The 246,871-nt window shown below is 38.9% G+C and overlaps 2 long non-coding RNA genes across 2 annotated transcripts; one reads left to right on the plus strand and one right to left on the minus strand.

The window, feature by feature from the left end:
- Window positions 1–26,468: 26,468 nt before the first annotated feature.
- Window positions 26,469–225,032, plus strand: LOC107968543 (uncharacterized). Its single transcript, XR_001709728.3, has 5 exons — window positions 26,469–26,637; window positions 32,591–32,658; window positions 208,919–209,049; window positions 220,490–220,731; window positions 224,916–225,032. It is a non-coding gene; the product is annotated as an uncharacterized LOC107968543 (long non-coding RNA).
- On the minus strand, window positions 76,218–85,843 carry LOC107968542 (uncharacterized). Its single transcript, XR_001709726.2, has 3 exons — window positions 85,766–85,843; window positions 84,103–84,158; window positions 76,218–76,936 (listed from the first exon to the last, which is right to left on the minus strand). It is a non-coding gene; the product is annotated as an uncharacterized LOC107968542 (long non-coding RNA).
- Window positions 225,033–246,871: the final 21,839 nt, after the last annotated feature.

Genomic DNA, 246,871 nt, shown 5'->3' on the forward strand with positions numbered 1-246,871 from the left:
ATGATGAGGTTCAAAAGCATGCCTTAGTTTGAAGCTTACCAACGTGACTTCGAACACCAGCCTTGTGATGGTGTATCTTGCTGCCAAATGCCTTTATAATTTTTCTTTCCCTCTGTAAGATACTATTTACCAGTGTCCGATCACAGGTTTGTTAAAAGTTTCACAACTTTCCTTTTGATAGTGATGCTGAAATTATGTTCCAAATGACTGAAGAAGTCAAGATGTTAAATAACCTGGACATCATTGAAGAGGAAAAAAAAATATTTAATAATTGACTACTCTTTCTATTGTTACTTTATTTTCAAGTTCTGTGGAAATAGGCTCCCTGCTGTTTGCAGTTTCTGGCTATCTTTATTCACCTCATTATTCATTCCGTCTTACCCCTCTCCCTGCTAATCAGCCCCAGTGTCATAGGTTTGGAAGCCTGGGTTGATTGTATGTTCTCTTTTGGATTCCGAGTGACTAGTAGACCCAGGTGAAGAGTCAGCCAGTTGCCAAGGTCAAGGGTATATTTTGTGAACACCACAGCCGCATCTCACATACAGTTTATGCAATGGTTACACCTCAAGGTCAGAGTTCACTGAGAATTTCCATAAATCTGATGGGTAATGTGCCCAATGAGATTAGAGAGGGCTTCATGTGATCACGGTCAAATGAAAATATCTTATGTTAATTTCCTAGTACAAGCTTGAAGCAGGTAGTTAATACCTCTTTGTGAAGAGCTAGAGACACACACTGGGAAGAAACATAAGCTGTTGTCTAAATAGAAAGATGAAGCATGTGGAGCTTCTAATAGAGAAAAATGTAGATGCCAGATCAGCAGAATTTTGCTGCTAGGTTTGTGTCCATTCCCTTATGTACTCTATATTATCTATTAACTCTTACCCTAATTGTTACCCTAAAATACATTTCTCACTTAAATCAATTTGATAAGTTGCATTTATATGCTTAGATGTCAACACATTCTTCAAGTTATTTTGTTGCAAAATACAAAACCAAGAAGGACAAAAGAGCATTAGCAAATGGAGGGTTGTTTACAGATTTAATCTCTGACTATTTATCCATATACGCATTTTTCTTTTAAGCTTTGACCTGAATCAACCCAATTCAATTCAGAAAAGCGCATTTTAAACTCTCCATCTTGGAACTGATACAAAAACACGGACTGTACTTACATTTGAAAATAAAACAGCATTAATATTTCAAAGCAATTTTAAGAAGAGCACTGAAGACAACAGACTTGTTAGCTATCTCAGCCTCTGGTCACTCAACACAGCTGAGAAGTCTAAGTCATAACCATAGTCTTACATCTTCATTGAATATGCTGAGAAATGCCCAGGTGTAAATATAATTCAAAAAATAAATGCAGGGACTTAACCACATCTTATTAATGACCAGGGACTGTTTGTTAGTATTGTAGAGATTCCATTCAATTTAACACATTTATTGACCACCTTCCTGTCTCTCACCAGGCCTCTGGGATAAATGATGTTGGGGAGAACCTGGAGAACAATCAGGTGGTTTCTGCAGAAGCCCTGTAAAACATCATTAGGGAGGCAGGGTCTTCCTGGGTAACAAGTGGGAAATACCATCAAAGTGCATGTGATCCAATGATGAGGTGGCAAATCCAGGCAGGAGCACTCAAGGTAAAAACCAGGAAAAATTGGTGGAGCTCAGTGCACTTGGGGAATGAGGTTCTAGAATGGCTCTGGAGGACGGGGTAGAATTTGGGAAAGAAGGGAGGGAAAACAAGGGCAATTTAAGGTGCAAGAATATCCTGAGGTCAAGAGAGGCAATGGGCCTAGTTTGTTCAAGGGTCTGCAAGCTAAATAAGCAAAAGATGGTGGGAGGCAGAAGACTCCAGTTCCTGTCCTGGGTCTGACACATCCCTCCTGCATGACCGCAGAAAATTGAGTTAACCTATTTCCTCGCCAGAGAGATGAGAGCATTACAGCAGCATCTTCAAGGTCTTTCCCAGTCAAACCCTCACTCTGCCTTGGAGCTTAGGGGCTCTGATATGGGGTCTGGAGTCAAAGAGAATTGAGTTCTAGTCCCGGCTTGAATTAATTGTAATAACTATCTTCCTAACCCCTGGAAGTCTTTCATTAAAATGGAGACCATAATGGCATGACAGTGGCCGAGAAAAGTGGATACGCTTGGTATAGAGTAAATGCTTAGAACAGGTTAGTGATTTTGCAAATTCTACAAAGAATGATTTTTTTTTTTTACAAAGAATGTCTGGAGAATTTAGGTGGTACTTTTCAGTATCTACTGATCAATATTAACTATTGATCAATAGATATTTATTATAGGTTGAATAAGATGACATTTTTGGTAGTTATAAAGACCTTGCTTGCCTGTAGCAGAAATGTTGGCTGTAAGCAATGGGAAATGAGGCCCGTGATGGTTTAACAGTACTTGTTACAAAGAAAGTGAAATTTTAGAAAGATTAACCTGGAGGCAGGGTTATATGTGGATCTGAACAGATGAACTCTAGGTGTAATATACTAGAGGTGGCATATAGTATTGAAGAACAAGGTTTAATTAGGAAAGACATGACAAAAAGAGAACGTGGTGACTCCTTAAGTGACAGGGAGAAAATGCATATCCATGATTCAGAGCCCCAGTAGCCAGAAGAATAGTGAAACCAGGAACAGAGATGGGGAGATTTGGAGACAAATCCATGATAGTTCCAGTAGAATAGTGGAGAAAACAAACTTAGATGTGAAACCACTGAATTTCAGAGAATGGCTAGCATGTCTATTGCCTGCAAGTGGTCAAAAATATGCAACTCATGAGCTTTGTGAGGAAAGGGCCAGACATGGCAGTTTCAGGCTTTTACATACAGGTGTTCAGGGAAGCTGAGAAGAGATGAGAAGGTGGAGAGTCATGCTGCCCTACCTGGCTGCCCATGACCATCACCTGGGTGGTGTTAAAAATACCAATGCTCAGGTTATATCCCAAGATGATTTTGATAAAATTGGTCTCGGGGTACAGTGTGGGGATGGAAATTTTTAAAACCCCAGCAGTTATCCCTGCAGAGAAAAAGGAAAAGACCATAGACCATGAGTTCAGCCAACTATGAAGAGTGAGGAGAAAGAGAAGCACCTGATGAAGATTCACCTACAAAGTACCAGGCTCCTGGGCTGGGGCTTTGCATATGCATTATCTTGTATCGTTCTCATAGCTGTTCTCTGGTTCTCTGGGGGACGTTCTAACTCCAGCCTGAGATTCAGAAAGAGGGTGGAATGCATGGAAGGCCCCCCAGCTCCGACTCTGCAGTCATTGTTTCTAAGAGGAAAAAAAAATGTCTTGAAGAGGAAAGTGAAGAACAAAAATTGACTAGAGTGACACATCGTATGTCCAGACCTAACAACACACTTCGGCTCTCTAAAAGCAAGAGTCTAAATTTAGTGTCAAATAACAGTGTAAAAACATATTCTAAAAATTAGTTGGCTCTCTGTTTATTCATTTTATTCAAAACTTCATGTCTCACTCAAACCCTACATTTTTTAGTTTGTATACAATTCTAACCAGTTTAGAAAACTGATGTACCAGCTCAGTAAATGAAAAACAGCAATTTCAGAGGGGAGAACAGGTAGAGAAGGACTAGATAATAACCAGTAAGCCAAGAAGAAGACTTAGGAGTATAAACGTAACACTTATTGAGCATTTATTATGTGACAGGTACTATTAGAGATGCTTAACACACACGCCCTCATTTAGTTCTGCAGCGGATGTATGCTCTGCACAGCCTCTGAACTCGTTCTTTTGGGATATTTCCGTGGTGTAGCTTTTGGAGACGTCGGATTCTGCTTCCACAAGAACTCTAAAAGGAGCCATTTCCCTTTCCCTTTTCGTATTCTTTGCCAACCAGGTGGCCTTCCAATGGGTGAGGTGTACTGTGATGGCAGAAGGACAACCAGAGATTGTGTTGATGTCTCAGTGTGGCACTGAAGATCTGATAGCAGCACGCCCTGTGAAGGCGTCTACCTGGACAAATAACTGGCTTCCCTGTGTTCTTTCCTGCCTAGACTTTTGGTTCCTGCTCATTTTCCTTGGTCAGTTTTCCATATTTTTCTTCAATTCTGTGAGTTACCTGGCATCTTTCCAAATGTTTATTTTCCACTTAAACTAGCCAGTGTCCCTTTCTCTTATTTGCAATGAAGAATCTTGGGTAGCCCAAATGCTCATGACAACTCTCAGAGGCATATTTAACGATGTACGTTCTGATGGAGGAGGAAACAGAAGTTCAGAGAGCTTAGGCAACTCAACATCACAGAGCTAGGGAGTGGCAGAGCCAGGGTCCCATAACAGGTTTTTCCTGTGTAGGGCATTATGTAAGGAATAAACAGCCCAATAACTTCAGAAATCCCGAGAGCTTCATTACATCATTTCAAATAATGAGAAACATTTCATGCAATGGGAGTCTTCTTTGATTTCAAGGTCCTGTTGAGTAATTGTATACTTATTTTAAAGAAAATAGGGAGGTTTCTGATACAATTTTTAAATAACAAGCAAATCCTATTTTAAATGATTAAAAATTGTATTAAAGGCAAATTATTTTAATACTGAAAGGTAAATTCTTATCTGGAAAATTCACTTACTTAGAACCTTGATAAAGGAAGTGCAAAATTTTCATTTGACAAATAAAAAAGACACAGATTCCCAAATGTATGGATTTCTTAAGAGAGCAGTGTTTGGAGGAGTGCTAGATCCTTTCCTGAAGCCTGGGGCTTTTTGAATGAGGGGGTGAGGGGCTAGGCACACAGGCCAAGGAGGAGATGCGTAAACACGGGGTGGAGATGTGTGTGGGGCTCCTGTCATTCCAGGCGCCTGCTCTCGGGCGGGCCTAGAAGCAGTGCGTGTGTCATGTTCCTGAAACCCTCAGATGGTGATTACAACCGATTACACAAAATGCCATGTTCCCTAATCATATCACTTACATTCCTGCGAACGGCAGTGACAAGGGTTTGAAGGGAGAACATCACAGCTGTCTAATAAAAAAAGAAAATCAGATAAAGCCGACTGTTGCAGGCAGAAGATCATACACCAGCCTGCGAAGGGTGCTGGGTGCAAAGGAGTTTTGCTCTCTTTCTAACCCAGCTCTACCCTCGCCCAGTCTCCTGTTTCCAGAACCCTCAAGTCACATTGTGATGAGAGTCGTGCAGGTGTGGCGCATCCACCCGGGCTTATTTATTTATTATATGATTAGCTCATGCTCCCTGTTCTGTGAAGTGAACATTGTCACTTTGGTAAATTTAGAGCTCGTCACTGCGAGAATCTAGGCAGCTCTCGTGAATCAAAGAAAAGCGCCATGAACACCCCCATCCTGTTCTTCTCCGAAGCCGCTCTAAACTCAAGACACCAACTCTCTCTTCTGCTACTCCGTTTTTAATCTGTCTTCAAAGAGAAAGCCAACTGTCTTGAATTAAACACGAGGCGGCAGTTCTTGAAGTCATGTGTGATGAAAGTGATTAAATAATTAATTCAAACAAAGGTGACTTCTGAGTCAGGTTGGGGGTCAGAATGAAAAAAAGTCTTGATTTAAAGCAGCGTTTACTCGGCATGCTATGGAAAAAAATACCTAATGTGATATGAAATTGCCGTGCTGGAGACGATTAACCTGTCTCCCTCGCTTCCCCAGCTCCAGGCACTTTGGCCTCTTGCTGTCCCCTGAACAGATCAAGGCTGTTTCCCCTACCCCAGGGCCTTTGGACCTTCTAGTCTCTGCTGGAAGTCTCTTCTCCCCAGTATTTACATACAGATCCCTGTTCAATTGTCAGCTTCCCAGAGTCCTTGCTATAATACTGCTCTCCCTCCTCCACTTTCTAGCCTTTCCCTCCTTTTTATTTCTTTATGAGACCTTTATTGCCGGGCATTTTGCCAAATATTACTTCTCTCTCTCTCGCTGTCTCTCTCTCCTTTTGTAAAGACAGGGTCTCCCTATGTTGCCCAGGCTGGTCTCAAACTCCTGGATTCAAGTGATTCTCCCTGCTCGGCCTCCCAAAGTGCTGGGATTATAGGCACAAGCCACTGCACCTGGTGTTAATTCTTTGTTTTATTGCCAATCTTCCCAACCAGAATGTAAGTAAGCTCCATGAAGATGGCATTATATCTGTTTTTCCTGCTGCAGTATCCCTGGCACCTAGAATGGTGCTTGGCACAGAGTACATAGAAATAAGTAGCTGTTTTATAAACAAATGAATGAAGGAACTACAAAGTAGAAATGCTTCAACCTTCTCTAAGATCAAAATTAGCTCCAGGAAATGTTTTTGACAATAAAAGGTGCTACACATACTTCCGAATGATAAAACCCACCCACTAGAATGATAAATTCAGATTTAGGCACAAACTGAATCCTTAAAAAATACAAAACAAGGCCGGCACAGTGGCTCACGCCTGTAATCCCAGCACACTGGGAGGCCGAGGTGGATGGATCACTTGAGGTTAGGAGTTTCAGACCAGTCTGACCAACATGGTGAAACCCCACCTCTACTAAAAATACAAAAATTAGCCGGGCATGGTGGTGGGTGCCTGTAACACCAGCTACTTGGGAGGCTGAGGCAGGAGAATCACTTGAACCTGGGAGGTGGAGGTTGCAGTGAGCTGAGATGGAGCCACTGCACTCCAGCCTGGCTGATGGAGCAAGACCGTGTCTCAGGAAAAAAAAAAAAAAAGAAAAAAAAGAAAGAAAAAATACAAAACAAAATAAAACTAATGCATCCAACTGATTGCTTTCAGGCAAACCATTGACCTTTTGAGATTTATTCTCCAAAGAGTCAAGAAATGTTTATCAGAAGGCATGTATGGCTTCCATTTTGTGATGAAATGTATCCAAGGAGGAGCCGACCTCCCCGAGTGCTCTGCTGGGTGTGTATATCTGGTTTATAGCAAGTTATCTGAAGTAGACAGCTCTTGAGCCAATGTTGTGAGTATAAGTGACAGTCATCCTGATGGAGACTAAATTATGCATGTGAGCCTGGCTATATCCAGCTGTCTGGATGCACTTGTTTGATAAATCCTTGACCTGTCACCTGTCCAAAGTGGCAAGTGTCTAAGTGGGTTTGTAATGGTAATTATTCTGAACATTTCGGTACTCCTTTCTAATCTCTGCTATCTCTAGACAACTTGTTAGATTTTTCCAAGAGCCCAATTCTGATGATAAAACTTGCAGTCCCAAATTTCTCTTAAATCAGATATTCTGACTAGTTAGATTAGGCTGAGTTGCAGAGGTAAAGAACATTCCTCTTTCCCTTAATGAAGTCATCTGAGTGATATTTTATTTATAACACTGAGCAGCAGAACAAGCACAAAAACTTAGATAAAACAGTAATTATTCATATGCAGAAATTAGCTGCTCATCAAAAAATGAAAACACAGGGCGCTTTGATATTTCAAAGCAACTGGCTTAATTTGAGTGGGTTTGAGAGCAGGGCACTCTGGGAGAAGCTGGAAGCTTGGACCAGACAGTAGAGGGGTATAGGCATAGATGCAAAATGTGTGAAGGGCTTTGCAAATTCAGGTGTGTTAGGGAGGTTTCAATATAGAGGAGGCTGGGGGCAGAGCAGAATTATAAAACAGGAATTGTTTCCATGGCTGGTGAGGAGGATGAGTGACAGTCTAAAGGTGGAGCCCTGGTCTTCAGGGCAGAGGCGAGGACAAGCCAGGCTTGGAGTCAGAGCCCCAGTTACCGGGAGGATGCTGGGGGCAAGGTTCTCATTCTGCGGGCTGTTGAAGTGTAAGTCAAGTCAAGGTGACTAAGGCCAGCAGTCAGTCACCTATCACTGCAGCCAGCGTGGGGTGAGGTTGGAGAGTGTAAGCTGGAGGCCATGCCCATGGAAAGTGATCATGTCTGGCTCATGGGAATCCTTGTCTCTGGACAGGCGATAATTTTAGTCTGTACCAGCTGTCAAAGCTCTTTCAACTCAGAGCAAAAATAATACGTGTACAGATAAACTCTATTAATCAAAATAGCTGATTAAATTGGGTCTGCAGGCAACTTTTCTATGATGATTTAAAATTTTCAGTAAATATTTGTGTTTTTTTTTAGTGTAGTATGACATATAATAATTAAATTATCAGATTTAGGTTTTACGTTATGGTTGTAACTACAAACACAATTAAGAGAATAGCTAAAAATTTCAAGACCAACGAATAAACTTCATTTTAACATCGTCTGTCTTTAGGAGAATTTCAAATAGAAATAGTGTGGTTGGAAGAAACCAGAAATTGTATGAATGTTATGATATATATAAAGATAATTGCTGTCAACGTAAGTAATGTGGCTTTGCTGAGTAAAATAAGATGATTGCCCTCGGTTTTCCAAAACCCCCTAAAATTGCTTCTATACCACATGTAACCACATGTGGTATAAATAAAATGTGAGTCAAAGGAATGAGGAAAGATAAACATATAATTAAAAACAGCTCAGTAGATACTTAGGCTCATTCATTTCAATGCTGGCATCTGCAGTTTATGGAGCGGTTATAGACCCGCAATAGATCGGCGTTGACTACATGCCATAAAACACATCAATGCAGCTTAGACCCAAATTATTACACACAAACAATAAATCCATCCTGTTAGCAGGATAAATATGATAACTCTTGATAATGGTGGAAAGTGACAGAATGTGATCCCTAAGTACATAGTTTTGCATTCTTAAGAAACAAAGATTACTTTAGCTTTTGGTGACTCCTGTGACTTCCGTTCTCTTATCTGTAGTTTGAATCAAAAGAGAGATTGTGGCCTTGAAAGCCTCTATGCTGATTACTGTTTGTGAGTCTAATAAAAGACATCAGTCCAACCATTTATTTGTGAAAATGAAATCTTCATATGTTGAAGGTCAGTTTTAGTTGAAGTTATGTAACAGGCGAAAGTCAAGGCTCTTTTGCCATTAGAATTACTCGTGGAGCACATCTTTGGTATTCTACCCTTAACCTTGAATCCTGCCTTGTATGTTGTAAGAAAAATAGTAAATGGATGTCACAATATGATGATGGAGGCATCATGGCTATGAGTTTTTCTATAGGAGACAGTTATCTAAACAGATAAGCCTCTTCTTAAACATTGTTAAGTGAAATAGTCTAATAAAATATATTGGACTGTAGATTGAGAGTTTCACGAACCATAGTCTCATTTTGTAGCATTAGGCGATATATCTAACGTAAATGACGAGTTAATGGGTACAGCACACCAACATGGCACATGTATACATATATAACAAACCTGCATGTTGTGCACATGTACCTTAGAACTTAAAGTATAATAAAAAAATGAAAATAATTTTTTTCACTATCATTTACATCAAAAGCTAGAGTCAATAAGTATTTTGGGGTAGACTGTCAGAGAAACTCATTTCATACACTATTGGGATACAGAAAATATGTAGGTATCATATTTGTCTGTGTGCAAAGTGATTGGGTATTACACTTTACAAGGGCAGGAAGCAGACATTTTTAAATAATATATCACTTTTATTAGTGTTATCTTATTTTCGATAATTGACACCTTATTCTGCTTGGAAGCAAAAGTTTAATTCAAAAGGCCTATGTAGGCCGGGCATGGTGGCTCACGTCTGTAATCCTAGCACTTTGGGAGGCTGAGGTGGGCTGATCACCTGAGGTCAGGAGTTCAAGACCAGCCTGGCCAACATGGGGAAACCCCATCTCTACTAAAAATACAAAAATTAGCCAGGCATAGTGGCATGTGCCTGTAATCCCAGCTACTTGGGAGGCAGGAGAATCACTTGAACCCAGGAGGCGGAGGTTGCAGTGAGCCAAGATGGCACCACTGCACTCCAGCATGGGCAATAGAGCAAGACTCCATCTCAAAAAACAAAACAAAACAAAAACAAAAAAACAAAAGGTCTATATATGTGTGTGCTGTATATGTATGCATATGTATATGTTGCTATATAATTTTTCTCTCTGCAGACTTTTTAAGCAACTTTATTGAAATGTAATATACATATAATAAAATTCACCAATTTAAAGAGACAACGTGATGAGTTGTAACAAATGCATACAGTTATGTGACCATCACCATAATCATGATTTAGAACACTTCCATCACACCAAAACATTCCCTCATACGTCCATGTCATTAAGGTCCTCCCCTTCTAGCTTGTGGCAACCACTGATAAATATTTTTAAGTTTAATTTAAATTTTTTTTGTTTTTTTTTTTGAGATGGAGTCTCACTCTGTTGCCCAGACTGGAGTGCAATGGCGTGATCTCGGCTTACTGCAACCTCTACCTTCCAGGTTCAAGGGATCCTCCTGCCTCAGTCTCCCAAGTATCTGGGATTACAGGTACTCACCACCACGCCCAGCTAATTTTTTTTTTTGTATTTTCAGTACAGACGGGGTTTCACCATATTGGCCAGGCCAGTCTCAAACTCCTGACCTCATAATCTGCCCACTTTGGTCTCCCAAAGTGCTGGGATTACAGGCATGAGCCACCGCACCTGGACTAATTTTATTTTTATTGTATATATTTAAGGTGTACAACATGACGTCCTGATATACATATACATAGTTAAACGCTTACTACAGTCAAGCCAATTAACCAATCCCTCATCTCACATAGTTACCTTTCTTCATTTTCGTCTGTTTTTGGTAAGAGTGCCTAAAATCTGCTCTCTTAAACAAATTTCCAGTGCATAATACAATATTATTAACTATAGTCCTCATGCTGTATATTAGACATCTAGACTTACTCATCCTACATAACTGCAACTTTGCACTCTTTGACCTATGCCTCCCCATTTCCCACCTTCCCTATCTCTGGTAATCATCATTCCACTCACTGTTTCTATATATTTTACTTTCCTAGATGCCACATGTAAAAGTGATCATGCAGTACTTTTCTTTCTGTACATGGCTTATTTCACTCAGTATAATGTCCTCCAGATTCATCCATGTGGTTACGAAAAGAAGGATCTTTTTCGGAGGCTGAATAATATTCTGTTTATATATATATGTGATATATGTGATGTATACATATATATGTGTATATATGTGATATATATGTATATAAATCTATGCATATATGTGTGATATATATGTGTATATGTGATATAGTATACACATACATGTATGTTTGTATGTATATATGTGATATATAATATTCTGTTATATATGTGATATGTGTGATATATATAAACAGAATATTATTCAGCCTCAAAAAAGATTCTTCTATTTTTGTGATATATTATATATATATATATCACAATTTCTTTACCCAATCATCTGTAGATGGACACTAAGGCTGTTTCCATATCTTGGCTATTGTAAATAATGCTGCAATGAACATGAGAGTGCAGATATCTCTATGAGGTGCTGATCTAATTTCCTTTGGATGTATATCCAGAAAAGGGATTGCTATGGATTGGTGGGTCGTATAGTAGTTTGGCCCATTTTTTGAGGAACCGCCATACTGTTTCCATAATGGCTGCAGCAATCTGCATTCCCACCAACAGGGTACAGGCGTTCCCTTTTCTTCACACCCTCACCAACACTTGCTATCTCTTGTCTTTTTGATACATGTAACAGCCATTCTAATAAGTATAAAGTGATATATCATGTGGTTTTGATTTGTGTTGCCCTGATGATGAGTGAGGTTTCTGCCACTATAGTTTTGCCTTTTCTATTTCATATGAATAGATTAAAACATTATACAGTTTTTGTATTTCACTTTTTTCACTTAGCATAATGCTTTTGAAATTAGTTGATGAGGCTGTGTGTGTCAGTAATTTCCTTTTTGTTGCTAAGTAATATTCCATTGTATAAATGCATCACAGTTGATTTATCCGTTCACCAACTGATGAATACTGGGCTTGTTTTCAGTGGCTATAATTCATAAAATTGCTGTGAAGATTTGAATACCAGTTTTTGTGCTGCAGAAGGATGTTTTCATTTCTCCTCAATAAATACCTGAGAGTGGTTTTGCTGGGGCATAGGGTGCATATATCATATATGTGTAACTTCACGAGAAACTTCCAAGGTCTTTTCCAAAGCCGCTATACCATTTTATATTCCACCAGCAATATATAATACTTCGAGCTGTTTCATATTCTTACCAATGGTTGGTATTGTTAGTTTTTTAATCTTAGCCATTCCAATGAGCGTGTAATGGTATCTTATTGTGGTTGTGATTTGCATTTCCTTAATGACTAATAATGTTGAACATCGTTCATGTGCTTGTCATCCATATATCTTCTTCAGTTAAATTTTTTGCATATTTAAAAATTGTGTTGTTTTCTTATTTTTGAGGTGTAAAAGTTCTTATATCTCTCTATATATACATATTTTATATGTATATATTTTATACATGTATATACATTATATATATACTTTTTTGAGACAGGATCACCTAGGCTGGAGTGCAGCAGCATCATCATAGCTTACTGCAGCCTTGTACTCCTGGGCTCAGAAGATCCTACCACCTCAGCCTCCCAAGTAGCCGGGACTATAGGCACACACCACCATACCTGGTTAATTTTTTTATTTTTATTTTTAGTAGAGATGGGGTCTTTCTATGTTGTCCAGGCTGATCTCAAACTCCTGGGCTCAAGCGATCCTCTGTCCTCAGCCTTCCAAAGTGCTGGGATTACAGGAGTGAGCCACCATGCCTGGCTTATATTTTTGATAAAAGTTCTTTGTCAGACATATTGTACCCTGTTTTGTGGTTTTTCCTTTCATTTTTTAAGTCTTTTGAAGAATATTTAAAATATTTTGATGAAATCTAATTTATTTATTTATTTCTTTAATAGTACATACCTCCTTGTCCTTTCACCATTGCGTTGCCTTGGCATCTCTCTTAAAAATTAATTCTTTATATATTTCTAGGTGTGTTTCTGGATGCTCAGTTCTGTCCCACTGAACTCTTTGTATAACTTCATCTCAATATCATGCTGTTTTTAGTATTGTAGTTTTGTAGTAAATCTTGAAAAGAAATAGAATAAGTTTTCTAAATTTGTTATTTTTTTCAAAATTGCTTTGGGTAGTCTTGGTCCTTTGAATTTTTATATAAATTTTAGAATAACTTGTCTATTTCTTTAAACATATCTTCTCATAGTTTGACTGGAATTACATTGAACCTATATATTAATTAAGGGAGAATCAGTATAATAACAATATTGGTGTATGAACATAGTATACTACTTCATTTGTTTAATAATTCTTTAATTTCTCTCAGTAATGTTTTGCACGTATTACGCTAAGTTTGTCCCAATGCATCTTATGCTTTTACATTTTTACAAAGATTACAATTTTTATATTTCAATTTCTAATGGTTTATTCCTAGTATACAGAAATAAATTTGAGTTTTAAAAGGTTGACGTGGTAGTCCACAATTTTGCTAAACGCTAAACTTACCATTAGTTTTAGTAACTTTTAAAAAACATTAATTTCTTATAATATTCTTTTTGTGAATTGAAAAAAATGTTGCTTCTTCTTTTTCAATCTGCATGCTTTTCGTTCATTTTTTTGCTTGCTTTACTGTACTAGCCAATATCTCTAGTGAAATATTGGTTAGGAGTAGTGAGAGTGGACATTCAGGCTCATTCTTGATCTGAAAGGGAAAGAAAGCTTTCAGTGTCTCATTATTAATTATGATGGTAGTTGTAGGCCTTTTTTTTGGGAAAGAGTAGATTTCCACTCTTAGGTTGAGGATGTGATGGATGAATGATGATGAATGAATACTTTTTTGACACTTTTTGAGATAAATGTGTATGTGATTTTTCTTTGTTAGTCTGTTAATATGGTAAATTACATTGCTTGATTTTGAAATGTTAAATCAACTTTACATTCATGGGTAAACCTCCCTTAGTCATGATTTAATATTCTATTTATATAGTTCTGCATTCAATTTCCTAGAATTTTTTTGTTAAGTTTGTGTCCATGTTCATGAGGAATTCTGGTCTGTATTTTTTTTTTTGTTTGGTTTTCATAATAATGGCCAAATCCAGGGTACTGAGGGCCTCAGGAAATGAGTGGAGAGGAGTATCCTTTTTTTTTTTTTTTTTTTTTGGTTTCTGGAAGAGTTTTTATAAATTACTCTTACTTATTCCTTAAATGTTTGGTAGAATTCAGCAGCGAAGCCATTTGGCTGTGAGTTTTTCTTTGTGTGAAGGTTTTATAACCATAAATGTAATTTGAAAACTAGATGTAGGGTTATTGATATTATCTAATTTGACTTAAAGAGTAAGTCTTGGTAGTTTGTTCCTTCAAGGAATGTGTTCATATCACCTAAGTTGTTGAGTATATCGGCATAAAACTGTTCATAATATTCCCTTACTAATGTTGTAACACCTATAGTATCTGTAGTGGAGTCCATTCTTTCATTCCTGAATGAAGTAATTTATGTATTCTCTCTTTTCAACGAGACTTTTTAAACAACTATTTTTCTGTTTTTCATTTAATGGTTATTGGTTCTCATCTTCATTATTTCATTTCTTCATTCCTTTGAGTTGAATTTGATTTTCTTTTTTTTATTCAGTTGAAATTTTGGTAACTGATTTGATTTCTTTTTTCTATTCTAATATAAGCATTTAGGGCTATAGATACTATCCCTCTAAGCACTGCATTACTGACACCACACAAATTCTCATATACCTTTCAATCAATTTTATTGTTGATTTTTTCTCATTTTTGGGGCAATTTCTTCTTTGATGCTTGAGTTACTTAGAAGTGCCTTATTAAATTTCCAAACATTTTCAGATTTTGCCGCTACCTTTCTGTTATTGCTTCCTGTTTAACTCTATAGTGGTTAAATAATCTACTTAGTGTTGTTTCAATTCTTTAAAAATTACTGTGTTCAATTTTATGGCTCAGAATATTGTCTGTCTTGGTAAATGTTCTGTGTACATTTAAAAAGAATGTGTATTCTGCTCTTGTTTGATGGGGTGTCCTATAAATATCAATGAGGTCGAGTTGATTGACAATGTTGTTAAAGTCTTCTAAATTCTTACTGATTTCCTGTCTAATTGTTCTATCAATTATTGATAGTGGATGTTGAAATTTCAAGCCTAATTGTGGATTTTTTCACCTCTCATTTTTGTTCCATCAGTTTTTCCTTCATGCATTTTGAAGCTCTGTTAATTGTTACATACACATATAGGATTGTTGCATCCTTTTGATGAATTATCATCACAAAATATTCTTCTTCATCCAAATAATATTTATTATTATTATTATTTTTAATTTAAATTAAATTTAACAGAGCTTACCTAAGCAAAGAACGATTTGAGAATCGGGCACCCTCCTGAGCCAGAGTAGGCTGAGAGAGACTCCAGTGCAGTCCCATGTTGGAAGAAGATGTATGACAGAACAAGGTAAGTGACGTACAGAAAATGGAAATGAGGTGTAGCAACAGCTGGATTGGTTACAGCTTAACATTTAAGTTATTTGAACATGGTTTAAACAGTAGGCTGTCTGTGATTGGCCAAAACTTGTTCCTTTGCATGAGAGTAGGTTACAGTCTGTCTACACCTCCAGTTAGGTTATAGTTCACTATGTGCGGGGAAACCTTTAGGCTGAACTTAAAATATGTAATGAGGCAGCTTTAGGCTAAACTTAATGTAAGTCAACTGATGAAATTATGAAATGGTTGGGTTTTAATCTACAGTCACATTATTTGTTTTATATTTTCCTTACCTTCTTTTGTACTGAGTCTTGCTATGATTCCATTTTATCTCCATTATTGACTTATTAGCTTTTTTGGGCTTACTTTTTTTAGTGGTTGCTATAGAGTTTACAGTATATAGCTTTGTCTTATCACAGCCTGCCTTCAAATAATATTGTAGACTTCATGTACAGTGAACCTTATAACAGTATGTTTTTATTCCTACCCTGTTTTTCTTTGGACAATAATTATTCATTTTGTTTTTGCAGATGTTTTAATTGCCCCAATACAATATGTTTTTTAAAAATTTGCTTTATTCAATATCTTTCAGATAAATTAAAACATTAGAAAAATGTGTTTTATATTTACCCACATTTTACCACTTTGGCACTTTTCATTCCTTAGTGTGGATCCAAATTTCCATCTGCCACCATTTCCCTTCTGCCTGAAGAACTTAAAGTAGTGCATGGCTGTTGGCTGTGAATTCTTTCAGCTTTTGTTTGATTGGTGGGAATAAAAATGATCTCCAGCCTGGGGATTGTTCAACCTACTGATTTCTGGTGGCTCTTCTCTTGGCCTGTGGTAGTTTCCTCTCAAGTATGTGCTAATCAGTGTTCAACTGAAGACTCATGGAGACTCCTCTGCAGTTCTCTAGAACCCTCTTTACAGTAGCACCCTCCTCTTCAGTGTTCTGCCTTTGTCCCCCGTTTAGCTGCTTCTGCCTTTCTGAAGTCTCTCTGTGTGCTGATCGTTCTCTCTTCAATTTAGTGAGATCATTGGATTGTGTTTGGGTTTTCCCTCCCTGTATCACAGCAAAGCAGAAGCGATGATAAGGCTCATCTCATTTGAATCCCTTCTCTCGGTTATGGCAGTCTTGTGCTGCCTGTTGTTCAATTTTTGAAAACCATTGTTTCGCATAGTTAGTTGGGTTTTCCAGTTGCTTACATTACAGTAAGCAGATAAGTATGGTTTCTTTTCTTTTCTTTCTTTTTTTTTTTTTTTTTTTTTTTTGAGACAGGGCCTCACTCTGTCACCCAGACTGGAGTGCAGCGGCGCATTCTCGGCTCACTTCACGGCAACCTCTGCCCCCCAGGCTCAAGCAATTCTCATGCCTCAGCCTCCTGAGTAGCTGGGATTACAGGCATACACCATCACACGTAGCTAATTTTTGTATTTTTAGTAAAGACGAGGTTTCACCATGTTGGCCAGGCTGGTCTCGATCTCCTGACCTCAAATGATCAACCCACCTCGGCCTCCCAAAGTGTTGGGATTACAGACGTGAGCCACTGCACCCGGCCAATATGGTTTCTTTTACTCCATCTTGGTCAGAAATGAAAACTCTTTCAGCAGACTAAAAAACAAAACAAAACAACTCTTTCTTGAAATATAACATGCATGCAGAAAAGTGCCTGAGAGTTTTCAGTGTAGGGAATTTTTGTAATTGGGTCTATGTGTGTAACTAGCACCTGGATCAAGAATCAGAACATTGTCAGGACTCCAGTTGCCATCTTTGGTTCTCTTCCAGTCTTACACCTCCCTAAGTTGAATGTCAGTCTGATTTCAAATTGTACAGGTTGTATTTTGCCTGTTTTTGAACTTTATGTAAGTGGAATATTGTAGTGTGGACTCTTTAGTGTCGGGCCTCTTAAGTATTTATTTGTAAAATTGCTGAATGCTGTTGTGTGTAGTTGTAGATCACACATTATCATTGTGGTACAGTAGTCCATCGAGTGCATTTGCACAATTGTTGGATTTGGGCTATGACTAATGCTAGTATCAGAACATTTTAGGTAATGTGTTTTGGTGAATGTGTGTCTATCTATCTATCTATCTATGTATCTATCTATCTATCTATCGAACACAAATCTAGATGTTTAATTGTTGGGTCATAGGAGATGGATGTATGAAGCTTTAGTAGATATTACCAGAGTCTTCCAAAGTGTTGTACCCATTTACCTTTCTACCTGAAGTCGTTAGGCTTTCTGGTTGTTTAGGGATATTTTATTAAAATCTTTCTATCCTCTGTAAGAATATACCCTATTCTCTGGGAATGTATACTCTTACTGAAAAGATCAGAGAACAAACAAAAGAAATAATTCATTATACTATGAAGTAAATCATAGAAATACATAGATAAAAATTGAGAAAGTGGGGCCAGGAGTGGTGGCTCATGCCTGTACTCCTAGCACTTTGGGAGGCTGAGACAGGTGGATCGCTTGAGCTCAAGATTTGAGACCAGTCTGGGCAACATGGCGAAAACCCGTCTGTATAAAAAATACAAAAAAAATTAGCCAGGCATGGTGCATGTGCCTGTAGTCCCAGGAGCTGAGGTGGGAGGATCGCTTGAGTCCCGGAGGTAGAGGCTGCAGTGAGCTGAGATCGCATCACTGCACTCCAGCCTGGGTGACAAAGGGAGACCTTGTCTCAAAAAAAAAAAAAAAGTTTATTTGAAAAAAAATTGAGGAAGTAGCATAGCAAAATCTTCAGAGGAAAGGTAGAACTTTGAAATGGGGCCTCCAACAATGGCATTATTTGGAGAGGCCAATAGAAAGCATCTGGGATTCTAGGAAGGGCTACTGGCATAAGCCAAGTGGCTGAGATGCAGAGGATATGCAAGGTATATGGCTCAGTCATGTTTCACTCTAAAATCCAGCAAATCATTTATTCACCATTTTCGCATTTCCTCTTGAGTGGCAGGCCATGTCCTGGATTTAAAGTGGAAGTCACAGGCTGGGCGTGGTGGCTCATGCGCTTAATCCCAGCACTCTGGGAGGCCGAGGCTAGTGGATGACCTGAGGTCAGGAGTTCAAGACCAGCCTGACCAACAAGGTAAAACCCCATCTCTACTAAAAAAAAAAAACACAAAAATTAGCCAGGCATGGTGGTGCACACCTGTAATCCTAGCTACTTGGGATGCTGAGGCAGGAGAATCACTTGAACCCTAAAAAAAGCAGAGGTTGCAGTGAGCCAAGATGGCACCATTGCACTCCAGCCTAGGCAACAGAGTGGGCACTCCATCTCAAAAATAAATAAATAAATAAATAAATAAATACATAAATAATAAAGTGGAAGTCACACCCTCAAGCTGCTATCAGCTTGTTGTGGAGGCCCATGAGTATGTCACAGTGTTGGGTGCAGTGTTGTGATATGGGTTATTTAAATGTAACACATGTCTGGGAAATAGCAAGATTCATTAAGCCTCTGAGGCTCTTGCATAGGTCATAATAATGTCCTAAATGCATAATGTGCAGGCTGAAATTATGTGCCTCCAGGACACCCAGCACTCTCCTTTTTGTCAGGCAAAAGGAACAGCTCCATGTGGTCACCAAGGTACATCATGTTCCCTTAATTTCCATTTCCTTTTCTTCTTCCCCCAGGAAACCCAGGGAAGTAATCAGAGTCAGTGGCTTCCTCCCACAACTACCACGAAACCAAAACAGGATTTGCTCCAACCAGGTCTTCTCTGAGCTTATCTAAAGCCTCCACCTCCACTTCCCCAGCAGAATTTTCAATGGAGTGGAAAAGAGCCTTTGCAACAGGACATTTTGATGAACAGGCACCAGGGCCAGATAAAAACCTAGGTTCACATTCTAGCTCTGCCCCTCTGCGTCATTTTGGTAAAATTCCCTATCTCTCTAAGCCTCAGTCTCCTTTACTGTAAATGGAGGTGTTATTAACCTCATCGGATTGTCGTGAGGATAGAATAAAAGGATACATGAGCAGCACTCAGTCTGGTGTCTGCCCCAGAATAAGCACTTAACAAATAGCTATGATTCATTTTTTTTAAAACCTAGAATAGTCTGAATGGCATTACAATACTAGTGCGTAACTGGTGCCAAATGTGTATGTATCAACCTTCCACCACATCCCATATGAAAGTCTGCAGAAGAACAGTGGGTTCACTGCTAGCTACTAGGGAAACTTAAAGGATGTAGCTATGAGCAGGAAGAGTTGAGCATGGCAGGGATCATAAAGCACCTTGTTTCCTATATTGTAAGGCCTAAGGTAGAAGTGGTTGAGGTGAAAATGTACTGGCTGGGTGAGATGGGAGCCTGGTAAAGAAGTCAAGTGGCCAGTTTGGCTTTCTTAGGGGGAGTCCCACTGGAGGCAGATCCACTGTGTAGCCAAGGGTCACATGTTCCACATCGCACATGGAGATGCACGGTCTGACAATCTTAATGTGCCCACGGATACTCCAGAGCAGGATATTTGAAATAGGAATTGCCAGAAATGTTTCATTGCTGCATTTACATAGATATTTTTTGGACATGTTTATTCACTTTCAGGGTGTGGAGCTTCCTATATTTTTCCCCTAGATAAAAGTACAAAGTAATCTCTCATCTAATTTGATTTTGGTGTCATTCCTTCTAATAAGCAATCAGTATATCTATCTGTAAGTGTCCACACGAAAATACTTTGAAGAGTCCCTGGCTGTAGTTAAGTGGATTTCTGAGTTAAAAGTGAACAAAAACCAAAAAACAGGAATGATGATATCCACAGACATATTTTCTTAAAAACTATTAAGGGAAATTATTGCCACTTTCTATTTATCTTTGAAATACCGATCTTTCTTAAATAAAGTGGGCTATGTATTTGGTCCAGAAAGTCCACTTTAGAATAGTGTAATCTTTCTGCACATTCTTTCAAAGAAAGTTCCTGTTGGAGAAAAACGATCAGACCAACTAAAGATAAAAATAGACACGGTGAACTTCTGAACGTCAAACTCTGTGATCTTTAGGCTAAACAAAGAATTACTGAGAGTCAATTTCCTATATAGGGAATTTACCAAATGCCTACATTTTCTAGAGTAAGTAGGAGACTGTGAGAAGTGATGCAGAAATACTAAGCATGATACCATTTAAAGTATTTAATATTCTTAAATAAGAAGATAAATCTTGTTTTTTCCTTGGCAAACAATTTTAACAGTAGCTGAGATTTACTGAATATTCGAACTGCGTCGGGTGTGTGCTAAACGTTTTAAGTGTGTTATTTCATTTAGTAGATTAGGGGGCGGAGGCGGTGATCTGGCTGCAACATCTGTCAACCCATTAATCGCCAGCGTTGATTCTGCTCATCTGGCTGGCTAAGCAGGTGTCCCCTTCCTCTCTCACCACTCCATGTGTGTCCCTCCAGAGCTGCAGGCTTGGTTGAAGAGGACAAACTTCCCTGATAGAGGGAGACTATTCTTCGATCAGGGGTATGTGACTAGCTGCCCTCCCCAGCTGGAACCTCCAAACAAGCTTACTTAGAGCTCACAGAACTGTAGGAAGTTTGATAACGCTATGATCCCCATTTTGTAATTGAGGAAACTGACTTAGGGAGCTTCTGAATCTTTGCTTGGCTCCTCAACTGATCGGCTGCAGAGTGTAGACCCAGCCTGGTCTGTCCTATACCAAATCCCCACGACTCAGCTGGGCATGGAGGAGAGAGACCTCTTGTCACCTCTCTTGAGTTTCCAGTAAGATTCTGCTTCTGTTCTGCTTCTCTTATTATAACTGATATTCTAAAGGAAAAGTTTCCTTGGTGAAAACCAACATGATGGTTTCTGGCCCAAACCCATGGGTGGGGTTGTTAAGTTTAACCAACTCTTTCCCTCACTCCCACTCCTTCTGGTACCTTTAGCAGAGTCTTGATTTCTACCTAAAGCTCCTAAGGAGGCTCCAAGTGCCGTTATCCTTTAGGGGAGGGAGGGAACTTGCAAGACAGAAAGACTTGAGTAATTCTGGTGAATTTAGTGGTTTGAAAGCAGAACATTTTTTGGTCTTTAAAAATCAATAGGCTTTATTTCTAGAAAACACAGTTGCAACATTAACCAAATAAAAATTGTAATGCGCTGCCCAAACATAACCAGTTTTACGTAGTAAAACCCAAACACGATCAAAGGGCACATGCAGTTTAGTAGGGATTAGTTTTACTTTATATTATGGACACATTTTGACGGCATCCCTCTTTGTTTCTCCACACCCTTAAATATATCTGCATAGGAGCCCAATCATGGCTGTGGATGCAACAACACCTAGTGTTTTGCTGAGAATCTTCTATGTTCTGGACCTGTACTAAGAATTTCACACTCTTTGCTCGTTTAATGCCATGGTGAACTTAATCAATTCCCTTTGGCTGGACACTTTCTTTTCTTCTTTTCTACGGGTAGGGGCACTATTATAAATAATCATGGATGTGCACAAAAATTTAACTATATTTATTACAATTTTGTTTTATTTTACTCAGTTTTTAAAGGTGGATTTTCTTGCTGGAGAGGGAGGTAATTTTGCAAATCAGAATTGACACAGAGGTCCTCAAGGCAGCTGCTGCTGCTTCTTAACCATAAAGCTGTGCTGCGGCCAGTTGGAGGTTCGGGACACTCCTGGTCCCTCACTTTGAAGCTTTGTGAGGTTCCACGTTAGGATAAACAGCCAAACACTAAGCACCCTTGCTGAAAAAGAAGGGGAGCCGCCCCTCCCTCTCCGCCTTAACAAAGGAGTGACTGGGGATGAGTGCTTCAAACATGTGTTATGTTGAAGACTTCTGATTAACAATGAAACAGGTTATCAGCATTGTCCTTTTTCCAGTATCCTTTCTGGAAGAAGCCCAGTCATTAAAAGTACTTTGCTTTGTGGTTGAAATGGATACTTTCATGATGCCAGCTACTCTGTAGATCACCTGTCAGGTATTACATGCAACATTATTACTTCACCAGAAATCAGACTGTGATCACAGTGCCTATCTGTGAGCACAAGCTACAGTCTGCACACATTTTCTGGACATTCGTAATTGGGCCCAGTGGATGTATCCATTGCCACCACCTTACCTGGCAATGCAATGTCAAAGGTGAAGTGGGTTGGGGACTGAATGGGCTCTGCCACACTATGATCCAGAATGTTCCAACTCTGGGTTCTGAGGGATTTGGTTCCCATGAAGAACTCAGAAATCAGCAATTTTGAAGTTTATTCACCTTGGATTTGGTGGATATGGAGGTTTTGTATGGTGATTCTGTGTTTAGATAAATGCTTAAATATGAAGAGCAGAGAAAATCACTATGTCTTCTTGTGTATCACACTTTAGAGAGGCAAAGACCAGGATGCAAAGGATAAAAAGAATCTGGATTAGCTCTGGGATTTGCGTGAGGTTCAGTAAAGGGAGGTTCTGGTAGGGTGCAGTAGCCAGCAACATGGGTTCTTAAGCGGGACCACCTAGCACTGCTTCCCGCTGACTGTATTCAACATTTTTAAGCCTAAAATTCCCCTACAGAAAATAAGAGCAATTACCTCATTGGGTTGTTTCCAGGATTAAGTAATACAATCTGCTTTATATAAAGTAAACATTCAAAAAAGGGTTAACTACTCTTACTTTGATCTACTTGCATATTTCAAAATTTCCCAAAGTTTTAAAAATATGGAATAAGAATCAAATAATGCATGCCTGTAATATCATAATCCAGATCTAATAGCTGCTAATTCTTTTTATAATTTTTTGAATTTACAAACATAATCAAAGAGAAAAAACATTACGCATCAAGTTGCATCTCTTTATAATACTCCACCTATTCCTAAGCCCCTTTTTGCCCTCTCAAGAAACACTATCATATCCTTCTAGCTGTTTTATATTCTTCTCCATACTTATGATTACCTCCCAAACAGTAAGTAGTATTTTCTAGCACTTAGCCTTTTACATCAATATTACTCACTAGAAGTATCATCTGGTAGCTTGCTTTTAACATTTATCCTAATGTTTTTGAGATGTAGCCTTGTTGATACCAATAAATAGAATTAATTTATTTAAACTCCTGCATAGTATTTCAGAATATACATAAGGCACAGTTTTTTTCATTTGATGGATACTAATTTTTTCCACTTTTTTTTTTGCAATTACAAACAATCTATAGCAAATATCTTAGTGTATGTCTTCTTAGAGTTCTTCTACAGAAAATAGGCACAGAATTGTTGGTCTGTAGGGTATGTGTATTTTCAGCTGCTTTACATATTGCCAAATTCCTCCCCTAAGTTATATTAATTTGCCCTCCCATCAGCTATATACTCCTATTTTTCCTCATCCTTAATATTTGATATTATCAGAATGTAAATTTTGCCATATAATGAATATAAAATGGCATTTCATAGTTGTTCATATTTTTTATTTCTTGGAGCTACTCTCCCATACTACAGAGTTGTCATATAAGTCGGTTTGGATCTGTGGGTTTAGAATAGGGGACATTGGAACTGGGCCAATAATTTGAAGGACAGCCTGAGACATAACTTAAGTGTGACCAGGATGAGTGTCCAATGGCTTGACTCATCAGGTTTCAAACTGTGCTGTACTGGTCCCATGAGCATCCTTGCAAGGCCTTCAGGGGTCTGGCAGTGGGGGTAGGTTGGGTCCCAGAAACAAAAGGGCAGGCAGAGCAGGGACTCTGAGGCTGTTTCAATCAGAGTATCTCTGCCTGTATCGGTTTTGTGGGCTCTTGTATACAATTTCACTTGAATAGCGTGTTCAGTGGGTAAAATAAGTTTGAAAACCAGCAGATAAGAAGGAAGACAATAGACTCCAAAAGAAGATCAGAATTGGTCAAAATGACTTTCATAATACTAATTTTTTTTTTGCTTTTTTTAATTCTTATTTTTTTATGGGTGTTCAGTGGAACTTTCCAGCAGCCATAGGCTGTGTGATATCACATCAGATAAAACGCAGGAGCAGATATGAGCATCCAGCTGTTTCTTATTAAGCCAAACTCTAAATGTTTGTAAAAATGTACAATAATCCTACACTTCTCATTATCTTTTTTCTTTGGAAAATGTATTAACATACAATGGTTCATTTTTATTTCAAAATAAGTTACTAAATTAATATTTACATACTTCTTAATTTTAATTTCAAATGCTGTAAATGCTGACAGATATAACCTTCAGAAACACAAGCTTTCTGTGTGCTTACTATTTTCTGTCAGAGCATAAAGGGATCGTGAGACCAAAAAGTTTGAGACTCTCTGATGTAATAAAAAGAGATTAGGCATTTTCTGGGAGGATCTTGTTGGAGGGAGATTGGGATCCTATTGTCAAGCAGCTAAGCTTTAGATTTCATCAAAGTAATCACGGATATACAAATGCTCAGAGCTTCCAGACTGTGGAGGTGGCTGGAAAGAAGGACTGGGGGTTAACAGACATGGGAGCTGGTTGTGAGGAGGAGAACATGTGATAATGTGTCCGGAATTGGTGGGTTCTTGGTCTCACTGACTTGAAGAATGAAGCCGCGGACCCTCGCAGTGAGTGTTACAGCTCTTAAGGTGGCGCGTCTGGAGTTTGTTCCTTCTGATATTCAGTGTGTTCAGAGTTTTTTCCTTCTGGTGGGTTCGTGGTCTTGCTGGCTCAGGAGTGAAGCCGTAGACCTTCGCGGTGAGTGTTACAGCTCTTAAGGCGGCGCGTCTGGAGTTTGTTCCTTCTCAGGTTGGGATGTGTTCCGAGTTTCTTCCTTCTGGTGGGTTCGTGGTCTCACTGGCTCAGGAGTGAAGCTGCAGACCCTCGCGGTGAGTGTTACAGCTCCTAAGGCGGCGCATCTGGAGTTGTTTGTTCCTCTCGGTGGGTTCGTGGTCTCACTGGCTCAGGAGTGAAGCTGCAGACCTTCGCGGTGAGTGTTACAGCTCTTAAGGCGGCGCGTCTGGAGTTTGTTCCTTCTGAGGTTGGGATGTGTTCCGAGTTTCTTCCTTCTGGTGGGTTCGTGGTCTCACTGGCTCAGGAGTGAAGCTGCAGACCTTCGCGGTGAGTGTTACAGCTCTTAAGGCGGCGCGTCTGCAGTTGTTTGTTCCTCCCGGTGGGCTCGTAGTCTCGCTGGCTTCAGGAGTGAAGCTACTGACCTTCCCTGGTAAGTGTTACAACTCATAAAAGCACTGTGGACCCAAGGAGTGAGCAGTAGCAAGATTTATTGCAAAGAGCAAAAGCACGGTGAGGAAGGGAACCTGAGCGGCTTGCCACCGCTGGCTGGGGCAGCCTGCTTTTATTCTCTTATCTGGCCCCACCCACATCCTGCTGATTGGTAGAGCCCAGTGGCCTGTTTTGACAGGGTGCTGATTGGTGCGTTTACAATCCCTGAGCTAGGTATAAAGGTTCTCCACGTGCCCATCAGATTAGTTAGATACAGAGTATTGACACAAAGGTTCTCCAAGGCCCCACCAGAGCAGCTAGATACAGAGTGTTGATTGGTGCACTCACAAACCCTGAGCTAGACACAGGGTGCTGATTGGTGTGTTTACAAACCTTGAGCTAGATACAGAGTGCCCATTGGTGTATTTACAATCCCTGAGCTACAAATAAAGGTTCTCCACGTCCCTACCAGACTCAGGAACGCAGCTGGCTTCACCCAGTGGATCCCGCACCGGGGCTGCAGGTGGCGCTGCCTGCCAGTCCCAGTGCCATGCCCCCGCACTCCTTAGCCCTTGGGTGGTCGATGGGACTGGGTGCCGTGGAGCAGGGGGCGGTGCTCGTCGGGGAGGCTCAGGCCGCACAGGAGCCCCCGGGGCGGGGGCGGTGCTCAGGCATGGCGGGCTGCAGGTCCCGAGCCCTGCCCCGCAGGGAGGCAGCTAAGGCCCAGCGAGAAATCGAGCGCAGCGCCAACGGGCCCCCGGCACTGCTGGGGGACCCAGTACACCCTCCGCGGCCGCTGGCCCGGGTGCTAAGCCCCTCATTGCCCGGGGCCGGCCCTGCCGCCCAGCTGCTCCGAGTGCGGAGCCCGCCAAGCCCACGCCCACCCGGAACTCCAGCTGGCACGCAAGCGCCGCGCGCAGCCTCGCTCGCGCCTCTCCCTCCACACCTCCCCGCAAGCTGAGGGAGCCGGCTCCGGCCTAGGCCAGCCCAGAAAGGGGCTCCCATAGTGCAGCGGCGGGCTGAAGGGCTCCTCAAGGGCCGCCAAAGTGGGAGCCCAGGCAGAGGAGGCGCCGAGAGGGAGCGAGGGCTGTGAGGACTGCCAGCACGCTGTCACCTCTCAATAACAACAGCTTTCTAAGCTGCGGATGAGACAACATGGTGAGTCCCTCTAAGCAGTGAGACTGTGAACGCAGGGCCAGTCTCCAGGCGGGAGACTCTGAAGCCACAGGTGCTCAGTATATTTGTCTGTGCTTTCTCGGGGTCTGTGTCTTTTGGGGATGGGGAAGGAAGAGAGGCTTCTTTCCCTCATCACGGCATCTTCTCCTAACTCCTACAAGGCAGCTTTTACTGAGTTTAACTCCTTGTCTTAGTCTTTGACACATTCCCTCCCCTCTGGAAAAAAATAGTATCAATTTTCTGCCTTGAGCATTTGTCAAATATGATAGTGGCTCTCCTACAGCAGTAAGATCCTCTGTACCAGCCATAGGTGATGCACCAGATGACTATTCTAACACCCTCCATGTCCCTCCCGCTCCCCTGCTCATTGCTGAATACTCACCTGGCTCATGCACCACCTGTCTGAGAATTGGCTAAATAGAGAAGACACTGACAAGGTCTGTCCTCCTAGGTAATCAAGAGTCGTCAGATGTGTGTGACTCTTCAGATGATACTCCAAAAATGCCCTGAGCCTCTCATTCCTTCACTGGATGGTTTGAGTCTGCTTTCTGGCAAGGTGTGGGGTGAGGGGATGAGCAGCTCTGGTCTGAACTCCATGTGGCAGACGTCTGAGGCTACCTTTAGCTGTTCATTCATCCACCTGTGTAGTCCTACAATGAACAAATGCGTACAGAACCAGTTACCATTCTAGGTACTGAAAATGCAGCAGGAAACACAACAGTCAAAAATACCTTGGCTGGGTGCAGCGGCTCATGCCTGTAATCCCAGCAGTTTGAGAGGCCAAGGCAGGCTGATTGCTTGAGCTCAGGAGTTTGAGACCAGCCTGGATAACATGGCGAAAACCGGTCTCTCCAAAAAAATTAAAAAATTAGCTGGGGGTGGTGGTGCACATTTGTAGTCCCAGCTACTCAGGAAGCTGAGGTGGGAGAATCGCTTGAGCCCAGGAGCTTCAGTGAACCCAGATTGCACCATTGCACTCCAGACTGGGCAGCAGAGCAAGGCCCAGTCTCAAAAACAAAAAACAAACAAACACAAACCCTGTGCTTGCCTTCTAGTAGGAGACACATTCAATATACAAGATAAATATATAATATATATAAATATGTATAACGAAACACAAACCCTGTGCTTGCCTTTTAGTAGGAGACACATTCAATATACAAGATAAATATATAATATATATAAATATGTATAACGAAACACAAACCCTGTGCTTGCCTTTTAGTAGGAGACACATTCAATATACAAGATAAATATATATAATGTATTGTGCATACTTAGCAACCTTTGTTGCTCTTGTGAACAAAGGAGAAATCATGGAAGTCAAGTTTACACCCAAGGTGGCTGGACAGACAATATGTGTTCAATGGCCAAATATATTCCTATTTTATTTTGTATTTTGAGACAGGATGTCACCCTGTTGCCCAGGCTGGAGTGTAGTGGTGCAGTCATAGCTCACTGCAACATCAAACTCCTGGGCTTAAGGGATTCTCCCACCTCAGCCTACCAAGCAGCTGGGACTATAGGCACCTGTCATCACATCCAGCTAATTAAGACAAGAGACCTTGTCTCTACAAAAGAGACTATGTTTCCTAGTCTGGCTTATTTTACATTAAGAACTTGTTCCTTTGGTCCATTATGGCTAAGAGCCAGGACTCTTTCCCTAAAAAAAACAAAACAAAACAAAACAAAACACAACAACAGGAACAATAAAACTACTTATTAAGGCCGAGGACAGGATGGCTTACTGTCTGGGCCATTCCAAACAGACATCACACCATGTGTGGTACAAAACAAAAAGATGTCAGGACCACACTGTGTCGAAATAGATGGCCATCTGATATCCCCACCATGCTCCGATTTACCTCAGATGCCTTCGTTAGCTCATGCTACTTAAGAGTTAATCATACATGTGTTATGCATGCAAATGCAAGTGACACACCTTCTACCTCTGGCCAAAGAATCTTGTGCCTTGAATGTGTGGGGACCCAAAGGAAAGATCACGAGCAAAACAACGATGACAACTAATGCACACTTGCCTTTTGGGTCTTGGTTTGAAAGGAAACACTTGATCATGAGGATCTGAGTTTCTGACTTCCCAAATAAAGTCAGCAATTTCTCATTGCCGCTGGTGCTGTGAGGGTGCTTCCATGGGCCTGCAGCAGGTGACTGGCAGCCTTCTGTTGTCCCTTCCACCTCTCTCTGGAGCGATTTCCTGCTGCTCACCACCACCGTAACCACAATAACTGCTGGCAAACCGTGACCCACAAAAGTTTGCTGCCAGAAAACTGGGAGCCGCACCCCCTGCCTATAGACATTGTTTCTTCTCTTGATCAAGAATCAAAGTATCGTGAGGCTGACACTGTTGGTTGCCAACCAATAACCACCCCACTCTCCGAGGAAATGTCAGATACTTGCTTTTCCAGGCTCCCTTGCATGGTCCAAGCCTAGAGACTGAGACCTGAAGGAAAGACTTTCTTGAAGAGGGCGAGCGGGCGGGGCAGGCAGGGGGAGGGATGGGAGTGTTGGATAGCTTCTGAGAAAGATGATTTTTTCTGTTTCAGCCAGGGGCCCAGCAGGAAACAGAGGCTCACTCAGACAGAGCAATGAAGGACACTTTCATAAACAGACTATTTACAAAGATTGGGGCAGGGTGAAGGAAAGCCTAAGGATGGCTGAGGGAATCCTCTGTGGGGCTGGAATCATGAGGGAGCCATGGCCACTCTTGGGCGGAAAGGGCGAATGGGGAAGGGTTATTGGAACGGAAAGAGACCAGCCTGGCTGGGGGAGAGGGTGGCCTGCAGTGAGGGAGCCAAAGGCAACAGGAAGCCAGGGGTCAGAAGAGCCCACCCCAGCCCAGGAAGACCAGCTGCTAGGGCACAGAGAAGGAGGAGGGTGGAAGGTAGGCATCAAAGGAATCAGAGAAAAATATCCAAGATATTGCTTGCGGGAGGGAGAAAGATAGAGAGGGCGAGAGACCTAGAAGTAGTGCCTTCCCTTCCTTTAGCACTTGTCATGGGAGACCTGAGGACTGATGATACCTTGGAGGGGATTTTGTACCTATGTGGGGAAGGTGGAGAAAATCTCGAGCAAGTCCACCTGAGGCTGCTGGGCTCTGAGACCATCTCCTCTGTCCTCTGAGACCATCTCCTCTGTCCTCAGGCTACGTGAACCACATAAGTTCCTGTTGTTTAAACCTCATTCAGTTAGGGGTTTACTTGCTGCCAAAAGCATCTTAACTGATGTAATCTTCTAAAAAGAAATAAGGAATACATCTTATGTACTAGAGCCTCTTCTCATATATTTGATTTAGCTCTTTCAACAAGTCCATCAGCTGACAATCATGATTTATTTATTTACTTACTTATTATTATTATTTTTTTTGGTGACAGAGTCTTGCTCTGTCACCCAGGCTGGAGTCCAGTGGTGGGATCTCGGCTCACTGCAACCCCTGCCTCCTGGGTTCAAGCAAGTCTCCCTGCCTTAGCCTCCCCAGTATCTCAGATTACAGACACTTGCCACTATGCCAGGCTATTTTTATTTTTTATTTTTGTATTTTTTAGTGGAGACAGGGTTCACCGTGTTAGCCAGGCTGGTCTTGAACTCCTGACTTCAGGTGATCTGCCCACCTCGGCCTCCCAAAGTGTTGGGATTACAGGCATAAGCCACCACGCCTGGCCTCTTTTCTGTTTGTTTGTTTTTTGTTTTTGAGACAGAGTCTCACTCTGTCGCCCAGGCTGGAGTGCAGTGGCACTATCTCAGCTCAATGCAACATCCACCTCCCAGGTTCAAGCGATTCTCCCACCTCAGCCTCCCAAGTAGCTGGGATTACAGACATTCACCACTACGCCCAGCTAATTTTTGGTATTTTTAGTAGAGACAGGGTTTTTCCATGTTACCCAGGCTGGTCCCGAATTCCTGGGCTCAAGCAATCCACCTGCCTCGGCCTCCCAAAGTGCTGGGATTACAGGCGTGAGCCACCACGCCCAGCCCATGATTGTTATTATTCCCATTTCAGAGATGAGGAAGCCAAGGCTGAGAGAGTCCAGCGAGAGGTGGAGGGCTAAGCTGGGTCACACCTGTGACTCTCTCATGATTTCTCTTGATTCTCACTGTCCGGATTCTTTGAGTGCTTGAGTCTTTCCCTTCCGTGTGGCTGAGAAATCTCTCCAACATTGAATGGTTTGTGTGTTGACCTTAGTGAAGTCTACCTGGACCCCACTTCTGTAGCTCAGAACATTCTGGAGTCTTCGCTCACTTTATGAGGCAGAACTAGCTAGTGTTACTATTTCACTTTATTGTTCTAGGGAGAACTCACTCCAATCACTCAAAGGGCCACTGGGATATGAACTCTCCTTATTTCGGAGCTGGGGAGGTCATGTGTGTGCCAGCTGAACTCACTGATTTCATCATTTATTGGACAGTTATTTGTTGAGTATGGACTACATTCTAGGTAATATTCTAGCTGCTCAGCATATAGCAGGGACCAGTTTAGCTTGTGTTCTTGTGTTAGGTAAAAACCAAACAGACAAAGAAGCAAGACCATTTTGCATGGATAAGGGGTCTAAAAAATGTAACATAGTAGAGGCTGGGGATGGAGAGGAGGATGCATTACACAGGATGGTCAAGAAAGTTTTCTGAGGAGACATTGGAGTTGAGGGGAAAATCAGGGTAGAGAGAAAGGAGGAATAAAAGACCCGAGATGAGTTCATCATAGTCAAGGACCAGAAGAAGTTCTCTGCAACTATAGCTCAGGGAATAAGGGTGGGGAAAGGACTGAGAAAAAGTCAGGCCCTGGGTGCTGTAGGGCCTTGAAGACCATGGAAGGCTTGGAAATTTATCCTAGGAATAAGAGGAAGACTTACTGCAAAGACGGGATGATCTTATTTTTATTTTATAAACAGCATTCTGGCCTCTGGATGGGGAACAGTCTGGGTGGGGTGAAAGTGGGATCAGGGAGGCCAGGGAAGAGGCTCTGCTGCTTCTAGATGAGATGGGGTAAGGTTGGGCCAGGTGGCCGCAGCAGGGATACAGAGGCATGGACAGGCTTGGGGTATGTATTGGAGGTCAAGTGTTGGTAGCAGAAAAGAATGGAAAAAAAAAAAAATTCAATGATAACTCAGTAAAACCCTTTGGATTGAATGCTCCACCAAGATTTTTGCCTGTGGGTGTCCTTTAAACTAATGGTGCCTTGGCAACTGATGTCCCCTCTATATCAGAGCTACGTCTCTGCTGGGGAGCTTTCTAACTTGAGCAGGAATTAGGATCATAGAATTTTTGACATTGATGGGATTGCAAAGATTTTCTAAGCCAACTCTATAGTTGAGCAAAGGGAGGCAAAGAGATTAAGAGATGTACTTGTGGCCGGGTGCGGTGGCTCCCCTGTAATGCTAGCACTTTGGGAGGCCGAGGCGGGCAGATCACGAGGTCAGGAGATCGAGACCATCCTGACTAACATGGTGAAACCCCGTCTCTACTAAAAATACAAAAAATTACGCGGGTGTGGTGGTGGGCGCCTATGGTCCCACCAGCTACTCAGAGCCTGAGGCAGGAAAATGGCTTGAACCTGGGAGGTGGAGCTTGCAGTGAGCCGAGATAGCGCCACTGCATACCAGCCTGGGCAACAGAGCAAGACTCAGTCTCACAAAAAAACAAAAAACAAAAAACAAAAAAGAGATGTACTTGTGAGAGAAATGAGTCAGAATTGGACAAGATCTCAGGTCTACTTTTGCCTGCCCAGAATGTTCTAAAGGGATTGCATTTCCTAAACTTATCTTTTGCTTCCAAGCAGAAAACAGCATAAAAATTTAATAAACAAATGGGAAAACACCAACTCACAAAAAAGGAAGTTCTCAATCTTGTGAAGTCTCACCTAGTGATAGCTCCGCCAGACACTCCAAAAATCGTAACAATTTGCATTGATTCATTTTTTCAGCAGCACAACTTGTAACAGTTTCACCAGCTGACTGTGGAAAGGGCAGCTATGCGTTCATTTCTGTCCAGGTAAGTGTGAGAAAGTATAAGCTGGTTGATTCTTCTTGTAACCAAGATATGCCAATTCCAGACACATTCCTCAGCCTGTATTTTGGCCAAATCCATAGTATTGATGTGTGTGGCTTCAAATGGGCAACACACTTCTTTGGCAAGAAGTCACTCCCATTATAATGCCAGTCTGTAAAGGCTCAGCATAATTGGGGTTGAGAAATGTGTTGGTAATTTAAAGATAGCTTAATCACATAATTAGATGGCCAATAATAGCTACCATATTTTGAGTGTCTGTTAAGTGCTTGGTGCTTTATATACCTTAACTCATTTGAACCTCCTTATAATAGGTGTGTGGAGTGTGATAGACTGATCCTCATGCTCATATTTGCCTTCTGTCCCACCCTTTTCGTGCTCTCTATGGGTGGAATACACTTTTCCATCCTGTTGATGTTGGGCTTGGCCAAGACACTTGCTCACTTGCTTTGGTCCATAGAATGTGGGTGTGGGTTTTATCTTTTTCTTCAGCAACTACTGCTGGAAGAGGCTTCTTCTCTTTACCCTACTTGAGTTTCTGACTTCTTCCATGAAAAGGGTGTGCCCCAGGTAGCCATTACTCCTGTAGCCTGGGTCCCAGAATGAAAACCCGGAGAGCAAATCTCCACTTGACCCAAGGTCTGCAGTAGCAGAGCTCAGTTAAGGTCAGCAGAGATCAGCTGAACCTCAGCCAATCTACACCATCTACATGAGTGTGAAATAAGTTATGGTGCTATGAGCTACTGAGGCTTGGGGTTGTTTGTTACAGAACACAGTTGCAGCAACAGCTGACTAGTACATTAAATGTGTGTTGTAACGACCACAGTATTCATGATAAAAACAAGAGTCTTAGAGTTGCTAATGATCTTTCTCAGCTCAACACCAAAGGAAGGTGGCTCAGATCAAATTGTCCCCTTTAAATCTCGTGCCCTCTTTCCTCAACAAATTGTTCTTTTTCTCCTCCCTCACAAGAGGAACACACATTTTATGTTTTGGTCTGTTATTTTTCTTTGTTGCTGTTGTTGTTTATAAAAAGGTACTTATTCTCTCATAAGATCCATACTGTGGCACAAAGTGAAGGAAGTATTAAGTATATAGACGAGATAAAAGGTTGCCTACATATTTTATGTGTCATTTCTGTACTAAATTATATTGTGAGCCAGGACTGAAAAACATTATTTCTGTTTTGTGGAAACATTAAATTTAGCCTTTAAAAATTAGTACTGTATCTATTCATGATGTAAAACATCATCCAGAGAGGTGAATATTATTCTCCTCAGTTCATGAAATAAATTAAGACAGATGGGTGATTCACTTACTTTTACTTCCTAGCCAGGTAATATATTGATTTTCCCCCTTCTTTTTCCTTTTAAATCTAAAGAAAAACTTCAAATAAAACCTAATTACATCACTCTGATTCTGAACTCTTCTGGAAATTACAGAGCTATCAATATTAAGTACACTTTACACCAATTTGGAAATCTATTTTGCTGAGACATATGCCCAGCGCCACTCTGATTTTTGTGTAATTGAGCTCTAAAAGGTGGTATAATGTGGATTTTCTAATTAGCTTATGCTAAGTTAGTTGGGATTTAAAAATGTGAAATGGGAATTGGACTGACACTTAAAGGTGAAGGTATTCACATAAGAAAATGGAAAGAAAGTCAACAGGAAGGCAGCTCTGTCCAATTAGACCAACCCAGAGGGTCCAGGTTTTCAGATACATGTGGATGTTTGGACTATGGGAATTGCAGGGAATTTCCAACTTGCCACTTGCACAGAAGTGACCCCCACCCCCTAATTCTTTCAGATTCAGGTTTAGAGGACTTCCAGGTAAAATCGTTTCCCAACATTGAATTTGAAAATGAACTGAGGCACTACCAATCGGCTGCAGCCAAGACAACACCACAGACCGCTCCTCCCCGGAGCTCTAGGATTGTGCTGTGTGCACACGGAGGCCTCGGGCCCCAGTTCCCCCTTCTGCCTCCTATTCCAATTCCCTAGGAGAAGCACATCAAGGGGAGAGAGAAGGTGGCCTATTTTTTGTAGCACTTGGCAATTCTGGTAGAGAGCTCTCATCTCAAGGAAAAAGAGGGTGGGGAAATCGTCATGGCTGAAAAGGAGAAGCAAAAGGCTGGACGCTCACGGTCTGCTGACTACTAATCCTGACTGTGCACTGTCTCATTAAGAGACATTAGGCAAATCCTCCATTAGCTGCCTTTCATGAAGGGGAGGAGGTGCTGAGAGACAGGAGGCTGACATGCACAGTCCCAGCTTTTGAAAAAGGGGAAAGGGGATTTTGCATACTATAGACCTGTGAGCTTAATGTCAATCCTGAGTGAAACTCTGGAGTGGATTATTAAGAGGACGGTTTGTGAGCCCTTGACAAAAGGAAGTGGGGGTCTTAGAAGCCAGGATGGATTCGCTGAGTATAAACCTTGCCAGATTAATAACTTCATTTCCTTTTTGGATATGGTTACGTGTCAGGGAGATGAAGTGTGTATGAACTTCTGAAAGACAACTGATGTGGTCTCTCATGAGAACCTTGTAAGATAAGGTGGAGAAATGCAAATTACATATTAGTGAAATTCAGGGCTGAAGGATTGATTGCTTAGTAGAGACTATTATATAAAGAGGTATTGCTATCCACCTTGAAGGTGGTCTCTAGTAGTAGGGCCACAAAACTATTTTTAAGCCGTTGTTATAGTGAGGATATAGATCAGGCCTAGCTTAGTTTCTGTTGCTGAGAATGGCTGGACTGGGTGGCTGTTTGATCCACTCCTGGGGGCTGGAGGAGGAGCAGGTGAGCTGTGCAAAGGTTATAGCAACTGAATCTCAGGTCAGGCAGGGATCAAACTCTGCAGTTGGGGGCTGGTTAACACAAAGTTAAGTTATGGCTAGTGGACAGTCACCATCTGTGGCCTCCCAGCACCCATTCACCCTACTTTCTGGAACAGCCCACATTTTCATTTGAGGAGCTACCTTATCTCTATTTTACATGCATGTGGTTCCTGCAGAGTCCCAAATCTGGCTTCAGGAAATATGTGACCCAGGTCTGGCCAATCAAGGCACCAGATCTCACAAGAGACAGCAATTAGTTCAGGGATGTGCACTTGATTGCATGGGTTAATCAGAAACGATGAGACATGTATTCAGTGCTTTTGGTTGAGCTGTGTAGGAATGAGACTCCCTTGTCCCTCTGCCCCAGAATATGCCTTGATGTTGTGATAATGTGAATCTAGTGCCCTCAGCACCTACCATGGGAGTGTTGAATGAAGCCAACATTAGGATAGTCATAGCCAAGAGATGGAAGTAAGTCCTGATGACATTGTCTAAGTTGTGAATTCAGAAGTTAGTCTACAGCCGAACTTTGTTGTTCCATGAGATAGTAAATTCCTTTTTCTACTGAAATGTCTCTGTGTGGATTTTTCTGTTATCTTAACAGGAGTCCTAATTGATATATGGGATCTTCTGAGCTTGTCAGTGAGAAATCCAAGAAGAGGTGACAATAAGAGCTATGGCAGAGAGGAGGCATCAGAAAAGTAGTATCCTAATTACCGTGCTCTGTTTGGGGAGGAATTTAGTCCCAGAGAGAAAAAGGAAATAAAAGACAACAGTTTTAGCAGAGACATTGGTCAGTGCTCATCAAGTCCTGTGTCATTTTTTCTTATCCAAGGGACATAAAAAGTGCATTGCTGTTAGGCGGGGGCCTTTTCCCAAGTTCTGACCACTAGTCCAGTGGGAAATGTGTGCGTGGCTTCTGGAAGGAAGCATCAGAGAACAAGAATGAGTTTGTTTTGCTTTCAATTGCCTTGCCTTGGTGATTGTGAGGGACACACTGTATGGGGTAGTTGGTCCGGAAGTGAACTCTCCAACTTTGCATGAGTGTGAACTTATGGACCGAGCTTTAGAGGCTTGTTTGTTCCTGCAGCATAGCCCAGGTTAATTGAACTAAAATAAACCTCATGTGACTAATGCACTAGATTAGTCCAACCCAAGGACTTGAAGATTGAGAAATTAATCAGAAGGCCAGCTGATCAGAACTGGACGAAAGAGGGTGACCTGATGCCTAGGTCTTGAGTATGAAACTCTTTCAAAGTCTTTTTTTCAAGGATCAGGATTCATTCTAGATGTAGGGATGAAGAGCATCTGCTGGTGGCCAATGAAAACGATTTCTTTCACTTAGTGGAAAAAGAGTGCTTCAAAGGAAAACCAGCCACAAAAGTCTTTTCTCAAAGGTAAGGCTAAGAGCATAGATATCTGGCCTTCCAAATTCAATAATAAAACAAAGTCAGAAAGGATAATGACTCTTTTTCATTATAGACTCCAGGATCCCAAAACATCTTAGCGGCTAGACCATGAGCTTAGCACGAACTTTACTGGGGACGAATTCCTGCACCTAGGTTCAGAAGCTACGGTAGCACAACACAGACTATGCACAGCCCATGCAAAAAGACCTCAGAGCTTTATTTCCCCTAATTTTGGCATAAGTCAGCAAGGTGACCCAGGTGGTCAAAATCCCATTGCCATCCTACGTTGCATTAAGAGTAATACAGCACTTCACAGGCAGGATGTGCGATTCTTACTTAACTTTAAAGCCGGATCACACATGGAGATTGTGTTTCATTTTGGCTCCATGATCTATGAAGGACTGTGAAAAGTTGCCAAAACTTTAAAGACATTCAAGATGTTTAACATCTGTTGAACACCTACTACTGAAGAGTTGTTGATCAGCTGCTATATCCGTTAGTATTTGTATTATCCCATTTTCCACTCTGCTATAAAGATACTACCTGAGACTGAGTAATTTATAAACAAAAGAGGTTTAATTGACTCACAGTTCTGCATGGCAGGGGAGGCCTCAGGAAACTTGCAATCATGGTGGAAGGCAAAGGGGAAGCAGGCACCTTCTCCATGCTTCACAGAAGCAGGACAGAGGGAGTATGAGCAAAAGGGAAGTGCCACACTTTAAAACCATCAGATTTCATGAGAACTCCCTCACTATAACCAGAACAGCATGAGGGAAACCGCCCCCATGATCCAGTCACCTCCCACCAGGCCCCTCCCTCGACATGTGGGGATTACAATTCAAGATGAGATTTGGCTGGGGACACAGAGCCAAGCCACATCAGCATTTATTAGATAATTCACCTTGTGCCAGGCATGGTACTAGGTCTTGAGGGTATGGGATGAGTAAGAAATGGCTCTTGCACTGGAATAGCATAGGTTCCAGAATGAGGATCTCACAGGAAATGTTAAAGAAAAAAAAATAGAAAAAGAGAATGTAGCTTAATGTAAAGAAGACTTAAATGAGATGCATAGTTACTGTCTCCAGATGGTTTCAGAGTTTCCATATAAAAGACACATCAGACCTGTTCTGGAGGATACCAGAAAGCAGAATTTTAATCAAAGGGTGAAATTCCAGCTTATTTTGTGGGGGCGTAAAGGGAACAGTCTTAGAGTAGAAGTAACTGTTTTTGGGTGGTAATAAGCTCCCTGTCACTAATAGTATCCAAGTTGATATTGGCTGAGCCATTGGGGAAATAACAGAATGTTGTGGCTAAGAGCCCGGCATTCAGGATTTAAGTCCCAGCTCCTCTTGATTTGCCAAGTCATTGACTTTCTCTGTTTCTTCCTGTGTAAAGTAGGCTAATAATGCCCAAGTTGCAGAGTTGATGGGGAGACGCAGTGGGCTAATGCTTGAGGAGGGTCAAGCACAATGACTGTCCAATTAATGTTCTGATAATGTCCATGCTGCCGAGGTTGCCTGCTGTAGAAGTTGATGATGATATGGTCTGGAGATCTGAACATCTAAAGAGGCAGGAATTGGATTGGACAACACAACTTCCAAGATCCTTTTAATCCTGAACTTGTATGATTTTATGATTCTGTACCCTCAGTTTGCTTATCTCTAATAAGGCATTCACTCTTGTCAAGTCCTGCAAACCAAGGTTAACTTTACTGTTGCCTAGTTCCTGCAGATGCACACCTCACACAGGATGTACATCCTATACCAAATATCCCCTCAGACATGAGCATTCTCTGCAACTGGCTTTGGTTTGCCAGACTGAGCCTGTGTCTCAGAGTGGGCGTTGGCTTCAGAGATGAAGTTTCACTGAAGTTTTTTTCTTTCCCAATAATGCCTTTTTAGTCATTTCGAAAAATTTAAAACACCAGCGAGTTTGTCTCATCCCCTACTGGTTTGGCCAGAGGGAATCACTCATTTGGTCTATTCTTTACAGCAGATTCCCAGAGAAAAGTTACAATCTGAGCTCTCTCAAAGAATCTCTGTACATTAAGGGCAGACACTTCAGATGGAAGAGCTTCAGTCTGGCTTTTTAGAAACTGACAAAAGCAAAGGACACAGGATCTTTCACTCTTTTTAGTGGTCATCAACCTCTAGAATTTCCTACCTCTGAGACAAAGATTTTCACAGTGATATTTAAGTTCAACATCAGCAGCAGGCGATTTCAAGGTGCCCAAATTTGTGATAACCAGGAAAAGAGGCCTGATGAAAGCTTCTTCTCATCATGCAGTAGGATCCTGTAAGTTTAACTGTGTTAAACAAGCCAGCTGTTTGACATTTGAGTGTACAACCCTCAAATCCACACGCCCTGAGGTTCCCTCCCCTGCAGTGGTCTTCCTCATTCTCCAGTGAAAAATCTAAGCAGTGAGTAGACAGCCCAGTGGGGGCAGTTCCAGCACGTGGTGCAGAAGGCAGTTGAATCGAAGGTTTAAGATGAGAAAAGTTGTCTTTTTCCCATATGGGGAGGTTTTCTTCAGCCCAGGGAGCAAGTTTCCTTCAAAGCCAGAACAAGTACGTTCTGAGTTCTTTTGCTGATGAGTATTGTGCGTTTGCAAGCAACCTGCTCCTTAAGTAGGAAATGTTAGGGGAAAGGTCCCAAGTGCCATCGGCACCTAGAATTACCAATAGATTTCTTAATGCCAAAAGCTTCTCGTTCAGCAGGGAATTAAACATATATCATCATATATATATATATATATTTGTCTGTGTAAATCACAGTTATAAAATGTTTGCAGGTGCAGAGTTGAACAATTCTCTTTTCACTGTGCTTTATAATTCTCAAAGATGGTTATTAATAGGTGTCAGAACAAAGATAACTTTTTAGGCTCACAATCCCTGCAGCAACGCCTTCTGGCCCTTGATTGTTTAGGTCTGCTAATGTAACCACACTGGGGAAATGTTTTAAACGTGCTAACGCTTCTAAATGCCATTTTCTCATCAAAATATTTTCCCTTATTTGGTCCACCGAGCTAATGCATTTATGTGACACCTACATTAACACTGCAGTCTCTTCACACCTTGACCCCTTCCTTGTAGTCAAAGTACACTCCAGTGCTGTAGGCTACAGCCCTCTGAAAAAAATGGAGACAATTAGGTAAAAAGTAATACCTGGGTTTGATGGGCTTTGCAGGCTGAACCAAGGTGGTTTCTGAACTCTGTGTTACGTTAGGCAACATGTGAGAAAAATTTCTTGAATCCTTATCCACATCTACATCTAATGGTACCCTGTGTTAGTCATTTCAGTCCTGTGGGTAAGAGAAATTCCTGGGACCTGTTGTTTAGCATCCTAATCTTACATGAGCTCCTGAGCACTGGATTTTATGTCCACAATCCGCAACTTGTAACTCCAGTATCCTAATTGAGCCAGAAAAATAACAATGGAAAACGTGTCTAGAATGGAAATAGGATCAGATAGCAGATGTAATGAGAAATATAAGCCTTCTCTTTTCTTTTCTATTTACTTTGTGTTTGGTTTTTGTGTGAATCTATGTTGGCATGGGGTGGTAGGATACCCTCAGTTACTTTGCTATAAGCAAAATGTCAATATTACCTGAAGGAAGGAAAGTGGAGAAGTGGAGAAACAGTTGGAGGTAGTAAGGAGAGAGAGAATGATGCTGGCAAACTCACCATCCCCCAGGTTTTTATAGTTTAGTATCTACTGTATCCCAGGGTGTTAGCAATACAAAGAAAAGTAAGACATAGACATAGAGACCAAAGTCTTGGGTAAAAAGAATCATTCGAGTAGGGCAGAGAAAATTAGGAATGGGAGTATGGAGGGAATGGATAGCAGTCGAGATTGTGGAATCACGTGCCAGTTCTTCAGCTGTAAGTTGGCACACTGGCATCCTAAGACTGCATTGATGCCAGTGTGTCAATTTATAACCTAGCCAGACTTAGGGCCAAGATGTCAGGAGTTCAGAGGAGAAGAGTTTCATGGAGGAGCAGGTGTTGGAGACTAGAACTGTTGATTAAAATTGAATGTGGAGAGAGGGACTTCTAGGTTGAGCAAACTCTGAGTTGGGAAAGTGTTGGCATGTATGGAGAATGAAAATAGGTACTGTAAATCTCAACATTATAAACCAAATTAGTAGATATTTAATTGAATGTGTATGTTGTAAGTCCAAAGAGTCAAGTGAGATTTTTTTCTTTTCCACATATTCTGCCAGAAAATTAAGATAAAGGGAACTGAGTTTGTTTTAAGAGTATTAAACTGTTAAACATTTATGAACAATGAACATGAACATCTGCGAGACTTTATCAAGGCATTTTCTGCAGAGTTGAACAGAAAATTTTGAGCATATCCAATAGTCCAACCAAGGAAACCCTGGAATTTCCAACAGGAGGCAGGGCTGAAGGCAGAAATGGAATTGCTATTTGGTAAGTAACGGCCTATTTTCTTATATTGTGTTTGGAGAGAGATTTTCTGAAGAGAAGAGGAATAATAAATTGAGAGCAAGTTTCCCATTGTATGGGAAAGGGGTCTAGAAACAGCTGTGTTCTTAATCAGCAACTATCCTCAGAGGAGACATTGGTGAGTTTTGTGGGTGTTAAAAATGAGTCTTCATATCCCAAAAAGTTGCTGACCACTAGCAAAGGGCCTGATAACTAGATACTCATAGAGCCAGAAGTTGGTAGAGTTTTTCCAGTATTATCCAGGGAAGAAAGATGGCATGAATTTTTGGATTCCAGAAGAGGTACCATCTTTGAAGTATTAACATTAGGCCTCACCATGGTTAACACTGTCAATAGCTGCTATGAATAGAGAACATGTTCTGTGCTTAGGACTTTTTACATACCATTTCATTTAATCTTCATGATGACCTTATGAATTAACACCTATTATAGAAATGAGAAAACTAAGGATCTTTCCCAAGATCATACACTTGATGATGAAGCTGGATTTGAATCAGGTCTTGCTGGGTTTCTATTATCTTGTGTGCAGTGTGAACAAAGAAATATTGCAGAAGGAAGTCCATTTTTGAAGGATGAGTGTTCTGGGTACAAAGTGATATATCATTGTCCACTTAGCTTGATGCTTTTTTTTTTTTTTTTTTTTTTAGAATTGGGGGTCTTGCTCTGTTACCCAGGCTGGAATGCAGTGATGTTATCATGGCTTGCTGCAGCCTCGACCTCTTGGGTTCAAGCCATCCTCCTGCCTCAGCCTCCAGAGTAGCTGGGAGTATGGGTGCACCACCATGCCTGGCTAATTTTCATTATTTTTTGTAGAGACAGAGTCTTGCTATGCTGCCCAGGCTGGTCTTGAACTCCTGGCCTCAAATGATGCCCCACCTTAGCCTGCCAAACTGCTAAGATTACAAGCAGCTTGATGCTTTTTGAAGCAGGGTTTTTTCTTTTATTAGCACAAATAAGAAACCTACTAAGACCCAGTCTTAGGTGTTTCAGAAAAAGAGTGGATTTGATTCTGAAAGAAGCATTGTTGAAAACTCATTCAAGGGCGAGAAGAGAAGAATCAAAGCAGCAAGCTCTTAAACCAACTATATTAAAAACTTTCACTTTTGTTGATTGCTTTTTTACCTTGAATAGCAGACACATCAGATTATGATAGTGTGCAAGCTTAGTCTGACTACATTTAAGAAATATTAACGCTGAATGTGTATCTAAGCTGTGTAGGAGCTTATAGGAGCTGGAGTTAAGAATATCCACTTTGAAATAAGACAGATCTGGATTCAGATTCTGGGTCAGCAGCTTACTATCTCTGTAGGCTTCAGTCTCTCACCCAGAAATGACAGTATCAATCCTTAGTTCACAGGCTTGCTTTAAGGATTAAATGGGAAGATGCCTAGTCTATAGCAAGTGCTCACTAAATGTTGCTGCTGTGTCCTCTGTGCATTTTTCTTTTCTATTCTGTCTTCATTCTCACTCTGTTACTTTCCACCCTATATTCTTTTCCTGGAACCTCCCACACTTTCTATTCCTGTATCACCTGGGAATCTGAACAGTGCCCTTGTGATGCCTTTCACCCCAGTCTACAGGACAAACTGGAATATCCTGCCCAGTCTGGGCAGTCTGTAGGGCAGGGGAACCTGGAAGGAACAGTGAGCCAGAGAGTCTCCCTGGAAATTGGATATTCTCATGATGGCTGTGTGTCTCTTTTGCCAGATTCTCTGCTCTCCTGCTCATGATACTTGATTAATTTTACAACCCAGCTGGAGGAGAGAAGGTGGCCAGAGCAAACTTCAAAAATAAAACTTCCGTTTTAGTTTCTGGCATTTCCTTTTAATTTTCTTTAATTTTTCTTTTTACAAGGTAGCCTCTGGCAACTGAGAAGGAGCAAGCAGCATCTTATTAGCAAAGTGAAAAGCATTCTTAGTCATTTCTTTAGAGAAAGTTTTTTTTTTTTAATAAACCAAATCAATAATGAAATATGAACTGGGTATGGTGGTGTGCACCTGTAGTCCTGGCTGCTCAGGAGGCTGAAGTGGGAGGATCGTTTGAGCCCAGGAGTTTGAGACTACAGTGAGCTGTGATTGCGCTGGTGAATAGTCCCTGCTCTCCAGCCTGGGTGACAGTGTGAGACTCTGTCTCTGAAAAACATAAACATAACAATGAAATATGGAGAGTTGTACCCAGGTGGGAAAGAGTCTTTCCTTCTCACCTGAAGACAGTAAATAAGATGGGCTGGTGGCAGGTTGGTAAAGCATGGATCCCAGGACAGATGAAACGGAGTTTTCCAGGTATGGTTTCTGAGACAGGAGGTAGATTTTCTAGGGGCAAATTTAGAGATGAGTGAACCAGGAAGAGAATACCAAGTGTTTTTAAAAGATAATTTGCCCTGAAACACAAATTAGAGAAACTGGGAGCAGCAGGAGAAAATTCAGCAAAAAACGGTAATACGGTGTATCCAAATCATAACATTTTTGTTTCTTTTTTCGTTTTCTTTTTGAGACAGAGTAGTCAGGCTGGAGTGCAATGGCGTGATCTTGGCTCATTGCAACCTCTGCCTCCCAGGCTCCAGCGATTCTCCTGCCTCAGTCTCCCAAGTAGCTGGGATTATAGGTGCCCGCCACCACGCCTAGCTAATTTTTGTATTTTTAGTAGGGATGGAGTTTCACCATGCTGGCCAGGCTGGTCTCAAACTTCTGATTTCAAGTGACCTGCCCTCCTTGCCCTCCGGAAGTGCCGGGATTAGAGGTGTGAGCCACTGCGCCCGGCCAGAATTATGTCATTCTTTATGATTTCCTTTGACATAAACCCTGTCACTTACTAATCTCCTTTGAATCTGCTAAAACCTTGTGAAATTAGTATTGTCTCTATTCTACAAATAAGAAAAGTGAAGCTCCTCGGGTTCAGCTGACTTGCACAAAACTGCGCAGTTAGATGATAGTGGAGGCTGTCACTAAACTTATTCTGAAGGAATGATTTGGCTGGTAGATTTTGTTGCTTAAAATTTCCCTTTTCTGCTCTGACTGGTACATATATGCACAATTATGCATTATACACATGTTTCCTGGCACTTCTCGTGGGCAGAGAAACTAGTTACTTATACTCTAGGACCCACTGTCTCAAATATTAGAGTTGTTTGCTTGCCATGGCCTGAAATGCTGACCAACGTGGTCCTAAACTGTGGAGAAGGCAAGGTCTTACATCTGAATGCCATGTAAGAAGCTGACATTTATCATGTGTTTACTGTGGGCCAGTCACAGTGTAAGTTTTATGTACATTAACTCATTGAATCCTGAAGTAACCCAGGAGATGGGTATTGTCATCATCTCCATCTTCTAGGTGAGTAAAAGGAAGCACAGGCAGGTTAAATGTATTTTCCAAGCACTCACAGATAGGAGGCGGGGCTGGTGGCATTTAACACCAGGCAGTCTTATTCAGAGCATGCCATCTTCACACGCTTGGCTCTTTTGCATTAAACCAGAGGGCTGGTGAATTTATCGGGCCAGCTTGTTGGCATCCTTATCTTGAGAGGAAGGAGCTTAGGCAGCAGTGGTGTGAGCACACCAAAGCAGAGACAGACCAAGGAAATGGAGGGGGATGTGGGTACGCTGGCCACAGAAGATGGATGGGTGTCAAGTGGGAAGAATAGGTGAATTTTCTTTTTTTTTTTTTTTTTTTGAGACAGAGTCTGTCTCTGTGACCCAGGCTGGAGTGCAGTGGTGTAGAATGGGTGAATATTTTAACTAAGTGGCACAGATCAACAGATTTTAAACCAATGCTTTTCAGTTTTTCCTAGGACCAGTATAAATATATATCTCATTTATTTTGTTTGTTTCACCTGATACACACTGGAGGTCCAGAATATAAATCAAGGAAAGTCTTGAAATAACAGTCTGGTTGGAAGAAGGATTAAGGGAATTCACTGGAAACTGTGACACAAAGACACTATTCGTGCTTTAAACATTTTTAGGGTGGCTTTGTGGGGCTGTGGAAATTATCAGGGGAGGCTGAAGGCCCACCCCCACCCTTCTTTGGGGCCTACATGGTATCTACTTGTCAATACTATTCCATTTTTTAAATTTCTCATAAAATATTCCTGGCTTTGTTAGAAGAAAGTAGTTGTGTGTTGCATATTTTCAATAAAAAATGATTTACTTCCATTACATATGAGTTTGTGGAAGCAGTCTATGACCTTGCACAATCTTCAGCAGCATGGAATGAAGCCCTTTGTATTATCTATATAAGTCTTTAAATTTGGTATTTAGGTTAAATACAAAATATAGTTCTTAGCATTATTCCAAGGTCACTATTCACGATGGAAAAAATGTTAAAAGCATAGAAGTAATGCATGAAAAATCCATTATTAAGAGCGGCACCCCCTTATCTACAATAGCAGTTACTTTAACACGATTTCCTTGCATTGTAGTGACATACTATTGCCATCACCGCTAAAGCTCTGTTAATGTTTCCATTATATATCTCTATTCAGCGTTTCCACCAGTTTATAATTCACTGTATTTCTGGGCTAAACTTTGGTTTATGGTAATCTCAGTTTAAAAACTTCCCCGAAGAAATTAAAAACATATGAATGAAAATGTGCAGCCCATCCTGTTTCTTGTGCACAGGGGAGCAAAACACCTTCTCGTTTGGGGGATTTGAGTGGGAAATTGATTTTTGTCTTTTAATCAGTTGCGACCAGGATTATAAAGCTATTAGTGCAAAAGCATGCTGAACTAATTAACCAGAGAACTGGAAAGGATCCTAGGAGGTCTCCAATAGGCAAGGTTATATCAGAACTTCCCAGACAAATGGGGTACAATGTCCAAAGAGCCCCGGGAAATCCATTCCACAATTGTTATTGCTAACTTGTTCCACTGTTTAACAACCCCTACTGTCAGGAATTTTTTCCTTATGTTTAACTCAAATCCTTGCAGTTTAAGCCAATTTCCCACTGCTTTTAGGGGAAATGACAAACAGCTATTTGACACTGTAGGAATAATAACTTCTTTTATTTTATATACGCCACTATTGGATCCCTCCAAGGCTCAACCTTTCTAATAGAACACTTTTTTTTTTCCTGGTTCCGGTTTTAAAAGCCTGAATCATTGTCTCTATTTTCTTAAGTATTGGAACCCCATAATAAGCCTTAGTTGAATAATTAGCATTAATCTGCCCTGCCCATTAATGCAGAAATATCTCATGATTTTCATATGGCCAATTAAAGTGTTCCAGTCCTTTTCTTGTCTTGGAAAATAAAATTATTTCACTTGAAATTGCACATGAGCTCCAAATCATTCTCCGCCTCATTTGTAAGAAGGAGTTTGGTTCCAAGATGTGCAGATCTGAGCTGAATGCAGGACGTGATTTGAACCCAGGTCTGTCTGCTTTCAAAGCCCTCCTCACTGACCACTGATGGTGGCTTCCCAGTTTCTATGTAAGAAGGATTAAGGGACAGAATATGCTTGGCAAGGAGGACATGGAGACTTGTCTTAGAGATGCATTTGCTTGGTAAGTATATGGATTTTATATAGATTATTTTCTTACATGAGATTGAGAAAATAATTGAAATTATAGGATGAAGGTAAAACAAGAGTTTCAGGGGAAGCTAAAACTCTACAAATTCCTTTCAGTGCCAGTACAGCCATTACCCTGCAAACCTAAAAATGATCTGGTGCCTCTAAACTGTTCAGAGGTGATAGTGATGAGTTGGCAGATAAGTATTCCTAAGGCACAGAGAGGTTCAAAATCTTGCCCAAGGTTACAAAGCTAGTAAATGGTGCAGCCAGAGTTTGAACTTGGGCAGTGTGACTCAGTAGTCTGTATTCTTCACTGCTCTGCTGTGCTGCCTCCCATGATGGGCACACAGATGATAGAGGGCAAGTCAAGCCAGTGCCAGCCTCACGGTAGCTCAAAGGCACGGGGCATTTAAGTGTTACATCATGAGAGATGAGCTATTAGGATAGAAATCCGACGTGGTCCCATATCAGGAAAGAGAATGCTTTATTACCGATCAAGAGGGAAAGCAGTCAAAAGATTAGCCATGAAATGCAACAATATGGAAGTGCAGAACACGAAAAGGGGCCACTGAGAGAGGAATGTTCAAGGAAGAGGGGAATATTGTTGGATAAGATGTTGGCTTGGGAACTAATCAGGTGACACGGCACCTTTGACATATTAACTTTTTAATGGCTTCCCTGCTTGGCTCAACTTGGGTAGAATATGTTTTTAAAGCAAAAGGGCTGATATGTGCATCTGGGTGCATCCAAAGAGAAGTCTTTAGTGTCTGGGCCACCTGGCTTGGCCCTTGGCCAGAACGTTCATCTTATTATTAAGGATATATGTGGGGCTTATTGAATGTATGATCTCAGGTTCAGAAAGTCAAGACAAAAACTGACCAACACAGGCTGAGATGAAGGACTGAATTTTCCAAGACCATATTCTTTAAGAAAATGTGAATACTGGTTAACATAAAAAAATTTAACAAGTCCGCTGATGTATCAAAGCAGGACAGAGAGGTCAATAAGCAACAGGAACTATCATAAAGCAAGTAGGGTCTTTAGTTTAAACCTAGATGGAGCCATTAATGGGGAGAGATTGTTAGGGGGAGATAAAGAAAATGGAAAATATTGAATAAAATAAAAATACAATTTGGAATGTACACTTGATAATGGCCCAGATGAGGACTCAAATTGGTTCTAGGAAATTCTCCCTTTCCTCCAAAGACAACTGGGGGAGCGGATGGCAAGCCATCTTCAAATATTAAACGGGCAGCCACATTGAAGAGAAGTTGTCCAGCATTTGACTTTGCCTGTGTGGCATCACAGTAGAGGCTCTAAACTGCATGACTGGGGCCAGTGTTGGGCTGTGATGCTGGTAATTGGTTAGTAATATATTGGTCATCCTATGATAATGCCTCCCTCATTTCCTTACTTTCTTGACTTGCTTTTCTGGACTGAGAGAATGAGGTGCAGTGCGAACTACTCCAAGTCGGCAGTTTTTTTTTCTTTTATGGTAACTAACTTTCACTAATGTCCTATTAGTGTCATAATTACCCATATGACTGGGGTAGGCGATGGGATGGGGCCTAATAAGATGTCAGTGGTGTGAAATGCTGGGTAGGAGAGCAGATTTCTTCCTGAGTGCCAAGTGTTGAGGGCTATGATGTATGGAGTGCTGTCAGGATTGCAGGTGACAAAGAAAAACCTAGGACAAGTTAAATTCAACTTTTATTTATTATTTGAAGGAAAGAAGTTTCAGAGCTGGACAGCATTCAAAACAAGATTTTGAATGCTGGGGGTTCAGAATGCTCCCACGCCCACCTTAGTGAGTATATTAGTTGGTTTTCACACTGATACAAAGACACTACCTGAGACTGAGTAATTTATGAAGAAAAGAGGTTTAATTGACTCACAGTTCCATATGGCAGGGGAGGCCTCAGGAAACTTACAATCATGGTGGAAGGCAAAGGGGAAGAAAAGCATGTCTTACTATGGCAAAGCAAGAGAGAGAGAGGGAGCTAAGGGGGGCACTTCCAAACACTTTTAAACCATCATATCTCATGAGAGCTCACTCACTATCAGGAGAACAGCACAGGGGAAACTGCCCCCACGATCCAGTCACCTCCCAGCAGGTCCCTCCCTTGATGTGTGAGTATTACAATTCGAGATGAGATTTGGGTGGGGTCACAGAGCCAAACCATATCAGTGAGCTATATTTATAACCCGAAAAACAGGAAACAACGCACAGAGATTACCTGATTGGTACAGTTCCCTGTTTGCCTTATTTGGGCATAATTTGGCAGCTTTCAGCCTGGGATTGGCTGACGGTTTTGCTGCTATGATTTGACGAGACTCAGTTGCTTGGTTACAAAGATATACTCCCAGGTTAAGTTATATCTTGTTTATGCATGGAACTAGTGTACAGTTCACCATGTGCTGAGACTGCTTAGGGCCAAGCTTTATTAACAAAGTATGGAAGCCAGTTTAGGTCAAATGTATCTGCTGGGGAGGTGCTTGGCTGCTGCTGGGTTGGAAAAGTCAGTCCTGGATTATCTGGAAAGATTCTTAAAGGCTCTACTGCGGCAGAAACACTACTTTCTGTGCAAATAAGAGGGCTTTTCCCCATGCAACCAACATATGCAAAATTTTTCGAATAAAAGTTATCTAGGGAATATTGTTTTCTTTAAGGTCTCTGAGCTTCCTTGGGAATTAAGGGTTTATTTCCGTTGGAAACCTGCCAACAGTTTAAGCACTATCTATGGGAATAGATGAAGAATCATTAAGTAGTTCCATTGCGAATATGAAAAGCATGCAGGATGATTTGTGATAGCCAAACCATCTGAGATGGGTGGTTTTCCTTCCTCTCGCCTGAAGGTTTTCATTCCTGTTGCATTGCCATGTACACCACTATGATCAAGGAGTCCTTCCTTGGGTCCAACTTTAATTTATTCTGAGGTCATTTAAGCCAAATTTTGTTCACTCCCTTTCTGCTCTTGCTGCCTTGCCAATACAAATAATTTTTTGTTTGTTCGTAACTATTGCTGATGTTTTATTGCTGTCATGTCTGCAGTGGTTTATTTGGAAGAATGCCATTCATTCTTTAAAAATCAAAGCTAGTATGCACATTATTCAAGAGTCAAAATTGTTCTATGACGTTGGTAGAGCCAATCCTACTCCCACCTTTCCTCTTCCCCTCCCCTAAAGCACCCACTTTCTCAGTTCTTCTGATTATTTTGACATCTTTCTATATCTCTAACTGGTAGGCTTGGTATATCTACGTCTTGATATTTCATTTTTTTTTTTTTTAAGACAGAGTCTTGTTCTGTTACCCAGGCTGGAGTGCAGTGATGTGATCTCAGCTCACTGCAACCTCCGCCTCCTGGGTTCAAGCAACTCTCCCACCTCAGCCTCCCAAGTAGCTGGAATTGTAGGTGTATGCCACCATGCCTGGCTAGTTTTTGTATTTTTAGTAGAGACAGGGTTTTGCCACGTTACCCAGGCTGGTCTTGAACTCCTGAGCTCATGCGATCTGTCGGCCTGGGCCTCCTAAGGTGCTGGGATTACAGGTGTGAGCCACCGCACCCAGACTGATTATTCAGTTTTAAGCTCACCCACATCTTTCGTATATCTTCACATATAGTTATTTTATAATTTTGGTCAGATCAATATTCCAAGTTTACATCACTGAGACCATACAAACACTGTTTTCGGGATGTCCAAATACACCACCTATTCCATCCATTTGTCTTTGCCCCTGGACCTGCCTCCATCTGGTCTGGTTGCCATCTCCACCTGAGGCTCAGCTGTCATCCTGGGATCTCTTTGTATTGTGACTTGGAAATTATCTTTGCTCTTCTCCTATGTCAGATCTTGTTTCTTCTCTGTATTAGTCCATTTTCTTTTCTTTTTTTTTTTTTTGGTTTTCTTTTTTTATTATTATTATACTTTACATTCTAGGGTACGTGTGTACAACGTGCAGGTTTGTTACATAGTATACATGTGCCATGTTGGTGTGCTGCACCCAGTAACTCATCATTTACATTAGGTATATCTCCTAATGCTATCCCTCCCCCCTCCCTCCACCCCAAGAGAGGCCCCGGTGTGTGATGTTCCCCACCCTGTGTCCAAGTGTTCTCATTGTTCAATTCCCACCTATGAGTGAGAACAGGCGGTGTTTGGTTTTCTGTCCTTGCAATAGTTTGCTCAGAATGATGGTTTCCAGCTTCATCCATGTCCCTACAAAGGACATGAACTCATCCTTTTTTATGGCTGCATAGTATTCCATGGTGTATATGTGCCACATTTTCTTAATCCAGTCTATCACTGATGGACATTTGGGTTGGTTCCAAGACTTTGCTATTGTGAATAGTGCCGCAATAATCATACGTGTGCATGTGTCTTTATAGCAGCATGATTTATGATCCTTTGGGTATATACCCAGTAATGGGATGGCTGGGTCAAATGGTATCTCTAGTTCTAGATCCTTGAGGAATCACTACACTGCCTTCCACAATGGTTGAACTAGTTTACAGTCCCACCAGCAGTGTGAAAGTGTTTCTATTTCTCCACATCCTCTCTAGCACCTGTTGTTTCCTGTGTATTAGTCCATTTTCATACTGCTATAAACAACTGCCCCAGACTGGGTAATTTATAAGGGAAAGAGGTTTAATTGACTCACAGTGCAGCATGGCTGGGATGGCCTCAGAAAACTTACAATCGTGGCAGAAGGCAAAGGGAAAGCAAGACACCTTCTTCACAAGGCGGCTGGAAGAAATGGCAAGTTAAGTGGGGGAGAACCCTTTATAAAGCCGTCAGATCTTGTGAGAAGTCCCTCACTATCACAAGAACAACATGGGGGGAAATGTCCCCATAATTCAATTGCCTCCACTTGATCTCTCCCTTGACACCCGGAGATTATGGGGATTACAATTCAAGATGAGATTTGGGTGGCGACGCAAAGCCTAACCATATCACTCTTTCTCCTACATCTTCCCTTTTGTGGTTTACTACCTCATTTTGGTGGTGTACATCCTCTGGTAGCTTCCTGAGTTCCTGAGCAAGCTGTAGGAAGGAAGATGTTTTGAGTCCTACCATGTCTGACAATGCTACATTCATTCTTGTGTTTATTTGTTAAATTTGAGTAGACATAGAATTTTAGGATGATTTTTTTCTCTCTCCAGGGTTGAATATGTTATTATATTGGTTTCTAGCTTCTAGTCCAAAGCCTTCTATTTCTAATTCTTAGTGCATGACCCATAGTCTGCCATCCCCAGATGGTAGGCTCTCACCTTTGTCCCCACCGCTCTGAAATTTCATGATGCTGTGCTGGAATGTGGGTCTATTTTTATCTTTTATGCTTGGCAATCAATGGACCCTTTCTATCTGGAACCAATGACTTTTTATTCTAAGAAAATCTCTAGAATTATTTCATTGATGATCTAGTCTCTTCTAATTTCTGTTTGCTCATTCTGAAACTCATGTTTTTCAGATACTGAAGGTACTATATTGGTCTTGTACCTCCATATAACTTTTCCATTTCTATTTCTTTGTCTCTCCCTTGTTCTTTAAGTTTTTTTTGTCTTTAATTTTTAACCCTTCTCTTGAATATCGTCCTCCCTGGTATCACGCTTTCAATGTCTAAAATACTTTTAGTTTTAGTTTGGTTTCTAAAATCTTCTTTAAAACATAATATCCTCTTTTCGCTCATTGTTATATTACTTTCTCTTATTTTTGTGGGAATAGGAATGATAGTTTATTCGACAATTTCTGTCCTTCCAAGTTGCCTTTTCTTTTTGTGTGTTGTCATCTACATCTTTCATGCTAGAGTCTTTCCCAGTGTTGCAATTTTCCTTGGTTTTTTAGTATTTAAAAGAGTGAGATTCTAAAAGCTTATTGGAGCTTGCCTATTGGGAAGTAAAGTTTTGGGTGATGTGACTGGGCCACTTAGTTGGGGAAGGTACCACATTAGGATTTTTCAGTCTTTCCTTTTGGGAGAAGGTGGTATCCTGTGGAAAAAAAGTCTTTTAATCTGTTTCCTAGAGGTGAAGCTGCCAGAATTCTGGAGCCACAAGGGAGAGATCTAGAGAGAGAGAGGTCAGGAAAGGTCAAGGAAAATTGGGGTATGACTTGACCACCCAGGGGTCAAGTAGAAACAAAAACAGTGACCAGTGTGTGGATCTTGGTGGTACTACCAAATTGCTGCCAACTTCAATGCTTGATTTGGGATATCAACCTAAATGCTTTTGCCTCTGGCAGGGCTACACCCAACCCAGCAAAGCAGCCACATAAACCTGTGTATGCTAGGCCACTAAGGCATTCACAGGCATCACTGATGTGATGTTGAATACAGCTGAAGAAACTTCATAGAGGCTACACTACTGCACCCACCTGCAATCAAAGCCAATGCACCCTACCCAATTGACATCCTAGGAGACATCTGCAGCCAAAACCTTTCCATATGACAGCTACTCATTAAATTGGAAAAGATGAGGTGACCATTCAACTAGATGCACAATTATCAATACAGGGACACAAGAAATATGAAAAAGTAAGGAAACATAATACCAGTAAGGAAACATAATACCATTAAGGAAACACAATAATTCTCCAGTAACTGTCTCCAAAGAAAGGCACATTTATGAATTGCCTGCAAAAGAATTCAGAATAATAATCTTAAGGAAACTTAGTGAGATACAAGAGAATACAGACAAACAATTCAATGAAATCAGGAAAGCAATTTATGATCTGAATGAGAAGTTCAACAAAGATAATGATATCATTAAAAAAACAAACAAACAGAAGTCTTGGAGCTGAACACTTCAATAAAAAAAAATTAAACAAATAAAATTTAGAGCTTCAAAAGAAGATGAATTTAAATGGAAAAAAGAATTTCTGACCTTGAAGATAGGTCTGTTGAAATAACCCAGTCAGAGGAATAAAAACAAAAAAGAATGATAAAGGGCAAAGAATGCCTGTAAGACTTATGAGAGATACCATTAAGCAAACAAATATTCACATTAAGAAAATTTCAGAGGGAGAAGAGATGGAGAATGGCACAGAAAACTTATCTGACAAAATAATATCTGAAAAACTCCCAAGTCATGGGAGAGATATAGATATCTAGATCCATGAAACTCAAAAAATCCCAATTATATCAACCCAAAAAAGTTCTTTTTGAGGCACATTGCAATCAAACTGTCAAAAGTCAAAGGCAAAGGATTCTAACAGCAGCGAAAGAAAAACATCAAGTCACATAGAAGAGAATCCTCATTCGACTATCAGCATATTTGTCAGCAGAAGTCTTGCAGGCCAGAAGAGAATGGGCTGATATATTCAAAGTAATGAAAAAAAAAAAAAACCTTCCATCCAAGAATACTACACCCAGAAAATCCTTCAGAAATGAAATAGAAATAAAGTATTTTCCAGACAAGCAAACACGGATGGAATTCACCACCACTAGACTGACTTTACAAGAAATGCTTAAAGAAAAACTTTGGAAACTACACAAATACATGGAAGTTAAACAACATACTCCTGAACAACAAATGAGTTAATGAAAAAATTAAAAAGAAAAATTTGTTGAGACAAATGAAAATGAAACATAACATCTCCAAACTTACATGACACAGCAAAAGCAGTTCTAAGAGGAAAATTGACAGGCAGTTAATGCCTACATCAAAAAATTAGAAGTGTCTCAAATAAGCAATGTAACATTGCACCTCAGGAGTTAGAAAAACAGAATAAATGAAAAACAAAAATAGAAATAATCATCAATGCAGAAATAAATAAGTGGAGACAAAAAATATGAAATGATGTAAATATAATATATAAAACAATATAAATACAAAATAAAGAGTTTGTTTCTTGAAAAGATTAACAAAATTGATAAACTTTTAGCTAAATTAAGAAAAAAAGAGAGATGATTCAAAACATAAAATCAGAGGTGAAAAAGAAGACATTATAACTGATATGACAGAAATACAAATGATCATATGAGACCATTATGAACAACTATTTGCCAATAAATTGGAAAATCTAGAAGTAACGGATAAATTCCTGAACACAGGAAACCTGCCAAAATTGAATCAGAAAGAAATAGAAAATCTGAACAGACCAATAAAAAGTAACAGGGTGAATCAGTAAAAGAAATAAAGAAAAAGTCTCCCATTAAAGAAAAGTCCAGGATCTGATTGCTTTACAGCTGAATTCTACCAAATAGTTAAGGAAGAAAGAAATAATATCAATCCTTTGCAAATTATTTCAAAAAAATTGAAGAGGAGGGAATTCTTCCAAATTCATTCTATGAGGCTAGCATTTACCCTGATACCACAACTAGACAGGGACGTAACAATAACAACAACAAACTACAGGTCAGTATTCCTGACTAAAACAGATGTAAAAATTCTCAACAAAATAATAGCAAACTGAATTCAATAGTACATTAAAAAGATTATTCACCATGATCAAGGTGGTTTCATCCCAGAAATGCAAGGATGGTTCAACATATGCAAATCAATAAACATGATACATCACATTAACAGAATCAAGAACACAAATTGTATGATCTAGTCAATAGCTGCAGAAGATGCATTTGATAAAATTCAACATCCATTCACAATAAAAGCCTCCCAAAAATTAGGTATAGCAGAAATTTACCTAAGCACAATAAAGGCTATATATGACAAAGGAAGCTTTTTCTGTAAGACCTGAAAGAAGACAAAGACACCTACCTACTTTCACCACTTTAATTCTACACAGTACTGGAAGTTTTAGCTCAAGCAATTAGAAGAGAGATAAATAAAGGGCTTCCCAATTAGAAAAGAGGAAGTCAAGTTGTCCCTGTTTGCAAACAACATGATCTTATGTGCCAAAAACACTAAGAACTTCACCAAAAAACCTGAGTTAGAACTAATAAATAAATTCAGTAAAGTTGGAGGATACAAAATAAACCTACAAAAATCAACAGCATTTCTATACACCAATAACAAAGTATCTGAAAAAGGAATAAAGAAAGCAATCCCATTTACAATAGCTATTAAAAATACCTAGGAATAAATTTATCCAAGGAGGTGAAAGATCTCTACAAGCAAAGAAAACTATAAATTATTGGCGAAAGCTATTAAAGAGGAAACAAATAAATGAAAAGGTATTTCATTTTCATAGACTGGAAGAATAGTCTGAAGTTGTTCATACTACCCAAAGCAGTAGTACAGGTTCATTGCAACTGCTGTCAAAATGCCAATAATGTCTGGGCATGGTGACTTGCCCCGTAATCCAAGCCTTTTGAAAGACCAAGGCAGGGAGGATTGGTTGAGCCCAGGAGTTTGAGAGCACTTGAGGCAACATAGAAAGAGCCCATCTCTACAAAACAAAACAAAAAATAATTAGTCCCAGCTACTGTAGTCACACCTACTTGGGAGACTGAGGTGGGAAGATTGCTTGAGCCCAGGAGTTCCAAGCTACAGTGGGATAGAATTGCACCACTGCACTCCAGCCCAGGTCAAAGAGCAAGACCCCATCTCAAAACAAACAAACAATCAAAAAATAAAATACCAATGACATTATTCAGATAAGCAGAGAAAACATTCCTAAAATTTGTATAGAATCACAAAAGATCTTCAGTATAGACATAGCAACCTGGAGGTAAAAGAACAAAGCTGGAGGCATCACACTACCTTACTTTAAAAAAATATAATACAAAGCTATATTAATCAAAACAACATGGTATTGGCATAAAAATAGACACATAGGTCAATGGAACAGAATAGAGAACACAGCCAACTGATTTTCAAGGAAGGCACCAACACCACACTTTGGGGAAAGGACAGTCTCTAATAAATAGTGCTGGGAAACGTAGATATCTACATAAAGAAGAAGATGACTAGACTCTGTTTCTCACCATATTAAAAAATCAAATCAAAATAGGTTAAAGAAGCAGGGCACAGTGGCTCATGCCTGTAACCCCAGCACTTTGGGAGGCTGAGGTGGGTGGATCACTTGAGGTCAGGAATTCAAGACCAGCCTGGCTGACATGGCAAAACCCTATCTTTACTAAAAATACAAAAATTAGCTGCGTGTGGTGGCAGGTGCCTGTAATCCCAGCTACTGGGGAGGCTGAGGCAGGAGAATCACTTGAACCCAGGGGGCAGAGGTTGCAGTGAGCCAAGTTTGCTCCACTGAACTCCAGCCTGGGTGACAGAGTGAGACTCTTCCCCCTCCCCTCCCCCCAATAAAAGACAAATATAAGACCTGAAAGTATAAAACTACTATATGTAGAAAAGAACGCAGGAGAAATGCTTAATGACATTTTGTCTGCTCAAAGATTTTTTTGTATAAGAGCTCGAAAGTACAGGCAATAAAAGCAAAACAGACAAATGGGGTCACATCACACTAAAAGGTTTCTGCACAGCAAAGAAAACAACAGAGTGAAGAGACAACCTTCAGAATGTGAGAAAATATTTGCAAACTATGCACCTGGCAAGAGGTTTATATCAAAAACATAAAAGGAACTCAAACTACTCAATAGCAAAAAACCAAATAATTTGATTTAAAAATGGGCAAAAGACCTAAACAGCTATTTCTCAAAAGAAGACATACAAAGAAAACAAATGGCCAACAGGCATATGAAAAAAATGTTCAAATGACTAATCATCAGGGAAATGCATATAAAAACCACAGTGAGATGTCACTTTACCCCAAATAGAAAGGTTATTATCAAGAAGACAAAAACCTAACAAATGCTGGCAAGGAGGTGGAAAAATGGGAACCCCTATATATTGTTGGTGGAAATGTAAATTAATGCAACCATCATAATGAAAAATAATGTGGAGATTTTACAAAAAATTAAAAGTAGAACTTCTATATGATCCAGCAATCCCACTACTGGATATTTACCCAAAGAAAATGAAATCTGTATGTCAAAGAGATGTCTGCACTCCCATGTTTATTGCAGTACTATCTGCAATAGCAAAGACATAGAGTCAATATCTTTGTGTCCATCAATAGGTGACTGGATGAAGAAAATGTGGCATATATACACAATGAAATACTATTCTGTCATAGAAAGAATGAAATTCTATCATTTGCAGCAAACTGGGTGTATGCAGAGGGTATTTAAACTGAAATAAACCAGACACAGGAAGACTAATAATACAAGGTTGAACTCATATGTGGGGTCTATAAGGATGCTCTGATCTTGGATCAAATGTGTCCTGGATGGGGGAGGGGAGGGGATGGGCCAGTTTATTGACATTTCTTGAGTTCCAGGTTGTTCTATTTTCTGGGAATGCAGCAGTGAGCAATGCAGCAGCAAACTCTGCCCTCCTAGAGCCTACATCCCAAGGTTCTTCAGTCACATGTGGACTACTGTAAAAACTTCTTCCCTATGCTTCTAGAAACGTCTTACAACAATAGCATTTGTCACACCAAGCCGCAGAGAGCCCTGGTATGCAACTGTGAACAGCAGCCCCTGTCTCTGGTCTTCCTTTTAGGTGAAATTTCATGCTCACCTATTGGAAGCCATATTGTTTCCATGGCTCTCCAATTTCCTTTATTAGATGCTGACTTTGAGCATCAGTTTCTAACATGACCTAGGGAGGGGAAATGGATACACATAGCCTGTTACCAGTCTGCAAGGGAAGTATCCCATCTGGACAGTTCTCCAGGCTAATGCCCACCGTCACCTTCCTCACCAGGGAGCCTTGTAGACAACTTACTTATTGGCTGGCCTGTATACCCTGAGAAATAATTGTCATAAAGCAAACCTTTCAGAAAAGAAGTACATACCCTCTAAGGAAGAAATGGTCCATGGATTTGGGCTGGCAACTTGTGAACAAGGTAACATCACTTCCGTATGTCTCCTGCAAAGCCCCGAGAAACTCATGCTGCTCACATCAGGACTCTGGATATTATATGATTTGCTGCTCAGTGGGAAGACATTTAAAATTCCTGAAGGAAAGTACTTGGCATCAATAATCTCAAGTGTGTGCTACACAGTAGGATGGAGAGCAGAGAGCTGTTTTGCTCAGGGCTCTTCTCATGTGGTGTGTTGTGTGCGGCTGTGCAGCTGTTGTCCTGCATTTTCTGCAGCTATGTAGAACAAGAGACCCAGGGTGGTGGGAAGAAGGCAGGAAACCGGTGCACTGAGTATACCCAGTGTCAGGAGCCATTCGCTCTTGGATGTCTTCACAGTTTGTTCCATGATTGAACACCACACATGAGGCCACAGTCAGTGTTCATCTATTTTGTGAAGTGCATCAGCACTACCTGTGGCTTTGAGGCTTGGGCCTTTTTCCATATCCAAGGATGGACTGTGCCTGTGCCTACCTTTGTGTCTCCAGGCAGATGCTATAAATGCATGTTCATGTATTGTCTGCATCACTCGGGGAGTCCTAGTACCCCATGTTGAACCGTTAAGATCTTACCCCACAATATCTGGTCAGGGAAGGAGCAGAAACTAGAATATGAGAAGTGATAAGCAACACAGTCCTTATCTTTATCTATTCAGGCCCAGCCAGGGCCATATACAGCTAGATACTCCACTGACATTTCCAGTTATGTCTCTGCCACCCTAGGGGACTACAGGTTCTTTGAGGCTGAAATTACAACAGGTTTACTCTCATATCTCTTGAGAGTGTCTGGCTCTGCATGGGCTAGATGAATGTGTTATTATTAGTAGTAATCATAGTGGCAACAAGAGCTTTTTGTGTTGTGCAAAAAGTACTGAACTAGGATCACAGACATGTGGGTTCCGGTCCCACCTTTGCCAGTCAAAAGCTGCTAATTTGGGCAAGTCATTTCTTCTTTGGCCTCAGTTTCCTCTTCTGAGGAAAAGAAAAAAAAAGTGACCCTCTGGTTTTGTTCACCTGAAATATTCACCACATTAAGCTGCAGGTCCTGATGGGAATTTGTAAATATATCAGGCTTACACAATTCTTAGTCTGTAAAACCAGAGAAAAAAATGAAGAGTGTCAGTGATTTAAACTCACACAGTAGACGCAATGCGCAGGCATAATGTCACACTTTAGTTGTACAAAGTCAGTAGTTGTTAAAGATAATGACGGTCGTTAGCTCCCAGCCATCGGACCACCCTCCCCGCCAATTCCCAGCACAGGGCTAGATGCAGCTTTGTAACTTCCCCTCCAGTTGGATTGGCTTGTCTCTTGAGTGTGACTGAGGACTGTCTTCAAAATGAATTGGAAAATTACATTCTCATTCTTCTCTCCCAGAAAAAGCAGAGTCCGCTGCGGTTCTGCGTTCATGATATGCTTTCTGAATAATAGGTGAGCTGATCCAAGACAGAGAATTGCTCTCCCTGGGCAGAGAAACTGACTCTGTCTTCCAACAGCACTTCCGTCTCTTGCTTCTTCCAGTCCAAATGCTTTCGTACCCTGGAATCAGGGTTCAAGAAAGAGAAAGCCACATGGGTTTCCACCAACACGCCCACGCCCCTCTGCTCTCAGGTCATTGTAGGAAGCCCCACTCCTGCTTAGACCATCATTTTGCTCATAGAGGCAACTTTATAAGTCTCAGTTGTATCAATTAAAGTGCGGCTATGTGAGAGAGGCTGCCTTTTCTTTCTAAGGTCTCTTACTGGGTGAAATATGGACTTCTCTACGACTCTTGGCCCACCTCTGGGCTCTCTGTGCCTCTCTCATCTGTATCTTGTGCGTGGTTCTGCTAGTGCATGCTTAAATCACAATTTGAGTGATATGTCCCTTTGACTGTCCACTGTCTTAAGGGACAGTGAACTCCTAGGTTCCTCTAGGCGGGGAGTGAGCTTCATTCGCGTGTATGTCTTCTGTGCCTGCCACAACCCAGTAAGTATTTATTAAACTGAGTTAATCTTCCACGCCACCCCTACAATCATCTTCCAGACTGCACTGGGGTTTGCACACCTTCTATAATCATCCTAGATTGCCTGTAACTCTTAAAAATTTATACCTCAGTGAGAAAAAGAAAATACAAACCAGAGAACAATGCAGCAAGCACTCTCAGTTTCAAATAGACTTGCTTTGGTTTTATTGAGCATCTTTAAAGTACCATCAGGTGTTCTTACATGGAGAGTTATTTTTTAACGTTAGATTATCTGCAGCCTGATCTTTATTTCTGTATTTGTAAAATAGTGCTCTTCAATTTTTAAAGAATTTCATTTTAATTCAACGCAGTGTAGGTCCAATGTATGTATTGAATAATATAATCCTGTTATTTTGTAAATGTGGGTTTTTATTATAAACATCTGAAAGAGTCAAAACCTCTGGCACTTTTACTTTCAAGGTGTCACTGCTCTTTTATTCAAAATGAGAAGGGAAAAGAATCACCCGCATTAGACTGGTGAGATCTGACATAGCCAAAAGCCCTTTGTCTTAAGACGCCATTGGGGGTGGCTATATAGTCAATGCTATTAGAATCCTCTTGGAGAGATCGAATAAACACATGGATGTAAAGGAACACCGCACATTTAAGTCTAGAAGGAGAGAAAGAGTTAAGTGACCATCACCAATTACAGCCTCGGAGGGGGTGATTAAGATCCAAATTGCAGGGAGGTTTTTAATTTAGCTGCCTAGAGAAGCCACCCCCAGTTGCGCCAGGCTCATCAGATCACACACACGGCTCCATCCCTTCACCCTGCTCTGCCACTCGGAGCAAATGTATCAGAAAGGGCACCAAATGGATTGCATGACTCAATACCCTTTGCCTGCATGTCTACTAGAGTGCTCCCTCACCATTTTATTAGAGAGAAAGAAGTAGTGTATCAAGTTTAAATTAAGCAAACCAAAGTATCAAGTAGAGGAAAGTTTAGAATGTGACTTTGTGCAATTTCTTGTATAAATCCTCTATTATAAACATTGGCAACAAGGTGTATAACACGTGTATAACAATCCAATGTGGCTGTGGATTGTGTTAGGGCACTGACTCTGGTTTATGGCTATATGTACTTTCTACTACAGAATTGTGTCTCGTGCCTTTTGTCATATATTTCATCTGAAATTCATTCACCCTGCACCAATCTCTTCCTAATGCTATGTGTAGCCCTAGTGGTAATGCATGTTATACTGATAACATGTATGGTTGGTATGAGGAATTACTTTGAAGATGTGTGCCAGGAGTGAACTTCTTCTGGGTGATAATGACATAGCACTATTAGGGAGAGGGACCTTCTGGTAATAATGCTAATGACCCCTTCCATCTTTGCACTGCTTACGATGTGCCTGGCATTGTGCTGAGTGTTTGACTGCATTATCTCTAATGCTGAAAACACCTGGCATGTGGCTTCTATTATTCCCCAGTACAATAATATTGCACATAGGTGAGAACAATGGGAAACAATGTTTGTTTATAGACATTCTCATGAATGTTACATACCACTCCTGAGGTACATAGATTGAGAGGTCTACGCATCCATTATTTATATTTATAGGGCCAATATAATTGAACTTCATATTAGCATAAACCCAGTATAAATATTTATAAATTAATGTTTAATTAACATGTTGGTTTAAACAGGTTTCTATCTGTAATATGTAGCCCATGACATTGTAAAGTTTCAGAACTGTATACAAAATGAGCGCTTGTAAAGTCAATAAGCCTAATTTTCATTTGAAAAAAAAAAAGCCAGGTATGAAATCGGGTATGAAAAATGACTCTCTGCACCATTTCTTATGGCTTTTCTTGTACTATATTCTTGAGTACAAATGTGGGCCATAGTTAATCATTCAAGCCCTCTTAATTAAATTAGGAATAATGAAATATTTTCAAGATTCCTATTAAGAACATTTACTGATGAGTACAGTTTATTCTTTTTAGACTAGAGCTTGACTTAATTCAACATTCTGATTACATTGCCCTACCATAGTAGGGTGGCTTCATCAAAATAATGATAAACCTCAATTCAGTACTTTGAAAACAGCCAACTTTTCTCTTTGTTTAATAGGCTCCAAATCAGTAAACTAAATTAATCAGAAAAGTCTTTAGCTCAAGTAATGATGTGTTTTCAATTCAAATTTTTACTTTGTAAATCTATCTATTCATCATGTGCTCCAAAGGAAGGTGCACAACAATGAGGTCATTTAACTTCAGTTCAACAAAATGTCTGAAAAGATCTGTTATTTCATCCAGACTTACTTACTTTTGTTGACATGTAAAATATTTTTACTCTTTAAAAGCTAAAGATTATCTGTTGCAAATATACCCATACACATATGCATATATATATACACACACACATGCATGCATACATGTCTACACACACATAAAATCACTCAGCATTTTAATAACATATTAGTAAAAGTTTTTTAAAAACAACTGTATTATAACCCAAGGAGCTTTTATCCTTTATGATCTCAGAAAACTCCCTCTTGATTTAATTGCCTTTTGTATTTCTGGAAGGCCCTATTCTATTCTATTTTTCATTCTAGAATATGCTTATTCATTACTATATAATCTATTCCTGACCAAATAACTCAGATTAGTTTATAATGAAGATGTTCTAACATGAGAAAAAGTTAAAGTTAAGAAAATTGGTGTTATTTAAAAAAAATTGTATGTAACTGAAATCTAAGCAAATAAATGAGGCAGTAATTTATGATTCTCATTATGTTGTCTTTTGACAAATCTAAAAAATTTCATAAATCATAATTCAAGTATCTGATAACTCTTCTTTGAATGTAGGGTTTGGTATAAAGGACTATTTAATGATTTCAATCTGCACATATTGGAAGATCATTAAAATAAAACCAATATGAATTACAGTAAAAATAGATAGATTTTTTTACCCCTCCTTTAGTTACTACAAAGTGGTGGCCAATACTTTTATGTATAACAGGTGCTGGTTACAGTTTGTAAAGATTTCAAAAGCTTTATAAATAGCAAGTTAGCACAGGCCACTAAAATAAAGCAAAATAGTTCCAAGTTTTAGTGCAAAATATTTTTATTTAAATATTGAGTTGTTTCCTTAAAAATTGAGCTTTTCAGGTAAGAATATATAATTTGCATCCAAATAATTCAAAACTAACAGCACTAAATATATATATTTGCTTATATTAAATTATATATATACCTTAGGTTTTAAAAAACATGAAAGAATTCATCTCAGTTTATGCTTAAACAGAAGACATAGTTATTATTTTTCATAGCTTAATGCTAAAGAAACTTCACTTATAAAAAAACTATGATGGTATTTTTAAAGTTTTTAAATTTAAAATTAATATACACATTATAATGTTTCAATATAAACAATGAGTCTTTTATTTTAGTAATTTAAATTTCCAGAAGAAATTGAAATTCTCTTTTGCCCTTTATTTTTGCCATTTTGCAAGTAATTTTTCATTAAATCAAATACTATGTTAAATATTCTACTAATATTTGTGTAAATTCATTTTTAAGAAGTATTTTTTCCTTAAGTTTTATACCTAAATGAAATAGAACTCAGAATAATGTACTTAATATTTTTATATTTAAGTTTTTGTGACTTATTTAAATACTTGTACTGAAATTAACTGAATCAAAGCCATTGATTAGATATTTAAGATCTATTTAAAAAGTATTAAAATAAATTATGGCAAGTAGAGTTTAACAATAACATTGCTTATTTATTTTAATATAGTAGAGCTTTATTTTCCCTTGTCAATATTTTTATATTTATAGAAGGTTAATTTTAGACACATCCGAATACATTTCTATTTGATCGTGGACTGTAATACAATAAAAATAAAACAAATCTCATGCAGATTTCACAATTTTTACATGGGCTGTCAGAATTAGAGGTTTTTTAAAATGATAGTATAATTTTTACATTCTAACTTATAAAAATGTGCCTTTCATATTAATAATTCCACGTAATAAAATTTAACTCATATATATAAAACACATACATATATATCACATATATATATAAAACACATATATATATATCACATATATATATTTCAAGGGCAATGAGAGTGGGAGGTAACATAATATTGTAGAAAAGTAAAGCAATATCTTAGGAATTGTTTGCCCTAATATGTTTAATATATTGTAATAGTCATTTCTAAAGGCAGTATCAGGAAGTGCAGAGAAAGTAATGATTTATGAATGATTTATGGGCTTGGTTTTGATTTTATAATTTATTATTTTAAATCATTATTTTAAAATGTTTTCTGTTTTAGAAAATTCTAATAAAATACTACTATTTCAGTTTCTATAGTCCATAATAAATAATAAAATCTAATAAAGTGATTTGAGTATATCTGGATCCATTGGATTAAAAATAAGCCAACATTTTGAGTGACAACTTCAATTTACTCATTTTTATCTATTGAACTTATTTCTACACTTCAGATCCCTTATACAGACCAAACACCAGTTGTAGTTAATAAAGATTTAAATACTTTAAAAAAGATGTATTTAAATTCTGAGTTAATATCATGGTTAATAAATAAACCAGAGAAAAGTTTGGCATCTTAATTTTGTTTATTCTTAAAAAGAAATACTGTAGCAGAGAGTTTTGCTAGGAGGAAAAAATGCAAACAGAATAAAAGTGAATTTTCTGTTTCTCATTGGTTTGTGTCAATACTGGCCCATATGTACTTTGTTTGCCTCTATTTATTTTTGTTACTGAAAGTATTTCATAGACATCTGAAAGATTCAATTGATTTTGTTAGTGCTTTTGAAGACTTATTTAAGTATTCTCAGGTAAATAAAGAATAAGAATTTAAAAAAATTGGTAGTAAACACTTATTAAAGAATGACAAATTTTCTTTCTTTAATCTATAGAATTTCTGGTATATATTAATTCCACTAAACTGCTTTTTAAAAAGGCAGTATTTCCAATGATAAATCGGCATTTGTTTTGCAATGGACTCTTCCTTGTTTCTTAACTAATTTCTTGAAATAGAAATCAGTTTTCCTCATAAGAATGCATTTAATGTATACACATTTTATTTTCTTTGATTGCCAATATTTACAAATCCTCAAAGCAAAAATTATATAACAGGTAAATATCTGGTCGCTTTGCATAAAGCATTTTGATAGTTTAACATTTACATATCTTGTTTGATAAATACCAAGCTAATATTCCAGAGTATCTCCATATTTTTTAATGCAAAGTGAACATTCTTTGGTGAAAAATAAATATCACTGACATCCTAGGATAATTTAAATTACTTCAATATCAATTCTATAAGCTTTAATTTATGACTGAAGCTTAGGTTGCTCACGGTGCAAATTTTTTCACAAAGGTAATTAGTATAATTAATTATTCAATAATTGAAATGCAGGTTAACAAACTTCCATATATAAAAGTTAAAAAAATGTCATTCATTCAAACTGTGAACTCTAAGCCTATAAAACTCTTCAAAGAACCCCAAGATATCAAGCAATCTTTTATTTAGCTAAACCTACCCCCCACCTTCACTCTTATTCATACTTAAATACTCAGTATGCTCACAGCTTGGAAAAAAGCTAGAAAGCCTTAATGGATCACTGATTTTAACTAAAGAGGTAGGTGCATATCCCTTATAAATGAATTCAAAACTATTTTTGTTTTAGCATTAATAGTTTTCATCAAATGAAAACAAGCTTCTTAGTGTAGGAGAGTAAAGTCTTGAATAGGGCACTTATTAGCATATCTTTTATTTTAAACTCAAGGACAAACATTCTAAAACAATATCTATTACATTGGAACAATGGTGCAGTTTTTTTCCATTTTCTAATATTCCAGCAGTGGATTTCTTTTGAGCAAAGGGTAACGTAATCAAAGTACAAAGCGAAGGACTCAGTAAAAACAGCAGGAACACATAAAATCAATTTAAGGAAAACAATATTTAATCTTGTCATAGTTTAAAGCTAATGGAGTGAATGTGGTTTAGCCTTTCATTTTTCATGAGGTATATATTCTCAGTTTTGGTGTTATGCCATTGAAAGTGTATTTCTGATTAAAGCTAATGAGTTGCAGATTTGAATTTTGATCTAGCCAACATAGAGATAATATATTTAAAGATGCTTATACTTTTTTGGTAAAGTTGTAATCAACAGCAAGAATAATTTCCAGTGTCATGGTATGCTTTCTCAAGATTAAAAAATATAAAAATCAGGTAGTGCTTTAGCTTTCTGTTTCTTAAATATATGCATAGTCTCTTTTAGAAGATATACACATTGTTAAATTTGTGACTTCTTCCCTGAATAATCCGGAATGGCAAACGTTTCTACTAAATAAATTTTTCTTTAGCCTTCGAAAATGTATGACAATTTGGAAACTGACAATGAAATAAATTATGTATCTTGACAAAAACAGTAAGAAGGACATTTCAATTTTTAGCTAAAGAGGAACTTCAATAGAATTAAATCAGGGATGATAATAGTCACTATTTTTATGCCAGTGTTCTTTATTTTTTCCTTTTCTACATAAGGTACTAAAAGTCTTTAATATTGGAAACACAAAACCAATCATAGAACAGTCATGATCATGTGTGCAATATTGATGTGATAATTACCACTACAAAAACAAAAATGTATCTTTTCATGTGTGATTATAAGATGTGAAAAGAAAACGTTTGCAACAAGTGTCACTGTTCTTTAAAAAGCATTTCCGTATTCACTGTATGATTGACTTAATTTCCAAATTGCAAAAAAAACCTTTCATTAAAAAAATCTTTAACTTTTGCTTTCTTTTTTTAAAATGAAAGTTTTTTTTTTAAACGATATCATTGACTACACTGATTAAAATAATTCTTCCCCCTAGTTTCTCCACCGTCTTTGTGTTCGTTACCTTGTTACCTTTTGGTATTTTGGTTTGGAAGCTTTAATATAAGTGGTCCCCCTATCTTTTTGACACATCTTTCCGAGGTGTTGTCAAGTCCAACCCAAGTAGTAATCACACATCCAGAAAGACAGTAGCAGTTTCTTTTTCTAACCTGTTCAGTGAAAACAGGTAAGGACATGAACAAGTGTATGATGACCCCACTAGGTCTGCAGCTTTTGCGCCTGACATCTGTCAGACAGAAACAAGCGGGAGATGCTCTTATCAATTATAGGAGATCACCGATAGCACTGGGAAGTTGAAATGATGAAGAAGGCTTCCATTTTTTTTTTTAAAGCATGCCATCTGTAGCTATTAGAAAGGGCTGAGAAAAAGACTTGTAAATGCTTGCAGGAAAAAAAAAAATTTGGAAAAATATTGTTAAAAGCATCTAGTCTCCTTTCCTTAACAGTTAGAGATTTAGGGACAGAAAACTTTGATAAACTTCTATGGCTATAGTTAGATAATAGAGCATAACATAACATACCATACCATAGCAAAATTAAGCACCAGTACCAACAAATATTAAAGATCTCGACTACCCCAGTTGCCTCATTAAATATCAACAGTTGGGACATTAAAGAATATCCTCATTCAAATAGGATTTATTATTATATCATTTTTCTAGAATAGAATTTCATTCCCTAACCTTGTTACAGAAAGCAAATATGGCAAATGACGATTTTCTTCAGATATTAAAAACAGTTCTTAAGGGAAAGGAATGTACTCTGCTAGTGAAAAAGAGAAAATTGTGTAGTCTGTCCTTCTCTCTAATTTACATGATTTCTTTTAAATAAAATCATTTACTCAGTGACAGTAAATGCGACCAGCAGATGTTTAGTTATTTGTTGAAGCAAGACAGTATATTAACTGATGGAAGTATCAATTGCAGTTATTAAAATAGATGCTATTTAGAAGAACTGAGGGATTCAGAAATAATTATTCATATAATTAGAAATTGGAAATGAGTCAACAGGATTTGTTTTGGCATAAAAAAGACATTTGAAATGACTTTAAGTATGGTTCTACCAAAGTATATCCAATACACATAATACAAACAGTAAATTTGCTGTTTCATTTTGAAGACCATACTGAGTTATTTGAGACCGACTAGATTTGGTGCAAATACAAATCCTGGTAAATTGCGTGTATCCTATGGCAACAGTTTGTTTGGCTGTCTTTAAACCTGGATATACTACAAAGTTTAATTTTTTCTCAATTAATATCTTCCATGTCCATTTGGCCAAATTGTTGCATATTATTTGACAGGAGTAGTGTATAGAGAAGACATTTAGCATTTGCATATTGTGGGTAATTATGTAATTCTCCCTCTTGCCTTTAAAAATATAGCATAAGAGAAAATACCGGAAAAAGTACTCATATGCTAAGGGAACTCAGAACAAATTCTTACACTGCCTGAGCATAGCAACTCCTCTGTGAACATAGTGCATGAAAATTAGCATCACCACTGAACTGTCACTTGGGTTGAGCCCATCTGAAAGATTTCAAAACTACTGAGAACATACTAACTCTATGAAAAAACGCAGTCACCAACCCCTGAAAATTAAAACAGTTTTGTTAATCAAGGATTTCATCTCCACATTAAACCGAGGCCAAATTAGGAAGGCTATGATGCGCACAAAAACATTTGTTAAGCAAAGTCAAAATTAATGACAAACAAAATCAAGTTTCCTTTGTGGTTGATTTTCAGGCAGCTGCATCCAAATATAAAAGAGCCATCAAAGAAAGATTTTCATTAATTATTAACTCTGAACAACTGCAGAAAGCAGAGCCCTTAAACCTCCATTGACATCATTCTGCCAGTCTCCTAATCTCTGCGAGTTGTTGGTAAGAGTTGCATTAAACACAGCATGCTACCAATCCTGCCTTTAACAACCGCAACTCCAGGGCTGTACACTGCAGCCTGGAAGACCACACGAGAGAAGCTATAATTTCTGTAAAGACATCTTTAAGAAACATTTACAATCTCACATTCTGAATAATCTCCTGGGTTACTTTACCTCTCTCAACCACACAACAGGGTGTCAATAGCCTAATGGCAACATGCAGGATGCAGAAACTCATCCAATTTTTTTTTTTTGGTAGAAGTACAGAACAACTGTCGTGAATAAAAAATGATGCCACCCTATAGCTTAACCCAGTTAAATCTACAGATTGTTCCTGTTTTCTTTTTTTCCATTACAGAATGGAAGAAGAGGCGCTAGTATAAATGGCCTTGATAAAATGTGGAAATATGCAAGATTGTAATGCAAGCTAATAAGATAATGCAGGTTATTATGTATGATTATTAGTGTTTTCACAATTTTTCATTGATGTGAAATACTTTTCAACTCGTAAGACACTTTTCCCTGTATTGTGAGTATTGAATAAAATTTAATTTCTATGAAAATATCCTTTCAAGAATATATGTTAATATTTACAGTTATAAGTTCAGGTTTCTGCTCTGGACTTACACAATTCTGAGGCCAAAATACAGAAAATAAGATTTTCGTTCATGTTGATTTTCCATGATTGGGCATAATTATAGTTGACTAATTCACCACACTATCGTGCAAGATACAGAGAAACAAAACTCTTATGTAGCATGTTGTCAATCTTAATGTCAATCTGGTAGGAGAGAAGATTTCCCTAAAATACCTTAAGATGAAAGTAAAAATAAACAAATACATGTATATAATCTAAAATTTGATTTTTGAGGTTTTTTTTTTGCTGATATATCTCCCTAGGAAAAAAAAAAAACAGCTGTAACATGACAGTGGGAACTAATATTTTTCAGACCCTTTAGGCTGCACTTCCCCTATCCTACCCCCATCTCTTTTTTTCTCATTCTCTCTGTCTTCTAAAAAACTTATCAGATTACAGATGAGCATCATCTGAACCAAAATAAGTATTTAACAATCATTAGTGTACCTCTTGGAAAATAACAGCATATTTGAATAAAAATAAAAAAGCAACAACAGCAGTAAGAACAGACAACAGACATTTATTAGATGATCAAGTTGATTTATCATAAACTTCCCAACCTTTTAGTCATAATCCATCTGACCACCCGAAAATTCTTCAGATCATCTCCTTATATCACAGAACTGGAATGGCTAGAAATCAAAATGTTAACTTTTCAAACCAATATAAAAAGAACAGGATAAGGAAAAGTGTGTATCTGTGTGATGATTCACATTTAAAGGTTTTATCTCTTTACTCTATTTGATTAAAGGCCTTGTATTGAGTTAAGCAGCAAATCCTGCAGAATAATTAGTGGCTGTTAGTTTTTTTCCCCTGCCCACCCCCCTACCCCCCTTTTAAATGAAAGCTTAAATGGGGGAAAATGGAATGTCAGTCAGAAACTGGTTCATACCAATCATAATAATTATAATCTATTAGAATTAAGCCATAATCATTAGAATTTCTTCTTTTCTCCTACCTTTGATGGCCTGTTTCATCTGTTTCATTAAAGCTGTAATTTTTACAGATGCTCTTGATGTTCCTACGTTTTCATCAGAGTCTAAGACAGCCTAAAGGGAAAAAATAGCTCTCTGCCTATAGAAATATATGTTAATACATTAGTTACTTGAAGCAAGCAACTTTTGCAATATGTGTGTCTGGGTGTCTATAGTTGTCTTTATTTAGGCCTGTCCAGCATTTTGTTATGTTCTACTCTTGCCCGGCAGCTGGACCCTGACCTTCAAGTTCTCTTTTTTTCTTTTTTTTAAGAAAAAGAAAAAAAAAAAGAATTCTTTTCAGATTCCAAGTTCCCCCCCTTCTTACCCTCCCACTGACACCATCCTATTCAGAACCGGAGATAACTTTATTCATCTACACATCATTGTATCAAATTCAATAGGCAAACTGCTTCAACATGCCTCAGAGCTGGGCAGAACAGTTATGTCTTCATTCCCCCCAGCCCCCCAACCAGCCCCCGGTGCAATGAGATTTTTACCACCATCTTTTCAGGCATGAAATGAGCACAATTACAAAAAATAATTTCAAACAAGTGTTTTACTACTCTGTTGGGTCACTGTAGATTTATTTTCCTGCAAACTCCTCAATTGGATGGAATACATTACCGCCAGGCTGAGTTGCTTAGAATCATCTCTAGATAACACATGCTGGAAAGCAAGAAGGGGATCTGTTTATTCATTAACTTCCATAAACTGCTGATGTAGATTTTGATGAAAAATGTGCTTGCATCCCAAGTGTTTGCTTTAGTACAAAATTAAGAGCATCAAATCTTATAAAGTGACACCATTGCTATAATGGATTACATAAAGAACTGAAGGGAAGAATTCTGCTATACCAGCAACCAAAAGCAAATATCCTGTTCTCAGAAAACAAAATATTATGCCTGTCTGCTGATCGATTTCAGAAGAGAGAAATTAATGCCTTTCACCCTCCATCAAGGCTCTACAATATTTTGAATTCACTTCTGGGAGTTTGAAATTTTTAAAGAGAAAAATAGAGCTTGCTTAATGTCAGGAACATCAAATAACTGTTTGATGTTGGATGCTCTTACTACAAAATCAGCCTACTGTCTTCAGTTAGGATGACTGAGTATCAGATTAGTTTTCAGGGTGGGAACTGGCTCGAATATGTGGATTCCCAATGAGGTAGTCAGCAGACTTTAACAGACAAAATCATTCTTTTCTTGCAGAGGTGAATTTACTTTTGAAACCCTCAGAAGGATTCTTTCTAAAACAAAAGACTCTTTAAGGAGTCCGATATGTAAAACAACAACAACAAAAATCTTGGTGAAACAGTTCTAAACTCAACCACACATCCTTATCCATTCCTGGACACTGCCCCTCCCCCATATCAGAATGCAAAGCCTGAAAGAAAGTGGAATGATTAAAATTAAATAGAGCATCTACTAAAGTCCTTAAACCAACGAACCATTATAAAACATTCTAGATTCTGAAGATGGAAAAGGAGAAAGATCTTTTTAAAAGCAGACTTACATCATTGACTAGGTGTTTTCTACCCTAGCTCCTATATGTTTATGTAGAGGGTGTTACAGACATTTGGAAGGATTTGGGAGTTTCAAAAGAGAGAAGTTTATACATTAGTGCTGCAAGTTGCAAAACACTGTTGATATTCAAATGTTTATTGTGCAAAATCTGGGATAAGCTTCAGCATGAGGGCCCCTTTAAGTGCCTACAACTCTTGCTAATTCCCCTCAGCATTGAGGCGCGCACAAAGGCCCTAATCCAATTCCACTTTTTTTCAGAAAGCCTATGCTATTTTCTCTCACATAAACTAACAACACTACCCCATCACACTGCAGAGTGGGTCAAAGAAAAAGCGCTCTCTGTTTATACTTCACCAACACTTTGTGTTTCTTGGGCAAGCATGGCAAGGAACTTTAAGTGGTTCCCCAGGCCCCACGACATCTTTAGGGGGAGAAAAGCCTTCAGGCATGGAGGTGGTAGTTTTTAAGAACAAAAAAATATAGTGGGATGTTAAGCATTCTCCTTCTCTGTTATCTGGGAAAAGACATTGATCGCTTGAGCCTCATTCTTGCAGTTGTGATTTAAATGATAGAAGTCAGGCATGCTTTGGTAAGGTAACATGCACATTTTGATAAGGTGGTATTATTTTTCTCTAGAATTGTTGGTTCTCCTTCTCTCTTTCATCTGTCTGTCTCTCTCCTTTCCTTCCTCTATATCTTCCTTTCTTCCTTTCTCTCCCTTCACCACATCCCTAGTACGATTGCCTTTCATTATTTCCTGCAGAGATTTCTTAAGCTCACAGAAACCACACTCATTATTTATTTTCTCTCAATTACTAGTTCCTGTTGTCAAAATGAGAAATTGATTCTGCCCAAATTTTCGGCAAATCATTTATTGCATCTGCGATTTGGGTGACAATTTCTAATTTCAGGTAGAAATTCTTTTAAAAAATAATAACACCAGCTGTTCGCAGTGGAAATCAGGCATTTGCCTCTGATTGTGAGTACACAAGTGACCAATTACTCTAGTAATTAAGTAACTGTGGGTGCTGTTAGAAATGACCACGATTCTGTCCCAGAAGTGAATGATAGCGGTAGGGATAGGATGCCAAATTGAGAATGGGTAGGAGTCAGTTTCAGAGTTATGCTTTGGCAATTGGTATCATCAAAAATCAAACCACACAGAATTCTGTGTCCTATTAGAGAAAAGGATGGCTTGCTTCTATTGACTTCTATTCATGATGTCAAACTGATGAAGTGCATATTGGTTATTTTTGAATATTTCCACATTTCCATAAAACCAATGAGAAGAAATTCTGATGGAAAGATATGAGGTTAGTGTGTTTGTAACTGAGACAGCAGATCTTCATGTCTCTGTCCTGAAAGATTACTTTGTGTTCAATAAAAATAGAAAACAACAAGATACATTTGATGCAGGACTTAATAAATCTTAAAGATACTAATCTTTGCAGAAAAAAAAAACATTACTACAAGGTAAGATTAACCTATGGCAATATTTGGTAATTTTCCTAAAGGATCACATCAAACATTTGAAATGGTGTCTCTTCTTGACTACATCCACAGTAGCTGGGATCAATTTTCTACAAGGCACCCCAAACTAAACTCTAAAGTGGTTGGAAAAAGGAATTTTCTGTGATTAGTTTGTGTCAGAAGCAAGAAAATATCAAGTCGATCATATCTGAGCCTCTAAATCAATCACATTTTAAGGTCTGGTACAAAGCCTCTGTACTTTAAGTTTCTATGTTATCTACACACAAGAACCTTGGTATACTTTCCACTTTTAAAATTTCTTGATTTTGTTTAATCTTTGAAATTATTTACAAGTACTTTCAACTAGTAAAAAAAAAAAAAAGTCTGCATGAAGCAGCCTAACGGTGGACAATTCTGACATCATGAAGCAGAGCAAATCCCTCTCAAATCTGGTTTGATATCTGATGGTCAGCTCTTGCATTATCGAAATTAAATCACTTATGTAATTAGCATGGTTTTCAGCCTCGCGGGCCTACTCAGTAGACAGGCCAAAGGACCAAATGAACATGGAAATGGATTTCTTTTTTTGCTCAAGAGGTCACTATTGGAGGTGAATCTGCATTGTGAGTGGGCTTCATCTCTTCTACTGGAAAAGGGTGGCAGGATCACAGTTTCTCCTAAAAATGGCAGTGACGTAACTTAAACACAGAAAACATGAAATTATGCTCTTTCAGCATCATAGAAAAAGTCTGTGGCTTGTAACAAACTGTAATATACAGCCTAAGGGTGAAGAGTTCAGACATGAGCCAACAATGCAAATCACACTTGAATCTGGTCTGGATCCTGGTGGTCAGTCATTAAGTCACTTGAGTAACTGGCAACAGTTTATTTTTTGAGGCTTTCATTAGTTGGACCAAAGATATGAATAAAGCATTCCTTTCCTCAGGGAAGAAAAAAAAAAGGGAAGGAAGGAAGGGAGGAAGGGAGGGAAGGAGGAAGGAAGGAAGGAAGGCAAGAAGGAAGGAAAGCAAGAAGGAAGGAAAGAAGGAAGGCAGGCAAGAAAGAAGGGAGGGAGGGAAGAAGGAAGGAAGGAAGGAAAGGAAGAAGGGAGGGAGGAAGGAAAACACATTTGGAGACAAAAGTAGAGTCAAATATTTAGTCACCAAAATATACTGGAGAGATTGATTGGAAGACAAATGTTGTTTTTGAGCTACTTGTGAAGACCCTTTCTTTCTTCCTCTACCTCTCTCCCTCTCTCTCTGTCTCTCTCTCTTTGAGACAGGGTCTCGCTCTGTCCCCCAGGCTGGATCATGGCTCACTGCAGTCTCCCCATCCTGGGCTCAAGCCATCTTCCCACCTCAGCCTCCCAAGTAGCTGGGACTATAGACAGGTGCCACTACACCTGGCTACTTTTTGTATTTTTTTATAGAAACGGGGTCTCCCTGTGTTGCCCAGCTTGGTCTCGAACTCCTGGGCTCAAGTGATCCTCCTGCTTCAGCCTCCCAGAGTGCTGAGCCACTGTGCCCCGCAAACCCTTTCTGTTTCAAATAAACCTTGCCAGTTTCATTTACTTAGAGAAGAAAAGGAGTGCACTTTAAATTCATGTTAAAACCAAGTCAGTGAGATGGAGTGAAGGTGGAATTCAGCATAGGGAGTCAGGGTATCTGAAAGCATTGCCCCTGGGGTTTCTACATCCTGAATGTAAAACTCAAAATGCTGATGTGCTTATTTCACATTGCATGCCTGTATCAAAACATCTCATGTACTCCATAAATATATACAGCTGCTATGTACCCACAGCAATTTTTTAAAAATTAAATAACAAAATAAAAATAAATAAAACTCAAATACTTTTGTGGCTGGCACATATCAAAAGCATATGGGGCCTCCAGTTAGGCCCATGGCCAACTGCAGAGTGCATGTCCTGCCTGAGTTATAAGTATATTCTTGTTTAACAAGGCCACTACCCTAATGGGCCAGAGGACAGCACTTGTAAGGAGGGAGGATGCTTAGCAGGTCTGAACTTCAAAATTTTCAACATTGAAATGGCCTCTAACACACATGCTTACTTCAAATATAGTAGCATCATTGTAACATTCTCTTATTGCAATATAGCATTTATTTTCTTTAATTCAGCATAAAATACATCACAGTAAAAAAGATAGTGATGAAGTGAGCTGTGACTTACTTGACAAATCACTTTTAGTTTCTTTTTTGCTAATTTAATAAGACCCCAGCAGCCATCCTGCTGGGTTGGTGGTCAGGCGATCTCAGGCGTTACAGGTTCTTTTTCCAGTTTCCTCTTCATTCCCATAGTTGGCCCAGCTCCTAGGGAGTGACACAGCACCAAGGTGTTAGGAAGGCCTCCTCAGCTGGCCATCTATCACAGGCCACCAAGTCATACTTGAATTCTGACACTCTCAGGGGCTGCTGCTTCATGGTCATTTGGTCCAGTGGCTCCATGGCTTTTATATCAGGTTTGGGACATGGATGAATCAGGGGTGACTTTGGGAGTTTCTTTCTGGGGTTTCCCCTCTGAGCTTCTGTTTCCAACATAGTGCAGGCCTCAGTTTCTACCATAGAGGCACTGTTGCCAACATCTGGCCTCTTTTAGCTCAGAGAAAGCTCTGCCTCAGCCTTCCCCTACAGTGCTCCTCTCTTCCCTTTCTTGAACTCCTGACTTCAAGCTATCTTCCTACTTTGGCCTCCCAAAGTGCTGGGATAACAGGTGTGAGCCACCGTACTTGGCCTTCTCTCTCTTCTCTTTCTTTCCAGGATCACAGCACAGTGTCTTTGTGAGCTTCCAGGGCTGCTGGGTCAAAGTCCTTTAGGGACAAAGAGGTAAGAATAAATACACTAAGTGGGTTAGGTATAAAAGAAAAGAGGGCTGGGGACTTTAGTAGCTGGAGAGTAACTGAATGCCTAAAGCCTTCCAAATTCAACGGAAAACACACACAGAAACACACATGCTGTGTACACACACACCACACACCCATGTGAGTATCCTAGTTTAGCTTTTATTATTATTTTTTAAACACAGTCTCACTCTGTCACCCAGGTTAGAGTGCACTGGTGCAGTCTTGCTCACTGCAACCTCTGCCTCCCGGGCTCAAGCGACCCTCTCACCCCAGCATCCCAAGTAGCTGAGGCTATAGGTGCATGCCACCATGCCTGGTGAATTTTTGTATTTTTCCTAGAGTCAGGGTTTTGCTATGCTGCCCAGGGTTTCGCTATGTTCGAGGCTGATCTCGAACTACTGGGCACAAGTGATCCACCTGCCTCGGCCTCCCACAGTGCTGGGATTACAGGTGTGAGCCACCACGCCCAGCCTTGTTTAATCTTTCACAAAATACAGGAAGAGTCCTTGCATATCTACTTTCAATTCTAGAAAACTTTTTGAGATAGAGAAATACAAAAATACAAAGCGCTGGGCTACCTGGTCTGACTGGGGTGATGGTGTTGGAGAAATTCAATAACAAATAACAAAATAAAACAGAATACATTATTAGTCAATAAAAATGATATTTGACAATTTTTTAAATAAAATTTTTTAATTTTTTAATAAAAAATTTTTAATAAGAAATTTTTAATAAAAATTTTTAATTTTTTAATAAAAAATTTTAATAAAAATTTTTATTAATAAATTTTTAAAATAAATTTTTTACATAAAAAATTGCTACTTTTTGTGTTAAGTTTTTTTTGAACCAACTGTAGTGTGTTAACACACTTAGAAATTTTATTCAAATAAGCATTTGGGTGTCCCCTCTTTTTACCTGGCTCTCTGGTGGGCAGTGAGGTGGATATGAATCTATACTCCCCAGGGAAAACACTCACTATGTACTGGGAACAGCCACAGACAATAAGAAACCTGTGCAAAGTAAGTAATTTACATGCAACACTTAATCCTCAAAACAATTGAGGGAGGCATGATTATCACGCCTATTGTGCAGATGAGGAAACTGAAACACAAATAGGTTTAGCAAGTAACTTGCTCAAGGTCCCAGAGCTGGGAGGGGGCAGAGGTAGGATAAAATTGTTGTTTGCTCTGACCTCAGCTCTTAGGAGCCTTCACTATGGCACTGAGTCAAGCTGATCATTTATATCCAGTAGAATTTATGGGGCTAGACCCTGTCCTTTAAGATGCAGACTGACATCAGAGTCTGGAAAAGAGTTATTTGCTCAACTTTATGCTTGGTGTGAAGATGAGAATTTATCTATCCAGGCTCTGGAAGGGCCCAGACTCTGGAAGGACCCAGTCAGGAGGCTTATGCAGCTGCCAAATCAACCCCAAAAAGATGCTCCCTGGAGCCACTCACTTTCTAACTGAAACACACCAGTCCTATTCACAGGTAGATCAGCCAGCAAAGGCTTATTTAAACTCTGCTCTCGACAGCTTTCTCTCACCTTATAAACTCAAAAGGGGACAGGCAGAAAGGGGCTCACAACAGCCTCTTCTCCCTGCAGCTCGTGTAATAGGCTCATTAAGCACCCGCCTGGGCTTGTTACAAAATACTTTGGAAGCAGCCGGTAAGTAGCTGACTGTTTGTAACAGATAATATCAAATTGGAGAAACATGTAAAAGCACATACAAAAACAGTAAAATGAGATGTGCTCTAATGATACCAGCCAAATAAGCAGGGAAATAATTAGTCACTCTATGTACATGGTTTGGGATTTGTAGCAGAGCTAATTTTATGTGAGGCCACGTCAACTTTTAGCTTTGGTGTTTTATGTATGGGGTAAATAAAAGATGTTCCATGGAGAATCCTGTATCGTAGGAAACAAAATGATGCTGCTGTCTCATTATGGAAGTCACAGATAGTATTTCTCAAACACTGTTCTTCAGCCTCTCTTAAGGGATGCTGTGGAGTGTTTTGATTATTTATGTTTTTCCTTTCATCAGATATGAATTTATGTTATGTAAACGAGTCTAATTTTAAATACAATTATTTATTTATAGTAAAGAGATGATATTCATGTTTTTGATGTTAATGCTAAAAACCAGTTTCTTGATTTACAGTTAATTCTTCCAGCCTGTCATCTTCTATGTGGGACGTTAAAGTGGGTGCTGTATAAACATTTGACTACTGTTGTCTGCCTTCTGAGAAAGTGCACCTCAAAGGGACTTATATTTTGAGGGAGAACTTCTGAATTTGGAGAGAGAATTTGGTTTTTTGCTACCTATGAAATAAACTTTAGCTTATGTATTAAGTGCTATTACATTCTTTTCACTGAATTTTGCTCAAGAAAAATCTTTTATTCTTCAGAAAACTACATGTACAACGTCTCTGGGAATGAAACATTTCATATGTCTAAAGATATAAAAGACATAAAGAGATAGTTTTGCATACCTCATCAGAGAAGAACCATAGGAGTGTTGATTTTATTGATACAACTTTTGATGTCCTGAATATTTGTTGTTAGACGTAATTTACAGAGGACCTTATTTATTTCCTCGCTATCCCAGTTAGACACATTGATATGTGAATTGCAGTCTTTATTCACCATTGCCACCCCGGATCCCTGCCTAATTATAAAAAATTACTCTTATATCAGTTTGAACGTTACTTCTTGTCTTCTGATTTGGGCTTCATGGGGTACCCAGATTCTAAAATTTGGGAAGAGACAATCGTGTGGAGAGGGAGGCCTGACCCTGAATGAGGGCCCCCAACTTCTAGGCCTTTTCCTGCCTCTGGTGCCACATCTCACCATGGGTACATAACCTAAGCCAGATGTCCCTTGAGTTCTCATCTGTCAGATGAGAGGATTGGAGAAATAATTTCTCTGTTGACTTCCAGCCCTAAATTCTATTTTTATAATGTGATCAGTGTAAATTGTACAGACACACAATCTACCATAGGTATCCAGACTGAGCAAACTTACTTCATTAGCTGTATAACTTCTGGAGGAGAAGATGACTTAGTAAAAAATAATCACAAATAATCTTTTTAAAACTATAAGGCATTTTATACATCAAGTGATATTGGATGACAGATTTCTTCCTTTAAAAATTGTTATATGAGGTGAGGTACAGTGGCTTACACCTGTAATCCCACTGACTCTACAGGTTGGGGCAGAAGGATTGCTTGAGGCCATGAGTTTGAGACCAGTCTGGGCCACATAGCGAGACCCCAGTCTCTACCAAAAATTTAAAAGTTAGCCATGCATGGTGGTGCATGACTACAGTCCCAGCTACTTAGGAGGCTGAAGGGGGAGGATGGCTTGAGCCAAGGAGGTGGAGGATGTAGTGAGCTATGTTTGTGCTACTGTACTCCAGCCTAGGTGACAGAATAAGACTCCAACTCTCAAAACAGTTATGACATGAAATATCTTTTGTTTGCAATGTAATTTAACTGGACAAAGTACCATACACATCTGAAGATCTCCTTTCAGGCAGTTGAACAATTTTGTCAAGATCAGGCATGTACATATTCTTTGACCCAGTAATTTCACTTGTAGGCATTTTTCCTACAGATATAAACATACATATGCGCAAGATGTCTATTTACGTGTGCACACTGAAACATTGTTTATGACAGCAAAAGATTGGAACAATCTACACGTACATCCAAAGGGAACTGCTTAATAAATCAGGGCACTTACATTTAATAAAATACCATATATTGCTATGGAAATGAGCAGGTCTTTTCCTGTAAGAACTGATATGAAAATATCTTCAAAATGGATATTAAGTGAAATAAGCAAAGTGCAGAATGATGTGCAGAGTAGTCCATCATTGATTTTCTTTAAAGTATAAACATGCACATATTACATGTATATGATATCTCTAAAAGTTTACATGAAAATCTGGTAAGCATGACTGCCTGAGGGAAGAGAACTGAGAGTCCAGGGGATAGTGATAGAAAGTTAACTTATTTTTCACCGTGTATCGATTCATACCTTTTAAATTTTGTACCATGTGTATTCACTACTTATTTTTTAAAAAAAGCAATACTAAAAGAAAATATTTAAATGCTTTGTGTGTACCAAGTATTGCTCTAATGCCTACATGTATTAATTCAGCGAATCTTTGCAATAACCACATGATATTAGAATTGTTACTATGACCTGTGTCTAACAGACACATAAAATGAGGCGGGAGAAAGTGAAGCCGGTTGCACAAACTCACACAGACAACGAGTGGTGAATAATCTATGCAATTCCCTTCCTAAAGCTCTCCTACTAAAGTTTTATTTTATTCGTTTTTTTGAGACAGAGTCTCACTGTGTCGCCTAGGCTGGAGTGCAGTGGTGCTATCTCGGTTTACTGCAGCCCCCACCTCCCAGGTTTAAGCAATTCTGCCTCAGCGTCCCGAGTAGCTGGGACTACAGTCACCATGCCCAGCTGATTTTTGCATTCTTAGTAGAGACGGGGTTTCACTGTGTTGGCCAGGGTGGTCTTGAACTCCTAACCTCAGGTGATCCACCTGCCTCGGCCTCCCAAAGTGCTGGAATTACAGGAGTGAACCACTGTGCCTGGCTTCCTACTAAAGTTTTAGAAAAACCCTCGCAGAAGCCATATATGTCATAAATGCATACACAGACACATACATACAGGCTTGTTCATACAGACAGGCTTATTTAGGGCTCCTAACTTTTCATAGGACTATCCTTTCTCAATATAAATGCTTCTCAATTGAATTATAATATAGGGTTTCTCACATTCCAGAGTAGCTTCCTAATTGTACATGGTTCTGCCCAACCTCAAGGCTTAGTGGTGGTTCTTTGGCCCATGTAAGAGCAGCTAAACTCCATGTAGGGATGTGTCTGTTCCTGATATAACTCTTAGTGTTTGGAGATCCTGTTTCTCCTCACGTTGTCAAAAGTTGAACTTTTACTGCCTGCTCAACAATGTAATGCTCACTATCTTTTAAAATGCTGTAGTTCTCATCACTCAAATTCACATACATTTGCCTTTCTTGGACACATTTTTTTCTTTTTTTCTTTTTTCTTTTTTTTTTTTAATCCGAGACAGATTCTTTTTTTTTGTCATCCAGGCTGGAGTGCAATGGCATAATCTTGGCTCACTGCAACCTCTGTCTCCCAGGTTTAAGCAATTCTCCTGCCTTAGCCTCTGGAGTAGCTGGGATTACAGGCACGTGCTACCACACCCGGCTAATTTTTTTTTTTTTTTTTCAGTAGAGATGGGGTTTTGCCATGTTGGCCAGGCAAGTCTTGAGCTCCTGGCCTCAAGTGATCCAACCGCCTCAGCCCCCAAAGTGCTGGGATTATAGTCCTGAGCCACCATGCCCGACCAGACACATTTTTTTCCTAAAACATTATTCCAAATGTACATTAGCCTAAGCACTCAGGAAACTCTATCGAACTACCTGCTTTCTCAGGAACAATTTTAGTTTAGTTATAAATACAATGGTAATTAAAAGCAAAATTTCCCCCTAAAATCAGCATTTCATTCTTTCCTATAACCACCTGTAAAGAGGACATCACGTTATTTATTGACACACTGCTTGCACCCTTAATAGATATTCAAAAATTGATATTGTTAACTGATGGATACAGAACTCAGTGCACTTAGCAATGACAAGCAAACTAGTTTCAAATGGAAGAAAGAACAGAGAAGTTGTTTAATGGTTAGGAAAGGTGCATTATCTTTTGTCCTTCACTGTCTGTTATTTAGGAATTAGCTTGACGACATGAGACCCTTTCTCCAGTATGTTTAATTACTTGCCAGCCATTGCTTCAATTTTGAGTTGTCTCTGCTGATCAACTTCTAAGTTCAGAGACTTACTTCAAGCTACTTTCCGTCTGACTGTGCATGGGCGCTGTAGGTCTTAGATTTCTCACATAGTGTGTCTTTTTAGGTGACTTGTAGCCAGTTTGACGTTGTTACAAATAAAACAGTACAGCAAAACCAAAGAACCCTGAAGCCGCTGCCCCTCAGGTATGAGTTCAGGACCTCCCAGAAGGTGGCCATGAGGATTCAGACCTTTGCTAGGGTTGAGAGAAGGGAAGGGAAAGGAGAAAGGTCACACCCATGAGGTTTGCCTTTCTTTCCAGAAATCAACTTTAAGTCTTTGACAGATTACATTCAGTTGGAGCACACTGGCCTGAGAATGTTTTGGCGGGTGGAACAGAAGTTTGTTTGTTTAATAAGCCTTGGAGAGATATATATTTGTTGGAGAAACCTGGAAACTCCAGTTTCGTTCTGTTGCTTTCTACTCCCCTTAAAGTATTTCATGAAATGTAGATCTTTTGAAGGGATTTATTCTTTTACCAGGCATGGCATTTGGAAGTTCATAGTATGAGCAGTGAGGTTTTGGATCTCATATCAAAGGGTTTAAAGTTAATGATTTTAAGTATGGCTGGATTTTATTGCTCCTCTGGTGGGCTGAAAACTTCAGCCACTCTTTGACCTCTGCTCAGTCAATTCAATTCCATCTAATGCTCTGTGACTAATATGGTGGATATTTAATCTACTTTGCTGCTGAAATTACTTTTAGAGTCACTTTTTTTTCCTTGAAAAACTTCCTCCTGAGAGAAATTGCTTATCGTAAGCTCTAAATATGTTGCATATTACAGAATACATTTTTAAAAGCTTTTCTTCCAGAGACAATTAAACCTTGTCACTTATTTTGCTATCACATTACCAATGAGACAGGAAAAGTTATATTCTTCTTCCTTTTTTTTTTGACAGCCTTGCTCTGTTGCCCAGGATGGAGTGTAGTGGCATGATCTCGGCTCAGTGCCATCTCTGCCTTCCTGGGTTCAAGTGATTCTTGTGCCTCACATCCTCCCGAGTAGCTGGCATTACAGGTGTGCACTACCACATCTGGCTAATTTTTGTATTTTCAGTAGAGATGGGTTTTTGCCATGTTGGCCAGGCTGGTCCCCAGCTCCCGGCCTCAAGTGACCCACCCACCTCGGCCTCCCAAAGTGCTGGGATTATGGGCGTGAGCCACTGAGCCTGGCTGAAAAGTAATATTATTCTAGAAGTAAAAGTAGAATCAAGAGGAGAGTGAACTGAAACCTACCTGATCCTGTTATTTATGTAGACATCATAAGTGGCCGTGTCTTAGCCAAATATTTCCTGCAATGTAATTAAATTAGGAGAAAAAAATATCAATGACTGTTAGGGTTATGAGTCTTAAGTAGATTCTTCTACCCACTCCCTTTTTAAGAACACATGTGGCTGCTTTTAAAGGCTCATTTGGAGATAAACGTGGTCTACAGGTTCAACAAGCAGGACAGCGACTGTCTTGCGCACTTGGGAAAGAGTGGTCCAAATACTGCCTGAATGGGTATAGAGACATGACATTGCCCTGAAGATCATAGAAATGAAAGTTAATCTTTTCTTTGTCTCTGATTCGTGGTGCGACTCCAGACAAGCCTTTTAAATCTGTGTTCCTGGGGAGGGGATCTCTATGGTGCCTCCAGAGCTCCCCTTCTATAGTTAACTTAGATGAAGCCGTGGTCACATCTGTACCTGAGCGCTGATTAAGGTCTTTGGGTAGTCACTTACAGCAAGCAGGTTCAGCAGGAGGTGGGCAGAGTCGTACCTTTCCTGGGGCCAACCTTTATTCCTCAGGTACTTAAATATTTGCAGACTCTGCTTTCCACTGTTAATCACATTCAATACAAAGGTCCAATGAAGCCCTCTTCCCAGGGAAATTTGCATTTCGACAGGGATCAGAGCCCTACACTGAGGAGTAGTTGGAGAAACTGGAAAAAGCCCTGGAGCTCCAGAGATGAGTTTCCAATCCTGGTTTTACCACCCACTCATTTGGTGCCTTCTGTTTTCTGAAATTCAGTTTCTTTAGCTAATGAGAGGGGTGGATGGTAATCTCTGATCTTCCCTCTAACTGTTAAAACTATGGCCATCTAGAAATAAAGACCTCCGTCATGTAGTGGAGATCAAGACCAGTTGCCTTGTGAAGGCCAGTCCCAGCCCCAAGTTCCCTCCCCAGTGACCATATCTATACATAGTCAAGCATCCCACAGCAGTGGGTGGGGTGGTAAGAAGAAAACTAGATTCAGGTAAGCCACAGGCAATGTTCTATGCCTCAGTTTCTCAAATTAAACAATGAAGATACTACAGTTGACCTTCCATATCTGTGGGTTCCACATCCCCAGATTCAATGGCAGATCGAAAATATCCAAAAAAAAGAAACAAAAAATCAAAAAATGATACAAATAAAAATCAATACAGTGTAACAATTATTTACACAGTGTTTACACTGTATAAGGTATCATAAGTAATCTAGAGATGATAAAGTATAAGGGGGGGATGTGTGTAGGTTATATGCAAATACTACATTATTTTATATAATGGTCTTGAGAATCCGTGGATTGGTATCCTTGGAGGTCTTAAATCCCATCCCCTGTGGATGGGATCATTTCAGCATCGCAACTCCTTATCTGTGTATACAGTCGATCAAGCGTCGATTCATCTGATGACTTATCTGACGTCTGAAGAGGAGTAGAGGAGACTTGGTGTCCAACAGAGTCTAGCCTGGGTTCATGACATGATTCATGAGCCAGAACCACATATTCTTCTCTTTAGACAACCTCTTCCAAAAGATCAACAAAATGAAGTTTATCTGGGAATTGTCAAATCTTTTTCAAATTTAATGTATATATGTATATAAGGTAGTATTCAGTGAATATTTGAGAAATGTACAAATCTTTCATCCATACCTGTGCATGAGCTGTATTCTTCACAGCCACAGAGCTCAGGTCCTCACTGGTAAAATTGAGGTAATAATAGGCTTTATCTCATAGGGTTCTTGTGAAGGTTAAATGACAAGAGACAAGTAAAGTGCTGTAGCCTAAATACAACTGCAAGTTAAATACAGCTGCAAGGAGGTTACTGTAAGATGTTTAAGATAAAAGTTCTTCCAGTCAGTTTTTCTCTTAATGTAAGTGCCTGTTTGACTTTACCTGTTACTTTCGTTCAATAAAGTTTGTGTGTTTCATTTAAAAAAAATCAGTCAAACGTCAACTGTATACATAGATAAGGAGTTGTGATGCTGAAATAAACCTAGATAGTGTTCAGCTTAGCAAATACTTGGTATATGTTTATTTCCCTCTGCCTATCTCTCTATTCTCCACTACCACATTTCAGACTTTATTACTTCTACCATTCTCTTCCAAAAGTGTAAGATGGGTATATATAGAAGATTGAACTGCTGGCCCCAATTTTTCACATCCTTCCTATCTATATTCCACTCCCTAAAACCCATATAACTTTGCAGTTTCTCCAACAGGAAGCATATATTTCACACCTGGTTTTGGGTTTGGCCATGTGACTTAGTTTTGGTTGTTGGCAGATGTGATTCAGACAAGGGCTTGAAGTGAGCCTTCATAGTGGGGCTTGTCTTGTGGGCTTCTACAATTGTCATGAGAAAAACATGTCCTGGCTGACTACAGGTTCCAGTAGGAGGATGAGAGACACAGGACCTGAGATGCCCCATGAGCAAGAAATAAACAGTCACTGTTTTATGCCCTGAGATTTTGAGGGTGTTTGTTCTGCAGCATTATTGTGACAATAGTTGACCAATTGAGTTGCCCTAAGCAAGAGGCAGAGAAATAAAAAAAATATTAATCTCAGTGTTCACTAATATATATTAAATGTTTACCATAGTATAGTTTTAAGCTACTTCACTTGTTTTAAGCACTGTACTTGTCCCTTGTCATTTAACCTTCACAAGAACCCTGTGAGATAAAGCCTATTATTACCTCAATTTTACCAATGAGGAACTGAGAGAGAGAGAGGTTATGTAACTTGTTCGAAGTCACATAGCAAATGAAAGGCTAAGGAGAGATTTTAACCCAGGTAATCTGGCTGGGTTCAAAACTACCTGTTGTCTTATAATATTTTTATCATTATCATCATCAATAATAATAATAATAACAACAGTAATAGTAATTGCTATTACCATTTATGGAGTGCTTGAGAATAGTGAATTTGCACAGCGTGGTAGGCAGTTTCTAAGAGGGCTCACAGTGATCCCCACCCACTGGTATCCATACTCTTGTATAATCTCCCTTTGAATGTGGGCTAGACCTAGTGATTTGCCTCTAAAAACTAGAATATGGCAAAAGTGATAGAATGTCACTTATGAGATTGGGTTACAAAAGGCTGTAATTTCTGTCTTCCCTCTGGCTATTTTTTTTTTTTTGTGCTGATGAATCTAACTGGCATGGTGTGAGATGCTCTGTGCATGGGCGGATGTGGCAAGGAACTGAGCGAGTGCTCCAGGCATTAGCTCATGAAGAACTAAGGCCCCTGTCTCACAGACTGGGCAGGACTGAATTCTTCCCACAACTGTGGGAATGAGCTAGGAAATCGGGCCTTCCCAAGAGAGCCTTCCGATGATGGTAGCTTCAGCCCATATCTTGATTGCAGCCTTATGAAACCCCCAGAGCCAGAGGACTCAGCTTAACCACACCTGGAGTCCTGACTCACTGAAACGCTAAAAGAAGGAATAAATATTTTAGGCCATTAAATTTCGGAGTGATTTGTTATGCCTCAATCAATAACTAATGCACTGTTACATTCGATTTGTTCCTCATTGCAGTCTTGTGTCTCCATTTTAGGGATAAGGAAATCATTTTGAAGCCAGATCACATGGTATTTGAAATTAGAACACTTAGAGAGAGCTATGTTTAGAAATTCCCTGGAGTGAGCCCGTGATAGAATCTGAATGCTGACACTAATCCCTGGTGAGGTGCATTGGTGTCATGGGCAAGGGGTGCCCCTGAAGGGCCCAGGCAGGACACAGAGAAGAGTCCCAACAGACTTCCCTGCCACAATATGGCTCCCTCCAATGCGGTCCTGCTCTAGTAATGGAATAAGATTATTAGTTATTTTTCCAGTGAAGGTACTATAGATCCCATTTAAAAAATCCCGTATTTGGTCTGAAGTGGCAGCAGCACATTGTATAGATGAAGCTGTTTTATAATCACATTGTAAATTAGTGTGCTGGTCTCCGGAAGGATGCTCAGGACAGGCGGGCGAGCATAGGTCGACCAGGCTCTGCAAATGACCAGCTAGATGTGTGATTTTGGACAAGTTGCAAAGCCTCTCTGAGCTTCATTGTTCTTACCTTTGAAATTGGGGGTAGTCCCTTCCTAAAAGGACTCTTGTCAGAAACAAATAGGATAACAGTTGCCTGGCTCATCATGACTGCTCATTATGTGCCAGCTGGGATGAACACGTGTTGATAAGGGGTAGCAGGACGATGCATTAATGATCTGCTCACCCTCCACCCTATATTACAATCATCTCATGAAAAAAAGAATGAAATTAATTTTTTGTTCTCTCTCTCCTGAAGGCATAGCTTCTGTTTTCAGTGTTTGGGTGGGTATTGGAAATAGATTTTGGGTGTCGCAGACAAAAATTGGAGAACCATCCTACCCAAAAGATGACCCCAATATATAGATTGTGGTTTGGAAGTTGTATTTGTTAAATAGGTTAAAGGCTGTAGCGAGCACCTCAAAGGTTGCAGTGGCTTAACATAAAGCCAAGTTATTCTTCCTCACCTCACAATTCAAATGCAGTCAATAGGGGAGCTCTGCTGTGCTCTGCCAGCCTCAGCCTGCTGCTTCTACTTCCTCTCCTTCCTTCTTTCTGCTTCCCTCCTCCCTCCTTCTCCTACTCATTCCTTCTTCCTTCTTTCTTTCTCTTCCTCCCTCCTCCTCCTCCTTTTTACTCCTTTTTCCTCCTCCTCTTCCTCTTTCTTCCTTCTTCCTCCCTCCTCCTCCTCTTCCTCTTTCTTCCTTCTTTCTCCCTCCTCCTCCTCCATCTCCTCCTCCTCCTCCTCCATCTCCTTCTCCTTCTCCTCCTCCTCCTCCTCCTCCTCCTTCTTCTTCTTCTTCTTCGTCTTCTTTTTCTTCCTCTTCCTCTTCTTCCTTGTTTCTTTTAAGAGACAGGACCTCACTATGTGTCCTAGACTGGACTCAAACTCCTGGATTCACCGACCTGAGCCTTCCAAGCAGTGCAACCACAGATACACACCATTGCACAGGGCTTGGGTTTATTTTATCTTGAATCCCCACCATTTTCTGCCTGCCCAGAGACCTTTATATCCAGCCAGTAGATGAAAGAGGGCATGGAAGATTCCACAGGAGGTTTTTATGGACCAAGGCTACATGGGGTGACATGACTCCTGCCCTCATTCTGTCATCTAGAATCTAGTCCCATGGCTCTCACCTAACTGCAAGGGAGTCTGGCAACATGTAGCCTAGCTTTGTGCCCAAAAAGGAAAGGGACACGGTGTAGTGAACACATAGCAGCATCTGTCATTGCAAGTATAGACTACAATCAAAAGCACAAATATTTCCATGAGAGATGCAGGGCCAGTGCAATGCAGAAGGGAGTGAGAAGGACTGTGGAGGCCCAGCCTGGAGTCTCCCATTCTAAAAGGGCATTCCCATGTGAGCACATAGGCTGGCTCCCAGATCTTTCCAGTTTTTAATACAAATGGGAATCTAGATGTTTATGTGAAAACTTCTAATTTTAACATATTAAGTCCATGAAATAAAAAACCATAAAATTGTGCAAGCTGAAAGCATATTTACGTAGGTTTCACTTATAGGTGACCAACTTGTATTTTCTGATCTATACGGACTGAGGGGATGAATATCAAAGAGGGGAAGGCATGGATGCTTGGTGCTTTCAGAGGCAAATGGAAGATGAGGAGTCTTTGATGGCCTTTGGGTTTCCTGAAGCAAAGAGAAGGTTTCCGGGTTCTGAGAGTGTTGGAGACCATCAAGACAGAAGGATATTTGATAGGCACAGGACCTGATGAAGGGTTAGGGCTTAAATACCTGCCTTGGCCTGGAGCTGATGGCCATCCTACTAAGGAGCAGAGGAAGGGAGGGAATGACTCCTAATGGGTATGAATTTATTCTGGGGCTGATGAAAATGTTCTGGACCTAGTTGCAGAACCTTGTGATTCTATTAAAACCATTAGTTTGTACGTTTTGAAAAGCGAGGTGTATGGCATGTAAATTGTATCTCAATTTTTAAAAGTTTGTGGTGAAGATTGTAAATGTTTGGCCATTTGAAAATGCAGCTTTTCAGCAGGGAAGTGTGTAAGGAGACTGTGTCAAAGACTTGGGGGAGTCTGAAAGAACAAAATGAGAGTTACAGTTTTGTTTCTTCACCCTATGAAGTCTGTAAATCTTATCTCCTTAAGATACTTCAAACTCCCAGGAAAGAAATAAAGCTTGACATGGGTTTATTAGGTGCCTGTGTTGCTTCACAAGGCCAGATGACACTGATGCTTTGCCTCCAGAAGTGCTATTCCATGTTTTAGTCATGAAGCCTCAGTTGTTTAATCTGTCAAAGATGCCTATTAATGCTGTGTCTATGTGAGGTCATATATAGCAGAGTATATGAGCTCTGGAGTGGGAAGACATGAATTCAAGTTCTATTTCTATTATCTGGTAATATTGGTAACGTTATTTAATTATTGTAAGCTTCAGTTTCCCCCTTTAAAATAATACATGAATTATATCCTCCTGCCATCAAATGAGACTGTGTAGTAGTGACAACTCTTGATTGCAAGTGACAGAAATCCAAATCAAATTGGACTGAATGCAAAAGGGAAGTTTTGGCTGACAGAATTAAAATTCCAGAGACAGGTAGTCCTGAGGCATGGCCAGATGCGGGAGCTCAAATTGTAGTGCCAGGGCTCATATTCACTATGTCCATCCCTCGGCCACACTTTCCTCCGAGTTGACTCCACCCACAGGTAGCCTCTGCCTTAGTGGTGGTACACTGGTGCCAACAACCACTGCAGGTTCACATTTTAACTCTTAGCAGCTGCCCCTGGGGAGTGGAGCGGGAAGGGCAGGAAAACACTCCATTTTCTTTTTTTTCTCTTTTTTTTTTTATTATACTTTAAGTTTTAGGGTACATGTGCACAATGTGCAGGTTAGTTACATATAAGTACATTTGCCATGTTGGTGTGCTGCACCCAGTAACTCGTCATTTACATTACGTATATCTCCTAATGCTATCCCTTCTCCCTCCCCGCAACCCACAACAGGCCCTGGTGTGTGATGTTCCCTTTCCTGTGTCCATGTGTTCTCATTGTTCAATTCCCACCTATGAGTGAGAACATGCGGTGTTTGGTTTTTTGTCCTTGCGATAGTTTGCTGAGAATGATGGTTTCCAGTTTCATCCATGTCCCTGCAAAGGACATGAACTCATCATTTTTTATGGCTGCATAGTATTCCATGGTGTATATGTGCTACATTTTCTTAACCCAGTCTATCATTGTTGGACATTTGGCTTGGTTCCAAGTCTTTGCTATTGTGAATAGTGCTGCAATAAACATACGTGTGCATGTGTCTTTATAGCAGCATGATTTATAATCCTTTGGGTATATACCCAGTAATGGGATGGCTGGGTCAAATGGTATTTCTAGTTCTAGATCCTTGAGGAATCGCCACACTGACTTCCACAATGGTTGAACTAGTTTACAGTCCCACCAACAGTGTAAAAGTGTTCCTGTTTCTCCACATCCTCTCCAGTACTTGTTGGGAAAACACTCCATTTTCAAAACCTCAGAACCCCTGGAAAGAAATACATTCTTTTGCCTAGCAAAAGTTTGAACCTAGTGGAAATTACAGGGACTTTTCCTTCCCAAACCAATTATTTTGGCCAAAGGGATGTGACAAGCTACCTGTCTAGGCCCAAGCCATATGCTTTCCTCTCTCAATGAAGTACCAATGAGGGAGGTTGGTTCCCCCATGGAAATTTTGGGTGACATTGGTGAAAAAGAGGTGATAGGGTTTGGCTGTTTCCCACCCAAATCTCATCTTGAATTGTAGCCCCCATAATTCCCCTGTGTTGCGGGAGGGACCCAGACCTAATGAGAGATAATTGAATATGGGGACAGTTCCCCCATGCTGTTCTTGCAGTGAATAAATCTCACAAGATCAGATGTTTTTACAAGGGGTTTCCCTTTCTGCTTGGCTCTCATATTCTCTCTTGCCTGCCGATGTGTAAGACATGCCTTTCGCCTTTCACCATGATTGTGAGGCCTCCCTAGCCACGTGGAACTGTGAATCCATTAAACCTCTTTTTCCTTATAAATTACCCAGTCTTGGGTATGTCTTTATCAGCAGTGTGAAAATGGACTAATACAAAAAGGATAGGTAACGAGTAGAGGAAAATAGCAGATGCATTGTACAGACTGTTTTCAATGTCTTTTGATTATCACCTAAATTTTAAAAAAATACATTTTACAAGAGAACCTGGTACACACATATATATGAATGAGACAATTTCAAGAAAGAAAACCAAGCATACTGCCTGTGATTGACTCTGATATTTTCCATTCTCTCCCATTCTTTTCTGTTCTATCCTCTTTTATTTCATTAAATATAAAATTGTTATCCAGTAATTTTATTTTACAACTCACAAATAGGTTTTAACCAGCAGTTTAGAAAACACTTCTTTCCAAGAAACATGGTAAAAGAGAACCATAAAGTAGTAAAGCACTATTCAAATGTTCACATAACAATGTATATTAGTGTTCACATAAGGTCAAGGCCATATTATTTTTACAAAGAGAATATAAGAAGAAGCGAGCATGACTGATTTGAAACTATAAATTGCTGATGCCTCAGTGATTATCCAAGGGCAGGATGTGTGGATTGACGAAAGCATTCTAACTTTGTGTGTCTAATGCTTTGATAATAGGTATAACTCTTAGGCTTAGGGTTCACTTGTAAGTAAAATGGGCCCCAAATAACAATGACTTAAAGAAGATAGGAGTTAATGATTTCTTCCTCACGTTAAAGTATGGAGGCAGGAAGCCTAGCACTAAGGTGAGATACTTTTCCATGAAGTCTTCAGTGATATAGGCTTCTCCTGGCTCACAAGGCTACATGCATAGAATGTGCCCTCGTTCTTTTGATTTAGATTGATGACTAGAGTTTCAGTTATCACAGGTGCAGCTCAGGTGACAGATAAAGGGGTGAAAGGAGAGAGATCATATAGCAGAGGTTGTACCAGCCAACTTTTCAGAAAATTTTCCAGCAGCTGGCAAGTTCCTTTATATCTCCTTGGCCAAGTCTAGCTGCAGGAGAGCCTAGAAAAACTGTCTAGTTTAAAAGCAGAGATTTTATTATTCTGTATATAAGTTAGCTTTTTCTATGAAACAAGTCACCCCAAAATTCAGTGGTGCAAATAACAATCATCTTATTTAGCACATAGCTCTCTGGGTCAGGGAGGCAATTATTTGCTCTGGCCCAGTGTGCCTGACTTCAGTTGGCCCTGCTCATGGGTCAAGGTCAGCTGGTAGGGCAGCTTCACATACAAGTGTGGTGGTTGGAAGGCTGTTTTTTGGCTTGGCTCACCTCCATATGGGTTCTCATCCTCCAGTGGGCTACCTGGGACTCATTACGCTGTGCTTTCAGGGCTGCAGGTACAGCAAGTCCTCACTTAACATTGTCCTCAATAGGTTACTGTAACTTCAAGCAAAACAATGCATAAGGAAACCAGTTTTACCACAGTGTAGCAATATACCATAGGAACTTCACTTTTGTTTATATCAATTACTATAGGCTAATGATATAAGGCTATTACTATAGGCTAATTGATATGAAGGAGTTAAGCTCCTATAGCATGTTTCTGGTCACAAAACCACCACCAAACTGCTAGATAGAGACCAAAACAGTTCTAATATTAAACATTAAAATTAATGTAAACTATACAAGCATTTAATAAGTATAAGTAAGTAATTATTTACCCAAGTAAGTTAGTTAGTTAGGTAAGTTAATTATTTACCCAATTATTCAAGTTCAGGGTCATGGCACCTCAGGGAGCAAAGTGAGATCCCACCCCCCACAGAGGATGCCATTCCATCACGACGCACATTCACACACACCCATGCTTACCCAGACTGGGACCATGATGACATACCAATGAACCTAATGTGCACATCCTTGGGGATGTGGAGGAAACCGGAGTATCTGGAGGAAACTCATGCAGACATGGGGAGAATGTGTAAACTCAACATAGACAGTGGCCCTGGCCAGTAATTGATTTTATTTTCTCATCAATGTTGTAATGAGATGATGTTGAACAAAATGATGTTATTCAAGAACCTGCTATACAATCTAAAGGGGCAAGCTCCAGTGTGTCAAATGTTTTCAAGCCTTTGCTTGAGTCACATTTGTTGATGTTCCATTGGCCAAAAAGGCTAACCCTGATTCAGAGGGTAGAGAAATACACTCTACCTCTGGATGGGAAGGGAAGAAATTCATGGACGTTTATTGCAATTTGTTACACAATAGAATAAGAAAAGAACAAACATTTATGGGAGAACTAGCAGTCTCATGTTTCACCATGAGAAATATTACACTACCTCTACCAACGTCTATTGTTCCAAACTAGTTATGACTAACTTCCTGCATTTTATCTTCACCTGAGTGTGCCTCAAGAATCTAAAATTCAACACATTCAAGACATAGCTTATAATCCATCTCACACAAAACAAAGCTAAAGAAAACTCATCCTCCTACAGTAGATGACACACCATGACCTTTCCAGTTTGTTACTCAATCCAGATTGTCATCCTTGACAACTCCTTCTCTCTCACTTTCTCATATGCAAACTATAACCAAATTCTGTTGATTTCAACCTCTAAATATCTCTGGAATCCACTCACGTGTCTTTATCTTTATTGCCATTACCCTAGTCCAAGGGGCCTGGCATCCATTCTTGCCTCCTGCAATCTGTTTCTCATTTTGTGGTACAAGTGATGAAAGTACAAATTTCATCATGTCGCTCTCCAGCTTAAAAGCTTTCATCATTGTCTTCTTATTCTTGGGATAGAGATAAGTAATTGATAAGATCCTGCATGAGCTATCCCCTGCTATCCTCTCTCTCACTTTCTATACTCTTTGCAACATCTGGCTTCAGAGGTAGACAGAATAATGCAGTTTTAAAACAATAAATCATGATGCAAGTCTTGACCAAATGTCCCTTGGACAACCACCATCACTCTCAAAGGATTCGGCCCATGGGCTACAAGCTCACTGTAGAGCCATTTTTTTGTGGGCAACTAGAAAAACACATTTCTTAGTCTTTGAAATGTCCTCTTCCTTTGGGCAGGGAAGTAAGGGAGACCTCCTCTGAGAGGTTACGCTACTATGGGAAGGCATTTCAGAGGTCACTGTTTGTGACTGTAAGTAATAGCTATTAAAATTGGCTGATATTTATTGAGCACGTATTTTAAGTACACAGCTTAATTGAAGCCACATGACAATCCCATGTGGTAGGATTCTTGTCATTCTCATTTCTGAAAGGTAGAAATATGAATAATCTGCTCAAGGACACAGGTAATATTAATCAGACCCACATTTCAAATCCAGGAGAGTGCCATTCCAAGTCGAAATTTTAACAGCATGCTCTACTGCCTCTCTTGACTTTTATTACAGGGCTGGGGAACTGGTTCAGTAGAGAGGGGACCAGCTGCATGGGCCAGAGCCTTAGGAGGATGTATTGAAAGGTGAAAGGGGCTTTACCTTGGGAGTTCAAATGGAGTCACTCAAACAGGCTGGTCTGAGCTGAAGGTCAAGAGAGAAATGTCCCTAAAATAGAGATAGGGATGGAAGAGAAAGGGAAAGAGCAAATACTGGGTCAACTTAGATGAGAACTGGCTCAGAGGAGAATGTCAGGGGTCCAGATGGGTAATTTGGTGAAAGGACAGATGTTAAGTTAATAAGGGGCTTTTTTGGGGGATTGTCAGACGACTTTGGGGGTTTCCTTCCTTGAAGGCTTGGCTGTTGGATATTGTGAAAACTAATGTTAGGTAAGGTCAGATGTCATTTCCCAGTTCTGATCTTACTCAACTTATCTGAGGCAGTCTGTAAAGTCTCTACAGTAGGACTAACCAGCAACTCTGTTTCATTAGGAGTTAATTCTGTTTTATCAGGCGTTAGCTGGGCATGTCCCTTACCTGCTCTAATGGGGAGCAGCACTCCTGATTCTGTCTCTGCAAGGACCCCTTGTTTGAATAGGATGCCAGGACAATGGGCTGGATTTGTCATTGAGAATACTGCTGTTCCAATCCTTCTCTACCCAAAGGTGTTGGAACCTGAATGAAAGTCTCAGGCCCACTTAACAGCAAATTTGACAGTGACTGGGATAAAATCATTGATGTTTAGCAACTATGGAAAATCGTAAACCTGGAGGAACAGGAGATGGTAAACTCAGGAACTAAAGGCAGCCTTAGTCTATAGCAAAGGTGTTAAAACTTGACAAGGATGGGTCCCATGGATAGGAGAGCCAAATGCACAAGAACATGATGGTTGAGATGTGCTGCCTCACATTTTATAAAAATCTCAACATCCTGCAGCTTTGGGATTGTCTTACCTAAAAGGCAGAGATCAATTTAGCCTTTATCATTACTAGATATGGAGCCTCTAAAATGAGCACCATGGGAGACTTTTTGCATCCTAAAGTAATCTGAAAATAGAGAAACTGAATTTTTTTGTTTGTTCTTTAAAGGAGACATCTAGTGTCCCTAATTGCGGGAGAAGGAAAGAGACAAAATGGTGTTGTTCAGGCTGGAATACCAATACTCCCTTTTATACCACTTTTTCATTTCCTTAAGGCTAAACATATCTGATTATTTACAGTCATACCAAAAATCTGTCTATCTAAAATTATGCAGCAATAATACACAATATCAGAATTGAATTGTTGACATCTAAAGAAGGTTTGCACTTGGTAATTCATTGTCACTCTACTTTACGCAGCACAAAGGGCTGTGCCACTAGGAAAACAAAAGCTACATGATTCAAGGGATCTAGGACTAGCCTATATTTGCATAGATGCCATTTTACTTTACCTAATGATCTTGTGAAGCCCAAAAGACCACTTACTTCTTGAGTTCCTGGCTTGTGACTTTGTTCCTCTTTCTTTGTGGAGTCCCCTGTCTGGCTGGTGATTTCTACTGGATATTGGATCATTTGGTTGTTTTGCCTCGGTTGTTGCTCTGTTACTGTTATTCTCCCTGCTAAAGATGATGAGATGTTGTTGCAAAGTGGCTGTTGTTAGTTCCTTCTTAAGTCCTTTATTTAGCATTCTTCAGTATTTAGCATAAAAAATTCTTTAACATTCTTCATTTTCTCATACATCTCTGACAGTGAGAGCTAGGCAGAGCAAGCATTGAGAGGCAACAAATGGTGTATCAGGTGGGGTCCTTGGTCGCAAGCATAATAAACAAATGCTGGCTAACTTAAGCAGGAAGGGAATGTATTGCAGTGATCTCAGGTAGCTCACAAACCAATGTGATGGTGGGAGAGCCAGGCTTGGGAAATAGGCAGGAACTGAGGCATGAACAATCAGCTCAGCAGGAAGAACACGTTTTTGGGCCCTTCTGACTGGACCTTCCACACCACTGGCAGCAAGGGTCAACTACAACCCCATTCCTGCTGCTCCTGCATGAATAATGCCCTACACTCCAGAATCCCAGGTAAGAGCATTGCTTGGCCAAGATTTGGAAATGCACTCTTCAGTTGCCAGCTGACAGGGAGAGTATACATCTGGCCCCTTTAGCCCCAGAGGTTGGCTGGATGTGCTTCCTGTCAAGGAATCATGCCCAGTGGGGACTGTCCCTGAATACAAAGGAAGTCCCAGAAGGGAGTTTCAGACAGAAGATGGACTTCTCTGCATTGACTTTGGTCTCTCTGTCTCACTACCCGACTTGCGACAATCTCGATGTGTCTTCCGAAGGCCTTGGAATAGAGGTTGTCCTGGAGTCTGAGAAAGGATGAGACCACAGTTGTGAATGATTGCAGGCACTTCTTGGAAAACTGCTTTATTTTTTCCAACAAAAGCATATTCATGTGTCATTGTATATCAGCATAATGCCACAGGGCCACAATCATGTCCCATTCAACTCAGCCCCCAAAGTCTAAAGATTATAAATGGCATTTATGAGCTACTTGATATGCAATCCTTCATTGATATTTGTATATCCCTAGGGAAGGTTTCTGTTGATGTATTATTGTTGCTATCATGTCTATTTTACGGTATCTATTTATTGCAGGCCACTTCTTTGTAATAATGTAGGATGATAAATAAATGAGTGTGTAAATAACCAACTAGAACCTACCTAGCAGAATAACTAACTAATCATATAGTAAATAATTAAATGAAAAAACAAAACACATGTAAAGATTTAAGTTCTGGACTACCGCCAAGCAGATTAGACCACACCCATTTACGATCTTCTCCATTTTCCAACAATAACGGAGTAGGGGTCAACAGCCATTCTTTCTCATTCTGGGTCTCCTCTTGCCCTAGAATTCAGGTAGATGGTCTGACTGCCATCACTCTGCCCAGCCCCCGCAATTCTTGCCATGACTGGGTGTACCTTCTCAGTTTAGAGGAGAATGAAATCTGTGTTCTATTACCTATAGTCCAGCCCCTGTGATAGGTAGAATCGCCCCGAAGATTCATGCTCTAATCCCTGAGCCTGTAACTATGCTACACTACATGGCCAAAGGGACTTTGCAGACGTAATTGAGGTTATGGACCTTAAAATACGAAGATTATCCTGGATTATCTGAATGGGTCCAATTTTACTACAGGAGTCCTTCAGAGTGGAGAATTTTCTCTAGCTGGAGACAGAGAGATACTGCAGAATGAGAGGTTGAAAAGATGCCAAGTGGAAGACCATTGCTGATTCAGAGACCGAAGGGACCGGCTGAGAACCGCAGGGAGCTGGATTCTGCCAACAACGTGAGTCAGCTTAGAAGCTGGTTTTCAGAGCCTCTGGATAAGAATTCAGCCAGTGGGCATCTTGATTTTTACCTGATAGACCCAGAGCCGAGAAATCAGCTGAGTCCATGTGGACCTCTGGCCTGCAGAACTGTGAGATAATACATGTCTCCTTCTAAGGTGCTAAAATCATAGCATTTTGTTATGGCAGCAATAGAGAAATGAATACGAGGTCGGGTATGGTGGCTAATGCTTGTAATCTTAGCACTCTGTGAGGCCAAGATGGGCAGATCACTTGAGGTCAGGAGTTTGAGACCAGCCTGGCTGACATGGTAAACCTTTTGTAAAAATACAAAAATTAGCCGGGTGTGGTGGCATATGATTGTAGTTCCAGCTGATCGTGAGGCTGAGGCAGGAGAATCACTTGAACCTGGGAGGTGGAGGCTGTAGTGAGCCGAGGTGGTGCCACTGCACTCTAGCCTGAGAGACAGAGTGAGATTCCATCTCAAAACAAACAAACAAACAAAAAATGATTTTTTTTTTCTGACATGGTTTAAAAAGCCCATAAGACTTTGAGGAATAGGAGATGGTTCTGTGCAACCCCACTCACCGCAGTGGGAGCCAAGTTGAAATGATTCTCAGGGACTCTTTGGGTAGAGGCTGTAGCATCAAGCAAACAAAGAAAGCCTGAGCTGGCCCCTAAGCTAGCTAGAACCTCATTGACTCATCACCATCTGCCTGGACATGTCAAGCTCTCAGCAGTTCATAAGGAAGATAGCAGATGTCTGTTAGTCCATGGACAATGTGCAAATGCATTGCTGAGGTGGGGGTGAAGGCCAGGCCTTGGAAAACAACAGAAGGAAATGGTGGATAAAAATCCCTCTGTATAGATGGTAGTCCCAGTGTGATGAGGCATTTTTTTCCACAAAATTCAAATATACAAGTTTAAAGAAAGGATACATTAAGAAGATGAAAGTGTGAATAGTAATAGTGACCAATGCTGCCTGCTAAGAAGGTTAAGACATTTTCTCAGCAGAGCCTGGGCTGAGTTGCATTTACCTGGCATTAAGGCAGCACCCACCTTCCAGTAAGGACTTCCTGTCTTAAAAGCAGTAACCTGGAGTATCACCTTTATGAAGCACCTGGATTAAAAGAACTTGGAAGTTGAAAAGTTACTCTTTACAAAGCATCAAATGGATTTCCCTTTTTTTTTTTTTAATAAGGATAATCTATGGGCTACACAGTAGTCATTTCCATTAAATAGCCAGCTTGAAAAAAAAAAAAGAAAAAAAGAAGGAAAAAGCTTTGAAAACTTTACTTGCAGTATCTTTTCATTCTTTCTTTGATGTATTTGGTGTGAGGAGAATACATTAGTGCCTTTTAGCTTGACAGCAAACTCTCTCAAATGTAAGTGAATGGAAAAGAACTGACTAGAGTGTTTATTTCATTTTCAGAATTCTAATGTCAAGACTGTTTCCTCAAAAGGCCAAAAAAAAAAAAAAAAAAAAAAGCAGAAACAATGCTGAAGTTTTAAACAATGCATTTACTTCTCAGGAGTAGTCAGCTTCAATTAAATGGATGCCGTCCCACAGGAGATTTTCTTAGGAACAGGTAGAATTGTCAGTCTGTGTACCCTGCAGCTCACGGCCAAGGTGATGTCCACATGGGCACCTGGTTGTCATGCTGGAGATAGGCCTCAGAGAGAAGAGAGTGAGACTTGACTCCACAGTCAAGACTGCCTGGTCTCCCATAGCCTGTTCCCCATCTCAGTTGACTGCTAGATATCCACCCCCACTCTTTGCCCTCACCCAGCCCCCTCTCCTTCTACAGAAATGGACATTTTCCTGGCCCATGACCTCCCACTTGAGATGAGATTTCTTATGCTCTTGGATGACTAGATGTACTCTGTCAATAGAAGTAAGAGTTTTGTGTGCCACTTCCAGGTCTTGACCTTAAAGGAGGGAGATGTGCTCCTCCTTTCTGTCTCTCCCCTGCTGTCAGGGTAAGATGTGGACTGTGTTCATAGCAGGGACCGAGCACCTGCCACCCAGATGAAGATGGCATCCCGAGAGAGAGTAGTTCAACAAGATGGAAGGGATCTGAGGCCACAGATGACTTTTGAAGGAAACACTGTCCCACCATCTAAACCTGCCATCTTCAGAGCCATGTGGGGAGAAAAACTTCTGTGTTATTTAGTTACTATGGTTTAGCATCTCCTTGTCTTCACAGCTTAGCCATTAGTCTCCCCTACTAACCAGAGACCTTTAGTTGCCTCAATGACTCCTACTGTAGTGCCCTTCCCTAGGTCTATATGACTTTTGCTAACTCACTCATTTAAAAAAGGTTAAGCTTAAATTATGTTTCAGGCATCATATTCTGCTCTGGGAATAGTCATGGCATTCAAGACTGGACACATATGTGTTCCATGAGCCATTCTCTTAGGGTTAGCCCTAAACTTGCAAGCCAGCTTTTCTGACAATCCTCTACTAATGTGTGGTTGCTCCTCCTGGGAAAACTGGTGGATCCTAACATTGGCCTTTTAGACCATCTTTACACTGAGAGTTTTTAGGAAAATATGGCAGACCAGGTGGAGAAAGGCTTGGATTCCACTGGGCCCTAATAGTGTTTCTCCAGATTCAGTGTCCAGAGGTATTGTTTCCTGCTCCAGCGTGATTGACATTGTCTTATTGCCTTCCCTACTGGGGTTTCAAAAGAGATACATAGGTTTTGAGGACAGCTTAAGATTTTTGGCTTAGTCTCCATCTTTGTTGACTAATTACAAGCAAACTTTTTGCCTTTTTTTTAAAAAAAGCTAATATTTGACAAATATAATTTTAAAAAATCATTATAGTTAATGACAATGTAAGTGGATGTTTTTCTCAACCTCCTCAGGCCTAGCAAAATTTAGAAATACAATGCAGTGCTTAAAATATATACACATCCTTAAGTTTTATGATGCCTAACTTTTAATACAGCTGTTTCATGATTTTAAAATGGTCTTATATGGTGTGATATATAAATAATGCCTATTTACAATATAAATAAATGTTCTTATACCTAGTTATGAAAGTAGAGTAATCCGTTTTAAGAATTCCTTATATTTAAAAAATTCAGTTTTAGGAAGCGGGGTAGCTACTACCATTCTAACAGCATTCATCATGAATTATTTTTTTTTTCCCTAGGGAGTTAATGTATTTCAATCTCATTTGGTTTATAAAACTTATTGACAATTCCTGGGAACATACACAGAGACAGACTGTGCTGTTTCTTGACTTTTTGGTCCCCTAGAATTGAGGGTGAAGAATCTTTCTTCTATAAATAATGTCTTAACACCTTGCAGGCACACACACACCCACGCACAATTTTATAGACATGCAGTTTGTTCACACAAAATTCTGCAGGGAAATAAAAGCTTTTCTTACCAAGCTGGTATAAACAGCAACAAATCAGAAGAGAAGCTCTGCAGCCATTGGTGCACCGTCACTTACCCAGTGGGATGGGAACTCACTTAATTATAAGAAGTATGTACACATTAATTTTAAATTTAAATAGAAGAATATATGCTTACAATATATAAACCATTAGTTGATCAATCAACGACTATCTCATTGGGTATTACTAAATGCTAGATACTATTCTAGACAACAGGCTACAGCAGTGAACTAGACTTACCTCAGTCCTAGATCTGTAGGATTTTATTTTCTTATAAACCAATCATAGGACTCAAGCAATAAGAAAAACAGCAAAAAGAAATTGACCAGCAGTAGAGGATCATGGATGCACAGAAAATATAGTTTCAAGATGGCTTGGTGTGTGTACTTTCCCATCCTGACCATGGAACATCCCCAGATTTTCTGTCTTTGTTCATTTGCCAATTTCTATTCTTTCTTCTCTGCTCCACTCTCTCCTCAATGTTCCTGCTTCCCACTGACGTAGTAATCCCAAAGAGGACACAGAGGTTAGGACGAACCGTTATATGACCGATTGTGGGATACTGGATTTCAGTTCTGTGCTCTTCATGGATAAGCGTCTTGGTTTGGTACCATGAGGGAACAATCAGTGATTTATCGAGCTTGGAGGATGAGAAATCTTACAGATTGTGAATCGACTGGAAGGGTCAGTCTGAACTGGCCAGATGTGTTGGGGCTCAAGAGTAAGATGGAAGATGCCTGAAGAGCGCAAGCACCCCAAACCTGCTCTGGTGTCTGTGAGATAAAGTTCATTTTTCCAAGGAAATGAAAGAACGATGTCCTGAAGCTCAACCACTTCAGAAAAATGCCTGGGCGAGGGAATGGCAGCAGAGCAGAACTTTCTGTACAGAGCTCACAGATGCAGCAGGCAGGCAGGAACAACAGGGCTCAAACAGCCCATGAGCCTTGCTCTCTCCTGCCCCCAATTTTAAGCACATAGTCAACTTCATATCTGATGTTAAGATCTTCTACTCATGGGATGAACTTTAATCCAACCTACACTGTGATTTCAAAACAACCTACTCGTTAGGATAAAGATGCATCTGTAAAAGTTGTCAAAAGTAAAACTAACATCAGATGAGTTATTGGGAATTACGGCAAGTCAACAGGTGAGGTTTTACTGATGGAAGTTTCTAGGAAGTGGCAAATAATGTAGAGAAAGAAAACGGCTGCAGGTATAATCTGAGAGATTTATCTCTGCACTGACTAGGAGAGGAGGTGTTTTTATTTCCATGCAATTAGTGTTTGTTTTTAAGATGAAATTGCTCTTAAAAATAGAGAAGATGGAGCAAGTTAAATGTGAATACCCTCGCATTACATGGGTTCTATATTGCCTGTTTGTTTTTCTCATAACTTGTGGCAGAGATTGCTACTTGTCCACTACCTGTTCTCCCCACAGCCCTCAGTGAGGGGCACACACCATCTAGAGTAAAGATTTCATGTCCCAGCCCCTCTTGTGGCTGGATAAGGCCATGTGGTTGAATTTTGGCCAATGGGACTTAGGGACAGTGACATATGCAGCTTTTGGAAGTGCCCTTAAAGGGAGGGCTGTACTTTTCTCCTTCTCTTTCCTCCTTCCTCCCGTTGTGATGTAAAGCAGTGGCTGGAACTCCATGTTGATCGAAGCCTCACTCCAGACATTGGGAAGCTGCAAGCTGCAGGGAGTCCCTGATGATTTTGTGAACTGGCTGTACTGGAATGCACACGGCTGAATTTGTGTGTGAGAGAATAAAGCCTTGGGGTTCAAGTCACTCTTAGTCTGGGTTTGCTGTAGCCTGCGACCAAATTTAATCCTCACTAACTCTGAGTATATTCCTGTTTGGACCTCACACCCAGAAGGATGTCTCCCGGTCTCAGGGACAGAACTCTCTTTCACTGTAGGTTAGTTAGTATATTGGGCTGCAGTTTAAAAATCAGCGTCTTAAGTGTTTGGTCAAAGTTGATTAATCCTTCAGGCTCTTACTAATGGACTCATTGATAAAATCGAGTTCTTATATTTAAAATACAGCAAAATATTTGAACTAGAGCCTAAACGTTGGTACTTAGCGAGCTTGTGAAGCTTAATTTGAAATAATTAGGCAGGTCAGACTGTCATTACAATAAAAATAATCCAGCTAACATCTGGATATCTAATTATTAAATACCAAACCTTAATACATTTTGATTACCTAAGCATTACAGGTATATTTTAGCAAACTTTAAAAGCACAGAAAAGTACACATCAGAAAAAAAAGAAACACTAACCTTATCCAATACTGTAGAAATTATCCACTATTAACATTTTTGTTTTTTTTCAGTTGTATTTATTTATATATTTTATGCATAGTAATTCACATGATAACAAATCATATCAGTCACAGGCAGTCCTAATTTGAATATGTATTATGTTCCAAAGTTAGTAAGCTAGTCAGTTGATTTTGGATAAACCCTCCTAGGAAAACAGTATTTTAGGTGGAGATGATGTTCCTGGACTTGATAATGACAATAACACTCTGAAAATTGGGTGACAGGAATTGAGAAGAGCCTGTTCTACTGTCCTACTTTTCTGAGGATAGGCATCCTTGGGCTAAATTGTGAATAGGCAAAATTGACACTGACATTCCCATTTTATTCCTTTTTGCTCCTTACTTCCCTAGATTTCTGGGTTTAATGGAACCACATGTGCAGAGGACATCTGAGTTTTCATTGCTCAATAACACTTCCGTTACTGTTTTTGGAAGGAGAAATGCTCCTTGCACTTGTCAATTGTGTGGTTCATGTGGAGGCTGCCAGTTACCTTTCCGTGAGTCTTGGTACCAAGCCTGACAATGGTTCTTTCCAATACCCTGGTCAGAGCACATGGTCTAGGTATGAAAGTTGGGTCAATCAGTGTCCTGCCAATATATATATATATAACCTGGTCTTGAACTCCTGGCCTCAAGTGATTCTCCTGCCTTGGCCTCCCAAAGCACTGGGCTTACAGGTGTGAGCCACCACACCCAGCCTGATATTTTTAAAATAGAGCCAGCAGGGAAGTCCTTTTCTTTGGTTTCCCCACTGACATAATCGAAGTCCTCAGCAGCCTTCTCCCCCTGGATTCATGGTGATAATCCCAAACTTTTCTTCTATCTCAGTAATTTGATTTTCAGCAACATCAAATGTATTTATTAGCTATATAACAGTGACATTCATGTCTTCATTTTTTTTTTCAAGGACCACACTTTGCCTTTTCATTTGATCCTGTGGTTTCATCATTGTATTATTGATCATTTATTTTTACTAAATCAATGACCTTCCTGTTTTCCTGTAGTATAGAAGACCCAGGGAATTTTCCATTCTGTTCTTTGCACTATTGGCCTATGTTTTTCCTCTAGACTTCATGCTCTTTGCTGTGTGACTTTGTAGTTTTTCTTTCGAAAGAGGCAGTTTTTCTCTCTTTTGCCCTGCCCTTTGACTGTGGGTTTGGCCAGGGCTATGCTTTGGTAAATAAAAGAATGCAGAGATGATGGTGCACCAGGTTAAGGGCTGCCTTAAGAGGCCTTGCATGTTTTCATTTGCCTTCTAGCACCTCTGCCATAATCATGGGAAAAACATCTCTGGGCTAGCCCACAGATTTCAGGAGGAGGCTGAGAAATGTGGAAAGCAGAGACATCCTAGTTGAGCCCATCCTACATCAGCTGACCCCTAGACAAACCACAGATGTGTGAAAAATAATAAATGTTGCTTAAAGCCACTGAGTTCTATGTTGGTGTGCACTGTAGCAATAGTTAACAAATACAGTATGCAAAGTCCCTCTGTTTCCCTAATTTTTTAATTTATTTTTAAATTGAAAATTGTAGATACGTGTGGTGTTGAACATGTTTTAATATATGTATACATGGTGGAATGGCTACATCAAGGTAATTAACATATCCATTGCCTCACATACTTATCATTTTTTGTGTGTGTGTGGTGAGAACACTTAAAATCTACTTTCCTGGCAATTTTTGAGTATAAAATGCATCATTATTAATTAGAATCACCATATTGTACAACAGATCTCTTGAACTTATTTCTCCTTGGGACCAAAATTTTATACCCTTGGACCAATATCTCCCTAAACCCCTGATATAGTTTGGATGTTTGTGTCCTCCAAATCTCAAGTTGCAGTGTGGCCTCCAATGTCGGAGGTTGGGCCAGTGGGAGGTGTTAGGGTCATGGGGTCAGATCCTTCATGAGTAGCTTGGTGTTGTCCTCATGGTATCGAGTAGGTTCTCACTTTATGAGTTCATGTGAGATCCGGTTTAAGAGAGCCTGGCACCTCTCTCTTGCTTCCTCTCTCACCATGTGACACACTGGTTCCCCTTTGCCTTCCACCATGATGGGAAGCTTCCTGAGGCCCTCACAAGAAGCAGATGCTGGCACTATGCTTTGTGTATAGCTGCAGAACCATGAGCCAAAATAAACCTCTTTTCTTTATAAGTTACCCAGCCTCAGGTAATCCTTTATGACAATGCAAATGGACGAACATACCCTCCCCATCCCCTTCTGCCCCTGGTCACGTCCACTCTACTTTCTGCTCTATAAGTTCAGCTAGTTGCTTTCTTTCTTTCTTTTTAAATGTAATATGTTTGAAGTTTTACTTATTAAAAATCTTGGACAAATCTAACTTGAGAAGCTTTGTCTAGACCTTCTATTTATTCTGATTTGATGTAAATGAATCCTTCCCATTTAATTGAGAAGGATTGGTCTTTTGTTTCAAGCCACAGAAGGATATACTTCTATCCCCTTTGCTTGAAGTCTGTGAGTATGGGGTTGGGAAAGCTCACTGCAGGGTGCCCTTGAAGGAGGCTCTAGACTCTGCCTTCTGAATTGAATTATTTTTGTTGTTGCTGCTTGGTTATAAACTCAATCTACCTAGCTGAGGTGTCTCCTAAGGAACACCCTCAGACTCAATTCATTGTGGAGGCCTGAAAGACTCTGGCCCTGGTTGGCTGGTCTGCTCTTCTGAGATCTTACGTTGCAGGGAGAAGTTTCTACTCTTAATTTTTTTTCACCCTTTTCATAGACATCTTTCTCATGTCCACTGTGTGCCTCTCTTTGGATTGGAGAGGATGTGGGTGAGAAGCCTCAGTGCTTTGTTGCTCATAGTCCTCCACGGCAACAGCTCAGGAGAGTGAGGGTAAGGTTGAAGCTGCAAGTTTCTTTCCTTGGCTGCCATGTTAGGAAGCATAAGGGAGAAGGTAGTACCTCTTCTTGTTTTGTCCCTGCTGGTGAAATAGTGTGGTCGTTATTTTGTTTGACCTACTCATCTGGTGAGGTGTTGAGAGATGTTCTGTGATTGGGCTTGGTTCTCTCATTGTCTCTTGGAGAAAGTCCCTGTCCACAGTCAAAGTGAGACATGTCTGTTTCTAAGGTAGGCTGAAGGCCAGTGAGAGGGACATAACTGCCTGTTCTCCTTCTCTATGGCAGAATCTGGCACTTTTGTTTCCATCCACTGGCCCACTGGGCCCTGTCACATCAGTGCCAAGTCAGACACATTTATCACTTGTATTATGCACTCAGAACTTGGTGAGCACAAATGCCACTCAACTTAACTGTGTAACTTTGGAATGCAATTTCTTCTGACCTAGAGTGAAAGTGTATGCATGAATCCATTGATTTGAATCTATCATAGGAATAACATAAACAAAATATTCCTCATGATAATTCAAGAATCTAATGACTCACATAACCACCCCAATGGTAAAGAGTGTAAGAAATTTGTCTCAATTAAAATGATGTAGTTTTGTTTTTAAACTGAGTCATGTTTTTTTACCATTATAATTGTAATATGCACAAAAATACACATACCTATACACTTATGCATATATATGCTATTCATTTTTCGTATTTTTCAAATATGAAAAAATTACATCTTATTCTATTCTGTATTCCCCCAAACAGTTAAAATATATCATTTTCCCTTTTTTGTCTTTTTCAACTTTTATTTTAGATTCAAGGGGTACCTGTGCAGGTTTGTTACATGGGTATAGTGAGATGCTGAGGTTTGGGGTATGATTGAGGTACCAGGCAGTGAGCATAATACCCAATAGATAGCTTTACAGCCCTTCTCTCCTTCCCCCCTCCAGTAGTCTCCAGCACATACTGCTTTCATCTTTATGTCCATATGTACCCAGTGTTTAGCTCCACTTATAAGTGAGAACATGTGGTATTTGGTTTCCTATCCCTGTGTTAATTCACTTAGGATAATGGCCTCTGGCTGCATCCATGTTGCTGCAAAGGACACAATTTTATTCTTTTTTATGGCTGCATGGTATTCCATGGTGTATATGTACTACATTTTCCCGTTCCATTAGGTTTTGTTTGTTTGTTTGTTTGTTTGAGACAAAGTCTTGTTTTGTCACCCAGGCTAGAGTGCAGTGGTTCACTGTAATCTCTGCTTCTCAGGTTCAAACAATTCTCCTGCTTCAGCCTCCTGAGTTACTGGGATTACAGGCATGCACCACCACGCCTGGCTAATTTTTGTATTTTTAGTACAAATGGGGTTTTGCCATGTTGGCCAGGCTGGTCTTGAACTCCTGACCTCAAGTGATCCATCTGTCTTGGCCTTCCAAAGTGCTGGGATTATAGGTGTAAGCCACCATCCCGGGCCCCATTCCATTGCTGATGGGCATCTCGGTTGATTCCATGTCTTTGCTTTTGTGAAAAGTTTCACAATGAATGTGAAAGTGCATGTTTTTTTTTTTTTGGTAGAACGACTTATTTTCCTTTGGGTATATACCAGTAATGAGGCTGCTAGGTTGAATGGTCGTTCTATTTGTAGTTCTTTGAGAAATCTCTAACCTCTCTCCAGGGTGCTTGAACTGATTTACATTACATTTATCCACCAACAATGTATAAATGTTCCCTTTTCTCCGCCACCTCAGCCTTACCAACATCTGGTTGGTTTATTATTTCTTTCTTTTTTTTTTTATGATAGCCATTTTGGCTGGTATGAGATGGTTTCTCATTATGGTTTTATATGCATTTCTCTGGTGATTAGTGATGCTGAGCATTTTTTCATATGCTTGTTGGTCCCTTATATGTCTTCTTTTGAGAAGTGTCAGTTCATGTCCTTTGCCTGCTTTTTAATGGGGTTGTTTGGTTTTTGTTTGTTGAATTGTTTAAGTTCCTTATAGATTCTGGATATTAGTCATTTGTTGGATGTGTAGTTTACGAATACTGTATTTCATTTTCTATTGCTGCATAATAAGTTATTACAAAACTTAGGGGCTTAAAACAACAATTATTTTTCATGATTATATAAATTGACCAGGCATGTCTTCTTTGCATGGTGTCACCTGGGAGGTGAGGTGGCTGAAAGGTCCAAAATGGCCTAATTCACCTGGCTGGCAGTAAGTGCTACCAGGGAGCTCTCCTGGGGGAAGCTGACTGAGACCATCCTTCTCTAGGCATAGAATAGGCTACTTGGGCTTCCTCACAGCATGGTAGTATAAGGGTAGATAGATATCTTACATGGCAGCTGGCTTCTAAGAGTGAAAAAGCAGACATGTACAGAATGTATCAAGCATTTGATTATGAGACCTGACTTCAGACAGCATTACTTATGCCACATTTTATTGGTTAAAGTAGCTCACAGGGCCCAGACCAGTTTTAAAGGAAGGCATGAATATTGGGAGTTGGGTTCTATTGGAGTGGGTCACTGAAATGAATATATACAAATATCTGTATGTATATCTACATTGGCACCTCTGTCATATCTGTCGATTTCTCTATATCTGTATCGCCATACACTTCACACACTTAAATGTAGTCTTTATTTTTTAAGACAAGCCTATTCAATTTGCTCAATATTTGAGACTTGATCTTATCTGAGAATGAAGAATTGGAGTATGAACAGATCACAGCATTTCAGAGGAAAAGAAGAAGTTAGAGATCTTCTAGTTAAACTTCATTGTTTTCAGATGAGAGAACTAATTTGTTACTCAGCACTATCTCCATTAGGCCAAATGGCATTTACTCTCTTTTTTTTTTGACAATACTAGGCAATTATTTTACATTTATTCAGTTGTTCCGACATCATAGGAATTGAACAGTAAATGACTGTAATGCCCCAGTCAAGTAGCACATTCACAATCTGATCACTTTTTTGGGATTTTGCTAATTATCTTGCATCTAAATTGGAGTTACTACAAATGAAACTCTGATTTTAGAGGCAAACAATCAGGATAAACTTGATGTCTATGGGAGTTTTCTGAGAAAATAGAAAACAGTGTATATCAACCGTAAGTGGGAGAGATAATTCTCCATTGAGAGATGATTTTGCTTAACTGAGCAAGAAAAAAATGCATATTTTAAAAAATCCCCAATGACTTAATTCACTAAGAAATTTTGGTTTCATTTACAATGTTGGATGTGAATACAAACGTTGTTTTGTAGGAAAGTTGATCTTTAGACTACTTATCTAATTTATATTAGTCCATTTCAACCTGTATTCTATTTAGTGATCCCAATGTGCTAGATAGCCTACAGAGATAAAGAAAAAAAGGTATTTATGTCCAACAGTAGGGGAGTTAAATTAATTATGGAACATCCACATGATTTACCATGCAGATATTACAACATGTATTCTTGGAGAATAATGCCACAAAGAAATGTTCAGGATAAATATGTAAGTTAAAAAAAAAGAGTGCTAAGGGCACTCTTATGTGTGATGTGGACAGATGCAAAGTGTATTCCAATGCTTGGAAAAGCAGCATTTGTGAATAGCAAAAAACAAAAGGATGCAAACCAAAATGTTAATAGAGTGAATTATTTCTGGTTCCTAGGCCTGGTGTAATTTTTTTTCTGTATTTTTCAAATTTTCTACAATCAACAGCTATTACTTGTCAATATGGAAAAGAAATAAAAAATTATTTAAATGTATAGAAGACTACTCATCTGTCTGACTGTCTATCTGTCTACCTAGCTGTCAATCTATATTTGTGTGCCTTGTCTGTTTTGCTGTTTGTTTATTTCTTCACAACTCTTCATCCTCCTGTGTTTGCAAGTGTTCCTAAAAGGCAGAAGTAATTCCATAAACATGTTATGTTTCCAAAGAAACATATTATAAGCCACAAAAATTCTAGGACAATGCATTTCATTAAAATTACCCTGAAAGACCAAAAAACAGACACATCTGAGCCTAGCGGTAGCCTGTCCACAATGAGGGCATGGGCGTCTACAGAACACCTGATCCTGACCCTTGCCTATTGCATCCATATCATCATAGCATAATGCCATTTGATCGCAAGCCATCTTTGATCAATGTTTAATGATCAGAGTTTATGTAGCAATCAAAGGCATCATGAAACAGCAGATATTTATAGCTTATGGCCAACTGAGGATCTGCAAAACAGCCGTTTCCACGGTGTGATACAGTTCAATTGACGCCATTGGCATTCCACAGCACACAGAAACATATCAAAGACATTTGTTATGCTTTGAGCATGAAAGCGAAGTAAAACACAGATAATTTGAGAAACTAGAAAACTTATCAGGGATGGGATCCACGAGCTGCCTGTCAGTTGGCAGACACAGTGCCACCGAGTGCTTGGCAGGACAGTGCATGCATGCAAATGTGGGCTGTGCATGGCGACAGCAGGTTTTCCTCCAACTGGAGGATGTTGCTATTCAAGGGGGCTGATGAATGAAACCAGAATTGCATCAACTGCAGTGGAAAGGCGGACAGGAGCACGAGACAGCTGCGCGGGTGACCGCTTTACAACTAGAAGCTATCAATCAGAAGGCGTGAAAGGCCCAAATCCAGGGAAACCAGGATCCCACCCCCTTGATACCAATCCTAATAGAGTGCCAGTCACCGATGCAAATATGGGGCCGAGAAGCATGCTGATAGTCCCTGCCTTTCCTGCAGAATTAACTCAGCAAAAATTGCTCCTTGTTTTCATTTATAGACAATGCCCACGTCTTGTCTGAGAATATTTTTATATAACCAAGGCTGTTGCCATCCTATCTTGGAGTTGTTTGTCCTGTTTGGGACATTCTTTTTCAGGTGCTAGAGCATTGATGGTTCTGGACTTCTCTCATAAGCTACTGAGCTCAGGGTATCCATGGGGAAGGAGTTGAGTCTTTGGGGTCTGAGCCTGTTTCTGAGGGAATATTGTACAGAGGTTAAGAACATGGTTTCTAGAACCAAATGATCTGAATTCATATCCCCAGTCCATCACTCATGGTCTGTGACTTGAATTTTCTCATCTGTAAAATGGGTTAATAGCCACTTCCAAAGATTGACCTGTAGAGTAGAGCAGCACTGCCCAGTAGAAATATTATTTGAACTACATATATAATTTCTCATAGCAACATTTAAAAAGTAAAAAAAAATTAAATAATATTTTAGATAGACCAATAAGTCCAAAATAAATTAAATATATAATAAATATTAAGACATTATTAATCAAATTTGGGGCTTTTCTATACTAAGTCTTCAAAAACCAGAGAGCAGTTTACACTTATGGCACAAGTCAACTCAGAGTAGCCACATTTCAAGTGCTTAGTAGCCATGTGAAGGGACTAGCTATGTATTGAAAACCTCGAATCTCTAGGCCATGAGAAGCATAGATTTATGAGTAGCCTTGAGTTTTTGGAAATAAACTATTTTAAATCTTCCACAGATTTAACCAATCATATATCTCTGAGGTCTAAGGCTGAGAAGGCAAAGATTTTCCTCTGCCAGAAAAAAAAATCAGAGAAAAAAGAAAAGCATAAAACAAGCACTCTGATGTTTATAATTTCTAAAATTCTAACCATCTCAATCACAACTATCAGTGTGAGATAATAGGCCAATTATTTTTAGAGCTCTTTAAAGTAATTTAGTAGACAAATATATATGTGGATATACAACTGGGATGCACAAAAAGTTGGCTTAAGCCACAGATAAATTATTAATCAATACGGAATGTTAAATTCTGAGACCCAAGTGGACTCATCAGAAGGAACCACCTCCTTACCTCAGAATGACTCTTGTATTCTCCATCATTAGTAACATTAATAACATTAAAAATAAATACATGTGTCCTAGAACATCAATAATGATAATCTTGTCATCTTTGAAAATTTCGAGATCCAGTTACTTTGCACAGTAGGATGCAGATATTACACAGAAAATAATTAACATATTAATTATGTATTTGATAGAGCATTGCCTATCATTATTATATTGTCATTGTTGATGTTCTGTTGTTGAATATTGCTTTGCAGCTTTTGCTTTAGAGAGACTTTATGAGAAATAAAATCTTGTGTGATTTTCATATTTACTCTATTAAGCAACTTAAGCATTCTGGGACATTAATGCATGATATAGCAGATGGAAACTATCAGATTTGGCAACAAGAAAATATATTAACCTGGCTTTGCTGTGGGCCTCCACTCATTAATCTGAAATGTTGCTCATGGAGCATGTGTCCTTGAGTCAAATGGACGCCTGGATGGAAGATATGTGGAACATCCATTTTAGGCATGCACTCGGTTAAGTTAATCATTGATAAACATTTGCATGAAAGTAGAAGGTACTGAAGACGCAGGTTTCACATATCTCTCTCATATTCCCTTATTTCTGCCATTACAAATTCCTCTGTCTTCGAAGCTGTTATAACCAAAGGCAAAATCATAGCAGACAATATCATGGAAGATATGGGTCAGTTCAATAAAGATAATATCCTGATATCTAGTTCCCCACTTCTACTCTAGTAAAAGGCAAAGCAGGCTTGTTATGATGTAAAGATTAGACACCAGAAATACTGGAAAGAAGCAGAGTGACCGTGGTGGTGGGGAAGAAAGTTCAGTCTGTCTCCACCACCAATATCTCCTGTGTCCTGGCGGGGGAAAGAAAGGGTGAAATTTTGTTTTGTTACTTGCTGTGTTCCCAGAGCCTTAAAAAAATGATAATCATATCAATGGCTTCCAATAAATATTTTCTGAATGAATGAATACATGAATAAATGGGACAATTCTTGAGGAAAGACTCAAACTCGTGTAGGGGAAAGCACTTGGACTTCAGATTAGAGATGCTCAGGTTTAAATGTCTCTTGTTTTCTACTTGTGCAACAGTACCCATCACTGTCTTTGAACCTCAGTTTTCTTATCTATACAATGGAAATCATAACTGTCATACAAAGGAAGAGCTCTTTTAAAGTTTCAGTATTCGTAGTTATAATCTCATTTAGAAAGTCAACCCATTTAATTATCTGAAGGTACATTACACAATTGGATAATTGGGAAATTTTGGAAGCCGTGTGAGAATTAAAGGAGATAACATAACCAAGACTTTGGCACAAGGTGTTTCTCAAAATTGGTTTTAATTTCCAGGTGTTACAGTTGGAGGAATTTATTTTGTTAATATAATTTTTATGTTTTCTACATTATATGTAATCAATATGTGCTCATCAAGTAAATATTTATTTCAATCAAGGAAGCCTGGAAATATCTTTTCAAACAAGATAACTGGCAAAAGATTCATACATCTAATGACTTGCACAATCGCATTGGCAGCATTTGATCCTCAAAAAATATTTTCTCTATGTTTAGTCATCTAGGATTTCGTTCATTTTTCTGTTTACCCCTAAGTCTATACCTCCAATTTTCTTCTTTTTTATATTTGACTATTGTGGAACTTTTTTTTCTTTTAAAAAGAAAAAAAAATCCAGCAAAGTAGTTAAGATTCAAATTAATTTCACTTAATTTTCATATCAGTTATGTTCATGGAGATGATATAGTTAGAAATATTTGTAATTATATTTGGGTTTAAATTTTGGGCCCTCTTTTTTTTCTGAATTTCAAGTACTTGAACATTTTCAATAAACCCTGAAACAATGTTGCACAATTTCTGAAAACATAAAGCCTTCTAAAAACAATCAATTCATTTCAACAATTTAGACAACTGGTCATTCTTTGGAAACAAATCTTTGACTCCATTGGCCTGTCTAATGGGTCTGTTTCTAAAATGCCTGTTTAGCAAACGGGAGAGAAATTTACGGAGAGTTAGGGCTTCTCCTATTCAGTTTCAGTCTCTGTTAAGATAGGCAAAGGCACTGACCTGAGTCTTTTTGTGTGAAATCCCTGAGTCTGAACCAGGGACTAAGAGAACTGGTTTTGATTAACCTATGTGGTGAGTCCAATGTAAATGCTATTAAAAACTCATTGAATGGTATAGGAACTGATTACTTACCCAGGGAGTTCTAAGTAAATCGAAGCAAATTGCCTGAGATTTAATTTAACAAACATTTACTAAGCATCTGCTCTGCTCACAGCACTGTGCTTAGAGTGATGGGAGATGCAAAGATAAAACAGACGCAGGCTGCCCTCCAGGAGCTCATGCTCTGATCTGTCTGACATCCCCAGGACCAGCATGCATCCTCAGTTGTAGCTTGAGAATATTCTACCCCCAGGTCAAAACCTGAGGCCAACTGATCTTGTTTCATGACATACAGCTAGAGAACCGCTGACCTGCTTAGACAACTGTAATAAATGCCAGGGTGTCAGGTGCTGGAAGGAGCACATGGGAGAGAAAGAGTTACCCCATTCTCACTGGGAGCACCAGGAGGGATTTCGTAGAGGACACAGGCCTTAAAAGAACACTGGGTATTCAACAGGCAGATACTAGAGAGAAAGACTTTCCAGGCAAGCGAGGAGTGGCTTGAATGATATTTTGAAAAATAGCAGTAATGAAGTACTTACTCTGTGCCAGGCATTGTTCTTAGCCCTTTATAGGCACTAACCCACTTTTTCTCACAATTCTGTGTATAGGTAGGGATACTTAGCCCCAGTTTACAGTTGAGGAAAGTGAGGTACCAAGAGGTTAAGTAACTTTCCCATGGTCACCCAGCTAGGAAGTGGGGAATGAGGATGCCAGTCTGTTTTTGTTTTTTTGAGACAGAGTCTCACTCTGTCACCCAGGTTGGAGCGCAGTGGTATGATCTTGGTTCACTGCAACCTTCTCCTTCCAGGTTCAAGCTATTCTCCTGCCTCAGCCTCCCAAGTAGCTGGGATTACAGGCGCATGCCACCGCACCTGGCTAATTTTTGTATTTTTAGTAGAGACAGGGTTTCACCATGTTGGCCAGGCTGATCTCGAACTGCTGACCTCAGATGATCTGCCCACCTCAACCTCCCAAAGTACTGGGATTACAGGCATGAGCCACTGTGCCCAGCCTCAGTTTGTTCTTTATCATGTTACTGTGCTGTCCTTCCAAACCTTGAGATAGGAAAATTCAAAATGTGTTCAAGTTTCTGCACATATATTGGTAGGTTGGATGATAGCTTCATGGAGGTGTATAAGCCACATGGTTTGCCAAGTAGATAGAAGGTAGATGTGAAGGTATTCTGTATGAAATGGGAACCATGAGAAGTATGTATCATTGGTTGAATATGGATTATAGTAGGGGAAAATATATTAGGAAGAGGGGGGCAATTATTAATCTCTTGCAATAATCCAGGTGACAGATGGGTAAAGGAACGATACAGACTCACGGCAGTGAGGACAGAAAAGGTGGACTAGGAAAGAAACTTTGAGAAGACAGAGTGTTACACTAACCTCAGCAAGCTCATCTTGCCCCCACAACATGTTCTTGCACTTGCTCTCTAGAGGAGAGTAGAACCTGTTGTTGATGCAATGTGTGTGCCAAATCACCAGCTTCATGTTCTGAGGCTCAGGCAAAATGCTCGGCGTAAGACTTGGTCCTTTGTAGCATAGTCTCAAGCAACTTCCAGAGCACTTCTGTAAACAGCACTGAGCACACACCCCTGCTAATGCCCTGGTCCCAGGGTACCAGTTGACTACTTGAGAGTCTGACACTTTTTGGGTACTTCTGAGTTACAGCCAGTGGCTTATGGAGAAAAAAAAAGGGGGGAGAGGAAAAAAGGTTGCATCTAGTCCTTTAAAATTTTGGATTTTGTGGTGCCTAAAGCTCTGGTTATTCTAAGATTCCAAACTTTTCCAAATCTTGTGCTTAGATTGGTAGCCAATCTGTAGAAATGTAAAGCACATTTCTTCCCATGTCATTTATTCAAAGTGTCTTTCCTTAAATGTAAAATAGATTGTCTAATGATAGCACATCCTGTTTTCACTTCGTTTAATCTTAAAAATGGCAAATAACACTTTTAAGAAACCAAACATGAGAGTATATTTTAACTGCCACCCAGTTGAAGGGAGGTTTTAGGCCTGCATAATTAAGCAGGAGTTCTGCTATGATTACTTAAAACAGAAACTTATTTGGATACATTCGAATATTGTTATCATTCCAGCAAGACTTTACAAAAATATTTTTGAAGCAGTGGCTATTTGAAGCTACCACTGGGAGAGAAATAGAAAGGCCATGGAGAAGAAACTAGCATTACAGATTCTAGAATCCCAAAGTCTCCCACATGGTTTCATAAGGGCAGAACTGCCGTCACAGATCCTGAATTATTCAGACCTGTGCTTTGGAGTAACAAGCCTTCAGTATGCCGAAGATGTTGTTTAAGGCTTCTGGGGTCACTGCAGATATTAAAAATTGGTACCAAGGCTCTAGACTACTAATCAGACTATGGCAGAAGGACTCAGACACACTGCAGAATTCCTAATAATTCAAATAGGATCTGGTCAATGGCATTTTTTTAAAATACAGAATCAACACATCCACATCTAATTAGTGATACATTTGTAGGAAAAATTCTCTAGTGTCTATTTCAAGTTACGGTAAGCCACGAGGAAACAGAGCTTTGGTGTGCAAGAAAAAGCATTCTAATGGCTAGCCTGATGTAAAGTAACCCCTACAGTGAAGTTATAATTACAATTTTGTCAAGAGAGTAGGGAAGTCAAAGTTTCACAGGGAAAAAACCTATTTACAGAAAAATATTATGCTTTTCATTTGATAGAAAAGTAATTATTGCAAAGGGACTCCTAGAAGATCTTGGAGACAGTCACCCCCTCTTTAATAAGTCCTTGTGGCAGCTAAGTGGGGATCAGGAGTATTCTTTATCAGGTTTGCATTCAAGTAGCACTAAATCTATGCAGGTAGGAATTAAATAGTATCTGAGTTTAATTAAAATTATAAAAAAGGAGAAGAATGGTTGGTAGACTGCTCGACTGCATTTTAACCAGTAACCTCAGACCCTAATTAGAAATGCTTTTCATATCTTCTCTGTGCAAGGGCTTAATCTGACGTGAGTCTGTGAGCGAGGGCTTGGGGACCGGTGTTAATTCTGCATTCGATCTCAGTTTGTATGGAGGCGGGCGGCGCTGATTGACCGCACCGAAGCACAGATCCCATGACCTTGCAGGGATTTTCATGTGAGGTGTTAATTGAGAGGGTGGGTTAATCTTTGAGCATCATTGTCCCCAAGCTCTGGGCAAAGTTTGTGCTTCGTTTCCTTACTCAACAGTACATTTGATCTCTACCTTGTCCCTCCATGACAGTTTCATAAGCCCACCACAAACTCTCTCTTGATAAATTTGTTGGGGGAAGATAAGCTCTTGCCCTCTTGTTTGATTTCATGAGCTTGTTTTTGTGCCCAGCTCAAAAGGGAGAGGAGTGTCTCACCGAATTATATTCAAGTCCTACTTAGAGACAGATAAATGCACATACAGTAAAGATCTCAGCTTCTCCTTCTTGCTCCTTTTCCTGCTACGGCCCCTCCCTTTCTTTGCGTGGTTCAGTCTCTCAGGGAAAAAAAGACATGACTTATCTGTCGGGAGAGGCAGAGCATCAAACACTAGAAGCAAATGGATGACAAATTTAAAGGAAAGATATCAATGGTATTCCATTTGAGTGCTGTGAAAATGTTATTGTTTATTCCTCTTTTGGGGAAAGCCTAAAATAATGAGAAAAGCAACGAGATATAGAGGATAGTATTTCTGTAATAAACACACACACATACACACACACTCTGCAGTGTTCATATAGCACTTGTGTAATGGGCAAAAAGGCAGCCTATTCCTTTTGCTTTTTAAAAATAAATAATGAATGACTTTTTCATGTGTTATTGTATAGGCCTGTCTTTTCTATCGTGAGGAGTAAATTTTTACTGGAGGCAGGATTAATGTATACTGGCTGACCTTAAAAATGACTCCCAAGTGAGCAGGAAGGTAGTTAAAAGAAGCAGAAGTAATGGTGTTCACACAGGAAACACAGAAAATGACAATGATTAAAAAAAAGATTATGAAAGAAGCACAAACGTTAGCTGTCCTTGACATGCAATGCGTTTCTCCGATGTGTTTCATTACAGCAGCTGTAGATGAGTTTAATTACAATGCTTCAAGACCCTTTTTGGCGCCATTGCTGAAACGCAGAGAGAACTCAGTGGGACTGTGGACAGCCACAGCCCCTGCCCGCCTGAGGGGCTGAGGGAAGAGGCGGGGGCTTGTCACACAATGGGTCACTGTGCCCTGCCAGTGGCAGACTTCCTCTATCGCCTTCTCTGCCTTGGCGAGGCAGGGGTACCGAAAGAGGCAGAGGTGTCAGGCTGCTGGTGCAGAGAAGTTGTCAGTTTCCCTGGACACCACCAGAATAAGATGCAGCCACTGCTCCAGTGTGAACGAGTGGCCTCCCCACCAGCTCCTGCCTGCACTGTGCCCCCTTTTCCAGCCTGGCTTTTAATTATTTCGAATAGTCTATTTAATTAATATGAAACAAAAATTCTGTTATTCGAATTGAGTTTATTTCAAAGAATATTGATAAAGTAATATTCCTCCTCATCCTTTTGTTAATAAGTTAATGGTTTTAACATTTAAAGACGTCTCATGGTTCTGATAATAAAACTAACCTTTGGCCAACACAGTTACAGAGTCTTTCGCACACACTGACTGACTTAATACACTGACATCTAATCACTTGCTGAACGAATCCCTGGATATTCAGATTCCTCCAAATCACACAGTTTTAGTGGCTGGAGAAACAGAAACTATTTCTAATTTGCCAAACACCTCATAAAATTATTTGTGTACTTGTGTTGTGTGAGAAAAGTTATTTATTAAAAACCTGTTGTTTCTTCAAAAGCATTATCCTTTTCCTTTATTAGATTTTTGACTCCTTTGCAAATGAAGAACTTGGATGTAATATGCATAGATATATGCCTAATTCCGCCATGGTTAAAAGCAGCAGGCTCATTTCAAGACGCTTTTATTTCATCCATTTGTCATGCATTTGCCTTAAAAGAAACCTAAATCCTATAGTTTCATTAGTGTTGCAATCAGCTTCCTTATCTTGAGGCCTAGGGTCGGGGGTAATGCCACAGGGAAAATCAGTCTTAAAAAAGCAATCTTTTCCATCACTGGCTCTAAGCACAAGAAGGCTGCTATGGCACCCCAATATCCAATACCTGGTCATGGTTTCTGCTGCTTCATTCTGAGCCCAGATTTCAAATTAAAGTTTGACTTTGGCTTCTCAAAGGAAAAGGTTTCAGGAGCTGGGTAAACAGCCTCAGCCTGCACCAAGGGGATTAAGAGGTAGGGCCAAGAGTGGAGGGAAATTGAGGATATGACAGAGGCCACAGTGAGTTCAAACAAAATTTGGCCTACAGAATGCAGGAAAAATCCCCTGGTGACAGGTGCCATCTTGTGGGTCATTCTGCCACTCTGCCTCCTGCCACTTTTTATAACAAGAACAGATAAAGGAGAACTGGATGCTTAGAGTCTTAGAATTGGAAAAGTAATTCAAGAAGATGTGAGTGGAGTTGGCTCTAGGCTTTTCACGATACTGTAAGCATCAGTATTTTGCTTTCCAGCTTTGAGTGCTATTAAGAAATTTAAACGAGTGTATAGAGGGAGAAAAAATAGATGTGTAACAAAAAATGTCTATTTGAAGTACAGGATGTAATCATTTCTAAACATCTGAAAATGTTTGCTTCTTGAGAGACATGTACAAAGTAAGTTCTTGCTTGGGCAAGACCCAGACCCCAAAACTACTCCAATTAAAATTTGTCAATCCTAAGGAATGTGTTTCTAACATCTGTAAGCATTTTGAGCTCAGGCAGATATTCTGGTCAGCAAATTTCTTCAAGATAATTACCTTTGAACTGTCTCCCATGTAATTCACAGGTCCACCAATATAAGATCTTATCCCTTTCTCTTGAATTGGATGGTCTAACAAAGAAAAACAGAAATACACTAAGTAGCTAAGAAGTTGGCACTAACAGTAGAGGTTACGGTTCATTTTTACAAAACTCATGGGGTTTTCACACTTTGCCAGGAGATCACGCTCTTTAAACATGCAGGAGGAGACATATTTCTTTGGAAGATGGGGGTGGCTGCAGCACTCCAGTGCCAGCCTCAATGTCTATGGTGCAAATGCAAAAATGAACAATTTTTCACCATAGACACTGGTCCTGGCACTGGAGTGCTTTGTAACAACGTATTTCCCTCCTAAGAAAATTACTTAAAACTAGGACCCCCAGTCTCCATGTTGTATCGGTCAATGCAATTTTATAATATATAATACAACGTTGTCTTTACACATTCACATATAATATATCTCATTATTTTATAGACAATTGCATTTGGACTGTAAATTTCATTGCCAAGTCCTTAAATATCCAGTAGGGTCTATGTTTCTTGTTTCTTGGGTTTCAAAGGATAATTAACTTAATAATGAGCTGCTGTGAGCCTTTATATTAGCTTAGTTGAGAGCCAAATTGCTAAGTATCTGTGGGGTTGGAATCATAGGTCTAGGCTTCCATTTGGTTAGTTCCAGGCCTTTATCGGATTGAGGGATACGCTGGGACTTACATGGCAATTCCTGACAATGGGATTATGCTGAATCATTTTATGCTCCTCACCGAAATATTTTGGTACTTTTCTGGAACCCCACATTTTCTGCTGTGTGTAATTTTTGAAAGAGAACGTGAGTATTGCCTTCACATTCTTCATGGGAAACTTTTTGACATTTTAAAAAGAGACCACGAGAAGTTTATTAAAGGGTCATAAAAACAGGTTACTATTTAAGATGGTCCTTTCTTTGCATCTTGGTCTTGCCAGTTTCATCTCCCTACCCATGAGAGGAATATTCAACAGAGCTAGAGAGACTGTGTGTTCCATTATGAACCAGCTTTGTGATCCCAGCCCAGGGTTTTTATCTGAGCATGAACAATCTGGCTTTGCGGGGCAAGTGTGTCAGCTCGCCCCCAGAATTTCAGCATCAGGCCGGGGGCCTCTGCTGCTGAGCTAGCCTCCACCCTTTGAACTTCTCCACCTTCCCACCAGTTCCCCCAAAACAACTCTGCAAAAGACAGGAGTCAGCCCCTGAAAAGCATACCAGGCATTTTAAAACACAACCCTGACATTTCCTCAGCATGTCCATAGCTAGGACTCTTCCCGCATGCAACCTTCCCTCCTACCCCCCTTCAATCAAATAAGGCACCCGCTCTCTCATGCTACTGCAAAGAAGGAAGAAAAAAAAGTTGGCAATTTAATTCAAACAAAAGAAGCTTGAAATCTATAAGCACAGCAACTCCGAGGCTTCTGGCAAATAGAATTCTAATTAGTATGCTGCTATTTTTCTTTTAGACAGATGAGCGATGCCCCCTATTGACTCTAGCAGGCAGGCTGGTAAGGGGAAAAAAATAAAATAAAGGGGGGGGGGCGGTGGGGGCTAGCCAGCAAACACTGCAGATTGCAAATTATATTGCAAACCTTGCCAAGTCCCAGCTCTTGGCATCAGATTTTTAATGACACCCTGGAAAAGGGAAAAAGAAGCCCTCAGCTAAGGGATAAAAATGAAGGGTTTTACACTGTGATAAGTCTTCTCTTAAAACCCAAATGGCCAAGCGCACATTAGGGTTTTAAAATATTCATAGATAGAAGTGAAAATGAGGATATGAGGAAGTACATTTGTTGCTTGGTCAATTGACAACTCATTCTGCATGTTAATACAGAGTGATGATCTAATTTTAAAGAGATAGCCTTTTTTTTTTTTTTTTTTTTTTTTTTTTTTAAGCATGACTTTTGATTACTCTGAGACTGAGGGCAAAAGATCACAGCGAAGGCTATGATGACACAGACACTACTTTCTTTTGATGTAGACCTTGGACTACTTCTTTGGTCAAGAATTCTGGGGGCTCTAAAACTATGCTTCCCTTCTTATGTAATCTCTCTGATGTATCTCCACTGAGGACTTTGATTTCCCTCCCCTTTTTTTTCCATCTCTTTTTTCCTTCTATGGTACATGGGGCCCTTCACAGTTGTAGAATCTTACACACAAATAGATCACCACACACAGGAAGGCCCTTACTTTTAATAATTAGGCCACCTTCTGTTCTGGGGAACCTTTTTTGGCATACGTATTCCCATGTTGAAGGTCTGCGAAGCACCAAGGAAAAGCAAAAAAAATGTTAAAGAGCAAAACATTAGCCTCTATCCAGGCAAACATAACATCATGGTCTACATAATAAGAATCCCATGAAATTGTTTCTAATTGAAAACTTTGAATCTATAGTCTAAAACATTCATCCACAGACCAGTTTGCAGCTGTTTCGGGTGGAGGTGGAGGAAGTTACGAATCTATTCTACTTATTTCTTGGTACAAATTTAAATTGGATTTTGTCTTTTCAGAACAACATCAGAGGTGCAGAAAAAGCATTCTAAAAAATCTACAAACTGTTTTGACTTTTCTAGTTGAAATATCAGGCTTCTCATGCTTTTGTCCTGAGTGAGCAGAAGGATATATGTTGATCTTGGAGGTAGGGTAAATTTCCAGTGCAAAACAGTGAGAACTCTTAAGTTGAGAACTCTTAAAAAGCAAAATGGTAAGATTAAAGGCAAAATGCGGAGCCCTGGTCAACGCAGGACTCCTTACAGTGAAATATGGGAAGTGAAAACAGGTTGTGTATGTCTGTGGTCATGCTATCCTAGAAGCAGTGCCAGGGTGAATTTACAGAACCAAGTGGAGCGAGCCAACCAAAGAAGCAAAGTTAAATTCCCCCCCACCCCAAAAAGAATGGAATATTTAAAAATTTATCTTTCAAGAAGAAATTATACCCCAAACTGTAGAGAAAGCTTTTGTCGTTGTAAGAATAGGCAGCATACACTGAGGGCCTCCTGGATGCCATTAGAATCAAGGGTTTCCTTGGAAAAATATAGAACGAATGACACTAGGTCCCACCATGCAATCTGAACTCTATTTAGGTGAAATAAATCTATAAGCTATTTAGTTGAAAAATGGATTTTTTGTTATATGTAAACGTATTTAAAACGTTCTATTTAAAGCAATCTGTTTTAAGGTCACCAAGGAATGGTTCAGAAATATGCACAAAAAAGATAATTCTATTTTTTTTTAGTAACCTGCTTGCAAAGCAGTTACTGTCAAAACCTTGTTGTGTGAGATTGTATTAATAGTAGGAAGCTTAGAACCAGCATTGTCGGTTGCCGCTGGCACACATGGGCCTGCTTAAGTTTTAGGGAATGCCCTTTAAATGTAGTCCTGAATAATGATCCACATTATTTGCTGCTTTAGTGACTAAGACATTGTTTTTAAGGACAGTGTTTTATATATTTGGAAGGGGAGAGATGAGAATAGTCAAGCCGTTAGCATATGAGACAGACAAAAAGTTTATGAGTTTTAATAAAGGTGGCAAACAGGAGAGTCAAGTGCTGCTTCGAGAGATCTTGCCATTGAAAAAGGGGCAGTGTCCTATCAATTATCAAAACTTGCAATTACTCCTGACAGAGCTGCTTTTCAGTGAAAAACTTTCTCCACCTCCCTCCCCTCCCCCCACCAACCTCACATACTGGTTGAATTTCGTTTGCAGGTGAAAAGGGGTGACAAGCAATTTTAGCACCCAATGGCTTAAAGGAGTTCAAATGACCACTGAAGTCATATTAACTTGTCAAATTGACCAGTATTTTCTGTCATTGAAACATTAGAATGAATAGCTCCAGACAATAAAATTGTTTCAATTATACTGCATTAGGCTTGGGCACAAGTAAGTAAAGATGCAGAAGGCAAAAGGGGAACCCACAGTCCACGTGTTCTTGGATGCTGACAGTAGAATTCTACTGGAAACCATTTAAATGCATACCTGTTAGGAGGATATTGGCAGTTCTTGTAAATGAATTCCCATTAAGGAACGTGGACAAATAAGTCTACATTAGTCCAAAAAAAAAAAAAAAGAATGCAACTGTTTATTGTTGTAATATTGGCTATGGATATGAACTAGATTAAATGAAATTATCCCAAGTTATTAAAGTCACAGTAAATTGGTGCTAATTATACTAATTGAGTATTAATTGAGATTTCTTTCATAAATAGCAAGGAGGTGAGGTAAAAAGGAGCAATTTTCATAGTCCAAAATGAATACAGTTCTGTTCACCCTTCTGTTTGCACCAGAAGAGGTATTGATCCTTTGCAATCCCCCCTACTTTGTTTCTCCTAAGAGGGAAGCTGCCTGCAGGAGAGAAGACTGGAGCTGGTATGGATTCCTGCACTGTTGCAGACTGGTGCAGAGGGGGAAAGCCAATTCAGAGTTTCCTGGTGGGATGGCACGTGGGCGCACACGCATGTGTGTGTGGGGGAGTGTGTGGCATTGCCCAGACTTCGAGGTTCTGATTGACAGACCACTGGGCCACACTCACCTTCTGCCAAGACTGACTCTGCTACTCAAGCAATTCTGAAGGTGATGGGTTGTTCTCAAGCCAAGAATTTTAGAGTTGGGCTGCCGGGCACAGGGCAGATAGGAAAATCGAACAGGGTGTGTATTGAGAAAAGTGAGGGGTGGGGAGCAGACTGATATCATCTCTTCTTTTTAGAGAAAAGATCCATCGTATGTTTGAGGTATTTTTATATCTTTATAATAATGCTTTCTTCCACATCAAGGGAAGATTAAGGCCACTGCCAGAAAACTATTATCATAAGAAAATATATTCTTATCCTCTACTTAATTTTGTTTCTCTTGAGTTGGAACTATTGCAGATCTTTAGTACCCCCGTGGTCATCCACTGGCCTATTTTGGTGTGGCCAAAGTTCACAATCCTTAATATTTTAAGTAAATGATTCTCTTCTAATTCTGTTTCATTTCACAAAGCCATTGATTTTGACAATGTATATTGCACACCTATTATGTTGATAGCAGTGTGCTGGGAATTGCAACGGATGGAATGATAAAGAAGACATAGTCTCTGGCTTCAGAGAGTGTACTGTGTCTGTGCATATTTGTGTTTGAGCCTGGACAAGTGAGCATTTAATCGTGGTATAAGGTAAAATGTGATTTGCCCCTTTAGCTTGCCATGACATTTAGAAATCTCTTTTTAATAACTCCCTTTTCTTATCTTTCTTTTATTCAAATGTAATGAAAGATGTTCTAGCTACCAAATGAATCACTTCCTTTTCAAAGTTAAACCAAGAAGTTACCTTAGGTGCCAGTGGAAGACACTCGTGACAGCTGAATCTGTATTTTGTAGCAATCATGATCTGCAATAAATGGCATTTATGTATGCTTCACAATTACTTGTTTAAAAGCTCATTTAAAAATGTTAGATTCTACACTAAAAGTCATGGCTATGTCTTAAAATATGTTGGTTTTGTTGACTCCAGTCATTTCGTAGTTCTTTTCCAAACAAATTCTGTGTACATACATTATGCATGATTAAAAAACCCCACACATACAATGATTTGCTGCATATTTATGCTACAATCAAATCCCAAGGTAATTCTGTAGTCAGGACAGAGCACATACTACTCTGCTGTAACTACTGGCTTGATACAGTAAATTCAAAAGGGAGCATTGGGGGTTAGCAGTTGCGGCTGAAAGGGAAAATCAAGAAACAGCAGTAGCATCGCTTTTGTCTTCAGCCTGCTCTTCAAGATGTAAGAGTCTCCAGTGGGTGGGAGACCTACATTCCACCTCCCAATTCTGGTGATAACCCTGCCGGTTACACTTCACAATTACCTTTTTAAAATGCCAATTAACCCATTCAGTGCTGTTTGGCATACTGTGAGCAGTCAGTGACAGCAATATTGCACACTATAGTCCTACAGTAAGGCATACACATACACAAGCACACACATGTGCACATGCACACACATGATTAGGACTGGAGTGAGGGAGGGAGGGAGAAAGGAAGGGAGGTAGGGGAGGAGGATGGCGGCAGAGCTCTTGGTGGGTGCAGCAGCCCTAGTGTGTATTATTGTGGTAGTTAATGTTGCATGGGAATTTAATAATTTTTTTCCATTGATAAAAATCAAGAATAAGCAGATACAACGGTATTCCTATGCCATTGAGAAGTATAATGAAGACCTGAATGTACAGATATTATTCACAAGAAAGAAAGCAGTAAATGAGATTTGGCAATATCCCCCATTTTTAATTGTATCTCACCAGCTTGAAAAGCAACTGCAAGTTAATTTTAACCATATCGTTTTGGATGTTATATTTAGTGTTTACTCTGAAGAAAGTAGCATTGATTTAAACTCAACATTTTCTATTTCTAGGCAATTAATAAAATTACTGTTTACTTACATGGCATCTTCTGCCTCCAGATTCAAAACACTCCCCCAGCACTTTCTCATTTCTTCTTGCTAGGGGGTACATCGCATGGGAGATGGGTGTGTTTATCTTATTTCATGAGTAAAGACACGGAGGCATAGAGCCCTGCCTGCCTGGTCCCTTAATGTGTGTTGGACAGAACATCCTCAGAGAGTTTCTGCTCAGGGCAGGGTGTACTGCCGGACCGGAGTCCCATGCTCATCTGGAATTCTGGACTTCCATTGAAACACTCAATCAAAAGGCACAGGAATTTTCACTGATTGACCAGAGAGAGGTGGAGTGGGGAGGCAAAGTGGGGAGAATGAATCGCTAGCCCCAGGCAGTAACTAAAGAAATGAACCTCTTGACGACAGGTAGTGTAACATGCTCAAAACTTTGGGCACGTCTTTTCCTAGAGAAAAACTCCTTTGATAGAGACAGGCACGTTCACAAGCAACATGGGCTCCTGCATTTACCAGGTGTGCGCAGGCATATTTCTGCCTCAGTAAATTTGTTGCAATGGGCATATCCCAAAACCCAGAACTTACGTCTGTGGAATAAATGACTTATGCTAACAGAATGAGTGAAATTCAAGCATGAATCCAGGCTTTCTGGCTGAAAAGCTGACCCGGAAGCCTAACTCCATTGGTATAACAAGAGCTACTAATATTAATAGGAAAGAGGAAGACACATAATTTCAATCCTGTGGTTATATCTAAACCTCCAGAATTAAGTGGATTTGTCACATTTAAGTTTTTTTTTTTTTATGAAAGTCTGTTTTTAGGCTAGTTTGTAAGCAACTTTCCATTAAAATATTGATTTGAGGAATTACCCAAGCTGAGCACAAATATGGTTGCATGTTTTACATGGTTAATATATGTGAGTATTGTTTTATGAGTTGCTATAATTTTGCAACAGTAACTAGCAATGTTTCTCTGCATTTGAAATGTTTGAAAAGCTTCAGAAGTGAATTCCCAGGTGGTAGACAATGACTTTTCTCAATGAGCAGTGAAAGTTGAGCTGCTGACACACTCTTCTGGGTACATAAACACAGAGGTAATTGATCAATGTTTCAAGTAAATTGTGGTTTTTTTCTTTAGCTTATGTCAGAGTATATTTTTCCATATTTCGTCTGTCTCTACTGCAAGAAATAAAAAATTAAAATGGACACTCCAGTTTACCTCATATCTGAAGAGGGGTAATAACTCATTAGTGGAATTAGGCTGTGAGTTAGTAATGGCCAAGCAGCCATTGCTAGTTATGTGTGACTATTTAGCTTTCAAACTCGGACATATATCCCCGAGATGAAGGAAAATAGTTTATAATATCTCTAACAAAACACATAGAGCGTTTGAGGGGGTTGAAGAGCACGGACATTCTAAGTCTGTCTTTGAGCCACCACAAATAAAATAACTAAAATCCAATACAAACTTCCCCATTGGGTCCTTATACTTCATATTTAGAAAATACCACAAAATAATAAAGCCTCAGGCAATGTTAGTGACTTCTGCAGTTTATCTGTTGTTCCATTCCAGGTAGTTTTGAAAGCTCCACAGGGTTTAATTTAAAAGTTCTCCCCAAGCCTCAGTGTGTGGGGGTAGAGGGGTATGGGTATATACAGTTGATATGTGATTTAATCTAAATCAAGACAAAAAGGGAGATATTCTGTATATGTGGAAGAGTATATGTATATAAACATTTCACACTCATATGAAAATAAGAAAGAAGAAGTAATTAACCATAAGAAGGACATAGTAAAGTCTGATTCGATGGTGCAAATCAATCTGATCCAAAAAAATGGAGATTTATCACTCAAACTGCCCTGGGTTTATAGTTCATCCTAATATTTCCATAGATGAGACTAAGAATGGGTAAGGAAGATAAGCTGTAACTTACGATTTTCTTTCTCTTTCTTTCTACTCTTTTTTTTTCTCCCTCCTTCCCAGAGTAGATTTTAATTTTTAAAGGATATTTCACTGTTTTCTAGTAGTCCATGCGTATAGAATATAGAATAAAATGCAACATCAAAAAATCTACTAAAGAAATCACAATTTAATATTTGTGATTTTTTAAAAAAGATATTCATCTTAATACACACCAAACACAAGCAGATCGGGCGAAGAGGAATTGTTTTATATGCAATGGTCTGTTGCGTTCTCTGTATCAACTGGGAAAAAATTACTGCGAACGTCTGGACAGAGAAGCACCTGGAGTTATAACAGATGTTCTTTGGACAGTTAAAGAACAGGCAGTTGACATATTTAGGGTGATGTGTCACAGTGGAAGAAGACAATATGGATTGGTGGCTCTTAGGTTTTAAATAACACAAATATGATTGTAGAGTTGTAAAGGTTGGAAGGACGTGGTAGCATTTCAAACATTGCTTGTTAGCTCCTCATGAAGGTTAAATAATAAAAACAAAGGTTAATGGGGGTTCAGCTTGCTGCAAAGCAATAAAGTCAACTTCATTACATCTATATCTATAGGTAGATAACGTACACCTATATATGTATATCTATTTATCTATATACCTTTCTAGTGTCTTTCTAAATGGGCTATGAATACAATAATCCTCTATCTAAATATACTTAGAATGGGATAAAAAAATTCCTTGGTAAATTTCTGGGGGAATTGTCTTTTTACGTGAATTAACATGTATAATTCTAGCATATAATATGTAAATACATTAAGAAATAGAGTTTAAAAGGTAATCACATTAATGCCTTCCTTGTTGAAGTTTTAGCAGTTATTTTCCAAAGAAAGAGAAAAGACAGGAGTTTAACAGTGTATGACACTCAACACAAGTATCTCACAAATGTGAACATTGTTGAAAGAACGTAATGAAAATAATAATTTGTATGATGCCATCCCAAAGATATATCTGAGGCATGCCCGCTTTCTGATTATGAGGTAGAGAGTAACAATGCTATTTTCTTCATTTTATGGCAAAAGGTTCACATGAGGTTTTTGAAACACAGTTTCATGGGCACACAAAAAATAAAAAAATGTATATATTAATGTGAACTTCTTTCTTCTCTATCAGCTCAGCACACATTATAAATGTATGTGTAGCACTGTAGGTGCAAACTACAATAGGTGGATGGATATTTACCCAAGGAAATTTGAGCCACGGCCTTTCATTTTCAGAGAGCTGCTACCTAATCTCAGTGTAGCATCAGGACAAAGGACACCTCATTCCTCTTGCGCCTGCCCTGCGAACCAACCCTTTGTGAACCACCTAAGCGATTAGAATAATGGGCTGGGAAAAAAAGATAAAATACAAATTTCACTCAGATCTGCGTTGGATTACTTCCTCGTGCCCCTGCCTTTATTGAGCGATTTGGAGTTTCATTAGAATTCAGAATTCCTGTGGAAAGAGAAACCACGGTGGCACGGACTTCTCTTTCAAGGGGATTGCAGGCTGACCCATCAAAATGAAAAGGCTCAATGTTGTGCTGACAGGTCCCCAAGCAGCCCTGAGTGACAGCTTCATTTCAGGAGTTCTCAGATGAGGTTTGAATTGAGGGGGGAGAGGTAGTGCTGGAGATACTTTGTTCCCTAAAAGTGTCAGAGTCAACTCTGCAGCTCACCGACCAGGGGCAAAAAAGAGCAGAAACCAGTCTCTGCTTGCCCATCTCCTAATTTATTATTAATGTCTCACGAATATTCACTCCGCACGAGGTTTCATATGAGACTTAGAGTTCTTAGCCATGGATTCCTTTTAATTACGACTGTGGGGAGAAAATAAAGAGATAAGAAAGTTAGTTCTGTAAAGAGACTACAGCCAAAAGGTACAACACTCTGCCTGGACAGTTTTTTCCAAAGGAATCCTATTTAAGTAGGGCATTCTCCAAACCAGTACTGCCACACACATCTCATCAGACAATGAACTGAAGTCTATCCTCTTTCTCCGCTGATATGATCTGATCTGAACCACAGTAATAATGAACAATAATAATGTATAATGGTTCCTCATAATTGTGCACTTGCTGTCGTGGGATAAATTTTATACATCTTTTCTAGAAATAGCACACATAATAAGATGAAATGGGTATCTACAACTCTGTGGATGAAAAGTGAGAAGATTTTTAAATTTCCAAGGCAGTCAATATTCACTGAGTCACTATTCCCATCTTCCAGTACTCCAGCCACTAATGAAAGGCAGCTTAGAAGAAACAGACAATAGACAAAATTCAGCTTCCCCATAAAACATTTCTCTCTTGATACTATCCCATGTGTATTTTTATTTCAAGAAGGATACTCTGTAGATAAGAGAAAATAACAAAATTCATGTGATTTCTTAAAATAATAGCCATAATTTTGAAAACTCTTTTTTAAAAAAGAAAAATGTCTGTGGAATGCAGATAAAGAACTCTCTTTTTCTCCAATTATTATACATCCAAAATTCATTTATTATATTTCTTCTTATATTTCAAGAAGAGTATTTGCATTGTCTCCGAGTTGTATGATAAAACCACAGCAACACAACACTGTCCTTAAAATATATATGTTATTTTTTTCAATACTGCAATAGAGCCCAAAGTGGCATAAATCTATTGCACTGGCAAAGTATAAGTTAAGGATAATCTTGGAAAACTTCATCTTACATATTTTGTTTTTACCCAATTTCTTATGTTTTATATTTTCCTTCAATAAATGTGTTTATATTACACATTAGAGTTGTCTTCAAAATAACTTTTTATCTGGTCTTATACTTCCAAGAATTTATCATATTCTCTATCCTAAAAAATGAAGAGGATGGAGAAATTCACCTTTTCTATTTGGAAAGATGATCTTAAAAGTCACATACATTTTTAATCAATTAGGATATTAGGGTTCCTTTAACTTTAAGGAATTTCATCTGCGTATGATATTATGTTAATGAAATACTGAATATATTTTTCAAGGATTACTATTATTGAAATTTTTGTTCCATGTTTCCAATAAGAGTGAATTTTTTAGTATAATTTTCTCTGGATTCTTTTATTTCAGGATCCTAAAATTTTGTGACCCTAGAGCAAATACTAACTATGAAAGTGAAATAGAGAATGAAGGAATTATTTAATTAAGTCCAGCAAAACCCAACCAAATCATCTGTAAAATATATTTGTTTTCAACATCCAGGTATTTTCTGTGTAAAAGGTTGAGTTGTATGCTGACTTATTGGGAAAAATAATTGAGTTTTCCCCTTCACTTTGCCAGTGAGAGGAAATCAGTACTGTAATTGTTAAAGGTTACCCATACCTACCTCTACTATCGTCTAGCATAGGTAAAGCAATGTACACTGTGAAGTTTCCTGCTTGACTGTAATGTTTTCAGTTTCATCCCATTGATTCAACAGCTATTTATTCAGCACTTACTACAACCATGCTGGAAACCCAAGAGTAAATAGGCTGTGTTACTCAACAGGACTGAGGTACAGCCGAACTGTCAGGCAAGGTTGCTGTCCTTTGGACTTGCCTGCTTTCTCTCTATGTAGGAAGAAGAAATGGACATACCGTCCAGGAAATAGATATATGTTACATTTCCTTATTCCATAATTAATATTAATAACCCTGGACAGAAACTACCAAGTTTCTAGACCCTTATAGTACCACCTTACCCTTTCTGGATGAATCCTTCACATGTTGATACATTTTATCCAAATGAAAATTTTGGTACTGTAGGTATAACAGACAAAGAGAGAACAGAAAACTAGAGATGAAGTTTGGGAAAAGGTCAAGAAAGTAAATAATGCTTCTAGAAGACACAAAAAGAAAAATGAAATGGTAATGTTGGGAAAGTTTTAATACATGTTGCCCTAAGGAAAAAAACTACTTGTTGAAATTCTACTTAAGACTGGACCTTTTCTCTAAAAATTGTGCTTGATGTGAATTAAAGCAACACGGGGAAATTTATGGGCTCCTTCTAAGTTCTACCCAACTCACCGCAAAACTGTTCCTAGTAGGTGTGGTATACTCTTTCAGATTCTTTGTGTGTATGTATATGTATGTGTGTGTGTGTTTTTGTATGTGTACAGTCTATATACATATGTGTACCTACATGTGTGTATATATAAATATGTATTTACCTGGATGAAATAGTATATTATAGAATATTCTTTTTTCTTTAAATATATATGTGCATACATATGTATATGCACATATATACATAAATGTAGATATAGCTAGGTAGGCATTCATGTGAAAGAAAGAAGCCTATAACTTTTTAATGGTTGCATGATATTCCATCATAGGAGTATAGTACAACTTATGTAACACACATTTGGCTTGTTGTAAAATTTTGGTATTAATAAAATAGCACATATCATGCAAAGACACCCTTGCATAGGTCTATTCATTCTTCTCTGATTTTTACCTTAGGACAAAATTTAAAAGTAGAATTTCTGGGTCAAGCAGTATGCTCATTTAAAATGTCATTGCATATTTCCAAATTGTCCTCCAGAAAAGTAGTAACAGTAACAATTGATGGACTGCGTGTTTTCTAAAACTTGCATTTTTTTCCTTATTGGTGAGGTTCGGCATTTTCCATATGTTTATTGGCATTTTAATTTTTTTTGGTTCATGTCTTTTATTCCCTTCCTGCAAATTTGTGGTGTGTCTCAACTTTATTTATACTCTCATTTTCATAATTTTCTAAAGGAATTTGACTTTAAAAAAATAAGACAGCCAATGCTTTGGTTTAATTTCATTGCTGCTTTTTGAAGTGACTGCTGTGTTTTTATATACTTTTATATTTTGTTGTTTTAGCAAATTCTTCTATATTATAATTGTGTATGCTGGAACAAAAAGTTATATTTCTTAATCTAGATAAAATATTTCAAGATGTTGTAATTACAGTCCCCTCTAAAATCATATAAATAGACGCATAGCTGTGTGATTTGTAATTAGTTATGTCCATTGATAGATCCTGGGCCCAAATTGCCTGTATGATCAATATTTATTCAGTATCTAGTGAATAAAAATGGAGTGCTGACTGCTTTTTAAAAGATTCTTAGATAAAGAAATAGGTCACAATTTTCGTGTTCTGAATAATAGTTTTAAAGATGGGATAATTTAGAAGAAACAAAGTTCACATTTGACGCTCATTCTGTATAGTAAAGGTCTCCAATAGCACAAACTCTGAGAAAAGCCTGGAAAAACCGTACAGCCTAATTGGTCACTCAAAATATTGCTTAAAAAAGAAAAAAAGAAATCTGTTTAAAATTTGCTTTTAGATCTGATGCAGCATGTAAGAATAAAATTAAAATATCTTAATAATTAGAATTAGAGTCGTGAGAAAAAATGATGACAATAAATCACTGAAATGATTTCCAAGCATGTTTTGACCTTTTACACTAGACACTAATTTTTGAAGACCTTTTGAAAACCGAAACAGAGGATGATTTAAACCATCCACATTCCTCCTGACTTGAGCTTTCACAGACGTGAATGCTGATTGGAAAATCCTGTCATGGTTTCCCTGAAGAAAAAGAGTAATAATGACTATATGAATATGACATTTCAACATGCAATGTGATGCAAAACAAGGGTTTTTTTTTTGTTTTTGTTTTTGTTTAAAAAAAAAAGAAGAAAAAGAAATCTACCCCCAAAACATCAACTACACTGGATGCAATTTTAGCCCAGTGTGGATTTTATTTGCACCCCGTTACTCATAAACACCCAAATGTAACTCTTTTACTAGAGCTCCTTTTGAGTTCAATGTGATAATGAATGTGAAGGGTCTATGTGAGGGGAGTTGGGGAGGGGGGCACTTTGTGATTTTGCAGGTTCACACCAGATAGGCATTTTTTATAGCCTGAAAGGGGATGTTTTCTTTTGTTAATGGCTTACAATCAGATGAAAGGACTCATCACTCTATTTTAGTGCTCCACCACATGGCGCGTATCTTTTATAAATTACAGGCTGGCGTTGTGTGCACTTGGGGAGAGAAAGGTTGGTTTTTCTCGCTGTGAGCCATCCTGCCTAATTGTCGTATGCAAATAAAAGCAATTATAAGGCTTTTAGGGTGAAGGGATGACAGCTGAGTTTGGCAGTTGAGAAGGCCTCACCCACCTTGTTGGCATAGCAACAGGGAGGAAAAGGACAAAATGGTGTGTATACACAGGAAATATATATGTTTTGGTTCAAGAATTTTAAAATATATACCAGTGTTGAAATGAAAATGTCAATATGTGTAATGAATGCCTTTGTTTAAAATATTATTTAAATTAAACTCTATTTATTTCTCGGCCCTTTGAATGATCCTTGTCATCTAACTACCATTTATCTGCTGTCATTTGTGATTTTTAGTTGCTACTTTTAAAGTTCTATGCAGATCATAACAACAGTATTCAGTAATTAGGAGATTATAAGTTCTTGATTTTAACAACCTTTGGAAATACCACTGGGTGAAAGTTTTGTGAAAGGAAATCCCAGTAAAGGAGATGATGTAATGTGGGAAAATGGTGCAAAGTATGCAGCTATCAGTGCATAAAGTTCAATATTAAAAAAAAAAATGTTTGTGCTAAAGTGTTAAACAAGTAGAATAAATAGCATGCTACTAGCATACAAAATTAAAATGAGTCACAAATGGATATCTTCTATGGCAATTTATTTCACAATTACTCTTGTGGAAGCTTTCATGAATTAAATATGAGTTCTGTCTTGAAATTAGGTGTTATAAGGCTAAATTACAAGAGGCAGGCAGTAATTGAGGTGGCAGCAACACAGGGTCTGGTGAACTAATCTCTTGCCATGTCACATGGCTCACCTTCAGCCAATGAGATGCCTCCCATCACAAAAACAGAGGCAGCTGAGAAAAATTGATTTCTCATCTGAGCCATATTTGATAGCTTTTGAAATCGAAAATTGAAATTAACTAACCTAAGCCCCGTTGTAACAAAAGAGCAAATTAAATATGCAACATCGTTTCCTATTGGCAGTAAGAGGGCCTGCCAAGGTAAATTTGTAAATAGAGTTTAAGATGCAATTCTGTTCTCTCTCTCTCTTTCTCTTTCAGTGTAAAAGTATAAGTGTATAGTGGCTGTATAAATTATTTATATAAAAAAATCATCAGCTGCAAATGGCCACTGTGGTTAAGGACTTCCATGGAGAAAATGATTGCATTAGGAGAGCTCATTGAATGAATTAAAATTAAAAATCATCCTCAATGATTTGCTCATCTTACCTAAAATAAAAAGTAGGAATATTTTAAACTTATTTCCCCTGAACTTTATTTTTTTTCTCTCCCCCCAAACTCAAAGAACAGATCTACCATAATTTACTGAAATTAAAAACAACCACAACCACTGTGGTATAAATTAAACCACCCCAACTGTCTTGTAAATAATTGTAAAAATTAATTTTGATTCACTAACTGCTTAAAACAAACCTATTACTTCATTGTGTCATATGTGATAGTTTCAAGTCTGACCACTTTAAAATTATTTCCCAAATGGATCCCAGTGATTTGGCAAGTATAACTATTGATTCTGAATGTATAAATATACTAGATCAGATGAAGGAAATAGGTGTCTCAGAGGCTATATCCTAGATAACCCAGGAGTGACAGTTTTTAATTTATTATTTCACCCCTGCTTGTGCAATAGGCTGTCCAATATAATGTTTCTATCACCACAGAAAGTGTTCGTCCTGACTTTTTATTGCCTGAATTTTTTTTAAGTAGGCAAATTAATTTTATATGTTTGAATGATAGGTGATTGAAGATAAAAATCATGAAATCACAGTACAATCCTGTCTTCCTTGTTCAGATCTGTACCGTACATATAGAATTCAATGACAAGCATAATGGAGGGTATTATACTTAGCCCGCCTGTCAGCCCATAGATCTGGTAAAATCATTTTCTGTTCTAATTTATTATTTTTAGTGTCAATCAGACTCTGAGGAGATAAGTAACATCATTAGGTACTGGGATCAACTACTCAGCACTTTTTAAATGCAGTTTAAGTAGTTGTCATTATCTGTACTGGAAGACATAGTCAAGGTTCAGAAAGTTTTTCTGTTACATAGAAATCTTGTTGGAAAGAAAGCCTTAGGAAGATAAAGTCTAAAAACACTACTTTCATTTCCTTTGTAAGAACCAAATTTCAAGGAGGCACCAAGAGGCCCCATATTACTTCCAAACCATAGGTAATGCCCAGATCTCATTTCTCCCCTGAGCCTCTAACCAGAACTCCTGTTGCACAGCTGTGAAGACGGACTCAAGCTGCCCTCATGTTCTTTGCCCTGCTGTTCGCTTTCTATTGATGGTGCTGAGGGAAGGAAACATACCCAAGTTAAGTAACCCCAAAGGAAAGGAGAAGAAACCAAAGATGGACTCAATCTAGGTACAGGACATTTCCTCCATGAACTTTTTTTACTCAACTTTCTAAAAAATGCTTTTGTAAATAATATTTTTATTTGTAATAAGTTTCGCCCTAGAAAAGTATTGGCTACAGATTGATAATTTGCATTATCCAGCCTTGATACGCTCCAAATCGTTTTAACCCAATGATCTGACTGAGTTTCAGAAGTAGCACTAATTAGACAGAAATAAGTGGTTTTTGGTTCCATTTTATGGATGATTAATAAGAAACAACCAAGAAAAATTCTAAATCATAGATTTTAATTGGTCACATTTCCTGTAGTTGGAAATTCAAATTTCTAACTTCATTCAAAGTGCATGGATTTGAATCAGTTTTATTTCTTAAAGCTAGAAATCAAAAAGTTTAAATGTTCAAGATCCCATCAAATTTTAAGCATAGAAAGAAATTTATGTACAATTCTTAGTCAACTGGTGAGATATTCAAAGTATTTAACAATTGGGGATTTGGACACTGATTATTAAGGAGAGAGGCTAGCTGTAAATAGCTGGCATGGCTGTGGGATTTTGCGAAGACTTGAAAGCAGCCCTGGATTCAACCAGTATTTATTAAACACCTACTACATGTCAGGATCAATGCTTTGTAATCGCTGCCTTTTTTATATTCTCTTTCTTGTTTATGCCCTTCACTTTGTAAAATGCTTTGCTAATATCTAGATGCTTTCTCCATGTCTTCCAAAATAGTAGCCCTGTCAAAAAGATGAAGTACTTCAAAAGCCCTCCCTAGTGGTGAGATTTCAGTGCTTTTAAGTGATTAGAAAACATTCACCTGAAAATTTGGTCTATCATTCATTTCACTGCATTAATTCTCACCTCCTTGTACCTTGTTTCTACCTCTTTAAATGGAGATTCTAATACACATGACCTCGAGTGGTTTTTGGGTTTTGTTTTATATATTAAAGGAGGTCAGATTTCAAAGCACTTGCACAGTGTCTGGTCTCTAGCAAGCTCTCAATGAATGGTTGCCACTAACTTTTCAGAAACGTGGTTATGAGCTCAAAGCAAGGATCTAAGCAGAGAATGCACAGTAGGCACACTTTTCGGGAGGATTCTTGCTTAAGAAGGAGAAGACAGTAGTACTCTGAGCCTACTACGTGCATTCTTTAAGGGCATTTCACATTGATTTAACATCTGATTTAATCCTCACAATAACCCTGAGACAAAGTTACTAGTCTTAAAATGCCCATTTAGGCTAAACTATCAGAGGGTAAGTAGCCAGAGTTCTAACTAACATCTCTCTAACTCCGTCATATTTTCTTTTTATTAAAAAGCTGTGTCAAATAACTGGTGTCAGACATTGTGCTAGCATCAAGCAGCTCTAAACATACTCATGAAATATATAGGAGTTCTACATAATGGAGAGCCGGAAGTAATTCTTATCTCATTTTTACAAGTTCTTCTTCTAAGACTGTCTATATATATATTCATATTGTCATAAATGTATAGTTGTATAGACAAACAGAGTGGATGATCTGTAAGTTTCAGTTAAGTTCTGGAAACAAAGAGATGTTTAAGGGGGAAATGCCTCTTATGTATATTCTTATATGCATCATTCAGATTTCTTTCTGAAGAAGGTCAGATTCATGCATCTTAAGCTACTGTAAGATTTAATAAACACACACTCCAGAGAGTCCTGTACACTCAGGACTCACACCAATCAAATATTTTTTGTTGTTGGTGTTAGGATCTAGTATTTGCACAAGAAGTGTCTCTTCAAAAACTTTTCTGTATGTTGACTTTTATTTTATTTTGCTTTTTTGCCTAAGTGGATTGAACTTACAGTAACTCAGTGAGTGCACTGTGATACCTATAGCCTTAGTTTTGGAACAATAAGGATCAAATCTCTTTCTATTTTATGAATCACAGCTTCTCGAAACCAAGTGTCTCCTGAGGTACTGGAGTTATATCTGAAAAGAAGTTGGCTATGTCTCCTGTTCTCATCGTTTCTCTCTCTCCCTCTCTACTGGTGAATACAGACAAAGAGGCAGCTATTATGATATAATATGGCACACACAACACTGGAAATAAACGGGAGGTGTCATGGGAGCATCTAGAAGAGAAAACTCACCTGAAACTGTGAAATCAGAAAAGTAGTGCTTTCTCTGCTGAGATCTGGAGACTAAGAACCAATTATTCAGGTGATGGAGGTGGTGGTGATGGATGGGGCAGGCTCAACACCAGGGCTCAAAGCTGAGCAAGCAGCACATGCAAGGGCCAAGATATCAGCAGAGAGCATGGCCCAGTACCAGAACCCAAAGTCAGTAAACACAGCTAGAGCACAGGGTGTGTGAACTAGAGGGCAGAAACTGAGATGAGGTTGAAGAAAATGGCAGAGGCCATATTATACCTGTCCTCCATGTCATGTTCAGGAGGACAGTTAGAGACCTTTAAGGCATTTTGAATAAGAGAATGGTGTAACGGGAATATTCCCCAATTGCTGTGTATGTTAGAGGCTATCAGACAAGCGGCAGGGAAGATGGTTAGGAAGCTGTCGGCAGCAATTCAGATATGACATGGCAAGGTTCCACTGGGGTCATTCTGGCTTTAGAGATGGTGAAAGTGGAGAGATTTTTGATAGATATTCAGGACTTGGTGATAAATTGGCATGTAGGGGCAAGCATGGTTAAAATAAAGACTGAAAGATAATAACTAACTCCTGCACACCAATAATAGAAAGATAATCCAGAAGAAAAATAGGAAAGAGAGAGGAATTAAGGAACTCATATGAGAGGAAACATGAGGGGCCAAAAAACATATGAATGCAACCTCAGCCTCACTTTTAATCATAGAACTGTACACTACCACCAAAATGAGATACCATTTTGCACCCATCAGATGGGCAAACACTAAAAAATCTGACAACGCCGCACATCAGTGAAGGCGTGAGTAAAGAGCAGCAGGCATTCATACCTGGTGGGAGTCGAAATTGGTGTCACTTTGGAGACCAATTTGGCATAATCTAGTAAAGCTGAAAATATGTATGTGTTCCATCTAGAAAATCTACTTCTAGGTGTGTATCCTGGAGAAAATCTTACTCTTGTGCAAGAGCAAATGTGTAAACATATGCTCATTCTAGTATTGTAGCGTACAGGTGACTTGCATGTGTAATTGTATTGTAAAATTTTAGACAACATAAACATCTCTTGGGCCTGGAATGGATAATCACATAAGGTATATTTATATGATGGAATATCACACAGCAACTAAAATTAATGATTCAAACACTGGCGTTCCAACATGGATGGTATTCAAATAATGTTGAGTTGAAAAAAGACCAAACAAGAGTATTATGCCAGTAAGACACCATTTGGTTAACATTCTAAAAGATGTCAAAGAAGATGGTATATTGAGTATGTTGTATGTATTGTCTTGATTATGTATTTATTATAAATGTGTAATAGAACTATAGAGGCATGGACTGAAAAGACACAGGCCAAATTTATCATGTCAACTCATACTGGACTCAACCAGTATTTAATATGCACAGTATTTGTTAAGCATTTATTAGTGGCTGAATCTGGAGAGTGAAGGAGAAAGAGAGGAGAATGTGCTTGGAAAAGCAATGGAGTGAGGTATAGAGGTAGTTTCGTTGTGTTTATTTATATTTTATTGGAGAAATAATGGTATGCCTTTGTTAATTCTTGGTGGTGAATACAAGGATTTATGTGCTATGACACCAAAATTAGATGCCTGCCGAAAAATTGTCTATAAATTTAGAAAAGAATGTAAGTGATGTGAGATTAATTATGTGGGATTGTTGGGGAAAAAAGGCTGATTGAAGGAGAGTGTAGGGCAAAGAGGAGGGAAGAAGAAAAGAGAGGAATTCAGCACTTTTTCAAGAAGTTCCACTTGCAAAGAGAAGAGACATTGCTATAGTTGAAGGGAAGTGTTTTGTGTGTGTGTGTGTGTGTGTGTGTGTGTGTGTGTGTGTGTGTGTGTTTAAAGAAGAAAGTGTTGGTACATATCTAAATGCTAATGGGTTGAAGTGAGTTCCTGAAGAGGAAACTAGCTGCTTCTTGTTACTGCAGAAAACATGCTGTGGGTGAAGTCTTGAGCAGAAGGAAGGGCACTTCTCCTAATGGAAGAGCAGAGGAACGAAGGGTTGTGGGCATAAGCACAATAGGGAGGTGGCAGGATGTTGTGTGAGGCCTCTCACAATGGTGTTTGAATTTATGTCTTTGCAAAGAGAGCAAGAGTTAGCTGAGTTAAAAACTTTAAGCAAATGTTGGAATTGCTCTTGTGGAGAATGGGAGGAAAACAGGCTGAGTAAGAAATAAAGACTGGCTGGAAGAGTTGAGGACTTGGATGAAATTGGAGATTTTCAATTTATCACGGCCTCAGTGTCTAGAGTTGTGTGGTCTGCTCCAGCATTGCTCAGCTGAGCAAGTAAACAGTGGAGTGGATCCAGAGCTAAGTTTTTCTAGGCAGATGGGATGGAAGATCCCAAGAACATGGGGGTTGAGGAAACAACAAACCTTGCCTAACATAACTGCCACTGAATCTCAGATTGATAGAGAAGGAAGTGAGGTCAGGAGGAGCTGGAAGATGACGGGTAAAATAGAGTCAGGAGAAGGGAGGAAACAGTAGTAGTAGGAGAGTTGAATGGTGATCACATAGCAGATGTTGAGATTTTCATGACTTTAGGATGGAGCAGTTCTTAGTGCTGACATAGTCAGGGATGTGGTAATCAGAGTGGGTGACAGAGATGGATGAGAAATCAATGGAAATAGTTTAAGGAGCTGAGTGGCAAGGGAACCGGCTGTGTGCCCATAAAGATGCTGAAAGCACCTAGGATGATGTTGTCATTTGGGAGGGAATGGACTGTGAACCAGATGCTCAGGTCTTGGATGAGTGATGGATAAATAAGTGATGAGGGCAGGACATGTTCTGGCTCAGTCACCTGAGTCTCAGTGGATTGGAGGAGAAGGTGTCTGGACTTAGTGCGATGGATCAGCAAGTGCATCTTAATTCTAAGGTTCATGAAGGTCTAGGGGATGAGGCAGTCTCCACTTGAGAAGATGGTAAAGGAACAGTGTCCTTGGGAGGAAGTCAACTGTTAGTGGGGACCATACAATGAAGGAGGCCTGCCCCGAGGTTGAGGATGGCTTGCAGGTTCTAGAACAAGGTCCCAGAAGGCACAGTGAAACATTTGGCTGGGAAGCAGAGTGGGAGTTTGGGGAAGGGGGTCAGGCAGCACAGAATAGGGTGATAATGAAGGTACTGAGCAGGGAGCTTCCCATCTTGAGCAGTGTGGACCAGGATAGCAAGACCTGGTGCCTTTGAGGCACCATGAATGAATAACTATGGCTTCAAGACTTCCGTGAGAATTATTCCAAGCAGTCTTCTTGATACTGCTATCCAGAAATTTGTAACCAGAACCCAGGGACATATTCCAGCAAACATATAACTTTTGTACCATTTAAAAATAACAAAGAGGCTTTTCTGTTGTTGTTGATGATAAATTACATATTTGGTGCATTTGTGGGAGGGCGCTGTCACAATGCTTTGAAGCTTAGACCATCAATAGGGTGTACTCCATCCAGCCCAGAAAGACAGTCATGCCCCGCAGTGGTGTGGTCCAAAGCTATGCAAATCTGCATCCTCCCTAGAATTTTATAATTTGATATGTTTGCGTATCGGATTTTCTAAAACCAAGTCCCTTCTGAAGGATATTAACAGGCAACAATGAGGATGGTTTCACTTCCTCCCGAGAAGTTCAGGGAAGGTGAGACCACTTGAGAGGTCTTCACAGTCTTTGTTGATGACATTCCACTTAAACATAGCCCTTTTGCCTGACATGAGGTTTCACTGTGTGAGCCAGCGTTGATTGATTTCTGGTTGGCTCTAGTGAATCTAAGCCCTTTAGGTCAGTCTTAAGCATCATAAACTCGTTTTCTTTTCATGAAGATGCATTTTGACTTTAGTGGTAGAGTCTGCTTTTAGTCAAAGGGACAGAGGAAACTCGCGGCTTCTTGTTGCCACTCTATCTCTCACAAATGAAATGAAATGAAATGAAATAATACCTGCTGTTGTTAGTTCCTAAACTCTACAGATTCAGTCACACTGGCATCCTGGGTTCAGTTCAATGAAATCACTTCCCTGTGACTGGCTTAGAAATCTCGTGCGCATATATGCTTACCTAAGCGGGACGTTTTCATGGTCTTCCTCCAAAAGGAGAAAATAATCAGAATGCCAGTAATTCTGGAAGGCTTCAAAAATGGTCACAGCCATAAAAATCAGAGTGAAGACAGATCTATACTGAGAAAATTTCTGTAGAACAAATTCTGCAGAGAATATTCAGCCACTGGACAAGGTTGATAATTCTGAGAAGCCTACAGAGGCACTTAATCTTAAAACTGCCAGTGCAGAAGAAGAAAGCACCCTCTGTCCACGCTTGAGATCTTTGGAACAGGTTTTTGCTTTTTTCCTTTTCCTTTTAATTCTCAATATACAAATGGTTTGTGCAAAAGAGAGCTTTAAAATAAGCAGGGCAGGCCCTCCCAAATAAAAAAAAATGTAACTTGATTATCTGAAACTTTTCTGTGCTTCCAAAGATTAGAACGCTGAAAAATTTCCTAAAAGAATGCTAGTTTTGTTAAAATCTATTTTGATGTATATACTATAAAAATTATACAGGTTTCAGCAGAATGAAGCTTTAAATGGGTTTGCAGATGCCACGAGAATGGACTTTCTCCTCAACATTTAAACTTTATAAAACCAGTGTTCTAAGAATCACATGCCTGCACATTTCAATAGTTAATAACTTATTCCCCATGAAGTGAAAATACAGGGAATTTTTCTCAGAAAAGAGTACATTGATGAAAATATAAAGGAATGGCTTCACAGGAGGACTTCAAAAATAAGAGTTTTGATGTGTTTTATTTCCTCCATCCATGGTGAAGGAGGAATTTGCTCACTTCTGACTTTTTCAATCTCCAACATTTTACTCAAATACCTCCAGCCCTCTAGCCCCACCACCTTCTCATAGGAATGCAAAGACCTCACACCACCCCCAACACCTACAGTGAGAGTTAGCTGCTGGCTACAGTTATATAATATCACAGAAAAAGATTAAGAATTACATTATTGTTGTTGCTGGAAGGCTGTATTATAGCTATTTCAGAAGAGAGATTTATAGCAGTATTTAATGAATGCAACTAGTTTCGTTATCAGTCAGTAACCATACCCATGTTGTGCATATGGTGAGATTAAATTAAGCCATTATAATAACCTTACAAAAGGTGACTATTTGGTGGTGGCAAGTCTGGCTAAATGAAATCGTATTAGCTTGATGCCATGGTTTTATTCATTTCGACACAGGTTGTTGGCCAAGTCTGCCCAAAATGTGCCTTATAATTTTTAGGCATTTCCCTTATTAAGGAACATGAAAAGATCTAGCTTTAGGATGTAGGTATTATTGGAGTTTATCAATCTCAACCTACTTAAAAATATCACAGGCTCAAACTTTGAAGCATAATTTCTTTGCAAAGTTAACGTTTTCCACCTTTGAACAATTTTCACGTTTATTTTTACTAGGAATTATTTTTTCAGAGATGGTTATATGAAGGGTCATTAGATAGACAGGCTAGCATACCGGAAGTTTCAGAAAGTTAATTCAAAATTTTAAAGAGTTGCAAAGGAAAAAAAAATCAGTCTGGAGCTAGTGAAAAATGATCAACAGATAACCACTGGTTATTTTAAAGGTTTTATGTAACACTGGTTTCGTAATAAGTCATAAATAATACATGCTTATTACACTGATAATATGTATTCTACATATGTATGTATACTGTATAATATATATTTAATTCAGAGAGGGAATCTAGTCTCACTATTAGCAAATTTCAGCAATAAAATATTCTTGGCTATTATTTCCGTTTCCACTGACATTTTCCCAATTATTTACACTGTTCAAACCTGAAATAATCTAGGTGAGAAAGGAAAGGTGGTTTTGTCACAATTTTTAAATGAATACCTGAGAAGGTAGGCAGGGTACTCTTATAATTTGTGTTTTGGCAACCTGATTAGACATAATATATTAGTTACGAAAATAAAATCAGGATTTTTAGATTTTTCTACTGAGGGAAAAAACAGAGAAATGATATGGCAGTATTTCTTAGTCTCAAGTGTGGATCTTGGCTATTAGATCCTTACGCTGCACAGCTAGAAAATTTAAGAATTGTCACCTGGCCGGGTGTGGTGGCTCACACCTGTAAACCCCGTATTTTGGGAGGTCGAGGTAGGAGGATTACTTGAGCATGTGAGTTTGGGACCAGCCTGGGACCAGTTTGGGACAACAGAGTAAGACTCCATCTCTATGAAAAATAAGACCAAAGTTAAAAAGATAATTAAAAAAAGAATTGTCATCTTATAGCTTGGCCTAGTCACCCCAAATATGGACACTGGCACCCCAAGAGACACATGTTATATAAAGCCGATCTTGCAAACAACAGGGTTCAAAGCTTAGCTGAGTACCTCTTGAACATTCTAGCTTTTTTTTTTAATTGACTCAGTGTACAAAAGCCACATAAGAGTAGTTATAAGCAATAATGCAAGTTAGGGATTCATAAAATGAGGCTCCTCTGACTGTACAAGTGTATTGGCAGAGTTCGTTAAGGTCTGGAAATCTCACTTTCTGGTTTAAAACATCATTTCATTGATGCCCAGACTACTAAAGTCCTTCTGTTATAGTCTCATAGCTGCTTGCCTGCCTCCCTCCCTCCCCCTTTCCTTCCTTCCTTCTTCCCTCCGTCCCTCCCTCCCTCCTTCCTTCCTTCCTCCCTCCCTCCCTTCCTTCTTTCTTTCTTCCCTCCCTCCCTTCCTTCCTTCTTTCTTCCCTCCCTCCCTCCTACGTTCCTTCCTTCCTTCCTTCCTTCCTTCCTTCCTTCCTTCTTTCTTCCCTCCCTCCCTCCTACGTTCCTTCCTTCCTTCCTTCCTTCCTTCCTTCCTTCCTTCTTTCTTCCCTCCCTCCCTCCCTCCCTCCCTCCCTCCCTCCCTCCCTCCCTCCCTCCCTCCTTCCTTCCTTCCTTCCTTCCTTCCTTCCTTCCTTCCTTCCTTCCTTCCTTCCTTCTTTTTGACAGAGTCTCCTTCTGTCACCCAGGCTGGAGTGCAGTGGCACAATCTTGGCTTTCTGCAACGTCCACCTCCAAGGTTCAAGCGAATCTCCTGCCTCAGCCTCCAGAGTAGCTGCGATTACAGGCGCCTGCCACCACGCCCAACTAATTTTTGTATTTTTAGTAGAGACAGGGTTTCACCACATTGCCAAGGCTGGTCCTGAACTCCTGACCCCAGGCGATCCACCCGCCTTGGCCTCCCAAAGTGCTGGGATTACAACCGTGGGCCACCACACCTGGCCCTATAGCTGCTTTCTCATGGTTTCATAAGATGTGTAGTTATACATCTTCAGGATAATAAAATAAAAGTCTCTCTCCCCAACTAGTGTTGCTCACCTCTGTATCCTTGCACCTGCCACAGCCGCTGCTGCATAGTAGGTGCTCAATAGATGTTCATTATGTGAATGAAAGGATCTGTCAAACAGTTCAAGTGTTTTCTCATATCTAGACATTCAAACCAGTGGGTTGCTCAAAACGAAAGTCCTCTTTAGGGGTAAATTTGTTAATTGTAAAGTAATGACCATACTTCAAATTTGTAGAATGTTTTAAAAGAATTTTTTAAAATCTATTTTACTTATGACATTGACTTAGATGAAAGAGGAAGGAGTCTTCAGTAAAATCCCCAAATGTCTTGTAGTCGGGAATGTTTGCTATAGTCAGTGGAATGTTTCCATCAAACAATTCACTCAGTGTATTTATTTATGTGCATAAAAGGACTCAGTCCATGAGATCTGAGAATTCTTTCTGAGCTGGGCCGACAATATGGGTGAAATAAAAAGCAGAAAGCTCTCATGTAAATAAAATGCCTTGTTATTAATTCCTTACTGGATATTCCTGTAAAAATTTAAATGACAAAACAGCATGTCTGTCTCATGGTAAAAAAAAAAAAATCACAGGTAAATTAATTCAAAGATCACGTGACTCTATTGAATGTTTTTCTCTTTTCCTGAAACATCAATGTAATTCCAATTTAAAATGGGCAATTTGCTTGTGAAACAAATGTTATATATCATTTAGAAACTGACTTCCTAATAATGCCTCTGAGTTTTTCTGTGTTCTGGATATTTAAGTATTTACATATACATTACTAACCCTATTAATTTTACATTGCAATCAGAGGAGGCCTTAACTTTTATTTTTAGCTAGAGAATTGCTTCTGCTCCAGGATCCATTTCAAGATAAAATTAATTTTAACCTATTGATAGAAAGATAGAATTTTAAGTCACATTCAAATTTTATGTTTCAGCTAATGATTTCTTTATTTCTTCCTCTATATATATAACATGGGATTTTTATGTATTTCCACCTTATAGAACCTTTTAAGCCTTAGCTTAAAGTTCTAAGTATTTATTTTGTCTATTCAAAACTTAATTAAACATTTGTGGAATTTTGTCATAATCTTATAACATGAGAACCCCAATTAAAAAAAGACTAAACTTTTGCACCATATTTTCATATGGTGGTTGGTTTGTTATTCATTAAAACAATCCTTTGTTTTTCAGAACTATTTATTAGCAGTCTTGAGTGTAAGCTCTTTCATATACGTCACATACACAAAATTATATCTCCATATTGTGTTAAAGCTAAAATAAACCTTTAGTATTTTTTTTCCAAAGGTTTAAGACTTAAAGATTCTGATGTAAATAACCTAAGAATATTCTGCTCGTCCATTGTTGGAAGGGTATTCCATAGGGGATATTGTTAATGTGACTGACAAGTCAATTATATCCCATTCACAAATGTTTTGATGTCTGCAATATTAATAATACTGCATTGCCCATGAGAAGTGCTACCCTAACTACTGGCATGGAATAGTCACAATAAATGGCAGCAAATGTAATTCTAACCTCTGACTCCTTGACAAACAGCATGGGTACTCTCTGCCGCTCTGCCTTTAATTTCAGTGGCATCAAAGGAAAACTCAAGCGCCTCGGAAAATAACTCTAGCCCCATGTCTCTGATAAAATAAAATGCTTACCCACAGACATAAATTACCATGGAAATAAAAAGAGGACCAAAAAATTACACAGTTTCCTAATGCTCTTAAATCAGAGTAGCAGAGGGAACCGAGAACCATGAGCAGAGCATATGTATTAGGCAGCCTCACTGCTTGGTGAACAATCTTTGATAGCTTTAATCCAACAGGTTTGCTCAGTTGATGATGGGGGAGTGTTATTGATAATTTTCAAGAGCAGAGTATTTTAATAATTATTTCTGTGGATGCTGCATGAAAATTTTTGCTGTAGAGACTTCATAAATTAGAATTCAGTCAATAAAAGCCATAACTGTGAGTTTAATAGTCACAAAACTATTGACTTTCTGGGGTTCTCTGCAGGAAGCCAAATGACAGGCAGCCTCCCACCAACCTTATAAGCCATGGTTTGCCTGTCTTCTGCCTTTTCTCCCATCCTCCTTACCTATCTTTCCTAACTCCCTTCCTATCTTCCTTTCAAACTTCCTTCTTAACTATATGAGATAAACAATTCTCATTAACAATAAACAAACAACATGTGTAAAATTAAAGCCGTCCTTGACACTCATTCCTTTCTCAGAGGTAACCATTATAAGCAGTGTGTTTTGCATCTTTGTGGTGCAAAATACGAATATATGCGTGTGCATATACACAAATAACTTGTGTGTTTTAAATCACTATTGGGATCAAAGTGTACCTATTGTTGCAATTTTAAAATGACTTTAAAATGTTACATAGCAGTACTTAAAGATTTGCCTAATTCCTTTAATATGCTGCATAATATTCCATGATACAAATATGTCAATTTCTTTGAGTATTCTTTCCTTGATAAAAATAAATTAAATTGTTTCCAATGATTTGCTGTCAATGATAATGCTGTAATGAATATCTTTCTCACTGAGTGCACATGCAAATATTCTCTACAGTTTAAACCAGAAGTGAAATCGTTGAGGCAATGAATGCATTTGTAGTTTTACTGGGTGTTGCCATGTTGTTTTCCAAGGGAGCTGTACCAATTCAAGTTTCACCAGTCTCTATGATATTTCTGATTACATTACATTACATCCTCTGCAGGTCTTGAGATTGTCAGATGTGCTGATTTTGCAAATCTGATGGATGAAAAATAATACCTCCTCATGATTTTAATCATATTTTACTAATTGCCAATGAAGTAGAGCCTGTCTTCATTGTGTGTTGACCTTCAGTGAATTTTCTGTTCAATCTCTGTCCTTAAAAGCAATAGCAGTTTATTTGAAATATAACTCATATACTTTGAAGTTTATCTGTGTAAAGTGTACAATTTGATGGTTTTTGTGTATTTGCAAAGTTGTGCATTGATCACTCTGAAAAGAAACCTCATACCCATTTAGCAGTCGCTCCGCCTTGTCCTTCCCTGGCAACCACGAATCTACTTGCTGTCCCTATGGATTGTCCTCTTCTGGACATTTCATATAAGTGCAGTCATACAATATATGGCCTTTTGTGGCTGGCTTCTTTCACTTAGCATGATGTTTTCCAAGTTTCCCCCTTGTTGTAGCATGTACCAGTACTTCATTATTTTTTGTGGCTGAATAATATTTCATTGTATGGATGTACCATAATTTGTCTGTCCATTTATCAGTTAATGGACTCTGAGGGTGTTTGCCCTTTTTGGCTATTTTAATGTCACTATGAACATTCATGAGCAAGCTTTGGAACATATGCTTTTAATTGTCTTTGGTATACATCTAGGAATGAAATCGCTGGGTTATGTAACAACTAAGCTTAATCCTTTGAGGAATTGTTGGATTGTTTTCCAAAGAATCATTTTACATTCCCACCAGCCATCTCTGAAGATTCCAGATTCTCCCACATCATTGCTAACACTTGTTATTATCTGTGCATTTTGTTACAGCCTTCCCAGGGAGTGTGAAGTAGTCACATTTTGCTTTTGCTTTGTATTTTCCTGATGAATAGAGATGTTGAGTATCTTTTCAGGTGTTTATTCGCTATTGGTATATCTTCATTGGAAAAATGTCTATTCACATTCTTTGTCCATGTTTAAATTGGGTTGTCTTTTTATTATTGAGTTGTAAGAATTTTGCATTCTGGATACAGGTCCCTTATCAAATACATTATTTGCAAATATTTTATCTCATTCTGTAGGTTATCTTTTCACTTTCTGGATGGTGTCCTTCGAAGCATGAAAGTTTTCAATTTTGATGAGGTCAAATTAACCTATTTTTTTGGGACACTTTTAATTCATGTCATTTGTGATCATTGCCTAATCCAAGCTCACAAAGATTTGCTCCTTTGTTTCTTTTAAGTGTTTATGTTTTTAACTCTTTTGTTGTTGTTGTTGTTGAGACAGGGTCTCACTTTGTCACCCAGGCTGGAATGCAGTGGTGTGATTTTGGCTCACTACAGCCTTGATCTCCTGGGCTCAAGTGGTCCTCCTGCCTTAGCCTCCCAAATATCTGAGACTACAGGTGCATGCCATCACACCTGACTACTTTTTTTGTATTTTTGTAAAGATGGGGTTTTGCCATGTTGCTCAGTCTGGTCTCAAACTCCTGAGCTCAAGTGATCTGCCTGCCTTGGCCTCCCAAAGTGCTGGGATTATAGGCATGAGCCACCACACCCAACCTGTTTTAAACTCTTACGTGTAGGTTTTTGATCAATTTTGAGTTAATTTTTTCATATGATATGAGGTAGGGGTCCAATTTCACTCTTTTGCATGTGAATATCCTGTTGTTCCAGAATAGTTTGTTGAAAGGCTATTTTTTTTTCAATGAGTTGCCTTAGCACCCTTGTCAAAAATCAGTTGACCATAAATGGAAAAGTTTTTCTCCCCTGAAGTCTCAGTTCTATCTATTTGTCTATCTTTCTGCCAGTACCACACTGTCTTGATTGTTGTAGCTTTGTAATATGTTTTGAGATTGGAAAGTAGGAACTGTCAAAAAAATGTTTTTTTAAGATTGCTTTGGTTAATCTAGGCACCAATTTTTCTATTGGGTAGATTGTCTTCAACTTATTGACCTAAAGGAGTTCTTTTATATTATAAATAATACTTCTTTGTTTGCAGTAACAAAGATTTTCTCAAGACTATCATTTGACTTTTAGTTCAGTTTATGATATTTTTCATACCAAGTTACACATTTGATAAAGCCCAATGTACTGAGTTCTCTTGTTTTGGCATTGGTATTTTGTACGTAAATAAAAAGGGTTTTGAAAATGAAAGTACTTCAAGAGTTTCTTTTGATAATTGAAGTTTCTTTCTTTAGTTTTTAAATGTATCTATAGTTTATTTTGAATATTCTGCATAGTGCTGTAGCTTTTTTGCTTTTTTGTCAACTGAACAGTTTTTTTTTTTAACATTTACTGAATATTCTTCCATTTCTTCACTATCTCAAAATCACTCCATTGTTACATATTAAATTCCAATATATACAGTATGTCTATACCTATATAGATCTATATCATCTTTCTATCTATCTATATTTATATATTTCGTTCTGTGTTTCTATATCTCTCCAGTGATTTACTATTCTAAGGCAATACAAATACATGCTCTTAATGATTACAGCTTTGTGATATATTTTGCTGTTTGCATAGCAATCCCAGTTCCCACTATTTTTTGTTGTCCTTTGTTTATATTTTTAAAATTTCTTGGCTATTTATGTACATTATTTTTCTTTGAGATAAATATTATGATTTATTTTTCAAGTTCCAGAGACTCCTGTTGCCATTTTGTTTGGAGTTATATTAAATTTCGGAATCATTTGGTAGGGTATTGCCATTCTCAGAGTCCTCCGCATTACCGTCTAGGAGCATAGAATGTTTCCTTATTTGTTTGAGTCTTCTTTTATGGCCTTGCATTAACTTTTGTGAATTTCTTCACATAGGTTTTGCAAATTTCTCAGTGTGACCTGTTTCAAATGTACACTTGACTGCTGGTCCTTTGGAACTTGGAATTGGATTTTCTATTGACAGGATATAATAACAGATGGTGGTTAATCCCACCTATTACAGCCATGTAGAAGAGGCAGGCAAAGGAGCTGAGTGGTCAGGGCTGGCACCAAAGTTCAATGATACGAGTCTGAGTCCCAATCCCACCTCTTCCAGGCTGTGTGACTTTCAGCACATTACCTTCTCCTCTCTCTCTCTACTCATTTCTTTGCCTGTTAAGTGGAATGATAATACTCCCTCCCTCAGAGGGTTGTTGTAGGCATTCATGCCAGACATATAAGAAATACTCAATAAACATCAGCTAGTATTATTAAGTTCCATGAGGACATGCTTTGAGATCCAATGTAGGGCATATGGTCCAGGCACACACTAAACTCCCCATTTGTCCTTCAGCTTTGTGATTGAGGTGAGGTTGCAAGGAATGGGTTTGGTCAGGTACATGATGCTGGGACACTTTGAGGCTTCCAGATGGAGGAGGCAAGGAGAAGGGAGAAGAAAAACAGAACAGGATTTAGCAAGAGCCATTTAAACATAAGAAGCAATCTGGATGCTGCCTTCATAGAACTCTGCAGTCTCTCTCAATCAGAGGGTGCCGCAGCATCGTCACTTGCCTCCCGGCCTTTGGTCTCCCTGCAACTCGCCCCTGTCTAAACCAAGGCCTCCCAAAAATGTAGCTCTCATCAGAGCATTGCCTTCAGTAGGCCCTGACTGGCTTCACAATGCCCATAAAACAGATCTGGGCTGCTAAATGTGGTTTGAGAATCTGGTTCCTTTATTATTTTTGTAGTCTGATATCTCTTTGCTCTAGTGATCTATAATTTCTTTCTGTCCCTTCCTCCCTTTCCAAACTCTTTCTTTAAATTACTTAGGTTTATAGCAGAGATCATTTCATTCTGAAGACTTCCCCTGGCTTCTTTCCCTTCTGGATAAATGCTTGCTGTTTTGTAGCTTAAATTGTCTTCCAGACTCTGATTTTCCTAAGTAGCCCCCAAAAATGTCCTTACATCTAGTAGCTGTCCATATTGTGATTAGTGAAATACACTATGAAGGCAAATGTGTTAAGTCGATGGCACAGATACTCTTTTTACCCTAAATTTCATGGCCCTTTCCTCACCACTTGGAGATGTGATGGAGACAAATACTATGAAATGCCTATACATTGTCTATTGACTTTCTAATCAATTTATACCTTGCTAGAGTACATAAAATACTGCATACGGTTTTCCCCTCCCCACCAGGCATACAGTTTTGGCTACTCCATAACTTAATAAAAGCTCAAATATTGACCAGAACTTCAGTGGTTAACCCTAGAATAGCCGGTAAGGTATGGATGCCAAAATGAGTTATCATAACAATCTAAGCTTTACAATTATTTGGTAAAGTACAGTGGTCCTGACTGAATCGGGGCTGAGGGGATGGAATGCCGATCCTAGTTCTGGTACAAATGGGCCTTTGACCGTAAGTGAGTATGGAAGAGTTTCCAGGCCTTTTTCAGTTATCCACCTATGGACCAACTAGAGGCTTTTCCAATGTTCTTGAAGGTTTCATCTAACTAAAAACACTGTCATTTTGCATCGTTCTCCTGCTGAAAAGTCATGCATTCCATTCAGAGTTACTTGTTAAGTCCTTAGTGAAAGAGGCTGAACAAAAAAGAAACAAAATATCTGACCCCTACCATTGTAGAATTTGAAATATATTACATAATTAAGTGATATATAAACCATTTACTTTAATTTCATGTTTTGGTGTCTTGAGTTTGGATAACGAGTCTGTTCAAAATCCAATTATCCATTCTATTTTCTCACCCTCCACTACATACGTGAATACATTCATTACCCACTTCCCAAAACCACTCCCCAGTGCCACAAAACACATAAAGAGAGCTTTGTGAAGAGGTGGTATTCGAAGCAAGGGGACGGGCAGACTTGAAAGGGAGGCATTAGTCCAGGTCTCAGAGCCAGGGTGGAGGAAGTGTAAAATCAGGAGTGGGAAAATCAAACACCAAGACGTTCAGTTTGGGGAGAACAGAGGGAGCCTTGAGGGTTAGGGTATTCAGAGGGGACAGGGTGGAGAGGGAGGAGTAGACATTTTTCAACCAGGATTGAATGGTAGATTCAAAAGAAGACAGACAAAGACCAGAATTAATCTTCAAAAAGAGCAAACTGTGGTACAACTTAATAAAGTTATTAACATGACTCAAACACTCCCCTTGTTTTCATCTATTAAGGAGAAAACTGGTCAAGGTCCAAATGTGTACCTATAAAGTGGCCCTGAAGTTAGATGTTTGGTACCCGACCAATTACATCTGTACAGTTGTCGGCTGGGCATCTGGTCTCTCATCAAAGCAATGTGACATTTAAGACACAGAGTCAAACAGATGGCTGTATTTTGCTGAACTGGACTTTAATGAAAAACTCCAGATTCTTTTGTTGCAGAGGAAAGGGATTATTGCCATAGAGGATGTTCATGATGGGGGGAAAAGATAATGCTACATCAAAGAATTGAAATGAGCAAGGAAACATTGAGATGATTTCACTTCTCATGAGAGATTTAAAAAAAAGTAACTCAGATAATGTGAAATGTTCCAAATTTATACAAGAGAAAGCTAAAGTCAGGTTGCATTTAAAATCCCAGTTACCCTCTTTAAAATGAAAGAAACTTCAGTTAACTTTATTCAGTATTAAAAAACCCAAGAAATATGGAACGAGTATTTCTTCCACGAAAACAAGAAGGAAAAATATAAGGTAGGATTAATGCCACATTATCAGAGAAAGGTGATTAGGAACATTTGAATTTTCTAAACAATCTCAGCTTTCCAAGCTGAACCATCCCCAAATGACAATGGCATCCTTGTTTTCTATAGGTTGTGCCCCTCTTCACGAGGAACCTGTTAAATGCCCGCAAATCTTTACAGGTTGCCGAAGAGAAATTATCGCATCAGCTTATCAGAAACCATGGCCCGGGTTCGGGTATATCCCTGTCAGAAAAATAACTTCTTAGACTTGGTAATGTTTTTAATGTGATTCAAATGGTTTTGAAACTCCCGATTTCAGAGTTTCCATTTCCCAGATAATTATCTTTGTAACATTTTAAAAGGGAAAGAGTAGAAGAGGGTATGCAAATATGGTTCTTTTCCAAAGCTCATTAATTGAATGCAAATAAATTGTAAACTCATTACAATGCAGGGTGCTTTAATTAAAATGGTACATGTGACATCATAAAAACAACAAGAGAATGAACTTTACTTAGAATTTGATAACCTTTTATAAATAATAGTTCTTAATCAGAAGCAGAAGGGGGCACAGGAGCATTCAAGTGTTGTTTGTAAATGCAGACGCGTTTTCAGCACAGTAATTGTCTTTACGAGGGAAGTCACACAGAGGGAGCTTTGCTCGCTGAGGCTTAGAATTTATTGACTGCCTGCTAAAGTTATGGGCCGCAGTGTAACATTCCAGCACAGTACTACTTGAGATTCTAAGAATCAAGTGTCTCCAAAGAGGCTTTCATTAGTTCCCTCAGTACCCACTCAGTATCTCGTGACACAGTTTCAAGTCAGGGGTTTTACGTGCATCTTCTAATAACTATAGGCAAAGGAAAAATCAGTTTGCTTTCCTTTAACTCCTAAAAATAGCACTGATTGTCAGGTAAACATCAAAGGAAGTGATCGGTGAACTTGACTTTGAAAAATACAAAAGGCTCTTAGACACAATGTGTAAAAATGATTACATGGTAGCATGGTTGCGTCTGCTTCAATGGAACATTTTTCCCATTGATATTTGGGTCTGTTTAGTTATGAAACACACACACACCCAACAATTCCCAGTGCTCTTTTAGCAGGGTAAATAGAAAATCAGAAGGGTTCTTTTAAAAAAATTCTTTTATGATTACAGACAACGCTACAGTTATCAGTTTATGCATCTGCTGGATCTTTCACTGTGCACGTATTTTTAGTAAAATGAGATCGTACTATACACACAGTTCTTGCAATCTGCTTTTTCCAGCCAATGATCTACATGTATCCATTTCAGTAAATGTTCATCTACTGATATTCAGGCTGTGCTTGGCTTCCATTATTAAACCTACTTATCTTTTACAAGGTACATTGCAGAGCCCACATTGAAACTGGCTGCTATGCCTGCGAATCTCTTTCAGTTCAGCACATCTCCTGTCCCGTGACCATGACTTGTTCAAGAGAATGGACCAGTGTGTCTGCAGAATGTCCCACTCTTTGAAAGTGTTGGCTTGATTCTAATTCTGCTCTTTTTTAACCATCATAACACAAATCTTTTACTTGGATGTTCTTTTTTTCTTATTTTTTAGCTAGATCTTGTTTAGAGAATAAATTATAATGGTCAGAAAATAAATAAATCAAATGATCAGAAAGCTGAGTTAAAGTTTTCACAGCACTGTTGCATCATTTACTTGGTACTCCTTTTGGTAGAATCATAAACATTCCCCATTTGAACACATATATGAAAAAGCGAGATTATTCCAACATTTCTTCCCCATCTCTTGCTTTCAGTACTGTGTAAATGAACACAAATTCTTGTTTATAGTATCCTTTAGTGAAAAAGAGAGAAAGAGAGAAATATTGAAGATTCAATTCCTAGTGGTTTGCTTTGTTCCCAAACAATGCTGTTGATAAGAGGTCAGCACGAATATATTCAAATCTCTTGTAATAATTTGAGATCATTTTCACTGTCCTAATTTCTTGAGAAAGTTATGAGCTGCCCTCCTATGTTATACCTCTGATAATCTTTCCAAAGTTATGATGAAAATGGGTTAGTAATCCAGATGTCAATCATTTCCTCAGTCTCTCTGATTTTCACATATTATTTATTCACACAATTTCATATATTTACATAAAAATTAAAGTGATTTTTTTTTTCAGGGGAAAACCAAGATGGCTTTAAAAAATAACTGTGTACCATGTAATTCTAGTTAGACAGGAGCTTTAATTCTATTTCAAAATTTTATAATCTTTTAAAAGTAACAAAAATTCTCTATCAGTGTTATTGTCTATAATTCATTTATTCAAACTAATATATTACTACTCTGAAATTGGATATTTAGATTCATTATAAAATAGTAACATTTAAAAATAGAAAATATTTACAGAATGCTTACAATGGTTGAGGCACTGGAATAAGTACTTTCCAAGAATTATTTTATTTAAGTCTCACAAAAATCCTTCAAGGATAGATGCTACTGTTATATTCATTCTACATCTGATAGAAAAGATAGAAACGCTAAAATGTGTTTTTTGGGGGGAAGGAATTAAAAATGCACATTTGGTAAATAACCTACAGTTGAAATACACTTGGTGACCTGTACTTTTCAGGTGGGTGTATTTTAGAATAGTCCTCTTTTGAGATGTTGTCTACAGTAGCTGTCTGTCATATGCCTGGATGGAAAATACCTACTTAGGTCAGTAGCATTTCATTCCCCAAACAGAAGAATCCAGGAAATCAAGAAAATGTGAGTACTGTCAAACTATTAGCTTCGGTGAGTACTAGGATGGTATTGTTCTGTCCTGTCATTGAGAATATTGTGGATGAGGCAGTTTAGATGAATGGCCTTTTGAGAGGTTTCATAGTAGAAGAGCAGTCTAGGGCTGGCACAATGACTCAAGCCTGTAATCCCAGCCCTTTGGGAGGCTGAGATGGGCGGATCACGAGGTCCAGAGATCGAGACCATCCTGTCCAACATGGTGAAACCTTGTCTCTACTAAAAATACAAAAATTAGCCAGGTGCGGTGGCGTGCACCTGTAGTCCCTGCTACTTGAGAGTCTGAGGCAGGAGTATCCCTTGCACCAGGGAGGTGGAGGTTGCAGTGAGCCGAGATGGTAACACTGCACTCCAGCCTGGGCGACAGAGTGAGCTCCGTCTCAAAAAAAAAAAAAAAAAAAAGAAGAGCAGTCCAAAGGACTTCCCAACCCATCTTTGGTATTTGCATACATTTTATTTATCTGCCTATGCTAACGTTGATGGGCTAATTCATATAATAGGGACATTTGTTTTGAAAAAGTAGACAGAAAAAAGAGCATGTAAATAACATCCCATTAAAGACTTTTCATTTGTTGTTCTGTTTTCTTTTGGAATAAAACACATAATTTTTTTCTATATAAATATCTTCCAGGAAGTTAATCGCCAGGTTTCTACAAATAAATATTCTGACTATTTTAGTTGTGTAGTTTTAGCCATCACTGTAATGATTCAAAAATTTTAAATTTTAATGCAATTAACAACTAAAATATAAGAATGGTTTAAAAAGCAAAGAGTTCAGAAAATAAATATTATATTTAATTCCTAGAATAAGAGATTCTTGGATTATACGAATTGCTATATATCATGACTCAAATAGCTGATTAGTTCTTTTCTTAGGTGACTACTAAGTATAATCTGGAAGGGAAAAAAAAGGGTGACATGTTATTTCCAGAACTTGGATTTGAAAATGCTTTACAAAGCTATCCAAAGCCAAGGACATTCATTAAAATGCAATTATCTAAAACAATATTGGAGAAGTTATTTAATCATGATAACAGTAAGAGTTAAAGTAAGTAACTAAGTAACTTTTATGCTAAGCACTTTATCTGAGTTAATTTCATCCTCACGACGATCCGTATTATTCCCTGCTTGCAGATGAGGAAACAAGCTTAGTGAGATTGAAGTCATGTCTCCTAATTCTGGGTCTCACAACTAAGATTAGATATTTTGTTGATTTGAAAGTAAGTCTGTTCTGTAAGCCCAAGCCTCTGACTCCTACGTCATAGCAACTCCCAGGCTTTTAAAAGTTCAGCTCGATTTAATATAAAATGTTTGATAAAATGTATTCAATTGTTGACAGTCATCATGGAGCTTCTACTAAGCACCACCCGGTGGAATGAAAACAGGGGCGATAGAAACCATAACTGTTATGTTCCGCCCTCTGGAGGCTTCCAGACAAGTAGAGAGATGTGAAGACTATTATTAAAACCATGCAACTGTCTGTATTAATTAGAAAGGTGAATTTCCGAGTTCAGTTCCCTTTTGCGGGGAAAGGGTGATGGTCAGAAGGGGCAAAAGTCACTGATCTTCCAAGTGAGAAGGTAACAAATGCTTCTTAGGGGCAAAAAGTGTTCAGGTCATGTGCACAGCAAAACTGACAAATGTAAATAAAGATAAGATAGTGCATAATGTTCATTTTGTATCACTCTCTTGAGAATCCATTGTGAGTGAATTATTGGACTTGTAATACTAGTTTATCTGTAAATTTTCTAGATTTTATTTCCTTAGCCATTAAATGAAGTATGCTTAGTTGTACATTAAAATACTGTTTCAGCATGATGATGTGCAATTGTATATCTGTCAAAATTGAGAGAAAAAGGAGTTAAATGTTATAATCAACATTTAAGATATGAAAAAATTATCTTAAAACTTTGTAAGATAATGAAAAATCATGGGAAGCACTGAATATGTTCTCTATCTTAAATTATTGCTTGGATAATATAGAAATGCAGGTTCTTTCTATATTATTTTTCTCATCAGTTCTCTTTCTTTTGATAAGTATTGGCCACTATATTTTTTTCAGCATGATATTTTCGCCACAAATAAAACAAAGCTCCCTACAACTTCTATGTCTATAAAAATTCCTCATTTCCTCCAACCTAAAAATAAGTCTTTTAATGGAGCCCAGAAAACTGAGTATTTGCCCACAAGCCTAAAATCTGAACATTGGGAATTATCAAGATAGGTATCATTATGGAAAAACCGCCTGCATCAAATCAGTTTCTTACCAGCCCCATAGTTTACCTTAATAGAAATTCTATGCCAGAAAATACCATGGAGCCAAAAAGAGTTGAACAATAAATCCTGACATCCAGCGTGCACTTAACATATAGAAGTTGTTCACTTAGTGGCTTTTTTTTTTTGGCAGAATGCAAATAACTTTATTAAAATAGTATCATTCATAAAATAACACAACAGTAAATATTTTATATTATTATAAAGATGAGAAAATAGCTTTTATGAAAATTTATTTTGTTTAATATATAATATTATCGAATGCAAGATAGCATTGGGTTTGTAAATAGGTTTTTAATTTTTTTAATTTTAATTTTAATATCAATAATTTTTGAAGTACAGGTGGTTTTTGGTTACATGAATAAGTTCTTTAGTGGTAATTTCTGAGCAGTGTACGTTGTACCTAATATGTAGTCTTATATCCATCAGCCCCCTCCCAACCTTAACCCCCAAGTCCCCAAAGTCCATTATATCATTCTTATATCTTTGCATCCTCATAGCTTAGCTCCCGCTTCTAAGTGAGAACATACGATGTTTGGTTTTCCATATTAAGTAGTTTTATATGAAAGAATGAATAATAAACATTAAAAAAACTGAAGCACACATCATCACATTTATAGTGAGTCACACATATTACTTTAAAATTGTCTTATTTTGTTATAATTTAAGTGTCAAAAGAGCCAGAGGGCTGCAAAAACAGAAAATGCTTTACTTCAACTTCAGTTTTATTCTGGTTGTTGCTCTAGGGAATAGAAGTTCGTGGATAAATATCCATAGAGCTGGACTCAAGAAACTTCCAATCAAACTGTGTTTGGTAGGACATTAAAAAGAGCTTTTAATGTTGGGATTTTTCCCTGTAGCTGGTTACATAAGATAGTAGGAATTCATAGTGTAGATTTGTGTGGCTAGAAATGCTTTCTAGACACCTTTTTAAGCCCAAGCTTGAGCAGTTATTAACCTGGGAAGTTTCACTAAGCCAGTTCACAGAGGGTTGGCATAACTTCCAAACTGGCCAGAATGCCAACTTCTACAGGTACAAGGTGGCTTTTAATTTGGATTTCCTATCTAACCAACCAACAGGGCATGCAAAAGGAACATGGAGACAGCACAGAACATGAGAGACCACCATTCCCTGCAGTCCCCTGTTCTTTCAGGGATGCGGGCTGAAGTTTGGTTGTAGTGCAGTCATGAAATAATGAGGAACCTTCCAGGTTAGAAGAACCAGGAAAGCAAGGACCCTCAGCCCCTGCCAGGACCATGTCGGTATTGAAGACTCCACTCACTACCAGACATGGAAACTCTTGGCTCTGACTTTGTTCTGTTCTGTTTTCTTTCCTTCCTCTGTCATTAGGCCTAAGTATGGCTTATTCCCAGGCTTCTAATACCACCAGGATTCCTTGGACAACAAGAGCAAGAAAAATTGCAAAGAAGAGGATGTGCTTCTAATAAAACAAAAAATTCTCTAATAGGATGGTGGGGGAGAAACTTAAACTCTCTGTAGGTTTTTTTTTGTGTGTGAACATCAGACTAAAGACACTTATTTTCTTATAAGACTGTTGTAAGAGTCAGAGGACGTAATACAAGGGAACCATAAGGCACCGGTAATCAGACCACATTCCTTGGATTATTATAATTAGTCATCCACAGTAACGTGGTCCTGCTTCCCACTTCAGCTGTTGCCTGCTCTGCATTTTGATGGCTGGAAGGGAATCCCAGTGCTCCTCTAGCATAGCAAACCGGGTGGTGGACTTGGCAATACATTTTTGTGCAATAGCTGTTGCTAACTGTAGCCTAAGTTTTTATGCTATTAATTTCCTCTCCTTCATTATTGGACTCTTTTTCTCTTTCTCTTGCTTTTATTAAAAAGATGACAAAAGAACTGCACTGTGTAGGTTACAAGGCAGTTTCACATACAGTATCTCATTTCACCCTATCAACAACTCCTGGTATCATTATTCTCATTTCATAGATGAAAAACTGAAACAGTGATAAGGGGGAAATTGCCCCAGGTAATTCAGGCAATGGTGCTGGACTACTTGGTTTTCTACCACACCGCTTTTTACTGTATGTCTATCTTTTCCATTTTTTAAAGTTGGTTGGTTTTACATGAAAGCACAAATGAGTATGGGATAATTGACATAAAATAGATAAGATCTGAGTATGGGAAAAGCAGAATTGTGCACACACAGTTGGGGTCTCCAGAAATAACCTCTAGATCCTAAAGAATGAACTCAGCCTTCAAGTTCTTAAGGGTATTAACAGCCCCTCCTTTCGAATCTGTGATCTATGACTCTAGAATCCAAATTTACCAATTTGCATCCCCTAAGGATGCATCTCAACTTTTTTAATGAAGAGAGATTTCTTTGAATATCAGCCAAAGGTCTGCACGTAGGAAGAATATGTGCCCTACATAGCCTATGAAAGAGAATAAAAACCAGAACCTAAATCATTATCTCTTTCTTTCATTTACCTTCCTGTAATGGATCATACTGGGCTGGAAGACATTTCTGGAAATTCTCCTAGCTGGCTGAAATACTTGAAGGGTTAACACCTAATGACTGATCCTTTTTCCGAAGGCCAAAAACCATTTTCAAAAGTAGAGGGCCATTTATCTGTTTTTCTTTAACAATTTTAAATATGTACTATATCCAAATCTTCACCCATGTTACAAAAGCACTGAAATCAAACAACCATGGTTCGTTCCTGGCCTTTGATTTTTATATCCATGCATGTTAAAAAAAGAGAGAGAGAAGGAAACCCCAACATGTGTGCTGCCTTTTAATAAAGATCATATTAAAAATTCAATAAATAGCAATATCTCTGATCTCTTAACAAAAGCTTCTGGTGTACAGGAAATTAAATGAAAAAAAAAACCTTGTTAATCCTTTTTGATTTCTGTACATTGTAGCTAGAAGCATAATTCTTTAATTCACAGATTTCTCCTTTTTTTTTTCTTTTTAACATTAAAAAAATCTTTTCTTGCACAAACGTTGTCTGGGCAACACTATAAATGCAGCTTGATTCTCAGAAACATTTAAAAATAAAGGGGGGTGGGATGAGGTGCGAGCAATTGTGTCATCATTTCATCCCAGTGGCCTTGGAAGGAGGAGTCCACCTCGAACCAGGTGATAACCTGATAGACTTTATCTTGTCTTCTCTCGGCCTCCCTGAAGCCTGCCAACACTTCGGCTGGCTGTTAGGCATTTTAAATATCCCCCCTGAGCCCTAACCTCACCCCCTTTCTCTTCTTGTCAGCTGGAATGTCTCAGAGCTGTCAGAAGCTTGTTGCTTATTGATGTTTCCGTGTGTTTTATGTCTTTTCCGAGATATGACAGGCCCTGACACAGTGCTGATTTCAATCAGGCTGCTTCTGGAGAGGCCTACGATTTTTAGTTGCACTATCCACGTCTCCAGCATACTTCAGAGGCTCCTGTCTAATGAAAATGTTTCAGGAGGCCGAAATAAAGGCCCTGTGCTCAACAAACAGCAGCTGAGGAATTCGCAAGGCTTGAAAAAACACGTGTGCATGCACACGCGCGCAAGCACACACACATACACACACACACACCCCCCAGAATCACCGCACCGCCCCCCCCTTCCTGCTTTTGTTATAAGAAAAGCAAGAACAGAAAGTGACCTTGTGAGCCAAAGGTTCTGACACTGAATCAAATCCCTTTAGACCTGAACTGACAGGCTGGGCCTGGCTTTAGATTACGTTATCACATCTTAGAGCGAGGCTTGTATGTACCTCAGGATTCCCTACATGTAAAGAGCTGGCGATTTTACCCCTGCTGCCTATTAAGTCAAGTTCTGATGTCTTGTCGAGAATGAAAGCCTATCACACACAGAGGGCTGAAATAAAGGGGGAAGAAAACAACCAGAAATGGAAATAAAATGTGTAGCCGGCAGTGAACTCGTTTCTGTTATTTACAAGGCTAGCCATCGGGAGATTAAAAACATTAGCAAATTATTCTTCATAAATCCAGTGTGATTTTCTGAAATTTATACAGACATCTAATTTGATATGTCATGTTGGTCATATTCAAGCTGGGCAAATAAGGGGCTCTGGATACTAAAGGGCCTTCTATTTAGCCAGCTTTGGCACATCGATTTGAGGGTCACCATCATCAAATTCATTTCCAGAAATCTGGGCAAGAGTGTAGAACACTCAGTTTTGTGTACATGTTTAGTGAGTTGCACACACTTGGTCTAGTCAAATGACCTCATTGTATCTATTTCACCAATTGGAAACAAGAATGCTAAAGTCCTTTATGCTTTCTAAGAAGGACTTCTTTTCATTATTGATCTTTTACATTTTACAAGTCAAGCAACTGATGCAAGCTTCTCAAAGGCAATAAAACTCCAATGATGAGGACCAGATTTGAAACTTTCTCAGTAACTAGTGTTCTCCTTTTCTACATGACAATGCACTTCTCACTGGACTGCAATTAATATTTGTGACATGATTAGGGATTTCTAGAGGGGAAAGACACAATATTAGGCTAAGAGAGTCTAGAATGAAAGTACTTCTTGAAGGATAAATATCTAAAGTGAAACAGGCATTAATCAAAAATCCTCAAAAAGATCTCCAAAACAACCTTGCCTGTTTTTTTTGTTTTTGTTTTTGTGGGAAAAGTGTGGAGTGGTGGTAAGAATAAGGACTTGAGAGGACAATGTCTCAAAAGTCAGCCATTGGGCAATTCAAGGGACCCAGCCTGATTCCTTTATGCTCATGGTTAAAAAGTGAGGCTTCACATGAGAATCTAGATTCTTGGCTTATTTGGAAAAATCAGCCAGTCTAGAAGTGATAACAGTCAGCTGTCACTGTGTGCCAGCAGCGCTGATTAGATGGGCCCAACGTTCCCTGAGGGGGTCACAGCCGACCCCCTCTTTTTGTCTCTTCTTTACTTAAGGCTCTGGTCCTTGTAACATCTGATTTATAAATTTGGAATCCAGACAGCCTTCGATTTGTATTTCAACTCTGCCACCTACTAGTTATGTTGCTTCGGACAATGTCCTTAACTGTTCTTAGTTCAAAAATGTGAAAAAGAAGTCCTGCCTCAAATATTATTTGTATAATGAGTTGACATTACAAATACGAAGTGCTTGCCTCATTTAAAAAATCCGTCAATAAATGGTAGTTCCATCTTCCATCCCTCCTTTGGAGAAGAAATGTGATCATCCTGTGCTTGCTGTGTTTCTAAGTCAGGTTCTTGACTATGCTACCCAAGTTAGAGTTTTAGTATGTTTAGTAAGAGAAAAAAAAAAATTCCTCTGCCTCTAAGCCACAACGAGTGAAAATTACCTCTAAAAAAAGTGTTCTTTCACCTCTATTCCATTTTTAAAATGTTATGATATTTTTAACAATATTAATATAATAACAGTAGCATGTGTTTATTGGGTTACTCTGTATTTTATGACTTAGTATCGAATTTGTGGCTTGTTTCTCCCGGTACTGTCACTATTAATTTTTGTTCCCATTTTTTTCATCAGCTGGAACATTGTCATAGAACTATTGCCTGCCCGTGATAAGCAGCCTCTGCTATTATTATTTCAGGTCTGCTTATCAACAGTCAACACATCTCCCCAAATTATTTTTTTTAAGAAAAACTATATTATCAAGTTAACCCCTTGGTCACCAAAGAGCCTTCTTCCTTCTGGCCACTTATAAGAATTCTGGCATGATGTGCTATGAAGTTAGAGGATTAGGAAAGCAGTCAGAAAGAGAACTGTCACTATGAAAATACCTCAGGGGGTAGAGCATGCCTTCACAGTATGACTTTAAGATATAAATTTATATTGGTCCTGACTCATGTCCCAGTACGGGCGAGCTGGAGCCCAGGAGTCAGGGTGGCTACTGACCCTTGGAAGGGTTGGTTTAGAAGGAAATGCAGCCCTGGAACTCCCAGAGATCACGGGCCTGCCAGGCTCTCTGAAAATGACTGCCAATTTGGCCTTGTCTCAGCTGACTGCATGCCCAGGAGGGAGGGAATGGCAGTAATAAAGCAGTTTAGTGAAGAAAGATATTGCTTCAAGCTCCCAAAGCTTCCAGTCTATTTTATGACAACATTATTCACTCATATATCCACACAGACATGCACACACACACACTCTCACACATGCACAGACACACAAAGGCTCACATAATAATCAGGATATATACCATCTTTTGTGCAGAGAATGATTTATGCCAAAATCATTGTCATTTAAAGCTATGTTTGAAGTTACCCCAGGAGTAGTAAAATACTTTAGAGTTTTTCCTCCGTAGTTAAATAATCAGAAAATGCTGGTAGTATAAGACCAACAGGCTAGATATGGCCTGAGGACTGGGGTTCTGTTGGCAGCCCCACAACTGATATCCTGGCCAGTTTTCCATATGCTATCTTACTCTTTAATTGGGACTCATAAGATGCTCTTAGGATTAGAATTCTAAGAATTACTTGCAACATTTTAGAGAGTGATGCTACTGACATAGTACTAATTTATATTTATATATACATTATGTTACAATATATAACATATATGCAACCATTATATCAATATAGCATCTTTAATTATACACTACTAAAATTTGCCACTTTCAAATATTTATGCTTTTCTATTTTTAAAAAAGATCACCATTCTGAAGATTCATAAGCAAGAAAGCAGGAAATGGTTAGAAAAAAATGTTATTTCTTATGGTATCTTCCTATTTGAGGAGCAAATATGAAAGCCACATTTTAACATTACAGTGAGAAAGATGCTATGCTTTACAATGACTATGAAGAACTAAATTTTGCTTGCTACATTAAGATCAGCAACTGTTCCTACGATTTTCACAACCACCTCCAGAAGTGGAAGAATGATTGTTTCCACTTTATAGAAGCGAATACTGAGATTAGAGAAGTTAAACAGCACGCCCAAAGCCATGCAGCTAACACAGTTTTAATACAGACTTTCCTAAGTTCTGCCTCTGATTTTAGTAAGCTTTAGAAGTCCATGGTATAAACAAACTTTCTAAATGTTGAAGCCCTTTATAGCAGGATTCTGTTATGTAATTGCCCTGAGATATTTGAACATTTTATATGCATTTCCAGTAGAAGTAAAATTAAAAAAAATAAAAATGATAACACCAGTTCATAATACATAGACAGTAATAATTCATTTTGTTGTAAATAAATGCATCCCTGCAGCAGTGTTCAGCCTGTAGTCCCTAAGACACAGGTGGGGAAACTAAAACTACTTCCAATTCATTTTATAAGGTGGAATTATTTCTGTTCACATTTCCCATAAATTGAAATTCAAATTTAAAGATTTTCTATAAAATATTTTAAAGGAGATAACCCACAGTCTTTCCTCTCTTGTGAAAGAAACAGCGTCTACAAATGACTAATTACAGGGAGAATTGGGCATTCCATGAAGATTAAGGGCAAGCAGCTAATTACACCCACAAGTGGCTAACAGCAGCTACAATTAGCTGTTTATAGGAGCAATTATTGGTGTAGCCAATTTTGTACCCCAAAATAATTACAGGTGCAAAATCTCACATGCCGTTAGAAATGCTCTGTTTCAAAACGCTGGCCCCATGTGTGTGTAGATTTCTTCATTCATTCGCCTAGATAGAGAAATAACCAGAGCGCTCCCAAATTTGAGATGCCAAAATACTGTCAACTTTTAAACTATCTTTCATGAATTTATTTTATGCTTGAAAAACTGTAATTAATTTACTTCATATGCTCTGTTAATACTTGAAGCCTTAGCAAAATAACTGTAGAGAAAGCTTATAGGTATAAGTTTCCTTTCTTCTTTCTGAGGGTAATCCACTAATTAGTTGATAGCAAAATATATTTTAAAACATGTTTGGAGATAAGATCAAATCACATCGTGTGCTAAGATTGTCCGTGTCAAGTTCTGGGTTAATTCCTTGATCTTGAAGTTGGCATTTCATTCACATACTCATGAATATACATGTCTGAAATTCCTCTGTTTTCCAGAATTTTAGTCTAGATGTGCAGAGTTAAAAGGAAAAATGCCATGGGTGATTCTTAACTTTCACAACTTCTTGAAACTCATTCCCTGCTCTGGGCAGCCTGGAGATATGGATGTGATCAGAGTTTATTTTTTGGCTCAGAATTGAAGCAAATGGCACATCATCTTAACATACCTTCCCAAAACAAACAGTTGTACACCTCCATTCCTAAACAGATAAGAAAGTACAGTCAAACAATAAACCACCATGCTTAGATTTCAAGTTTCTATTTGGATTCTAAATAATATACGTGTAAAGAAATAACTATACCTGTACTTTTATCTTTTCATGTAGGGAGTTTTTCACTTTAAAAAAAGTTCTAATCGTCATGTATTCCATTGTGAATCATATCAATCATTATTTCCTTGAAGTCACAGTACAGGCAGAAAACAATCTATTCTTAATCAATCAGGAAGCATTAATTTAAAGCTATAATGTAATCTGATTTTAAAAAGCCAAACTTGAAAAGCAAGCATGAGACTCAATGAGACTGCAATCTATTCATGACTGTGTGTTTCCAGAAATTAATCAAATTCATGATTTCAGAAATGAATCAAATTCAGATTTCCTGGCTGAATCATAGAGAGAAATGATTGCTTGATGAGCAATTTGATCAGGGTTATTTACAAGTAGAGAAGGTGAAATTGAGGTAGGAAAACAGAATGCTTGGACTTCGGGGAGCCACAGTGCCATGGTCTTAGCCTTGGCACTGCAGAGATTTAGTTCTGACTGTGCTTCTAATTTGTCTCTGGTGACCTTAGTCAAGGTACTTCCATCCAGGAGGAGCAAAGTCTCTTTCTGGAGGGACCAATAAACACCATAAAGTACACTTTGACTCACTTTTTCTGTTTATAAAATGTGATTTATTATAGTTAATCCTACTTGGATCACAAGAAAAGACCAAATCAATTTATTCATTCATTCATTGAACAAATATTCACTTTGTAGAAAAATAATATCTAATGCTTAATAGCCCTTGTCATGTGCTAGGCACTTGTCTAAACCCTTTAGAGATACTAATCTTTACAACCACCCTTGTGAGGAAGGCGCTATCATTAGTCCCATTTTACAGGTGTGAAGACTGAGTCATGGAGAACTGAAATCACTTGGCCAATGTCACACAGCCGGAAAGTGGAAGAGTCAAGGTCTGAACACAGACAATTTCATATCATATTTTATCCTATGTCCAGATTGCTCAGGTCTCATTCTAGACATATACAACCCAAACTATTAGAGAAATTGCCTTAGAATATTTCTCTGTTGGAGAGAGGCCACAACAGTTCTGCACAATGGAGAGAAGTCTCATATTGGGAGAGCTGACTTTTTAAGTGTGACACTCATTTCATCACTTTATTTTTGTGATTTGTTTGTTGTCTTTCAGGGTAGCCTGTAATTTCCCATTAAGCTACTTCTGAGCATAAACTCCTGCATATCAGTGCTTGTTGCTTAGGTGCTTAATACTAAACGTGTGTGTGTGTGTGTGTGTGTGTGTGTGTGTGTGTGTTAGAAACTATTCTGAGATGAAAAGCATTCTATCCTGCTGCAGAGGCCAGAAAAAATGTATCCTCCAGCACAGCAAAATGACCCAGCTACAGTAGACATACATTCGAGATCTACACAGGAATGAGTTTATATAGAATACAGCCACCTCCTTTTTCACTAGAGTAGTAGACTGACTAAATATTTAGCTAATTGAAAATACTGTTTGCTTTTAGGAGGAGCTCTCTGCACGTGCATTGTAAAAAAAACTGGTTTAGAACTGAAAAAACGTTCACTGGATTTTTTTTCCATAGAGAAACCGTAAAGGCAAATACAGCATCTGCTTTACATGCTTGTTAAACCAGTCAGGACATTAACAGAGAGACAGATAGCTGGAAAGCCAGAGAACCTGACAGGATTTCCTTCTTAAGTCAAGCTTCCACCACAGGATTCTGGTGGCAGCCACTGGATTTGGCATGAGTTCCTCACTGCCACTGTCATGGAGCTCATCATGTAAGCTGGAGCAAGATTAGGTTATATGTGTCTGGCTTTGCCTCATTGGATGAAACTTGGATGGATGTATCAGAAACAGATCAGTTTTGAAATCTTTGAAGGTAAAGTTAAATGTCTTTCAGAATCAGATTTGGGACTCTAGAAAACAATGGGCTGTAAAAATGAAAAGGATGAAACCATCAAAATAGAATCTAGTTACAGGAAATTTGGCACACATTCCACTGTCTTTAAAACTGACAGTGTGTGTGTGTGTGTGTGTGCATGTGTGTGTGCATGTAAAGAGAAAAACACAACAAAGTGTGTCTTATACAATGATGTGCTTGCTAATCTTGTTGATGTGTTTGAGGTCACCTTTCCATCTAGCTCCTTGTTAATTAGCAACTGAATTTCTACCGATGCTCCTTTTAGCCTGATATTTTTATGTTGCTATATATATATATATATATATATATATATATATATATATACACAGACAGACAGACAGACAGACACACACACACACACACACACACACACTGGAATACCATTCAGTCATAAAAATGAAATCATGTCTTTTGCAGAAACAGGGATGTAACTGGAGGCCATCCACTTATCTTAAATGGAACAGCTCAGAAACAGAAAGACAAATATAACATATCCTCACTTAATGTACACGTGGACTTTGAGTATGGAATGACAGACACTGTGCGAAGTGGTAGGGGAGTGGATGATGAGAAATTTGATACTTATTGGGTACAATAGACATTATTTGGGTGATGACTACAATAAAAGCCCCAACTTCATCACTACACAATGTATCCCAAAGAGTACAAAACTGCACTTGTACCCTTTAAATCTGTACAAACTTTAAAAAAGGAAAAGAAAAAACTCAGATGGATCCTCACATGAAGCTGGGAACACTTTTAAATTCTAGATTGCATCGCAATCACAAAAATTATACATCTGATCAAAGGAGAGACAAGAATGGCAATGAACTTGTTTAAACTGTGGAGATCTTTAGACAGCCATCTGATTATTACCTATCTGCAAACTGGAATGCCAATTTGCATAAGAAAAACAGGGGAGGATCATTAGAACTCCAAAAATATTGGTGACTTGAAAACTACATTTCATATTCATCAGTAACATAAAATTAATACCAACGTACCCCTTTTTGTAACAATATTTTGTAAATTTTGGGAAGAAATAGCTACCAATTTGATCTGAGTTATTTTAGGGACTTAAGATACTGAAGAGTTGCTCTCTTCCTGCCAAATATATTTTCCAAGAAATATGACCTTGTGCTTGTTCCCCCGGCAGGGACCTCAGTTTATAGTTACTCCTTACTCCCCAGAACAGATGACCTCTGAGCCCTCTCACACCACTTCTGTTTCAGCTGTGGCATCTCTGGAGCCAGGAGTCTATGTGGAGCTCCAAGACACTGTTTGGCAGCTCTTCCACCCACTGGGAAGCCCAGTCTTAGTGGTAAGACGTGGTTTTGATCTTCAGGAGTTCTGTTCTTTATTAGTAACCACTGACTTTGTTTCCAAGGAGTCCAACAAAATCATGTGTGTTCACCTCACCTTTTATTCTATTTTCAAAGGCATCCGTGACCCAAAGAATATGAAGATCCCCTGTTTTAAAAGGCTTATTTACAAACGGTCACTTAGTGTACCTTTCAGAGTGAAAAATGTTACAAAACTAATTCGAATGCAGACCTCAGGATTCTGATGATTTTGAGATAAACTGGACCATTACACAACAACGTGTGTCTTATACAACGACGTGCTAATCTTGTTGATGTGTTTGAGGTCACCTTTCCATCTAGCTCCTTGTTAATTAGCAACTAAATTTCTACCAATTCTCCTTTTAGGCTGATATTTTTCTGTTACTGTGTTATGCTCCTGGTTCACAGCCCTCTGCCAGTACCTGGGTGCTTAGGGAGTTCCAACAGATGTCAGTATTAGCCTACATGGGAACAATCAGGAACACTGCCACCAAAAATGTATGCATAACTTTCCAATCTTTAGCAAAATTAGTGTACAATTTTTGGTGGCATGCATTTTTGTGTTCCTCCTCTCTTCTGGTTGCAGAAAATTCCCATCTAGGGTGAGACACTGTCCAAGTCTTCCTGCAGAAAATCAAAAATACAAATCCCCTGAACGGAAGGGAATCTGTTCTAGAAAGCCCCTGGCTGCATTTGACTTAGGGTTTCCTGTGTGGTGTAGGATTCTCTCTGCAGGTGGCTGGCCAGCATAGGGTTACAGCTTCTTTTTCAAAGAGTATGTTAGTTTGTTCTCATGCTGCTAATAAAGACATACCTGGGATTGGGTAATTTATAGAGTAAAGAGGCTTAATTGACCCACAGTTCCACATGGCTGGGAAGGCCTCACAATCATGGTGGAAAGCAAAAGGCAAGCAACACATGTCTTACATGGCAGCAGGCAAGAGAGAATGAGAGCCAAGCGAAAGGTGAAACCCGTTACAAAACCATCAGATCTTGTGAGACTTATTCACTACCATGAGAACAGTATGGGGAAAACCAGCCCCATGATTCAATTATCTTCCACCGGGTCCCTCCCACAATATGTGGGAATTATGGGAGCTACAGTTGAAGACGAGATTTGGGTGGGGACACAACAAAACCATATCAAGGAGATAATCCAAAATTCAGAAAATCCTACAAGAGATACCATTATATCCCCTCCTTGGCCTGCACTTTATATATATGTGTGTATATGTATAAAATTTTTATTTTTTGAGACGGAGTTTTGCTCTTGTTGCCCAAGCTGGAGTACAATGGCGCGATCTCGGCTCACTGCAACCTCCGCCTCCCAGGTTCAAGCGATTCTCCTACCTCAGCCTTCTCGAGTAGCTGGGATTACAGGCATGTGCCACCATGTCTGGCTAATTTTGTATTTTTAGTAGAGAGGGGGTTTCTCCATGTTGGTCAAGCTGGTCTCGAACTCCCGACCTCAGGTGATCTGCCCGCCGCGGTCTCCCAAAGTACTGGGATTACAGGCGTGAGCCACCACGCCCAGCCCTAAAATATTTTATGGCTATCGACTGCCCACAAATTCCATGATGTAGAATACAGGACCATTCACCTTGTTTTTGCCAGATGAGTTTTGCCTCACCTTGGGGCCAGCATGTACCATCCCTGACCCCTTCCATCCATGTCCCCACTAGACCACTGACTTTCAAACTGTAGCTTGACATTTTTTACATTTGCTCATGTTGTTACCACTTGTGAGTATATAAACCCTCCTCCCCCTATATCTGCTTGGCAAATATGTTTTTACCCTGCTTGGCCTATTTTGGTTATCAATCTTTGTACATTCTCTGACCTGGCCCTCACCCCTCCTCTCTCCTCCTGACAAAGTTGTAGACTAATTTGCCCCTACCAGTCATGCTGCTTGGAAGTCAGGTATGGGTCTTAGCTCTACCACTGTGGTGGTGATTGCTAGCTGTTGTCAAAGATAAACCAAGCTGGGCACTAGTTAAAGTGGTAAGAACAGATTTTAATCAGTAATAACAAATGCAATGGGAAAAAGCTCAGTGCAAGCTGAACTCTGCTTTGTACAAAGGTAACTGGACATTTTAAGGGGAGAATGAGGGAGTATGGAGGGGGATGAGTAGAGTCAGGGAAATAAAATGTTAACAAAAATCAGGAAGGAGTGGTTGGTCCATGTGAAACTCATTTGAGTTTGCTCACTGGCACTTATGGAAGTTAGGCCCCTACCCTTCCATAGAGGGGCCCTATCATCAGATGTTGGCTGGAACAAACAGTAAATTTTTTTGGGAGTCTTGAGTTTTCCCAGGCAGGCACTTTAAGAAGGGGGGTCATCCTAGAAATGTGGCCTTGAGCTATTAGAAACCATGTTAGTGTTTATTCAAGTCTTCAGAGGCCAAAGTTGAGGCCTAGTTGAGAAAAGAGGGCTCAAGGAGGCTGGCTAGAGGCTGGTCAAGGAGAGAATTTTTGTCACTGTCCACCCAAATCCTGCTGGAGCCAGGAGAGAAATCAGCCTCATTCTTTAAGCTAGAGTTTTAAGTTGTATTAGATTCCAGTATCTTTCTCTCTCTCTGTCTCTCTGTTTCTCTTTACAACCACTTAACCTTTTACCTACCTATGACCATTCATTAGTTTTGTGACCTTGGACAATTGACTTAACCTCAGTTTCTGGATCAGCACAAAAAGAGGTAATAACTTGGTACGGCTTTGTGAGGATTACATAAATAGATCCATGTAAAGGAATTGGCATGGTGCCTGCTTTATAGTTAGTGCTCGATAAATGTGAGCTGTGATGATGATGACGATGATGATGATGATGATGAGGAAAATGTTCACAGTTATTAACATCTCCCAAATAATGTCTGTCTATGTGCTGGTCTCCCTGCTGCAGACCTGGAAGGCATCATGATATTTATTTTTATTGCTCATAGTGCATGGACTAGAGTAGAGTCTGGGAAACGGAGTCTTACATATGTGCTTGTGGAATGGCCGGTGAGAGTCCAGGGTGTCTCCTCTCTCGGCTCCTTCTTCCTTTCCTCTGGGCTCCTGTGCAGACTGTCCGCAGCCTCTCCCTGCACCGGTGCCCTTCAGATGGCCTGGGAAACTCACCGCACCCACTGTCTGCCTGGTCCAGTGCTTCCCCCGACACTTGTGTTTTCTCAACATTCACTTACTGATCCCTGCCTTTGTTTACTCCTTCCTTCCTTCATTTAGTATTTACTGAGTATCCATTAAAGCTGGCACTGTGCTAGGGACTGAGGATATGGCAGTGAGCAGAACACACACAGTCTCTCCTTTAATTACTCTTCTTATGGTTGGGAAGGGACAGTAATGATAAATGAGTGAACAAACAGACCAGGCATCGGCAGATAGAGGGGAAGGCCATGAAGGGAATGGCAGGCTGATGTGCTGCGAACACAGGGAGAGCATGTTCTGGGAGATGATGTCTGAGCTGAGACCTGAACCCTGGGGAAGGAGGAACCATGAGAAGAATGCTATAGTCCATGAACGTGGATCAACTCCTGTGGCAGCCTAGTGCAGCCGCTCCTGGAGGAAGCTCACCCTTGATGCAATGGGACTCTGCCTCCCTCCAGGGTCCCATGCTTGACTAGAGCCTCTTTTGGCCCAAGCAGCCTGGATGCATTGCCTCCACAGACCTCTGAGAAAACTAGACCCCACCTGCTGGAAGGTCAAGTTTGGGTTTTGGAGCGGCACAAAAGATTCAGCAATTTCTTTTACTTTTAGTTTTGCAAACATCTGGAGATTTTTCGGATCGTGTGTAACTTACTCTCTTTAGAATAGAACACTAAACAAAAGACTATGAGAACTTCCAAACAAAATTTGTGGTAATTTTTCCTTATGGGAGAACATAAAAAGAAGGACCCCCTGTTATAATTGAGGTTCCTTGGGGAGCGAATGTAGGCTTTGACTCGAAGTTGAAAGAGTAGATTTATTTTCTTTGTAGCCTGAGTTCTCCAGGATGCATGCAAGTGTACTTGGGCAGTTTATTAGACAGCTTTTTTTTTCTTTTCCCCCTCATCCCTTCTAAATCTTAACTAAGGCTCACTGGGAAGAGAGGAGCTGTCAACTAGTGTTTGTTGAGCACCTTGCCTGGGTACCAAGGTAGTGCAAATATGTGTGGCTGATTTTGTTCCAGTTTTTGTTGTGGCTCTCTAACCCTTGATAAAACTACACTTCCCACCTGTTGCTTAGCAATTAATACAGACAACTAGCTGCAGACTCTAACAGAGAAAATGTATGAAGAGTACTTTCTAAATGACCTGCGCATGGGTTACAAATAACTTATGCCATTGCTTCTTCCATTCTATGATAATGGCAGGTGGGTGGGGGCGGTGGCGGAGTCCTTGTTTAGCTAGAAGAAGGATATGACATTTGTTTAACTTAACTGAGACTCCACTTAGGGTTTTTTTTTTTTCCCTCCATCTAAAGATACAAACTAAACTTGTGGATTCTTATATTTCAAAATAATCCCTAGAATGTGAATCACTCAAATAAAAGTGCGATTGTTGGCTGTAGGTCAGAATTACCTCTTACTGTTTTACTATCTACTCTTTCTTAGTGAACCCTCACTTTGGCTCTTCAGTATGGCACAGAATTTGATATGAAGTGCTTCAGATATCTAGCTATTAAGGTGTCTTCCAAAAGGGGACCGTCTCAAAGGTGGTCTTATTTGCAAGGCAACCCATCAGCATGAGTTTGAATGTATATAATTGCCAGTGGCTCACCACCAGGGCTGCCCTAGAATACCTCAAATAAGGGGGTTTAAAATTACCTAGTCAGCACTGGGGTTTCTGATTTCATGGTCTAGGCTGGGGCTGAAACTATTATTATTATTATTATTTTTGACGGAGTCTTGCTCTGTTACCAGGCTGGAGTGCGGTGGCACGATCTTGGCTCACTGCAACCTCTGCCTCCCGGGTTCAAGCGATTCTCCTGCCTCAGCCTCCCGAGTAGCTGAGACGACAGGCACCCACCACCATGCCCAGCTAATTTTTGTATTTTTAGTAGAGATGGGGTTTCACCATGTTAGTCAGGCTAGTCTCGAACTCCTGACCTCAGGTGATCCGCCTGCCTTGGCTTCCCAAAGTGCTGGGATTACAGGCGTGAGCCACCACGCCCAGCCTAAATGTTTTTTTAAAAAAAGCATTCCAGATTATTTCAGTGTGCGTTAGGTTGAGGCTGTCTGCATGAAGACTTTTTAAACATCAGAAAGCTTAAGCAGGGCTCATTCCTCTTATTCTCCAATTTCATGATTTAAAGTGGCAAATGTTATCAGTCACTGCAGACAAGGAATGAAAAATGGCCCACTATTTAATAAATTATTGCATTAAGCACACCATGTATATATGACTTTCAGAAGAGCATGATAAAAACATTGCATTCCAGACACAGTAAGTTGCTAATCTTAGTTGCCTCAAATGCTTTTCTTTCCATAAATAAGCCAAGTCTTTCATTGTAGCAGGACTCTAGGGCCTTTAGTCCTATAGCCTTTCAGATATGCCACCGAGACATGATCATTTGCAGCAAGCATGCTAACGAGTTTCTAAGATTATAAACAGTTTACCTACAGGCATTACAAAGAACAGAGTATTTGACTGTCAGGTACACACAAATCCCTCAGAAACAGACACTGTGTTTTCCTGGATGCTCCATAGCAGCTGAACTTCTGGGTAGGTGTGTCTGCAGTTGTTTATCTCAGGTAGCAAATAGAGAACAGTATGTTTTTAATCATTTATCTATGAAGACTTGGAATTCAATTCAAATCCCACTTAAATACTGCATCACTCTTTTTATTCAAAGGCCTGGTGAGTCTTCTTCGATTCTTTGGAGAATGAATTTAGGTGTGTGGGGAGAGATAAATAACAGTATGTGAACTTCTCCGCTTGACCACTGAGCAGACACACTATGGATAATTGGCTATGGCAGGGCATATTTCCCCATTACAATCTTTTGTGAAAGTGTTCAGAGTTCCACTGAAGGCATGGAATCCAATTGTCATGGAAGTCTTTTCTTTGCCTCCCAATTAACAGAAGACAACTAGGTTCATTTAAGCAAAAGCATTGAGTTTTACACACATGGTTTCCTTGTAACTCTTAGATAAACTGCCAATCATCACTTATTATTATTGAAGTAGAGTCTCCAGTTTAGAAGAGAGTCCCCCTTAGTCTTTTCCCATCATATTCCATTTTCCTTCCCTTAGGGCAGTGTTCTTTAGGTTGGATCCTTGGTTCACCTTATCTGGTGCACTTTTAAACTGCAGATTCCTGAAGTGTATTGGCTCAGGGTCTCTGGAGTGTGGTCTGGGAAGCTGCATTCTTAAGCACCCCCAGGTGAATCTTATGCAGACTGAAGAGATAGAAGCATCACTTTAAGTAGCTCAGAGACTATGGAGAGATGTCAAACCATAGGGGACAGAGAAGTGAATCAGGAGAAATCCACTCCCATGAAGAGTTGCAAGGACCCTTTCCATCTTGAGTAATCTTTGCATTTTCCTTAATCAACATTAATAAAGAGGCGTAGAAACATCTCTGCCTGTAGAAATAGACAAATAATAGGATGGCCATGGCTTCTCATTCTGTCTTCCTTTCTGAAGCTAGTCCGATTAGGATCATGCAATTATTCTCTGAGTATCTCAGGTGTAGTATCCCTTGTGTCAAGGTCCAGAAGAAGTGCTGTTATCATTGATCATTAATTTTGTTGTCCAATGAACTGCAGTTTACAAAACACTTTATATTTTACAAGGCAATTTGAATGTCCTGTATGTGTCAGGAAGGGTGTAGGATGCTAGACTCTATGAAATGTGCAAGTGATATAAAGATAATTACATATCGGTTACTACATTTAGGAATATTACTTACCCATCTACCTATCCATCCAGTTGTCACACAGCATATTTCTGAAATGCCTATTATGTGTCAGAAATTGTGCTTGGTGCCAGCCCTACAAAAATGAACAAGAATGACATGTTCTTAACCCTCTTGGATTTGATAGTCTACCAGAGGAGAAAGGCAGTTAAATAAGACATTATAATAAAACATGCTAAGTGTGATGGCAGACAAAGAAGAGAGTGTGAACAGAGCAGGGAGCAAGGGGCCAGAGGCAGGGCTGCAGATGTTGGGAGGGGATCCTGTCCACGGTGATGAGTATGTCTACACTGAGATCTGAAGTATTTGTAGGGAAAGATTGGAGGAAGCATGACATTACCCAGCAAAATACAACATTCAAATTTGATTCAAGAAGAGGTAGAAAAGTGATTGAACAGATATATAAGAAAAATTTGGGAAGACAATAATCTACCAGTTTTATTTTTTAAATTTAATTTAATTTAATTTTAATTTCAGGGATACATGTGCAGGACATGGAGATTTGTTACACAGGTAAATGTGTGCCATGGTGGTTTGCTGTGCCTATCAACCCATCACCTAGTTACCAGTTTTCAATAGGTGACAGAACCAAATGGATTTTCAGCTTAGCGTGACATAACTTGAAAAAAGTGAATAATCACTGTGTTATTTATACCAGTGCTCTAACATTTTTAATGTATTTACAAATTGCCGGAGGATCTTGTTTAACCCTAGGTTTTAATTTAGTAGGGCTGGGGAAACATGCTAAAGTGCAGTTTTAGTAAGTGCTACTGACCTGAAAATTGCATTTTGAGGAGCAACGCTTTTTACCGATCCAAACCAAAGTTTCTCAATTTAGGTTAAGAAGCTAGCAGCAATTCAATTTCAAAACATGATAAGACAGTGAAATTTTGCTTGTAAAAATAAAAAAATGTATTAGCAAATTGAATTTGGCAGTATATTATAAGAATAACAAAGCATGACTAATAGAAATTCAAGAAGGATTCAACATTCGGACTTTTACCAACATAATTAATTATATCAACAAATATAATTCATTTAATCAATAGATGCCAAAAAGACAATTTCAAAAATTCAGCAGCTATTACTAATAAAATATTTCTTGCATAATCTAATTAAATATGATAAAAATATATTTGTCAAAACAAATAATAAGCATCGTATGTTGAAATACTGAAATCATTTTAAATTCAAATGCATTGCATAGATACCCTCTATTATTTAACATTTTTTGGAGGTTGCAATAAAGCAAGAAAACAAAATAAGTTGTATTAATTATTGAAAAAGAAGAGATAAAGTTATCTTTATTGGCAGAAGATATGATTGCTTACTTGGTAAACCTTTAAAAAGCCACTAAAATCTAGTAGCATTAATAAAATAATATGAATTAAAATTAATAAGATGAGATAAATATTCATAGCTTCTCAATTACAGCAATAACTAGCTGAAAGATGAAAGAAAAAATGCACTCACAGTAATACAATAAAAAGAAAAATTTGAAGACAAAAATTGCATAAGAAATCGCCTAATTTAAATGAAGAAAACCTCAAAATCCTATCGAAGATCAAAAACAAGACACAAATTTGAAACAATAGTAATATTTTTACTATATAATATCAAACTTTCTCAAGTTAAGAGGTTTTAAATAATTCTAATTCAAATTCTAATTGGTGTTTTGGGAGGATGGGTAAGGAATGAGGCAGAAAGATTTTTAAGTTCACATAGAACATATATTGGAACTAGCTAGGAAAATTTTCCAAAGAAAAAAGGAGTATGAAAAGTACACGAATTAAACATTTGGTGAATATTTGAATAACGGTAGGGTAGCAAGAGGCCTCTTCAAGAGACTTGGGAAACCCAAAAGCTATAAAGGAAAACAGGCATATGTTGAGCAGATATATATGTCACACACCAGACAAAGAATTAGCTTAAACAATCCTGCAAATTTATAAGGGAGACAAACAACACAATAGAAAAATAGGAAATGAGCTTGAAGACAAAGAATAAACTTAGTAAATGACACTGAACTTCCCTAAGAGTGAAGGAGCTAGATATGAAAATAATGTACAATGTCTTACTGGCAAAATAAAAACAGGAACAAAAATAATACAAAAAGCTGTAAAATATAACATTTTCAAGGATGTGGGCAAATGGGAACTCTCATGTATTGCTGATGGGAGTATAGATTACTACAACCTTTTTGGAAAACCATCTGGAAATATCTACTAAATTTAAAAGCTCATGTGCCTTTAGACATAGAAGTGCCACTCTGGGGAATCAGTCCTTCCAGAAAAGAAAAAAAAGGCATCAATAAGTAAGAACTTACAAGAAAATTTGTAGAAACATTATTTTCACCTACAAAGAAAGTTAATAAAAAAGGAAAGAAAAAGAAAAAAAATTGAATATTTAGTAACAGCCAGATAGTTTAGTGAATAATGATGCATGTGTAACATGGAGTATTTTGAACATGGAGTATAAAAAGAATGTGATCTATTTTTGTCTTTTGATCTAGGTAATGCCCATGACATTGTAAAGTGACAAGAGCTAGTTTCAGAGCAGCATGAATAACAGGATCTCAGGTTTAGAAAAAAGACTTTATATGTATGTATCTATGTTTGCATGTGTTTAATGTGGGGATGGATAAAGGTGGATAAATTCAGAGAAGGCTCTTTGGTCTGATTATCCCAAAGGAGTAAATACTGCATAGTTTTGACAGGGCCAGATTTGATGGTTTACATTTTCTTTATAATAATAGCAATCATTACAACAAATTTCAACACAAACATAAAAGCATGATTAGCTGTAAGCTAGTAAGAGAAGGAGGTGGAGGAAGAGAGGAAATGGTCCAAGTACCGAGAAGAGCCCAGGAAGAAGCCTCAACGTAGAAACAGGAACAGGTTGGGAATGGGTTGCAGGATCACACCTTGTAAAGGAGCTCCGTGAGTTGGCTTGGGCCTGAAAGTAGTGATATGCCATTGACCGCTCTTAAGGGAGGCAGACGCCTGATGAGATGTGAATTTTAGAAATAATTCTAACTGGATTGAAGACGGCAGAAAGTAAGAAAAGGAGAATGGTAGGTAGGCTGCTACAGGAGTTCAGTTAAAAATGCTGAAGGCCGTGGCAGGGCATAGTGGGGATGGGGCAGCAGAAACACATGTGAGGACCGTTTTGGAGGGAAAGCCTTCATGCTTAGTTGGACATGGGGGATGAGGGATAAGGGAACCTCAAGTTGGATTGGGGGAATGGCTGGATGTGAATGCACTAACAGAGGCATGGGAGGAAAGATCAGGAAGGGGGCGTCCCTGGGAGAACGTCGCGTCCTGCCCGGGTGTGCTGACCCTGCTTTCTCACACACATTCTCATCGACTGCCACGGCTCCTTGGCTTCAGAGCATTGCCTCCCCCTGAAGGTGGCACCTTTGGAAAGGGTGACAGTCATTTGGATGGTATGGTTCTGACTTGGCATTTTAGAAATCAGTTGCCTTGCCCTATAGTCACCTAAGTCTTGGAGTCTTGGAGTCCCAAGTCTTAGAGGAAATGCCAGCTACAGAGGCATGAAGTGAGTTGACTGGCTCTTCCTGCGACTTGCAAAATGACACCATGTCTATCGTTGGATGCACTTCAACCTTCGGGTGAATTTTACGGCAGCTGGAGCTGCCATTTCAGCTCAGCTAAGGCAGTCCTGCCTCCCACCCCATTACTTTCAGAGAGGGGCCCCGGCTTCATCTTGCTTGTGCCACAAGAATCCAACTGAACACTCCCCATGACTCCCAAAGGAAACCTGAGTTATCAGTGTCTGCCTAGCAACCAAAAGGTGACACGTGGGGCCTTCTTTTCAACCCATTTCCTCTTGATGAGAGGAAGGGATTCTCCTGCGAGTTATTACCTGAAATAATACCATATGGTAAAATGTAAACAACATCTGCATATTCATGTAATAATTTCATCTGTTTAATTAGTTCCAGCAAAGCAGTTTACCCTCTGAGGCCCTTGCTGTCAGCTAGACGCTCATACATCCCGGGCTGGCTGTCGGGCTTGACAGCCTTCTATTGTTCATTCTCTACTTGCACCTCAGCAGTTACTGTAAGTGAATCTTCTCAGGGGTGGGGCGTCTGTCCCCACCGATCCAGATATTGCGGGGGCGGATGTGGGGGAGCTGTCAGCTTGGCGTAGGGATACTAAAGACAGACTTGACAGATCAGGTGATGCTGGCAAAAAAAGACAGATGAGATTATTTTTTTCTTGTACCTTCCTAATTTGGATGTGAGTTTAGATGAGCTTTTGAGGTAAGGAGGTTTTAATTCTTTGTGCCATGACCTCAATGGAAAACATCTAAGTCAGAGCGACCACACAACAGAACTGGAGTCCACATCCCATTTTGCTGAATCTCAGGGCATCTGACAGCACATTTGTTTAGCTAAACATGAAGCCGTAGAGAACTCGACAAATGTGTCCTACACGCTCAGGGAACTGCACAGGCGTCCACGTGGTAAAGAGGTGAAATGTGAAAGTGAATAAACACACACACCTGCATGCACACACACACGCACACACATAGAAACACACGCAGAGATGCAGAGATGTTGGGCTGTCTTTTGAACTCAAGGAGTTTCTCTTCCCCTTTCCCCCCATAGCAAGATAAGAAGTGATCTTAAAGGTCTTTTAAACCAGCATTCAGAGCTTCAGATCTCCTGGACGTCTTGTTAAATTGCAGATTCTGATTTAATAGGTGTAGGGAGGGGCTCCAGATCCTGCCTTTTTCTTTTTCTTTTCTTTTTTTTTTTTGAGACAGAGTCTCATTCTGTCACACCAGATCGTCCAATGGCATGATCTTGGCTCATTGCAACCTCCTTCTCCTGGGTTCAAGCGATTCTTCTGCCTCAGCCTCCTGACTAGCTAGGATTACAGGCACGTGCCACCACGCCTGGCTAATTTTTGTATATTTAGTAGAGATGGGGTTTCACTATGTTGGCCAGGCTGGTCTGAAACCCCTGATGTCAGGTGATCCGCCCGCCTCAGCCTCCCAAATTGCTAGGATTATAGGCATAAGGCACCACACCTGGCCAAGGTCCTGCATTTTTAACAAGCTCCCAGGTGATGTTGAGCTGCTGGCTCTCGGAGTCCACAATGAATAGTGAGGATATAGACATCTTACTCATTTTATAGATGCAGGAATTGAAGTGACATGTCCAACCTAGTCCAGTTCATTAGAGGTCAAATCAAAACTAGAACTCCCACTTTATTGGAAGCCCAGGGCTCTTCACTTGTGGCTGTTGGTTTTTTGTTTTTAATCTTTGAACGTGCATACAAAGTGAGAGTTGGTCTTCTTGAAAAGCATATAATTAATATGAATAGCAATATACTTCAGGCACTCAATGACCAACAATTTCTTTTTAACCTCTAAGGTCAGGTTGACATGAAAAATAAGGTGAGGCCGGGTATGGTGGCTCATGCCTGTAATCCCAGCACTTTGGGAGGCCAAGGTGGGTGGATCAACTGAGGTCAGGAGTTCAAGACCAGCCTGGCCAACATGGCGAAACCCTGTCTCTACTAAAAATACAAAAATTAGCTGGGTGTGGTGGTGTGCCTATAATCCCAGCTACTTGGGAGGCTGAGGCAGGAGAATCGCTTGAACCCAGGAGGTGGAGGTTACAGTGAGCCGAGCTCATGCCATTGCACTCCAGCCTGGGTGACAAGAGCAAAACTCCATCTCAAAAAAAAAATTAAGTTTATAAACTTGATCATTGTAGTTGCTACATCTTATAGAGAATCCCAGGATATTGTCATGCTTCTAGAGATGTACAGTTCTTATGTACATCTCTGGAAACCACTATAAGCATTGTGTTCTTGAATCAGGGTTATGAAGAATCTTAGAGATTTGGTCTTCTCTTTAATATCCCAATCAAATTATAGTCCAGATTTTATTTGAGTGTCTTTCATAATAGGGAAAGAATGGAGTCTTGGCACATCACTTTTCATTTTGTGACAGCAAGCTGAAAGCTAGAGACCTTTTTCTTGTATGGACTCAAAATGATCACAACATTTGGGGATGGCTCTGTTCTCTGGAACCATCAGAACCACTTGATATTGGATGTAAAATTAGTGCATTTTTTTTCTGGGGAAAGGTGACCCCTGAAAATATAAAATCATAGAGCTAGAGCTGAGTAATCTGATTCATCTGCTCACTATCCATATATTCATTTCTAAAATTATGTTTAAGAGTACTTCTATACTCTAGCTACTTTATTATGAATATGGTTGATTTCAACAGAAAATCCCCTCATTAAATATGGAGCATAGAGGGACTTCCATTTTTGTTTGTCAGAGTAAGGACTGGGCACGACCACCTTCAAACTAGATAGAAGTTGACGTAGCTGTCACTTTGCATTTTCAATATCTTTTTTTTTCTATTCTAGGAAGAAATTGTACAACTAATGGAAACATTTTTCCCCTCAAACTACAATAAAATCATTTTTTAAGTTTCTCCTTCCATTAAGTGGCTCATATGTGGAGATTTTTATGCAGCCCTAAAGTGATGCCTAAATTAGCGCTCAGCAAAGTCAATTATATTTTTAAAGCTACTGTCTATAATTGTTATAGTCTTTTTCTGCATGTATCCAAATTGTTTCTAATGGGCATTTCAGGGCATGGGGGTTAATGGTATCTTAGGGAGGCAAAAATGCTGGCCAAAGCGGGGTTAATTTATCAAAATAACTTTGCATGGTGTTGTTTCAAAGCAATTTTAGTGTTTTCCAAGTCTACTTAACTCCTAGCTGGTCTTTTACAGTGTTTCTAAGTGGAGATATACTAATAAGTTGCTTTATCTTAATACAAGTGTTTCAAATAATTTGGCATTGAATCTACTCAGGTTAAAGATTTTACTTCTACTTTCGAAAATGAAAAGAATCCCTATCAAAGATGAAAATGTACCTAATTAAGCTGTTTTTGATATCTTATTCTGTCAGTTCTTTTGCTTTTTTTTCCCGCTCTCTCACAATCTTGACAAGGGAAATGCCTGTGCTCCGATTTACTGGTCTCTGACTAATCCAGTGGTATTCACGATGGCATTGGCCATGATCAATAACTAATTATTAAACCAGCATTTCTTTCCAGGGCTCCTTGTTAAAAAATTGCTTTTGGCTGAGAGAGAAAGAAAAAGGTCATCACTTTGACATGGTCTTGAGTCTTTCAAAATCCAGTGGGTCGTCCAATTGAATTACTGTCCTCAACTAATTGATATAAATTTGAACAGAAGAATGCTTGTTACTGCAGAATCTCGTAATGATATACTTGGCAAGAAAATGTTGGGGAAGAAAAAAAAAACCAAAAAACAAAAACCCGGCACCAGTTACAAAGCATCCACACACCACTCTAGAATTAGAAATTTGAAAAATATTAAAGTTGGGGGGATGTGTGGCTGGACACAATTTGATGACCTATTCAGACTTATCATACATGCAGTATTATGAACACTGAGGTAGTCACTGTCTCCTATTTTTATAGTCATAAAAAGACAAAGAGTGCTTTGATATATTATTTAACTTCTGTACTGATTATAACTTGCAAAGCATTTGAGTGACAACTGTCATTTTATTGTTACCTAAGGCTCTTGGTTTGAGCCAATTGGATAGAATGTTGCTTTCTGAGTGACACAACTTTGAAAACTGGGATTGTAAAAAGATCAGCACAAAACAATGCAGGCATCAAAAACATAAACCGCTTCTCCCTGCCATCATCCCTCCTCCCCAGTTAAGTGGCAAATGACAAGAGAGTGAATAACATATCTTCCTCCATGAAATCTTTTATGTTTGCTTATTGATTTAAACATGAGATTAGACTAAGACATCCAATATGTAGGTTTGTTTTGATGAAAAGTTTAGATTTGGAGGAACGGCTTTAATCGAGCTACAGAATGAGAAATAGATCTACTCCCTCACCCATTTATGGGGGAAAAAATCTGTCATGCTGGTGTTTCTAATTGCACTTCACAACTGGACATGTCCTGTGGGAATCACGCTTCTCCTTTTATTGGTGCTTTGTAGGACTGTTCTGTCAGGCCAGACCTGCCTCTCCTGGAGCTTCAGCAATTCTCTGTGCATTTATCCTACTCTAGGTTGAAGTTCCTGGAAATGTCCTTTTACCTTAAATGTTCTTTGCCTTGTCCTAATGGAATCTTTTGAAACCTCACCAATACTGGATTTATTTTTCATTTTCTTAAACTGCTTAAAACTTGCTGAACTATCTCCCCTTCCCTCTTTTACATCTGATTTTAAAAGCAAATTTTTAAACAGCAGCCTTTATAGTGAAATTAATCTCTACTGCTCAACCATATCTGGCAATTTTTTAGTTGATTCTCTTGGATCTGTGGTACTCTGCAATGTGATATCATGCCGAGCGCTTTTAAATGTTTTTAATTGAATAAGCTTCCTTTTAAAAATTAAAATCAATGTTCACTTAGATATCCTTTGTGTGAAGTTCGTTCAGATGGCATAGTCAGCTGGTCACTATAGAAAATTGAGGACCATTGAGTTATATTGATCATAACTATAGTCATAGCCAACATTGAGCCAGGCAGGAGGCTTGGCCCTTTGCCCAGATTCTTCCACTTTACCTCCAAACAACAACACAGAGCCCGTACTTTATTTTAACCACACAGATAAGGAAACTGAAACCTAAAGTTTTAAGTAATTGCCCAAGGTTCTAGTGCTCATAAATGTCAAGGCATGGATTTGAGCCCATATCTGAGTAAACCCAAAGCCTGCAGTCCACAGTGATAGTCATGTGATGAGCACCATAGGGAACAAGCTGGAGAGGCTGAGGCTTCCATCACTGAGAGAACCCAGTTGCCAACAGGGAAACACTTGAGCTGGACCCCTGTGATGTGCCTGTGGCCTCAGTGCCTATCCAGGCCTGAAGGTGGCAAATGCTGGGGTTCTTTCAACCTCATTTAAGAACAGAAGAGGCCAGATGCTTCGGAGAGAGGATTTGTGGGTTCCCTTTCAAGGAGAAGAATAGAGGACTGAGATGTACGATGAGATTTTCCATGGCTTGGGGAGTAATCTTTGAGTCCTCAAGATTTCAGGTTGCAGGTTTCTCTCTTTCCAGCAGAAAGGAGCTTTGTCTGAAAATATCTGTCCTATACCACCTGAAATATGCCATTTAGTCAACAACCTGATACTTAGGAAGGTTAAGTGGGCTCTGAAGTAGTTGACCTATAGTGAGAACTTACTTTCTTTTCGAGATGAGTTCAGAGTAAGAGTTTTGGTGCAAAAGAAAGGAGGACGGAGTGCACCGTCTGAGGGGCAGGGAAGGCATTGGCAGCCATGACAAAGAGAGGGCAGAGGAAGGAAGAGTGGAAACACCTGAGAAGTGGCAAAGGACCTCAGAGAAGAAAGGGCTGGTGCCAGATATTGCCTTCACCTGACTCTAATTCCACCCTATCTATTGCATTCCTCATTTCTGGAAGTGAAACGCAAAATGGAAGAGTGGCTTGCAATTTTACCCCGAGATCCTGCAGTGGTGTGTGAAGGCGAAGAGTATTCCAAATGATAGGCGAGCCACACCTATTGATAGAAATAAGACCAAACATATCAGTTACGACGCTCCACTTGTCAATAGGTTATAATTTCTTAGACCAAACAGGCCTGAGATTAGAGATTAGATTAAAAATAAAATTCAACTCTGAGCCATATACAAGAAACATGAAATGTGATAACAGAAAAAAAATGGGGAGGGAGATTCAAAATACATCCGACAAATACAAAGGAAAGAACCACAAGGTTTATGATTTTATCATCAAAGTAGAACTCTTGGGAGGGGTTGAGGAGAGAGAAGAAAGAAGGCCACTGTAAACAGGAAAAACCACCATGAAGATAAAATACTATAAACCTTCATGGAGGAATAACATTTTATTGACTCAGAAAAAAAAGAAATGAAACCTCTGTGAAATACAGGAAGAAAAAGAATCATTCTAGAGAACCTTAACCTATCAAGTAGGCAAAAATGGATACAATTTTAGATCAAAACAATAAGGATAAGACTGTAGATGCAGCCTTTGCTTACTAAAACCTTAATGTTCACAAATAAAAATTTGAAACTCCAGAGTTCTACTTTTATTTTTTTTTGAGATAGGGTCTGGCTGTGTTGCTCAGGCTGGAGTGCAGTGGCATGATCTTTACTCATTGCAACCTCCACCTCCTGGGCTCAAGCCATTCTCCCACCTCAGCCTCCCAAGTAGCTGGGACTACAGGCACACACCACCACACCTGGCTAATTTTTGTATTTTTTGTAGAGATAGGATTTTGCCATGTTGACCAGGCTGGTCTTGAACTCCTGAGAGCAAGCAATCTGCCCTCCTTGGCCTTCCAAAGTGTTAGAATTACAAGTGTGAGCCACTGTGCTGGGCTCCGAGTTCTAATCAACAAATTTAGCCTCACCTCCATTAAATTGGAGTTAATTGCTTATCTGTCTCTTCTAGTACATTTAACAACTTGAAGAGAGACTATGTCATTTTTGTTTGTTTTCTTGTGCCATCTAGCTCTGAGCTTTGTATGGAAAAGGGAATCAGCAATGTTTTCTTCTTTCTTTCTTTTTTTTTTTTTTTGAGACGGAGTCTCACTCTGTCACCAGGCTGGAGTGCAATGGTGCAATCTCGGCTAACTGCAACCGCCGCCTCCTGGGTTCAAGTGATCTCCTGCCTCAGCCTCCCGAGTAGCTGGGACTACAGGCGCCTGCCACCATGCCCAGCTAATTTTCATATTTTTAGTAGAGCCGGGGTTTCACCATGTTGGCCAGGATGGTCTTGATCTCTTGACTTCGTGATCTGCCCGCCTCAGCCTCCTAAAGTGCTGGAATTACAGGTGTGAGCCACTGCGCCCTGCCAAATGTTTTCTTAAATAAGAGAAATGTAAGCTACTCTGAACCGGTTAGTCAGAAATGTCATATACTTTCCCATACCAAGCCTTGAATAAGGTCACACATTACCCCAGTGATTTAGCTTATTCCTTCCTGACCACTTTCATTGCTAGTCTCTTTCCCAGTTGCTTGGATTCAGCCAAGTCCTTGCCAATTTCCAGAATATTGGCTTGTGGGGCTGTCTCAGTATCTTCTTGCTCCTTCTCTTCTCTTCTCTTCTTCTCTTCTCCTTCCTCCCTTCCTCTCTTTCTCTCTTTCCTTTCTTTCTTTGTCTTGCTCTGTTGCCCAGGCTGGAGTGCAATGGCGCAATCTCGGCTCACTGCAACCTCTGCCTTCCGGGATTAAGTGATTCTCCTGCCTCCGCCTCCCAAGTAGCTGGGATTACAGGTGTGCGCCACCATGCCTGGCTAACTTTTGTATTTTTAGTAGAGACCGGGTTTCACCATGTTGGCCAGGCTGGTCTTAAACTCCTGATCTCAGGTGATCCATCCGCGTTGGCCTCCCAAAGTGCTGGGATTACAGGCGTAAGCCACTGCGCCTGGCCTGTACCTTCTCTTTCTAAGCTCTTCCTATTTCCCTTACAATCTTCAAGTGCCAGTGTAATTATCACCTTTTCTGAGAAAGCTCTATTATTTTTAAAAGTACCTTGGATTTTTTTTTTTTATCAGGTATGGTAAGACATGCAGATACAGAAATGACTATTATCAAAGAAGAAGTTTTTTTATATTTAAAGACTACTAGAAACAGGAGGCATGGCATGCCATGTGTGGCAACAGGGGGAAGTACCAGGGTTGGTCGGGGGCAGAGGGAGCCAGGAGAATATGTGGGCAAGAACCTTTATTGTGGTTTTTACGGGAAAGGCAAGGCCAGGCAGGGTGAGCAGGCTTAGGTTTGGCTAGCTTGAATAATTTTGGGGCTCTGGAGCGTGAATGCTGTTCCTAGTTGTAGTGTACCTGGCTGATGGATAGTGACCTGGAGTGAAAGAGCCAGATGAAGGAGGTAGTGGAGGGAAATGGGCTTTGGACTGGTTGCTTTGCACATGACAGGCACACTTGCAGGTGAGTCCTTTACTCTCTGTAAAATCTGGCTAGCCATGGAAGGCACAGTCTCTTCAGGATCAGCTAGGCCCCAAATATCAAAACATCAGAAAAGACAGAAAATTAATACATCTATAACAGCCAGTCTCGTTGTTGTTGTTGTGGTTTCTTCCTAGAATTTATCATATGCTGTATTTTTTTTTTAAATGGAGATAGCTTCTTACCATCTTGTCCAGTCTGATCTCAAACTCCTGGGCTCAAGCAATCCTCCCGCCTCAGCCACACAAAGTAGCTAGCACAGGCATGCACCACTGCACCCGTCCAGTGCTGTATATTCAAAATATTTCTATGTGCTTCTCCAAGACTTAGCTGGGCTATTTATTTTCTTTCTTTCTTTTTTTTTTTTGGTGGTGGTGGTTTTTATTCTTGGCTGCATATTAAGATCACCTGGGAACTTTTACGAAATACCATTGCTATAGAACCACACAAAGATTTTTTTTTAATTTCTCTGGAATGGAGAATGGGTGGCAGTGTTTTTTTGAATTAGATGACTGTAATGTGCTATCACAGTTGAGAACCACTGCCCAGCCAATGAACGTGTAGCATCTGATGAACTAGAGACATCAGTTATGGTAATTTCTAAGTGTTAACATTAACTCAGAGATGAGCAAGAAGGTAGTGACTATTTACATAAATGATAGGAATTTAAGAACATTTATCTACTTAGTATTTTTAAATTAAACTTCAGGTAACATTGAAGAAGTATTTATTTTGTATCTAATGCAATGCATTACTATATCATATGCATTTATGAGAGTTAATTTTCTTAATTGAATTGTATGCATTGCAAGTTTTTAAAATGTCTGAATCATGTAAGAGAACTCAGAAAAACCAGAGATGACCTGCTAATGAAACGTTAGAGTAGAGTTCAAATAGATTCTGAGATGGAAATGAAATTCCTATATGAAAATGGATGGGGAATATTGAAAAAAAAAAGAAAAGAAAACAATTGGAAATGAGAAGGGGAGGGAAACACTGTTGGAATAATGAAGTGAAAGTACTGGATTCGAATAATGAACAGGTGAAATCAACCTGAACAAGCAAGACATAGGAAATATGAATTACAGCCAGGAGCATGGCAAGATATTGGGGGCAAGAGTTAAACCCATCAAATAATACACCGACTGCTATTCTGATGAAGAGGTTTCATGCAACCCGCACTGAAGCCCCCTCTTCCATGATGAGAGCTGCTCACAGCTGAATGCAAGTTGAGAAACAAGAAACCCACGGGGAAGCATAGCACAACCGAGAAATGGTGTCTGCTTCGAAAGGGCTGGGATTAAGTCACCAGCTAGACCTTGAGGGTATGACCACTAGTCTTATTAAATATTGTGCCTAAAAATGGGTTTGCTAATTGTGTTTACAAAGAAACATATAAGTAGGTAAATTATATTTATTTATATTTTATGAATAGCTATTGATATCTGTTAGAACACTGCATGTTACATCAGCTTCAATTAGTTGGTAATTATTTGTTTGCTTACTTCTGTCTGCTTTCCCCAATAGACTAGAAACTTCCCAAGAGCACAGGCCATCTCAATCTTGTTAATCATTCTATCCCTGGTTTCCGTTGCATTATCTAGCACAGGAGTGCCCAATCTTTTGGCTTCCCTGGGCCACATTGGAAGAAGAAGAATTTTCTCGGGCCACACATAAAATACACGAACACTAACGATAGCTGATATATATGTATATATATATAGTATATATATATACTAATGATAGCTGGCTAACTAAAAAAAGAAATTGCAAAAAAAACCTCATAATGTTTTAAGAAAGTTTATGAATTTGTATTGGGCCACATTCAAAGCTGTCCTGGGCTACATGTGGCCCACGGGCTGCAGGTTGGACAAGCTTAATCTAGCATATAATTGATGCTCAGTAGATGTGGGTTATGATATGATATAATGCCTGCACCACAAGATACAAGGACAGAAGCATCGTAAAATCATAATGCAAGTTGGGAAAGTACAATGAAAATATGGAGTTGTGAAGGAGGGCTTGAATGATCCCAACTGGAGATTATGGAACAGGCTTTTGTAGAAGGTGGTATCTGAAATGGGGCCAGAAGTTTTCAACAAGCAGCGATTTAAGAGCAAGCACTGAGTTTAACCACTCTGGCTTTGGTCACTACCATGGTGTTTTCTGGAACCACATAAAATGTCATGGGTCCATGACTGTCTCCTCAACCTCCCCTTGAGTCATTTTCTCTTTGTCTTTGTGTTCTCTGAGTCCAGGCTACCTGAACAATGCCATTGCTGCAAACTTCTTATAGGATGGCAACCTATTTTTTTCTGTGCTTCTCCTTGATAATTCCCATGTAATACTTGCAGTATTTCTATTTTTCTTCTCTGCCTTTTTTTTTTTTTATTATGCTTTAAGTTCTGGGATACATGTACAGAACGTGCAGGTTTGTTGCATAGGTATACACGTGCCATGGTGGTTTGCTACACCCATCAATTTGTCATCTACATTAGGTATTTCTCCTAATGCTATCCCCTCCCCTAGCCCGCCACCCCCCGACAAGCCCCAGTGTGTGATGTTCCCCTCCCTGTGTCCATGTGTTCACATTGTTCAACTCCCAGTTATGAGTGAGCATATGCGGTGTTTGGTTTTCTGTTCCTGTGTTAGTTTGCTGAGAATGATGGTTTCCAGCTTCAAAGTAATAAAAAAAGTCTTAGAGTTTGACAAGTCCATGAATACATCAAGTGGGTTACTTGTATATTTTTTGTACTTTATATTCTGTATTTCTTCATGTCCTGGGCACAAGATCCTCCAGTATACTGTCAGAAAACAGAAAGTAACTTCATAATGCATGCATATAAATAGCACACATTTTGTTATTCTGGGAATTATTTGGGTTTACCTCTCATGCAACAGGTAAAAAAGAGGGAACCACTAAATAATGAGTAAGGAGAGATACGATAACTTCCCTAGTAATCTTACCTATTACCAAAGAAAAACTATTCTGGACATAGTTAAGACCTTATCCAAGGACACTGTATTACTTCCATGATTATATTAATTTCTTATTTCCTGAAAACTCTAGTTCTAGTTTTTTACAGAAATAAAAAATGAAATAAACCAAGTATCTGCAGGTAAGAATGATAAGGGAAAAGTAGTTGGAACCAGCTTAATCTGGGTCCAGTAAAACAACATTTTAACACTGCTGTTTTCCATTTTTCCAGCAGCCAAAATATTAAGGTATGAAAAACCTATAGTTAACTGAGAAAAAAAGAAAAAAAAAAAAACAAAACAAGCCTCTTTCCACCCTTGAAGTTCTTCATACTGTAATGCTGGGGCAGGCCTGTTGGGGGAGGAAAGACTTCTTTTGGATTTACAATATATATTGACCCTTCAAATAATAACTTAGAAGTAGAGGAGCTCTACCTTGCCCGTCACTGAGTTGTAATTAGTTGCCAGTGAACAAAAGCAGAAAGTGAAAACGAATGCTTGTAAACTAGCCTCAACCACATCAAAATAGAATGGCTTTTTGCCATTTCCACTGAAAGAGAGACCTTGTTTTTGGTCTCTGCAACTTGAATTTAGATCTGAAAGACAATTCTCAGATTCTATTTTCCCTTTCTCAATCAATCAAAAAGAGTCCTGAAGATAATGATTAGGCTGGATAATTATTTTACAAAATAGAAGGTGCATGTCTTGTCCATTTACATCTCAGAGTCATTCATTACTTCCTGGAATACTAATCATAGTATTAAGCCTTATCGCTTGTTTTATGGCAAAGGGTCAACTGATAAGGACCTAAGGAGGACTCTGAGTATCTGAAATGTAAAAGAAACCTTTCACAGAGGAGTGTTAAATCATAAATGCTTGATGGCTTGATGGTACCTTTCATTTCAGTCAAAGATGGAGAAGAGACCCGAAAGCAATTGTCTACTCCTGGAGTTACTAAGTTAAAAGCAAGTCTTCCAGAGTTTCTCTTCAAGGTGGGGATCGTTCTGCAGTTGTGGTGTGATTAGAGAGGACTCCATTTTTCAGAATTTGGAAGTTTCACAGGATTTCTTACTATCTCATATCTTTTCATTCTCACACTAGCAAAAGTCAGAGTGCTGAAGCAAAGTTTTTTTTCCTCTTGCTCTTATAGTTTCTGTCTTCACCAAGAAGCAGGCTGCTTGGGAGACTCTATTTCCTTTTCTAGTTCAATTAAGCTGGTGTCTAGAGCCATTCAACTGAAAATCTCCCATTTATTTTTAATGACTCTTATTTTTGGAATTTATTGTCTTGAATGGGAACATTACCCAGTTCAGTAGCCAGTTTATAGTGTAAAAGTTGGCTTGATCTAATAGTAAGCAATTTTTACTTTTAAAAATCTGCAGAAAGACCTGAGTGCAATCACTGTGGCAATCTGGTATGAGATACTCTGCTGTGAGATTCAGGATATAGGGAAGTCTCTCATTCCATCTGCAGTTAGGCTTTCTCAGGTCTAGGATACTTTATTGTTGGGTTTCAGTCTTCCTTTAAGTTCTGAAATTCAGCACCACAAAACCTTGGCAGTTGCAAAATGAAGGTGATTTCGACTTAACCTTTGCCCTCTGGGCCATGACTTGAGGCATACTGTGGAAAAGACGGAACTAGCTTGCTTAAAAAGTGTTTATGTGTTTTTCTTTTTTCTTTTTTTGACCTTTAATAAAAACTTTATTTTCTGTGAATGGCTTATTGATTTGCAAATTAGTTGCATTAAAAGTAACAATAGGTTGCGAAAATTTTCTCCCATTTTGTAGGTTGCCTGTTCACTCTGATGGTAGTTTCTTTTGCTGTGCAGAAGCTCTTTAGTTTAATTAGATCCCATTTGTCAATTTTGTCTTTTGTTGCCATTGCTTTTGGTGTTTTAGACCTGAAGTCCTTGCCCATGCCTATGTCCTGAATGGTAATGCCTAGGTTTTCTTCTAGGGTTTTTATGGTTTTAGGTCTAACGTTTAAGTCTTTAATCCATCTTGAATTGATTTTTGTATAAAGTGTAAGGAAGGGATCCAGTTTCAGCTTTCTACATATGGCTAGCCAGTTTTCCCAGCACCATTTATTAAATAGGGAATCCTTTCCCCATTGCTTGTTTTTCTCAGGTTTGTCAAAGATCAGATAGTTGTAGATATGTGGCGTTATTTCTGAGGGCTCTGTTCTGTTCCATTGATCTATATCTCTGTTTTGGTACCAGTACCATGCTGTTTTGGTTACTGTAGCCTTGTAGTATAGTTTGAAGTCAGGTAGTGTGATGCCTCCAGCTTTGTTCTTTTGGCTTAGGATTGACTTGGCGATGCGGGAGGAAGACTTGGAACCAACCCAAATGTCCAACAATGATAGACTGGATTAAGAAAATGTGGCACATATACGCCATGGAATACTATGCAGCCATAAAAAATGATGCATTCATGTCCTTTGTAGGGATATGGATGAAATTGGAAACCATCATTCTCAGTAAACTATCGCAAGAACAAAAAACCAAACACTGCATATTCTCACTCATAGGTGGGAATTGAACAATGAGATCACATGGACACAGGAAGGGGAACATCACACTCTGGGGACTGTTGTGGGGTGGGGGGAGGGGGGAGGGATAGCATTGTGAGATATACCTAATGCTAGATGACGAGTTAGTGGGTGCAGCACACCAGCATGGCACATGTATATGTATGTAACTAACCTGCACAATGTGCACATGTACCCTAAAACTTAAAGTATAATAATAAAAATAAATAAATAAATTAATTAATTAATTTAAAGAAAAAAGTAACAATAGATAATATATTTTTAAAAATATATAAATTACTACAAATCAGTGAAACTGACTATACATTAGGAAGCCTTTGTCATATGGAACATATAATAACTGATATATGTTACTTTGTGTTTGCTTTGCCCCTCCATTCACCTACACTAGTCTGCGGCATTGCTGGTTCTTCCATTGTCAAGAGCCTTCCCGTCCCATAGACACCTGGGCTGTGAAAGCTAAGGTGGGCTCTTGACTCCAGATTCTAGTAATCAGAATCAGGACTCTAAAGGCCCAGGAATTATATAAAAAAGAAAAACAGGAGGGCAAATACTTGGAATTTGCCCAACTCGTATCACAATCAAATACTGGAAAAAGAGCTCAATTAAAAAATTTATTTATATTTTAAACAAATATATCATATATAATACATATATAATATATAAACATATTTAAATATATATGTATTTAAATATGTAATATATATTTAAATGTTATATATTTAATATTTAAATATGCAATATATATTATACTATATATATACTACTATATGTATTTTATGTATATACTTATGGTGTTTTTCATATGGGTCTTCTCATTTCATCTTTTCAACAGCCTTGTTATAGAAATACTCCTGTAATGTCTACTTTACAGTGGTGGAAACAGGTCTGTAAAACAGGTTCACTGCACACTGGCTATCTACTTGCCTGAGTCTGGTGAAGCAGGCTCAGACACAAGTTATGTAAAGCATGTTTATTACTTACAGACAAGCAGCCAGGGACAACAGAAGCCTAAGATTCATTGTGAGCATGTCCTCCAGACTCAGGAAAGCTGCTCAGTGCTGATGGAGTCTTATCTGTATGTGCCCCACTTGCACCGCAGCCAAGGCATGCTGGAAAGCAGCCTGTCCTGGGGTTTATCGTTTGGGAATCACTTGAAATTCTGGGTAAAAGCATTAAAGGGCACTGGGACAGAGCCTGGGCTATTCCAGTTGTTCCTCCCTATCCCAGGATGTTGCATTCCAAGTACATCCTACAGTTACTCTTAAGAACTACGAGCCAGAAAGGCAGGGAAACTGGGTCAGTCCAAGGCCATCCAGAGAACTGTCCTGCAAGACCTGGTGGCGACTTGAACCTATGACCCCTTGGCCTTAAACCCCATATCCTTGTTCCTGTCAGGTTCTGCACAGCAAGGCCCAGCAAGCATCATGGCCCTCCTCCCATATTCCACTCCTCAAAGGGCCCTCCTATTAATTTTCCCATTTTAAAATTATTGCACATGTTACTGGTTGTCAACTTATCCATCCTTTGCAGGATTCTCCAATTTTGACTGGGTTCGCAATGTACTCATTCAAGAAAATTAATTTCTAAGGCTCTTTTGCAGGTGAGAGAGGCTATGTCTGTTTTGGCTAAGAAATCCTACTAATGGTGTGCCCAAGAAAGTTATTATTTCCAGATATAAGGGAACAGAGCAATGGGCTTTTCCTTTGATCTTGCCCCTTTCTTTTTGCCTTAACTGAATTTGTGCCTTAACTCATACAGTAGAACAGCTGTTTTACAACCACAAGGGTGAACGAGACATATTTAGAATTGCTGAGTGGAAAGATAGAAGGTGCCTGAGTCTGCTGGCATTATAGAGATACCACAACATCCCTGGAATTGTCTACTTTGGGATTTGTTAATATAAAAGAAAATAATTTTTGTTAGGTTTGTGTTATATGTGGTCAAATGCAATTCTGAGAATAAGTTATTGCTGGGGGACGAGGCGCGGTATCAGAGAGGGCTGTTAGAGCTGGAACAATAGGAATCCTGAATCCTGGGAGAATATATAAAGTCAGTATTCCAGTTACCTGCTGAAATGTAACAAACCACTCCAAACTTCATGGCATAAGGAAACAGCTTTTTATTATGTTCAACAGTTTCTGTGGGTGAGGGATTCAGAAAGACTACGAGGAGGCAGGGGCATGCTGTCTGGCCTCACCTTGGAAGATGCAAAGGCTGGAAGTGTTTTGAAGACTGTAAACTGCAATCATGTGAAGGCCTGCCTGCTCACAGGCTGGAGGTTGATGCTGACTTATAAAGAAAGGCTTGTGCCTTTCCTGGAGAATCAGTCTAAACAACTACCTGTGGCCTATTTGTGTGATTGCCTCCACTTCTTTACAACCTGGTGCTGCATTCTGAGTGCAAACATTCCAAGTGCGGCATCATCTTGAATGGCCTAGCCATGGAAGTCACAAAGCATCACTTGTGCCATAGTCACCATCCTGTCATCCTGATGGAAGGAGTGTCAATATCACAGTAGAAGAGTATGTGACATGGGAGATCTTGCCATGGCCATCTCAGAAAATACAACCAGCTCTGGCATTGGATGGAATTAACAAAACACCCAAAGGAATACTAAATTCTCTTTAGGTTGCTTTGGACAAGAACAGGAAGAGAAGGCATAAAATATGATAAATACAACAGATATGGTTTGGTTCCATGTTCCCACCCAAATCTTACCTTGAATTATAATAATCCCCGTGTGTCAAAGGTGGGACCAGGTGTAGGTAATTGGATCATGGGAGCAGTTTCCCCCCATGCTGTTGCTGCGATAATGAGTGAGTCTCATAAGATTTGATGGTTTTATAAGTGTCTGACATTTCCCCTGTTTGTACTCATTCTTTCTCCTGCTGCCCTGTGAAGAGGCGCTTTCCATCACAATTGTAAGTTTCCTGAGGTGATACGGTTTGGCTGTATCCTCCCCACCCAAATCTCATCTTGAATTGTAGTTCCCATAATCCCCACATATTGTGGGTGGGGCCTTGTGGGACGTAATTGAATCCTTTGGGGGTGGTTACCCTCATGCTGTTCTCATGATAGTGAGTGAGTTCTCATGAGATCTGATGCTTTTTATAAGGGGCTTTTTGCCCTTTGCTTGGCACTTCTCTTTCCTGCTACCATGTGAAGAAGGACGTGTTTGCTTCCCCTCCCTCCATGATTGTAAGTTTCCTGAGGCCTCCCAGGCATACTGAACTGAGTCAATTAAACCTCTTTCCTTTATAAATTACCTAGTCTCAGGTGTGTCTATATTAGCAGTGTGAGAATGGAAGAATGGACTAATACATGAGGCCTCCCTAGCCATGTGGAACTGTAAGCCAATTAAACCTCTTTTCTTTATAAATTACCCAGTCTTTGGTATCTCTTCATAGAAGTGTGAGAAGGGGCTAATACAACAACCTTTATCTTTTGAGTTTTTTTCAGTGTTATGTGTTTGTGAAAAAGATTTAAGATATTAATTAATAACACCATCCATTGGTTGAGATGTTCCTGTGGGCCAGGCATGATACTAAGCTGTTTACATGCATTTCTACTTTTAATCTTCACAATACCTAGGAGGTAAGAATTATCATCCCCAGATTACAGGTGAGGATCAAAAAAGTTGAATAACTGTCTCAGTCTCTATAAGAGCAGCATTGTCATTCAAATTCAAGTCTGCCAGTCTCTAATGCATTTTTTCATACTTCTCATTTATATAAGAAACTGCACAGCCTATCTCTGCCCAGGCTGCTCACGACTGACCTCTCGTCAACCTATTTGGTCCCAGGTCATGCACTGTACTCTAATTCTTACAGCTATATCTCTGGCTTCTTACCAGCTCAGCTGCCTGTCTGTGGACCCCTTCACTTTTAGACCATGGCTATGCATTGGGATTTCCAGCTGTGACTTTTCTCTGCTGTTCAGTGTCCACATTTGCTTCATGTGGGAACTTCCTACTCTAGCTCTCCCAGTTTGGAGATCACTGCTTTGCCCTTTTTCTTCCTTTCAGAACAGGCAGAGATTTAGACACATGTAATAGCCTGGCAAAGCAAACCTTTGTTGGAGCATTGCCAACTTGTAGTTTTCTTGCTCATTTATAAAGAAGACAGATCTCTTTCATGCAAGGGTAAGGTTTTAGTATCAAGTAATGAGCATGGTCTTAAGAAGCAGCCAGAAGTGTTGGTTTAAAATTGTGAGAAAAGACATTTAGTGCAGTGCCTCTTAAACATTTAAGTTTCATCTGAAGAATTTGTTAAAATGCAGATCTGGGTGCATTAGGCCTCGGTAGGGCCTGAAAGTCTGTATTTCTAACCAGCTTCCTTAAGGAAGCTAATGCTGCAAGTCTGTGAATCACATGTTGAATAGGGAGGCTCTGGGGCAGTGATTCTCAGCCTTGGCTGCACACTGGAATCACATGGGAAACTTTAAAAATGACTGACACCTGGATCTCACCCCCATAGATTCTGATCAAACTGATGCGGTATGTGTCCTGAGTGTTAGGATTTTGAAAACCTCATCAGGTGATTCTAATGTGGGGTTGAGGTTGCAAACTACTGCTCCGGGGGTTACACTCATTCATTCATTGAAAAATTTATTGTGCACCTACTGTGGTCCAGGCTCAGCAGTGAGCTGCTAGGGATAAAACAATATACAAGAAACATACAGACTCTAGAAGGAGAAACAAATAATAAACAGAAGAACAAACTCTGCTATGATTTGAATGTGTCCCCCAAAGTTCATGTGTTGGAAACTTAATCCCCAATGCAACACTGTTGGGAGGTGGGGCCTAATAAGAAGTGTTTAGGTCATGAGGGCTCTAATCTCATGAATGGATTAATGTCATTATTGCAGGAGTAGGTTTGTTATTTATCAAGAGAGTGGCTTTGTTATAAAAGCAAGTTTGAAGGGTGAGCAGGGCAAGGAGGGAGGAAGAAGAGAGGTGAGTTAGTGGGCTAAAGGGTACACACAGTAATATAAAAAGAATAAGTTCAATGTGTGCGAGCAGAGAAGGATGACTCTCCTTAACAAAAAATGTACTTGGGTAATGGACACTCTGAATATCCTGACTTGATTACTTTGCATTATATACATGTAACAAGTTTTCTCATGCACTCCATATATGTGCACAAATAAAAAATAAGCAACTTTGGCCCCAACTTGCTCCCTCTCTCTCACCATGTCTTGCCCATCTACATTCAACCATGGGATGACACCAGCATAAAGGCCCTTGCCAGATGCTGGTGCCATGCTCTTGGACCTCCCAGCCTCCAGAACTGTGAGCCAAATAAATTTCTGTTTATTATGAGTTGCCCAATCTCAGGTATTCTATTACAGTAGCCAAAATGGATGAAGGCACATTCCTAGTAAGATGTGTTAATTCCCCCGCTGTCAACATTAGACAGATCAATGAGACAGAAAGTTAACAAGGATATCCAGGAATTGAACTCAGTTCTGCACCAAGTGGACCTAACAGACATCTACAGAATTCTCCATGCCAAATCAACAGAATATACATTCTTTTCAGCACCACACCACACCTATTCCAAAATTGACCACATAGTTGGAAGTAAAGCACTCCTCAGCAAATGTAAAACAACAGAAATTATAACAAACTGTCTCTCAGACCACAGTGCAATCAAACTAGAACTCAGGATTAAGAAACTCACTCAAAACTGCTCAAATACATGGAAACTGAACAACCTGCTCCTGAATAACTACTGGGTACATAATGAAATAAAGGCAGAAATAAAGATGTTCTCTGAAACCAACAAGAACAAAGACACAACATACCAGAATCTCTGGGACACATTCAAAGCAGTGTGTAGAGGGAAATTTATAGCACTAAATGCCCACAAGAGAAAGCAGGAAAGATCTAAAATTGACACCCTAACATCAGAATTCAAAGAACTAGAGAAGCAAGAGCAAACACATTCAAAAGCTAGCAGAAGGCAAGAAATAGTAGATCAGAGCAGAACTGAAGGAAATAGAGACACAAAAAACGCTTCAAAAAATCAATGAATCCGGGAGCTGGTTTTTTGAAAGGATCAACAAAATTGATAAACTGCTAGCAAGACTAATAAAGAAGAAAAGAGAGAAGAATCAAATAGATGCAATAAAAAATGATAGAGGGGATATCACCACCGATCCCACAGAAATACAAACTACCATCAGAGAATACTATAACCACCTCTATGCAAATAAACTAGAAAATCTGGAAGAAATGGATAAATTCCTGGACACATACACTCTCCCAAGACTAAACCAGGAAGAAGTTGAATCTCTGAATAGACCAATAACAGGCTCTGAAATTGAGGCAGTAATTAATAGTTTACCAACCAAAAAAAGTCCAGGACCAGACGGATTCACAGCCGAATTCTACCAGAGGTACAAGGAGGAGCTGGTACCATTCCTTCTGAAACTATTCCAATCAATAGAAAAAGAGGGAATCCTCCCTAACTCATTTGATGAGGCCAGCATCATCCTGATACCAAAGCCTGGCAGAGACACAACAAAAAAAGAGAATTTTAGACCAATATCCCTGATGAACATCAATGCAAAAATCCTCAATAAAGTACTGGCAAACCGAATCCAGCAGCACATCAAAAAGCTTATCCAGCATGATCAAGGGGGCTTCATCCCTGGGATGCAAGGCTGGTTCAACATATGCAAATCAATAAATCTAATCCAGCATATAAACAGAACCAACGACAAAAACCACATGATTGTCTCAATAGATGCAGAAAAGGTCTTTGACAAAATTCAACAGCCCTTCATGCTAAAAACTCTCAATAAATTAGGTATTGATGGGATGTATCTCAAAATAATAAGAGCTATTTATGACAAACCCACAGCCAATATCATACTGAATGGGCAAAAACTGGAAGCATTCCCTTTGAAAACTGGCACAAGACAGGGATGCCCTCTCTCACCACTCCTATTCAACATAGTGTTGGAAGTTCTGGCCAGGGCAATCAGGCAGGAGAAAGAAATAAAGGGTATTCAGTTAGGAAAAGAGGAAGTCAAATTGTCCCTGTTTGCAGATGACATGATTGTCTATCTAGAAAACCCCATCGTCTCAGCCCAAAATCTCCTTAAGCTGATAAGCAACTTCAGCAAAGTCTCAGGATACAAAATCAATGTGCAAAACTCACAAGCATTCTTATACACCAATAACAGACAAACAGAGAGCCAAATCATGAGTGAAATCCCATTCACAATTGCTTCAAAGAGAATAAAATACCTAGGAATCCAACTTGCAAGGGATGTGAAGGACCTCTTCAAGGAGAACTACAAACCACTGCTCAATGAAATAAAAGAGGATACAAACAAATGGAAGAACGTTCCATGCTCATGGGTAGGAAGAATCAATATCGTGAAAATGGCCATACTGCCAAAGGTAATTTATAGATTCAATGCCATCCCAATCAAGCTACCAATGACTTTCTTCACAGAATTGGAAAAAACTACTTTAAAGTTCATATGGAACCAAAAAAGAGCCCGCATCACCAAGTCAATCCTAAGCCAAAAGAACAAAGCTGGAGGCATCACGCTACCTGACTTCAAACTATACTACAAGGCTACAGTAACCAAAACAGCATGGTACTGGTACCAAAACAGAGATATAGACCAATGGAACAGAACAGAGCCGTCAGAAATAATGCCACATATCCACAACTATCTGATCTTTGACAAACCTGAGATAAACAAGCAATGGGGAAAGGATTCCCTATTTAATAAATGGTGCTGGGAAAACTGGCTAGCCATATGTAGAAAGCTGAAACTGGATCCCTTCCTTACACCTTATACTAAAATTAATTCAAGATGGATTAAAGGTTTAAATGTTAGACCGAAAACCATAAAAACCCTAGAAGAAAACCTAGGCAATACCATTCAGGACATAGGCATGGGCAAGGACTTCATATCTAAAACACCAAAAGCAATGGCAACAAAGCCAAAATTGACTAATGGGATCTAATTAAACTAAAGTGCTTCTGCACGGCAAAAGAAACTACCGTCAGAGTGAACAGGCAACCTACAGAATGGGAGAAAATTTTTGCAATCTACTCATTTGACAAAGGGCTAATATCCAGAATCTACAAAGAACTCAAACAAGTTTACAAGAAAAAACAACCCCATCAACAAGTGGGTGAAGGATATGAACAGGCACTTCTCAAAAGAAGACATTTATGCAGCCAAAAGACACATGAAGAAATGCTCACCATCACTGGCCATCGGAGAAACACAAATCAAAACCACAATGAGATACCATCTCACACCAGTTAGAATGGCAATAATTAAAAAGTCAGGAAACAACAGGTGCTGGAGAGGATGTGGAGAAATAGGAATATTTTTACACTGTTGGTGGGACTGTAAACTAGTTCAACCATTGTGGAACTCAGTGTGGCGATTCCTCAGGGTTCTAGAACTAGAAATACCATTTGACCCAGCCATCCCATTACTGGGTATATACCCAAAGGATTATAAATCATGCTGCTATAAAGACACATGCACACGTATGTTTACTGCGGCACTATTCACAATAGCAAAGACTTGGAACCAACCCAAATGTCCAACAATGATAGACTGGATTAAGAAAATGTGGCACATATACACCATGGAATACTATGCAGCCATAAAAAATGAAGAGTTCATGTCCTTTGTAGGGACATGGATGAAGCTGGAAACCATCATTCTCAGCAAACTATTGCAAGCACAAAAAACCAAACACTGCATGTTCTCACTCATAGGTGGGAATTGAACAATGAGAACACATGGACACAGGAAGGGGAACATCACACACTGGGGCCTGTTGTGGGATGGGGGGAGGGGGGAGGCATAGCATTAGAAGATATACCTAATGTTAAATGACGAGTTAATGGGTGTGGCACACCAACATGGCACATGTATATATATGCAACAAACCTGCACATTGTGCACATGTACCCTAAAACTTAAAGTATAATAAAAAAAATAAAAAATAAAAAATAAATAAATAAATAAATAAAACAGGATCAAGAGGGCAAAGACTCTCTCCAAGCTGTCCTTGAAGAAGAAATCTGCCTTGGGTACAATGAAATACATTCTGCCACCAATAATATGAGTTTGAAAAGAGAATCCTGAGCTCCAGATAAGATGCAGGCTGGGTGTGGTGGCTCACACCTGTAGTCTCAGCACTTTGGGAGGCCAAGGCAGGCAGATCACTTGAGGTCAGCAGTTCAAGACCAGCCTAGCCAACATGGTGAAACCCCTTATCTCTACCAAAACTACAAAAATTAGCCCAGCACAGTGGTATGTGCCTGTAATCCCAGCTACTCGGGAGGCTGAGGCAAGAGAATTTCTTGAACCCGGGAGGTGGAGGTTGTGATGAGCCAAAATAGCACCACTGCACTCCACCCTGGGTGACGATGAGAGACTCTATCTAAAAAAAAAAAAAAAAAAAAAAAAAAATCTAAACCTTAGAGACACCTTGAATGCACCTTGTGAAGTCCTGAGCAAAGGGTCCAGCTGAGCTGTACCTGGACTCCTGACTCATGGGTAACGTGTAATAACAAATATATGTTGTTTTAACATTCTAAATTTGTGGTCATTTTGTACTCAGCAGTATGAAATAAATGCACTAAATATTGCTTTAAAAATTTTTATAAATGTGATAGCTTCTTAGATATTTCTCTGTCCCATTATTGTTTTCCCCCATAGGAGATAGATTTTCTCCTTAATAAATTTTGTATCTATCAAAAGAAAAGATGTGTTAATTCAATTTAAAGCAATGGTCGGACTGTGTATATGAAGTACAGTGTCCATTGAAAGAAACCCAACTCTAGAAGTATTGATTGTAGGCTCCTATACATTAGTGATTGTCTTATAAATTGTATCTATAATTAAGAATTATAAAATTGTTCATCTCTTTGGATACAATAGACTCTGTCTTAAGAATTCCTCCTGAATGGAGAGGGAAGATAGAAGGGAAAAGCACTGTGCATTGATGCATAATTGAAAACAACCTAATAGGGAGAAAATTAGTTATGACCCAAAAAGTCTTTGAAATTTTGTGCACCTATTGGAGTGTGAGCCCTATGAGGGCAAAAACCACACCCAACTTTTCATTTGCCTTAGAGCCAGAATTGAGCTCACGGCCTGGCACTTGCTAGAGTCTCAGGGAATATGTGCTAAATAAATTACTTAAAAGTTATGATTTTATAAAATTTGAAGATATATAGATACATATATTATGATATTTGGTTAAAACTGGAATTATAACATTGTAAGTTCAATATGATTGCAACTATATCCACCTTAAATAATTTTTGAAACACGCTGAGAGTGTAAATTTAGAACAGTATTGTCTTTAAAAGAATTCAAATCAGAAAACCATTAAAAATAAAAGTTACTGTGTCAGACAAACACATTTACAGGTGATTTTTCTGGTTTTCACAATTTTTCCTGAATATTTGTATAGAGATAAGTATCCACCCATGTGAACAGAAATGTTCTTTTGATTCATGGCCTAACTGTATTCTGTTATAATTCTCATGGCACACTTTTCTCCAGGGTTCTAATCACAATTTGTAATTATATATTTGAATGTTAAATGTGTGATTATTTGTTGAAAGTCAACCTCTGTTTCTAGACCAAAATCTTCATAGGAGCAAGGGCCATGTCTATTATGTCCTCTGCTGTGTTGTCAAGATCTGACATGATACAGAAACACAATAAATTTCTTGATATGAATAAGTGGCTAATGAGGTACATTAGAAATAATTACTATTAAATTTTCTCAGGTCAACATCTTCTCCTCCATATATAATGCAAAACCTTGGAATCCCAACTTACTGTTTGTTCAAGTACTTGATTAGAATAAATATGCCTTTGCAAGGAGAAACGGGCTGGGCACAGTGGCTCACGCTTATAATCCAGGACTTTGAGAGGTTGAGGTGGGAGGATCACTTGAGCCCAGGAATTCAAGACTAGCCTGGGCAACATAGGGAGAGCCCAGTCTGTACAAAAAATTAAAAACAAATTTGTCAGGCATGGTGGCACATACCTATAGTCCCAGCTACTCAGGAGGCTGAGATGGGAGGATCGCTTGAGGCCAGAGGTTGAGACTGCAATGAGCTATGATCGATCATGCCACTCACTCTAGCCTAGGTGACACAGCAAGACCCTGTCTCAAATAAATAAGTACATACATACATACATACATATATACATACATACAAAATAAAATGGCCAAATTGATGTGGAAGAGAACTGGTTTGTGCCTGGATGACAATACTGGCCAGCATTCTACATTTTCACAACGGTTTATCCCTACACTGCCAGGTGTGATACCGAAAGTATGGGATCCCTCTTTAATTAATAATGAGAACAGTCTTCAAATAACAAAATCTCTAGCATAAATTGACTATAATCCCAAAGCCACATGGATTCATTCACTATTGAGAACCTCTCGGTTACCTAAGACCTCCCTGTGGAAGATCATCAGAAAGTAAGGATGTGCCATTCCCAGGAGCAAGTGGCCTGCAGTTCTTTCTTTCTCTTCTCCTCACTCTGTTCTGTATCTCAGGCTGCATTTTACTGGTTCTCATGGCAGATGACTTCTAGCTGAGTTCAGCCAATGGGAGGCAGCAGAAGGAGTTGGGAGGAGGAGCGGAGGAACACGGGTATTTATCTCCCCCTTTTTCTGCTTTGAGAGACAGCTCCAGTGGTAGCTGTCATTCTTCCAAGGTTCTAGACTTTCTCCCTTTATCTGTCCAGCCCTGGGGCAATAATGCCTTCCTGTTTCTGCTAACGCCGGAGCTGCTTACCCATTTCCAGTTGGACTTTGAGGCTTTCCCATAGCCTGTAAGACAATTTCCCCGTATTATTTCTGTTTTAAAATAATCATAGTGTTTCTGTTTTCCTGGTTGGACCCTGATTGATTCCCACATTATCTTAGCTCATTTTGAAATGGTTTTGATGGAGTTAAGACTTAATGTTATAATAACAGCTGTTTTAGAGAGGCAATCTAAAATTAATTAACATTTGAATAAAATTTCATGTCATTTGCAAAATCTTGTTTAAAGAATCTATCCATAATTTTATTCTTCTAATATAGATCCCTGTAATTATTTCATCCTGGAATTCACAGCCAGAAAGGAGTTTGCCTGCAGACTGCAAGCTTCTTGCAGGCCGAACTTAGACTTCATTCTTCATAACCTTGGCACCAAGCACAGTGCACAGTATGTGGTGAGTATGCAAAAAACAAACACTTCTTTAAAAGCAGAAGATGAAATGGAGGGATTTTTACATTTCCTTTCGTCAGATATTAGAACTGTGCAACCTAAAATCTCTTTATTTTTTTCCCTACTTCATGGCTTCCGAGAAGCTGTGAGATTATTTTTATATTCTACCAGAGTAACTAAATCGCCTTCGGTGCTTGAGGTTTGCCTATCTTCTTTAAATAATTTTGTTGTGTTCTAAAATTTTTTCAGTTTGTTTGGGTTTATAAGCTCCTTTACATTCCGCATAAACCCTTCATAAATTAGGACATCCAGAAACCTGGAAAACCCCATGGTTAGCAGTAAGTAGCGGGGGAAGGTGAGCGTTCTTGGAAGGCAGGCAGTCATGTCTAGCATTATTTACTCATCTATGTTTTCTGACTCTGTGTGTTTCACAGCATTTGTTGATTTATAGAATGTCAATAAAATTATTCCATTCATATATTTTCCTTCTAGGTAAGACCATATATAATTTAAAATGTTGGCTGTTCTGTTTTTATAGCCAAAAGAGAGGTTTGCAACTTGATTATACAAGGTAGAGATCAAAGCTTTTCGTTTCTAATCTACAGGAGTATTTTCCATATGTCTTGACTTCAGGAACAGGAGGATTCTCTGTAGGAAGTTCAGTGAAATCTGTCACTCTCAGATTTTCTAAGAATGGAAGTGTTTAGATAAATAATATGAGCTAACCCTTATTGAGACCGTACAATATGTCCAACCTCTCTTTAAAGCACTGTTTGTCCATTAATTTATCGAATCTTCGTGGCAGCCCTATGCAGTAAATGCTATTAGTGTGTCCATTTTATAGATAAGAAAATTAAAACAGAGAAAAATTCAGTAACCTGTCTAGCTCTCATTGCTTAATAACAAAGCAGATTTTAAACCAAGTCAATCTGACTTTAGAGTTTATGGTCTTAACCACAGCAATATGATGCTTATTAGAATTACTAGAAGTCTTAGACAGATATAGTTGTCTTCAGTAGAGATAAATATTTGCAGAGAGAATAAGACTGACACATTCATAATAGCATGCCAATTTAGATCAAATTGATCAATTATAAGATAGACCATAAAGAAAAAAAAAACCAGTAAATGTAATTATTTTCACGTGATGAAATGAGAGAGCTAAGGCTCAGAGACATTTAGGGGTCTGCCTCAGGTCACACAGCTATTTAGTAGAAGGCTCAAGACCAGAGCCCTATAACCTAGCACTTCGGACTCAGCTCATTGGAGACACCTGTAAATTAAGAGCCATGATGCAACAGACAAGTTAACTGTCTTGACTGTTAATCCTGAGCTCTTTCTGCTCTCCTTACACTTTCCTGCTTTGCATACAAAACATCACCTTCCTGAGCCAATGGAATGTCCCTTCTGAATAAAAAAAATGTAATTTGTGTTTTTTGCGTATGTATATAATGCCTATATATTTCCCTTACAACGAAGCACATAGCTGGTGTTAAAGAGTTAAACACACACACAAAAAGGCATGAAGTTAAAAAAAAAAAAAAACAAAAAAACCCAACATCCATATAGGGCCTTCTCATTGCTATAATGATATCAGTTGCAACAAGTCCAAGGCCCGACCTCATTACAAGGGTTTAATTGCATTGTTACACAGTCTCACTTCTCCTCTCTGGCCTCTTTCTCTTTATGACAGCTTTAGAAAGGAATTTCAGCTTGAGGTCAAAGGAAATTAATTACTGCTTTCTTAATCTGTGCTCATCTACATTTAGAAAACTTTGGGCTTTCCACCAGCATATTCTTGTCGCCTATTTGTATAAGACCCAAACTTATAAAAGTAACACCTCGGACCTTTGTTTAAAAAAAAAAAAAAAAGGTGCGCAAAAGCACTTCGACAGCACATATTGAATATGTGTGGATCGCATCCCAAGAAAGCACCAGTCATAGAAAAGAAATTCCTGCCATTTAACAAAGATAGTAATGCGTTAAAAGTTGAGCATTATCTTACGTAGAAAATTGTATTTAATAATTAGACTGAAGGCTATTAAACTGAAGTGTTAATAATGTAAATCTAGTAATGCCAGTAAATAAAAGTGATCTAAGACAAAGGCCCATGAGTATGTATATTGATTAACAACAGGATGACATAGCTAGAGATTTAAACATGGCTTTGTGTGTAGCATCTCCATCTGCAATTGGTTTAAGCTTTAGGAGGACATGTTTGTTTCATTATTGCATTAACATTTTATTTCATTTATTTTTTGAGAGGGAGTCTCGCAGTGTCGCGGAGGCTGGAGTGCAATGGTGTAATCTCGGCTCACTGCAACCTCCGCCTCCCAGGTTCAAGCAATTCTCCTGCCTCAGCCTCCCAAGTAGCTGGGATTACAGACATCCGGCATCATGCCTTGCTATTTTGTTTGTTTGTTTGTTTGTTTGTTTGTTTTTTGTATTTTTGTAGAGACGGGGTTTCACCTTGTTGGTCAGGCTGGTCTTGAACTCCTGACCTCAGGTGATCCACCTGCCTCAACCTCCCAAAGTGTTGGGATTACAGGCGTGAGCCACCTCAACTGACCTGCATTAACGTTTTGAAATGTCCCTTCTCTTTCTCATTTCTTCATGGGTCAGGGAGACATCAAGTCAATGGATGTAAAGATGGAAGGATTGGAAGTCCAGGTTCTAAAGGTCATCAATAAATATTAATTTAAAATCAATAACAAATGACTCCAAAGACCCTCCCTGTGTCCATGTGTTCTCATTGTTCAGCTCCCACTTATGAGTGAGAACATGCTGTGTTTGGTTTTCTATTCCTGTGTTAGTTTGCTGAGGATGATGGGGAAACCTAACTCTTTTGCCTTCTGCTCAGTTCTCTAGGTCTACCTTTATTTTCTCAATACATATGTATTTGAATTTCCAAAAAATTATGTAGCTGGTTGCCAAATATCCTTAATTAATGTGATTAGAACAAATGATGTACAGTTGTGTTAAGATTCAGTTTCACAAGTTAGTGTTTATTACTATGAGTGCGTAGCTTTGTTGTGCACTTTCAGTAGGGGTACAGGGTGGGTACTTAGATACTTTATAATGTTGTATAGGATGTTGAGTATGGTTTATAATGTTATCTCAAAATGGTGGGTAAGGGCAAAATTTGAGGGAAGGAGAGTTGTTTTCAATCCTAAGCCTCACCACTACCTGCCCCAGGCATACTGAGAGGCTGGTTACAGAACCAGGCTGATCATCCACCTGTTGGGTAAAGATTGGGATGCCTGAAAGAATGAGGGTGGCTGGGAGAGGCTGGTATTTTACTTCTCAGTTGGGTCGCCTATTAACCAGGAGGATTACTGATTTATCCTTGGATTCCAGGACAAAGAATAGAGGAATTGAAGAGATAGCCATGTTGAGAGTAGGGTGGAGACGAAGCTGCTTGCACATATACCTTCAACGTGACAAGAAAGGTTGAGTTTGATTAAATTGATGAAACATATGGAAGGTAGCTGGCTTTTCTATCCTGCTGATAGCCCACTTCAGAGAGCTGCCCAGCAGTGAGAAACAGAGAAATGACCCAGATTTGGCAGAAGCGGGGGAGGAATTTGGGAAAGACTGACAGGAAGGTTGTATCTCTTCTGAGATCTGTTCAAAACAAGCTGCCATGGTGCCTCTCACTTGAGCTTCCCTGTCCATGAGGAAGTGAGCATTTGGGTTCCTGCCATGCAGCCAGTCTAGTGGGAAGAGGCAGTGACACTCATCAAAGGGTGGATTGCAGTCTTGGCTAGTAAACTCGGGTCTATAGTCCCCTCTCTCTTTTTTTTTTTGACCCACAAACTGAAGGAACAGAGGGAAGGAGGGGTGTCAGGACTGGGTCACATATCACCACTCTCCATTCCAAACTCAAGATGTGCTTGAGTTGTGGGTGGAGATGGGAGAGGACATCTTTGAATTAAGTTTGAGATTGAGTAGCTTTGAGTCTTAAAAATCCAAAAGAGAACAATTTAATACATTAAACAGGCTGAAGAATATGGAATCTGCACATGTGTACTGTTTTCTGCTAAGTATTCTGGGGAGCATTAAGTCATTCATGGATCCTCTCCTCAAAAAGTTGAGGTATGGTAGGAAAGGAAACATTAAATCTATTTACACAAGTAAGTGGAAAACAATAAAGCAGAGAGAAAGTCATGAGAAAAAAAACAAATGAAGTTTTAAGACTGTTTAGGGAATGAAGAGATTCTATATTATTTCAGGGATCAGAGTAAGTTTCACAGAAGAGGCAGAATTTGAGTTTAGGAGGATGGTAAAAATTTAAACACTTAGAACCTGGTAGGGATGATGTTCAGGCAAAGGATGAATCTGAGTGCAGCAGCATAAGGACATGCTTATGGCCCAGGAGGAAGTGGTTTGGGTGGAACCACTTGAAAGTAAGAGATAAAAGAATATTTAGTCAGATGATAGAAAGCCTTGAGTGTCATTCTAGGCAGAGTAGATTATAATTTGGGCAATGAAAAGTCTTTGGAGTTTCTAACCTGGGCATTATTATGAAATAGATGAGGCAGCTTTTGTCAGAGGCAAATAGTCTGGAAGCTGCCAGTCGCTGACCTTCAAAGCCTGAGAGCTGTGGAGATGAATATCTCAATATACGTGTAGCAAACCTAGCCCACTGTGCCCACTCTGTGTCAGGCACAGTTTAATTGTTGGAATACAAAAATGAGCTGAAGATAAAATTCCCTGCTCTTCCATTCTACTATGGGAAGTAGAAAATGAAAGAACACCTTTATATGATAATGCCCGGGAGTGATGAGTGCTAGGTAGAATAAAGGAAAGAGTGTGGTGGTAGGCAGTGTTCCTCCCCAGAAGTGTGACACTCTTGGTCGCCTGAGTGAAGTGGTGAGATAAAGATCAAGAGGATTCTAGTAACACAGGTTTGAACTGTTTGAGGAACCACAAGAAGAGCCATGAGGCTGTACGAGAGAGTGAAGCAGAGAATGGTAGGAGATAAAGTTGCAGTTGTAATCAAGGTCAGAGCATGTGGAGTTTGGCAGCTCATGATAAAATGTTTATTTTGCATGCAATGGAAAGGCAGTGAAGATGTTTGAACAGTAGAGTGACATGGGCGAATTTATGTTTTCCAAAGATCATCTGCTGTGGGAGAATAGACTGTACTGGGCAAGAGGAGAAGCAAGGGGACACTTTAGGGGGTCTGTGACCATGGTCCAGGTTTGCACCAGGCTGTTAGCAATTGCAGTGGAGAGAAGTGGCTGGATTTAAGAAATGCTTTGAAAGTGAGAATAAAAGGAATTGAGAGAAACTAGAGTTGGAATATGAGAAGAAGAGAGACATCTGACTGATTTTTACATTTTTTGTCTTGAAAATGAAATGAATACTTGCTGAGATGTGGAAGTTTAAGGACAAAGTGCATTTGGAGTAAGGGTTTGAGGTACTTTTTAAACATTCAAATGGAAATATCGGACCAGAAATTGGATATGCAAATCTAAGATAGTGGAGAGGACAGGAATGGAGTTGTGAATTTTGGAACCTACCTTCCTACAGTATTTAAACCAGAGACTAGAATGAAAGAATTTAATATAAAGTGAAGATAAAAAATAAAAGAAAGAGGAACTAATATTTGTTTTAAGCCTGCTAATTGTCAAGCTTTATACTAGTAAAGATGCTTTTACTACATAGTATCATAAGGTAGATATTATTAGTCCCCATTTAATGTTGAGGAAATTGGGGTCTTAAAGATATTAAGTAGCTCAAAAATTATGTAGCATGAAAGTGAAATAACTGGGATTCTGTTCCAGATCTTCTTGATGCCTATATTAGTCTGTTCTCATATTGCTAATAAAGGCATACCCCAAACTGGGTAATTTATAAAGGAAAGAGGTTTAATTGACTCACAGTTCCACATGGCTAGGTAGGCCTCACAGTCATGGTGGAAGGCAAATGAGGAGCAAAGTCACATCTTACACGGCAGCAGGCAAGAGAGCTTGTGCAGGGGAACTCCCATTTATAAAACCATCAAATCTCATGAGACTTATTTACTACCAACCATCAGAACAGTATGAGGGAATCTGCCCCCAAGAGTCAATAATCTCCACCTGGCCCCACCCTTCACACATGGGGATTATTACAATTCAAGGTGAGATTTGGGTGGGGACACAGCCAAGCCATATCATTGCCTACTTAGGCCACAGGTAACACAACTTTAGACCAGTAGCGATGAGTGCAGGAGATGGGGACAAACCACGTTATGCAAGCAGTTAAAGATAACAGAGATTTGAAGCTTAAGCAAGTAACAAAATAGTGAACACTCTCTAGAATCAGAAAATTCTATGTTTTTCCTGAAGTCAGAGTCTCCTTTTCCATGTTTTGCTTTGAACCACCTTGTGGAGCTATGAACTGATGTATTCATGGGAAGGGAGTTCATGCTGCATATGCCATGTCCACATGGCGGTGATGTGCCATGCCAGTGACTTAAAACTTGCCAATAATTGATGTGTGGCTTTACCAATAATCAGCTCATAAATGATCCTTGATATTGCCCACTCTAAAGGTAGGGGCTAAATTCCTCCAGTAAAAGAGAGTCTCTTATTGCTCAGTGGCAGTTTCTTAAGATTTATGTGGAGTTCTGAAAACTTTGAAGAAAATTCCTTCCAGATTGTCTTCAGAGAATGTTTCTGATGTTTCAGAGTAGTCCTGGTAACATCTGGGTAAAACGAGTCACTTATTCATATCTTACACTTTCTACGTTAGCATAAGGTTGTCTTAATACACAACCACACTGTGATCCACTACATTCTGTTCTTCTACTCAATTTCTGATGCCTACATCTCATTTAATCCCTTGGTGGCACCTAAGTTTAATGACATTGCATCTTATTAATGATGTCTTTCCAGCTGACATTGTAAACTAAAATTTTTGTATAATTTCTTGAGAATTTAAACCTGGGCTTTGTAGTGTGTTAGCCCTTAGCCACGTGTGGTTATTTATACTTAATTAAAGTTAAATGAAATGTAAAATGCTGACCCTTGGTCACACCATCCCCATTTCTAGTACTCAACAGGAACATATGGCTAGTGTCTACTCTTTTGGACAGACAAGAAGTAGAATATTTTGACCATCAGAGAAAATTTCTATTGAACAGGACTGTTTTTAAAAAGCCTCAATGTTCTGCTCATTTACCTCACACGTTCCCTGTTTTGTAAATAAGTCAACTCTATAAGAACTTGGTTCTTTGTGGCAATTGATCCAAATTCCCCTTCCGTATCTCAGACACACACACCTGTCCCAATATGACCAAAGTTCTGTTAATATCATTCAGAACAACCAGAAATAGAAAGGTAGCAGCCAATGGTAACCCACAATGGCTGATGGCTGAGCAAGGGGAACATGACTCACAAGTGGAATGTTGCAGCTAAAAGGGCACACAAAGGTGGAGTAGTAGTACAGGAAGGAGGAATGCAATTAGGAGGTAATCATTACCCTGGTAGAAGCTGTAGATTCTTAGATTCTAATCTTAACTGAATAGCTTGAATGAGATGGAGAAAATGTGAAATTGGCACAGAAGCGTGCAAAGGAGTCATTTAAATACTTAGAATTCAGGAGTGGTTCACATAGGTCAATGCGTTTAAAGCTGATTTGCCTGGAAGAGAGACTCAAACTCTGTAGCACCACTGTTACCCCTCACTCCCCTGGCCTTTCTACCGATGTCAGTGCTGTCTTAACAAACATCTGGATGCCAGTCCTTAGGAACCCTGCTCTTTCTTATACTCTAAGCACATCAGTTGCATAATGATGTTAATCTAAAGCATTGCTTGAAAGTCTCAGCCCCAGTCAAATTCTCACAAATTTGAAGTCAATTATATGCCACCCTAAACCACCAGTGTAAACTTAGCACCTTGAGATTCTTATCCACAGAAGAACCAAAATATGAATCAAGATTGATTGATTTAGAAGTTGAGTTTTATAGTAGTGAATGGAGAATTCTTAAGTAACTGTTTTGCAAAAAAAAAAAAAAATAGTTTCTACAATGAATTTAGTATATTCTGAGAGAGGAGATTATTTTAAAACCATAAATTTTGCATAAAAATTTCCTTTGGGACAGCACGTTAGCTGGGCTTATCACATTACTTATAATTGTGGAATCATGCTTTCTTAGCTACTGTTATTATTATTACTGTTGTTAGAACTTATTTTCACCTATTCAGTCCCAGATGAGGAACCTGAAGCCCAGGGAAGTCATCCCACCAAAGTCACACCCCCAGTAAGTGGCACAGCTGGGATTGATGGAGGCAGCTTTCTGTCTCTCTGATAGAATATTTTTCTTTATCGTGTAAAAATTTAAAATTAGACTAAAGAATGGACTGACCTGAAGATAACTCAGAGAAGTTCACATTTATGAACATGAAAGTTGATGTGTTATGATGAAATTATTAGAGTGTCATGAGAGAAGTAAAATGATAAAGCAAGCTATTATTTCCTGTAGCTATCAGAAAGCAAAACACTCCTATCAAAAATATCTTAACATATTTTAATAGAAAGTACAAGTCTTTTAGAAATGGGTGCTTAGCTAGATATCCTTTCAACCTTCCTTTTTTCTGGTGTTCTAAAGTCATAACCAAAGAAATTTGTATTGCTTACACTGAGCATTAGCATACTGATAATGCAGTAACAGGAAATAGTCAGGAAAGGAGAGGAAAGCATAAATAGTTCAAACTTACAAGAGTGGGAGTTGCATAGCCTTTTCGTTGTATTTTTCCTAACATTGCCTGTCTGCCATTGCTCCCCGTCCAGGCAAGGTCCATTCCCCACCCAATAAATAGTTTCCCAGTCCCTCACGTTGCCTTCTCTAGGAGCTCTCACCACATCATATTACCATTTTCCCTCCTAAACAGCCACCAGTCACCTCTGAACTCCTCGATGACATCCTTATGTCTCCAACATGTTCTGTTATGCCAGACACATAGTAGGATCTCAGTAATTACTTCATAAGCAAATGGATAATTCAACATCACTTATTATCCATAGCTATGGATAAGTAACCCTCTCCAAAGGTGTTTTTGATCAGATGGGTAACCATAGATCATCGGACTCACCAAAGAAACATGAAAATTTCCTACCCGTTGAAGTGAGTGTCTGATATTTGGAATCGCTGCTTTGAGGCATTTTTCTTCTGGTGCATGAGAGGCAGGGAGCAAGTCTCTTTGCAAGACTTAGTTAACAAACATTTCCCAAGGATGTCAGAATTACATTGTAATAATACATAACTAAATACTATTGCACAGCCTCTCTCTCTGGACCTTCCTTTCTAAACAGAGTTTTATATTTTATCTGAAAGGTCCTGTGTACAAAATGAAAAACTATTCATCAAACAAGGGTCTGTCCAGGTTAGACACTTTGGTCAAGCAATGTAATTCCAACCACCTGCAGTGTAATTTTATAGCAGAAGTAATGCTACAACATGCAAGGCCATTGTCACATGAAAGTAATTGTTAACCTAAAGAAAAAGCAGATTTTCCTTTTTGCTAACATGACAAGATTAAAACCTTTTAACATGTGAGGTTTACGTATAATTTGCTCTGATCATTGAACAAAGAATCTTGAACACACTTGGCTGTACTTTTCAATCATTGGCCAAGTTTACAAAGACTTAATTTTTTTTTTTTAAAAAAAGGAAAGATACTTTATTTAAAAGTCTTTTTGACTTTTGGGAACTGAATAACTTGAAACTGGTAGCTTTCTAAAGGAAAGCTACTAGGTTTTGCAATAAGTGTCTCTTACTTTGTTTCTCTACTATATAAAAATAATTATTTTGATAATCACCATTAATCTTGGCACTCAGATGATTTCTTAGTTCAGACAGGACACATTTCAAGTGTATTCTATTTTGAGATAGGCTGTAACTACCTTTCATTTTAAAGAAGTCTCAGATTCTCCTTGTCACCAAAGTTCTTGACTTTTTAGCCATTTCTGATTGCTACTTAAGTCTTCATCTCCATCCATTCGTCCCTATTCCTGGTGTCCTTGAGATATTCCTGAGGCCTTCTTTGTATACTCTCCAGCTATATTGGCTTCAGGAGATAGATCAAGATAAGAAGAAATATCATCCTCAATGCCCTCTGCCTGGTGGGCTTCCGCTCAGCTCCTTCCTTTTGTTTAAATCCTTACTTAAAAGCACCATTTTCAATGAATCTTTTCCTCACCAACTCTTACTCCATGTCTACACTCTTAACGAAATTTGACTCTAAGGTTAGGAAATAGTGATATATAAGCATATATACACACATATAAATTATATGTATAAAATCTATAATATATATTATGTACATATAGATTATTATATTTGTATCACACTGGAATCTATCTATGGATTCCATATATAGCGATTCTCTCTATATATATATTCTATATATTCCATATATAAAATCTATATATGGAATTTATATATATAGATTCCAGTGTGCTACAAATATAACAATCTATATATATATACATATGTAGATTCCAGTGTGATACAAATATAACAATGTTGAGTAGAAGAAGCCACATACTAAAGACTACATAATATATAAGTCCATTTACAAAAAGTACAAAATTATGCAAAGCTAATCTACACGTTAAAAATCAAGACAGTGTTCTTGGGGAGGGTACTGATTACAAGTGGTAAAGGTGAGCTTATTGGGGTGCCGATTAGTTAGTATTTTTTTTTAAATGGGTGGCGGTTACATGGGTATATTCAGTTTATGAATATTCATTGATATACTTTTCTATATGCATATTATATTTCAATACAATTCAAAATGGAAAAGAAAATGACCATATTTACATAGTAAACTTTTGGGAAAGTGAAAATACAAATGGCTGGTAACCATATAAAAATGTTTAATCTCATTAGTAAGCAGGAAAACCGAAATTTAAAAAAAAATCAAAATGCTGTTATATACCCCTAAGAAAACAAAAAATTAAAGATGGGTGATATCCTGTGTTATGGAATAAGGAAGCAGACACTTTTAGAATTGATGGGAAGTTGAATTGGTACTGTTCCTTTAGAGGATACTTTAGAAATGTCTATTAACACTTCAAATATGTACACTTTATGAATAGGAATTCTATTCCTAGCCATTCATCCTAAAGAAATACTCACGCATATGCACAAATGTGTAGATATCAAGGGTCTGCATAATAATATTGTTTGTTAAAAATGTTGTTCGTAAGAAATGGAAACAAGTCCCTTGTGTATGACAACATCTAAGATGCCCTCAGTGAAGGCTGCCCCCTGGTATTCACATCCTTGTCAAATCCCCTTTCCTTGATTGTGAATGGGACCTAGGGACTAGCTTTCAACAAACAGAATATGGCAAAAATAATAGAATGGCACTTCCTAGATTAGGTTTCAAAACGACTGGCTTCATGTTTTGCTTGCTAGTTCTCCAGCTCTCTTTTTTGCTTGCTCTAAGGGAAGTCAGCTGCCATGTTTTGAGCTGCCCTCTGGAAAGACCCTCGTGGTGAGGAACTGGTGGCTCTGGCCAACATCCAGCGAGGACCTGAGATCTGCCAGCTGCCACATGAGTGAGCTGGGAAGTGGATCTTTTCCCAGCCTTGAGATAACTGCAATTCTGGTCAATTTGATCATTCCTCTGCAGGACACTCAGAGGGGTCAGCTGAGTCACAAATGGATTTCTGACCCACAGAAACTGAGGTAATAAATATTTGTTGTTTTAAGCTGATAAATTTTGGGTTAATTTGTTACTTAACCACAGGTAATATATCAACCAATAGAATATTTGCTTAAATAAATTATGGTAATTCTATATTCTATATATATTCTATTCATTGCCATTTTAAAAGAATACATTATCTCTGTAAGCGTTGACATAGGAAGATTCTCAAGGTGTGTTATGAAGTAAAAATAAGAGTATCAAAACCATATGTATTATAGGATTCCACATGAGAAAATAAACCTCTATATATTTATAGATAATAATATATGCTTCAAAATTTACAAAAAATGTTTTGAAAGGAAAAGGATCACATTTATTTGGAAAAATAACTTTTTACATCCTACTCTATTGCATGTAATCACTTGAAGTTTGTAAAGCAAAAATGTATTATTACTGTTACTTATACTGTATACAAATTATTTTAAAGTATATTTGGAAATGGTTGTCAAAAAAAATTAAAGCCTGAAAAACAAGCTGCCCGCCCATCATCCAGTTATAACCCTTTCTACTTTCTTTCTTGTTTTCTATTTCCCTCTGTTCCCATGAAGATATAAATGTAAATATAGATATAAAATGTTTTAACAACATTGAGATCAAACTGTACATGTTATTTTGTATCCTTTTAAACTTAATATATACTAAATATTTTTTATGTCACTAAATATTTTCCAACAACATTCAAGTTTAATATCCACTGATTATTTTGATGTATGGTTGTACCTTCAGTTACTTAATTATTATATCCATTATTGTATATTTGGGCCATTTTCAATTTTTCCCTATTGCAAATAATACTGAGACTAATATCTTTCTAGCTTGAGCTTTGTGTAGTCCATGTTTATTGCCTGTGCAGTATTTGTATAAGGGAAACTGTTGGATCAAAAAAATATGTCATCAAAATTTTAGAGTTTTTATACACTTTGCAAAAAGATCACAGTGACAGCAGTCGTAGAATAGAAAAGGAAAGAATAAAAGCAATGGTTTCAGCCAATGTTGCCCTACTTAAATATTGGCCCTTTTCTTTAATGCTATGTGTCTGCTGCATAACATGTTTCTTTAAAACTGTGTGTTTGCTGCGTAACATGATCATGATATTATTTATTCAGCAGGCCAGTATAAAAAGTATCCAAAGAAGGGGAAAAAATAGAGTATAACCTAACCACTCTTGCTCCTTAAAGTCAATCTAAACAATATTTTGAAAGAACTCTGTCAATGAATGACTTTATATATTTACTTATTTTTAAAAATTGTTTAAAAATAAATTTAAGGTATATGACCTGATGTTTTGATGCTCATATCCACAGTGAAATAATCACTACAGGTAAGCAATGATATGAATGGTGAATGCTGACGCTGTGGGATTGCTGGGTGTCCTGAGGAAGACCACGTGGAAAGGGGACTCAGAGCTAATACCTACAAATAAATACGTCAAACTGCCATGATTAACACAAAGAAAGAAAGAGAAGATAGGCTTTTCAACACCGAATATATTATGCTATTGGGCATTAAAAATATGAAAAGTCTGGAAACCTGGAAATTAATTGAGAGAGGACAAAAAGAACAGAAAGAACCACCTTTCAAGGAATTTCTGAAGTTAAAACCCAAAGAGTTATTTTTCTTTTTAACATATGAATATCTTTGAGATCAGGATGTATCTTAAAATTTTAAAATTAATTACCAGTATATTTTGTTTTGTAGTGGTAGATAAAATAATGTCTCATCTTATAATCAGTGATCTCTTTGATTCCCTGAAATAAACATTTTTGTTTTTTGGTTTTACATATGAAAGGAAGGAAGCCATAGTCTATTATAAAGTCTGGATTTGGGGAAAAAAAAGAAAATAGAGAAAAAAGCATATAGAATTTTTTACTTGACAGTTGGAAAATATACATTCGTTTTAAAGACTACAAAGCATATTTACAAAAATTGTCCATATTCTGGGCTAGACAGAAAGTATCAGCAAGTAGTATGTAATATTTCAAAAAACATGTTCTCTGACCACAATGCTATAAAATTAGAGATAAGTCCAAAAAAGGATAGTCAAAGAGCCCTGCACCTTTGAATGTGTAAAACACTCTTTAATAACTGATAGGACAAATAAAAAACATACAATTAAAATACATATTTAGATGTGAACACTACTTAAAATATTAAAGAGCAAATTAAATGGGTTATGGGTAAGACAGTACCTTAGAGGAAAATGTATTGCCCTAAATATTAAATCCTAAAAAGGCAAATACTGAAAAATATTTAGCTAAGCATTCAGCGTAAGAAGCTAGAAAAAGCACAATAAAACAAGGAAGTAAAAAGAAAGAATCAGAAACTAATAAAATTAATTTGATAACCCAGTTTAATTAATTTGTTAACCTGGTTTGCTAACTAGAAAGAATTAAAAAAATAAACTTTAGGTATTTTGATTGAGGGCGAAAAAAAGTGTGAACCTGTAACGAAAAAGGCAGTATATTATTAGTGCAGAGATGGGAAAAAAACAAAAAACAAAAAACAAAACCAACAGCATAGGATGTTTAGCTAAACAAGAGGCTTACACATGTATGAAAATATATAAACATATAAGAAAGGTCACATTGTACATCAGTTGAGGAAAAAAGGGTAATTCAATAAGCAGTATTGGATCAACTGGTTATGCCTATGAAAAATGTCAGACAGAATTCTCTCCTTATAGACACAAAATCAATTCTAGGTAGGTTAAGGACCTAAATCTGAAAAGCAAAGCTTTCGTGTATTTGGAAGAAAATATAAATATCTTAAAGAAATTTAGATAGGAAAGTCTTTCTTTAATGACAAGATTAAAAGATCAAGGAAAATATTGATAAACTTGACTACATTAAAATTTTAAAAAAGACTTCTATGAGATGAAAAGCACAAAAAAGTAAAAGGACATGTTCCATACTGGGAGAAGAGTTCTGCAATTTATATCACCAAACAAAGACTTAAATATCTAAAATGATCAAAAATCCCTGCAAATCAATAAAAGATCAACAACTTGATAATTGATTAAAGATGTATAAGAAAACATAAATGGCTAATAAACACTTATGAAAAGATGCTTAAAAATGCTTAAAAGATACCTACTGATCAAGGAAACGTAAATTAAAATCACCAGGAGATAATGATTATGCAACAAGCTGATGGGGAAAACTTAAAGTTGGTACAAAGTTTTGATAAGGACAAATTCTCTCGAGAATAACTAAGTAATACTTCATAAAGTTAAATATATACATACTTTCCATCTAGGCACTTCCAGCTCTGGGTTTACAGCAGTAGTTCTCGAATTTTACCCTGTACCATAATCACTTGAAGGACTTGTGAAGACCTGGGGTTCGGCCTTAGGATTTACATGGCCAATAAGTTCCCAGGTAATGCTAATGCAGCTGGGAAACCAACCTGGGAATCATTGCCCTAGAGAACCAATCTTGACTGTGCCCAGGGAGACGTGCCCAACATTCACTGTGCTGATTGTAATAGCAAGAAATTGGAAGCAACCTAAATATCCAACATTACAAGGATTGAGAGAGAATTAAATTGTGAGAAACACTAAACAGCAATTATAATTAATAAGCCCAAATGAAAGAAATGTTGATTAAAAAGAGGAAAATAAATAAAATATATACAACTTTAATAAAGTTTAAATGCATGTAAAATCATCCTGCATATTGTTTATAGATGTATGCATATGTTTAAAGTACTAGTAAAATAGGCCGGGCGTGGTGGCTGATGCCTGTAATCCCATCACTTTGAGAGGCCAAGGTAGGTGGATCACCCGAGGTCAGGATTTCAAGGTCAGCCACCCAACATGGCGAAAACTCATCTCTACTAATATATATATATATATATATATATATATATATATATATATATATATATATAATTATCCAGGCATGGTGGCAGACACCTGTAGTCTCAGGTACTCGGGAGGCTGAGGCAGAAGAATCACTTGAACCTGGGAGGCAGAGGTTGCAGTGAGCCGAGACTGCACCACTGCACTCCAGCCTGGGTGAAAGACTGAGACTCTGTCTCAAAAAAAAAAAAAAAAAAAAAAAAAAAAAGTACAAGTTAATTAGAGAAGTAGAGTAGGAAAAATATAAAAATTTGCATGGGATTAAGAGACACCAACTTGAGGACGGTGGTTATCTCTTGGCAGGCAAGAGACAGCAGTGGAATCCAGGAGAAGCACTCAAGGGACATCAGCTATACTTGTGATTTATTTATTTTTATTGAAGAAAAGATCTGATCCAAAATGGAAAAGTGATGAGACTTGGTGAGTACATGAATGTATGATACATTATATTGTTTTCTTGGTTGCACTTTTTGGGTCTGTTTGAAATATTTCATAACAATACTCATTTAAACAGAGATAGAGAAACTAACTGAACTCAGAAGCCTGTTAAGTCTATTACAGAGAGAATACCAGGCTGGATGTTTTTTTCATCTAACTTGATACTGAGTTTTTAAAATCCTAAAATGTCGAGCCAAAAAGCCAGAAAAATAACAAAACTAGGCATTTCAGAGAATAACTGGGCATCTAGTCATTCAGAGTGCATAATGGTAACAAATACTTTTATATTTAAATAATACTCTGCATGTGTAGTCTACTTTTATATAACATATTTCAGCTCATTTACCCCTCTCAACAATTCTGAGAATGAAGCAGGAAGGAAGTTATCATTCCCATTGTACATACGAGGAAACAGGCTCAGGGAGGTTAAAGAATCAGAGAGTGGAGTAAATGCCCAAGCTGGAGCTGCCTCCTGTAGGTTACTGTAGGTCCTTCTCTGTACATGTAGGCATCCAGGGGCTGCAGGATGCTGTCAGCTGATGTCCTAGTGAATCTTATTCCAACTTAGTTGGGGCTGAAAATTCTTCCTTCAAATTTATTTTGACTGTGACTAATAAAAACTCAGGGGGTACCTTGCTTTCTAACTTACTCTCACTCAGTGAGTTGTTCTGCAATCAAAAAGCGGTTAGGTTTTCTAGTAGTAGCTGTTAGGTTTTCTAGCAGTAGCTGTTAGGTTTTCCAGTAGTAGCTGTTGGGTTTTCTAGTAGTAGCTCCTGGAGGTAGCGATGTGGTTGCTGGGTAAAGCTCGGGTTTTGAAGCTTGTGTGGCTTATATTGAAGTCCCCGTTTCATCACTCACTAGCTTTGTGAATCTGACAATTAAATCAGCATTGAGGAGCCTCACTTTCATAATCTGTAAAGTGGGATCACCTCACTAGCAGGGTTGCAGAGGCTAATCTATGTGCAGCGTGTGATCAAGTGTCTGGCATGTGGTAACAGCTCAGTAAGTGCAATGTATTTAATAATTATTACTTTTATTTGTTGAGATGCAGATGACCTATGAAAGTTATTCGCTTTCTCTCTCACTTTCTCCCTAATGAGATCTAACTCAAAATCAATATTGAATGCAGAGAAATGTAAACATGCATATCTCTGTCTCCCTGGTCACCTTCTGTCAATTCAGAATGGAGGTAGGTGGGTACAGAAGGCATGAGGAGATCGGGGAGAGTAGACAGGGAGGGAGAAGGAGAAAGCAAAATGTAATTCTGAAATTTCTGTAAATTTTGAATTCAGCAAAATACATGAACAACTACAAAGTAAAAGAAGCTGAACAACATGAAGGCAGCCTGGTCTCACAAATACATATTGAAAAATAGGACCTAGGTTTCGACTACTTCTTCAGAAACAACACTGTATCGAAAAGAACCAGCTTGGTGTGTATTTTTGTGTAATCATCAGAGTGATTTTGATGTAATATACAAATTACTAGCAAATTTGTAACATATCACAAACAGTAGGAATTTCCTTTGCCTTAAGTGTTGGTATTTTGTACTAAAAATGTCATATCGGTAAGAACATTTGAGAAGGTAGAGCTTCTAGAAAGTGTCAGTAAACATGGTGGTTGTACCAATTCACTGAATTTGTTGCTTAAGAGTTTTCCTGGAAATAATAAGTTTGGGAAGAGATGTGGCAGTGAATAATATCTAGATTTAATTTGAAGCATCACTACAATAGTATTTAATAATGAGCCTTGGGTATTGATGCCATGAACTGAAGCAACTTGTTCCCCAGGGACTTCTGTAAAGGGGCTACAAGGAGGTGTGCGGTGTATGATTGATATTCCAATCTTCTTTTAGTTTTAGGAGAGTTTTTGAGCATTGATCTACTCATACTCTATCTAAATGTATGGACCCCTGCTTTACTGCTGGTTCATGTCCCCGGATGTCTGCTTGTGCTGTTTCTTCTGCCTGGCATGCTCTCCCCTGAGACTCCCACCCTTCCACTTGGACAATCGAACTCGACAGTTAAAGAACCAACTCAGGTATTTCTTGAACAAACTCCAGTTGCCAGTAGAACGGGTGAGTCTCCACTCTGTTCTAATAATAATGATGATGCAATGACAAAGTGTATTAAATATTTGTATATGCCAAACACTGGTCTAAGTACTTTATATTACTTAGCTCATTTAGGCTTCACAATAGCCCTAGAGGAGGGTACTATTATTAGAAGTGTCAGCGCATGACATCAGACTGTCTATCTATGACTTATTTACTATATTCATACTCATCATCATCTCTCCAAAGCAGGGTGTCTCCAACCATATCCAGTAGGATACTATTTCCCAAGATGTCAACAGTCAAACCTGAAAAACAAAAAGGCAAATAGATAGCTTTATTTTTATTTTTTGCAAATACGCTTTTAAAAATTCACAATACATAGTCACAATTTCAAGGCCCTGAGAAGTCCTAAAATAAGAAAACATGGTGGCCGGGTGCAGTGGCTCACATCTGTCATCCTAGCACTTTGGGAGGTCGAGGCGGGTGGATCACCTGAGGTCGGGAGTTCAAGACCAGCCTGGCCAACATGGTGAAACCCCATCTCTGCTAGAAATACAAAAATCAGCTGGGTGTGGTGGTGGGCGCCTACTATAATCCCAGCTACTCAGGAGGCTGAGGCAGGAGAATCACTTGAACCCAGGAGGCGGAGGTTGCAGTGAGCCAATATCGCGCCACTGCAGTCCAGCCTGGGCGACAGAGTGAGACTCCGTCTCAAAAACAACAACAACAACAAAACAAACAAACAAACAAAAACATGCTTAATTTTGCTTCTCCCAGCATTTCCCAAAGGAACCATGCTCACATTTACACTTTGTTCTTCTTTCTCCTCGTCTCCTACTCTTGCCTCCCCCTTCCAACATATGCTAGGTAAATATGTTCAAATGCCCACACATAGTTTCATACTTATCAATCTATAGTGAAATTGTTTATTTCTATACGGAATTCTCTTATTGGACTATGGACTTATTGAGGGGTAAACTGTGTCTGATTCATTGTTATGTTCCTAGCTTCATTTGCTGTTACATGAAAGTTGTATGTAGGTTTCTTGTTTGGCTATGTTCAGGGATGCTTCTGAGATGCTGCTTCATCTGAGAAAGGAGAAGACATCACGATAATTGACATTCTGGACCTTGGTGCTTGATCGATCAATTGTGCCCCCACCAAGCCAACACTGTGAAAGACAACAAGGCAGCCTGCCCAACACCAAGATGCTGACAGTTAGCATGGGAGCTCTCCATCACAAATATGTCCCAGCTTCATTCATGAAAATCTAGAGAGAGGTTTCTCTGAGGTTGAGGTTTTTATTTTCTCCCTAAAGATGAATTCTGAAGCTCAGAAAATGTAGATGTAGATAACTCCCTGGATATAATCCTCTCAGTCAATAATTTTATTTTACATATGAGATAGTCGAGGCCCAAAAATTGGAAGTAAGTGGTGTAATGACACTGGTCAATGGCAGAGTTAAACCAGAATAACTTATCTGGCCTTCTAGAAAAAAACAAAAACAAAAACTCTTTGGAACTCTGGCCATGAAATAAACCCATAGAGGATGGATGCTTCTCTTTATGAAAGACAGCAGAAGCCAACACAGATGCCTAAGAGAACCATATGGCTCAGGAAAAAGCTTGGCTGAAACAGCCATTGATTGGCTGGTCTACAGAGCACCCGTTTGGCAATCTAAAGGTAAAAGGACTTTTGGCAGTGGAGTAGCTTATGATGCAGAACTGGATGCAGTGGGAGCAGCCCAAGCAGTGACCCGGGACTGGAAACCCCTTGAGCCCAGGGAATTAGAAGCCTACATGATGAAATTTGCTGGAAGAAGTTCTTCCAAAAATAAACTTGTGTGGAAAGGCAGTGCAGTAGCCTGTGCTGAAATGGCTTTGATTGGAGAAGATACGCCTGAGAGACTTTTATTATCTCTTACTCAAGGACTGCAAGTGAAACTGGAAATGTCTATTGTAAATTAAAGCCATATGTTCCAGAATATGAACTAAACATCAACATTTGTTGAGCCGGTTCCATGTTCTAAGTGCTTTACTTATTAACTTGCTGTATCTACACAGTAACTTAATGAGGTAGCTATGATTAGTCCAGTTTTACAGATGAGAAAAACTGAGGCATAGAGAACTAAGTAACCAGCTCAAAGTCCTACAGCTGGTAGTTAATGGGTCCAGGATGAAATAATTACTGGTTTGTTTCTATCATTTATTTCATGTTTCCCACACTATAATAACATTCTATATAGTGAACAAAGTTTTAGCAGTTTATGGCTAGATTTCTGTAAGTAATTTGAGATTGTCATACTGTTCTGAATAGAAATCTGTGCAATAAAATGGTAACGTTGGTGAAGAGAGACTAGGAGATTTACAGCCATGGTGTAATTAATGTAAATATTAGAAAAGCACACATAGGTTTTGAATGAACAGGAAGAGAAATTCTACACATCTTTTTGTACTTGTAAATCTTGTTTCTTATGGAGTGGGACAGTGTCATACAGGATTTGGAGTTTCAGAATATTTTTTAAAAAGGAAAAAAAGACAATGGAATATATGAGATGATGGTAGCTCATTTTTTTCAGCATGGTTTGTCCCCTCACCTTTCAGAAAGCACTTACTATGTGAAAAGTGCATGCAAGTCTTGAGGAATGTGAACTGGCATCAGTTCATTCCTGATGGTTTATTATCCACTAGTCCATGCACGCATAAAGGCACAGAAGTAGCAAAACATGTTAAAGGAGTTCTAATAAATGGGACTTCATATCTTAGGGATTTGAGGACTGGTCATAAATTGTTTTGGCTGGAATTTGAGGAGCAGGAACTTTGGTTTGTAGATTGAGAGCAAAGGATTTTCTTATATCCTAAGAAGAGTGAACCAAGGTTCGGGGGTCAACAAGCAATTCAATAATTAAAGAATGAGGAGTGGCCCTGTTCAGAGACAGAGCTGGAGAATGGATGGAGAAGTGGGGAGGTCTCTGAGATGTCTGTCTGGACAAAAGACGTTGACTTCCTGAGCAAAGACCCCAGGAAGCCACATTTAAAGCAATTTTTAACATCTTTCTGAGGCAGGTTTCAAATGCCTGAGACATAGTAGGTACTCAATTAATATTTGTTGACTGAGTGAACTGCACAATGAAAAAAGATAAAGTAATTGCATAGCATTTCAGAGTTGCCCACGAATCCATTTGCCTGCCGTCTAAAATAGTAAGCACAGCTATAGAACGCATTAGCCCTCAATCCCTGGCCCAAATTTTAGGCATTAAAATGCTGGCCTTACTCTTTGGGAGTGTACAAAGCTGACCTGGGCACTGGCAGCATGCTGTCTTATGTGTAGCCTAAATCCACTGATGTGAACTCTTTGTTTGTGCTAGTTCTTTTCTTGTTTAAAACAACAGTGAGAACTACAAACCCCAGCACCTTAGAGTTATCCACATATCCATAAAAGCCTAGCAACCAAAGGTATTATCTTTATTCAGAAGAAGTAGAACACGATTAAGGTTCAGATATATATATATATGAATTGGGTTCTGAAATGGTCATTTTTTTCCCCCTCGGCTATGCCATTATAGTGATCAGCCAAGCTTCGGCAAGGTAAATACTTTTGGAAAATAAGTGGAAATTTGCTGCAAATCAGTCCCTTTTGTGCATGGCCGCGGGAGCATGTTGAAATGTTTGGACACTAATACCCATTCATTTTCTTGGCTCCATAAATAAAAGCCGCCAGCTCTGTGGCGGCCGTGAAATGGTATTCTTCAGGGCCCAGCAGGAACCCCCATCCTTATTACCACTGCAGGGGGCAGGACAGGCCCAAAATAGCAAGACAACTAAATCAAGACATTTTCAATGTCTAACAAAATGACTGTGTTTTAGAAGGAAGCAAAAGGTTGGAAAAAATTGGACAGCTGTTGTACTTAGTGAAATACCTTTGTTAAAAGAGTTCAGATGGGAAAAAAGAATCTTTTAAAAATGCATAAGCATATTTCTGAATATCATTTAAAATCTCCAAAGATCTTATGAAACTGTAAATCGAATGCATTGATGTAGTCATCAGAGGACTTCAAGCTGAAGGTATATTCCATTTGCAGAACCCGGACCGCAGATTATGATGTGGGTCGTCCGAAATATTCTGCGGGCCTCATTATGCCTGTAGGTTTGATGGGAGAGTAGCTTCAGAAGGAGGTCAGGGAAGCTTTTGAAGGAAACTGAGCAGCTATTTTGGCCTCCAAATCTTTCTCAAATTAAGATATTTTTTTCTAAATAAGTTCGTAGACCTGAGCAGGTTTTAGCTATTGCTATTTCTTTTATCCAAGAGAAAAATTAGCTGAAGTATTTCTTAAGAGTCATAAAGGCATGGCAGTAACTTGACAGGGAGGAAGGCATTGAAAGAAAGTGTTCAGAAGGTATTTTTGGATTTTTGTTTCTCTTTCACTGCCGCCCCACCCTGACAGTTATGAAGTGCTGTTCGCCCATTTTGAATAAACAATAAATTCCTTCTGTTGTCATAATATATCCCATAAGTTAGTATCCAGTCCAATAACAATTAGTACTGATTTTTTTTGCATGGTGCAGTGCTCCATGGCTGACATTATTATAATTAAGCATGTAAATGTAACATCATTCTGACACAAACCAGTCATTTTATGTAGTACAACTCAAAAGGTTTCCTCAAAATGTAAACACTTAGAAGAATCTTGCCAAATCCCCCAAAGTTAACATGCCACTCAAGTCTGAAACACAGGACTTTTGGATTTTTGAAAGTTAATAAACAAAGAGGAAACTATTCTCTCCCCCACTTCCCACCAATCTCCTCTTCAGTCTTTTATGACTCAGATTTTAATGAGAGCCATAAACATTACCTTGCCTAATAAAAATTCCAGTATTTCAGAGCTGGCTCGGAGAACGTGAACCACATCTGGTGACAACTGGAGCTAATTAATATCTTTATAGGTGTCTTCCATCCGCTAGAGTTTAAACAGAAATAGTCAGGGGTGCTTACATCAAAGCCCGAGGCAACGGAGGGCTGTTGCTTGCTTTCCAGTCTGAACTGATAACAAGTAGACCAATTTTTATAGGATTGTAAAAGCTAAGTGTGGAGATGGTTCACGCAGAGAAGCACTTTGCTCCACTGTTCCTGCCATTCTGTGCTCATGTCCCTGGTTTTCTCTGCTGTAGACTAGTCTGGCTAGTTAGTTAGACATGTGGACAGGCAACAGGGAAAAAAAATGCTAAAAGAGGGCAGGGGAGACTAACAAATAGCTGTGCTTAGATTTAGACAAAGCACACAGTGACCCAGACATACCAGATCTTCTTGCAAAGATCTTTAAAAATCTGCTCTGTCAAGCATTTACTTGTGGCCCAGAGAAGGTTTATCTAACAGGCCCAAGTGAAAATTAACAAGCGAGATGCACTAGCACCAGTGGTGCTAATGCGTGTTTTGAAGCGTACCAATCGGCCTAGTGCAATGTCACAGCTCTAGGCTAAACATGCAGGTGGTTGAGGGGCTTCTTTTTCAGAGGTTACCCTACAGAGAGCATGGCAGCCTTGCTCTGTCAGTATGGGCCAGTACCCCAGGAGCTCCCGGACAATCAGAAAATAATGCCATCAACCTGACCATGGTTAAGTACATAACATGCTGAAGGTTCACGGGTTTGTAGTCTGGAACAATAAAGAAAAAATAAAGACGCTTGCTCGGCAGGCCCCAGCTGTTATTAGCCATGCTGAGAGATCAAGGAAAGGTATGATATGGACTGCCATTTCAATTGGGACCAGGTTAATCTTTCAATTGGAGGAGAAGAAAAACAACAACAGAAAAGCAGTCCTTAGAATGAACCAAGGGGACAAATGACAATATCATTACTTTCATAAGCTGTGCTTAACTCTTTACTAATAGAGACCACGTATCCTTCAAATAAACTTAATTTTCTTCAGAATGGTGGGCAGAGAACTCTAACACCTCAAAGTTCAGCCAATGAACATACTATCTAATCTTCATTAATTGTGCATCGTTGAGACTTATGACTTAGAGGAGAATCTCTCTACCCACGTAGATTAAAAATAACTAGTATCTCTTAACGGAAACATCATTGGAGTTTATTCTGGCCTGGACTCCATGGCTGATTTGTGATCTTCAGAAAGTGGCTTAATCACACTGAATCTTAGCTTACTTGCTTGGAGAATGGATTAGGATGAAGTCAGAGAGTTGGGAATGAAGTCATTCTTGCAACACCAATATTGTTTGAGAAGTTTGTTTAAAAACACCAAGAACCATCTGTATGCTATTAAAGGAAAAGCTAAATTGCTGATTGCACACCCAAATATCCAGATGATTCTGTGTGAGTGGGTGTGGGAGGGTGTGCACTCTAGAAGGTGGGAGAGATCATGGGAATGTCAGCAGCAAAGAGCTCTGCAAACTGAAAGCTTGCAAGCAAGTAGGAAGTAGAACTAGAATTTCTATTTTTTTACCTTCCAAATGAAATATGAGAACAAGGAATTCTGCAAGTCTAAAATATAATCATTCATACTATTCCCTAGAAAAGGAAGCCAACAAATGAAGATATCCCCAGCTTGTTTCTCATTCAGAAAAGGAGCCCATTGTTAGGTTCCAAGGCTATTGTTCCTTTGGTTCATTGATTTTGGTGTTATCTTGGACATACAAAGAGGTGAGGGGTGAGGACAGGTGGACATATAGGGTGTTTCATTCTTAGATCATTAACTGTGCTCCCATCTCCACAAATAAATGGTTGTGAGCAACCATTGTGACAAATACTTTTTTCCTTCATTTATTTACTATTTTCATAAAATTATAAAAACATGATGGAGGAAAGTACATTAAAGTAGACAAAATTCACACAATCTTAGCTTCCTGCTCAAACAACGTGATCTTGTGTGGCCCAGTCCATTTCCTTCTGATTATGTTTGCATTTTTCTTCCTTATAGAGTCAAGATAATGTCATAATACATAAATTGGATTACGTTATGTTTTTCCTCAGGCAATATCATTGCATGGGACTGGAATCTTTATAAACATACTTTTCTTCTTCTTTTTTTTTTTTTTTTTGAGACGGAGTCTTGCTCTGTCACCCAGGCTCGAGTGGTACAGTGGCTCTATCTCGGCTCACTGCAAGCTCCGCCTCCTGGATTCACGCTATTCTCCTTCCTCAGCCTCCCGAGTAACTGGGACTACATCGCCCGCCACCATGCCCGGCTAAATTTTTTTTGTATTTTTAGTAGAGACGGGGTTTCACTATGTTAGCCAGGATGGTCTCGATCTCCTGACCTCGTGATCTGCCCTCCTCGGCCTTCCAAAGTGCTGGGATTACAGGCGTGAGCCACCGCGCCTGGCCATAAACATAATTTTTATTTGGGTTGCATGACACTTTGTCTTCTGAGTTGAACATTTGGGTTATAGCAAATGTTTTATTTAATACAAAATAATACTAATAAGAAAAGATGCAATTAAATCATTTTTAAGGCTTCCTCTCATTTAAGATTGTTTTCTTAAGTAAACTCCTGCTAGAAGAACAGAGCAAACTTTTTTAAAGCAACAAGTTCAGTTAAAGAACTTCTATAAATTCTATTTTAAAAATCACCTGAGTATTTTTAGCTCCGGTTCCTAGAATAGAAAGGAAAATATTGTTAAGGTTTTGAAGACACATGTACAGATCTTTCATGCATAGTAGTTAGAATGGGCAGTATATTATATGCAGATAGAAATAAGCATGTGCCAGACCTCTTCATCTTATTATTAGAAACAATGCTACCAAAACTGCTAGCCTCCTCCAGTCTCTAGACATTAGTTTCTTGGCACAATTGACTTAGTATTTAATCAAGCTTGCAGGATAGGCCTCTCTTCTACTATGCGCACGGTTAGATATGTCTCAGAAAACATCTGGGATTGTGAGAGGCTTTATGTTTCATGACTAGCCCAATGAATCATCTATCTAGAGTATATTTGGTTTTGATCTCATGATGGTGGCTGAGAATGTAATGGATGAGGCTTTCTGTTTCTCTCCTTCAGGCTTTACTCTGGATTAGCAAGTACTGTCCTGCTAAGGTTTCATGGCCAGAATGCTTCCAATGAATGAAAACTAACACTGTATTACACACACAGCCTAGGCCATTACAAATTGGATAAATACTAGGTAACTGCAACCTTACACTAAGATTTTGTTGATAAACTGGTGGCATCTTTCATAAGAAAGGTGGCATAATTGTGAAAAGTCATGCACAACACTTTTGTACTCAATTTCATTATTGCCAAACTTACACACTCATTGAACATTTGGCAAGTTTATTCAAGATGGAAGTGGATTGCAAGCCACGAGAGTTATGGATATCAAAAAACAAAAAGAAGGGATCCCAGGGATCATAACATTCAATATAATGGGCAAATAACCCACAAAGAGCCCGTTTTTCTTTAAACAAAAGAACCCAGGCTCATCTATTTGAATAGTTTCCATTAAAGCTCCTTTTTACCAGTACCTGATAGTAGATTAAAATGTCACAGATTAGATCAAAGAAATGAGTGGAGAGAAAAACTAGGAAGTGGAGAATCAGAAGTACCCTTACCTCTTTTACAGGCTAAAATGCAAACCCCTACAAATTATGGGTTTGTTCAAGGAATAATTTGAAGCATGAAAGATTAAGTTCTAGACAATTTGCCTAAGGGTTTAAGAAAGAAAAACACATTGGAAGAACATGGTAGAAACATCTCTCAATCAGACTCTCCGTTTCTTTAATTAAAGAAGAGATGACTAGCATTTTGCTTCTGCCCTCGGTGAAGGACTCATAGAAAACCAAATGCCCCCTTTCTGAGTTGGTTGGCCAAGGCTCCTGTTAGTGTTAAGTGTTCACATTGATAACTACAGAATCAGTTCCTTGGGGGAGAACCTAAAGACCAATCTTCAGCACAGTTTAGCACTAATCAAGGATTAGTCAATAAATGCTTTCTCATATGACTTAAGAGAAGCCTGCATTATTTCGCATGGGACTATTATTTTGTAGAACTACCATTAAGTCTTCTTATTAAAAATGGCAATCACCCTGAATTAGAAAACACCTTATATTCTGAAGAACCTAAAATAAATCACATAAGTTGAAATATCCTCTCTCAGCCTTCTCCTATCTGGTTTGTCTCCAGCCTTCATGTGTCAATATGCTATCTATTTAAATGGGAAATCAGCTAAAGTTTTGTCCTTGTGCCATCATTTTGTTTTCCTGGCAAATCAATTAGTTTTGGAAATACATTAAATCCTATCTTATTTCATGAAAAACTTATATAAAACCACAGTTTGCTGTTGAGTGATAGCTAGACCTCATAGCATCCAGAGAAGTGTGTAGGAATCCAAGTCATTCTGTTCTGGAAATTTCACACACATGTTTCATCACAAAGCCGCTAGTATAATATATATTATATTATATATACATATGTATATAAAATAAATGTCTTCTATAATTATACACATAGTTAAAACTGCCAGCTCCTTTTGAGTCTGAGTGGGAAGGAGGGGGGATTGATATTAAGTAATATTGGCAACTCATATTCCCACCACATCGTTCCTTTATTAGTATTATTCCAGTTAAAATGTTAAAACATTGATTAACATTTTTTTCTTATTAATTTATTCTTCCCTCAGATACTATATAGGGGAGTACTTTTTTGTTAAGCACTGCATTAATAAAACAAAAGTAATTATGCTGCTGTATCTTCTAATATCTAAGCAGGGATTTTTCTTCATTACCTAAATGAAGAGGTGGGATTAGAGGTCAACAAAGATAAAAAGAGGATCAGAGGGTGGATTAACATTTATTGAGTGCGTATTCCATTTTAGACACTTTAAATACATTGTCATATAATTCACACAATAGCATGTATGCATTTGTATTACCTTCCCATTTTAGAGATGAAGAAACAGATACACGGAAAGCTGAAGTCGCTTGCCAGAGATCAGAGTTCAGTGGTTGGGCTGGGATCCACATATGTCTGCCTGACTTCAAAGTCCTTCTTACCGTGAATGTATTACCTATCAAGAAATTACTTTGAGACCATTTGGATTTTAGGGAATATTAAAGCCAAATACATACTCTTTCTTTTCTGCTGACAAAATTGTTAAGGCTTGAGTTATCTTTCCACTTGGATTAACAATGACCTTCAATATGGCAAATACTGATTGCCCTTCTGTATACAGACGCCACCCCAAAACTTTCTTCCATTGCCTTTATCTTGAACTAGGAAACATGTGTTCCCTGCTATCCCTACAACATGAACTCTGCCTTTTCAGAAAAACATTTCCAAAGTTAACACGCTCCAACATAAAGGCCTAGAAGAGCCTCCTAAAAGCCAAGGAGTTTGTCATCATGTAAAGACTCTTCTCTAGTTTCTTCATAGTTACCTGCAGATCTCTGTGGATGGGAGGTTAATACAAATGTTAAGAAGGAACTGAAGCGTACTTTTTTATCATTTGGTTTTTCATGTAGGCAGACTTCTATCTAAACACAACTTTTATGATTTTTAAACAGAAAGGTATAAAGAAAACAAAGACAATGGATTTATTTATTGCTTTCCATTTAAATCATCATTTGCAATAGACTTTCTTTTCTTTTGAAAGGAAAAAATGGAGAGTTTATCCCTGGTTTCAACAGGATCTGGAAAACCTAATGAAAAGAGTGGAAGCAAGCACACTGAGAATAGAAAAGTCTTTGTTTATCCCAGGAGCCCTGCATCTGTGAGATTCCACAGCTCCCTGGACAATCCCCTCACAGGAGGCCACCTGTAGGAGCACAAGCCCTTCAGCCCTCGGGGCTATTTTGCCTCTATCCTCTGCAGTCAAACCACCAGCATGCATTCTGTGCTGTGCTAAATCTGGTAATGGCTTTTCTGAAACACACACCTGTCCATTAAGAATGGCAACGAGACTCCCAACTCATTTTACATAGGCTACTGCACAGCAGTGGATGTTAATGACTTTGGAGTGTTTTGTCTTTGACAATAAGCCGGAATCTTGACTATGCAATTGACTGCAACTACATAAATTGCTATTTGGAATGAATCTTAATATATACACTTGTGTATATGAATACAGCTAGCTGCACTTTCCCCATACGATCATGGTTGTTAACATTCTACCCATTTTAAGTGAGCAAATTTGAATAAAATGGCTGCGTAATACATTCTGTGTTAACATCAGCTATTTAAAAAGCCCAAGGATTAAAAGTTAATTCCATCCTTTTAATTCAAGGGACATATAAATGGCATTATGGGTAGAGCCAACTCCTCTTTTATCAGTCCTTTCATGCTGCCTCCTCACTAATTCTTGGTTGTTCAAATGCTACCTACATAATAAAAGCCTTGAGTTAATTTACTAAGATTTTACACCAGTGCAAATGAAAGAAAGGAAAGTGCTAAACAAGGCAATTAGCACTCTGTTTAGTGCACTCCCAAAATAAATGTAGGCAATTTACAATTTGGCAAATGGCACTCAATCCAGATCCAACTCATTTATGCCTAAGGGGGTGGTACAGTTCATTAGGGGGAAAAAGTGTTTATATATATTATGCTATTGAGGCCCAACCCATTTTGTACTACAGCAACAGATGTGACTCCTCCTGAGGTTTATTAGTGTTTCTTGCAGAAAAACGCCAAACTATTATGCTTTCAAATAAATGGTCCAAAAAGAATGCCTTTTACTATTGAGTATTAGTAGCGAGCTTTACAAGATGGGGTGGGGGTGGGTATAAGTGTGTGTGAGAGATGGTTTGCAAAACTTATAGTCGTGGATCGGAGCCTTTTTTGTGGCTGGAAGCATGCATTTCCTACATGGACTGCAGTTGCTGAGATCTGCAGAAAGTGTTCGCTTGAAGTATTACTGACTTTCTTAATTGACAGGAAGGTTGTTTCAAGCCTTTCATGTTTATTCTTGTAAGCCTCTTATTAGTGCAAAAATAATAGATGTTGTTAATGCAGAATCACAACCAACATTAATATTTAAGATGCTAGAATGAAAAAGGTTAAATGTGTGTTTAGATTGCTTTTGAACAAAGAGCTTTACAAAATAGTTCAGAAACGTAACAATGGACCAAACTTGGAACAATTTTGCCTGACTTTGAGTCTCTCATTCTTTGGGGGTTTATTCTTTATTTTAGGAAGATGAAGTTCTTATACACTTTCACATATTCCTGCCATTTGGAATTTGTATCCCTGCTGGAATGAAAATATGAAAATTGACATCTGAGGAAGGAAGGTGCGAGGAAATCCACCAACCTCCCCAGTATTTTTGTTTATTTCTAAGTCTATATAGTTCCAGTGAGTGATTAAAAAGAAAAAAAAAAAAAAAGACAAGGCAAGGTAAAAGCATTCTTTTGTGCCCTCTAGCTGCTAGAAGCACAAATGAAAAATAAAATTCTCTGATGATTAAATTCACCTAATCTGGCTTAGGGACTGGAATAGAGGAGAGGGGACCACAATTCCTATGAGCTAAAGTTTTTTTTTTCTTTATAAAAGACATCAGGATAAATAAAAGTTTACCGTCTTGTATTAACTGCACGCTCATTTTCAAAAGACAAAGCAGAGAAATAATTCATGAGGGACTCTCAGAAAATTAAACTGGGATATCACTTCTCTCAAACAGCTAATTAATATGACACACATATTTTGGACTATGCATTGCTTCGAGTATTGATCACTATTTTAATTCTATTTCTAATGGAAGTTGAGTAGAGATTGCAGTCTAGAATGATTTTTGTTTGTTTGTTTTAGGAATAATGTAATTGCTTTTAGAATTGCTGACCAAGCTAGAATGCATACGTAAGTTTATGAAAATGAATGGGGTGTGTGTGCTTTATTTATATGTAACCTTCTGCTTTAGGGTCACTGTTTGCATGATAATTTTATCTAAATCAGTCCTTAAGGAAATGTGGAATTTGTGGATAGAAGTCCTGATAGCAGTTTGGAGTTTGGGTTATAGCCCTTTAAATCCAGGGTGCATTTTGAATGTAAAAATCAGCACCCTGTGTGATCCCTTGCTGCTGAAGTGGGGAATGTTCTGTGAAGGTGGAGTAAGTGGCTTACTTGTGAGATAGCTTCACAAGGGAAAGATCCAAATGCCCAATTTACTGCACGATTCATTTAGGAGGAGAAAAAGTCTTGCAGCTTGGCACACACCTACTGCCCAGAATTCTGAAAAAGAAACAAAGAAATAGTTTGAAATTTGCAGAATTTAAAACAACGACAACAACAACAAAAGCCCTATCCAAGTTTCCTAAGAAAACAGCTCCATTACTGCCCTACATTTTTCTGTGTATCCTGGAGAGTGTGTGGGTATGGGGGAGGGGCGGATGGGGTGGGAAGGGAGTTGAGCTCTTTAATGATTCAAGGAAATATACGAGAACCCCTTTTTATATTTTTCCCTGAAGTGAATACACAGTTCAGAGGACTCAATTGAGTCTCACAGCCATTCCCAGCAATTCCCGACACAGTGGAGAGTTCAGCAGAAAGGGCTCAGTCTCAACAGATGTTCTAAGTGGCGCCTCCTGAGTTGCTCTTGTGTGGTGGAGAAATACAGAAATCAAGCTAAATCAAATTAGGCAGCAGAATAAGAAAATAAAGGTCAGGTCCACCAGCATCTGAGTAAACAGCCTATGCCAATATGGCCATCTACAGTCAGGAACTAATTAAGGGCTGATTGTCCTTCTCAGTGAAACCTCAAAAATGCATGGTAGTGAATTATTAAAAACAACAACAACAAAAATAATACAAAACCCCCACACTCTGCAGTCTGCCAGATGAAAAGATAGGGAACCATAATATCCCGCGGAATTGTGTCTCTTGGATAGAGATAGTCCCTAAATCCCCAGCTCTCTTTGTTTTGATGACAATTTTTCTTCCTTTAAGGAAGCAGAAACTATGCTCTAAGCCTGTCTTGTGTTACAGCTCCTTTTACCTTTGTCTGCCTATCTCAGCTGGTATTTAATTGGTCAGCAATAGGAGGGAAGTCTCCTTTGAGGTAATGAATATTGACTGTTTATGTTGAAATGTCACTGTGAAAAGAAAGCCCAGCACCAAAGAGGGAGAACCCAGTGTGAGAGTCTCAGACACAAAGGAGACACCAGTGAAACGGAGGCATTGAAAAGCAAAGCAGCTGAAATTCAAAGAACAGATGAAACAGAAATGGCCTACATGTGTGGGAATTTTAAGCTAGCAATTGACAGGTGAAAAAGTCATTATTTTACCTGTTATAACCAAGTGTAATTGCGTGTTTTTCCTAAAATGGCATGAGGGCCATGGTTCATATAACTATTTCCATTGAGAAACCATCCTCATCTTTTAATGAATCATTTTTGTTTCATAAAGGTGATGGGTAAACCTGTTTCTAATTATATGGATTTGAAAAGTTAGAAAAAAAAGAAAGAGAGGAACTACTTTGCTAGGATGGCCCTCTCTTAAAATGGTTAGATCTTGCATTTCTCAAATGAACCTGCTGGGTCTGAAAAGTTTTGGCTGTTGCAATTATAGATTTTAAGGCAAAAAAAAGGGAAAGGCAAAATGCTGTCACAAGCCAAGTACAGTCTGCTAATTAGTTTAGCTTGGTTGGAAATATTATCATTTAATAATATGGGACATTATTTACTGCATATCTTGGTCATTTGATGGTGACCGTGAGCTGACAGCTGAGACAGTGTCTCTTTAACCCTCTCTGTGCTGGTCAAGCACTTCCCCATTTAAGTCTGGTTTTGCTGGGGAGCTATGGCTTAATTCACCCACAATGGATTTTATGTCACTGTGTGAATTGGATTTTCCCTTCTTATATTTCCCCCAAATGGTGACCAGCCAGATAAGTAAAATCGGAAAAAGGACAGCAAATAGAGAATTTCTATATGATTTCAATGTGTAGGAAGTTCTAACGTTGCCAAGTTTTTAAGTCTGAGAGGAGTCTCCCCATCCTTCTTTGGGCTTCATGACCATTTTGCAAGTTAATGATAACTACAAGTATTGTTTTTCTTGCCTTTTTATTGTGGAAAAGAAGGCAAATGAAACAAGGGGATTACTATGTAACTACTGAGTCACACTCGTGGGAAAAATAAAATCACTGTGGGGTTAAGATAAACAAAAAACTTCAGTTTCTGGTCCCCATGAATAAGGCGGCTGTATTTACAGTGTGGTTTTACTGTTCACATATTTAAAGTTCACATATTTAAACTTTATCATAATTGGGACCCCATCATCACACATTTTTAAGGCAAGAGCTCATTAGCTTTCTCTTTGGATCCCAAATGCAGAAAGGATTCCCTGTTTTTGTTGCCCAGCCATTCAATTATGTTTTCCAAAACCTGGAAAAATAAAAGATGACATCTTTAGTCACACCCCACGTCATGCTTGAACCCTGACCTGTGACACTCACCTAACTTGAACTAACAAGCTGCATGCCCCACGAAGAGTGATACTTCTTCATTAGCAAGATCCATTTCACCTTTAAAAACCCTTGGTTTTCCGTTTGCATTAAGTGAGATTGAGACGTCTTGGGTCTCTCAATGACATTTAGGAATCTTCCAAGACAAAAAAGGAAGTCATTACATCTCCAGTTCACCTGCAAAGAAGATGTCATTAAAAGAGGAAGCAAAATGAAACCCTGTCAACTTGTTAGGGCCCAAAAGGTAATTCTGCCATCAAATATGGAGTCGGGGAATGATACAGAATCCTATTATTACTGACACGAAAGAACCTGCTGGTGTCAAAGGTGTCTCCTGCCAGAAAAGTTCAGGTGTTGCTAAATTCATTAATGTGTCAGTTTGAAAAGATGTGATGTCATTCCTGTTGTCTGTAGGGATGAAAACTGGAATCTGCCTGCTCCTGTCAACACACTATCATCTTAATTTCGTTTGCTCTGCACTTTATTTGCCATCTGTAAGGGGTTAAGGGCCATGGGCGATGGCTTCTTAAAAGGCTACTAATATTTGACATATATCATTTCAATCTGCCCTTTCACCACCACCCCCTACCATCAAAAAAAAAAAAGTTGTTAAATAATATTACTCGTGATAGTTTGCTTGCCAGATGTTTGCTAATGAGGGTAGTAGAGAGACAGTGAATCTCTTCTGGTCTTTTATTTATTTTTATTATGTGAGATAAAAGATAAGTGTACCTAGTCTTTATAAGGTTATGTGCTTTCATATAACCATGATACATTTTTATAGGAATTTGATGCTTAAATATTCAGACATTGGAGAGGTTCTCTCTTTCATTTAAGGATCCTTTCTTCGAATTTTATGTCAATAGGATCTTTTGAAAATGTACAGGATTTCGTAAAAGATGTCTTGATAAACAAGATCTAAATGAATGTTATGCGTGTGATCTGATGAAGAATGTTTATTTGGCAACTTATAGATCAATTTGTATCGGAAAGTATTAAAGTGATTATAGTATGGAGAACAAAATATCAAATAAAATACATCACTTGCAAATAAAACAAAGCACAAGTAATATTAATATAATACCAGAAAATATAACAGTCACTTTTCTAAAGATATGTGTTATAGATGATGGTTTTAAAGACAAACCACACTGCAATAATTTAAATTTTTAAATTTCAAATTTGAAATATCATACTAGTGTAATCAAATTTCAGTTATTGTATGGATTATGTCAAAAAAGCTAAATCACCAATTTTTATACCTTGGTTCAAGGCAATATTTGTTTGCTTAATGTTTTTCAAAGAATGTGAGGTGAAGTTTTTTGCAATTTTCTTCTAGAAAATTTCAATAATCAAATGATAATGAGGAAATGACAAATGCCCTTTCTAGCTAAGATTACAGTCTAATAGTGATTAAAATAACTTGAGTTTTCGACCAATTTGGGTTCCTATCATTATTATTTATTTTGCTTATATAGATGTAGAACTTAGAAAGAGTGCCATATTATGACTCTCATATTCTTGCCAACAATAAACAACATTAATTTGCATGTGGGAAAGTAATGTCGTCACTCTTTAATAAGTTTGTAGGTCCGTATTTTGGAGCCTGGCTACTCTACTTCATGTGTGTTCAGATTATATGTCTGAATTTCCCCACCTACCTCCTCTACCCTGTCTTAGTTCTCAATCTTTCTTGCATAAAACAGAAAGTACTTACTTAAAGTACAGAAAATAGTCTATTACAAACAGATATATTGTTGATACTCATCAATGTTGACTTTTCTCGATCTCTGTTTTAATTAAAAATTAAAATATTCTCCTGAAATTATCAAGCTTGCTTTAAAAGGGGACTTTTCTAGTTCTAAAATACAAAACAAAACAAAATAAAAAATTCTCTTATTTTTAAGCAACTCATTTATATGTTAACTCAGTTTGAGCATTTAAAATGACCCCAAATATGTGTAAAGCACACATATATATGACCACATTAATGATTTCCTAATCAATCAAGCAAAGCACCTTATTTTTACTTCAGCCCTGGACCAAGATGTCTGTGATTTTCAGGCCCCAGTTTCAAGATTGCATCCTGAATGTTCAGGCATGCACTGAGATGCTGTGTGTAGATTTTCTATGTAGGAGTGTTACAAAACTTCAGCTAAAGATAATCAGAGTGTGCAGCTCTGGTGGGAACTGGGGTGAGTGGGTCTTGCCTTCATTGATATATGGAGCACTTAACCTAGTGAGAAGCGCAGAGGTGGTTGGAGGGCCCCCCCGATGAGTTTTTCAAGTTGATCTGGTGGTTGTATTGTCGGTCTCTCAGGATAGTATGCAGGGGGCACACATTCTGGACTTTCACTCGCAGGGAGAAAGAAAATCAATCTTCGTGCCCCAGAGATGGAATTGCTGATGCAGAAAGTCACTGAGGCATTGGAGTCTTGTAAGAAAGACTCTGAGGAAATGGCTTCAGGCTTCAAGTAAGATCTTGGACTGCATCAGAGCTCTCTGGAGATGCAGGGCAGTTCAAATATAAATAGAAAGGGTGTTTACTGGCGTTGGCCCCAAGTTGGTGTGCTTTTTGATCAAGAAAGAGAAAAAAATCAGCTGCAATTGGGGACATATCTGTGGATTAGAAAAAATAAGTATAGCTGAAATGCTTTATTCTTCACTAGAGCGTGGCCTGTGCCCCACTCAGGAAAAGTCATCCTCGGATTACCATCAGTCATTTTCCATAAGAGCTGCTGTAACTTTTTGATAAGCATCCAAGTTTGCAGATAGCACTTTTTGTCTGAAGGTAATATTTGATATTAATGATTGCTCCTAGTGATGTAATACCTTTCAACCTGAAGACTCCCAAGGCATTTTGCAGCTAAAATCATTTTGAAAATATTCTAGATTACACACTCTAATGTAGTCAGTGACTGAATGGCTGTTACTACTTGGGAAGGCAATGCATTCATTGAAAAGAACCATTTTAATGAAGTGATCATTTTAAGATCAAGAATGAAGGGCGCAAGAGCTTTTCATGGTAGCATTCAATGTAAACTGACACTGGCTGTGTTGCTGAATTATCTTGCCCTTTGAAAGCCCCACTATTGTTCTGAGAGCACCCATTTGTGACACAGAAAGACCAAGAGTTGCAAGGCCCAGATGAGGGTACCTGGTTGTGCTGAGATCTCGATTTTGATAATTAGACTTTATTTTTTTATTCCTACAAAACCATTAACAAATACATCATTTCACTGGCTCCCCTTCTTCAATGTAATAAAAAGCAAAATTGTTTGTGCAGTCAATAAGACTAACTGTGATGACCTCTTTGATTTTTTATTATACTTAGAATTTACAAATTCTCTCACTTATCCCATTGCTTCATATTAAGAAGGGCAACTAATGTTTTAAAATTCTGTTTTCATATTGTATTTTAATAGTTTTCAACTATTTCTACTGTCCTAATTAGGAAGGTGCAAATAAAACCTTTTTTCTGATGGTGCAAAGAGACTTTTTTTTTTTTTTTTTTTTGCTTCTTAAACAGGGTAGGTGAATTCACTGTGGCAGCTTTTAAACCTCTTTTTCTCTCACTGTAACAATGCTCCTGGTAGAGGGCCTGAGAAGACAGCCCTGTGGGTGCTGATATTTTTTTCATGGTAGAGAAATCTGAATTCTTGGGGCCATCAAAGGAGTGAAGCAGGTAATATTTGATTGGCAGGACATTCTCTGATTTACACCCCTCTATCTTCTAAGCCTCGTCTTCAGGCTTGTCCCCAGCAGACCATAGGCAAGAAGCCATTCTCCAGAAAGCTGTGAGATGTTACCAGGTCTCCCCCAACCCATATTTTCTAGGAACCTTTATTGCTCACTTAATGTGAGTTGATGGGATTGAATGCAAAAATCATTGCCCCAAATTCCTCAATGGAGAGTCATCATAGTGGCCACATCTCTGTTCTCATTCAATGGAAAGAGATGACCAGGTGTCTTTGTTTATTTGTTCCTATAAAATGCAACCACTTGGCAGAATGTAGTAGGTCAGTAATGGAGTGTTTTGGTAGAATGGTGGCAGAAACCCACAGTGTTTCAAGCTGCCCTGATGCTAAAGGATGGAAAAAATAGGGCATGCACCTCAAGTGTTCATTTATTGTCAGTGCTAAGCTGTGCTTCTGACATTGGCTTTGAGAAGGAAATTATGACATTTAAAAGAATCTCCCAAGCTTTATAAAAAGCCTGTGAATATCTATAAATATTGATCCAAAATGAGTGCAATGAATAATTTATAGTGAAATATACTTTCTTTGTCTTTCAGTTTTTAAAGCAGCTTGGGTTTTTTTTTTTCTCTAAAAAAATTATGGTTAGACAAGCATATTTTTCCTCTAC

This window comes from Pan troglodytes, chromosome 16 (assembly GCF_028858775.2).
Source record: "Pan troglodytes isolate AG18354 chromosome 16, NHGRI_mPanTro3-v2.0_pri, whole genome shotgun sequence".
In the NCBI taxonomy this organism is placed as follows: Eukaryota; Metazoa; Chordata; class Mammalia; order Primates; family Hominidae; genus Pan; species Pan troglodytes.